The sequence below is a fragment of the Vidua macroura genome, unplaced genomic scaffold (genome assembly GCF_024509145.1).
Source record: "Vidua macroura isolate BioBank_ID:100142 unplaced genomic scaffold, ASM2450914v1 whyUn_scaffold_126, whole genome shotgun sequence".
Classification (NCBI taxonomy): Eukaryota; Metazoa; Chordata; class Aves; order Passeriformes; family Viduidae; genus Vidua; species Vidua macroura.
This window is the reverse complement of record NW_026530547.1, coordinates 1-261,790: the sequence shown is the minus strand read 5'-3', so window position 1 is coordinate 261,790 and position 261,790 is coordinate 1. Positions and strand designations below refer to the sequence as shown.

The 261,790-nt window shown below is 53.6% G+C and overlaps 10 protein-coding genes and 4 long non-coding RNA genes across 14 annotated transcripts; 8 read left to right on the top strand and 6 right to left on the bottom strand.

The window, feature by feature from the left end:
• The first annotated feature begins 21,442 nt into the window (after window positions 1–21,442).
• On the top strand, window positions 21,443–22,474 carry LOC128802598 (gastrula zinc finger protein XlCGF9.1-like). Its single transcript, XM_053969160.1, has one exon. It carries the CDS (start codon window positions 21,638–21,640, stop codon window positions 22,292–22,294), a length of 657 nt encoding a protein of 218 aa, XP_053825135.1. The 5' UTR covers window positions 21,443–21,637; the 3' UTR covers window positions 22,295–22,474.
• A 52,311-nt stretch (window positions 22,475–74,785) lies between these two features.
• Window positions 74,786–75,486, top strand: LOC128802609 (uncharacterized). The gene is made up of 3 exons (XR_008435511.1): window positions 74,786–74,809; window positions 74,897–75,079; window positions 75,476–75,486. It is a non-coding gene; the product is annotated as an uncharacterized LOC128802609 (long non-coding RNA).
• A 3,345-nt stretch (window positions 75,487–78,831) lies between these two features.
• LOC128802602 (uncharacterized) lies at window positions 78,832–81,257 on the top strand. Its single transcript, XR_008435504.1, has 3 exons — window positions 78,832–78,974; window positions 79,214–79,333; window positions 81,131–81,257. It is a non-coding gene; the product is annotated as an uncharacterized LOC128802602 (long non-coding RNA).
• Window positions 81,258–81,481: 224 nt separating this feature from the next.
• LOC128802613 (hydrocephalus-inducing protein homolog) lies at window positions 81,482–87,581 on the top strand. The gene is made up of 9 exons (XM_053969169.1): window positions 81,482–81,568; window positions 81,725–81,923; window positions 83,286–83,385; window positions 83,957–84,056; window positions 84,534–84,702; window positions 84,982–85,220; window positions 85,749–85,941; window positions 86,503–86,611; window positions 87,205–87,581. Exons 1-9 carry the CDS (start codon window positions 81,513–81,515, stop codon window positions 87,579–87,581), a joined length of 1,542 nt encoding a protein of 513 aa, XP_053825144.1. The 5' UTR covers window positions 81,482–81,512.
• A 3,764-nt stretch (window positions 87,582–91,345) lies between these two features.
• LOC128802603 (uncharacterized) lies at window positions 91,346–92,603 on the top strand. The gene is made up of 2 exons (XR_008435505.1): window positions 91,346–91,441; window positions 92,239–92,603. It is a non-coding gene; the product is annotated as an uncharacterized LOC128802603 (long non-coding RNA).
• A 37,638-nt stretch (window positions 92,604–130,241) lies between these two features.
• Window positions 130,242–132,541, bottom strand: LOC128802612 (putative per-hexamer repeat protein 5). Its single transcript, XM_053969168.1, has 2 exons — window positions 132,525–132,541; window positions 130,242–131,787 (listed from the first exon to the last, which is right to left on the bottom strand). The coding sequence occupies exons 1-2, from the start codon at window positions 132,539–132,541 to the stop codon at window positions 130,242–130,244; spliced, it is 1,563 nt and encodes a 520-aa protein (XP_053825143.1).
• A 181-nt stretch (window positions 132,542–132,722) lies between these two features.
• On the top strand, window positions 132,723–143,625 carry LOC128802611 (zinc finger and SCAN domain-containing protein 22-like). Its single transcript, XM_053969167.1, has 5 exons — window positions 132,723–132,753; window positions 132,789–132,949; window positions 133,603–134,070; window positions 136,833–136,968; window positions 142,816–143,625. The coding sequence occupies exons 1-5, from the start codon at window positions 132,723–132,725 to the stop codon at window positions 143,445–143,447; spliced, it is 1,428 nt and encodes a 475-aa protein (XP_053825142.1). The 3' UTR covers window positions 143,448–143,625.
• Window positions 143,626–146,858: 3,233 nt separating this feature from the next.
• LOC128802610 (natterin-3-like) lies at window positions 146,859–150,740 on the bottom strand. The gene is made up of 3 exons (XM_053969166.1): window positions 150,726–150,740; window positions 149,019–149,148; window positions 146,859–148,019 (listed from the first exon to the last, which is right to left on the bottom strand). Exons 1-3 carry the CDS (start codon window positions 150,738–150,740, stop codon window positions 147,007–147,009), a joined length of 1,158 nt encoding a protein of 385 aa, XP_053825141.1. The 3' UTR covers window positions 146,859–147,006.
• Window positions 150,741–156,432: 5,692 nt separating this feature from the next.
• CHMP2A (charged multivesicular body protein 2A) lies at window positions 156,433–173,567 on the bottom strand. The gene is made up of 7 exons (XM_053969164.1): window positions 173,223–173,567; window positions 170,900–170,977; window positions 170,628–170,802; window positions 167,455–167,634; window positions 162,988–163,118; window positions 161,507–161,568; window positions 156,433–157,288 (listed from the first exon to the last, which is right to left on the bottom strand). Exons 2-7 carry the CDS (start codon window positions 170,968–170,970, stop codon window positions 157,161–157,163), a joined length of 747 nt encoding a protein of 248 aa, XP_053825139.1. The 5' UTR covers window positions 170,971–170,977; window positions 173,223–173,567; the 3' UTR covers window positions 156,433–157,160.
• A 1,663-nt stretch (window positions 173,568–175,230) lies between these two features.
• On the top strand, window positions 175,231–175,888 carry LOC128802606 (uncharacterized). Its single transcript, XR_008435508.1, has 3 exons — window positions 175,231–175,241; window positions 175,466–175,588; window positions 175,858–175,888. It is a non-coding gene; the product is annotated as an uncharacterized LOC128802606 (long non-coding RNA).
• An 875-nt stretch (window positions 175,889–176,763) lies between these two features.
• On the bottom strand, window positions 176,764–190,743 carry UBE2M (ubiquitin conjugating enzyme E2 M). The gene is made up of 6 exons (XM_053969162.1): window positions 190,534–190,743; window positions 184,522–184,616; window positions 182,958–182,996; window positions 182,147–182,250; window positions 180,781–180,844; window positions 176,764–177,003 (listed from the first exon to the last, which is right to left on the bottom strand). The coding sequence occupies exons 1-6, from the start codon at window positions 190,640–190,642 to the stop codon at window positions 176,863–176,865; spliced, it is 552 nt and encodes a 183-aa protein (XP_053825137.1). The 5' UTR covers window positions 190,643–190,743; the 3' UTR covers window positions 176,764–176,862.
• A 3,481-nt stretch (window positions 190,744–194,224) lies between these two features.
• On the bottom strand, window positions 194,225–225,665 carry TRIM28 (tripartite motif containing 28). The gene is given in 19 exon segments (XM_053969163.1): window positions 194,225–194,450; window positions 194,540–194,674; window positions 196,183–196,257; window positions 196,339–196,362; window positions 196,364–196,436; window positions 197,964–198,247; window positions 199,448–199,844; window positions 201,396–201,455; window positions 201,722–201,758; window positions 202,120–202,276; window positions 202,350–202,423; window positions 204,784–204,898; window positions 208,979–209,125; window positions 213,851–213,965; window positions 214,859–214,975; window positions 218,841–218,966; window positions 221,378–221,529; window positions 221,605–221,702; window positions 225,448–225,665. Coding segments are annotated over 19 exon segments (2,532 nt in total). The 5' UTR covers window positions 225,656–225,665; the 3' UTR covers window positions 194,225–194,312.
• Window positions 225,666–229,525: 3,860 nt separating this feature from the next.
• On the bottom strand, window positions 229,526–236,039 carry ZBTB45 (zinc finger and BTB domain containing 45). Its single transcript, XM_053969158.1, has 2 exons — window positions 235,074–236,039; window positions 229,526–230,656 (listed from the first exon to the last, which is right to left on the bottom strand). The coding sequence occupies exons 1-2, from the start codon at window positions 236,008–236,010 to the stop codon at window positions 230,082–230,084; spliced, it is 1,512 nt and encodes a 503-aa protein (XP_053825133.1). The 5' UTR covers window positions 236,011–236,039; the 3' UTR covers window positions 229,526–230,081.
• A 7,964-nt stretch (window positions 236,040–244,003) lies between these two features.
• Window positions 244,004–261,175, top strand: LOC128802619 (mucin-19-like; the record flags this gene model as incomplete). The annotated part of the gene is given in 16 exon segments (XM_053969174.1): window positions 244,004–244,060; window positions 249,040–249,090; window positions 249,271–249,432; window positions 249,809–249,937; window positions 250,764–250,852; window positions 252,561–252,660; window positions 253,367–253,589; window positions 253,706–253,778; window positions 253,867–254,175; window positions 256,523–256,631; window positions 257,739–257,911; window positions 259,864–259,978; window positions 260,259–260,333; window positions 260,610–260,696; window positions 260,958–261,075; window positions 261,078–261,175. Coding segments are annotated over 16 exon segments (1,965 nt in total), but the record flags the coding sequence as incomplete, so codon positions are not given.
• Window positions 261,176–261,790: the final 615 nt, after the last annotated feature.

The window sequence follows — 261,790 nt, the reverse complement described above, 5'->3', positions numbered from 1 at the left end:
GAGACACCTGACACTTCTTGTGGTTGTTCTTACATCTCTGTGCCTCTCCAAGAGGCTCTCCCTGCTGTAGAGTGCAGAGTTGGGCTGAGAGGGTTTTTTACTGCAGCCGAATCCCACTGGGGCAGCCCATGAGAGGAACAGGTTAGCAAAGCTTGGGAGTCCTCCAACGCTTGCGAAGCCAGGGAGGCCACAGGGGAAGCAGCCAGCAGAGACAAGGACTTACAGGCTGTCTACCAAAAGAATAATCTCAACAGTGTTTGTTTCTTGCTGCCTCAGGTTTCAGATCCAGAGAACATCGTGGGGGTTGTTCAGGCTGAAAACATCAAAATCTCTGCAGAGGTCTATGACGTTTCTCTGAGCATCGACATGCCCAAAGGTCAGTGGATGCCTCCCAAACAAAGCAGTCCAGGTGCACTGCATTACCTTTGGGTGACCAAAGCACTGGGATGGGATGGGATGGGATGGGATGGGATGGGATGGGATGGGACAGCATGCAAGGATGGCATGGATAGATAAAGCACATACCCTGCAAGCTGTGTGGCATAAAGCATTGTCAGGGCACTGACAGCCTTAAGTCTCCCCCCTCTGAACTTTGAAGTGTGCAGCTTCATGTGCAGATTGGATCTGGGGGCTCTGAAACAACAGTGACGTGAACAGGCAGTTGGCAACCCCCACAGGCTCAGCACAGCATCTAAAGTAACTGGATTTGTGCTTGGAAGCGAGGAAGTGGGAGCCGAGCTCCTTAACTACTGAGCCTGCAGATATTTTGAGTGAGAAGAGAAAGGGCAGACAAGGAGCTGGGAAACACTTCCAAGAACAGAAACTTGCTGGAAAGGGTTTTGTGCCGAGACCTCCGTGTAGCTTGTGACCTGGTGTATTCTGCAGCAGCTCACAAATACCGTGTTTGACCTCACTCTGTGGCTTTTCTGCAGGTCCAGATGGAAGCTTGGAATTTGGAACCATTCATGTCCTGGATAACGTGAAGAAAGTCCTGACTCTAAAGAACAAAGGGCTATACAACATTGAGTACAGGTGAGTCCAGCTGCCTGGTAGTGAGCATTTCCTCGGGTTCCCAGGCCTGAATTCTCCCTCTGTCAATGGCTAGAACCTGTTTCCATGCTGGCTGCCTCCTGGTAAATACAAACCCTGGGCTCTCTAATATCAATTATTTTACCAGAGAATCCAGCCCCAAACCAGCAGTTCTTCACAGCTCAGCTGGAGCCCAAAGGAGAGCCCCAAAATTTCAGCCACTGAAATGCTGAGATGCATTGCCTTCCTTTGATGGTCACCTCCTTTCTCTTTCTGAGACTCTGTAAAGGAGTGAATGACAAATTTTGGTCTCAAGGTTTCTTGCAGTAACCTCGTCATTGTCTGCACTCTCTGTCAAGATCTGGGCAGAGCTGGACTCTCCCTTTTCTTTTTTTCTGGTCCTATGCAAAGTCCTGGCTGTGCTGGTGGCACCTATAACTTTGCACTGCAGAGATCTCCATTCCTGCCCTTTCTCCCCAGTTTCATACTGAAGGGTGCAGGTCCCAGGATGCAAAATGTGGCATCCCACTTCACTGTTGAGCCTCAGTCGGGCCTGCTGACTGCCTCCCAGCGTGGTGTGAATGTTGAGCTGCTCTTCCACCCCAAAAGTGAAATCCTCCTCAAGAACAAGCCCATCCTCTACTGCCAGGTGAGCTGCCTGGGCCAGGCTGCGTTACCACACGGTGTCTTGGGAGCGTAAACAGGATAGGTGTCTAAGGGAAGGAGGGCTTTAACTGGAGAATCCTCTCTCCTACATACACAAACAAAGGCTTTCAAAACCATCTGGGAGGCTTCCTAAGTGGAGCTGAGAATCTGACTCTGGAGGAGGTGCTTAGACAGGGAGGGGTAAACGGATGGAGGCCTGGGGTAGAGGCTGGGGTAGAGGCTGGCCTCTTTGCTTTGGTTACCACCCTTCCTGTGGACACAGGTGATAGATGCCAGCTCAGGTGGAGGAGGCCAGGCTGTCGCCAACATCCCAGTGAGGGTGTCGGCAAAAGCTGAGTACAGCAAGTACAGCATTGAGCCTGCCTCGCCCATCGACTTCGGAGCCATGATCAAGGGCACCAAGGAGACCCAGACTGTCGTGCTGGAGAACAAAGGCATGCTCGGCTTCAAATTCCGCATCCGCCGAGCACCCAAGGAGGCATCCGCATTGGAAAGCAAAAGGTAGGAGAAGCCCTGCACCACCCTTCCGGTGTGAGGAGGCACCAGCCCGCGGCTGGGATGTGGCAGGCAGCCAGGAGACCTGGGCTATCGTCCCTTTGCATCCCTGGCCTGGGGAGAGGGAGCAAAACACCACCTCGGTGGATCTTTACTGATAGTGACAAGGATTTCTTTTTGCCTTCTTGCTTTTGCACTGCTTTCATGCTGTGCTTTTGCTTCTTGCATAAGTCTCGTCTCACTACAGCCAGGAGATTTGCCATATCTCATCTGGTGCCTCCTTACTTACCAGCTGTGCTACATGATTCAATTAAGTGAAATAATTATTTTTAACTGTTATTGTGGAAGGCTCTGGCTCTTTGGAGCAGATTCCTCTTGTGAATGGCCCTGCGTGGATTGGGAAGAGGCAGGTGGGGGGCTGTGTTGTGAGGTACAGGAGCACCAGGCAGGGATAACACTGTGGGTGGCCCTTGCAGCTTCGCTTGCCCAGTGAGAAATGGCTTAGTGCCAGCTGACATTGTTTCTGTGCCTCTCCTGCAGCTCTGTGAAAATCAAACCCCAAACCCTGACCTTCACCATCAGCGGGAAGGGGCACGAGCCGCAGCTGACAGTCGTGCGCCCGAGCGCTCGCAGCAAGAGGGGAAACGCCGTGCTGCGCTTCAAGCGGCTCCAGCTGGGGGATTCAGAGACGCTGCCCCTGGTCATCCGTAACGATGGCATCATACCTGTCAAGGTGAGGAGGACCTGCTCGAGGAACGCTCTGCTTTGGGAACAAGTGCTTGTGGCACAGGGGAAGGGTCCCAAAAAACACAGCCAACCTGGAAAGAGGTGTCAGGAATTCTTTTTAAACAAGTGACTGACGTCTGTTCCCCAAGAAGGGAGTTCTTGGAAATTTTCTGTCCAGTCTTTCTTCTTTAAGTTGAAAACAAGAAAGGTGGTAGAGTATTTTCCCCTCCCTGTCTCTCAGGTCACCTTTTGTTCTCATGGACACGTGTGATTTCCCAGTTCCATTAGGTTGTATTTGATCCCAGTTTACTACATTTTAAGTAGACTTAGATGTGGTTTAATTACATTCTGCCCGTTACTTTCTGTCCTGTTTGGTTCTGTGTCAGTTCTATCCAGATGCCTCTGAACACCCTTTTTCCCCGGCTGGTTTGACTTTGCTTTTGTGCTAAGTGCTGTTTGCAGTGGGAGAGGTGCTGGGCTCCCATGCGGGGGCAGCAGCACTGCGGTGTCAGTCCCTGTGCCATCCTGTCCTCACACCAGTATTGTTGTGCTCTGGCTTCTCTTTTCTCAGTTTATGTTACTCCTGGAGGATGAGCATGCAGCATTCTTCTTGAAAGGCAGGGCCTCCGCACTCCGGATATTCCACGCTGGAGATGCGGAAGAGGACTCCGTTGGAAACGGTAAATTCATTAACCAAGAAGTGTGATCATGCACAGAGGGAAAACGTGTGCCCTGCTCTTGGCTGCTCTGAGCAGCAGCCAGATGTCAGGCACACTTTCTTTCCTTGGGCTCTCTGTCCCCCAGGCTTTTCTTGGGGAATTTTTGCAGGGCTTCCTCCTAGCAAGTTGTAGGAAGTTCTTCTGTTCTTCTAGACATGGTGGGTTGAGTTGTGGGGGACCGTCACTGCCTCAGTGGACCCTCTGAGGTTATTTGCTGCTCGTGGGAAGGTACCAGCCTGGACAGATGCAGCCCTTGAGCACACAGAGAGCCAGCAGAAGCCAAAAGCACTCTTTGGCTCAGCTTTGCATATGGCTGGATGGAATGAGGGCTAGGCATCAGCCTGAGGTTAAGCTGCTTAAGTGGTGCTGTGTCTGGAGGTGGCAGTCTTGTGAACAGAGGAAGAGGGTCTGGAACCACTGAGGGTAGAACCTGTGCTTAGAAGGCAGCTGGTTTCAACCTCTTATTCCTCATCTATCCTGTGGAAATCTTTCCTCTGTGCAGCTGTACCACCTAACTCTGATTTCCATTGCTGTGCAGAGAGCAAGCCCCCAAAGAAGCCTTTCTTCCTTCTGCCTTGTGGGCAATCAGCAGAGTTTGGTGTCATTTTCAAACCCAGCCTGGCTCAACATCTGGAAGGGAAGATCCGTGTGTTAGTGGGGGACACCTGGTCTGTCAAGACCCTCATAGAGCTGGTGGGTGAAGGCTACAAGGACGAATTCACCCTCAATGGACAAGAGGAAGACACACAGGAGAGAAATGCCAAGATCAGTCTGAAGGAAGACGTCATTGATGGTAAGAGAGGAGAGGCTGCCAAGGTGGAGCAAGGAAGAGGAAAATGGCTGATCATGCGTGGCCTCCCTCTAGCCAGGCCTGGCTGTCACCCACGGGACTTGGTGGCCTGTGGGTGTGGTAGCCATGCACAGAGCAGTGTGTGCTGTGCTGCACATCGCTGGCTTTGGGATGTGTCAGGGTGTTTCCCTGGAAGTGGTGAAACTGCCTGGGGAACTCCCTCTCGGAGCAGGGAAGGCTTGGAGCAAGGAAGCATTGAACATGCAGCTGTCTGTGCACGTCAGGGGGGCAGGTGGGGCTCCCTGCATGCTGAGATCCCTCACTCTCCTCCTTAACAGCTGTCAGAGTGAATCACATCAATTTTGGGGACTGTGCTCTCGGGAAGCCCTGCCACAGGACCTTCAGCATCAGCAACCACAGCCAGACAAAGGTCATGCACTTTGAGTGGGAGGCAGGCGCCCCATTCCAGTTCTCCCCCAAGGTGAGCGTGGACTGCTCTGCCTTTCCCCGTTGCTCAAGCCCTGCCCTGGTGTTCCCGGGAGCTGGCAGGGAGTCCTCACATGCCACTGATAGCCCGTTCCAGTGCCACGTAGGAGATGGAGTCCCTGTCTTGGCTGGGCCAAGGCTGCCAGCCTTGCAGAAAAGGCTTCATGTTATGAGAAGTGGCACCTTCTGTTCATACTTTTGTCTATCAAACTTCACATAAATCCACTCTGAGGTGCAGATTCCTGGCACAGCTGCTCAGCACATCAGTCCCTTTTGCTGTCAGTCCTGCCCTTGGCAATGCTTCCAGTCTGGTCTTGACTCCCTGATTCTCCCTAGGTGGGACACCTCCATCCTGGCTGTGCCAAGGACATCACAGTGTCCTTGAAATCAGATGTCCCAGCCACCTTCAGGAGGCACCTTGTGAAATGTAAGGTGACCAAGGTCAACTTTGACCTGCCACAAAGGAAGGTTCCCGACTGGGATGACCAAATGCGCGCTGTCCCACGGAAGGATACCACCAGGAAAGAGCCGGCAGCCAAGTGGCCTGAAACAGAGAAGGTAAGAAGCAAAACGGCAAAAAAAGCCAACCCAGCTTTTACAAAAAGAAGCACCAAAACACCATCACTGCTGGCTGAGCAGCCCCTGCTTCCTCTGGACATTGGACAGCCGTGAGGTTCACCAGCAGAGCATTCCAGGGGAGAGGTGGAAGCGCAGTGACCGGATACACTCACGCAAGGTGGGGAAGCCTTTTGACAAGAGACCTTCAGCCACACACAAACCATCAGTCTGTGCCACAAGCACAAGTGTTGCAGCCCCTGTTGAATGGAAGGCAATGGTTTATGATTTTATCCCATTTTACGGTGTTAGAAATCTCTTCATCTGGTTGGTGCCTTTTCACCAACAAGGAGTTAAGTCTGCTGCACTCCATCTCTTCTTTTGAAGTGGAGAGAAATCCACTTCTCCTGCATATGCTGGTGAACCCCAAGTTTTGTCTGCATGAGAATTTGGTTGTGGTCTCTGTATTGTGTGGGATATCTCATCAGGGAGTAGCCCAGGCACTGTATGACTCTATGGAGGAGTCCGGAGACTCCAGAGACGCCTGCTTTTATTGACATTATTGCCAAACGCGCTCATCTTGGGTGGAGGCTCTTTCCAAACTCTTTCTGGACCATTTTAAGGCCTCAAAACCATCCTCTTTTCTATCAGAACATCTGCAGTTGGAGACTTTCCTAGTGAGATCTTTCCCATCCCAAAATGCCCATCCCCAGCTCCCAGCAGTTGCTCCAGACATGACATCTGGAGAGCACTTTCTCCTAAGACAAGAAGAATAAGATCCTTTCTAGAACTCTTCAGTCTTGGGGTTCTCCATCCACAGAGCTCCAGCAGGGGAACTTCATCCTAGTTTTGAGACCTGCTGGATTTATAGGGGAGCCGGAAAAGAGCCAGTCCCTCTACAAGGCTGAAGTACAGGGACTGGAATGCAGCCATAGTCTCCATGGGGATATTAACAGCTGTGCTAGTGACCGCTTGGATCAGTGGGTAGAAACAGCTACTGTAGCAGAGCAGTCCCAATTTTGTCAGCTTTCCAGGGAAGTAAAAGTGAATGTGGGTCCCTCTATGAGGCTGATCTTGGAGGCCAGAAGATCCCCTTCTCAGCCTGACCTTGTGGGCTCTGCTCAGTGATTCCTCCCTCCTCTGTTTGCAGGCGGTCGAGACAGTCCCAGAAGCGGCTCACGCTGTGCTGGAGGAGAGCAGCCAGGAGGCCGAGGTGTACCTCAGTGCTGTTGTTGCCTACGCCCAGTTTGAGCTGAACACGGACATGGTTCTGTTCAAGGATACCTTGCTCTTCCAGACAAGGACAGCCACGTGAGTGCTGGAGGCCAGGCAGGGCCCTGCGAGCGGGAGCTGCCTTTGCCCAGGGCTGGCCCAGAGCTGCTTCCCAGAACCCTGCCCCAGCCCAAACCAGCACAGGCCCTTTTACGTGCACGCCAAGCCAAGCGGGAGATGGTGCTCAGGAGAGGCTCAGTGCTGCCATACCTTTCTGCTGAGAACAGCCATGGGTTTGCTTCCACTGCGTGTCACCTGTCCTCATCTGCTCAAAAATAAGTTTGCAGTCAAACCAAGACCTAAAGTCCAGAGCAAGCCCCTTAGCTTCAATGTCCTGGGCACCATCTTGGCCCTTTTCTCTTAAACTTCCACACTTGGAAATGCTGTTTTGGGCCACCCTGAACAGCAGTCTGAGCATGGCAGGGTTGCCTGGGGAAGAAGATGCTCCTCAGGAGAAAGTGGTACCAGGAGTCAGTCCCAGGAGTCCATCAGACTATATTACTGTACTATTTGCTTTATACTTCTTGGATGTTTTTTTTAATTCCTCCTTCTTGCTTTTCAGTTTCACGATGCACAACACAGGCGAGGTAGCTCTGAAATACTTCTGGGAGAAAGCTGCAGAGAGTGAACCAGCCAAGAAGCCATACTCAACCACTCTGATGCGTAAGACCATTTCACTTGGTAGCTGAGGGCCTGGGGAGAAGACCCTGCCACTTTCACTCCAAAACATGAATTGCTTTTTCATCCTTGTCCACACATCCACTTTCATCAGCATCTTCCCAGCTGCAGCTGGAGAGTTTTCTCCTTGTCCCCCTCTGCCTTTCAGCCCCTTCTGTTCTTGCTCTGCCACTTCTGCTCTGCAAAGGAGCTGAGCCAGGCTCTGGGGAGAGCCACGTGCTGGGTCAGGACTGAGAAGGGGGACATCAGATCATCTCTTCGCCAAGTCAGAGACTGGGAAAAACAGTGGTGTAACGAGTGAGCTGCCCTGCAGCCACTGTCTGTGTGCAGTTCCCCACTCCAGGGCAAGCGCAAAGTCACTGTCTAAAAGCAGCTCTCCTGCTTTGGCACAGGAGTGTGTGCTGCAGGCAGAGACCCTGCTCCCAGACGCTCTATTTCCCGCTGAAAGTCCTTGGCCAGAGATGCTCCAAGTGCATCCCAGCTCTCCCCCACCTACCTGCAGCAGGAGGCCGAGTTGCTGGGAACACAGGATTTTGTCTTTGAAAGGTGTCCTCTTCCTCCCTGCAGGTCGGTTCCTCTCCTATGATACTGTAAAGCATCGCAGAAAGCTGCTGTGTCTTTTCCGGTGGGAGCAGGACCATCCTTCTGAGACGTGTCCTAAAGTGCAGCAGCTGCAGCAGCCTGCCAAGCAGCAGAAGGATTCCGAGCAGCTGGAGGAGCAGGATTCCCAGCAGCAGCAGGAGCAGCTCGAGCAGCAGCAGGAGCAGGATTCCGAGCAGGACCAGGATTCTGAGCTGGATTCCGAGCAGGAGCAGGATTCTGAGCAGGAGCAGGAGTCCGAGCAGCAGGATCATGTCAGCCCCTCCCTGAAAGTCTTTCCAGATGTTGTCCATGAGGTCTTCTCCATCAGCCCCTACCATGGCATCATCGCTCCTGGCCAGAAGCAGACCTTTCACGTGCGGTTCTGCCCGCAGTGCACGGGGATGTTTAAGACCACCATGCTGTGCAGGTGGGAAACGTCTGCACACTTGCCAACTCACGCTACTGATGGGTATCACTGAATCACAGGGTGGGACAGGGTGGAAGGGACCACGGTAGGTGATCTGGTCCCACTTCCCTGCTCAAGCGGGGTCATCCCAGAGCACATGGCACAGGGTTGTGTCCAGAGGGCTCTGGAACAATTCCAGCGAGGGAGACTCCACACCCTCTCTGGGCAACTTCTCACCTGCACAGGAAAGGAATTCTTCCTCAGGTTCAGGTGGAATTTCCTGTTCAGGTTCTGCCCATTGCCTCTTGTCCTGTTGCTGGGCATCAAGCCCAGCCTGGTTCATCCCCTAGCACCCTCCCTTCAGTCCCTCTGACTGGGATGGGGAGGTGGGCCTGGAGACAGGCAGCCCCAGAGATGGCAGAAACACCCACAGGAGCACAGAAAGATCATCATCTTTCATCATCATCTTTCATCCCGTGGTGGGGAGGCACTGGGAAAAGACACTGTATGAAACAGTAAGCTCCTGGGGGGTTGCAAAATCTGGAACGAGAGATCCAGGGACCAGCCAGTCCCCAACTCTGCTTCCTTTTGGGACAAGCAAGGCCTGCTTCTCCACATGTGCTGTAGTTGGTCCCCAGGCATTTGACTGCTCATGTTCCTGCCCTTGCACCTCTGCAGCCTCCATGCAATGACTGCAGTTGTTTAATCTGCTGCTCGCTGCTTGCACAGAGACAGGATGCAACACTGCGTGCCCTGCAAGGAGACAGGAAAGCAGCTGGCTGGGAATGTTCCTCTGGCTAACACCAGTCCCTTTCTTCCTAGGATTCCTAACCTGAAGCCAGATCAGAAGATGGCGTGGGTGATGGTGAAAGGCAGAGCCTGGGAGCAGAAGAGTCTGGGTGAACCATTAGAGCAGACAGAGGAAGGCCAGGGACCCGAGAAGGAGGTGCTCTGGAGAGCAGCACCTGAGTGACAGCGTTTGTGTCAGCTCCAGCATCCGTCAGTGCCTGCTGCTGCTGCTGGTCTCCCACCCTTCACCAGAGACCTCTGCAGCTACCCTCCCAAGTTCCAGTGAACACCTCTGTCCTACCTTTTAGTTAGCTAAGTTAATTAACTACTTGTTGATTAGATTGATAAGTAATAGATAACTGTCAGTTAAGTGTTAATAAACAACTGTTAATAAATTGTTAATTGTCAGCTTGTCTTGGTTTGAAAGACAGGTGTCTGCCGGAGCTCTCTGGAATGGAGAATGTGGCCCCCTTCCCTCCAAATTACTGTAACTTTGAAATTAAGGGGCTTTCAGGCAAAGATATGGGAAAAGGAGTAGCAGTTCTTTACCAGTGTGTACAACAAGGCAAACAAACAACAGCAACGACAAACAGAAGCAGATACCCAACCACAGCCTTCCCTCGGCTGCAGGCACTTTCCCTTTGGTGTAGTTCCAGTCACAGCCGGGCAGGGAAAGGAGGCAAATAATGAATAAAGCTAGAGAAACTTTAATTATTATTGAGGGGCTCAGAGAGGGACACAGCCCTCGAGGCGTGGCCTCACCCGTGCCCAGCACAGAAGGACAATCACTGCCCTGGTCCTGATGGCTACACTATTGCTGAGACCGGCCCGGTGCTATTGGCCTTCTTGCCCACCTGGGCACACCTGGGCTCAGGTTCAGCCCTTGTCAATCAGCTTCCCAGCCGATTAGTGCGGCCAAAGTGCACGACCCGGCTCTTGGTCCTGTTTAGCCTCATGCCAGTGGTGTCAGCCCATGGATCCAGCCTGTCCAGGGCCCTCTGCAGCCTTCCTGTCCTCCAGCAGCTCCGCCCTCTGACCCAGCTTGGCGACATCCAAAGGAGGACTTTGAGGCGCTGGAGCAAGTCCAGAGAAGAGAAAGGAAGTTGATTAAAGGTCTAGAGAGTAAATCTGATGAGAAATGGCTGAGAGGACAAAGGGAGCTGGGGAGGGCTCAGTCTTGAGCAAAGGAGGCCCAGGGGGAACTGTCGCTACTGGACATGAAATGAGTCCACAGAAGCTTGGTAAGTTCAAAAGAGAAAATGAGCTAATTTTATTTCTGACTTTGCAATATATAGAATTCTAAAAGTGACAGTGGATGAAATTGCTACTTCTCCAACCACACTGGTCAAACTAACAGTCCATCAAGTCTCTCCTTCCACAAAGAAGAATGCAAAATAATCATTATTTCCATCAAGAGTGCGTGAGAACTCCATTATAAATATGTAAACATCAGAAAGCATAGAAAACTTCTAAAAGAACTCCAAAGCTTTCAAAAGAACTATACAGGAAAACTTAACACTTTTAAAAAATCAGGGCAATAGGGAACGTTGTCACTCTCTACACCAGCCTGGCAGGAGGTTGTAGCAAGATGGGGGCGAGGAATTTCTTCACAGAAAGGATTTTTAAATGTTGGAAGGCACTGCCCTGGCAGGTGGTGGAGCCGCCGTCTCTGAGGGTGTTCAAGGACCAGCTGGATGTGGCACTCAGTGCTCTGGTCTGGTTGACACGGTGGTGTTTGGTGCAAAGCTTGGCGCAGTGATCTCAGAGATCGCTTACAAGCTAACTGGTTCTGTGCTTCTCTGAAACTGACACCTGGCAAAGACAGGGAATCCTTTCAAGTTAAGTATGATAAACTATAATGTTTTGTCAAAGGATTTCACAGGAGCTCACATAGTGCCCTGACCAATCAATATGATAGACATAAATCCCTAGAATTGTTCACGGTCCTCTGGTCTTTTCATCCACAAAGCACACAGTGTTCTACAGTTTTAGAGCTATAATGAGTCTCTGAAATCATATTAAGCTGGAATCAAATAATAATTTAATTGCTAATAGCAAGAGTCCTGTTCAATTCTTCGAGCAGGAAGAGCAACTCCACCTGCCTTTGAAAATTGGTAATAAAGTTAATGGTATGTAAGTTCTTCAGCAGCAATTGTTTGGGTCATCTCTGGATACAACATTTAGGCAATTTAACCATGATTTTCTTGAATGGTTCCTAAATTGCACTGTGTTTTCTTAATCACTGTGCATGTTTTCCTTAATTTTCTAGCTTTTCTAGAGTGGGCAAGGATAAAATACACAAGATACAAATTGATGGAGAAGTCAGGAGGTTCTGGATTGTTCATGCATAATCTGTGAGCAAAGCCTCACGTCAGTCACACAGTGCAGTCTCAAGCTCAGCAAAAAGATTTTCCGCTTAGAAAAGCTCAGTTTTATAATTCAGTCTTTTACCTTTATCTATTTAGTGGCTATTTCTATGATGCCTGCCTTTGATTTGCTCTTGCATGGTTTAAATGCAAGACACTCAAAATACACGCCAAAAGAACTCGGTCAGGTGACTCCAGCCCCAAGCAGGTTCAAACCAGTGCTCTGGCCAGAATCTGCTTCTTGGTTTTCACGTGACATTCTCACGTGTTACGAGCTGAAAGTGAAGCCTTGTCTTGAATTGGTCTAATAAAACATTGTCCATCTGGAAGAGAAAAGACCATCATTCCAATCTTTTATGAAAGCCTTACAAATTAACTTGGGAAGAATGAATTAAAAACTCTTTTTATGTATGTAATTGGAAGAGAATTTTGTGTTCTCATGGTTTATCCTAACGGTGGCAAATTTATTGAGGTGAGAAAGAGAGGAGCAAGGAATCTGCCTGCCTATATGTTTCCCCTTGTTGTCTAACAGCAGCTGCATCACTGGAAAATGTGTTCTAATGAGAATATTTCTTTTTTTCAAGAGGAGACTAAACGGCTTTATGGAGTTCTGGATTGAGCCAAATTACTTTTAAAACCCAGAAATTAAAATCTGAAATGTGTCAGCTTAGATTCTAGCTTTGTTTTCAGCTGCTGCTGATGCAGGTTTTCCCTTTTGGTGTCTAACTGACATACTGTCAAAAACGGGAACACACTCCCGGTTCTAAAGTGATTTCAGCATTTATGATAAGGCCTAAAGCTTAGGGGGCCCACGGGTAGAGCAGGAGCGTTCCTGAGCAAGGATGCTGCAGAGCTGGAGCTTGATCTTCCTTTCTTGAGCAGGGATGTTCCCGATGGTCCAGGTGGAGCGGCACAGTCTCACCGACTCGGATGCCCCCCCTTTTTATACTGTTTTTTGTTCCTTTGCCTTGGTTTCTGTTGGGATCCTTCATTCAGTTAAAGCACTGATTGGCCCTTACAGTTCTCTCCAGCCTGGCTCCTTTTTGCTTGGGGGGATGCACTTTAGGTGTAATACGATAAGTTGAGTACTGTATTCCGTATAACTCCCCTTTTAACCCCATTGACACTATAATAACCAAACTAACAGTACATGCTTAACAATCATCAACTATTTTACAGTTTTATACACTGTTAGACCCCTTACATACCCCTGGTTGTACTCCCTTTACCTGTGCCCTTATTGAGTCCCTCAGGTATTGCCTCTGCTGCTCCCAAAATGGCGGCCGGAAACAGTCCCAGTAATATGCAAATTAAGCAAAGCAGAAGAAAATCCAACAAAAGACCCTAGAAACAACGAGCCAACCTAAAAATTCAGAAAATTAAGTGACTGGACTTGCTGGGGGAAAGCCCCCCTATTCCATCCAACAGGGTTTTGGAGGTCACCACCACCTAGAGTAACCGGAGTGGAATGAGGAACCCTAGCCGACGAGCCAGAAGCCGTCTTCCTAGGCACGCCCATGAGGACAGGAGTCCCAGTTCTGCTGTGAGGCAAAACTGATCACCTCCTCCTCTGCGTCGCCAAAGGGAGCAGCGGCGGTGAGCGCGACCCCTCGGGCTCCCACCCAGAGCTGATCAATTCATAAAGGCTTTAAAAAGGAGCTGGTCTCCTGGCCCATTTCTATCAAACTGGACATTGCTGATCTCAATCTCTAAACAGGAAAAGAAAACTTAACAGGACAAAACAATTCTCTCTTCATTGTTTTCAATATATTAGATCCACACTGAATAGACTTCTGAAATCTGTCTAATAACCACAGAGGAACAGAAGACTTGAATTATTCCCATGGGCTTCTCTTGTTTGGGTGTTTTGAACAAATGTTTATGAGCTTTTCTCCCTGAATTCCTGAACTGAAGAGCTCAAAAAAGAAGAGGCCTGTGGAGTAGTAAAATCCATCAGCAACCTCCATATGTCTGAGGATGCATCCTCATCAGAGCAGCAATGAGCAGAAATGGGCAGAGCTTTGTGGCTGCCCCAGCTCTGGGATGGGCCCTGGGCCTGGAGCAGGAGCAGCTCTGGAGGGCCCCAAGGCCGGGGCTCTTGTGCTGGCCTGGGCAGATGGGATGGCAGCAGGGGCTGCAGAGCTCTCAGCACCTGAGCCCGAGGGGAGCAGGGCAGCCAGGGAGCCTCCTTGTGCCTTGGGCAAGCCCCTTCCCCCATGGCTGGGCCTGAGTCCTGGCTGAGCTGCAGCTGCTGCTGTGCCCTTGCCAGGGGCTGAGGCCGTGGGGCCAGTGGCCAGAGCAGCCTGGCCTGAGCAGAGCTGTGGGGCCAGAGGCGGCTGGGCTGTGCTGGGGAGAGGCCCTTGGTGCTGCACAGAGCTCAGGGCAGCTGGCAGAGCTTGCAGGGAGCTGGGCTGGGCTGGGAGAGGCTGACAGAGAAACCATCAGTGACCATCTCAGCCTGGCTGAGCGTGCAGGGGCAGGACTCAGCCCAGGCCTTGTGGGGCAGGGCCAGCGCCTGTGCAAGGCATGGAAACCAGGCAATGCCTGAGAGATGAGGCTGCTCTGTGCCCTTGGTGGCATGGACAGAGCAGGGAGGGGCTCCAGGACATTTGTCAGCGCCAGCCTCTGTCCCCAGCCCTTGGCAGCCTTGGCTGCTGAGCCCAGCTTTGGCCTGGGCTGAGTTTGGCTGTGGCCAAGCTCCATCTTCCTGCGGGGCTCAGGGCCTGTTCCCAGCCATGGCCAGCCCTGGCCGGTCTCTCTGCTGGCCCAGAGGCCGGCAGAACCTGGGACAGGGCTGTCTGTGCAGCCCCACAGGTGCCACGGGCTGGGCAGGAGCTGGCAGAGGCTGCCCAGCAGAGAGGCCATGGGGCACAGAGCCCCAAGGCTGCCATGGGCACCACGGCACAGGGGCCGTTCCCAGTCGCAATGCTCCTGTCCTGGGCTGGGCCTGCACAGGGGCTGTGGCACCATGGCTGGGCCAGCACAGGGCCACAAAGGGGCCACGCAGCTGCTGCTGGGGCTGGCAGCAAGGCCGGGCACAGACAAGGAATTGCTGAGCATGGCCTGCGCTGGCCAGGGCTGACTGTGCCAAAGGCAGAGCTCAGCTGCCCTTGCTGGCTGCAGGAACAGTCAAGAGCCCAAAGAGTCTCCATGGCTGTGCTGGAGACCAAGGCTGGAGGAGGGAAATGCACGGCTGCTGTGGGATGGGCAGGGCATGGAACTCCAGCAGATGCCTCAGCTTACAAGGTGCTCTGCTCTCCCTCAGCTCCTCTCTGAGAGAGCCAATCCCAGCTCAGCACCTCAGGGTACTGGGGCCCTAAAGGAGAACTGCCTGTTCATGGGCACACAACTGATGGAAAGGGGCACAGGTTTTAATATCTGTTCGTCTCATAAGATATAAGCAAATCTTTATTATCTGGCTCATTTGAGTGCTTTGAAGAAATGGTAATGTTTTCCCACCAGGAACAGGAATTTCCTAGCTCTACTGTTTTATTCTGCTGATGGCAGGAGAAGAAATACTGATCTTCCCCTCTACCGATGCCACCAACATTCAGTCTGATATTTCATGACCCTCTTCCTTCAGGTGTTACCAGCTCTCCTGGTTAAATGGCCATGTCTAAGGACATCTCTTCATTTACAGCAGCTGCATCTATGACCTTCCCTTGCTCCCAGATTTCCTCCTGCAGCTGGTCTCTGCTCATTCCAATGCGTCTCCCTTGACTGGCTTCATGCTTTGAGCATCAGGGAGTTTCCCAGTTTTTCAGAAGTTTAAATAACTCCTTACTCAGCATCTTAGTTGTAGTTTTATCTTTTATATTACCTCTTTTTATGCCTTTGAATAAAATCCTTCCTATATGGCAATGCCTTGTAGACGAGGGACATGTCAGATGCTGCTGGAATGTCACAAGGAGCTGAGAGAAAGGTTTTGATGTTTATTAAAATTTATCATGTTCACATTTTTGCTGTTGGCCATGAAGAGAAAGCTTTCTGTGCCTCTGAGTCTCAGCAGTTCCTGGGCCCTCAAAGGACACAAACCTGATGAGTTGTGGTTGCCACTCCAGTGGCTGCACTTGGACCTCCCTCCACAGCCAGAGCAGAGCTCCCTTGTCCCACAAAGTCCCTGGCACTGGAGGGATGAAGGAAACAGGACAGGCTGTGGGGATCAGGGGCAGGGCAGAGCCAGGCAGAAGAAGGACTTTTGCATTTGGTGGAGCTGTGCCTTCCCTTGGCTTTGTTGGCTGACAGGAAATGAACATCCCTCTGTGTCTCGGGCTGCTCCTTCTCCAAGGAAAGCAGGTGGGAGTTGGAGCCAAGGAGCTGAAACCAGCAGGTGCAGCCTGGGCTGCAGGGAGCTCAGATTTGCACAAGGCTGCTCTGAGTGGCAGGGCTTGGATGGGGGAATTGCTGGGGTGAGAGTAGGGACAGAGTCAGATTGATGATCAGCCATGAAGGGTCTTGATTTTCATATCTATTCCAACTGCAGGAGGAGGTACTTGGATTCAGTGTCAATTGGAGATTCCACATAGCCGTGTATTAACAGGGAAAAAAACCTAAACAGGACCTAAAAGATGTTTTCTCACTGTCTTTTGAAATATGATCTATTCAGTTTGAATACACTTCAAGGCTCTGGAGCAGGAAAATTCAGCAGCAGCCTCCAAGTTGCTGAGGAGGTCAGCAGCCCCCACTGAGGCCATCCCTGCCCAGAGAGCCTGGGGGAATGGGCAGACAAGGAGAGCGTCCCTGGGGCTGGGCAAGCAGAACTCAGAGGCACCAAGGGCACCAACAGCTGGGAAATGGAGTGTGGAATGTGGCTGTGAAAGCCCTGCCTGGGCTGTGCCAAGCAGGACAGACAAGCCCTGACTGCCATCCCCCAAACAATTTTCTCAAGAAAACATTTGAAAGGAGTTATAATCATTTGTGTCCTCTGAGTTGGATGTCCTGCAGAAATACCAACAAGAGATTCTCAGGAGCTCAAAACAACCAAACAGCCTTTAGTGGCCACTTGAGAAAATCAGAGAAACTTTGGCAGAAGATTTAATATGACATTCAATCAACAAAAAAACACTTCTCAGTGCATTAACTTGTGCCATTCAACTTCACAAACTCTAAGCCCGTTCAATTTTTAGTTAATCAAAATTTGCAAAAGGAGAGAATTAGAAGAAGACACAGAAAGAGAAAGAAAAATAACGTATGAAGAAGCACAGACAGAGCTACCAGCTACTGGATTCCAGCGTTGTTGAGATGGAAATTCCAAGAGGATGTAGGGTCAAGATGTGTGCTTGCCTTGTGGTCAGCCTTGAATACCCCTTGGTCTTCCTGGGCCCTTCCCCCAGCTGGGACTTGGGGTCATTTGGTCACTCAGGAGCTGGGCTGGGGGCTCCAGAGGTGGCTGTGGAGCATTGCCTGTGCTGTGCCAGGGACTGGCAGACACTGCTGGGCTGGGATAGAGGCTCTGGGGGCATTGGGGTACCAGGGCAGGGCAGTGCTGGGTTGACAGGGCAGGGCAAGGCTGGACCTGCCCTTTCCTCCCCCCCACACAAAATGTTTCAAGCCAACAATCTCCTCCAGTCTGTCACAATAGGGGTTATTGGAGGTGGAAGCCAAATGTGGCCATGGGCACCTGGTCGAGAAGGACAGCTCTTTTCCATGGGAAGGAAAGCACAGAGCCATCTCCAGGGTTTTGGGGACAGATGAGAGGTGACCCTTGTGTCACAATGGCCCCTTGCTTCCATGATGCCCCAACGTGTCATAATGGTCTCCACAGTTCCATGTGGCCCCACAGTGTCACAACGGGGCCTCACAGTGTCACCATGATCCTTACATTCCATGGAGCCACACAGAGTCAGTACAGTCCCCTTGGTTCCATGAGCTCCAGCAATGTCACAGTGGTCTCCATGATTCCCTGAGGCTCCACAGTGTCACAACGGTCCCTTGGTCCCACAAGGCCCCACAGTGTCACAATGGTCCCTTGGTTCCATGGACCCTGTGCTGGTGCATTCCCCCCTCCCCTTCTCAGCCCACCCTGCCAGCTGAAAATGCTCCTTGGGACTCAGCCTTGGCCAACAGCCCCTGGGCTCAGCTCCTCTGCAGCTCATCACAAACACTGTCTGCTCCAGGCAGTGCTGCTGCCCTACAAGCTCCTTGTTTCTTTAGGAGCAGCCCTGGGAACTGTTTTTGTTCCCTCAGTGGCACAACATCCCTGTTCTCACACTGCCAAAGAAAGCTGTTGATGCCAAGTGCAGCCAGGATGAACCATTGCTGGGACTGAAGCCCCTCTCTTGGGGCCCTACAAACTGCGCTCCAAAAGGAGCCCCTTGGAGCTCTCCTGGGCCAGCCACCTCCCTCTGGTTGGGGCATCTCTGATCCGGGAACTCTCCCGTTTGCTGCACTCGGGGGATCCCCCAACAACGACGGAGCCTGGGCCGATCCCCCCACTCCTCCAGGCTCAACCCTTTGCCCGCTGGGGAGATGCCACAGCCTCGGCAGGGAGCATTTCCCTGCCCTCAGGGGAATTTCTCTCAGGTGCCTTGCACTGACTCTTTGTGTCTGTGTGCACACACCAGTGCATGTGCTGGGGAAATGTGGCAGAAATGCTGCTCTCTGAGGGGCTTGAGTGCCTTGGATAGCTGAGTCAGTCAGGCCTGTAAGGAAGGTTAAGTCACAAGCTGTAAGCTAAGTTAAATGCTGCTGAGAGTTGTTCTTTTCCTAAGTTGTTAAGTTTCAAATAAGTCATAATCTATGTCAAATATTGTTAAGTGTTATTCCATTGCCAAATCAGGAAGTCCTAGGTTATAAGTAAGGTTAAATACTGTTACGTGCTGTTCTTTTGCTAAATGCTGAAGTCTAAGGTCTCAGTCAAGTCCTGTTAAGTTTGAGCTCTCTTAAGCTCTGTCATGGTTTGACACTGGTGCAATGCCAGCGCCCCCATGAAAATACACCTTCCCAAATAAATGCTGTGAGATGTTATCAGGAACAGAGCAGAGCAGGCCCAAACTTAATAACAAAGGGGAAAAAAAACTTTATTAAACTACTACTACAGAAGATACACACACTAAATCCAGGATGAAGACCCTCTAAAACACCCGTCCTCCTCCCAATTTCCAAGACAACCACCATGAAACGTCACCCGGGATTCCTGTTCAAATTACCACCCTTCAGATAATCAATACTCAGTCTATCAAGGGAGAGAGAAGCCTCTCCTGTGCCATAGACCCCACAGGAAACACAGTTGCCACCTCCTGTGTTTCCACATCACACACGGCAACCACCCAGAGTAAATCTGCCAGTGTGACACTCTCCTTTCCATGTCACAGGGCTCTCACCATCACGCATGGACAGACTGCTCATAGGGCTCCTGTAAGGATGCTTTGCCACAGACCCAAAGATACAACAGTTCAGCTTCTCATCTTGGGACTACAGTCCCCCCCATTTTCCCCTGGGGCCAAGGGTCCAGGAACAGAAATCATCTTCTTCCTGAAGACAGAGGGCATCACCATTCCCTCCTCAGCTTTCCTCTGTTCTTGCCATTCCTTCGCTGGTGGTTGCTGAAGCTGGTCTCCTTGGGTCACCACTGCATCCCCCTAAAATGCAGTCTCTATTGCAGGAGAATTTGGTCAGTCTATGGCTAACAAGAAAAGTCCAGCCAAAAGCTACTTCATCATCTCCTCCCACCTAAATATTTCTTCTTCTAACATCTCAGGTCCTGGACTGTCTCTCTTCCACTACAAATCGAGGAGGAGTAATATTTTACAAAGCCCTCATTTCCTGGAAAGGGTTAAAAGTTCAGACTCCCTGGACGGCTGAAATCCCTGCCCCGCATTCTCGACTCCCACGATGGGCATCATCCCCCCCCTTTCTGCATCTCCTCTGCCGGCAAATCTCCAGGTGCCGTCAGGCTCTCTGTCTCTTTCCCTCTGGGGGTGGGGGACAAAGGCATCTCTGCTTCTCTCCACCCTTCCGTTCGCAGGAGCTGGCTCGGTTCCAGACCTTCAGCCCCCTCGGTCGACCTGGACAAGGCCATGGCTGGGCAGGGGAGAGTCTGCACTGCACTCTCTGATGACTGGAAACAAAGAGAGAGTTCCCCTGGGAGTTCTTGCTTTTAACCCCCTGTTAAAACCCCCTGAGAACCCTCTGTTCTCAGAGGCGTGTCCATATGTTCAGTGGTCACTCCAGGTGCCAATATCCAAACATGATCACTGATTGCTTTGACCCAACATCCCGAAAAAAAAAATTCACTTCCATGTCAAACCACGACAGTAGAATCTACTTGGAAATGTTCTGCAGTTCAATGCCGTGCTGGGAGCAGTCCTGAACAATGCAGCATCCTCAGCACACAAGGAGAACACTTCCAAGCCTTACCAGCTGTCTCCTTGCAGCCAGATCTTGTCCCCCAGTGCTGTGAGAAGCACCCAGGGCTGGCTGAGAGCTGTCCCTGGCAGGCAGCAGAGGCCCTGGCCCAGCACAGCGCCCTGGGCTGCAGGACCCTGCTCTGCAGGACAGCCCTGGGCACCCCTGGCCTCAGAGAATGGACTCACAGAGTCTGTGGGCATTGGGATGTTCCAGCCTTAGGAGAACACTCCAGGAGCTGCAGCTGCATTGTCCTGCAGGCAGAGGTTCCTGTGTCAAGGGCTGGCACTGATTGTGCCCCAGGCACTTCTCAGCACCTTCCCAGCCCTGACTGATTGAAGCTCTCTGTGCCTCTGGGCTGTGCCTGGGCTGGCTGCAGGCAGTGGCCCATCCCTGCTGGGCTGTGCACAGGAGCTGCCAAGCCACACAAAGCTTTGGGCTGCTCCAGGCTCCTCCTGGGGGACGTCTTGCACCACAGCCCTGCCCTGGGAGAGAAATTCCTTTCTCCTGCTCTCCAGTCTGGGCCTCTCCAGCTGCCCTTGGTGCCATTATTTCCTTCTCATGCTTATCTCCTCTAGGAAGAAAAGCTCCACCATCTCTGAAACCACCCTTCAGCCCCTCCCAGGCTACTCCTGTTCTCTCCTCAGTCTCCATGCCACTGAGCCCAGAGCCCGCAGCCTCTGCCTGCTGGTTGTGTGATGAGGCCTCCAAACCCCATCTTGGGAGATTTTTGGGTCCTCTCCAAGGTCGGTGAAAATGGAAAAGTAGTGGTCCAAGGTATTTTCTCCCAAATCTTGCAGTGGCAGAACAAGGGTCAATATCTCTAAATTACCTGATGTAGCTGGGCGTGTGTAATCAATTCCCATCTCTTAGAAGTGATACAGTTATCTTCTGTTAATTGACCAGTTTTCTTTATCTCTTCCAGAACCAATCTTTCCTGCAGGAAATATCTTCTCTTAATGGGCCATTGAATGTCCCTGCAGGACTGAGAAAAATGACATCATCCCATTGTGAGATGCTCCGCCCAGGGGGAGGGGCCAAGCATTCCTGCCTGTTTATAATCTCGGACTTTGAACACCATCGGCATCTTTTCCCACTGCATTCTCAGTGGAGCAGCTTTTCTTCTCCACTGGATTCCCAGAGGAAGATTCCCAACAACACCACCACTGGACCCTCAAAGGAAAACTTCAGCCTTCTACAGGATCATTGCTTCAGCACAACCACACCTGTCATACTGCAGGAGGACTGCAGCCCCCATTTCCTGGGACTGCTGCCAGCATCCTGCCCCACAGGGTGCCAACTCCTATTCTGACTCAGTCAGTGGTTTTTATTTTGTGCTATCGCATTTGTGTTTTTCTAGGAAAGAACTGTTATTCCTATGCCCATATTTTTCCCTGAGAAACCCTTAATTTCAAAATCATCATTATTTGCAGGGAAGGGGTTTCCATTTTCTATTTCAAGAGAGGATCCTGTCTTCCTTAGCAGACACCTGTTATTTCAGACCGTGACAATGCCCCAGGACACCCAGGCAGGTGAGGAGGAAGTCACTGCCCCTTTCCCCCCCTCTCCTGCTCCATCTCCCAGCCCAGCATTGCCCCCGGCTGCAGGACAACCCCACTGCCAGCGCCGACCACCCGGGGATGCACTGGGGGCATCTCCTTCCCCTTCCCTCTGGCATGGAGGCAAATCCCATCCTGTCCTTGTTCTTCCTCCCCCAGACAAGGAGCTGAAGATGGAGACCAGGGAGGACAAATCCCCGCAGCAGAGCCTCATGGAAGAGGCCGTTTTGAGTGGTTCCACAGTGCTGGAATCCAATGGGGAGGAAAAGCCCCAGAGATCCCGCAGGAAGAGGGGCTCCAAACCCAGCCCAGAGTGCTCTGAAGAGAAAAGACCCAGTCTGTGCCAGGAAGGTGGACAGAGCTTCAGCCAGAGCTCGAAGCTGGTGGTGAATGAGCAGTTTCATGACAGGGAGAAGCCCTACAAGTGCTTGGAGTGTGGGAAGAGCTTCAGCCGGAGCTCCAACCTGATCCGCCACCAGATGATCCACACTGGGGAATGGCCCTCCAAGTGTGGGGAATGTGGGAAGGGCTTCAGCTGCAGCTCTGAGCTGATCCGCCACCAGATGATTCACACTGGGGAACGACCCTACAAGTGTCCTGAGTGTCAGAAGAGGTTTCGGATCAGCTCCCATCTCATCCTGCACCAGCGGATTCACACCAAGGAGAGGCCCTTCCGCTGCCCCGACTGCAGGAAGGGCTTCAAGCAAAACTCCCACCTCATCAGCCACCGCCGCATCCACACCGGGGAGAAGCCCTATGAGTGTCCCCAGTGTGGGAAGAGCTTCTCCAGGAACTCTCACTTGACTGAACACCAACGGAGGCACCGGTAAGGGAAGGCCTGCAAATGCCCTGACTGCAGGAAGAGCTTTGTGCACTGCTCCAGCTTCATCCCCCATTGGAGGACCAACGTTGGGAAGAGCCCTGGTGACCCATGTTCCCTGTGATCCATGCTGGGAAGAAACCTGTCTCTTTTCCTGCCTCTGGCAATGACATGATGTGGGCTCAAAGAACAAGAGGGTCTGGCCGTGGTGCTGTCATAACATTCACTCCCACCTCAGGTCATTGCCAGGGGCAGGAAAGGGACTCTCTCTCTCTCCTGAGGAGGAGGGTGTCCTTTCCAGGTAGGAGGGAATAGGTGGCTGGGAAGAGACAGTCGGTGGTGGTGTAGTTTTCTTATCTCTTCTGTGTTCAATATTGTTTCTGTTCCTATTTCTTCCTTATGTGGTTGCTGTTCCCAATAAATTGTTCTTATCCCAGCCGGGGATCTTTGCCTTTTGTGCTTTCCATGGGATGCGGGAGGGCAGCGAGTAGCAGGGCGGTTTTAGCAGGAGCAGGAAATTGGGGAATCCCATTCCTAAACCCTGGCTGGTGGAGACTGAGCATCCCAGCTGGTGCCAGCCCTGGTGGCCATGGCAGCAGCCTTGGGAGCGGGTCCCTGGCTGGGAGCTGTGGGAACCTCTTCACTCTGGTGCCCAGGGACAGGAGTGGAGGAAGCGGCTGCAACTGAGACGGGGCAGGCTTAGGTTGGATCTCAGGAAAAGGTTTTTCCCCAGAGGCTGCTGGGACATTGACCAGGCTCCCCAGGGAAGGGTCACAGCTCCAGGGCTCTCTGCACTCCAGCAGTGTTTGGACACCACTGCCAGGCCCAGGCTGGCATTGTTGGGGTGTCCTGTGCAGGGCCAGCAGCTGGACTCGAGGATGGTGATGATCCCTCCCAGCTCAGCCAATTCTGGTGTTCTGGGTTCCCATGACCCTGGGAATGGGACTGCCAATGGTTGCCATGGCTACAGACTCAGGCTTCAGGTGGCAACAGGTGTCCATGGCAGTGAAACATAAACTTTAAGAGATTTAGTGATTTTAGAGGAGCTAAGATTTTAGTTACAGCTAAGCCTTACTAGAGTTAATTAAAATAAAGGGATTTTTAAGTAGGCCTTGATGAAGTTAAGAGTTAGTAGTTAACTAATAATTGATTGCTTGTAAACACCATGTTTAGTTTGCTGGGTTTGTAATGAAGAATGTAGAAACTGACAAATAGCTTTTAGCAACATAAGACAATTGTGGGCCTCCTGTGTTCTGAAACCAGTTGAAGACAGGGAATGGGAGTTCTACCAAGGTTCATTTGTCATATTAGCATTGAAAATGTAGAAAGGTCAGAATGAGGAAGACTTCATTTACTTCCTCATTTTGGGACCCCTCCCCATGAAAGGGAGCACTGACCCATTTCAAGGAACAAACTACGCATGCTTAATAGCTTTTGAAATTATTAGCATATGAAGCGAGGAATGGGATGTACCAAAAGTATGAATATGTATTTGTATTTTGGGTATTCAATTCTTGTGTGGATAAAAGGACTCTGTAATCATCTGAAAGGTGCGGTGTGTATTTGGGAGCTATCCCGCACGCTGCCCGGCGTCGCAATAAGCATACACTTCCTAACTTTAAACTGTTAGAGAGTTTTTGTCCGTCACAGCTGGATATTGGTGCTAGATCCATATCCATATTTCCTTAATAAATCAGCAGCCACCCCTGGCATGGGGTCTCCATGGAGCTGCCAAGGGATGGACCATAGCAACAGGGGGTGGTGATGGTCACACTGGAAGCTGACCATAGCAAAGGCTTCTGGTGATGACTGTCTGCTTAGGATCAGATTTGTCACACACACTCAGAGGGGTTCCATGGGGACTTTCCAAGAGTGTGGGTTGTGACACCATTGGGCATCTGAGTAACATCACAGAGCAGGCTGTGACATGACAGAACAGACAGTGGCATCACAGAGTGACTTTGTGGTGTCACAGAGTCTTCTGTGACATCACAGCACAGCTGTATGATATCACAGAGATCTCCCAGGGTTGGCTCTGTGACATCACAAGGGGGTTTGTGACATCCCAGGGTGAGCTGAGACATCGCAGGAGGCGGTGTGACATCACAATGGGTTGTGTGACATCATAGGGGGCTGTGTGACATCACAAGGGATGTATGAGGTCACTGGGGAGGTCACTACACCTCTGCCCCCCTCACAGTTCCCCCCAGAGAAGTCCAACGCTGCTCGTGCACAGCAGGGTCCCCTGTCCCACCCGGTCCCCCCACCCCTGGCACCGCAGCCTCCCCCAGAGGATGTTCCACGAGATCGACCCCAGAGCCTGACACAGGGATGGGGGGTCAGGGCTGTGAGGGGTGGGACAGGGAGACAGGGACCCCCCAGCAGTGTCCCCATGTCCCCAGGGCCAGAGCTTGGGCCAGGGCTCCTTCACCCTGTTATGAATGAGGGTTTGAGAGCGCTGAAAAAATCCCTGGCATGGGATCAGTAAAAACCGATTTAATATTAAGCGACAGCACCACAGAGTTCCTTGGCAAGAGTCACTCTGCTCCTGACTGGGCACTTCAGGCACACCAAGGAAATACAGCAACAAGAAAATCACACAAAATCCAGGCAATCCATGCAGAAATGAGCCAAGAACTGTCCCTGTGTGTGTGTGTGTGTGTGTGTGTGTGCGTGTGACAAAAGGACAGTGAGGGCAAGGATAAAAGGAATACGGCCTAAAAGCTTAACAGAGCTCAAACTTAACAGGACTTGACTGAGACCTTAGACTTCAGCATTTAGCAAAAGAACAGCACGTAACAGTATTTAACCTTACTTATAACCCAGAACTTCATGATTTGGCAATGGAATAACACTTAACAATATTTGACTTAGATTATAACTTATTTGAAACTTAAGAACTTAGGAAAAGAACAACTCTCAGCAGCATTTAACTTAGCTTACAGCTTGTGACTTAACCTTCCTTACAGGCCTGACTGACTCAACTATCCAAGGCACTCAAGCCCCTCAGAGAGCAGCATTTCTGCCACATTTACCCAGCACATGCACTGGTGTGTGCACACAGACACAAAGAGTCAGTGCAAGGCACCTGAGAGAAATTCCCCTGAGGGCAGGGAAATGCTCCCTGCCGAGGCTGTGGCATCTCCCCAGCGGGCAAAGGGTTGAGCCTGGAGGAGTGGGGGGATCGGCCCAGGCTCCGTCGTTGTTGGGGGATCCCCCGAGTGCAGCAAACGGGAGAGTTCCCGGATCGGAGACGCCCCAACCAGAGGGAGGTGGCTGGCCCAGGAGAGCTCCAAGGGGCTCCTTTTGGAGCGCAGTTTGTAGGGCCCCAAGAGAGGGGCTTCAGTCCCAGCAATGGTTCATCCTGGCTGCACTTGGCATCAACAGCTTTCTTTGGCAGTGTGAGAACAGGGATGTTGTGCCACTGAGGGAACAAAAACAGTTCCCAGGGCTGCTCCTAAAGAACCAGGAGCTCGTAGGGCAGCAGCAGAGCTGGAGCAGATTGTGTTTGTGATGAGCTCCAGAGGAGCTGAGCCCAGGGGCTGTTGGCCAAGGCTGAGGCCCAAGGAGCATTTTTAGCTGGCAGGGCGGGCTGAGAAGGGGTGGGGGGAATGCACCAATGGACCAATGGACCATTGTGACACTGTGGGGCCTTGTGGGACCAAGGAATCATTGTGACACTGTGGGGCCTCATGGAATCATGGAGACCACTGTGACATTGCTGGAGCTCATGGAACCAAGGGGACTGTACTGACTCTGTGTGGCTCCATGGAATGTAAGGATCATTGTGACACTGTGAGGCCCCGTTGTGACACTGTGGGGCCACATGGAACTGTGGAGACCATTATGACACGTTGGGGCGTCATGGAACCAAGGGGCCATTGTGACACAAGGGTCACCTCTCATCTCTCCCCAAAACCCTGGCGAAGGCTCCGTGCTTTCCTTCCCATGGAAAAGAGCTGTCCTTCTCGGCCAGGTGCCCATGGCCAAATTTGGGTTCCACCTCCAATAATCCCTATTGTGACAGACTGGAGGAGATTGTTGGCTTGAATCATTTTGTGTGGGGGGGAGGAAGGGGCAGGTCCAGCACTGCCCTGCCCTGTCACCCCAGCACTGCCTTGCCCTGGAACCCCAATCCCCCCAGAGCCTCTCTCCCAGCCCAGCAGTGTCTGCCAGTCCCTGGCACAGCACAGGCAATGCTCCACAGCCACCTCTGGAGCCCCCAGCCCAGCTCCTGAGTGACCAAATGACCCCAAGTCCCAGCTGGGGGAAGGGCCCAGGAAGACCAAGGGGTATTCAAGGCTGACCACAAGGCAAGCACACATTTTAACCCTAGCTCCTTTTGGAATTTCCATCTCAACAACGCTGGAATCCAGTAGCTGGTAGCTCTGTCTGTGCTTCTCCATATCTTATTTGTCTTTCTCTCTTTCTGTGTCTTCTTCTAATTCTCTCCTTTTGCAAATTTTGATTAACTTAAAATTGAACGGGCTTAGAGTTTGTGAAGTTGAATGGGCCAAGTTAATGCTATAAAAAGTGTTCTTTGTTGATTGAATGTCATATTAAACCGATTCCCAAAGTTTCTCTGATTTTCTCAAGTGGCCACTAAAGGCTGTTTGGTTGCTTTGAGCTCCTGAGAATCTCTTGTTGGTATTTCTGCAGAACATCCAACTCAGAGGACACAAATTATTGTAATTCCTTTCAAATGTTTTCTTGAGAAAATTGTTCTGGGGATGGCAGACAGTGCTTGTCTGTCCTGCTTGGCACAGGCCAGGCAGGGCTTTCACAGCCACATTCCACACTCCATTTCCCAGCTGTTGGTGCCCTTGGTGCCTCTGAGTTCTGCTTGCCCAGCCCCAGGGACGCTCTCCCTGTCTGCCCATTCCCCCAGGGTCTCTGGGCAGGGATGGCCTCAGTGGGGGCTGCTGACATCCTCAGCAACTTGGAGGCTGCTGCTGAATTTTCCTGCTCCAGAGCCTTGAAGTGTATTCAAACTGAATCTATCATATTTCAAAAGACAGTGAGAAAACATGTTTTAGGTCCTGTTTAGGTTTTTCCCTGTTAATACATGGCTATGTGCAATCTCCAATTGACACTGAATCCAAGTACCTCCTCATGCAGTTGGAATAGATATGAAAATCAACACCCTTCGTGGCTGACAATCAATCTGGCTCCTTGGCTCCAACTCTCACCTGCTTTCCTTGGAGAAGGAGCAGCCCGAGACACAGAGGGATGTTCATTTCTTGTCAGCCAACAAAGCCAAGGGAAGGCACAGCTCCACCAAATGCAAAAGTCCTTCTTCTGCCTGGCTCTGCCCTGCCCCTGATCCCCACAGCCTGTCCTGTTTCCTTCATCCCTCCAGTGCCAGGGACTTTGTGGGACAAGGGAGCTCTGCTCTGGCTGTGGAGGGAGGTCCAAGTGCAGCCACTGGAGTGGCAACCACAACTCATCAGGTTTGTGTCCTTTGAGGGCCCAGGAACTGCTGAGACTCAGAGGCACAGAAAGCTTTCTCTTCATGGCCAACAGCAAAAATGTCAACATAATAAATTTTAATAAACATCAAAACCCTTCCCTCAGCTCCTTGTGACATTCCAGCAGCATCTGACATGTCCCTCGTCCAGAAGGGATTGCCATACAGGAGGAATTTTAGGCAAAGACATAAGAAGGGGTGATATAAAACTACAACTAAGATGCTAAGTAAGGAGTTATTTAAACTTCTGAAAAATTGGGATAATCTCTGAGGCCAATAAGGCATGAAGGCACTCAAGGGAGACACATTGGAACTACCAGAGACCAGCTGCAGGAGGAAATGTGGGAGCAATGGGAAGGACATAGATGCAGCTGCTGTAAATGAAGAGATGTGGTTAGACATGGCCATTTAACCAGGAGAGCTGGAAACATCCGAAGGAAGAGGGTTATGAAATATTAGACTGACTGTTGGTGGCATTGGTAGAGGGGAAGATCAGTATTTCTTCTCCTGCCATCAGCAGAAGAAAACAGTAGAGCCAGGAAATTCCTGTTCCTGGTGGGAAATCATTACCAGTTCTTCAAAGCAGTCAAATGAAACAGATAATGAAGATTTGCTTATATCTTATGAAATGAACAGATATTAAAACCTGTGCCCCTTTCCATCAGCTCTGTGCCCATGAACAGGCAGTTCTCCTTTAGGGCCCCAGTACCCTGAGGTGCTGAGCTGGGCTTGGCTCTCTCAGAGAGGAGCTGAGGGAGAGCAGAGCACCTTGTAAGCTGAGGGGTCTGCTGGAATTCCATGCCCTGCTCATCCCATAGCAGCCGTGCATTTCCCTCCTCCAGCCTTGGTCTCCAGCACAGCCATGGAGGCCAAACTCAGCCCAGGGCAAAGCTGGGCTCAGCAGCCAGGGCTGCCAAGGCCTGGGGACAGAGGCTGGCGCTGACAAATGTCCTGGAGCCCCTCCCTGCTCTGTCCATGCTCCCAAGGGCACAGAGCAGCCTCATCTCTCAGGCATTGCCTGTTTTCCATGCCTTGCACAGGCGCTGGCCCTGCCCCACAAGGCCTGGGCTGAGTCCTGCCCCTGCACGCTCGGCCAGGCTGAGATGGTCACTGATGGTTTCTCTGTCAGCCTCTCCCAGCCCAGCCCAGCTCCCTGCAAGCTCTGCCAGCTGCCCTGAGCTCTGTGCAGCACCAAGGGCCTCTCCCCAGCACAGCCCAGCCGCCTCTGGCCCCACAGCTCTGCTCAGGCCAGGCTGCTCTGGCCACTGGCCCCACGGCCTCAGCCCCTGCCAAGGGCACAGCAGCAGCTGCAGCTCAGCCAGGACTCAGGCCCAGCCATGGGGGAAGGGGCTTGCCCAAGGCACAAGGAGGCTCCCTGGCTGCCCTGCTCCCCTCGGGCTCAGGTGCTGAGAGCTCTGCAACCCCTGCTGCCATCCCATCTGCCCAGGCCAGCACAAGAGCCCCGGCCTTGGGGCCCTCCAGAGCTGCTCCTGCTCCAGGCCCAGGGCCCATCCCAGAGCTGGGGCAGCCACAAAGCTGTGCCCATTTCTGCTCATTGCTGCTCTGATGAGGATGCATCCTCAGCCACTTGGAGGTTGCTGATGGATTTTACTACTCCACAGGCCTCTTCTTTCTTGAGTTCTTCAATTCAGGAATTCAGTGAGAAAAGCTCAGAAACATTTGTTCAAAACACCCAAACAAGAGAAGCCCATGGGAATAATTCAAGTCTTCAGTTCTTCTGTGGTTAATTAGACAGATTTCAGAAGTCTATTCAGTGTGAATCTAATCTATTGGAAACAATGAACACAGAATAGTTTTGTCCTGTTAAGTTTCCTCTTCCTGTTTATAGATTGATATCAGCAATGTCCAATTGATCCCCAGCACCTCCTAATGCAGTCTGAATAGATATGAAAATCAAGAGCCTTCATGGCTGACAATCAAAACCACTTTGTCCCTACCCCCACCCACCATTTCCCTCAGCCATGTCCTGGCACTCAGAGCAGCTGAGGAATGGAGTCACATCCAGGGGTGTCCCCAGAGCTCAGGACTGGGGCCTGGTCATTTAAATCTCTTTATTGCTGATCTGGACAAGGGCATAGAGGGCAGCCTCAGTCAGTTTCCAGGTGACACCAAGCTGGGTGGGAGTGTGGCTGTGCTGGAGGGCAGGAAGCTCTGCAGAGGGCAGCAACAAATCTTCTACACTGGAATTAGGAAGGGCAGACTTTGGCCTTTTTAGGATTCTGATCTGGGGAGTAGTGAATCAGTTACTGATGTTTTTAAGGGAATCAACCCTTAAAAGGAAAGAGGTCCAGGAAGGATGAAGACATTTCAAGAAAGCAATCTGAAGGGGGAAGGAGCAGCCTGTCCCAGCGTGCCAAAAGATGAGCTAGTGAGGAAAATTACTGTCCAGGCTGCCCATGCAGCTTTTTTGGGAACACAGGGGAAAAAAGGACCAGCAACTCAGGAAGTGTTTATGGACTTTGTTTAAGGCTATATGGAAAGAAAATTAGAGAGGTGAAAGTTCTATTAGAACTAAACCTGGTGGCTTCTGTGAAAAAAATATCTTTTTATATAAAAGAATTATAATTTTTTTTTAATAAAAAATATTAGCAAAACCAGGGAGAAGGAGAATCTCTATTGGATGCAGTGGAGAATATAACTAAAGATAAAGGGGTCACAAGCTCAGTTCCTACAGAGAGAACTAAAGATCAAGTAACTCAAGAGAAGGAAAAGGCTGAGCTACTTTACACCTTGTTTGTCTCAGTTTTCAACAAGAAGACAGGTTGTCCTCAGGACAAGTGTTCTCCTGAGCTGGTAAATGGGGACAGGGAGCAGAACAGTCCCTGTAATCCAGGAGGAAGCAGTTGGGACCTGTTGAGCCACTCAGATGCTCACAGGTGTATGGGATTGGATGGGATCCATGCTAGGGGGATGAGGGAGCTGGTGGATGAGCTCCCCAAGCTGCTCTCCATCATTTATCATCAGTCCTGGCTCAGCAGGGAGGTCCCAGGGGACTGGAGGTGCCAATGTGACCCCATCGCCAAGAAGGGCTGGAAGGAGGAGCTGGGGAGCTCCAGGGCTGTCAGCCTGACCTCGGTGCCCAGCAAGGTTATGGAAGAGATCACCTTGAGTGCCATCACAGGGCACCTGCAGGATGGCCGAGGGATCAGAGCCAGCCAGTGTGGATTTGAACATCTACACTGATGATCTGGATGAGGGGACTGAGTCCACCATCATCAAATTTGCAGATGACACCAAACTGGATGCGAGTGTGGATCTGCTGGAGGGTAGGAGGGCTCTGCACAGGGACCTGGACAGGCTGGATCCAGGGGCCAAATCCAACAAGGTGAGGCTGAACAAGTCCAAGTGCCGGGTCCTGCACTTTGGCCACAACAACTCCTGCAGCACTACAGGCTGGGGACAAAGGGGCTGGACAGCTGCCAGGCAGAAAGGGACCTGGGGGACTGATGGACAGCAGGCTGGGCATGAGCCAGCAGTGTGCCCAGGTGGCCAAGAAGGCCAATGGCTCCTGGGCTGGATCAGGAATGCTGTGGCCAGCAGGAGCAGGGCAGTGATTCTTGCCCTGCACTCAGCACTGGTTGGGCAGCACCTTGAGTGATGTGTCCAGTTCTGGGCCCCCAATTTAGGAAGGACATGGAGGGGCTGGAGAGTGTCCAGAGAAGGGCAGCAGGGCTGCTGAGGGGTCTGGAACACAAGTTCTGTGAGGAGAAGCTGAGGGAGATGGAGTTGTTTCTCCTGGAAAAGAGGAGTCTCAGGGGACACAAGGCAGTGTCAGGGCACAGGTTGGACTTGATGATCTCCGAGGTCTTTTCCAACCTTGCTGATTCTGAGATTCCCTGAAACCACCCTTGGAGCAGGTGCAGGAGGAGTTCAAAAGTTCAAAGTTCCCTTGGTGCCATTTCCCCCGTGCTCCTAGGGGAAAGCCCATAAAGACAACGTCCTTTGCGTTGGTGAAACTCCCAGCTGATGGGAACAAACTTTCTGACTGACTGCAGAGGCCAGGACAAAGCTGAGTGGTTTCCCTGCCATGCCCCAGCCCTTCCTGGCCTCAGGGGCTGATGGCATTTGTGCTCCCTCAGGTTCATGTCCCCACACCAACAGCATGGCTGTGCTCCCACCAGCTCTGTGCAATGCAAACAGGGGCTCCTGAGCCAGTGCTGCTGTGTCTGTGCCTGCAAGGATGTGGCACCTCTGTGAGCTGGGGAAGAGGCCAGGACTGCAGAGGGGGGATAATGTTGGCAGCTCCATGAGGACGCTCTGGGACACTGCCATGGGCTGTCCAGCACAGTGGGGAAGGACCAGCCCCTGCTCTGCTGTTCCTTCCCCTCTCCCCCAGGGCCCTGGCTGAGCACCAGTCATGCTGTTTGCCCCCAGCCTGCCCACGGCCAGCCTGGGGCTGCTCACGGGGGTTTTTCTCTGTTGAGCATTGGCCTGGCCGTGTTCTTGAGAGAGCCTGGGCAAAGGAGCCTGGAGTCCCCAGGCCCTGGCCTGAGGCGTCAGCGCTGCCCCAGCAGTGCCCATGGCCTGTCCCTGCTGCAGCCCTGGCACTGCCACCCCCAGCACTGTGCCCGGCCCCGAGAGCACTCAGGCCCTGCAGCAACACCAGGACCACCAGGGCAGCCGGGCAGTGGCACAGGAGCAGCACTGGCACCACCAAGTGCTGCTGCTGCTGGGCACAGCTGCTGTGCCAGCACTGATCTGCCCCCAGCTCTGCACACAGACATTGCTGCTGCAGCTCTAGAGAAGGCAACAAAAGGGGCATCTCTGCAAAAAACTCTGCTGGGAGATCCTTGAGTTCCTTTAAAGCCACCATGAGCACAGCCCCTCATTGACACAGTCTGTGGCTACAGGGATGGTGAAGAGAAACAAAATGAGAAATGCCACAAGGAATGGCTTTCCTTTGTGGAAAATACGTGAAAACTAATATAAAGGTAAAAAACCCCCACAACCAAACCAACAAGAAGTATCAAAGATTACTTTTATTCCAAGTGATTTAGAGTTTATTACAATTGATTTGCCAGCACTTGAATGATCCTGAAATCATCCAGTCATCAGTGTCCACACTGCAGCCTTGAGCTCCTGGTTCCTCAGGCTGTAGATGAGGGGGTTCGGGGCTGGAGGCACCACCGAGTACAGAACTGACAGTGCCAGTTCCATGGATGGGGAGGAGATGGAGAGGGGCTTCAGGCAGACAAATGTGCCAGTGGTGACAAACAGGGAGAGCATGGCCAGGGGAGGGAGGCAGGTGGAAAAGGCTTTGTGCCCTCCCTGCTCAGAGGGGATCCTCAGCACGGCGCTGAGGATCTGCACATAGAAGAAAACAATGAACACAAATCATATGAGTCCTAAACAGGCACTAACTGCAATGAACCCAAGTTCCCTGAGATAGGATGTGGAGCACGTGAGCTTGAGGATCTGAGGGATTTCACAGAAGAAGTGGCCTAGGGCATTGTCCTGGCACAGGGGCAGGGAAAATGTATTGGCTGGGTGCAGCAGTGAAAAGAGAAAGCCACTGGCCCAGGCAGCTGCTGCCATGTGGGCACAAGCTCTGCTGCCCAGGAGGGTCCCGTAGTGCAGAGCTTTGCAGATGGGCATGTAGCGGTCGTAGCACATGATGGTAAGAAGGGAGAACTCTGCTGAAATGAAAAAGACAAAAAAAAATAGTTGGACTGCACATCCTGTATAGGAGCTGGTCCTGGTGTCCCAGAGGGAATTGTGCATGGCTTTGGGGACAGCGGTGCAGATGGAGCCCAGGTGGCTGAGGGCCAGGTTGAGCAGGAAGAAGAACATGGGCGTGTGCAGGTGGTGGCCGCAGGCTCTGGCGCTGATGATGAGGCCGTTGCCCAGGAGGGCAGCCAGGGAGATGGCCAGGGAGAGGCACAAGTGCAGGCGCCGCAGCTGCCGCGTGTCTGCCAGTGCCAGCAGGAGGAAGTGGCTGATGGAGCTGCTGTTGGACATTGGCTGTGGCTGGGCATTGGGTCCTGCCCTGTGGAAAAAGACAGTGATGAGTTAGAGGAGATACCTGTAACCAAAATCAAAGCCATTTTTCCACCTCATGACTCAGCAGGAGTTTCTCCAATAAAGAAACAAAGCTTTTGCTGAAGCTCCCACTCTGTCCATGACAGGAACTCCTGTGCCAGTCTGGGACATCCCAGCTCTTTGGCAGCCTGGCGACTCCTGGGATGTCACCGTGGAGCCCCCGTGAGTGCCTGTGACAGATCGGTGCCTTTGCAACCCAAGGTCCCCTGGGATGTCACCATGGAATGGCTGTGACTGCCTCTGACCACAGGGCTCTTTACCATCTCCAGAAGGCCCTGGGAGGTCTCCATGGAGCCCCTGTCTCTGCCTGTGACATTCCAGTTCTTGAACAGCCTGGAGACTCTTGGGAAGTCCCCATGGAACCCCTCTGAGGGCCTGTGGCAACTCGGTTCCTTCCGAGGCAAACATCACCAGCCCCCCTGTTGCTATGGTCAGTTTCCATGGCAACCTTCACCAGCCCCCTGTTCCTATGGTGGGGTGGTTTTGCATGGGAGGCGCTTATGGAAGAAATGCAAAGAGAAGCTGCTAGCAGTTTCCTCCATGTCTGAGACAAAAAGCAATCAGTAATGAGCTTTGAGAATTGACAATCTGTTAAAGCCCTGAGAAAGCTGATAAGCCTCTGTGAACATGCATGTAAAAAAGAAAAAATCCTGGGAAATCCCTCTTTGTTTTCCAGCTGCAAAGAGGTAACTGGCCAGCCTGGCCCTCGTCTTGGCCTGGGACGGGCCAGGTGGCCCCTGCCGCAGGCTGGGCTCCTTCCTGGGGAGCCCACCAGGCCCCATCAGCTGCCGGGCAGGGGGAGGAGAGGCCGCGGGGCCGAGGTGTTAGCGGCTGCAGCTGCCAACATCTTGCCCTGTTACTTCTAAGGCTCGCCCTGCTGCTCGCCCAGGCCGAGCCAGGATCCGCCAGGCCCCAGGAGCAGCCCCGGGCTGGGCCAGCTCAGCCAAGATTCTGCCTCTGTTGAGATTCGCCCACAGCCACCGGGCAGGGGGAGGAGAAGCCCCCCGCTCGTTGTGCCGGCTCTGGCGATGCCGAGATCCCGGCTCGGCTCCGGCCGCCACCCCCGGCGGCCGCGGCTCCGCCCGGCCCCGCTCGCTGCGGCGGCGCTGGGAGGGGATCCCATCCAGGGACCCCATGGACACGAACTGGGGGAACCCCGGGCCGGGCTCCGACAGCGCCACGGGCAGAGAACGCAGGGCCAGGAAAACTGGGGGGACACGGAGATTTAGGGGCTGGGGGGTCACGGGAGAAGGAAAGGGGGGACGGGAGAGCTGGGAACGGGGTCTGGGGGTTCCAGGATTAAGAAAAGGGGAGGCTGGGGTGGGTAGAGGTGGCACGGGCGGGGTTAAGGGGCTTCCTGTATCCAGGAAAGGGAGCTCCACGGTGTCCCCATTCCCAGCAAAAGGTGCGAAAACCCAGGATGGCTGGGACTAGGGGTCCCGGGTGTTTTCGGTGTTGAGGAAAGCAGGGGCTGGCTGCTAGGAAAGGCAGGAATAGGGGTCCAGGGGGTCTGTGGGCGAAGGAAAAGGGGGCTCTGGGGGCTGAGAGAGGCGGGATGGCCGGGAAGGGGGTGCAGGAGTTGTTGGTGCCGGATAAGGGGGTGCAGGGTGGAACCCATGCCGGGAATGGGGGTGCGGGGGGATGGCGGCGCCCAGGAATGGGGGTTCGGGGGCCCCTCGGTGCTCCGGAACGGGCGATCAAAGAGTCCCGGTGCCGGGGGTCCCTCTCACCTCTCGCCGCCCCCCCCGGAGCCCCAGGAGCGCCCCCAGCCCCAGCGCTGGAGCCATCGCTCTGCTCCGCTGCGGCCCCGCCCCCAGAGCCGCCTCCGGCCCCGCCATTGGCGCCGCTCTTTGCTGCCCGCCAATGGCAGCCCGAGGCTGCAATGACGTCACCGGGCACCGGGCAGATCCCGGCGGCGCAGGGCGGGAAAGGCCGAAGCAAAAGTGCCCGAGGGAGCGAGGGGGGAGGGGACGGGGGAATTCCAGAGAATTCCCCGGGATCCCCTCCTGGCATCCCCCGGCAGCTCCTCGGCCGCTCCCTGCGGGACCCCCGGGCCGGGCTGGGCTCAGCTGCCGGGCCCTGCGCTCCAAGCCTGCCTGGAACCCGCCGGCTTCGGCCCGAAGCGGGGCAAGCCCCGCCATCCGCGTGTGATAAATTGAGGCGAATAATTTGATTCAGCCTTTTTAAGGTCAATTAGCATTTTATTAATTACAGCAAGCAGTAGCAAGCAAAACAGCGCTGGGTGGGTAGGGGTCTCCTAACCGCCCCTCCTGCAGTGTCCCACACTGCAGTGCCCCACACCCCACTCCCTTATTCAGTCTCTTTTATAGTTTCTTGGAGGTTTCTTCATTCGTGTCTTTTGCGATAGCGGTGGGCGTAGCTTGAGCATCTCTCTGCGTCGTTTCTGCATTGTGTCGAGGCAGGTGATCGCTGATTTCACAATCGGCTCCGGACAGCGATGGGCGTACCCGGAGCACTCCTACGTTGTCTAGTCCGGTGGCCGTTGCCTGGTGGTCGCTGATTTCATAATCAGCTCCGGCCATCCCCCGACATCCTTAGCCTGTGTCTGCAAAAAAGCTACGAAAAGCCCCCTATATGGTGATTAATCATACTTGTAATCTTGCGGTTTTGCAATATGCCTATAGCCTTGTGGTTTGTAGCAGTGGCTTTTTTATTGTTCTCCCCTATCTCCTAACAAGCAGGCTAGTCCCTTATACTTTAATTTTTATATTTCCTCCTTTAATATTCTAATTCTTTTGATGAACAAACAAGTTACCACAGTTTATTACACGCGGATCCATTTTTTCCTGCGGCTGCGGCTCCCAGCCCCGGCGGAGCAGGAGCGGGCGCTGGGACTGCGATCCCTGACTGGCGATTCCCTTCTGTGCCTCTCGCTCTTCTCTCCCTTTCCTTGGGGCCATCACAGATCCCAGAGCGGCTGCAGAGCCCCGTGCCCAGGCCGGGTTTCCCAGCAAAGGGAGGCCTGGGGGTGAGGTGCCCCGGGCTGGCCGGGAATGGGGGTCCGGGGGTGGCCGGAGTCAGGGAAACGGGGGATCCAGGGGCTGCCAGAGGAGGAGAGCCGGCAAAGGGAGTGCAGGGGATGTCAGGGCAGGATAAGGGGGTACAGGGGGTCCTGGAAGTGGGGAAGGAGCTGCGGGGGGGTCCCGCAGGACCCCAGGAATGGGGATTCCAACGGGGTCCCAGGGGGGCTCCCCGAAGCCGCTCCCAGAGGGGAGCAGGAGCTGGGGCAGGACTCTGGGGAGAGAAAAGGGGGTGACCCCGGCATGGGGGGACATGGGGGAGTCAGACGCGCTCCCAGGGGGAACACGACCCCCGGACCCTCCTCCCCTTCTCCCGCAGGGGAAGCTGAGCCCCAGCCCAGCAGACGAAGCCCAACACGAAGCCCCCGAGCCCCGGCAGCATCTTGGGGGGCGTCCGGCTGCAGCTCCGGGGGCGGGAGGGGCAGGATCTGGGAAACGGCAGCGGCTGCCGGGAAGGGACCGGCGTGGACTGGGACAGGCTGGGATGGAGTGGGACACCGGGATACAGCGGGACACACCGCACCCAGGACTGGGACCCACAGGGAGCAGGATCAGAGCACACTGGGACCCAGCAGGACCAGAACTGGGGCAACAGGGATCATAGTGGCACCAACCCGGATTGACTGGGAGTGGCTGAGAGTGACTGGGATCATACTGCTGGAAACTGGAACCTTACTGGGCTGAGTGGATGTGACTGGGAATGACTAGGAGTATGCTGAGGCCATCTGGGATGTACTGGGAGTGTCTGTAACTGTACTGGGAGTGACTGGGAACACACTGAGAGCAACTGGGAGTGACTGAGTCTACACTGGGGGCAACTGGGATTGATTGGGACCATGCTGGGATCATACTTGGCGTGACTGGGTCTATGCTAGGGGCCACTGAGAGCAACTGGAGTCATCCTGGGAGTGACCAGGATGATACTGGGAACATAGTGAGTGTAACTGAAAGTGGCTGGGAGTGACCTGGGGGGAACTGGGGGAACTGGCTGAGCTGGGGCTCAGGGCTGTTCTCCCCCAGGGCTGCCCCAGGTCCTGCTGCCACCCCCAGCCCACAGAGCCGAGGGACAGGGGACAGGGACAGGGGACAGCTGAGGGACAGGGCACAGCCGAGGGACAGGGGCGTCTCAGTGCCGGCCGGGCAAAGGGGTAAAAGGACGTCTCAGTTCTCAGGAATGGGAGTGCAGGGGGGTCTCAGGGTCACAGAAATGGGGGGGCAGGGACGTGGAGAGGTAGAAGGGAGTTGTAGGGAGTTGTGGAAGAGGGGACAGTGGGAGCCACGCCGCTCCGGCGCCTCCTGAACTCACAGCACCCTCCTGTCCCCTCCTGTCAGGGAGTAGTGCAGAGCCAGAAGGTCCCCCCTGAGCCTCCTTTTTCCCAGGCTGAGCCCCTTTCCCAGCTCCCTCAGCCCCTCCTGGTGTTCCAGCCAGGGTAGAATACTAGTGCTACCCCGAGAGCAATGGATAGGCCTGCCAGGGGTGCCTTTATCACCACATTTGAAGCTTTCCTAAATACTTGGAGAAAAACTCTTCAGGAAGCACCAAAGTCAAGTCAGTAGCTCAAGTGACGATCGCCTTTGAAAATCGCTGCGGCTCGGCCCGGCCCCGCCCGGCCCGGCCCCGCCCGGCCCCGACGATCGGGTGCCGTGGGTGCCTGGTAACCGCGAACGCGGCGGCGGCGGCGGCTGTGACGTGCGGGGCTGCTGTGCTGCGGAACAGCTCAGTGGCCACAGACCGCGCTCCTGGCTGCTTGTGCCAGCCTGGGCTCGTGCAGGCGGCTACACTCGCCATTCACAAGCGAATTGTTCGCAGAGCATTGGTCTCTGCACGGGATTCCTCAAAACGCAGAGCATTGGTCTCTGCACAGGATTCCGGAATTTGCAGAGCATTGGTCTCTGCAAGGGATTCCTGAATTTGCAGAGCATTGGTCTCTGCACAGGAGTCCTGAATTTCCTTTGAAGGTAAAGATTGACTAAAGTTGAACTTTTTGGTTTTGTCTCATCTGGGCTCTGAAAGAGAATGCCAAAGGGAAGTACAGGATGTGATAATGCCAGTCTTCTGGTGCAGCAGTTCAGTGAGTGGATGAATGACATATGGTCTACTGATTGTGCTTTTTTTTCACTGAGGAAATGCAACATTTTCTAAATGTGCTAGTCTATAATTTTTTTTTTCCTATAGTGATTGCTTAAACTGCTTAAAGGTGAATGAGTTCTGGTCAAGTTTCAGTGAGTTGTTATCATCTGGTTATTAAAATTATTAGGGAGATGCCTCTGAATTGAGGTGCAAACGAGACCATATGCCAAAGTCAATAGTCTGGATTTTATGTAACAGTAAATGTGAGGAAGAGAGAGAGAAAGAAATAGAAAAAGTGGGGGTGGGGGGGGGGATGGGGGGTTGGGAAGAGGGAGGAGAAAGAGAGTGACAGAGACAGATTGAGTAAAAAAGGTCACCATTCCGTGGATCCCATCAGCATACCATAAAATCCTCTTCTGGTCTTCTCTGTGGTGAGGTCTTGCAAAAGGTAAGACTCCAATGGATTAAGGCAGATTTGGGCAAGGTGGGACCTCCCAGGTACCTCCTTGGGGCGGGGCAAGTCTGCCTCTGTCTATTGCTACTTTCAAATAATATCACCTCTTTAGCACCAGAATATCCTTGGAGTCTGCCATGAACTGGGTTCTGGATTTTCAGATCTGTTGTGTTACTTTGCATGCCCTGCAGTCACCTGGGGCAAGGCCTCTGGAATGGGTCTGGGGGCACTTTGGAGGTCTTTGATGGGAGGTTTGTGTGCAAACCTGGCCTCAGTAGACGAGTCTGTGGCTATGAATTCCCCACCCTGAACCCAGACAGAGCTGATTTTCAGGACAGCTGCTGGGTTTGGCTTTGTTGTGGATAGGTTTTTCTCCTCAGCCTTGTTTACTTCTCCCCAGACCTGAGATAACCGGACAATAGTGTCACCTTTGGCTTGTTTCGAGTTCCCTTAGGCAGCTTAGCTCACAGTCCAAAGATCCAGTCAGGAGGCGTTTTCAGGGAAGGGTGGGCTTGGGTGGTCGCAGCTCCTTTATACAGTTTTGTCGCAATGGGCAGAAAGTCCTTTATAACAATATTTAAGCCATTTGCCATAACATTCCAGTCTCTCAGAAGTCCTGTCAGGAGCAGCTGAGAGAGCAGGGGTGGTTTAGCCTAAAGGAGAGGAGATCCACTCTAGCTCTTTTTAAGTATTTAATATTTAAGCTACAGCTTGGGCTGTTCTAACTATTATTAATGTTCAGATTTTTAGCTCCTGGTTTCAGTAGGATCCATCTCTGAATTGCACAACATAGCCATATAGTACAAGTAAAGCCCAATTAGAGGCCTAACAATACTAGCTACTTACACCAAACAAACATTTAGCTACTTTCAAATGCTATAAAATTTTTAGCACCAGTATATGCCTTGAATCTGCCAGGAATTGGGTTCTGGATTTTCAGAGTTCCATTGTTGCTCCTTCCAGTTTCATTGAGGCTTTGTTGCTGATCTGGGATATCCTCCCTTCAAAATGGCTTCTGGATTCCCAAAAAAGACACCGACACCTCGTCCTTGGTCCAGGGAAATGCTGAAGTCTTTTACTGTAAGTAGCCCCTGGGGCTGTGTTAAGGCTGGAAACTCCCCTCGCGTCCCTCCTCTCCCTGCCCCTGTTGTCCAGCAGCGCTGTGAAGCTGCAGACCCCCTCCCCACCTCTTTGTGCCCTGCTCCTGTTGGTGGGGGCTGTCCTGGTGCAGTAGGGAACGCCGTGTGTTGCCTCAGGCTCTTGCCTGGCTGTGCCACCGGAGCCAAGTTAAACCAATGTGCAGCTGAAGCCCGGAGCGTGTGTTCTCTCCCTTTCCCTTTGCCACAGCAATTCCTTCTGTCAGGCTGGGCACTCACCTGTGCTGTGTAGTAAGCACATTTCTCTCTCTCTCAAGATTTTTCATCCAGGTGCACAGAGAAAAAGAAAGAGAAAACAATTTCTATTTCTGCTCCTTGTTTTTCCTATGTGGAATGTGTTTAGAAAATTGTTCACCTAGAGTGATTACTTAATTAGAATCTAGTGACAATTGTTTGAACCTAATAACCAATCAGATCCACCTGTGGCTAGACTCTCAAAAACAAAGTCACAAGTTGTTAGTTAGTTAGTTAGATATCTAGTAGTTAGAATTGCCACAGCAATTCCTTCTGTCAGGCTGGGCACTCACCTGTGCTGCTCTCACCAACCTGCCCTTGGGCACCTGGGCATGTTGGTGGGAGGAAGCTCAAGCTCTGCCCAAAGCCTTGAGAGACACGGCTGGTCCCAGCTAGAAGAGGTTCCAAGCCAGCTGTTCTCTCTCGTCTCCTGTGTGGGCGCAGATCCAGCCCTGCAGGCAGCGCTGGAGTCAGGGCCACAAAGGTCCCTTGGGGTCTGGAGCTCACTGGACTGAAGATGCCCCACTGCTGAGGCTCTGCCAAGGAGATCCCTCTGTTTTCTTCTGTGGAGGGGCCTGTGAGCCCAGACAGAGAAAACAAATGTTGATGAACAGAGAGAAGGAAAACTTGGACACATTCCTGTGCACCTCACTCTTGCTACAACGTTCCTTTCTTGCCTCTCTTGGAATCACACAGCAGCGACATCTCCTTGCTGGGAGTTCTGAGTGTTGTGCAGGGATGGGGTTAGGGGAGTTCTGAGAGCTCCTCCCCACTCTCTGAAAAGGTCACTGCCTCAATCCAATGAAACTAAAGAGGAAACAAATGCCCAAAGAGCAGAACTCCCCCAAGATGTCACATTAAATCACGGAGAAGCCTATGGGATAGGGCCATGTGGTTGGAGTATGTGTATTGCACTCTGTACTAATAATTTATTGGTGCTAAGTATTTCAGCAGGAAAATTCCAGGGCTTCCAGGACTGTCCTAGACTATGTGTTCTCAAATTGTTCACCAGTGCCACTCGTTCAAGCCAAGCCTTTCTGAACAAGCCCATCTCTGAGGCTCTCGCTGGTTTATTTTTGCCTTTCAGCTGCGTCCCTCTAAGTCCCTGTGGGAAAAGTTTTTCAGCATGAAGAAGAAGATCGAAGCCAGGAGGAGTATTCTGCCCAGCATTAACCCTGTTCTAGACAAGAGTGAGCCTCATCAGAAGGTAGCCTTTTCCTGCTCTTTTCCTTTCTGTTTGATGTGAAGTTTGAAGAGGGTGTGTGCTTGTGACAGGCTTGCCTCCAGCAAAATACCTCAGTGTCCAGGTCCTGTTGTCAGTGCAAACTGCTGGTAGTGATGGACTGGGAGTCCTGATCTGCACTGAGCCAACACAAATAACCTCTGCTGAAGCTGCCTAAATTGCTAAAACAGTGGGGGGAAGGCTGGGGAGACAAAGGCACAAAGTTGCTATTTGCCATTCTCCTGCTGAAGTAGCCACCTCTTGCTTTGGTGTGGTCGCCATCAAATGCTCGGGGTCACGGGATTCCCTCCAGAGTGGCAGCGTTGGCCTTTGAAAGCCGAGGACCTGCAGTAACTACTTCAGATTTAACAAAACAAACGACATGAATGCTTTGGGGTGGAACAATGCGTTGGACCCTGACGGGGTGTTAGATTTTGCAGGCTGCCAGATGTGCAGGGGACTCGCCCTGGGCAGAGGGGAATGGATGTGCTTTATCTGCATCAGTGCCTACCTAGAGGTGTGTTTAAAGCTGCTTTTCTGGCAGGACTGGCTCAGTCTAAAGCACAGTCCAAAGGGGTAGGTGAGCGAGGTGGGCTGTTGAGCAGGAAACTGGCAGCAAGAGACATGTAAGACACGGGGTAAGGATTGCCCTGGAGAGGGGCGTTGGGAACACCTCAGGGAAGGGCACAACTGAGGGACAGGGTGCTGCAGCCACTCCCTTCAGCAGCCTGTGCCTCCTGTGGAGTCACACAGGAGACCTGCTTGTGTCTCTGGAGTGACAGCAGTGTGGCTGGAGAAGGCAGACAAAGCAGGGCAGAGTTTTCTCAAAGCAGTGTCTCTGCTCCAGAAGCATTTGCTGTTGTTGTGTCATTCCAGACATGCCTCTACAATGGTATCATGTCAGATAGCAATAATCACAAGAAAGCACCCATTTAAAGCACATGGAAAAAGGAGATACCAACTCTACTTTCACCCAAGCTGCTGAGAAAATAACTGAACCTTATCCTCATTCAGCATTCACCTCATTTGTCTTTTTCCTAACTTCTGTGTTACTTTATTTTTGCTTTCCCTCTGTTTGAAACGCACTAACTTTTAAATACAATGAAAGGGGACAAAATCATCGAAGCAAAAGAAAACTATTTCTTAGTAAAGATTCAGCTGTGCTGGGCATGGCTGCTTCCCCCTGGAGACAAACAAACACACCCTCAGAGGAAATGGCAATCTTTCTATCCCCTTTATAGCCGGCCAGGGCGGTCCCTGTCCCCTTTCCTCTTGGATGGGTACTTGGGAACTTCCATTCTGTCCAACTGCCAGCTCTTCTGTCTCCTCCCCTCTCATCCTGCTTCCTTTTGGTCAGGTCTTCAAGCCCATCCCTCTCAGAGCAACACCCAACAAACCAACCTGAACAAATCCAAACCACAAACAACACATAGAACCAACACATTCCATGATTTCACTTAATAACCTTTTGGCTGCAGCAAACGTCACCTTATCTCTCTCACCTCCTCTGGTACTCTTCTCTTCTTACTGATGTCAAAGTTCTAGATCAGAAAAGGTATTTGTAGTTGTGTGGGCCTTGGTTTCCCTGTCTCAGAGTAAAGGACATCCCAAAATCGTTTCCCATGGAGTCTGATGTAAATTTGTGGGTTTTACTTACTCCACGAGTGCTCACGCAGTGCCCCAGAGCTCTGTGACCACACGGGCCCAGGGCTGTGCTTCAGGTAAGTGCTGCCTGGCATTCTGGAGAAGGAAACCTGGAGAAATACACCCCAAAAGAGCAGCTTGCCTTGCGCCTGCTCTGTGTGGCCCAGCAGCTCTTGGTCAGCTCAGAGCAGAGGTGGGTGAGCCACTGTTTGCCCAGTGTGGGCTGGGCAGATGTGCTCACCCAAGCCTGTACTTCACTGGGGGTCAGTGTAAGGGATCCTTCATGAACCTTCCTCCCAGCAGCTGAACCTCTCCCTGCTCTCTCTCGCCTCTCCAGCTGTCGTCAGTTCCCCTGAAGCAGAACTTGTTTCAGATTTCCCCACCAGAGGTGGTATTTCAGAACTTTGTCACCCATGAGGTCTCTGAAATGGTGCTGTCTATCATGAATAAGGACAAGGTAAGTGCTGGGGTGTGGAGCTTTAACACTGTGCTGGAAGAGGAGAGTGCTGTCATTCCCAGAGTGTACAGCAAAGCAAGTTATCTGCTGCAGCACATCCACCAGAAAATGTCTCAGCACCTTTGTTCTGCAAGGTGGTGGAAATCTTACTCTGCTGGGAATTGTCCCCTGATTTTGGCCATGTGTTGATGGTATCTATCCCAGAGGAGCTGCCTTCTCTCGAAAGCTCTGGATTGATAGGAGTGTTGAGGGCTGTGCAGTTCTTACCTGCTCTCATGCCTTGCCTTGAGTGTGTGCCACATCCTGTGTCTCCTTGCTTAATCTTGGCTCCTCTGCCTCTCTCAGCCTGTTTGGCTCCCTTTGTGCAGCTCACAGTCAAAGCTCAGGGGCTGAGTCTTCTCCACTTTATGCTGGAATCACTTCTCCTTAATGGCACTGGCACTGCAGGAAATGTGTTCTGAAACAGCCCTGGAATCAGGCTGAGGTAGCAGAAGCAGCAGGAGGCTTTAGGTGCCACTTCAGGCCCCTGCTGGGCTTCATCCAGCTCTGCTCAGGTTTTCCAAAAGCACCATGGTGCTCTGCTTTCCCTTTGGAGAACCTCAGCACATCCAAAGCCATGTGCTCCTGGAGGTTTTCACCTTCACTTGAAGAAATTGTGATTGTTTTGCAGTTTCCCAAGAGAGTTGAGAGGGAAAAAGCTGAAAAATGTCAGCAGTTGTGTTCCACTGTAAAGGGGAACACTGAGACCATTTGAATTTCAGTCAGGGCAACATTTTCTCAAATGAGTCTTGTGCCAAGAGTAGGCTGATGGCAAGAGATGGGAGGGAGTCAAAATCATCTGGTTTAGACTTTTTGAGAGCATTTTGGTGCTCGGGGGTTGATATCTGTGTGCTAGAAAATGCATGTTTGCTGTGTCTGTGTGTCCCAGAGGGCAGAACCTGGCCTGCTGGCTGCAGGCAGGAATGCCCAGCAGCCCAGCTTGCCTGCACAGGCAGCAAGAACCCCTGGAGAGACAAGACTGGCTTTTGATACTGGAACCACACTGTGAGTCAGTGCTGGTCATGTTTCTCCAGGCAGAAAATGCCTTCGAAGCCCACAGTCGGTAGGCACAGCCTGTCTGTGTTTCCGTCACTTTTGGCAAGCTGATTGCTCCCATGGTTTTATGATTCTTCCTTGCTGCTTTTCTGCCCATTCAAATTCTCTTTGCCATCTCCTCATTTTAGGGTTTGTCTTGCTGTGTTCCTTTTGGTTTTCAGGTTTGCTTTATTCCCAGTAAGGCCACAGTGTTTGGTCTCCTCTCTTGCTGGTCTGCCTGCATGACTGTATCCCCAGAACTGCCCTACCCAAACCAGATCTGCTAGAAGGGAATTTCTTCCTTCCCTCAGGATAATGTGCTAGTTTGCTTTCAGGCAGCACATTCCCCCTCTGGAACAAGACTACTGCATGGCTGTGTGCAGGCAGGAGCCAGCAGGTTTTTTGGCCTGTTGAAGATGCAGATGACTTGGTTAAGGTGCTCTGTCTCCATCCTGCTGGTGCTGACCTGCTCGGCCCTTCCTTCCCACCAGGCAGTGCCCTACTGCCCCTGGCCAAAATGCTGGACCCAGAGAGAAGGGATTCGAGTTCACCCTTGGGAATTCTGTGCCTGTACCTCCACAGCTGAAAGTGCTTTGGAAAGGGGGTCAAGGAGGGATGTCAGCAGGGCACGGACAGGTCTCCTCTCGTGCTGTTTCCACAAGTGGCAAAACCATGGTTTCATGTCTTTCCCGCAGTTTCCTCAGGTGGTGAAGGTCTCCATGGAGAGCTCGCCTTACTTCCAGCTCACGTGCTCCAACGACGCGTACCGTGTCGTGCTGCCGGGCGCGTCCGCCCCCGTGCGCATCCGCTTCACCCCCGAGGAGAACAAGGTGAGACTGGAGGAGCCAAAGCACAGCATTGTCTCCAAAGCCACTGTGCTCCCTGCGCTCTGTGCACCCCCACATTCCATGCTGCGAGCCTGGCTCCAGGCCGTGGGCAGGCAGCCTGCAGCCAGTCACAGCCTGGCACGTGCTGTCAGGCACTGCGCCCGGGCCTGGCAGGCTCTGCTTCCCCTCCCTGCGCATTCCTGAGCCTTCCCAGGGGAAGATGCGCAGGGAACAGTGAAAGTGACAGAGGGGCCTTGATAGATCTTCCGCCATCTCTAGGTACAGTGGAAGGGATTTCATTATTATGGAAAACACTAGAGGAACAAAGAGGCGGGAGAGCTTTCCTCCTTCCTGACTGGCAACAGCTTCCCTGCCTCACCCTGGGCTGGAGCAAAGACGGTGCTTTTCCACACCCTCTGTTCTCCAGCTGTGGGAACCCAGGGCAAGGGGAATATCCCCCTGTCTGCCCTGGGGTGCTCTGACTCCCAAGAAAACACTGACTTTGACCCTCATTCATGGAGAAGGCCTCCTAAGCCTCAGAGTAAACCAGGAACCACAAAAGTGTGAAACGGAGTGTAAAAATTGTAGATAGTAGTATAGTATGTCACATGAGTAAGAAATTGAAGTTTTAAGATTTTTAGTGTGTTATAGATAGGTTCAAAATAGAAGATATAAGGTGGTGTCTCGAGTTCCTTTCTTCTCTCATCTTCTTCCTCTTTTTTCTTAAGTTTAAGTAGTATCTTGTAATTAAGTTAAAAAAATCTACATTGCAAGTTTTTAAGAGTCAGTTATTAAGTTAGAAAAAGAAATAATCTGAGTATCACTTCTTAATGAGGTAGTTTAGTTTTTGATTAAACTTCAAAAGACCTTGCAGCACAAAGTTGTTAACCATTCTTGTGCTGTTTTCACACATACAAAGTCTAAGCACAGACAGTGTCCTAAAGTTTTGATAAGATAACAATAAACAGAAACTAAAGAGCAAAAAAATCCAATACGTCTCCCCTGGCAGGGGAGCCCCCAAAAAGTTACCCAACTTAGAACCCACAAACTCACATCCAGCCTTGCAGCTGTGCTGGCCCAGAGCACAGGTGACCGTGGTACAGCTGCAGGGCCAGGGCAGAGGATGTGCTGTGCCCGTGAGCCCGGCCTGGCACAGGCACACTGGGCTCTAGGTGCCCTTAGCCAGCAGGAGGTTGGTGAGCTGCAGGGGACTTGGTCACCTCCCTGAAAGAGCTGGTGTAGGGCAGGCACAACCTGCAGGCAGAGCTGTGAGCCCAGAGCAGTGACACTGCTGTGCCTCTGTCTTCATGCCTGTCACTCTGGTGGCTCTGTCACCTGGCAGCCGTTCCCTGCCAAAGGTGCTTTTGTGTGGAGGTTTGAACAGCGGTGCTGGGGCCCTGGCAAGTGCGATCTCAGTGCTGTGATCCGGAGGCTTGTTCATACAGAAGGGTTTAGGACATGGCATGGAAGGGAGGAAGCCTTGCAGGAAAACAGAGGCTCTTTCCAACAGCATGCTGCCACCTCTTAGCGCTGTTCTTCTCCTGACTCGGTTGGAGAGGCAAAGGTAGAGGGCAGTTCTGAGCCAACTGATGTTTCTACACCAGGCCAGAGGTGCAGGAGCTTTTTGGGTGCAGCTGTTTCCTCATCTTCTTTTTGCTGCTTAGAGTCAGTTTAACACTTTGTCCTATTCTCAAACAGTGGGAATACAGAAACCTAAAGAGGAATGTCCTGTGTTCCCTAGCTCCATGTTCCTTAGAAGGGACTTAGGAATTATTTAACATCATTAAAATTTGGAGTAAAAATTATGGTGGCCTAGGGCAGTTCTCCGGATGACCCAAGTGACACAAGAGCTTAATGCCACTGCGACAGGTTTTGCAAAGTGCACTGGTGCCTTTAAAATGTGACATATTAGTAGAAGTTAGTGTTCATTTTAGGGTGGAATAGGTAAACTGATGCCCTTGAAGGGTTATAGGAAACGGTTTTTCTTCTGCCATGAGGATGGCACTAAATGTCCTGTGCTGAGCTAGTTTCTTTTCCTGCAGGATTATTCCCACCAGCTCGTCTGCATCACTGAAAGCGAAAGGATAGTTGTGCCAATTCGGGCCATTGGTGGCCGAGCTATCCTGACCTTCCCTGAGCAGCTGGACTTCTCGGCCTGTCCGGTCAAGTACAGCACCCAGAAGACTCTGCTGGTTCGCAATGTCGGTAACCGGGCAGCTCATTACCAGCTGAGCACCCAGAGGTGAGGATCTGTCCTTGTGCAAAACACCTTTGGGTGATAACAGGGCTGGGAAAGAGCAACAAAAGGAAGCAGAGCGTTGCAGCTGCTGCCCTCTCTTTGTGTTGCAGTCCTTTCTCCGTGGTTCCGACCACGGGAACTCTGGGCGCTGGCGACAGCATGCGGGTGACAGTGGGATTTCACCCGCTGACGACCGGTGACCATTCCGGGTGGCTGTGCTGCAACACCGGTGAGTGCTGGGCCCTGCACGGGGCACAGGACACTTCTCCACCATCGCTCCCTGTTGTCCCATCTCCCTCCATTCCCTCCAGAGGTCCCTCCCCTGTTCCAGCTTTACCCTAAAGAAAACAGAGTTTTCTGTTGTGTTAGCAACTGTTGTGTTGATAACTGTTTTCTGTTGTGTGATCAACTGTTCTGTTGTGTTTATCAAGCCCCTTGGTGTTTAGGGGCTTGATAAAGTGGATCCCCTCTAACAGGGCTAAGATTTTTGCACTCCTGTTTTGCTGGGAGTTGCTGAGTGGGGGAAGGAGGAACCCTGATTCTGCACGACCGTGTGGCTGTGCCTGGGTGAAGTTTTGTTTTATTCCTGGGCAGTGCTGTATGCGAGGTGTGAGGTTTCCATCAGACTCTCTCCAGTGCAATGTGTTTCTTGCACACCTCTGTCCCGGATGCTGCTTCTCCATTGGCTTGTCACAGACCCTTTTTCTAGGTTGCCCTTTCCACATATATTTAGTTTCTGTCTAATAACGTTTCCAGGCCCTCGAGTTCCTGTTTGGTGACAAATCAAGACAAATTTTTCCTTGTCCCCATTTCCCAGGCCATTCAAGCTGTTGCAAACCTCTCACATCTATCTCGCATTTGATTTCTGGACTGAGGAAGCCCGTTCAGTGTTCATGTAGAAGATGTTCTGTTCTCATTAATCTTTCCTTTGTCCCTTTTTTATTGAATTTGCTGTGCTCCAGCTTGGGTTTTGAGATCAGCACAATATAAAATATTTCACGACTAATGCAGCTGTGGGTTTGGACAGGGAGATGATGATGATTTTCACGGTGTTCATTTTGTAGTGGTTTGTCATATTGCAGAGCCAGGCTGGTTGTGTTTCCTCACCTGTGTCCCCTCCTGCTGTGGGCTGTCACTCTACTTGTTCCTCTGGGCCTCCTTTTGCTGCCCACATGCCCCCAGGTGTATTTGCTGGTCAGCAACAAGGGATGCAAGGGATCAGGAGAGACAGGAGTCTCGTGGGATGCCCAGGGGAGACCCTGGGCAAGCCAGGACTGAACTGGGCTCCTCAGCGTCACCTGAAGGACTTTGATGCAGAAATCCCGGTGATCTGAGTGGGCCACTGGAGCACATTGACAAATCTCACTGTACGTACTGTCAGCTTGGGGTCAAATCTGCACAAACACTCTCAGAAATCAGGTGTTTAAGGAGGTGCCCAGGACATCCTCATGCTGTACCCCCAGAGCTGTCAGGATGTGATAAATGTACTGATCCATGGAACTGCTCATTCAGCTAAAAGCTGTGACACTTTCTTCTGTGACCTGCAGTTTGCTCTGGTCCTTGTGCTTCCATCAACAACTGAGCTGAGCAAAGACTCCCCTTTGCTTTCTTCCAGGTGAAGAAACTATCCACACAGAGCTCCACGGAGAAGCTGGAGCTGTCCGTGTTGGGTTGAGCACAAATTTTGTGGAGGTTGAGACGACTTTCATCACCATGTCCAACCACGCAACCATGTTCATTAAAAACAGGAGTAACGTCACGGCCCACTTCCAGTGGAAGGCTTTTCCTACTGAGGAAGAGGAGAATAAAGAGAAGAGGAGGTTGGTCTGACAGATCCATTTCAGTGAGATACACGGCCCACGGCTAAAACTGACGTGTGGCCTCAGGGGGGTGTTGGTGCTTTTGAGTGCTTTAGGCCAAGGAAACCATGCCTGGCTCTCAGGTGTGTGTCCCTGCTGGCTTCAGGAGCTCAGCACTTAGCATTCCAGTTCCACTTCTACTCCAACCAAGGATGGCATTTGGGCAAGGAAAGGTTGGTTGCAATGACTGGATTTCCTCAAGTTCTCATTGGGCTTTTGCCTCTCTGATCTTCTTCCTCCATGGCCTGGCAACATCCTTCAACAGCTCACCCTCTTTCCAAAGGTGATACACCCTCTTTTTTTCCCTTAGTTCCTTCAGAAGCTCCTTGCCCATCCAGGCTGCTTGTCTTCCCTGTCAGCTCGCCTTTCAGCACACAGGGACAGTCTGTTCCTGTGCCTTGAAGACTTCTTTCTTGAAGTATGTCCATCCTTCCTGGACCCCTTTGTCTTTAAGGGCTGTTTCCCAGGGTTCTTGCCAAATCAGTCTCTTGAACAGGCCGAATCTGCCCTCCAGAAGTCCAGAGTGGAAGTTTTGTTGATGCCCCTCCTTGTTTCACCGAATATTGAGAACTCTGTTCTTTCACGGTCACTGTAGCCCAGACAGTGGTGAACAGATGAAGTTCATTTAGTCATTAGGGAACTTCCTGGTGATATCCCTGCTGTACCTGGACCCCAGGGAGGCAGCAGACTGCCCTGTGGAATGGATCCAGTCGATCTACAGGGCCCTCAGCTCCCCTTAGAAGGGAGTCACCTACTAGCACTACCCTTCTTTTCCTCTTAATGCTTGAGGCTGTGATCTGTGTGACAGAGCAAGTGCAGCTGGGAGACTCTCCAGGCAGAATTTTTTCTGTAGTGTCATCTGGCAGAGCCTCTGGAGCCAAGCCTCATACCTATTCTGTCAGGGCACCTGGGTAGGTGGTGGGGGTCAGGACGGAATTTTATGACCTCCCCAGCAGAGACCCATTTCCATTCCCCACTGTCTCCTAGGTCTCCTCCTTCTGCCTGATGCCAAGAAGGGCAGGGCTCCTCTGGCTCCTGCTGAGCTTCTCTCAGGGTTGGACGGCTGTAACTCCACCAGTTTATTTCTGTGACGCTCTCCCTAATGCTCCTCAGCCTTTCCACTTCTTCCTTAAGCTCTGCCACCGGGCAGAGCAGATCATTCAGCTGCCCACACCACACGCAGGTGTCTTTTGCACTTCCTCTGGTATTAACACCAGGCTCAGACCCTCCCTGCAGCCAGGGGCCTGGACAACTGCGTCCTTCCTGGGGGGTTCTGTTTGACTTAGTGCACTCCTGCTGGCAGCAGCAGCAGCAGCAATGGCTTTTCATCATTTGTAAACCATAGCTGGAAAAAAAAAAAAAAAAAAAAAAGCTGAAAGAAGAAAGAAGAAAAAGAAAAAAAAAGGCAAGCACCTCGCAACCAGCAGAAAGACACAACCCACTACACAAGGAGGGTGGGTGGCTGCACCCTTTCTGCTCAGCCTGCTTGTGCCAACTGCCACGCAAAAACTGAAAAAACACCAGGCCAAAGCTGCTGGGCCAAAACTGCCCAGCCCCTGGTTGCTGCGGGCCAGGTCGCTTGCAGTCCCCAGAGCCATTTTGCATTGCCTGCAAAGGACCAGGAGATGGACCCTTGCCCACCTGAATGGCTGGTGAGAGGGTCCTTTAGTGCCCTGGGCTTCTTGGTTTTCCACTGTTCTCTGTCTCCTCACACAATGTCTGACTTCCATACAAGCTCTGTGTGTTAACAAAACACCCCATGCCCTTCTCTGCCTACTTCCCTGGGCTGTTTATTTCCATTTTTTCCCACTTCCCTGCCTCAGCCTGGACCCCAGGTGATCCACTTTCCCCTCAGAAGCAACTAGGTTTCCCCAAAGTAAACTTCAACCTGGTTTTGGTTTTGTGTTTTTTTTTTTTCCAGTTACATCTGTTTTCATGCCAGTTTGTGTCCTAGATTGCCACCAGGACATTTTGTTCCTCCTTACTTCCAGTCTTAGGCATGGTTATAGCTCCAAGGCCACTGTTCTGCTGTCAGAGCAGCTTTTGAGATCTCAGAGCAGAGAGGACTTTTTCTTATGAGAGGAGATAGTGCAGGATTTCCCTCTCAGGACATTCTGCTACCATGCACTGGGATGGGACCCAAAAAGCTCTGGATCATGAGAAGGCCTCTCCAGGAGTTTGCTGTCTCCCTCCTGCACAACAAAGTCCCTTCCCCTCTCAGAGCCTCTGTTTTCATGCATAAAGCCTTGAATGTCACTGAAGGGGTGCGGTGCCTGAATTCATCAATTTCCACTGGGATGCTCTTGTCAAAGGCAGAGTGGGGAACAGGGCAGGTCCAAAATGGAAGAAACAAAGAGTGATGCTGGTAAGACGTAGCTGCAACCCAGCTTCCTCTCCCCTTGCCAGGGAAGTCCTGCTCCATGATCTTTATCTGCCTCCCCCGAGCAGCTCAGTGGTAGGAAAAGCCACTTGAAGTGCCTGGTGGATTCTCCCTCAGTTTTGGCAGAGGCTTTGAGCCAGGAGGTTCTCTTGAGGGACACTGGCTTTGGAAACCTCTCCCGAGCTTGCAAGTGTGGAGTAAAACTACCTGCTGTGCCAGTGAACAGCAAGTTATCCTCTGATCCATGTGGGACCCTCATGGCTTGGGGTCAGCCCTTGCTGGGGAGCTGCTGCTGCTCCTCCCCAAGTGCTTTGCCCTCCTGCACTCACACTTCCCTCTGCAAATATGTGGCTTATTAAACAATCTGCTGGCCTTGTCTCTCCTGTGGCTGCAGGCAGTGTCGTTTTCTTCAGCCATGGACAGAGACGTGGCCGGAAGATTTAACGGAGGAGGAAAAAACAGAGAAGGAGAAGGGCTCTTGTGAAGATTACACTGCCCTCCCGAGCAACACGGTCCCGGAGGAGATAGCAAAGGTGCAAGAAGACCCCATGCTGTTCTCCGATGACATTTTTTCCATTGAGCCAGTGGTAAGTGATAGCTGAGAACCCCGTTTTCCTCCTCCTCCTCTTCCTCCTCCTCCTCCTCTTCCTCCTCCTCCTCCTCATCCTCCTCGTCCTCCTCGTCCTCCTCGTCCTCCTCGTCCTCGTCCTCATCCTCATCCTCATCCTCCTCCTCCTCCTCGTCCTCCTCATCCTCCTCCTCGTCGTCCTCCTCATCGTCCTCCTCGTCGTCCTCCTCGTCCTCCTTGTCCTCCTCGTCCTCCTCCTCCTCCTCGTCCTCCTCGTCCTCCTCCTCCACCTCCTCATCCTCGTCCTCCTCCTCGTCCTCCTCGTCCTCCTCCTCCACCTCCTCATCCTCGTCGTCCTCCTCGTCCTCCTCCTCCTCCTCGTCCTCCTCCTCGTCCTCGTCCTCCTCGTCCTCCTCGTTCTCGTCCTCCTCCTCCTCCTCCTCCTCCTCCTCCTCCTTCTCCCACCCCCCCAGATGCGGTCACTCGGCAGATGCTCAGCTGGCCCAATGTGCTGGGAGGGAGGACATGGAGTTTTGGTGCAGCTGCAGAGCTGGCTGCTAAAAGCACTTCTGCCCTGCAGGCTCTGGGCAGGGCTGGGAGCCTGACAAAGCCGAGCTCTGCTGCCAGGGCTCGAGCTCAAGGGCGCTCCGTGCGTGTCCTTGCCGTGTCCACAGGGAGCAGTTATTGTAGGCAGGGGCTCCCCCGACACGTGGTGCCTGGGGCTCAGCAGAGGGTGCTGGAGTTGGGTGTTCAGCAGAGGGTGTTGGCTGTTCACATACTGACCTCAAGCTTGCCACGGTTGGCTGGGAAAAGGAGGCCAAATTCAGCCCAAGGTTAATCACAGAAATGCCAATCCCCTCCTGTAACCACGCCTTGCACTGTTTCTGAGTGTCCCTTCCAGTGTCCTCTGTGAGCCTGGACACAAGGCTGGAAGGTTTAAATGGGCCTTTTGAGTTCTCCTGCACACAGGGACAAGAAAACCTTTTCCTTTTCTGTTTGTGCAAGCAAACCACCACATCCTCCCATCATCCAGAGCCCTGATTCTGAGTACTGGCATTGTGAGAGACGATGAATGCCTGGTGTCTGCACAGTGCAAAATCCCTTCTCACCTTGGAGTAAACCCCAGAATAATCCCCACCTCTGCTTTCTTTCAAAACAGGTTCAACTAATATTTTTATTTCCAAGGAAGGGGATCATGTTCTCTTCTTGTGAAGAGCCATGAGTGCGCAGTGGCAGTTACATCCCACTGCAGCTGACAGCAGCATGATGTGACCAAGGGCTTGTGTCAGAGCAGTAGCAATATTGTGGAGAGTGAGAGCTGATCAGCTGAGCACTGAGAGCTCCCAGCGGTGTGCTGAGCTGGCTTTGGAGTGTTTCCTTGGGCTTCTTGTGTTGTTCACTCATCACCGATGCTCTAAATAAAGGCTTGCAGGGCTGTGGTGGAAAACAAGAAATGCGCAGTTTGAAGAGAAATGTTTTGCTGTCCCTTTCTGCTTTAGGAGGGAGTAATTGGGCCGAATTGTTCGGCTAAAATCAAGGTGACCTTCAAACCCCTAGAGGAACTGGAGTACCAAAGTGTGGCTTACTGCAGCATCTCAGGTACAGCTCCTTTCCCCTGCTTCTCTCACCCTCAGTGCAGCCATGGTGCAAGCCTGAGCCCACTGGGCTCCCCTGTAACTGCTGGGAAGAGTCCCTGGTCAGCAGGGCAGTGCTGGCACATCGCCACTGGCCCTGCAGCTTCCAGGGAGTCTCCAGGCCCAGGGCTCAGAACACCCCTGTCTGGGTTACTGATCCCAGAACAACCCAGGCAGTGCAGGGAGAGGTTTTCATGCCATGGCTTTGCCAGCTTTTCCTCAAAAGCCAAAGAGCTACAGAGCAGAACAGCTTTAGTGAGCAAGCACTAAGCCCCCCATGGCCACTGACCTCCAGGACGGGTCCATTTGGCATGGATCCATCATCAGGTGGTGGGAGCTGAGTTAGAAATGGGCTCCCTGACCCTGGATCACTCCCACTGCCCAGACACCGCCAGAGCAGAGGTGGCTGAGCCCCGCTGAGCCCAGGGTGTTTGCAGAAGGAGCACCCTTGGCCAGCACCCGCTTCTGGCCCTGTCTGGGAATTGTCACCTTGCAGCTCAGTCTGTGGAAATGAAACACAATGCTGAGTGCCAGAAGTTGAGGACTTTGGCAACAAAGTCGTGTGCTACTGGGCCGGGTAGTTTGGCAATTGCCAAACTCCTTATGAGCTTTGTGCCTGCACTGAGTGGATTTCAAAGCTCCTCTAAGTGCATGGGAAGGAAACCACAGAATCATAGTAAGTTCAGGACGGAATGGACCTCAAAGGCCTCTGGGCAGGGACACCTCCCACTAGATCAGGGAGCTCCAGGCCCATCCAGCCTGGCTTGGAGCACTTGCAGGGCTGGAACCTCCACAAAGCCCCTGGGAAACCTGCTCGAGTGTCTCACCACCCTCACAGTAAAAAATTTATTTTCTTTCAATTGATACCCGTTACTCCTTGGCCTGTCACTACAGGAGATCAGAGATGTTTGAAATTCAGCAGACTGGTGGCTAAGATTGGAAACCAGCCCAAGGAATGGGTTAGAAATTGCAAGTCAGCCCCAAGGGATATCTCCTGAGGGAACAGAAGGGTCCATATCTTCTCCTGCAGCATCAGGAGCTGGTTGCATCCAGCTCAGAGTCAGGGACTAGCACTGAGGCAGCCTGGAAAATGCAGTGTAACAGAGGGAATTATTGTGCTGAAATGGACATCTCACATCTCTCCCCAGGCTGTGAGAGGAGGCTGCCCCTGTGCCTCACAGGGGAAGGCCACGGACCTTTGGTTGAACTCAGCTGTCGTGCACTGAACTTTGGGAACGTTCCTGTCAACACCCCCCGCGTTTATGAGGTGAGCAGCAGGGCTTGGGATGGATCCTGATGGCTCCTGAGGCAGCAGCAAGCCTGGTGGAGCTGTGGAATTCCTGCCAAGCTGGGCAGTTGTGAGCAGGGAATATTTGATGCACTGGTCAAATCTGGGGCCGTCTGAAAGGTGCGTCTGTTGTTCATGAAGCCCCAGTCCCTTCTTGGGGGATCAGCTGGGAGGCTTCCTGCAGAACAACCCCTTGGCATATGAAACCAGCACTAGGTCAAAAATTTGCACGTTCAGAGGCTTTTGTGGCAGGGCCAGACACAAGGCACCTTTGTACTGGGCTGTTCCGAAGCAGCTGGAACAACCTGGCTGTGTTTGAGCTTCACTCCACTGCCAACAGCTTCCAGTCAAGTGTCTCCTGCTTATTCCTGGAAGCCACAGGAAAGCCATCCAGCCTCCTGGCTCAGTGCTGGCCCTTGCAAAGGGCTTGGGAGTTCTTCCCCTTGCTGACCAGTCCCTCACCACACTTCACCTTGGTGCATCTCTGACTCTGGAGAGAGAAAAGTGCTCCTGGGAATAAAGCAAAGGATTTTTCTACCTATTTGCCTCCCCACCAATAGTGTCAAGTTTGAAAAAAAAAAAAAAAAACACAGAAACAAACAAACAAAACAAAAAAAAAAAAAAAAAAAACAAAAAAAAACACAACAAAAACCAAAGAGAGAGCAACTGAAAGAGGTAGAAAATGAGGCACTGCATCATGCCAGACACTTTCAAAAGCTTGGCTGTGGAAGGGAGAGACACGCTGAGCTTTCCTACCAAAAGATGGTGCTGTCTATACATTTAGATGCTGATCCCTGATAATCAATGTATTGTTTTCATGACATGGGAAAAGGTGAATGAGTAGATGGCACTGCTGGAGCTGTGCTGGCTGGGGCAGCAGCAGCTCTGTGGTGATTCACTACGCAGCTGCAATCACCCCACGTTGCTCTCAGGGCCAGGTCTGAATGAGCTTGGTGATGCTGAATAGAGGTGGAGTGCTCTGTGTCCATGGGACAACCCCGGGGTTATGGACTCCACTTACGTGGAGTTACCGCGGCTTTGCTTGGAAACCCAAAGGCAGAACTTGTCCTCTTGTATTTTTTTGTTGCTTCTGCCATTCAGCAGCACAAAGCATCGTCTGCCTTTTCTGGGTGTGAATTGCATCATTAGACAATAACTGACGAGAAGGGAAGAGTCCACATCTATTTCCCTTTTGCTTTCTTGCTGCTGCAGGTGAAGCTGATTAACCAAGGAGCTATTGATGCTCCCTTCACCTATATCCGTTCAACTGCAAACGTGGGCTTCTGCTTCAAGTTTGCACCCGAGGAGGGCATCATTGCACCAGGTGGGACCCAGACGATCCAGGTCTCCTTCAGTGCCACCGTGCTGGGGAGGTTTGAGGAAGAATTCCAGTTCAGTGTGGCTGGATCTCCTACGTCTGCAATCCTGACTATCATGTAAGGGCTCTGGGAGCTTGGTGGGCACTTCTGTGGCTGTCTCTGGGACATCCCCCACCTTCCTCATTTTGGGGTTGAGCAGAGCAGGTTGTGCAGGTGTTTCCTGAGGTCTTAATTTCTGCTCTGATCCTGGAATTGCCTTAGTGTGAGGATGCCTCCTGCCCTGTGTGGGTAACCTGGAGCTGGAAGGACTCCTCCCTGCAGGGATCTCCCTCTGCCTTGGGCCATGGCAGGCAGTGGGATGGATCAGCTTTGGGCAGTAGCTGCTCTGAGATGTCCCCCCTGAACAGCCAGCAAGGTCCCCAGGGCTTTGGAGATGGGCCAGCCTGGCTGATTCTGCACCAGCAGCAGTGTTTGTAAGAATTCCCGTTAATAATCCATCCCAGATGGGCAGCAGCAGCCTCACCTCACCTCTCACGGCCATGCTGTGGGGCACAAGCCGTGCTCCCAGCTCCTGTGCAGAGTGCTCTGCTAGATCCTTTCCACAGCCGGGAAAGGGCTGATGTGGGAGACTGGGAACTGTCCCAAGGACTTGGGCGTCATCCCACGGGCTGGTGCCATGGCAAGAGGTGACCTTATTGCTCTCTACAACTTCCTGAAGGGAGGCTGTAGACAGCTGGGGGTCGGTCTCTTCCACTGGGCAGCAACGGGCAGAACAAGAGGACACAGAGTCAAGCTCAAGTCAGGGAAGGTACAGGTTGGATATTAGGAAAAAATTTTCCACCGAAAGAATAATAAAGTACTGGAATTGTCTTCCCAGGGAGGTGGTAGAATCACCATCTCTGGATGTGTTTAAAAAAAGACTGGACGTGGCACTTGGTGCTATAGTCGAGTTGAGGTGCTAGGGCATAGGTTGGACTTGACAATCTTAGAGGTCTCTTCCAACCTCATTATTCTGTGATCCTGTGAAGAGATAATCCTGGCCCAGCAGAAGGGAGAAGGGCTGATAATAGGGGAGGCAGAGCTCAGTGCTCAGGACCACAGCACATGAGGGCTTGTCCCTGCTAGCCTGAGCCATGTGCTGCTGGGATCATGTAGGGTAAGCAGGAGAGCTGATGCTGGCTGCTCTGGAGCTTTGGAGCTAGGCTGCTGCTGTTGGGAGGCACTGGGTCAAGGCAGTAAAGAAATGAAAGCAATCTGCACTGGATTATACCAATGAGATACGGGAGATGGATTAAAAAGAACAAGAAAGTTATTCCTTAGCAAGAGAAAAGTGGTCAGTAGGTCTGCCCACAGTAGAGAAACAAGTATGCTGGCTTTGTTTTTGGAGGAAAAGTGCTGCTTTTTTACTTTGGAAATCAAGAGGGAACCTTTCAGCATCAAATAACTGATTCTCCTCTGTCCCTCCCTCAGATTGGTCATGGGATTTTATGACATAAGCAGCTTTCTCCTTGAGCAAGGGCGGGGGCTCTTGTTGAGAGGTGTAGAGCAGAGCCAGTGGCAGTCCTGGGAATACAACAGAAGGCACAGTTCTTGATTTTTAACCAAAAGGCACAGTGGGCATTGATTGGCATCAGCCATGAAAGAAACTCGTGGGTGTTGTGCAGCTTCAAGTGCTGATTTCAGTGGATGTTGGTGACTTCTGGAGCCTGTCTGCTGAGTTCAAGGACACGTGAGGTGGTGTGCTAGATACAGGACACCCTTGTTGGGTTGTTTAAGCTATTGCTCTTGGCTGTGCCAGCTGCTGCACTGCTGACAAGCTGGTCCTTTCCTCGAGGGTTCATCTGCCCACTGTGTAGAACTGTTGCTGCTCTTTTCAGAGGGTGTTTGGGGCTCCCCTGCCTCATGTCTCAAAACTCTGCAATGATCGTGTGGGTCAAAATCTCCTGAGAAAGCTCCTCCATGGGAGAACCAGTTCCAGCTAGGAAGCAGCAAAGCAGGAAAGGCTGGTTACAGAAGTTTGTGGGGACACCTTTATGTCCGTCACGTTACAGATGGGGAAACTGAGGCACGGAACCATGTCTGGGTGTGTGTTCAGGGTCCTTCATGGGACCACCAGCAACCCGGGGGCTTTTCCTGCCTGCCCTGTGCCCAAAGCCCCATCAGTGGCTGTTGGCTGCTCCCACTTGGCTTTAGCTGCCTCCTGTCCACAGGGGCACTGTGCTGAGCACATGGCAGTGTGTTGATTTGAAACCTGCCCTGACACCAGGTTTTACACCCCCGAGCCACGACAGCCAACACTTTGCTGTAATTCCCTTTAACCAAGCCATTTCCTCTTTGCTGTAATTCCCTTTAACCAAGCCATTTCCTCTTTGCTGTAATTCCCTTTAACCAAGCCCTTTCCTCTTTGCTGTAATTCCCTTTAACCAAGCCATTTCCTCTTTGCTCTAATTCCCTTTAACCAAGCCATTTCCTCTTTGCTGTAATTCCCTTTAACCAAGCCCTTTCCTCCTCTGTCCTCGCCATGGCAGGGGGTGTGTCACCGGACCGAGTTCACACTTTGACCTCAATAAGCTCGACTTCAAGGACATCTCCTCTGGTGAGTGTTCCCTGGGCTTGGACCCAGCGTGGGGCATCTGTGCGTTCCAAAATGGAGCACTGGAACATGAAAGCATCCCTCACTCATGGTCTGCCACAGCAGCCTCTTCAGGGTGTGAACTCCAGGGCTGCTGGTGCCTCAGGTAGCCTTTTGCCATTGTGAGGTCAAACAGAACCAAGGAATAGAAAGTCAGTATTTTCTGCTGTCCCTGTCCTGGTTTAAAAGACAGATGTCTGCCAAGGAAGGCCGGAATCTTCCTGCAATGGAAAGATGACCCCTTCCCTCCAAATTATTATACCTTTGAAATGACAGGGCTTCTTAGCAAAAATATGGGAAAAGGAAAAACAGTTCATTTCTGGAATACATTGGCACAATCAACAGCACGATAACAGAAGTTTCCAACCCGCCAAGTACTGGTTGTCCCCTTTGGTGTAGTTATGATCACAGGCAGGAGGAGCTGTGGGCTCCGGCAGGGCAGTGATCCCCTCCCAGCCAGCACCGGCAGGGAAGGCAGGCAGCAGGGAAGGAAGGAAAGGCCGGAAAGGCAGGAAGGCAGGCAGGAAGGAAGGAAGGAAGGCAGACAGGTTGGATCCCAGTGCTGAGCTGCAGCCCAGGGCAGTCCCAGGGCCAAGCACACAACCTCCCACAGCAGCACGTGGCCGACCTTCAATCCCCGAGCAGAAGGAAGGGAGGGTCCCCTCCCTGCCAAACCTCAAGTCCGCCTTCACAACCGGCCACGGCATCACGCCACAACTCCCAAAAAACCCTGAATGGAAAAGGCCACCCCCACAGCCAAAACCCCCAAAATCCTATCCCCCTTCCCAAACCAAGGGGAAAATTCACTCAAAGCCTAAACCCATAACAACACAGTTAATGAACTTTTTAGGAAAACGAATTACCTTTCCTGAGCTGCTTCTTCCCTACCCTGCATCAGCACTGAGGCACTTGTTAGGTTGCCTTTTGAATAAATGAAACAAGAAAGGCAACAGTAATCACAGCGGCCAGCATGGGTGTGAACTCGTGTTCACTCACTGCTTAACGGTGGGAGTGTTGGCAGACTTCACAGGGAATTTTACAGCTTGAATTTTCAGAGTAAATGCTCGGTCTGGGAGCACACTCATCACGGAGAGATAACTGCTGCTGGTTTGGGGCAGGTGAGGGAGCTCCTCCCCATCAGGGAGAGAGAAGCTTGCAGTGCTCCGCAGGGCTAAGAGTGGGCATTTTCAAGGCTGCAGTCTGGAATCAGTGTCGAAGGGAGCTAAGTGACAATTAATTCCTCGTGCAGCTTCTCGGTGAGCTGTAGTTCAGATAATAAAGAGCTAAACTCCAATGACACTTTCATCCTACCAGGATATTCACACCAGGAGTCATGCCATAATTGGTGCCTAAATGGACATTTGTGTCCTTTTCCTAGGCTCTCGCAACACCAAGACCCGTTGCCTCACTCACACCTCCTCGGTGTCCCGTATCGCCCTTTGGGGAGAAGCCCACTTCCCAAATCTCCAAATCCAGCCCAGCAGGCTGGAGTTCGTGGGTGGCACTGAAGGAGTGCGCTCTCTGGAGATGACCAACTGCAGCTCTCTTCCCGCCAAGTACCGCTGGTCATTCCGCTCGGAGGACAAGCTGGGGTATGTGCACCTTTGCCCTCTCCCTGAAGCTCTTCTTCCTGGTGCCCTGGTTGTACTTGGCAAAGAGCAAAGCTGTTTGCCTAGGACCTGCCAGACTGCTTCTGGCTTTTCCTTGTTCAAATAACGCTGACCAGCCGCCGTCAGGCTGGATGCTCAGGGAATAGGTTTTCCACCAATTTGGTGCTGCCTAGCCCCCATAGTGGTTTCCCCTGGGAAGGAAAGCTGGGGTGAAAGCTGCTTTCTCAGACCTCTGTGGCCTGAGGCAATGTCCACCTTGATGAAGGGCTCCTAGTCCCAGCTCCCACAGCGCTGCTGGAGGCCCTTCTGGCCCCTCTGCTTTGGGATGGGTCCTCTCTGCAGGAGCTGCTCTCTGCTCCTTGCCTTCCTCCCTTGCACTGTGCTGCAGGATGCCCAGAAAGTTCCAACACCAGAGAAAGAGTCACTTAGTGCCTGGGCTGTTGCTGAACATCTTCTTACCTTCCCTTTCCTTCTTTTCTGACATAACTCCTTTACTGCCAGGACGATTTCCTTCCCAGGGGTCAGCATTCAGCAGACACCTTGCATTCCTCACTCCCTTTTTTTGTGACACTTGTTGCTCGTTTTGACTTTTCCCCTGCAACATGTCCCTTACAAGTTCTCAGCTGCTTGACAGCAGGACTTGCTCATCACATTATCTCCCATCCCTGCCTCCCAGAGAGTTTCTGCTTTAGAGTGAAAGATGTCATTGTCTGGGCATGGTGGTCCTGGGAGGTTGCCTCAAACCATTCATTAAAATGAAAGACGGTGGAATAGATGATTAGGGGATCTCTTGAGGGTTATGATGAGACTGCCCCTGATCCAGAAATGAAACCCAGCCTTAGGTAACAAGCCACAAAGCTAAAGGCAGTGATTCTTTGGGGAGCAGGTCATTACAGGCCCTGAATGCCTGTCTGGGAATGGAGCATCCAGGTTGTGTTTGACTGTGTGGGGAGCACTTGCAGCTCAGCAGGGTGACGGCAGGCACAGCTCGACTGTGTCCCTCACGTGGCATTAGAAACCCAAGCAGAGTTACCCTGAGCACCTGCTTCAATTTAAAATGGGGAACGTGACCTGAGTCACCTGGGAGTGTTGGAAAATGTCAGCCAACCCCCCCAACAGTGTCAGGGGAAACATTCCTGATAAATACCTGGTGGAGCTGCAGAGTTTCTGGCGCTGGGCACTGGGGTTTGCTGTGCTGGCTCGTCACTGGCCAGGTCTGCCCCTCGGTGCCTCAAATCTCACCTTTCTGCTTGCCTTCTCTGTCTTTCCCTCTCCCACTGTGCTTTTTGCATCCCCACAAGGTGTTAATCCCTGTCCTCTCTAGTTCCTCAATGCAAGCAGTTACAGCTGCTGCACTGCTGCTCCCTCAGCATCATCCCTGGGCTGCCCTTAGAACAGACCTGCTCCAGCCTGGATTGGGAAGGGCTGGATCAAACCATTTCTCAGTTCAGCGTGCCAGCACCCACCCAGGGGCTGCATCCTGAGCAGGAGCTGCTCGTGCAGGTGTCCCTCCCTCCCTCCCACTGCAGGTCCCTGTTCATAGTTCTGTTGTTTTCCAGATATGAGCCTTACCCACTTAAATTCAAACCCCAACCACCAAAGGAGCAGAGAACCTGTTTGGATTCCTCGGCATATAAAAGGAGGTTCCTGATTAGAAAGGAGGAGGCAGGCACAGCCCTGAAAGAGGTGCAGGACTTTGCCCAGTCTTTAGGAGCAGAGGTAGATTTTCTTGTACACCTGGTGCTCGTGTTGCCTCCCCAGCTTGCCACCAACAAGTCACGCTCGTGCTGACCCTCCTTTTGCTGCCCTGCTGTCCTGTGCCCTGGCAGTGGGTTGGGCAGCAGGGCCCGTGGCTGGGTGTGGGGTGTGTGGGAGGGAGGAACAGGACAGTTTTCCTTGGAGAAGCCTGCTCAGATCCTACAAGCCTGTGTTGAGTGTGGGATTTTTTTTTTTTTTTTTTGCCTGGTTTTCTTCACAATGTAAGATGAGGCTTTTATCTGCATCAGGATGGTAAGACCTCCAGCTTCCTTGCCAGAGCAAGCTGTGATGAGTCCTGATCTCCCTGTGCCCTCTTCCCAGCCCAGCCAGGCCACCTGTTTCCAGGTGTCGGCTTTCACCCGAGGGCTGGTATTGCACTGACGGCCCTGAAGCTGTCTTATAAAAGGAGACTTTGCAACGTGGCTGTCTCTTCCTCCTGGCATAGAAAATGGCTTGTTTTTCAGGTGCTGCCACAAACTCCTGAACCCCCTCACCTCCCACTAGGGTTGGCAGGAATCGCGTCCTCCGTGGATGTACCGCACGCTCCCCTCGAAGCGGAGAAGAGGGAATCTGTCTCACTTGCCCACTGTCAGTGTGGCAAGCAGGGCTGTAGCTCCCAGTCCCACTGGTGGCCCTCAGCACTGCCCACAGAGGGGCCTCACGTCCCTCCAGGCCCAACACAAAGTGCTGCTGAAGCCACTGGTTGTTGGAGAGGCCGTGCAGGACATGTAGGGCTGCCCAAGGACGCTGTGCAGCACCTGTGGAGGGCATTGCTACCCCTGGACCTCATCAGGTGGTCCATAGGAAATGTTTGCAGGAGCTTTTGCTGAGGCACCTGGAGAAAGCAGGCTATAAATCAGAGAGAGAGGGGGGAAAAGCCTCAGGAGTCAGATGAGCTGGGCTGGAGTCCTCCGCTCAGCTCCAAGAGCTCTCACTCTGAGTCTCCTCCTTTTGTAAAAGCAGTAAGAAATGCTTTTTAAAGGCAAGTTGTGCATCAGAGAGAATTTCTACTGCCAGGAGACGTCCCAGTTCACTTTAATGCAGTGTATTAATTAATGCATTGATCCGTGAGTGTGGGAGAAGATTTTCCCCATGGTCCCTGCGCCGGTCAGTGGCACAGATGCAGGATGAGATTAGGATGATTTTGGCTGTGTCTGGGGAATGGGCCCCTCTGGCTAGAGCTGCACTTTGCTCCAAGATGCTCTTCTGCATCCATTTCCCTGCTCAACGCCTCGATCTCTCCTGTCCTCCATCCAGGCTTTCAGCATCCTGCCGCTGTCAGGCGTGCTGCAGCCAGGACAGAGCCAGCAGGTCTCCTTCACCTTCTCTGGCCACCGGGACGTCCTCGGCGGTGTGAAGGCGCTGTGCCGCGTGGAGGGAGGCCCCACCTACGAGGTGGAGCTGATCACCTCACGCGTCAGCTACTCCCTGAGCCTCTGGGAGATCGACTGTGGCTCTCAGGTACCACACATGGCCCCTGGCACAGCTCCTTGCCCTAGAACCACGGCCAGCGGGTTCCAGCCCACCTCGGCCCAGGGCTCCCTCCCCTTCCCAGCCCCTTTCTTGGCTCTGGGGCTTGGAAGTTCAACCTTTGAGAGACACATCTGGCATCCAACCTTTGAGGGACACATCTGGCATCCAACCTTTGAGGGACACACCCGGCATCCAAGCTGCTTTAAAACGGCCATCTCCAAAAACGCTGGGAATGCCTCTTTTTCAGGGTACCTAGCACTGCCTCCTGGGCCAGGCAGGGTCCCAGTGGGGATGCTCTGAGGGGTGTGTCCCTGAGACATCCCTCTGCTGATCCACGCCTAAAGCCTGACCTCCAAGGAGATGCTCTTGTCCAAAGCTCTTGCTTAATCCACAAATAATCAAGGGAAGAAGTTGGGCTTCCAGTCACTATAGCTGGAGAGACTGTCCCAGAATAATCCCCACTTCACTCTTTTCCAGTTGAAAGCCCACAGATATTTCCAGCTGCTGGCCCTGTCTGTGTTGCCCTGTGTGACTCCCTTGTTGCATGTGTGCTGCTTGCCAATACTTGCATGCAGGTGCCTTTTCTACTGGAATGCCTTGGTGCTCTCTCTGTTTCTCCTGGCTGTTGGTGACCCCTCAGATTGCAGAGGGCCTGTGTCCCCTGGTTCATTTATTGCTGGCCCTCCCATGGTTGTTACCACAGCTGTGTGTGCAGCCAGAGCTCCCTGGTCCTGTGCAGGTGTCCTGTGCCTGGGGGTTCCCCAGGTTCCCAAGTGCCCCCATCTCCTCCCTGCTCCCACGATGTGTCTGCTTCCAAGCCCAGGAGAGAGGAAGGAGATTCCCAGCAGCAGGCCTGGGTCTGTAACTTCCCGCTCCTGTGCCTTCTCTCCAGATGTTTAATGAAATTGGTCACAGCACGGTCACCCTGGAGAACACTGGCAGGATTGAATTCAGCTGGGTGCTAAAGCCTAGCACTGCCGACCAGCATCTGCCTGGCGTGTTTCTGGTCAACCCCACCACTGTAAGTAGCACAAGTGACTGACCCCAGCCCTGTGCCAGGTGGCCCAGGAGAGTGTTAAAGGGAAAAGAGAGCAAGGGGAAAAAATCAGAGGGGAAAACACAAACCCAGCCATGAGAGACAGAGGGCTGTAAGCAATTCCTGCTGAGGGCAGAGAAGGTCAAACAAGGGCTCTCCTGATAGACTCCCCCACGGCCTTGGCTGGTGGGTGGCTCTGCTGTCAGAGTGTTATGGTTGGACACTGGCGCAATGCTAGCGTTTTCATGAAAATGTACTTTTTCTAAATAAATGCTGTGAGATGTTATCAGGAACAGAGCAGAGCAGGCCTAAGCTTAATAACAAAGGAAAAAAACTTTATTAAACTACTACTAATATAGAAAACATATAAACTAAATTTAGGATGAAGACCTTTTAAACTACTCTTCTTTTTAATTTTAAAAACATTTAGCTATGAAACATTACCTGGGATTTTTGATTAAATTACTACTCTTTAGGTAATTTATATTTAAACTATTAAGGGAGAGAGAAGTTTTTTTTGTATTACAGACTCTCAGGAAACACAGCTGCCCCCCTGTGTTTTTCTGTCACACATGGCAACTGCTTGGAAAAAATTTGCTAGTGTGACACTCTCTATTTTATGTTATAGTGCTCTCACTACTGTGCATGGACAGACTGCTCATAGGGCTCTTTTAAGGATGTTTTGCTATAGACTAAAAGATATAACAGTTTAGTTTCTTATTTTGGGACTACAGTCTCTCTTATTTTCTTCTGGGGCTGAGTGGTCTAAAAACAGGACTTATCTTTTTTTTGAAGACAGAGGGTATCACTATTTTTTTTTTAGCTTTTTTTGTTTTTTGTTATTCTTGTGCTGCTCGAAGCTGAAACAGGTCTCTTTGGGTTACTATTGTATCTCTTTAAATTGTAGTCTTTATTGTAAGAGAGTTTGGTTTAGTCTATGGCTAATAAGAAAAGTCTAGCTAAAGTTACTTTATCATCTCTTCTTACTTAAATATTTCTTCTTTTAATATTTTAGTTCTTGGACTATCTTTTTTCTATTACAAATTAAGGAGGAGTAATACTTTTAAAAAGTTTTCATTTCTTGGAAAGGGTTAAAAGTTTAGACTCTTTGGACGGTTGATATTTTGGTCTGGTGTTTTACTTTTTACGCTGGGTATTTTCTTTTCTTTTTCTTTTTCTTTTGCTGGCAGATTTCTAGGTGCCGCCAGGCTTTCTGTCTCTTTTTCTCTTGGGGGGGGGGGGCAAAGGCATCTCCGCTTCTCTCTACCTTTCTGTCTACAGGAGCTGGCTCGGTTCCAGACCCTCAGCCCCCTTCGGCCTACCTGGACAAGGCCACGTGGCTTCCCCTCTCCCACCCAGCTTAAGGCTGGGCAGGGGGAGAGCTTGTACTTTCTGAGGACCGGAACCCAAAGAGAGAGTTCTCCTGGGAGTTCTTGCTTTTAACTCCCTGTGTTCTCAGAGGCGTGTCTATACTTTCAGTGGTCACTCCAGGTGCCAATATCTAAATCTGACCACTGATTGGTTTGACCCAACTTCTTGGAAAAAATTCACTTCCATGTCAAACCACGACACTTTACTCTTCGCTTCTGAGAACACATATTTCTAAAATTATTATCAAAATTACATTCAACACACTTTTACATAAAACAATAACTTACACTAACTTTTTACTTCTATATTGGCACTATAACTTAATACATGCTTTGCTCTTATTCTTTTTGATTTTATTTTACAGCTTTTATCTTATCTTTATCTTATTTTGTTTAGAATTTGATTCCCGGTCAGGGAACCAAAAATGTTATGGTTGGACACTGGCGCAATGCTAGCGTTTTCATGAAAATGTACTTTTTCTAAATAAATGCTGTGAGATGTTATCAGGAACAGAGCAGAGCAGGCCTAAGCTTAATAACAAAGGAAAAAAACTTTATTAAACTACTACTAATATAGAAAACATATAAACTAAATTTAGGATGAAGACCTTTTAAACTACTCTTCTTCTTTTTAATTTTAAAAACATTTAGCTATGAAACATTACCTGGGATTTTTGATTAAACTACTACTCTTTAGGTAATTTATATTTAAACTATTAAGGGAGAGAGAAGTTTTTTTTGTATTACAGACTCTCAGGAAACACAGCTGCCCCCCTGTGTTTTTCTGTCACACATGGCAACTGCTTGGAAAAAATTTGCTAGTGTGACACTCTCTATTTTATGTTATAGTGCTCTCACTACTGTGCATAGACAGACTGCTCATAGGGCTCTTTTAAGGATGTTTTGCTATAGACTAAAAGATATAACAGTTTAGTTTCTTATTTTGGGACTACAGTCTCTCTTATTTTCTTCTGGGGCTGAGGAGTCTAAAAACAGGACTTATCTTTTTTTTGAAGACAGAAGGTATCACTATTTTTTTTTTAGCTTTTTTTGTTTTTTGTTATTCTTGTGCTGCTCGAAGCTGAAACAGGTCTCTTTGGGTTACTATTGTATCTCTTTAAATTGTAGTCTTTATTGTAAGAGAGTTTGGTTTAGTCTATGGCTAATAAGAAAAGTCTAGCTAAAGTTACTTTATCATCTCTTCTTACTTAAATATTTCTTCTTTTAATATTTTAGTTCTTGGACTATCTTTTTTCTATTACAAATTAAGGAGGAGTAATACTTTTAAAAAGTTTTCATTTCTTAGAAAGGGTTAAAAGTTTAGACTCTTTGGACGGTTGATATTTTGGTCTGGTGTTTTACTTTTTACGCTGGGTATTTTCTTTTCTTTTTCTTTTTCTTTTGCTGGCAGATTTCTAGGTGCCGCCAGGCTTTCTGTCTCTTTTTCTCTTGGGGGGGAGGAGCAAAGGCATCTCCGCTTCTCTCTACCTTTCTGTCTACAGGAGCTGGCTCGGTTCCAGACCCTCAGCCCCCTTCGGCCTACCTAGACAAGGCCGCGTGGCTTCCCCTCTCCCACCCAGCTTAAGGCTGGGCAGGGGGAGAGCTTGTACTTTCTGAGGACCGGAACCCAAAGAGAGAGTTCTCCTGGGAGTTCTTGCTTTTAACTCCCTGTGTTCTCAGAAGCGTGTCTATACTTTCAGTGGTCACTCCAGGTGCCAATATCTAAATCTGACCACTGATTGGTTTGACCCAACTTCTTGGAAAAAATTCACTTCCATGTCAAACCACGACACAGAGGCAGACACCAGCAGGAGGCACGAGTGTGTTGGTCACTGTCCTGTCCTGCTGTCAGGGGAGTAGAGGAGAATTCTTTTTGGTAGATTGCTCGGATGAAAATAAGGCACAAACACAGCAAGTATTATATCTGAAAATTGTGTCTTGATAAAGAGAGGGTATGGTCCCGACCAGAAAGGGATGGAAAAGAGAGCAGAGAGAGAAAATGAGAAACGGGGAGAGTAACAGAGGACAGGGACAGAGCGTTACCACTGGAAGCCTGGGAGGCTCTGTCGGGTCCTGCTGGGCAGATGCAGCGAGTGTGCTGCCAGCCGCACTGTGAACAACGCCTTCACTCTCCTGTGAACGTGCCAAAGGGTTAATAAAGGACAGTGGGAGACAAGGACCTTAGAGCCAAGGTTATTACGGCCGGGTGCATCTTGGCACTGAGCCAAGAGCACGCTGTTACCTTCGGGGATACCCCTTAAGCACCTTTTCCATTGTCCTTTATTAAAGGACAATTTTTATTTATTTATTTATTTATTTTCCTACTGTCCTTTATTAAACTTTCTAAATTTTCACAGAAGAGTGAACGTCTTTTTCACACTCCCATAACTCAGCCCTTTTAGGAAGTCTTGGTGAGGTGAGCAAAGTTTTCCTGGGGTTCGGGGTCTGCCCTCCTCCAAGGGGGAGGTCGCTTGCAGCCCCCCAGACACGGAGCCTGCCTGCATTGTCTGCCAGCAACCCCCTTTACACGTGGGGATGTGTTAGGGCTCCCAGCACGTGGACAGCCCCTACGGTGATTTTTCACCCCATGGCAGAGGATGGATTTATAGCGTATGCTGAGGCATAACTAAAAATGTAATTGGTTCCTCACAGTCACTCTGGGGACCCCGACAGCTGAGATCTCAGGCTGTGCTGGCACTGGAGCGTTTCTGAGGGTCACCTTAGCCAGGCTGTGTGATCACACAGGACATTGTCCTTGGCCCTGCCTCCCCACTGCCAGCTAAGCACCACTTGTGTCCCTTACTGGGCTTGCTGCTCCCTGCCTCCTCCAGCTTTGCTGCTGTGCAGCGGCTTTGTGGGGCAGTGAGGGGGCCAGGGAGCAGCGGGGCTGGAAAAGCAAGGAGAAAGATTAGCAGCATCCCACCACTGCTGCCCAAGCTTCTCAGCCCTGCCTGGATGTCTTTGAGCCGAAGCAGCGCTCCTGCCTTTGTCCCTCCTTGCGGTGGCAAGAGGAAGCCGATTGGCTTTGCCATTTCTGCATGCCTGTCTCCTACAAGGGACGAGAGGAGCTGCTGGCCCTGCTGAGAGCAGGGACTTCCCTTCCCCAGCGGCAGCAGAAGAGCCTTTTTTTGATGAGGAGGGCTCTTGCTGGCAGAGGGCAAAGCCCATTAGCAGCAGGGCTGTGCTCGCACCAGGCTGTGCTGGGGCTGCAGCCTTATGAGCCCTGGGGAGGACGCACGGCACCCCGGGGTCGGAGGCTCGACCTTTTGGGCACAAGGAAGGTAGAAGGTGTGAGAAACAAAAGCCACTCCCCAGGTAAAATTTCAAGAAAATTTAATAAGGGACAATAGGGGCCAAAGTCAATAAAGCAGAAGTAACAGCGCTGGGTTAGCTTAGCTAACAGCTTTAACAGGGTTAACAGCTTAGCTGCAGCCAGAGGCACACCAGTCCACACAGCAGCACCCCTAATATCAACTGGGTATTGCATCAGCCTAATACATATTTACAAATGGTTGTACATATTCAGAATTTTTAACATAGTTCCTCCTCTGTCCCACCTTTTTGGAGCATGTGCAGTTGTCCTAGTGGTGGTCATTTGTTACTTTCCAACATATTCGACAGGTTTCCATTCCTTCACTATTAAATGTTAAATTTAATATTATATATATGTTAAAAATTCAATTTATATATTGATATATATGTGTGTTATATATTTTTATATATGTTATAAATTAATATATATTTAAAATTTAATATTATATATATAATCTAACATTATATAAATGCTAAATGTTAATATTGCAACAAGTCTTCACCAACATTGGTATCACAACACAACATTGGCATTAAAAGAACTCTAAACTTTAGCAAAACTTCTTTTACACAAGTCAGCCTTATAAACCACAAAGTATTTACTCTAACAGTTTTGACAGCCAACACTGTAATGTGTTTCTCAGGAAGGTGATGTGGTCTGATGGTTTCTTCTAGATGAGACTCTGTGTCCCCAGCCTGTCTGTCCCCTGAGCCATCCCCATCAAACACTGATGCATTCCCTCCCTCTCCTCCTGCCCCTGCAGGGCTCCATGGCACCTGGCGAGAAGCAAGCGCTGAAATTCTCTTACATGCCAGGATTACCAGGAGCTTTCAGCAGGATTTACCAGCTGAAAGTGGGTGACCTGGAGCCGAAAAATATCCTCCTGAAAGGAGAAGCGTCCTTTCCCGTGATCACCGTGAACCTGCCCTGGAACACCAAAGGTGGGCACTGCCTGTCTGCCCCCAGGAAGGGCCCCTCTGGTTTGGTTCCCTACCACATGCCCATGGGGCAGCTCATGCCAACCTCCACCGAGCCTGGAGGGTTGCAGGACTCCCAGGCCAAGTCAAGCCCCCTGGTTGCTTCCTGAGTCTTGAGCAGAGGATCCCATGTGGGCTTTGTCCCAGGAGCCATCCTGCAGAGCTTGCCAGCACATCTGGCAGGGTCCTGAAGGATGATGGCTAGACTGAAGGGCTTGGGAAAGCTGTCAGAGAGGCTGGCAGGGCTTCAGGCAGGGTTGGATTTGCGTGGCATTGCAGGGGATGAGATGCTCCTCGGTGGGGAGGGAGAGAACATGAGGATTCAGAGAGGAGCAGCAGCATCCACTTGCCAGAGATGGCTTGAGGGATTTCTTTCTGGAAGACACCAATGTTGGGAGGTGGGGACTTGCCAGCTTAAATGGGGACTGGCACTTTGCTCACATTTCTCTTTGTGGATGCTTTCTTCCTTCAGAAAATGAAAAATATGAGCAGCCACTGAAACAGCATGTAAAACACCTGCAACAGTACAGCCAGAGGAATAAATCAGAAATTGTTCAGAAGACTCAGAGCCTGAAGACTGACACCTTGAAGTCTCAGACCCTGAAAACTCAGACTCCAAAGACTCAGACCTCGGAGACTCGGGATGCAAAGACTCAGGACCTGAAGCCCCGCGTGCCTGGCTCTGGCATTGTAGTAAGAACAGCTGCAGCCCCGTTTGGCACATGCCACCTTCTCCGTGTTCACCTGAGCCCCTTGCAGCCCACAGCAGCTCCCCGGTGCCCTGTTGGCACCTGGGACCTCCCTGCCCACCTACAACCTTGTGTCAGCTCAGCATTGCCCCTAGGGCTGCCACTCTGGTCATGGTCTCTTCTGGGGCTGCACCAGCTTCCTGGCTAGCCCAGGGAGAGGTCCTGAGGGCCATGCTCAAGGGATGGTGCTTTGAAGGAGATGCAGGTCATTGCTGGGGAGTTTGTTGGTCCCAGCCCAAGCCCTGCCAGAGTTCCAGACCCAAACAGCAGCTGCCTGATTGTGCCCTGGGGCTGTGCTGCTGCTGCTCATCTCCAAGAGGCACCAGCTTGGCTCCGGTTCCCTTTCAAGACACTTTTTCTCCAAGCTGCCTTGGTACTGGCTGGGGGCAGGCAGGTGTCTGGAGCTCTGGAAGGTTCCTGGCTGGTCTGTCTGCCTGGCCAGAGCAGCTCTAACAGTGTCTGGGCAGGCAAAGATGCTGGAGTTACTTCCCTGGAGATGAGGTCCCGCCTAAGAGAGCAGGAGGTGTCACAGACACTGAGCAGCCAGACAGGAGGACCCCACACCCCCTCCCAGCAGGAGCAGGGTGGGATCCTTTCTCAGGTGCAAGCTGGGCCTTGGGAAGGACCTTGCCTAAGCAGCCACTGTCTTGCCTTTCCTCAGCCAAGCACTCAGCTGCAGATGAACATGGTGAGGATGCTGATAGAGAAGGCTGCTCTGGAGCTGCAGCAGAAGCTCACGTGCCATCCCCCGAAGAGCAGGTTCCCTGACAAGCAGCTATGCCAGAGTCTTGTCAAGTGAGTAGGGACTCCCATCCCCATCTCCAGGTGCCCCGTGGGGAACACCCAGCCATGTCCCCTTCTCCTGAGAGCTCCTTGGGCCTGCAGAGCTGGGAATAGCCTGGACTGCAGAAAGGGTCTGGTCCCGGTGGCTGTGTCACGCTACGTGGGAGCAGCAGTGTCCTCCCTTCCCCAGCACCACGCTGAGCTTTGGACTGCTCAGCTCCCCACAGCCGTGGGGTTCTGCCCCTAGAGCTGGGGCACCCAGTGCAGACCTTCAAGCCCTTCCAGACAGCATCAATTCTGTCCCTGCTGCCTAGCTCTGAAAGAGACAGCTCCCAGCTGATGCCTTGCTTCCAACTAACAGAGCACACTAAACTAAAGGAGAGGGGAGCTGCACATGTCAGCAAAGCCTTTCAAACCCAAAATCAGATGGTTTGAACCCTGGTGGGGTGGCAGGGCTTATCCAGGTAACTTGGTGGGTCCCTTTGCACCGGCATGATGCAGCACAAGCACCAGAGGCTTCAATTCAGGAAGCAGATGCTCTGCAGAGCAGATCATGTGATCTGGTTGCAGAGCAGTGGAGATTCCCTGAGCAGGCAAATCATATTCCTAGGCCCCAAAACAATTTCAGGCTCAGGCTGTACACCAGGCTAGGCAGTTCCACTGAGACCAGTGGAGGCCCTGTGGACTCACCTGTACTGGCTTTTCATGGCAGAGGAGCTGTGGCCAGTGTCCATTTTAAATAATTTTATTTCCACGTGCCATTAGTAGCTGATACAACCTAGGAGCTGCACTCCTCCTGACTTCCCAAACTCTTTGCCAGGTGGTCAGGCCATGGCTTTCTTGGGCTTGAGCTGAGTTTTTCCAGCAGTGAATAAAGAAATAGCCACTGTATTTATGGCTGTCCACTTGGACATGCAGCCAGGCTGTGGTTTAAGGACTGTCCTTACTCCTCCTTGCAGAGTTGAGCTGCCCGAGTATGTCCTGGACATGGGCACTGTCCTTAAGGGTTTCACTGAGAGAAGCACTCTGGAGATTACCAACCCTGGGCAGATCCCAGTGTCCTTCCAGGTCGATGAATCTGTCCTGCAGGACACAGGTAAGCAGTGCTGGAGACACTTCCTGTGGCCTTGAAGGAGGTGTCTCAGACAGATTAGCTTAAGCCACTGAACCTGGGGAGGTTTTTGAGCTTTTTCTTCTCAGTGCCGCCCCTGCTGGGAGCTTTAGAGGCAGAATTCTCCTGGCCATCCATGCCCAGGGACCTGGCCTGGCCTGCCTGTGACTGCCCTAACGCTTCAGTGCAGGGGCCAGATGGGCTCATCACCCTGGTCACCTCTCAGCATCTTCTGCCCTTGGCTCCCACGAGCAGCAAGCTTCTTTGGGCACTCTGTGGGCCTGTTTTGGCAACCAGTGGGGTCTGCTGTGCTTTGGAAATGCTTGGTTTGGAGTTCACACTGTCACAGCTCCTGTATTCAGCCTTTATTGAGGAGACAGCCTGTGAGATCCTCTGGTGGATCAAGAGAGGCTTCCAAAAAAGGCCTTGAGGCAAGGCTGCGCTTCCGTCACAGTGGCTCACTGTGTCTGAGGGGTGTTCAGGTGCACTCCAAGTTTTCATCTGGGTCACCGCCCGGCGTGGGGCCTTCCCCAGACCTCTCAGCCAGGACACCTGTAAGGCCTTAACTTAAGCTGCTTTGTCTTCATCTGTTCCAGGTTTCAGCGTGGACCTGGGCCTGATGAAGAGCCTGGCCCCCAGCCAGACCATGGCGTTTAACGTGTGCTTTGAAAGTGCCCGCTGGCCGCAGGGTGATGTGGATGTGCTGCTGCCCATAGAGGTGCCACAGCTCTTGGGGCAGGCAGCAGGCTGGGCACAGCAGCACGTGTCACCTGCACCCTCCGCTGAATTCTCTGTCCTTCTCCAGGTGACAAAAGGCCCCACGTCTCACATCCGCCTCCGCGCCACTGTGCTGGAAGCGTCGCTCGACCTCTCCAAGAACACGCTGCAGTTCTCTGACATCCTGCTCGGGCAGTGCCAGGTTGAGACCATCCGGCTCTACAACCGCTTCCAAGCACCCTGCAAATGGTCCATCGAGCCTGTTCTGAAGGTAAAGCACAGGCGACACTGAGCACGTAACTTTCTTGGCTGAGTTTTCTCTGTGTCTCTTGCCCTTTCTGCTCCTGTGGCTGCCTGAGCATTTGGGTCTGCAGCGTGTTGAAGGAAGCTTCTGAGGGTCTGGATCAAGGCTGGTTTGCCTGGACCTGTTCCATTAGCGGATGCTTTGCTTTTCTGCCATCTTCACCCATTCCTGCTGCTCTGAGGACAGGAGTTCCCTGTCTGCCTGCCCTGTCTACAGGTTTTCCCTCCAGCTCTAGGCTTTGGGGCCACACTTGCTTTGGCTGTGGGTGCTCTCAGCACCGTATCCGTGTCTCAGAGCACTCAGGAAGTGGGACTCTGTCCTCGCAGACCGAGGAGACCTCACACGATTGGTTTCTGTGCCCAGAACAATCACCTCAAATACATGACACCAGCCGTACGCCAGAAGTGGCAGGCGCTGGAGGATGAGCCCTGTCCCTTTGAAGTGACGCCCTCCCAAGGAACCCTTCATCCAGGACGCTGGCAGAACTTAGAAATCCACTTTACACCCAAGGAGGAGGTGAGATTGGCAGGTGTCAGGCCGGGAGGCCTGTCAGGGCTATCTGGAATTGAGGGCCTGGTGCAGAGAGTGTGCTATGAGCGCTGCCTTCACAGGGAGCTTTCTGCCAGGCCCGCACTCTGCGTGGCTCAGTTCACCCCACAGAGCACTCCCGTGAGATGTGCTTTGAAATGCCCACAGGGAGCTTGCACAGAGAGCACCAGGGCTGCCTCTCGGCACATGGAGGGGATGTGCCCAACTCCCCTCAGCCTCCCCCTGGCCTGGCTGTGTTTGCAGCTGCGACACTCGGTGCAGAGCAGCTGCCCACTCGCAGAGGATAATCCTGGAATGGCCAGTCTGGGCTCATCCTGCTGCAGGACTGACAGACAAAACAGCCACCACACACCTTCCTGGGCACGGCGGGACAGTCACCTGTAGTGGTGTGCTGCCAGCAGTGCTTGGGGCTCTGGCCTGCCTGCACACTGTCGTGCAGCTGGGGATTCAACTTAAAGGATGGAGCATTCCCAAAAGTAGTTTGCCTGTGGCCGCTGGGTCTCGGAAACTGGCAGTGTGTACCAGCATGGACACAAGTGCTTCTGTGCCCAGACAGTGCCAGGGATCTTTTAATTGCTGGAGAGATGTAACCATCTTGTGTCTGGCTTGGACCAGAGCCAAGCACTAAGCAGAGAAGATGACCCTTATTTCTGGCCAGCGAGAGCTCGTTTGCCTCTCTCCTGGAGCTGGTGTTTGCCTGATGCAGCAGTGCCAGGACTGTGTCTGGACACTGTAACCCCGGGGCCCCTTCCCATGAGCATTGCTCTCCTGCATGACCAGGTGAAAACACCTGACAGTCCATTGTACATCCATCTGCTACCTGAATACCCAGTTTCAGTGCACACCAGGATTCATCCCAGTTCCTCAGCCCCAGGACACAGATGCCGTAGTCCCTAGCATAAGTAAATATCTGGTTTCCATTCACCTTGGAGAGACTGCTAACACCCTGACCTTGGGGCAAGCATTGTTGTATTTGGGGTCCTGTCACCCGGGACTTCATGGATGAGTTTTCTGCACTTTTCTCTTTTCAGAGGTCTTACAAGAATGAGCTGAAGCTTAACATCTGTGGGAGCAGCAATCACTTAAAGCTGCACCTCTCAGGACAAGGTCTGGAGCCACGGCTGGAGTTCAGCCCCCCAGCACTAAAGATGGGACCGGTGCTGGTGGACAGCGATGGGGTGGAGGCCACAGTGGTGGTGAAGAACCCCTGCGACTTCCCCATTGAGTTTTACTCCCTGGATTTTGATGAGCAGTACCTTGAGGAGGAGAAGGTGAGGAGGCAGCTCTGGTCCCCATGTACATGCTGCCCAAGCTTCACAGCACTGCAGCATTGCCAGGCTTGTGCCAGGGAGATGGAGGCAATGCCCAGGGCAAGGCCAGCTCTGACCAGCTGAGTCACTCGGCAGAGGTTTCTCTCCCGGCCCTGCTTGTAGCTCTTGCCTCTGCTCTGGAGCCCGCTCACCCCACCGGGCGTAACAAAGCACTTACACCTCATATCAGTCAACAACCCCATTGCCAGAAGCTCAGTGCCTTTAAAGAAGGCGGATGAAGGTGCCAGAAGTATAAGCAGGGTTTTCTCTTCTGTTTTAGGTGCTGGAACACGTGGGACTGCATCCCCACGGGCCTCCCCTTGCCCCGGCTGCTGTGCTCTCCACAGTGGAGTACCCAGAGGAGCGGCTGGGCCCTGCAGAGCGCGTGGAGCCCTTCACCATTGTGGCACCGGGAGGTGCTGCTGTGGAAGACAATCCGGTGGGTGCTCCAGTGGTGCCAGGGCAGGGCCCAGGCTCGATGGGGGCATGGGGGACAGGTTGGACGGGAAAGGATCATGGTGGAGAGGTAGTGAAGATGTGATGGGGCCCCGTGGCTGCAGGTCTCCTTTCTGTCAGGGGTGGGACAAAAGAGACAGCTCTGCTGGGGACAGAGCAGTTCTGTAGGACAAGAGGTAAAAAGCCATCAACTTCCTTTGAGGAGAGGGTCCTGAGTGAGAAGGGTTGTCCTGTGTGGGTTTCTTGTTTGGGTTTTTGGGGTTTTTTTGGTTTTTGGGGTTCCTGGTGGGTTTTTTTGGTTTTTTTGTTGAGGTTGGGATTGAAGGTATTTGAGATGGTATTTTATGTTTGGGTTTAGGTGTTTGTTATTTTTTATTAGTGGAACAGTTTCACAGCTGTGAGTTTTGTAGTTTTTCATTAGCAAGGTATAAAATGGTTAACTATTTTTTGTTATGAGGGTTTTTTAAATTAAATTATTTCATGAAGAAATGATACTTAGGTTATTATTTTTTAACTTAATAACTGATTTTTCAAAGCCTGTAATGTGGACTTTTTTGTCTAATTACAAAACATTACTTAAATCGATGAAGAAGGTGAAGAAGAACAATTTGGTTTTGCTTTAAAACTTTTATCTTGCTTCATATTTATTACTATATTCTAAAACCTTAAACTCTAAGATTTTTACTTTGTGATATTACACACTTGTAACTAACTACGCACTCGTAATTTCAGTGTTTTTAATTAATTTTGGAAGTCTTCTCTACAGCCTCAGGTCAAATGCAGTGCTCTTTTGTAAGTCTGTGCCTTTTAGCAGAGAAAGATTAAAATTCTCAGTATCTAGGATTCCAACGGTCCTAGGCCAAACAAACACCCATAAGGAAAACCAAGTCCATGGGCAGGTGGACTTATTTATTTATTCTCTCTTCTGCTGGTGAAGAAACCCCCGTTTTGCTTTCCAGGATGGGGATGTCTCAGGGCTCACCTCTGCCTCCCTTTTCTCTCTCCCCTTAGGCCAAGGCCCCGGATGCGAAGGGCAGCTCTGCCGAGGGCCAGCCAAAGATGGGTAAAGCGGCCAGCAGAGACAGCTCTCCAGAGGAGAACCAGATCTCCACAGGCAGAGCAGAAAGTTCCTCCGCAACAAGATGCAAAAGTACGCTGGAAAGTGCCTCAATCCCCACAGAATTCCTCAGGTGAGCCGCACGGGAGGAGGCGATGCCTCTGCTTCTTGCTCCTCTTGCCAAACAAGGCCCATGGTGCCCATCTCCACAGCGACCCCGTGCCAGTGCCCCCGTGGGATGGCGAGTGCACCCTCCTCGCTTCGTTTGCTCCTCAGCAGTGTCTGAATTCTCCTCTTTAACTGCCAGGCTGAAACGGTACCGGTGGATCGTGCCTGCCCGTGGTGAGGTGGAACTGAAGGTCCACTTCTCCACCATAAAGCCAGGGAAGTTTGAGCAGACGCTGAGGTTTGAGCTCGTGCAGACAAAGCGCCAGTACGAGCTGCCCTGCAGTGGCACCAGCCTGTACCCCAGCATCAGCCAGAACCCACGGTAAGGCTGGCCCCTGGCAGCCTCCCACACCACAGCTGCCCCTGAACCACAGCCAGGGCTGCCCCTTGGGGCTTCTGGCCTGGCCAGATGGTGCTGCCTGAGGTCGCCCAGCACCTCCTCCTGTGCTGGAGCTGGGAAGGCAGATGGTACCTCAGCCTCCAGGAAGGCTTTTGGCTTTCTGACTACATTTCCTACTCGGAGCGCCTCATAGCTCCTCCTTCCCCACTTTCTCTGCCCAGGGTGGTGTTTCCACAGTGGAGGAAAACCATGGAGAAAGATGAAGTTGTCGTCAAGGAATATGTTGAGAGCACAAAGCAATTCCACTTTGGGCCGCTGCTGTGTGGGAAATCAAGAGAGTGGTATGTGCTCCCTGATGGGCCTTGCACTTCTGTGGGCACGCCTGGAGAGACAGGCTGTCCTGGCGGCACAACCCAGGCAATCCTGGGAGATCCATGGGTTTGATGGACCACAGATGTGTGAACTTGAGCAGACAAGAGGCAAATGAGCCTTGGAGGAGCTGCTCTGCCTGCCCAGTGGGTGCCGTGGTGGCCGCCTTGGTGGCCAGAGCCGCATGCTGCTGCCAGTCCAAAGGTGTCTTGGGGGGCAACTTCCGTCCCCCTCCACATCTCAGCTTCACCCCTTAGGAAATGAACTTGATGGTGGTTTTGGAAGTGCTTTCAGCTCTGCAGGTAGCCTGGTTGAGCAATTATTCTGTAGATGGTTTTGTAAACCTTTCATTAATCTGTAATTATTAACAAGATTTTATTATTGACCTGCCAATAGGTGTTGGGGGTAACGTACAGCAGGAATTACATTTTCCTGTAATGACACTGCATCCTCACTGCTGGATAAAGTCTGCCTAAACAGATTGTCATTGAAGCTATTGTGTATTTCTATTTTACTGTCACTTCTTTTTAATGACATTTAACATTAAGTTCTTGTCTCCGTGGGAGCTCTGGAGGGATAGGCCTATTTGGACAACCCAAGGAAATGAAATCAAAATAGTTTAAAAAACAGACAATCTTTAGCCAGACTGATGGATGGTCTGGGATTTCTGTTTGCCTCTTTAACCCTTTCACTCCAAAGTCATTTCCACACCTGAGAGAAGGGTCATTTGTTATCTTTTGGCCTCAATTCCTCTTGGGAATTGATGCTTTACGTTTCTTTCTCAGCCTTTGAGCTAACCCATGAAATCCAAAGCAGTTTCATGACTTTTATGAAAGAAATTAGCAAAACTCTTTTTTCAAAAGCCTTTCTTTAGGCACCCTGCAGGGAAGGCACCCCAAGAAAGAAGGGGAAAGAACCCAAGTGCCTGGTGTAGCGTTATTTTTCTAGGCACCTTTGAATTTCCATTGTATTAAAAACTCTGGCAGTGGCCTGAGCATCATCAGGCTTCTGGGCTGGAGGCACCAAGCCCAGGGGAAGGCATCAGAGTAAGGCAAGGATGAGCACACGCCCATGCCCCTGACTGGGATCCATTTCCCTCACTTGTTTGTTAGAGCAGGGTCTTCCAGCACCACTTCCTCGGGTGCACACGTGTAGGAATATAAAAAGGTAGAAGACTTTAGAAAGTGCAGAAAGGCCCCAGAAAGTAGACATAAAGCTGAGAAAAGCTAGGAAATTTCAAAACCTTCTCATGGGAAGCTAGGAAGTTAAGAACCAAGTCAATACATTTCTATTTATCATAAGGAACACGAAAGAGCAAGAACTTATTGATAGCTCAAGATGTGAAAAGTCCTAGATATATGCTTTAAGATAGAAAAAGTTTCCATCTTAAATAATTTTAAATAATAATTTTGAAGTTCATAGGAGTCCTTTTTTTAATATTAAACCCACCTGGGTCCTTTTCTAATTGGTTAGAGTATAATGACTTTACACCTTTTCTTTTATGCTGTTGGTCCAAAGAATATGTAGAAAAAGGCTTTGCATGGGCTGCCATCTTATCTCTGATCTGTGTTTGCATGGATGTTATTGTTTCTCTGTGCCTCTTGCTTTTTGCTTGTATGACACAGACAGATAATAAATCCTGAGTCTGCAACCAGTCAGGGTCCCGTCCCGCTTGTGAGACACGGACCGATCCGGCACACACGGTGCTCTCCTCGATGTGTGGCAAAGCCAACAGTCTGCTCTGCAGCCCTTTCCCCTTTTGTGGACAGGTACGAGGCCCAGAACTGTCCCGGCAACTCGGAGAATTTAACCATCCTGAACAACTCCCCCGTGGACGTAGAGGTCCAGTTCTCCTTTGAGAATGCTGGGGGAGCAGAGACGTTCCTTTTGGACCCTGCCAGCATGGCACTGAAACCAAAGGAGAAGCAGGTAGGAGAAGGGCAGGCAGAGCAGGCAGCGTAGAAGTGCCCAGGGGCTGCTCCTCCTGCTCTCACACAGAGCTCTTTCTATTTCTTCCTGTGGGGCCGGCGCCAGGAGCTGACCATTTGGGCATACCCCACTTCCCCTGGCTTCCTGGAAGACAAACTCATCTGCAGCATTGGGAAGAACCCAGACCCAGTGGTCTTCAGCCTGTGCTGCCATGGGGTGCACATGAAGCTGGAGGTCAGCCCCCTGGAGCTGTCCTTTGACAAGCTGCTTCTGCACAGGTCAGTCATCCCACAAGCGCTCCAAGACTTGTGACAAAGAGAAAACGTTTGACTCGGGTTTCCAGGGCACGGATGGAGCTGCTCCAAGTTGCATTCAGTGGCGAGGCTGGTGTGGCCGTCCAGCAGCTGATGCCAAGTGCCTTCCTGTCTCTGCAGGACCGACAGCAGGACCTTGGTCCTGAGAAACTACACCCTGCTGCCCATGGCCTGGCAGCTCAGTGGGCTGGATGACCTTGTTGAGGACTTCTCCTTGTCACAAGATAACGGCACCATTGCTCCCCGCTCTGAGTTTGAAGTGACGGTGCATTTCAAGGCCAGGCAGATTGGCAGCATGAAGAAGACCCTCCGACTAGAGGTGAGAGGGGCTGTGCCCTGCCTGGCAGAGCGGGGCACAGCGAGCAGCCCTGTGCTGCTGGGGACAGGCTCAGGAAGAGCTGCACCCGACAGGCACAAGGGTGCTCTGACCCCAACTTCTGCCTCTACACTGCCTTTGCCAGAACGTGCAGTGCATCCACGTGAAACATAAACTTTAAGAGATTTAGAGATTTTAGAGGAGCTAAGATTTTACTTAGAGATATTGCCTTACTAGAGTTAATTAAAATCAGTGAGTAGGCCTTGATGAAGTTAAGAGTTAGTAGTTAACTAAGAATTGATTGCTTGTCAACACAATCTTTAGTTAGCTGGGTTTATAATGAAGAATGTAGAAACTGACAAATAGCTTTTAGCAACATAAGACAATTGTGGGCCTCCTCTGTTCTGAAACCAATTGAAGACAGGGAATGGGAGTTCTACCAAGGTTCATTTGTCATATTAGCATTGAAAAGGTAGAAAGGTCAGAATGAGGAAGACTTCATTTACTTCCTCATTTTGGGACCCCTCCCCATGAAAGGGACCACCGACCCATTTCAAGGAACAAACTACGCATGTTTAATAGCTTTTGAAATGATTAGCATATCAAGCCAGGAATGGGATGTACTAAATTATGAATGTGTATTTGTATTTTGGGTATTCAACACTTGTGTGGATAAAAGGACTCTGTAATCATCTGAAAGGTGCGGTGTGTATTTGGGAGCTATCCCGCACGCTGCCCGGCGTCGCAATAAGCATACACTTCCTAACTTTAAACTGTTAGAGAGTTTTTGTCCATCACAGTTGGGTATCGGTACTAGATCAATATCCATATTTCTTTAATAAATCACACGTCCCCTCAGATAACCAGACACTGCACCCTGAGCCTGTTCCACAGCCTTGTCCCTGTGGGTGGTTGAAGGTTGTTGTTTGCTTGTGCAGACTGCGGCGTGATCTCTACACTGGACTTTGTCTGAAGCTCTTGCATGGTGCAACAAACTCTCCCCCTGGGATTTTGTTCCCCATGGTTTAGGGGCTGCATTTCCGAGAAGGTGCTAGGTGACTGGAGAGGGTTGTCAATGCCACCTGCTCTGAGACACCTGACACTTCTTGTGGTTGTTCTTACATCTCTGTGCCTCTCCAAGAGGCTCTCCCTGCTGTAGAGTGCAGAGTTGGGCTGAGAGGGTTTTTTACTGCAGCCGAATCCCACTGGGGCAGCCCATGAGAGGAACAGGTTAGCAAAGCTTGGGAGTCCTCCAACGCTTGCGAAGCCAGGGAGGCCACAGGGGAAGCAGCCAGCAGAGACAAGGACTTACAGGCTGTCTACCAAAAGAATAACCTCAACAGTGTTTGTTTCTTGCTGCCTCAGGTTTCAGATCCAGAAAACATCGTGGGGGTTGTTCAGGCTGAAAACATCAAAATCTCTGCAGAGGTCTATGACGTTTCTCTGAGCATCGACATGCCCAAAGGTCAGTGGATGCCTCCCAAACAAAGCAGTCCAGGTGCACTGCATTACCTTTGGGTGACCAAAGCACTGGGATGGGATGGGATGGGATGGGATGGGATGGGATGGGATGGGATGGGATGGGATGGGACAGCATGCAAGGATGGCATGGATAGATAAAGCACATACCCTGCAAGCTGTGTGGCATAAAGCATTGTCAGGGCACTGACAGCCTTAAGTCTCCCCCCTCTGAACTTTGAAGTGTGCAGCTTCATGTGCAGATTGGATCTGGGGGCTCTGAAACAACAGTGACGTGAACAGGCAGTTGGCAACCCCCACAGGCTCAGCACAGCATCTAAAGTAACTGGATTTGTGCTTGGAAGCGAGGAAGTGGGAGCCGAGCTCCTTAACTACTGAGCCTGCAGATATTTTGAGTGAGAAGAGAAAGGGCAGACAAGGAGCTGGAAAACACTTCCAAGAACAGAAACTTGCTGGAAAGGGTTTTGTGCCGAGACCTCCGTGTAGCTTGTGACCTGGTGTATTCTGCAGCAGCTCACAAATACCGTGTTTGACCTCGCTCTGTGGCTTTTCTGCAGGTCCAGATGGAAGCTTGGAATTTGGAACCATTCATGTCCTGGATAACGTGAAGAAAGTCCTGACTCTAAAGAACAAAGGGCTATACAACATTGAGTACAGGTGAGTCCAGCTGCCTGGTAGTGAGCATTTCCTCGGGTTCCCAGGCCTGAATTCTCCCTCTGTCAATGGCTAGAACCTGTTTCCATGCTGGCTGCCTCCTGGTAAATACAAACCCTGGGCTCTCTAAAATCAATTATTTTACCAGAGAATCCAGCCCCAAACCAGCAGTTCTTCACAGCTCAGCTGGAGCCCAAAGGAGAGCCCCAAAATTTCAGCCACTGAAATGCTGAGATGCATTGCCTTCCTTTGATGGTCACCTCCTTTCTCTTTCTGAGACTCTGTAAAGGAGTGAATGACAAATTTTGGTCTCAAGGTTTCTTGCAGTAACCTCGTCATTGTCTGCACTCTCTGTCAAGATCTGGGCAGAGCTGGACTCTCCCTTTTCTTTTTTTCTGGTCCTGTGCAAAGTCCTGGCTGTGCTGGTGGCACCTATAACTTTGCACTGCAGAGATCTCCATTCCTGCCCTTTCTCCCCAGTTTCACGCTGAAGGGTGCAGGTCCCAGGATGCAAAATGTGGCATCCCACTTCACTGTTGAGCCTCAGTCGGGCCTGCTGACTGCCTCCCAGCGTGGTGTGAATGTTGAGATGCTCTTCCACCCCAAAAGTGAAATCCTCCTCAAGAACAAGCCCATCCTGTACTGCCAGGTGAGCTGCCTGGGCCAGGCTGCGTTACCACACGGTGTCTTGGGAGCGTAAACAGGATAGGTGTCTAAGGGAAGGAGGGCTTTAACTGGAGAATCCTCTCTCCTACATACACAAACAAAGGCTTTCAAAACCGTCTGGGAGGCTTCCTAAGTGGAGCTGAGAATCTGACTCTGGAGGAGGTGCTTAGACAGGGAGGGGTAAACGGATGGAGGCCTGGGGTGGAGGCTGGGGTAGAGGCTGGCCTCTTTGCTTTGGTTACCACCCTTCCTGTGGACACAGGTGATAGATGCCAGCTCAGGTGGAGGAGGCCAGGCTGTCGCCAACATCCCAGTGAGGGTGTCAGCAAAAGCTGAGTACAGCAAGTACAGCATTGAGCCTGCCTCGCCCATCGACTTCGGAGCCATGATCAAGGGCACCAAGGAGACCCAGACTGTCGTGCTGGAGAACAAAGGCATGCTCGGCTTCAAATTCCGCATCCGCCGAGCACCCAAGGAGGCATCCGCATTGGAAAGCAAAAGGTAGGAGAAGCCCTGCACCACCCTTCCGGTGTGAGGAGGCACCAGCCCGCGGCTGGGATGTGGCAGGCAGCCAGGAGACCTGGGCTATCGTCCCTTTGCATCCCTGGCCTGGGGAGAGGGAGCAAAACACCACCTCGGTGGATCTTTACTGATAGTGACAAGGATTTCTTTTTGCCTTCTTGCTTTTGCACTGCTTTCATGCTGTGCTTTTGCTTGTTGCATAAGTCCCGTCTCACTACAGCCAGGGGATTTGCCATATCTCATCTGGTGCCTCCTTACTTACCAGCTGTGCTACATGATTCAATTAAGTGAAATAATTCTTTTTAACTGTTATTGTGGAAGGCTCTGGCTCTTTGGAGCAGATTCCTCTTGTGAATGGCCCTGCGTGGATTGGGAAGAGGCAGGTGGGGGCCTGTGTTGTGGGGTACAGGAGCACCAGGCAGGGATAAGGGTGGCCCTTGCAGCTTCGCTTGCCCAGTGAGAAATGGCTTAGTGCCAGCTGACATTGTTTCTGTGCCTCTCCTGCAGCTCTGTGAAAATCAAACCCCAAACCCTGACCTTCACCATCAGCGGGAAGGGGCACGAGCCGCAGCTGACAGTCGTGCGCCCGAGCGCTCGCAGCAGGAGGGGAAACGCCGTGCTGCGCTTCAAGCGGCTCCAGCTGGGGGATTCAGAGACGCTGCCCCTGGTCATCCGTAACGATGGCATCATACCTGCCAAGGTGAGGAGGACCTGCTCGAGGAACGCTCTGCTTTGGGAACAAGTGCTTGTGGCACAGGGGAAGGGTCCCAAAAACCACGGCCAACCTGGAAAGAGGTGTCAGGAATTCTTTTTAAACAAGTGACTGACGTCTGTTCCCCAAGAAGGGAGTTCTTGGAAATTTTTTGTCCAGTCTTTCTTCTTTAAGTTGAACACAAGAAAGGAGGTGGAGTATTTTCTCCCCCCCCCCTCAGGTCACTTTTTGTTCTCCTGGACATGTGTGATTTCCCAGTTCCATCAGATTGTATTTGATCCTAGTTTACTACATTTTAGGTAGACTTAGATGTGGTTTAATTACATTCTGCCCGCTACTTTCTGTCCTGTTTGGTTCTGTGTCAGTTCTATCCAGATGCCTCTGAACACTCTTTTTCCCGGCTGGTTTGACTTTGCTTTTGTGCTAAGTGCTGTTTGCAGTGGGAGAGGTGCTGGGCTCCCATGCGGGGGCAGCAGCACTGTGGTGTCAGTCCCTGTGCCATCCTGTCCTCACACCAGTATCGTTGTGCTCTGGCTTCTCTTTTCTCAGTTTATGCTACTCCTGGAGGATGAGCATGCAGCATTCTTCTTGAAAGGCAGGGCCTCCGCACTCCGGATATTCCACGCTGGAGATGCGGAAGAGGGCTCTGTTGGAAACGGTAAATTCATTAACCAAGAAGTGTGATCATGCACAGAGGGAAAACGTGTGCCCTGCTCTTGGCTGCTCTGAGCAGCAGCCAGATGTCAGGCACACTTTCTTTCCTTGGGCTCTCTGTCCCCCAGGCTTTTCTTGGGGAATTTTTGCAGGGCTTCCTCCTAGCAAGTTACAGGAAGTTCTTCTGTTCTTCTAGACATGGTGGGTTGAGTTGTGGGGGACCGTCACTGCCTCAGTGGACCCTCTGAGGTTATTTGCTGCTCGTGGGAAGGTACCAGCCTGAACCGACGCAGCCCTTGAGCACACAGAGAGCCAGCAGAAGCCAAAAGCACTCTTTGGCTCAGCTTTGCATATGGCTGGAGCTGGCTGGAAGCAGATGGAATGAGGGCTGGGCATCAGCCTGAGGTTAAGCTGCTTAAGTGGTGCTGTGTCTGGAGGTGGCAGTCTTGTGAACAGAGGAAGAGGGTCTGGAACCACTGAGGGTAGAACCTGTGCTTAGAAGGCAGCTGGTTTCAACCTCTTATTCCTCATCTATCCTGTGGAAATCTTTCCTCTGTGCAGCTGTACCACCTAACTCTGATTTCCATTGCTGTGCAGAGAGCAAGCCCCCAAAGAAGCCTTTCTTCCTTCTGCCTTGTGGGCAATCAGCAGAGTTTGGTGTCATTTTCAAACCCACCCTGGCTCAACATCTGGAAGGGAAGATCCATGTGTTAGTGGGGGACACCTGGTCTGTCAAGACCCTCATAGAGCTGGTGGGTGAAGGCCACAAGGACGAATTCACCCTCACTGGACTAGAGGAAGACACACAGGAGAGAAATGCCAAGATCAGTGTGAAGGAAGACGTCATTGATGGTAAGAGAGGAGAGGCTGCCAAGGTGGAGCAAGGAAGAGGAAAATGGCTGATCATGCGTGTCCTCCCTCTAGCCAGGCCTGGGCTGTCACCCACGGGACTTGGTGGCCTGTGGGCGTGGTAGCCATGCATGCAGAGCAGTGTGTGCTGTGCTGCACGTCGCTGGCTTTGGGATGTGTCAGGGTGTTTCCCTGGAAGTGGTGAAACTGCCTGGGGAACTCCCTCTCGGAGCAGGGAAGGCTTGGAGCAAGGAAGCATTGAACATGCAGCTGTCTGTGCACGTCAGGGGGGCAGGTGGGGCTCCCTGCATGCTGAGATCCCTCGCTCTCCTCCTTAACAGCTGTCAGAGTGAATCACATCAATTTTGGGGACTGTGCTCTCAGGAAGCCCTGCCACAGGACCTTCAGCATCAGCAACCACAGCCAGACGAAGGTCATGCACTTTGAGTGGGAGGCAGGCGCCCCATTCCAGTTCTCCCCCAAGGTGAGCGTGGACTGCTCTGCCTTTCCCCGTTGCTCAAGCCCTGCCCTGGTGTTCCCGGGAGCTGGCAGGGAGTCCTCACATGCCACTGATAGCCCGTTCTGGTGCTACGTAGGAGATGGAGTCCCTGTCTTGGCTGGGCCAAGGCTGCCAGCCTTGCAGAAAAGGCTTCATGTTATGGGAGGTGGCACCTTCTGTTCATACTTTTGTCTATCAAACTTCACGTAAATCCACTCTGAGGTGCAGATTCCTGGCACAGCTGCTCAGCACATCAGTCCCTTTTGCTGTCAGTCCTGCCCTTGGCAGCGCTTCCAGTCTGGTCTTGACTCCCTGATTCTCCCTAGGTGGGACACCTCCATCCTGGTTGTGCCAAGGACATCACAGTGTCCTTGAAATCAGATGTCCCAGCCACCTTCAGGAGGCACCTTGTGAAATGTAAGGTGACCAAGGTCAACTTTGAGCTGCCACAAAGGAAGGTTCCCAACTGGGATGACCAAATGCGCGCTGTCCCACGGAAGGATACCACCAGGAAAGAGCCGGCAGCCAAGTGGCCTGAAACAGAGAAGGTAAGAAGCAAAATGGCAAAAAAAGCCAACCCAGCTTTTACAAAAAGAACCACCAGAACACCATCACTGCTGGCTGAGCAGCCCCTGCTTCCTCTGGACATTGGACAGCCGTGAGGTTCACCAGCAGAGCATTCCAGGGGAGAGGTGGAAGCGCAGTGACCGGATACACTCACGCAAGATGGGGAAGCCTTTTGGCAAGAGACCTTCAGCCACACACAAACCATCAGTCTGTGCCACAAGCACAAGTGTTGCAGCCCCTGTTGAATGGAAGGCAATGGTTTATGATTTTATCCCATTTTACGGTGTTAGAAATCTCTTCATCTGGTTGCTGCCTTTTCACCAACAAGGAGTTAAGTCTGCTGCATTCTGTCTCTTCTTTTGAAGTGGAGAGAAATCCACTTCTCCTGCATATGCTGGTGAACCCCAAGTTTTGTCTGCATGAGAATTTGGTTGTGGTCTCTGTATTGTGTGGGATATCTCATCAGGGAGTAGCCCAGGCACTGTATGACTCTATGGAGGAGTCCGGAGACTCCAGAGACTCCTGCTTTTATTGACATTATTGCCAAACACGCTCATCTTGGGTGGAGGCTCTTTCCAAACTCTTTCTGGACCATTTTAAGGCCTCAAAACCATCCTCTTTTCTATCAGAACATCTGCAGTTGGAGACTTTCCTAGTGAGATCTTTCCCATCCCAAAATGCCCATCCCCAGCTCCCAGCAGTTGCTGCAGACATGACATCTGGAGAGCACTTTCTCCTAAGACAAGAAGAAGAAGATCCTTTCTAGAACTCTTCAGTCTTGGGGTTCTCCATCCACAGAGCTCCAGCAGGGGAACTTCATCCTAGTTTTGAGACCTGCTGGATTTATAGGGGACCCGGAAAAGAGCCAGTCCCTCTACAAGGCTGAAGTACAGGGACTGGAAGGCAGCCATAGTCTCCATGGGGATATTAACAGCTGTGCTAGTGACCGCTTGGATCAGTGGGTAGAAACAGCTACTGTAGCAGAGCAGTCCCAATTTTGTCAGCTTTCCAGGGAAGTAAAAGTGAATGTGGGTCCCTCTATGAGGCTGATCTTGGAGGCCAGAAGATCCCCTTCTCAGCCTGACCTTGTGGGCTCTGCTCAGTGATTCCTCCCTCCTCTGTTTGCAGGCGGTCGAGACAGTCCCAGAAGCGGCTCACGCTGTGCTGGAGGAGAGCAGCCAGGAGGCCGAGGTGTACCTCAGTGCTGTTGTTGCCTACGCCCAGTTTGAGCTGAACACGGACATGGTTCTGTTCAAGGATACCTTGCCCTTCCAGACAAGGACAGCCACGTGAGTGCTGGAGGCCAGGCAGGGCCCTGCGAGCGGGAGCTGCCTTTGCCCAGGGCTGGCCCAGAGCTGCTTCCCAGAACCCTGCCCCAGCCCAAACCAGCACAGGCCCTTTTACGTGCACGCAAAGCCAAGCGGGAGATGGTGCTCAGGAGAGGCTCAGTGCTGCCATACCTTTCTGCTGAGAACAGCCATGGGTTTGCTTCCGCTGCGTGTCACCTGTCCTCATCTGCTCAAAAATAAGTTTGCAGTCAAACCAAGACCTAAAGTCCAGAGCAAGCCCCTTAGCTTCAATGTCCTGGGCACCATCTTGGCCCTTTTCTCTTAAACTTCCACACTTGGAAATGCTGTTTTGGGCCACCCTGGACAGCAGTCTGAGCATGGCAGGGTTGCCTGGGGAAGAAGATGCTCCTCAAAAGAAAGTGGTACCAGGAGTCAGTCCCAGGAGTCCATCAGACAATATTACTGTACTATTTGCTTTATACTTCTTGGACTTTTTTTTAAATTCGTCCTTCTTGCTTTTCAGTTTCACAATGCACAACACAGGCGAGGTAGCTCTGAAATACTCCTGGGAGAAAGCTGCAGAGAGTGAACCAGCCAAGAAGCCATACTCAACCACTCTGATGCGTAAGACCATTTCACTTGGTAGCTGAGGGCCTGGGGAGAAGACCCTGCCACTTTCACTCCAAAACATGAATTGCTTTTTCATCCTTGTCCACACATCCACTTTTATCAGCATCTTCCCAGCTGCAGCTGGAGAGTTTTCTCCTTGTCCCCCTCTGCCTTTCAGCCCCTTCTGTTCTTGCTCTGCCACTTCTGCTCTGCAAAGGAGCTGAGCCAGGCTCTGGGGAGAGCCACGTGCTGGGTCAGGACTGAGAAGGGGGACATCAGATCATCTCTTTGCCAAGTCTGAGACTGGGAAAAACACTGGTGTAACGAGTGAGCTGCCCTGCAGCCACTGTCTGTGTGCAGTTCCCCACTCCAGGGCAAGCGCAAAGTCACTGTCTAAAAGCAGCTCTCCTGCTTTGGCACAGGAGTGTGTGCTGCAGGCAGAGACCCTGCTCCCAGACGCTCTATTTCCCGCTGAAAGTCCTTGGCCAGAGATGCTCCAAGTGCATCCCAGCTCTCCCCCACCTACCTGCAGCAGGAGGCCGAGTTGCTGGGAACACAGGATTTTGTCTTTGAAAGGTGTCCTCTTCCTCCCTGCAGGTCGGTTCCTCTCCTATGATACTGTAAAGCATCACAGAAAGCTGCTGTGTCTTTTCCGGTGGGAGCAGGACCATCCTTCTGAGACGCGTCCTGAAGTGGAGCAGCTGCAGCAGCCTGCCAAGCAGCAGAAGGATTCCGAGCAGCTGGAGGAGCAGGATTCCCAGCAGCAGCAGGAGCAGCTCGAGCAGCAGCAGCAGCAGGATTCCGAGCAGGACCAGGATTCTGAGCTGGATTCCGAGCAGGAGCAGGATTCTGAGCAGCAGGATCATGTCAGCCCCTCCCTGAAAGTCTTTCCAGATGTTGTCCACGAGGTCTTCTCCATCAGCCCCTGCCATGGCATCATCGCTCCTGGCCAGAAGCAGACCTTTCACATGCGGTTCTGCCCGCAGTGCACGGGGATGTTTAAGACCACCATGCTGTGCAGGTGGGAAACGTCTGCACACTTGCCAACTCACGCTACTGATGGGTATCACTGAATCACAGGGTGGGACAGGGTGGAAGGGACCACGGTAGGTGATCTGGTCCCACTTCCCTGCTCAAGCGGGGTCATCCCAGAGCACATGGCACAGGGTTGTGTCCAGAGGGCTCTGGAACAATTCCAGCGAGGGAGACTCCACACCCTCTCTGGGCAACTTATCACCTGCACAGGAAAGGAATTCTTCCTCAGGTTCAGGTTCAGGAATTTCCTGTTCAGGTTCTGCCCATTGCCTCTTGTCCTGTTGCTGGGCATCAAGCCCAGCCTGGTTCATCCCCTAGCACCCTCCCTTCAGTCCCTCTGAGTGGGATGGGGAGGTGGGCCTGGAGACAGGCAGCCCCAGAGATGGCAGAAACACCCACAGGAGCACAGAAAGATCATCATCTTTCATCATCATCTTTCATCCCGTGGTGGGGAGGCACTGGGAAAAGACACTGTATGAAACAGTAAGCTCCTGGGGGGTTGCAAAATCTGGAACGAGAGATCCAGGGACCAGCCAGTCCCCAGCTCTGCTTCCTTTTGGGACAAGCAAGGCCTGCTTCTCCACATGTGCTGTAGTTGGTCCCCAGGCATTTGACTGCTCATGTTCCTGCCCTTGCAGCTCTCCATGCAGCGACTGCAGTTGTTTAATCTGCTGCTGGCTGCTTGCACAGAGACAGGATGCAACACTGCGTGCCCTGCAAGGAGACGGGAAAACAGCTGGCTGGGAATGTTCCTCTGGCTAACACCAGTCCCTTTCTTCCTAGGATTCCTAACCTGAAGCCAGATCAGAAGATGGCGTGGGTGATGGTGAAAGGCAGAGCCTGGGAGCAGAAGAGTCTGGGTGAACCATTAGAGCAGACAGAGTAAGGCCAGGGACCCGAGAAGGAGGTGCTCTGGAGAGCAGCACCTGAGTGACAGCGTTTGTGTCAGCTCCAGCATCCGTCAGTGCCTGCTGCTGCTGCTGGTCTCCCACCCTTCACCAGAGACCTCTGCAGCTACCCTCCCAAGTTCCAGTGAACACCTCTGTCCTACCTTTTAGTTAGCTAAGTTAATTAACTACTTGTTGATTAGATTGATAAGTAATAGATAACTGTCAGTTAAGTGTTAATAAACAATTGTTAATAAATTGTTAATTGTCAGCTTGTCTTGGTTTGAAAGACAGGTGTCTGCCGGAGCTCTCTGGAATGGAGAATGTGGCCCCCTTCCCTCCAAATTACTGTAACTTTGAAATTAATGGGCTTTCAGGCAAAGATATGGGAAAAGGAGTAGCAGTTCTTTACCAGTGTGTACAACAAGGCAAACAAACAACAGCAACGACAAACAGAAGCAGATACCCAACCACAGCCTTCCCTCGGCTGCAGGCACTTTCCCTTTGGTGTAGTTCCAGTCACAGCCGGGCAGGGAAAGGATGCAAATAATGAATAAAGCTAGAGAAACTTTAATTATTATTGAGGGGCTCAGAGAGGGACACAGCCCTCGAGGCGTGGCCTCACCCGTGCCCAGCACAGAAGGACAATCACTGCCCTGGTCCTGATGGCTACACTATTGCTGAGACCGGCCCGGTGCTGTTGGCCTTCTTGCCCACCTGGGCACACCTGGGCTCAGGTTCAGCCCTTGTCAATCAGCTTCCCAGCTGATTAGTGCGGCCAAAGTGCACGACCCGGCTCTTGGTCCTGTTTAGCCTCATGCCAGTGGTGTCAGCCCATGGATCCAGCCTGTCCAGGGCCCTCTGCAGCCTTCCTGTCCTCCAGCAGCTCCACCCTCTGACCCAGCTTGGCGACATCCAAAGGAGGACTTTGAGGCGCTGGAGCAAATCCAGAGAAGAGAAAGGAAGTTGATTAAAGGTCTAGAGAGTAAATCTGATGAGAAATGGCTGAGAGGACAAAGGGAGCTGGGGAGGGCTCAGTCTTGAGCAAAGGAGGCCCAGGGGGAACTGTCGCTACTGGACGCAAAATGAGTCCACAGAAGCTTGGTAAGTTCAAAAGAGAAAATGAGCTAATTTGATTTCTGACTTTGCAATATATAGAATTCTAAAAGTGACAGTGGATTGGAGGATGAAATTGCTACTTCTCCAACCACACTGGTCAAACTAACAGTCCATCAAGTCTCTCCTCCCACAAAGAAGAATGCAAAATAATCATTATTTCCATGAAGAGTGCCTGAGAACTCCAGTAGAAATATGTAAACATCAGAAGGCATAGAAAACTTCTAAAAGAACTCCAAAGCTTTCAAAAGAACTACAAAGGAAAACTTAACACTTTTAAAAAATCAGGGCAATAGGGAACGTTGTCACTCTCTACACCAGCCTGGCAGGAGGTTGTAGCAAGATGGGGGCGAGGAATTTCTTCACAGAAAGGATTTTTAAATGTTGGAAGGCACTGCCCTGGCAGGTGGTGGAGCCGCCGTCTCTGAGGGTGTTCAAGGACCAGCTGGATGTGGCACTCAGTGCTCTGGTCTGGTTGACAAGGTGGTGTTTGGTGCAAAGCTTGGCGCAGTGATCTCAGAGATCGCTTACAAGCTAACTGGTTCTGTGCTTCTCTGAAACTGACACCTGGCAAAGACAGGGAATCCTTTCAAGTTAAGTATGATAAACTATAATGTTTTGTCAAAGGATTTCACAGGAGCTCACATAGTGCCCTGACCAATCAATATGATAGACATAAATCCCTAGAATTGTTCACGGTTCTCTGGTCTTTTCATCCACAAAGCACACAGTGTTCTACAGTTTTAGAGCTATAATGAGTCTCTGAAATCATATTAAGCTGGAATCAAATAATAATTTAATTGCTAATAGCAAGAGTCCTGTTCAATTCTTCGAGCAGGAAGAGCAACTCCACCTGCCTTTGAAAATTGGTAATAAAGTTAATGGTATTTAAGTTCTTCAGCAGCAATTGTTTGGGTCATCTCTGGATACAACATATAGGCAATTTAACCATGGTTTTCTTGAATGGTTCCTAAATTGCACTGTGTTTTCTTAATCACTGTGCATGTTTTCCTTAATTTTCTAGCTTTTCTAGAGTGGGCAAGGATAAAATACACAAGATACAAATTGATGGAGAAGTCAGGAGGTTCTGGATTGTTCATGCATAATCTGTCAGCAAAGCCTCATGTCAGTCACACAGTGCAGTCTCAAGCTCAGCAAAAAGATTTTCCGCTTAGAAAAGCACAGTTTTTATAATTCAATCTTTTACCTTTATCTATTTAGTGGCTATTTCTATGATGCCTGCCTTTGACTTGCTCTTGCATGGTTTAAATGCAAGACACTCAAAATACACGCCAAAAGAACTCGGTCAGGTGACTCCAGCCCCAAGCAGGTTCAAACCAGTGCTCTGGCCAGAATCTGCTTCTTGGTTTTCACGTGACATTCTCACGTGTTACGAGCTGAAAGTGAAGCCTTGTCTTGAATTGGTCTAATAAAACATTGTCCATCTGGAAGAGAAAAGACCATCATTCCAATCTTTTATGAAAGCCTTACAAATTAACTTCTGAAGAATGAATTAAAAAACCTTTTTATGTATGTAATTGGAAGAGAATTTTGTGTTCTCATGGTTTATCCTAACGGTGGCAAATTTATTGAGGTGAGAAAGAGAGGAGCAAGGAATCTGCCTGCCTATATGTTTCCCCTTGTTGTCTAACAGCAGCTGCATCACTGGAAAATGTGTTCTAATGAGAATCTTTCTTTTTTTCAAGAGGAGACTAAACGGCTTTATGGAGTTCTGGATTGAGCCAAATGACTTTTAAAACCCAGAAATTAAAATCTGAAATGTGTCAGCTTAGATTCTAGCTTTGTTTTCAGCTGCTGCTGATGCAGGTTTTCCCTTTTGGTGTCTAACTGACATACTGTCAAAAACGGGAACACACTCCCGGTTCTAAAGTGATTTCAGCATTTATGATAAGGCCTAAAGCTTAGGGGGCCCGCGGGTAGAGCAGGAGCGTTCCTGAGCAAGGATGCTGCAGAGCTGGAGCTTGATCTTCCTTTCTTGAGCAGGGATGTTCCCGATGGTCCAGGTGGAGCGGCACAGTCTCACCGACTCGGATGCCCCCCCTTTTTATACTGTTTTTTGTTCCTTTGCCTTGGTTTCTGTTGGGATCCTTCATTCAGTTAAAGCACTGATTGGCCCTTACAGTTCTCTCCAGCCTGGCTCCTTTTTGCTTGGGGGGATGCACTTTAGGTGTAATACGATAAGTTGAGTACTGTATTCCGTATAACTCCCCTTTTAACCCCATTGACACTATAATAACCAAACTAACAGTACATGCTTAACAATCATCAACTGTTTTACAGCATTTTCTAACCTCTTCTTGTCAGTAATCTTCTTCAGTAAATCGTAACTCCAACCTGCAATCTCTCTTGAGGCAGCGGAGCGGGATTCATTTCTCCCACCGGTTTACTTTTAAATGTTGGCGGACATCAGTAACCCAAAAATCTGGGCAAAATCCCTGGAGAGGCCTCTGATTTTATGGGGAAAAGCAGGAATTCCGTCCCTTGCACCCACCTACCACATCCAGGTCCACCTCGACCTCATCATACCAGCACTTGAAGAAGACTCTGCAGGTGTTGATTTGCCTTTGTCCAAGGGACGGATGTTCTTCAGGAACAGGGACAAATTCCCCCCGTGAAAATCCGATGGGAACGCAAAATTGGATTTTGAGGGTTTTGCTGGTTGCAAGTGACCATTTTGGTTCTTGTGGAGTTTCTGCTGAAGAACCACTGGATGAGAATTCTCTCTGGGATTATTCTGTCTCACAACTGACAGGGTAGGATAATTCCAATGGTAATTCTAGTGGGAGGGTTGTTATACTGCCCTGTGAGGAGAGAGAGAGAGAGATATGGAAAAATGGCTCATCCCGGGATCATCCAATCCTGGAATGGGTTGGGTTGGAAGGGAACTTTAATGGCTTTTAATGGAACTTTTAACTTTGGTGGTTATCAAGGTTCCCATCAGCGCTTCTTATGGGAAACTGGGATGTGGGGAAGCCAGAAAAATGAGCTGGCAAAAAAAAGAGATTTCACCTGGAAGTAAATTCCCTTCCCTTAAATAAAATGAGGATTGAGACAGAACTAGGATTTACCTGTCGCCCAGAGAATCAACTGTAGGAAAAAAAGGATGAGAAAGAGTCACTGCCGGCCGGAATCTGGATCCCAGCGTTCTGCAGCTGGGGAAGGCATCAATAACCCAAATATCTAGGGAAAATCTCGGCAGGCTCCTGCCAAGCACACCACGGGAAGAGGGAATCAAACCAGAGCCACTGAGTTCTCTCCATTTATGGGAAAATCCTCCAGGGTGTTTCAGCCCCTTTGAGGGAAATCAGGAGAATGCCAGGATCAGCTGTTTTTAAGGAAATCCAAGGAACTGAGCTGTGATTCCCAGGCTAAATCCAAGCCCAGTGGGATGTGGATAACCTCAGGCAGGAGACAAACTGAGGCAGAATTCCTAAGGAACACGAGTCGGCTTTCAAATGGTCATTCCAGGCCCATCCAGTCAGGACCGCTGAGGCTGGAAAAGGCCTCCAAGGCCACTGAGTCCAACCCGTGCCCAACGCCCACCTTGTCACCAGCCCAGAGCTCCGAGTGCCACGTCCGCTCCTCCCTTGGTCACCTCCAGGGGTGACAACTCCGCCATTCCCTGGGCAGCCCCTTCCAGTCCTTTCCAGGAAGAAATTCCTCCTGGTGTCCAACCTGACCCTCCCTGGCAGAGCCTGAGGCCCCTTCCTCTCATCCCAAGCCTTGTTCCCTGGGATCCGATCCAACCCTTTCCTGCCCCTGGCTGCACCCTCCTGCCAGGGAATTGTGAGGAGCCAGAAGGTTCTCCAGGGCCTTTCCCATCTTCCCAGCCCCTCTTCCTGCCTCCTGTCCAGGTCCTTTTCCTTGGGAAGGACAGGTCTCCTTGGACATCCCGCTTTGATTCCCTGAGGTTCCCCCGGCACAGGATTGGCCAATGGGATGCGGGTGATAAAATCATGGAATATCCCGCATTGTAAAGGACATTTCTTAGACTCCCCACCCCTCTCCCCCGGCCTGCAGCCTCAGTTGTCCTGCAGGAGCTTTTCCCACTCCTGCTCCCACCCCTGTGGAGGCCAATCCACGTCCAGTTCCTCATTCCCAAGGAAAGCAGAGCATGGAATCTTCCAAAGGCCAAGCACGGGGCAGGAAAGAGCTGGAAAGGAAAGCTGGGATTGGGATCACAGAATCACCAGGTTGGGAAGAGACCTTCAAGATCATCGAGTGGGATTCATTTCTTCCACAGGTTTACTTTTAAATGGTGGCAGATATCAGTAACCCAAAAATCTGGGCAAAATCCCCGGAGAGGCCTCTGATTTTATGGGGAAAAGCAGGAATTCCAACCCTAACACCTCAACCAGACCACGGCACCAAGTGCCACAGCCAATCTTTTTTTAATACACATCCAGAGATGGTGACTCCACCACCTCCCCGGGCAAACCATTCCAATACTTTATCACCCTTTCTGTAAAAAACTTTTTCCTAATATCCAATTAATATGTAATTAATATTAGTTATAATATTTAATAATAATTTCCAGGATTCCAGACCGGATTTTGAGCACTGATGTTTCTGTTCAATGATTAGCCTGAGGGTAAATTCCCTTTTCTGAGAATTCGGATGAACAAAGGAAGAATAAGAAGGATTTAAAGCTCCGGAGCCATTTCTGTCTTGGTTTTGATTGTTTTCTGGTTTATGCTCCTTAAATAAAGGTAAAATCTCTCCAAAATGAACTAAAAACTAATTCAAGCAGGGAACGACAAAATAAATTCCAAGGAAATTACAAGCAACAATTCCATGACTAATTCCCCTTATAAAGGACCAAAATCCCAATTATACGTCAGATTTATGCATGAGCAGATTGTTTAATTCATTCAATTAAGGCAGATCATTTAACGTTAACTTAAAGAAATTAACATGAAATGATCATTAACAACTTCACTTGAAACCACCCACAAATAACAGGAATTTCCATCGAGGCAAAAAAAAAAATTCAACCTGGAATCATTCCCTGGGAAATATCAATAAAAACCCCCGAGCTCAGTATTCTCCCAAAAATCCTCATCGTGGACATTTCTACTCCAGCCAGACTTACCTGAGCAGCCAGACCTGGAATATCCATGTGGAATTCCACATGGATTGGGGAACTGAGGAATTTTTTTCTATTCCCTGGACATGGATCTTTTCCACATCTGCACGGGAACAGACTCCAGGAACCCCTGAACTAAATCCTAATAAAGCTTTGGAAAGAGACTTTAAAACTTTTAAAAGGGACTTTTTAAAAAAAGCCGTGAAAAGGGACTTTGACCACAAAAGACTTTTTTTCCCCTCAGGTGCAACATTCCAGTTGATCTTAACAGCCTGGATCTGGAAATTCCAAAGGTTCTGTTTGTGGCACACCTTGATCCAAAGGGCAGCAGGAAAAGGTTTCAAATGCTCAGCACCTGCCCAGGGCAGCTCCTTTCCCAGCCTGGTTTTCCCACAGTTCAGAAAAACTCAGGAATGGGAGGCGGAGAGTCCCAAACTGGGGGTGGATCACACCACCAGGCTGACTCAGAGTTAAAATTGGGAATGCATGAGCACAGAGACCAGGTGGGAATCCATGGATATGGAAAAATTGTGGGATTAGATCTTTAAAGTTCCAACATTTTCCAGGTTTGGTTATTCCTGCACCAGTTCTGTTTCTGGATTAGGGAGAGGGAGGGAGTCAGGTTGGACAGAGAGCTGGAAAATAATTGGATTTACGAGATTCCCGCCCTTCAGGAATAATGAACAAAATTCTGGGATTTGTGGTGATTCCGGGTGGGATCAAACATGGCCAGGAGCCAAAACCAGCGAGGTTTCCAGGGAATCCGGGACTGGCTTTCCTTGGATAAATGTCGTGGATTTAACAGCTCCTGGGTGAATCTCCTGGAATTCCACAGACTCTCCCAGTCCAAGGAAAATCAGGGCTGGTTTCTCCTGAAGATTTTTCTCCCTCTCCACGCCAGGGACCATCCTATAAATCCATGGGATTCATGGAATGCTGAGTTCTGGCTCTGGGTGGACGATGGAAACCAGCTGTTTTCTGGTTATTGTGAGGTTTTTCCTTAAAAATGTTCCAAACATATTCCAAACGTGTTTCAAAAACTTTTCTGGGAAAACTGTGCCTTGGCCTCACTGCCCTCACAGGGAGGAAATTCTTCCAGGTGTGGAAAATATTCCCCACTTTTCCCCCTTTTTTTCCCTCCTTTTTCCTCCCTTTTTTCCCTCCCCTTCCCCCCCCCCCCCCTCTTTTTTTCGAGTTAAATCAAGGAATTTTTATTTATTTTATTTTTATTATTTTTGTTTCGTTGCATTTTATTGCATTGTATTTTATTACTTCTTAAAATTGACATAAGGATTTAACTATTCAATAAATTCCCCATCAATAAATTTTCCATGACAAAAGAAGAAGGAAAAACACCAGGAAAAAAATTCCCCCTGCCCTCTAAAAAACTCCACCCTCCCCCAGATAAAAAGGAATAATCCCAAACTAAGCTTGGAATTTCCATGACAAAAAGGAAGAAAACCAGGATAACCCTGTCCCAGCAAACACCCAACACCATTCCCAGGGAAAAAGAAATCCCAAACCGAGCATGGCTTTACCCACCTCTGAGATTTCCCTGTTTTTCCCCCGGAATTTTTGGTCAGTGAAACCTTTTTTCCCACTAAACCCAGGCGGAGCAGGGAATGATTTCCCACGGGAGGATGAGGAGGAACATCTCGACCTCTCCCAGCTCCAGGCGGTGACCGGGAAGCGGGATGGGATTTTCCGGGCGTTTTCCCAAGCTCCATCCCCCTCCGGAAAACGCCAATCTCGGTTTCCAGCAGCCATAAATCCAGGGACAAAGGTCGATCCCAAGCCCATCCCAGGGGAGCAGCCGGCTCCTTCCCGCTCAGGTACGGAATTCCCCATTGGGAAAAAACCCCTTGAATTACCCGGGATTAATTAATTGAACTGGGATAAATCCGTTCAGCAGGAATTAATTAATTGTTTTCGCGGGCGGGGAGGAACGCGCGGCGTCACCGCCCTTTTCCCACGGGATTTATCCATGATTTGGGATGTTGGAGGAAAGCACAGGAAATCCCAAGAAATCGGGATTAAATCCCAATTAAATCCCAATGAAATCCCAGCTCGCTCCTCAGTTTGATCATTCACCTTCACCCGGAGCAGGAAATCCTGGGAGCCAGAGCCATAAAATCACGGAATTCCCTTCAAAACAGCGGGATCAAGATCCTGCTGCTCCTGGGAATTTGTGGCTTCTTGGAATTTTTTTCGCGTAGAAAATTATTGGATTTGGAGATTGGAAAGGTTTGTTCCATGTGGAGCCATTCTGTGATTCTACAGAAAGTTTGGGATAACATAAAATTTTAATATCGAATTATATATCAAAATATTTTGATATTTTAGTATCGAAATTTTAATATCAAAATAACTTAAAATAGAAATATAAATTGTTATATAATATGAATAATAATAAGAATATCATGAATAATAATATAATAAAAATAAATAAAGAAATAATAACATAATAAAATCTATTACATATCATTCTATTTAAATAAATATATAAATAGAATTATTATTACATTGTGCATTATAACACTATAAATAAACTGCAGTTATTCTTTATTAAATCATAATAATTACTGCATATAATATTTATTACATAAATAAATATTATTACATCATAATAAATAATAAATAACGATATAATGTTATTTTATAATAAATAGAATCATTCTATTAAAATAATTATATTTATTTATTTTTATTATTTCTTTTAAATATGGAATATATTAAAACAACAAAATAAAATGACAAAATATAATGTTAAATTATATAAAAATATTATCTCCAAATATATTAAAATAGATCAATAAATTGTTAAAATATATTATCACATATAACCCCAAAATACAGTATCAGAATATAATACTAAATATAATATAAAAACATAGTCCTGAAATACAATATTAAAAAAATCTTGAAATAGAATTTTAAAAATCGAGTATTAAAAATATATAAGAATATATGCCAAAATGCCAAAATAATATAAAAAGCTTAGAGAAAATCTAATAGCAAAATGTAAGATCAAAATTAATTACTGAAGGTAGTAATAAGATATATCAAAATAGAGTATTAAAATCTAATATCCAAATAAAATATTGAAATATAATACCCAAATATAATAATATGATATTCAATTAATATTACTATATTAATAATTGAATATAATGTATAAGTATGGTGTCAAAATGCAATATTAAAATATCTAAATATAATATAAAAATATAATAGTACAATATTAAATTTATATCATAACATTAGAATAGCATGTATAATAAAAATATGGTCTTGAACTATATATCAAAATATAATATTGAAATATAATAGCAAAATATAATAATACAATATTAAATTAATGCTATAATATTCATAATGTTTATAAGGTTAATATATAATATTAAAAATAATTTCAAAATAATATCAAAACACGCTGTTAAAATTTAGTATTAAAATATAAGCGCAAAATCCAATTTTAAAGTCTGATACCAAAATAACATCAAAACCCCGCTAAAAACTGAGATCAAAATCACCTCCAAATGTCCCACGAAACGCTTGGAATTCCTCAGTGAAAGGGGAAAACCGGGAGTGAAGGATCTCAGGAGGATTTAATGGATGGATTTGAATCGCACGGGGATCCGCAGGAAGGAAAACCCCTGGAATTCCGTTTCCCGTGGGAAAACGCGCCGTCCTTCACAGATATTTCTGGTTTTTCCTCTCTCCCTCCTCTTGTTTCCCGTCGGGAAGGGACCGAGGGAATCCCGCGGGTTCCGGAGCAGCGAGCCAGGATTCCCCATGGAGCCCCGGCTGTGGCGGCTGGCGCTGCTCCCAGTCCTGGCTGCAGGTGAGGGCGATTCCATTTGGGATCTATTCCCATAAAACGGCCGATTCCTGCTCTGAAACATTAATTAACACCTAACGAGCACGCGGGATTTAACTTGGAAAAGGTTCCTTCTCCGGAGGGTGGAGCCGCTCCGCAGTGACTCCGAATGTTCCGGAGCTGGTGGAGCGTTGGAACAACGCTCCCAGGGATTGTCGGGATTGTCGGGATTGTTGGGACTGTTGGGACTATTTGGGTTGTTGGGATTCTTTGGATTCTTGGGATTCTTGGGACTGTTGGGACTATCGGGGTTGTTGGGACTGTTGGGATTGTTGGGATTCTTGGGATTCTTGGGACTCTTGGGACTCTTGGGACTGTCGGGATTGTTGGGACTGTTGGGACTATTGGGGACTGTCAGGATTCTTGGGATTCTTGGGACTGTTGGGACTATTGGGGTTGTTGGGACTGTTGGGATTGTTGGGATTCTTGGGACTGTTGGGATTGTTGGGATTCTTGGGACTGTTGGGATTCCTGGGATTCTTGGGACCCTTGGGACTGTCAGGATTGTTGGGACTGTTGGGGACTGCTGGGATTGTTGGGACTGTCGGGATTGTTGGGATTCTTGGGACCCTTGGGACTGTCGGGATTGTTGGGACTGTTGGGGACTGTCGGGATTGTTGGGATTGTTGGGACTGTCAGGGTTCTTGGGATTCTTGGGACTCTTGGGACTGTCAGGATTGTTGGGACTGTTGGGACTGTTGGGGACTGCCAGGATTCTTGGGATTCTTGGGATTCTTGGGATTCTTGGGACTATCAGGGTTGTTGGGACTGTTGGGATTGCTGGGATTGTCAGGATTGTCGGGATTCTTGGGATTCTTGGGACTATCGGGGTCGTTGGGACTGTTGGGATTGCTGGGATTGTTGGGACTGTCGGGACTGCCGGGATTGTTGGGATTGTTGGGACTGTTGGGATTGCTGGGATTGTCGGGATTGTCGGGACTGTTGGGACTGTTGGGACTATCGGGGTCGTTGGGACTGTTGGGATTTCTGGGATTGCTGGGATTGTTGGGACTGTCGGGACTGCTGGGATTGTTGGGATTGTTGGGACTGTTGGGATTGCTGGGATTGTCGGGATTGTCGGGATTGTCGGGACTGTTGGGACTATCGGGGTCGTTGGGACTGTTGGGATTGCCGGGATTGTTGGGACTGTCGGGACTGCCGGGATTGCTGGGATTCTTGGGACTCTTGGAGACTGTTGGGGGCTGTTGGGATTGTCGGGATTGTTGGGACTGTTGGGTGCTGTCGGGATTGTCCTGTGCAGGACCAGGACTTGGACTCTGATCCTCTTCCAGCTCAGGGAATTCCATGATTTTATCACCCATATCCCAATCCCGTGCTGGGAGAACCTCTGGGAACGGGGATATCCAAGGAACACCTCGTGTATCCTTGGGGATCCGGGCGCTCCCACATCTCCCAGCGACGTAGGGATGAATTCCAGGCCCTGGGACATTCCAAACCTTCCTGGGAACCGCTATGGGGGTGGGCGATTCCCACCTGGAATTTTCCGGAGGTAAATCCCGGGTTTGAGAATTCTATTTCGGACGGAATTTGCCGTTTCCATCCATTTTTCCAGGGTTTCCCAGTGTTTTAACGGCCAAGAAATTTGAGTTGTTGTTCAAAACGCCGAAGGATAAATCCATGAGATCCCTCTCCTGTTGAGGATGGAATCAATCCCGATGAAAATCCATGGGAAACACGATGCGGAAAACCAGAACTAACCAGAACCAAATCCCGTTTTTACCCTAAAACAGGCGGATTCCTCAGCGCTCCCAAAATTCCCGTCCTTGGAATCATCGGGGACAGGGTGGTCCTGCCCTGCCAGGTGGGATCCACGCCCATTCCCGAGGATTTCTCCGTCCGTTGGACATTCCACGGCCAATCCCAGCGGATCCCCGTGGGCAGCTACGACGGGAAGGGCCGGGGCGAGGAGCCGGATGAGCGGTACCAGGGCCGGGCGGAATTTTTCCACGGGGAATTCCGAGCCGGGAACGTGTCCCTGCTCCTGAGGGACGTCCGGAGCTCCGACCAGGGCTCCTACGGCTGCCAGGTCTCGCTCCAGGATGAATCCCGGGAAGTGCTGGTGGAGCTGGAAGTGGCAGGTTGGTGCTGTTCCCTCTTTTTCCTTCACCGCGCAAAACTGGGCAGATATTTGAAATATTGCTACGCATTTAAATATTTTTTTTTTGCATTTCATAATTATAAAAAAAAAAAAGATAATATTTCTAATATTTATGTTTAGTTCCTTTACATTTAACAATTTCTATTTCGTATCTTTAATTTATATTTTAATATTTTATATTTGACGTCTTATATGTTGTAAAATATCACATGTAAAACATATGTTGTATAATATAAATATTACATTATATAAACATATAAATACATATAAATATGTATATATACACATACATAATAATATATACACATTTTTAATATATTACATTATGTATAGCACCATATTATATAAATTATATTAAATTCATTAGATTATTAATTTTTACATATTATATAGGTATGTAATTATATATTATTATTTATTTTAATATTATATAAATTATATTAAATTAAATATATTAATTATTCTATTAAATATATCAACATATATTATCAAATTATATATATTACATCTCATTGATATATATTATATCTTATTGATAAATATTATATTATATTATATCATATTATATTATATCATATTAATTATATTATATTATGTTATATTATATATTTAGTGTATTTATAAAGTATTATTAATAAATTATAAAGATATTATAATATATAATATATATAAATATATTATAATATAATATTATAATATAATTATATTATAATATAATATAATATATTATAATATATATTTTAATATATTATAATATATTAAAATATATATTCTATATAAGAAAATAAATATAAATAATACATTCTTTTATATTTATACTTATATTTGTATTTATCTGAGATAAAACATAGCTTATATTTTTATCCTTCATAGTTTTACATTCTCTGTATTTTATATATTTGTTTCTATAACTTTTATATTTCATACATTCCACAAAATCCTGGCAAATTCCACCCAAACTCCATCCCAGAACCGCCCCCACCCCTCCATCCGTTTCCAGATCCTCCGTTAAATCCCTCATTCCCAAGGGAATTCTTGGATCCATCAACCACTGAGAACCTCCAGACCCCATGGATCAAATCCTGGAAAATCCTCCAAGACTTTCCAACTCCTGGGCAAAAAACTGCGTTCCAGAAAAGCCAAATTGCATGGGATTGAAATGGAAAATTCCTGGTTTTCCACTGCTGTCGGAGAAGCTCCATCTGTGATCCTGTGGCAGCAACTCCTTAATCAACAGAATTGTTGGTTTCCAGAAAACGCAAATTTAATGGGATTAAAATGGAAAATTCCTGTTTTTCCACAGAGGCTCCATCTGTGATCCTGTGGCGGCAACTCCTCAATGAATGGAACCGTCAGCTCCCAAAAAATCCAAATTTCATGGGATTAAAATGGAAATTTTCTCTGTTTTCCACAGAGGTTCCATCCGTGATCCCGAGCAGCAACTCCTCCAAGCTCGGGATCATTGCCTCCCAAAAACCCCAGATTCAGTGGGATTGAAATGGAAATTCCTGTTTCTCCACAGCCGTCGGAGAAGCTCCGTCCTTGATCCCACAGTGGCAACTCCTCAATGGCAGAAATTGTTGACTCCCAAAAATCCCAAATTTAATGGGATTGAAATGGAAATTCCTGTTTCTCCGCAGCCGTCGGGGAAGCTCCGTCCGTGATCCTGCAGTGACAACTCCTCAAAGCTCGGGATCATTGCCTCCCAAAAAACTTAAATTTAATGGGATTAAAATGGAAAATTGCTCTGTTTTCCCACAGAGATTCCATCTTTGATCCCACAGCGGCAACTCCTCAAGGCACGGGATCATTGACTCCCAAAAACCCCAAATTTAATGGGATTGAAATGGAAATTCCTGTTTCTCCACAGCCGTCGGAGAAGCTCCGTCCGTGATCCCGCAGTGGCAACTCCTCAATGAACGAAGTTGTTGACTCCCAAATAACCCAAATCCATTGGGATTGAAGTGGGAAATTCCTCTGTTTTTCCACAGAGGTTCCATCCTTGATCCCACAGCGTCAACTCCTCAAAGCTCGGGATCATTGCCTCCCAAAAACCCCAGATTCAGTGGGATTGAAAGATTCAGTGGGATTGAAATGGAAATTCCTGTTTCTCCGCAGCTGTCGGAGAAGCTCCATCCTTGATCCCACAGCGTCAACTCCTCCAAGCTCGGGATCACTGACTCCCAAAAACCCCAGATTCAGTGGGATTGAAATGGAAATTCCTGTTTCTCCGCAGCCGTCGGAGAAGCTCCGTCCATGATCCCGCAGTGGCAACTCCTCAAAGCTCGGGATCATTGCCTCCCAAAAATCCCAAATTTCATGGGATTAAAATGGAAATTTTCTCTGTTTTCCACAGAGATTCCATCCTTGATCCCGCAGTGGCAACTCCTCAAAGCTCGGGATCATTGACTCCCAAAAACCCCAAGTTCAATGGGATTGAAATGGAAATTCCTGTTTCTCCGCAGCCGTCGGAGAAGCTCCATCCTTGATCCCACAGTGGCAACTCCTCAATGGCAGAAATTGTTGACTCCCAAAAAACCCAAATTTAATGGGATTGAAATGGAAATTCCTGTTTCTCCGCAGCCATCGGAGAAGCTCCATCCATGATCCCACAGTGGCAACTCCTCCAAGCTCGGGATCATTGCCTCCCAAAAACCCCAGACTCAGTGGGATTGAAATGGAAATTCCTGTTTCTCCGCAGCCGTCGGAGAAGCTCCGTCCGTGATCCCGCAGTGGCAACTCCTCAAGGCATGGGATCATTGCCTCCTAAAAATCCCAAATTTCATGGGATTAAAATGGAAAATTTCTCTGTTTTCCCACAGAGGTTCCATCTGTGATCCCACAGCGTCAACTCCTCAAAGCTCGGGATCATTGCCTCCCAAAAACCCCAGATTCAGTGGGATTGAAATGGAAATTCCTGTTTCTCCGCAGCCGTCGGGGAAGCTCCGTCCGTGATCCTGCGGGGCCCCGAGGCGCGGGGCCTGGGCCTCTCGTGCCGCGCCTCCGGCTGGTTCCCGCGGCCGGAGCTGCTCTGGCTGGACGGCCGCGGCAACGTCCGGCGCGAGCCCGCGGCCACCGCGGCCACGGTGAGCGCCGGGGGCCTCTTCAGCGTCGAGGGCTCCGTGCGGATCCAGCCGGGATCCGACCTGGAGATCTCGTGCCGCGTCCTCAACCGCCGGCTCAACGCCTCCCGCGCCTCCCGGATCCGCATCCACGGTGGGCAGCGATTCCCGGGGCGTTCCCGCGGGGCTGCGCCGCTCCCGCTCCGGTTCCTTCCGGAACGAATCGGTTGAGGCCAAAGGGTTGGAAGTCTTCGGTTTTACTGGGTTTTAAATTGAATTTGGGAAATTTCATTTAAATCTAATTTTAATTCAATTTCATTTTCAATTTTAATTTTCCTTTATTATTTTATTTTACTTTACTTTATTTATTTTGTTTTATTTTATTTTATTTTATTTTATTTTATTTTATTTTATTTTATTTTATTTTATTTTATTTTATTTTATTTTATTTTATTTTATTTTACTTTATTTTATTTTATTTTATTTTATTTTACTTTATTTTATTTTATTTTATTTTATTTTATTTTATTTTATTTTATTTTATTTTATTTTACTTTACTTTATTTTATTTTATTTTATTTTATTTTAAATTTACTTTATTTTGCCTTACTTTTATTTTATTTTATTTTACTTTATTTTATTTTATTTTATTTTATTTTATTTTATTTTATTTTATTTTATTTTATTTTATTTTATTTTACTTTATTTTATTTTATTTTATTTTATTTTATTTTAATTTTATTTTATTTTGCCTTACTTTATTTTATTTTACTTTATTTTATTTTATTTTATTTTATTTTATTTTATTTTATTTTATTTTATTTTATTTTATTTTATTTTATTTTACTTTACTTTACTTTATTTTATTTTATTTTATTTTATTTCATTTTAAATTTATTTTATTTTGCCTTACTTTTATTTTATTTTATTTTACTTTATTTTATTTTATTTTATTTTACTTTACTTTACTTTATTTATTTTATTTTATTTTATTTTATTTTATTTTACTTTACTTTACTTTACTTTACTTTACTTTACTTTATTTTATTTTATTTTATTTTAAATTTATTTTATTTTGCCTTACTTTTATTTTATTTTATTTTACTTTATTTTATTTTATTTTATTTTATTTTATTTTATTTTATTTCATTTTACTTTACTTTACTTTATTTTATTTTATTTTATTTTAAATTTATTTTATTTTGCCTTACTTTTATTTTATTTTATTTTATTTTATTTTATTTTATTTTATTTTATTTTACTTTATTTTATTTTATTTTAATTTTTGAAATCAATTTTATTTTATTATTTATTTATTATTATTTATTATTTATTATTATTATTTACTATTATAAATTTTTTATTATATCATTATTTATTATTATATTATTATTTATTTATTTAGTTTATTATTATATTTATTATTATTATTATTATTATTATTATTATTTATTATTTATTTATTAGCTATGAAATCAAGTTTATTTTAAACTTAAAATCCTGGATTTTAAGTTTAAATTAAATTAAATTAAATTTTTGAAATTAATTTCTAATTTAAAGGAAATTAAAATTTAAAATTAATTGAATTTAATTGGACTTAGTTTAATTTAAAATTTCTTGTCTTTTATTCTATTTTAGTTTTGGTAATTAACAGCTCTGCCGAGGTCTTCTATTGATTATCATTAATTGATTTGAATTAAATTAAATTAAAGTAACAAATTAAACTAAATTTATTAATAAAACAAATGCATTAGATGATTTCATTTTATTTATTTTTTATTTTATTTATTTAATAAATTTATTAATTAACCTAAATTAAATGATGCTAAATTTAGTTTCATTTCAATTTAAATTTTATTTTATTCTATTCTATTTCATTTTTGCTAATTAGCAGCTCTTACCAAGGTCTTTTATTGGTTATCAATTCTTGATTTTTAAATTTAATTTAAATTTTAAAATTTATTTTAATTTAGTCTATTTTGGTTTGCTAATTAACAGCTCTTGTCAAAGTCTTTTACTGATTTTTAAATTAGATTCAATTTAGTTTAATTTAATATTTATTTTATTTTATTCTATTTGGGTTTTTCCTGTTGGCAGCTCTTGTCAAACTCTTTAATTTAATTAATTATCTTTTAATGATTGATTGCTTTAATTCGATTTTTAGCCTTAAATAAATAATAAAATAATGAATAATTATTTGAACATTTATGCCTTAATTAGTAGGCCTGAAATAATTAGTAGACTATTTATTCATTATTTTACAATTAAATCATTAATTGTATAATTAATAATTAATGGCAAATTATAGCCTGAAACAATGAATAAAATTATGAATGATCATTTGAACATTTAGGCCTAAAATAATAGAGTTTTTAATTAAATTTATGCCTTAAATTAATAGAATCTTTAGTAATTAATAGAATACTCAATCTTTACAGATTAAAAGAATTGATTTAATTTATTAATTATTAATTATTCTTTAATTATTAAATTGCTTTTTTTTTATTTTTATTTTTATTTTTATTTTTATTTTTATTTTTATTTTTATTTTTGGTTTTGGCTTTGGTTTTATTTTTCTTTTCATTTTAGTTTTCTTTTTAATTAATTATTAAGTAATTATTAATGAATTATTAATGACTTATTAATGGATTTTCCTTTGTTTGCCCAGAGGATCTCCTCCCCTCCGTCTCGCAGTGGCTGCAGATTTTCCTGGCGGTTTTGTTCCTGAGCCTGGCGCTGATTTCCCTCATTTTCTGTGTGCTCCAGAGTGAGTTCCGCCCCCAAAATCCCAAATCCGCCGGAATCCGGGGAAACCCCAAATCCTGCCACAATCAGGGAAAAATCCTGTCAGAATCTGGAAAAAATCCCAAATCCTGCCAGAATCAGGGAAAAATCCCAAATCCTGCCAGAATCTGGAAAAAATCCCAAATCCTGCCAGAATCCAGGGAAATCCCAAATCCTGCCACAATCAGGGAAAAATCCCAAATCCTGCCAGAATCTGGAAAAAATCCCAAATCCTGTCAGAATCTGGAAAAAATCCCAAATCCTGCCAGAATCCGGGGAAAATCTCAAATCCCGCCAGAATCCGGGGAAATCCCAAAACCTGCCAGAATCTGGAAAAAATCCCAAATCTCCCCAGAATCCGGGGAAATCCCAAATCCTGCCAGAATCAGGGAAAAATCCCAAATCCTGCCAGAATCTGGAAAAAATCCCAAATCCTGCCAGAATCAGGGAAAATCCCAAATCCTGCCAGAATCTGGAAAAAATCCCAAATCCTGCCAGAATCCAGGAGAAATCCCAAATCCTGTCAGAATCCAGGGAAATCCCAAATCCTGTCAGAATCCAGAAAAAATCCCAAATCCTGCCAGAATCAGGGAAAAATCTCAAATCCGGCGGAATCCGGGGAAATCCCAAATCCTGCCAGAATCAGGGAAAAATCCCAAATCCTGCCAGAATCCGGGGAAATCCCAAATCCTGTCAGAATCCGGAAAAAATCCCAAATCCTGCCAGAATCAGGGAAAAATCCCAAATCCCGCCAGAATCCGGGAAATCCCAAATCCTGCCAGAATCTGGAAAAAATCCCAAATCCCCCCAGAATCCGAGAAATCCCAAATCCTGCCAGAATCTGGAAAAAATCCCAAATCCCCCCAGAATCCGAGAAATCCCAAATCCTGCCAGAATCTGGAAAAAATCCCAAATCCCGCCAGAATCCAGGGAAATCCCAAGTCCTGCCAGAATCTGGAAAAAATCCCAAATCCCCCCAGAATCAGGGAAAAATCCCAAATCCTGCCAGAATCCAGGAGAAATCCCAAATCCTGTCAGAATCCAGGGAAATCCCAAATCCTGCCAGAATCCGGAAAAAATCCCAAATCCTGTCAGAATCTGGAAAAAATCCCAAATCCTGCCAGAATCCGGGGAAAATCTCAAATCCCGCCAGAATCCGGGGAAATCCCAAATCCTGCCAGAATCCGGAAAAAATCCCAAATCCTGTCAGAATCCGGGAAAAATCCCAAATCCTGCCAGAATCAGGGAAAAATCCCAAATCCGGCGGAATCCGGGGAAATCCCAAATCCTGTCAGAATCAGGGAAAAATCCCAAATCCTGCCACAATCAGGGAAAAATCCTGTCAGAATCTGGAAAAAATCCCAAATCCTGCCAGAATCAGGGGAAATCCCAAATCCCCCGAGAATCCGGGGAAATCCCAAATCCTGCCAGAATCTGGAAAAAATCCCAAATCCTGCCAGAATCCGGGGAAAATCCCAAATCCGGCGGAATCCGGGGAAATCCCAAATCCTGCCAGAATCAGGGAAAATCCCAAATCCTGCCAGAATCCGGGAAATCCCAAATCCTACCAGAATCTGGAAAAAATCCCATTTCCCGCCAGAATCCGGGGAAATCACAAATCCTGCCAGAATCCGGGAAAAATCCCAAATCCCGCCAGAATCTGGGAAAAATCCCAAATCCGTCAGGATCTGGAAAAAATCCCAAATCCTGCCAGAATCCAGGGAAATCCCAAATCCTGCCAGAATCTGGAAAAAATCCCAAATCCCGCCAGAATCCGGGGAAATCACAAATCCTGCCAGAATCCGGAAAAAATCCCAAATCCTGCCACAATCAGGGAAAAACCCTGTCAGAATCTGGAAAAAATCCCAAATCCCGCCAGAATCCAGGGAAATCCCAAATCCCCCCAGAATCCGGAAAAAATCCCAAATCCTGCCAGAATCAGGGGAAATCCCAAATCCTGCCAGAATCCAGGAAAAATTGCAAATCCGTCAGGATCTCGGGAAATCCCAAATCCGCCAGAATCGGGGAAAATCCCAAATCTGACAGAATCCAGGGAAATCCCAAATCCCGCCCGATCTGGGCCAAATCCCTCCAGGATCCAGGGAAAACCCCAAATCTACTGGAATCCAGGAAAATCCTAAATCCAATGGAATCCGGGAAAATCCCAAATCCCACCAGAAACTGGGAAAAAACTCAAATCCTCCAGGATCTCGGGAAATCCCAAATCCGCCGGAGTCGAGGAAGATCCAAAATCCACCGAAATCCAGGGAAATCCCAATCCCGCTGGAATCCCGGAAAATCCCAAATCTGCTGGAATCCAGGGAAATCCCAAATCCTGCTGGAATCCCGGAAAATCCCAAATCTGCTGGAATCAGGGAAATCCCAAATCCCGCTCGATTCCAGGGGAAAATCCCAAATCCTCTAGAATCGGGGAAAAATCTCAAATCCGCCGGAATCCAGGGAAATCCCAAATCCGCCGGAATGGGGGAAAATCCCAAATCCCGCACGAATCTGGGGAAATCCCAAATCCCTCCAGGATCCAGAGAAATCCCAAAAGCGCCAGGATCTGGGAAAATCCCAAATCTGCCGGAATCTAGGGAAATTCTAAATCCCACTGGAATCGGGGAAAATCCCAAATCCCTCCAGGATCCAGGGAAATCCCAAATCCGCTGGAATCCGGGAAAAATCTCAAATCTGTCAGGATCTCGGGAAATCCCAAATCCCTCCAGGATTGAGGGAAAAACCCAAAGCTGCTGGAATCTGGGAAAATCCCAAATCTGCCAGAATCCAGAAAAATTCTAAATCCCTCCGGAATACGGGAAAATCTGAAATCCTGTCGGAATCCGGGAAAAATCCCAAATCCCACTGGAATCAGGGGAAATCTCAAATCCCACCAGAATCCAGGAAAAATCCCAATCCCTCTGGAATACGGGAAAAAATCCCAAATCCAACGGAATCTGGGGAAATCCTAAATCCACCAGAATCAGGGAAAATTCCAAATCTGCCAGAATCCAGGAAAATCCCAAATCCCGCCCAAATCCAGGAGAAAATCCCAAATCCGATGCAATCAGGGAAATCCCAAATCCCGCTGGAATCAGGGAAATCCCAAATCTGTCGGAATCTGAGGAAATCCCAAATCCTACCAGAATCCAGGAGAAATTCCTAAATCCACCAGAACCTGGGAAAATTCCAAATCCCACCAGAATCCAGGAGAAAATCCCAAATCCTCCAGGATCTCGGGAAATCCCAAATCCGCCGGAGTCGAGGAAGATCCGAAATCCACCGAAATCCAGGGAAATCCCAATCCCGCTGGAATCCAGGAAAATCCCAAATCTGCTGGAATCCAGGGAAATCCCAAATCCTTCTGGAATCAGGGAAATCCCAAATCCCGCTCGATTCCAGGGGAAAATCCCAAATCCTCTAGAATCGGGGAAAAATCTCAAATCCGCCGGAATCCAGGGAAATCCCAAATCTGCCGGAATGCGGGAAAATCCCAAATCCCGCACGAATCTGGGGAAATCCCAAATCCCTCCAGGATCCAGAGAAATCCCAAAAGCGCCAGGATCCGGGAAAATCCCAAATCTGCCGGAATCTAGGGAAATTCTAAATCCCACTGGAATCGGGGAAAATCCCAAATCCCTCCAGGATCCAGGGAAATCCCAAATCCCGTCAGATCTGGGGAAATCCCAAATCCCACCAGAATCCAATGAAAAACCCAAATCCACCAGAATCTGGGGAAATCCTAAATCCAATGGAATCTGGGAAAATCCCAAATCCGCCAGATCCGGGGAAATCCCAAATCCCGCTGGGATCTGGGAAATCCCAAATCTGCCGGAATCCCGGAAAATCCCAAATCCGCCGAAATGCAGGAAAATCCCAAATCCACCGGATCCGGGGAAATCCCAAATCCCACCGGGATCTGGGAAATCCCAAATCCCATCGGATCCAGGGAAATCCCAAATCCCGCCAGGATCAGGAAATCCCAAATCCCATCAGATCCGGGGAAATCCCAAATCTGCCAGATCCGGGGAAATCCCAAATCCCATCGGATCCGGGGAAATCCCAAATCCTGCCTGATCCAGGGAAATCCCAAATCTGCCAGATCAGGGGAAATCCCAAATCCGCCGGATCCAGGAAAATCCCAAATCCACCAGAATCCAGGAAAATCTTAAATCCAATGGAATCTGGGGAAATCCCAAATCCCGCCGGGTTCTAGGAAATCCCAAATCTGCCGGAATCCCGGAAAATCCCAAATCCTGCCAGAATGCAGGAAAATCCCAAATCCCGCCGGATCCAGGGAAATCCCAAATCCCGCTGGGATCTGGGAAATCGCAAATCCCGTCAGATCCGGGGAAATCCCAAATCCACTGGAATCCCAGAAAATCCCAAATCCTGCCGGAATGCAAGAAAATCCCAAATCCGGCGGATCCGGGGCAATCCCAAATCCCATCGGATCCAGGGAAATCCCAAATCCCGCCAGGATCAGGAAATCCCAAATCCGCCGGATCCGGGGCAATCCCAAATCCCATCGGATCCAGGAAAATCTCAAATCCCGCTGGATCGGGGGAAATCCCAAATCCCACAGGAATCCAGTGAAAATCCCAAATCCACCAGAATCCGGGAAAATCCTAAATCCAATGGAATCTGGGGAAATCCCAAATCCGCCGGATCCGGGGCCATCCCAAATCCTGCCGGAATGCAGGAAAATCCCAAATCCGGCGGATCCGGGGCAATCCCAAATCCGGCGGAATCCCAGAAAATCCCAAATCCCGCGGGTCCGGCCCATCCCATTCCCGTTAAGGACCAAGTCCGGGAGGAGGAGCCGAATTTCCCATCGAAACCAGGGAAAAATGGAATTTTTACAGATTTTTAAAATTCTTATTTTTCTTTTTTTGTTCCCCAGGGAGCCACAAGAGAACAGCGAGGGCAGGTGAGGGGGTTAATTAGCAATTAATTAATTCTTAATTATAGTAACGATGTAATTAATTAATGAGCGCTAATGGTGTGGGATTTGTATACGTTAATTATTCATTCCTTTTCCTTGGTACAATTAAAAGCATTGTAAGGTAGAACAGTGTTGTTAATGAATTATTAATGAGTTATTAATGAATTAATTAGAAATATTATGCAGCATTTATTACGGTTAAATTGCATAAAAATCATATTTATTAAAAAATATTACATTAAAAAATATTCAATTAAATTTAAAATATTAAATTAAATTTAAAATATTAAATTAAATTTAAATATTGAATTTGAAATAAGCTACTAAAGGTAAAATGAGCTAATAAATAAATACTAATTAATGAAATATTTAATAGAGGTATTTAATGTCATCAATTATTTTAATAAAATTGAATAAAATAAAATTTTGGAAAAAAACTTATCTATTTCTTACTTTTCTTTATTATAAAAATCTATTTATTATAAATTGATTTATTATATTTATTATAAATATTCTAATAATGAATTGTCATAAATAAAATACATCGTTAAAGTAAGAAATCAAAATAAAAATAAAGATTAAATAAAGGAACAATTTGTTTGGATAAATGTATTAAATTAGAATAATTGGAAATAATTGGAAATAATTGGAAATAATTGTAAATAATTGTAAATAATATAATAAATGTATTAAATTATAATAACTGTAAATAATTGGAAATAATTGTAAATAATTGGAAATAATTGTAAATAATAAAATAAATGTATTAAATTAGAATAATTGTAAATAATTGTAAATAATTGGAAATAATTGTAAATAATTGTAAATAATTGTAAATAATTGTAAATAATATGATAAATGTATTAAATTAGAATAATTGGAAATAATTGGAAATAATTGTAAATGATTGTAAATAATTGTAAATAATATAATAAATGTATTAAATTACAATAATTGTAAATAATTGTAAATAATTGTAAATTATATAATATAAATGTATTAAATTAGAATAATTGGAAATAATTGGAAATAATTGTAAATGATTGTAAATAATATAATAAATGTATTAAATTAGAATAACTGTAAATAATTGGAAATAATATAATAAATGTATTAAATTCTAATAACTAAATAATTGTAAATAATTGTAAATAACTGTAAATGATTGTAAATAATATAATAAATGTATTAAATTAGAATAATTGGAAATAATTGTAAATAATTGTAAATAATTGTAAATAATATAATAAATGTATTAAATTATAATAAATCATGTTAAATATTAAATTTTAAACGTTAAATGTTAAATATTAAATATCTAATATCTAATATCTAATATTAGATATTAATATTGAATATTAATCTTAAATATTTAATATTTAATATTTAATATCTAATATTAAATATTGATATTGAATATTAAATATTAAATATTAAATATTAAATAGTTGACATGTATATTGGATTAAAATTAGATAAATATAAATATAAATATAAATATAGATATAAATATATATTAATATATATTACACATAAATAAAAATAAAAATAAAAATAAAAATAATAATAAAAATAATATAGAAATAGAAATAGAAATAGAAATAGAAATAGAAATAGAAATATATTAATATCATATATATATAAATAAAAATAAAAATAAAAATAAAAATAAAAATAAAAATAAAAATAAAAATAAAAATAAATATACCTACACCGACAAATGCAAATATAAATAATACAGATATAAATACATATATAAATATAAGTGTAAATGTAAATGTAAATGTAAAAATGCATTTAATAAATATGATTATAATTATAAATTTAAATATACATATAGCTATTGATATAGATATACATTTACATAAATATAAATATGTAAATATAAATATAAATAAAAGTGTAAATATAAATATGTAAATATAAATATAAATATGTAAGTATAAATATAAATATAAATATAAATATAAATATACCTACACCGACAAATGCAAATATAAATAATACAGATATAAATACATATATAAATATAAGTGTAAATGTAAATGTAAATGTAAAAATGCATTTAAATAAATATAATTATAATTATAATTATAAATTTAAATATACATATAGCTATTGATATAGATTTACATTTACATAAATATAAATATGTAAATATAAATATAAATATGAATATAAATATGAATATAGATATAAATATAAATATAAATATAAATATAAATATAAATATAAATATAAATATAAATATGTAAATTTAAATATGAATTATTATTAAACATTCATTTAAAAATCGTACACAACTAAATAATTTAAAATTTTCTTGATTTTCCAGGAAAGGCAAAGCTGGAATTGGAGGAAGGTAAAAACTCCCTGTGTTTGAAATTAAATTAAATTAAATTAAATTAAATTAACCTAATTTAATTTAAATTAAATTAATGTATTTTAATTTGTTAAAATTTTTAATTTATTTTTAAATTAATGTTTAATTTATTGAAATTTTTATTAAAATTAAAATTCTAATTAAAATATAAAAATTAAAATTGAAATGAAAGTGAAAATGAAAATGAAAATGAAAGTTAAAATTAAAATTAAAATTAAAATTAAAATTAAATTTAAAGTGAAAATTAAATTTAAAATTAAAATTAAAATTAAAATTAAAATTAAAATTCAAATTAAAATTAAAATTAAAATTAAATTTAAATTTAAAATTAAAATTAAAATTAAAATTAAAATTAAAGTTAAAATTAAAATTAAAATTAGAATTAAAATTAAAGTTAAAATTAGAATTAAAATTAGAATTAAAATTAAATTTAAAGTTAAAATTAAAATTAAAATTAAAATTAAAATTAAAATTAAAATTAAATTCAAATTTAAATTTAAAATTAAAGTTAAAATTAAAATTAAAATTAAAATTAAAATTAAAATTAAAATTAAATTTAAATTTAAAATTAAAATTAAAATTAATCGTTTCCCATTTAACACTTCACCATTTAAAAATTCGCAATATTCCCCATTTTTCCTCCATCTCCATTTTTGACCCCGCTGTGAATTACTTTAATTTGCCTTCATTCCATTTTTAATTTTTTTTTTTTAATCAATTGCAAACCCACAATTTAAAAGTCTCCTAATTGAGAAAAAAAAATATAATTGAAAAAAAAAAAAATTTCACATTTACCATTTGAAATGAATTTTGAATTTCTCAATGAACTTTGGTTTTTTTTTTAAAATTGGGATTTTGCTCCATTTTCTGCTCCCACCGAGAATGGGGAAAATCTGCATTGCGGAAATGGCTTCTGCTGCAGTTTAAATGCAAAAAAAAGAATTAAAAATTCAAAATTAGGATTAAATAGGTGAATTATTCATAGGTGGAGCCTTAAAGAGATGAATTATTAAATATTGATTTATTCTTTATTATTTATTATTTATTAATAAATTTATCATTAATTATTAATTTATTATTATTATTTATTATTATTGATTATTATTAATTAATGTTTATTATTATTAATTTATTATTAATTATTAAATTATATATATTCCATATTTTTATATATATATATATATAAAAAATATATATATATATATATAAATATATATATATATATATATAAAATTATATATATATTTTTATATATATATATTATTTATATATATATATATATATTTTTATATATATATTATTTATATATATATATATAAAAAAAATTATAATTATTCAAGAATTAAATGAAATATATTGATTTTTTAATCATTAAATCCATGGATTCTTAAAGAATTAAAGGATCCAATTCTCCACGCCGGGGCAAAAATTGAATTTTTGATTAATTCCCAATAACAAAAATTGAATTTTTAATTCTCAATAAAAAAACGGAATTTTTAATTCCCAATAACAAAAATTGAATTTTTGATTAATTCCCAATAACAAAAATTGAATTTTTGATTAATTCCCAATAACAAAAATTGAATTTTTAATTCCCAATAACAAAAATTGAATTTTTAATTCCCAATAACAAAAATTGAATTTTTGATTAATTCCCAATAACAAAAATTGAATTTTTAATTCCCAATTAAAAACCTGAATTTTTGATTTTCAAATAAAAAAACTGAATTTTTGATTAATTCCCAATAACAAAAATTGAATTTTTGATTCTCAATAAAAAAACTGAATTTTTGATTCTCAATTAAAAAACTGAATTTTTAATTCCTCGTTACAAAAATTGAATTTTTAATTCCGGGTTACAAAAATTGAATTCTTGATTAATTCCCAATAACAAAAATTGAATTTTTGATTCTCAATAAAAAAAATTGAATTTTTAATTCCTCGTTACAAAAATTGAATTTTTAATTCTCAATAAAAAAATTGAATTTTTGATTCCTGTTTACAAAAATTGAATTTTTAATTTCTGGTTATAAAAATTGAATTTTTAATCCCCAATAACAAAAATTGAATTTTTAATTCCCAATAACAAAAATTGAATTTTTAATTCTCAATAAAAAATTTGAATTTTTAATTCCAGGAACAAATATTGAATTTTTGATTCTCAATAAAAAAAATTGAATTTTTGATTCCTGGTTACAAAATTTGAATTTTTGATTCTCAATTTTAAAAATGAATTTTTAATTCCAGGTTATAAAAATTGAATTTTTGATTCCCGATAACAAAAATTGAATTTTTAATTCTCAATAAAAAAATTGAATTTTTGATTCTCAATTTAAAAAATGAATTTTTAATTCCAGGAACAAAAATTGAATTTTTTATTCTCAATAAAAAAATGAATTTTTAATTCCCAATAACAAAAATTGAATTTTCCATTCCAGCAATAAAATTTGAATTTTCGATTCCCAGTAAAAAAACGGAATTTTTGATTCCTGGTTACAAAAATTGAATTTTTAATTCTCAATAACAAAAAATTGAATTTTTTGATTCTCAATTTTAAAAATGAATTTTTAATTCCTGGTTACAAAAATTGAATTTTCCATTCTCAATTAAAAAACTGAATTTTTAATTCCCAATAACAAAAACTGAATTTTTGATTCTCAATAAAAAAACTGAATTTTTAATTCCTGGTTACAAAAATTGAATTTTTGATTCCCAATAACAAAAATTGAACTTTTGATTCTCAATTAAAAAAATTGAATTTTTAATTCCAGGAAAAAAAATTGAATTTTTGATTCTCAATTTTAAAAATGAATTTTTAATTCCTGGTTACAAAAATTGAATTTTTGATTCCCAATAACAAAAATTGAATTTTCCATTCCAGCAACAAAATTTGAATTTTCGATTCCCAGTAAAAAAACGGAATTTTTAATTCTCAATAACAAAAATTGAATTTTTGATTCTCAATAAAACATTTGAATTTTTAATTCCAGGAACAAAAATTGCATTTTTAATTCCTGGTTACAAAAATTGAATTTTTGATTCTCAATAACAAAAACTGAATTTTTAATTCTCAATAACAAAAATTGAATTTCCCCTTCCAGGAACAAAATTTGAATTTTCCATTCCGAGTAACAAGAATTGAATTTTTAATTCCCAGGAACAAAAATTGCATTTTCCATTCCCAATAATCAAAATTGAATTTTCGATTCCCAAAAGGAAAAATTGAATTTTTAATTCCCAAAAACAAAAACTGAATTTTTACTTCCCAGAAGTAAAAATTGAATTTTTGCTTCCTGGTAACAAAAATCGCATTTTCCAATCCCCATAACAAAAATCGAATTTTCCATTCCCGATAACAAAAATTAAATTTTTAATTCCCGATAACAAAAATCGAATTTTCCATTCCCGATAACAAAAATCGAATTTTTAATTCCCAATAACAAAAAATTGAATTTTTAATTCCCGATAACAAAAATTGCATTTTCCATTCCCAATAACAAAAATTAAATTTTAAATTCCCAATAACAAAATTCGCATTTTTAATTCCCAATAACAAAAATCGAATTTTCCATTCCCCATAACAAAAATTAAATTTTCCATTCCCGATAACAAAAATCGAATTTTCCATTCCCGATAACAAAAATCGCATTTTCCATTCCCCATAACAAAAATTATATTTTTAATTCCCGATAACAAAAATTGCATTTTCCATTCCCAATAACAAAAATTGCATTTTTAATTCCCGGTAACAAAAATCGCATTTTCCATTCCCGATAACAAAAATCGAATTTTCCATTCCCCATAACAAAAATCGAATTTTCCATTCCCGATAACAAAATTTGCATTTTCCATTCCCGATAACAAAAATTGCATTTTCCATTCCCCATAACAAAAATCGAATTTTCCATTCCCCATAACAAAAATTATATTTTTAATTCCCGATAACAAAAATCGAATTTTCCATTCCCGATAACAAAAATTGAATTTTTAATTCCCAGTAACAAAACCTGAATTTTTAATTCCCAATAACAAAAATCGAATTTTCCATTCCCGATAACAAAATTCGCATTTTCCATTCCCCATAACAAAAATCGAATTTTCCATTCCCGATAACAAAAATTGAATTTTTAATTCCCAATAACAAAAATTGAATTTTTAATTCCCAATAACAAAAAATTGAATTTTCCCTTCCCCAATAACAAAAATTGCATTTTCCATTCCCGATAACAAAAATTGAATTTTTAATTCCCAATAACAAAAATCGAATTTTCCATTCCCGATAACAAAAATCGAATTTTCCATTCCTGATAACAAAAAATTAAATTTTCCATTCCCAATAACAAAAATCGAATTTTCCATTCCCAATAACAAAAATTGAATTTTCCATTCCCCAAAGCAAAAATTGCATTTTCCATTCCCGATAACAAAAATTAAATTTTTAATTCCCGATAACAAAAATCGAATTTTCCATTCCCCAATAACAAAAATTAAATTTTCCATTCCCAATAACAAAATTCGCATTTTCCATTCCCGATAACAAAAATCGAATTTTCCATTCCCAATAACAAAAATTAAATTTTAAATTCCCAATAACAAAAATTGCATTTTTAATTCCCCATAACAAAAATTGAATTTTCCATTCCCCATAACAAAAATTAAATTTTTAACTCCCAATAACAAAAATTGAATTTTCCATTCCCGATAACAAAATTCGCGTTTCCGCTGCCGTCCCTGGGCCGGTTTTGCCTTTTCTCTTCCAGAGCAGCGCAAGGTGAAGGCGCTGCTGGGTGAGTCCTGCCCTTTTTTCCTCTTTTTTCCCCTTTTTTCCTCTTTTTTCCCCTTTTTTTCCTTTTTCCCCTTTTTTTCCTTTTTTTCCCCCTTTTCTTCCCCTTTTCCCTTTTTTCCTTTCTTTCCTTTTCCCTTTTTCATCCTTTTTGCTTCTCCCCCTTTTTCCTTTCTCCCCCTTTTTCCTTTTTCCCATTTCCCCCTTTTCCCCCCTTTTCTTCCCTTTGTTTCTCTTTTTTTCCCTTTTTCTCCTTTTTTCCACTCTTTCCCTTTTCCCCACTTTTTTCTCTTTTCCCCTTTTCCCCCTTTCTTCCCCTTTTCCTCTTTTTCCTGGATTTCCCTTTTTCCCTTTTTCTGTTTTCCCCTTTCTTTCCCTTTTCCCCCCTTTTTCCCCTCCAGCCCTTTTTTCTCTTTTCCCCCCTTTCTTACTCTTTTTCCCTTTCCCCCTTTTCCTTTTCCTTTTTCCCCTTTTTCCCCCTTTTTTCCTCTTTTCCCACCTTTTCCCCTTTCTTCCCCTTTTCATCTTTTTCCTCTTTTTCCCCCTTTTTCCCCTTTTTCCCCTTTCTTGCCCTTTTCCCTTTTTTCCTTTCTTTCCTTTCCCCTTTTTCATCCTTTTTGCTTCTCCCCCTTTTTCCTTTCTTCCCCTTTTTCCCTTTTCCCATTTCCCCCTTTTTCCCCCTTTTCTTCCCTTTGTTTCTCTTTTTTTCCCTTTTTCTCCTTTTTTCCACTTTTTTCCCTTTTCCCCCGCTTTTTTCTCTTTTCCCCCTTTTCCCCCTTTCTTCCCCTTTTCCTCTTTTTCCTTGATTTCCCTTTTTCCCTTTTTCTGTTTTCCCCTTTCTTTCCCTTTTCCCCCCTTTTTCCCCTCCAGCCCCTTTTTCTCTTTTCCCCCCTTTCTTACTCTTTTTCCCTTTCCCCCTTTTCCTTTTCCTTTTTCCCCTTTTTCCCCCTTTTTTCCTCTTTTCCCACCTTTCCCCTTTCTTCCCCTTTTCATCTTTTTCCCCCTTTTTCCCCTTTTTCCCCTTTTCCCTTTTTTCCTTTCTTTCCTTTCCCCTTTTTCATCCTTTTTGCTTCTCCCCCTTTTTCCTTTCATCCCCTTTTTCCCTTTTCCCATTTCCCCCTTTTTCCCCCCTTTTCTTCCCTTTGTTTCTCTTTTTTTCCCTTTTTCTCCTTTTTTCCACTTTTTTCCCTTTTCCCCGCTTTTTTCTCTTTTCCCCCTTTTCCCCCTTTCTTCCCCTTTTCCTCTTTTTCCTGGATTTCCCTTTTTCCCTTTTTCTGTTTTCCCCTTTCTTTCCCTTTTCCCCCCTTTTTCCCCTCCAGCCCTTTTTTCTCTTTTCCCCCCTTTCTTACTCTTTTTTCCTTTTCCCCCTTTTCCTTTTCCTTTTCCCCCTTTTCCCCCCTTTTTTCCTCTTTTCCCACCTTTTCCCCTTTCTTCCCCTTTTCATCTTTTTCCTCTTTTTCCCCCTTTTTCCCCTTTTTCCCCTTTCTTGCCCTTTTCCCCTTTCTTTCCTTTCCCCTTTTTCATCCTTTTTGCTTCTCCCCCTTTTTCCTTTCATCCCCTTTTTCCCTTTTCCCATTTCCCCCTTTTCCCCCTTTTCCTCCCTTTGTTTCTCTTTTTTTCCCTTTTTCTCCTTTTTTCCACTTTTTCCCTTTTCCCCGCTTTTTTCTCTTTTCCCCCTTTTCCCCCTTTCTTCCCCTTTTCCTCTTTTTCCTTGATTTCCCTTTTTCTGTTTTCCCCTTTCTTTCCCTTTTCCCCCCTTTTTCCCCTCCAGCCCCTTTTTCTCTTTTCCCCCCTTTCTTACTCTTTTTCCCTTTCCCCCTTTTCCTTTTCCTTTTTCCCCTTTTTCCCCCTTTTTTCCTCTTTTCCCACCTTTTCCCCTTTCTTCCCCTTTTCATCTTTTTCCTCTTTTTCCCCCTTTTTCCCCCTTTTTCCCCTTTTTCCCCTTTCTTGCCCTTTTCCCTTTTTTCCTTCTTTCCTTTCCCCTTTTTCATCCTTTTTGCTTCTCCCCCTTTTTCCTTTCATCCCCTTTTTCCCTTTTCCCATTTCCCCTTTTTCCCCCTTTTCTTCCCTTTGTTTCTCTTTTTTTCCCTTTTTCTCCTTTTTTCCACTTTTTCCCTTTTCCCCACTTTTTTCTCTTTTCCCCCTTTTCCCCCTTTCTTCCCCTTTTCCTCTTTTTCCTGGATTTCCCTTTTTCCCTTTTTCTCTTTTCCCCTTTCTTTCCCTTTTCCCCCCTTTTTCCCCTCCAGCCCTTTTTCTCTTTTCCCCCCTTTCTTACTCTTTTTCCCTTTCCCCCTTTTCCTTTTCCTTTTTCCCCTTTTTCCCCTTTTTTCCTCTTTTCCCACCTTTTCCCCTTTCTTCCCCTTTTCATCTTTTTCCTCTTTTTCCCCCTTTTTCCCCTTTTTCCCCTTTCTTGCCCTTTTTCCTCTTTCTTCTCCTTTTCCCCTTTTTCCCCTTTCCCCACTTTTTTCCTTTTTCCCACTTCTTTCCTTTTCCCCCTTTCTTCCCCCTTTTTCCCATTTTCTCCTTTTTTCTGCTTTTTTCCTGTTCCCCCTCCCCCCATTTTACCTTTTTCCTCTTTTTTTCCACCTCTTCCTTTTTCCCCTTTTCCCCCTTTCTCCCCCCATTTCCTCTTTCTTCTCCTTTTCCCCTTTTTTCTCCTTTTTTACCCTTCCCCCCTTTTCCCTTTTTTCTCTTTTCTCCCCTTTTTCCCGATTCTTCCCCTTTTTCCTTTTTTTTCTTTTTTCCCTTTTCCCCTTCTCCCCCTTTTCCCCTTTTTTCCCTTTTTCTGTTGTTCCCCCTTTTTCCCCTTCCACCCTTTTTTCCCTTTTCCCCTTTTTCTCATTTCCCCTTTCTTCCCCCTTTTCCCTTTTCCCCGTTTCTTCCCTTTTTCCTCTTTTTCACTTTTTTCCCTTTTTTCCCCATTTCCCCCCCTTTTTTTCCCCTTTTCCCCGTTTCTTCCCCTTTTCCTCTTTTTCCCCTTTTTTCCCTTTTTTCCCCATTTCCCCCCTTTTTTCCCTTTCCCTTTTCTTCCCCTTTTTTCCCTTTTTTCCCCATTTCCCCCCTTTTTTCCCCTTTCCCCTTTCTTCCCCTTGTTTCCCTTTTCCCCTTTTTCTCCTTTTCCCCCCTTTTTCCCATTTTCCCTCTTTTTTCCCTCTTCTCTCCTTTTTTCCCTTTTCCCCCTTTCTTCCCCTATTTCCTCTTTCCTCTCCTTTTCCCCTTTTTTCTCCTCTTTTACCCTTCCCCCCTTTTTTCCATTTTTCCTTTTTCCCTTTTTCTCATTTTTCTCTTTTCCCCAATTTTCCCATTGTTTCCCTTTTCCCTATTTTCCATTTTTCTCTTTTCCCTCTTTTCCCCCTTTTCCTCTTTTCCCCCCCTTTCTCCTCCTTTTTCCTCTTTCTTCTTTCCCCTTTTTCCACTTTTTTCCCCTTTTCCACTTCTTTCCTTTTCCCCACTTTTTTCCTTTCCTCCTTTTTTTGCTCTTTTCCCCTTTTTTACTCTTTCTCCCCCTATTTTTCTTTTTTTTTTCCTTTTTTTCCCCTTTCTTCCCCTTTTCCCCCTTTCCCCCTTTTTTCCCTTCCCCCCCTTTTCCACTTCTTCATTTTTCCCTTTTCCCTTTTCCTCCTTTCTTCCCCTATTTCCTCTTTCTTCTCCTTTTTCCCTTTTTCTCCTTTTTTCCCCTTCCCCCCTTTTTTTCCTTTTTTCCTTTTCTCCTTTTTCCCTTTTTCCCCTTTTTCTCATTTTCTCCCTTTCTTCCCCCTTTTCCCCGTTTTTTTCCCTTTTTTTTCCCTTTTCCCCCTTCCCTTTTGGCAACAACCTACAAACAACATTAATAACAAATATTTACAAACATAATATCATGAAATATTATTAAATATTATTAAACATGATTAACCATTATTCAATTAATATCTCTCCCTGTTATTCCTCCAATTCCACATCCGGAATTCCCAGATGGAGAAAAAGCCAAGAAACGAGAAGGTAAATCCCATTTTAAATCCCATTTCCTTAACATTTTTCCCCCTTTTTCCCTCTTTTATCCCCTTTTTTTCCCATGCTTTTCCCGCTGATATTTTCATTTTTCCATGGAATTTCCCCCTCACTCATTCCCCGCTTTTCCCTTCCAGCAAAAATCCAATTCAAGAAACGCTTGGGTAAGAAAACGCAAATTCCATAAATCCGCATTCCCCCCCCAAAATAACCCGGGAATTCCGCTGATTTTCCACATTTTCCCTGGAATTTGGGGCTAATTCATCCAGGGGAGGGAATTTCCTGCAATTCCACACTCGGGGGTTCGGGAAAAATGGGGGGGAAACGGGAAAATCCTCCAAAACTGACGGGAATCGCTTTTCCTTTCAGGCCAGCTGAAAGCGGAGCTGGGTAAGCGCGGAAAAGCTCGGGATGCCCAAAATCTCGGGAAAACTCGGGAATGCCCAAATTCCTGGGAAAACCACGGAACACCAAAATTCCTGGGAAAAGCTCGGGAATGCCCAAATTCCCGGGAAAAATCGGGAATGCCCAAATTCCTGGGAAAACCACGGAACACCAAAATTCCTGGGAAATCTCGGGAATGCCCAAATTCCCGGGAAAACTCGGGAATGCCCAAAATCTCGGGAAAACTCGGGAATGCCCAAATTCCCGGGAAAATTCGGGAATGCCCAAAATCTCGGGAAAACTCGGGAATGCCCAAATTCCCGGGAAAATTCGGGAATGCCCAAATTCCTGGGAAAAGCTCGGGAATGCCCAAAATCTCGGGAAAAATCGGGAATGCCCAAATTCCCGGGAAAATTCGGGAATGCCCAAAATCTCGGGAAAACTCGGGAATGCCCAAATTCCCGGGAAAATTCGGGAATGCCCAAATTCCTGGGAAAACCACGGAACACCAAAATTCCTGGGAAAAGCTCGGGAATGCCCAAATTCCCGGAAAAACCTCAGGAGCAACCAAATTCCCGGGAAAAACTCGGGAATGCCCAAAATCTCGGGAAAACTCGGGAATGCCCAAATTCCCGGGAAAATTCGGGAATGCCCAAATTCCTGGGAAAACCACGGAACACCCAAATTCCTGGGAAATCTCGGGAATGCCCAAATTCCTGGGAAAATTCGGGAATGCCCAAATTCCTGGGAAAACCACGGAACATCCAAATTCCTGGGAAAATTCGGGAATGCCCAAATTCCTGGTAAAACCACAGAACACCCAAATTCCTGGGAAATCTCGGGAATGCCCAAATTCCTGGGAAAACCACGGAACACCAAAATTCCTGGGAATACCTCGGGAACACCCGAATTCCTGAGAAAACTCCGGAATACCCAAATTCCCGGGATTTGGGGGGTGTCTGGGGGAAGGCTGGAATTCCTCCATAAAAATCGGAATTCCCGGTTTTTTTCTTTTTCTCGCAGATTTCTGGGAAGCGCGGAGCCACGCGGGTGAGCTGCAGCTCTGGGATTCTGGGATTGGGAAATTCGGGGATTCTGGGATTGGGAAATTCGGGGATTCAGTAACTCAGGGATTTGGGGGTCCCGGAATTTGGGGGTTGAGGAATTTGAGGATTTGGGGATTCGAGGATTCTGGGATTCAGGAATTTGGGCGTTCAGGAATTTGGGGATTTAGGGGTTCAGGGGTTCATGAATTTGGGGATTCGAGGATTCAGGAATTTGGGGATTTGGGGATTCAGGAATTCGGGGATTTGGGGATTCAGGGATTCAGTTATTTGGGAGTTTGGGGATTTGGGGGTTCAGAGATTAAGGGGTTCAGGAATTTGGGGGCTTGGGGATTTGGGAGTTCAGGGATTTGGAGACTGAGGGGTTCGGGAATTTGGGGATTGGGGATTCAGGAATTTAGGGGTTCAGGGATCCAGGGATTTGGGGATTCAGGAATTTGGGGGTTCAGACATTGAAGGGTTCGGGAATTCGGGGATTCGGGGAGTCGGGAATTTGGGGGTTCAGGGGTTCAGGAATTTGGGGGTTCAGACATTGAAGGGTTCGGGAATCTGGGGATTCGGGGATTCAGGAATTTGGGGGTTCAGGAAATTGGGGATTGGGGATTCAGGAATTTGGGGGTTCAGGGATTCAGGGATTTGGAGATTTGGGGATTCGGGGATTCAGGAATTTGAGGTTTCAGGGGTTCAGGAATTTGGGGGTTCAGACATTGAGGGGTTTGGGAATCTGGGGATTCGGGGATTCAGGAATTTGGGGGTTCAGGAAATTGGGGATCCGGGGAGTCGGGAATTTGGGGGTTCAGGGGTTCAGGAATTTGGGGGTTCAGACATTGAAGGGTTCGGGAATCTGGGGATTCGGGGATTCAGGAATTTGGGGGTTCAGGAAATTGGGGATTGGGGATTCAGGAATTTGGGGGTTCAGGGATTCAGGGATTTGGAGATTTGGGGATTCGGGGATTCAGGAATTTGAGGTTTCAGGGGTTCAGGAATTTGGGGGTTCAGACATTGAGGGGTTTGGGAATCTGGGGATTCGGGGATTCAGGAATTTGGGGGTTCAGACATTGAAGGGTTCAGGAATCTGGGGATTCGGGGATTCAGGAATTTGGGGGTTCAGGAAATTGGGGATTGGGGATTCAGGAATTTGGGGGTTCAGGGATTCAGGGATTTGGAGATTTGGGGATTCGGGGATTCAGGAATTTGAGGTTTCAGGGGTTCAGGAATTTGGGGGTTCAGACATTGAGGGGTTTGGGAATCTGGGGATTCGGGGATTCAGGAATTTGGGGGTTCAGGAAATTGGGGATTGGGGATTCGGGAATTTGGGGGTTCAGGGGTTCAGGAATTTGGGGGTTCAGACATTGAAGGGTTCGGGAATCTGGGGATTCGGGAATTCAGGAATTTGGGGGTTCGGGGATTCAGGAATTTGGGGGTTCAGGGATTCAGGGCTTCTGCGCCACCTCAGCCCCTCAGTGGCCGCATCCCCTCTCCCGGGAATGTCCCGGTCCCTGACGGGATCCCTCCGTCCCCGCAGCTCCGGTGGCGCTGGGTCCCGAGGCGCGGCCGCTGCCCCTCGGGGACGCGCGGGATCCGCTCCCGGTGGCGGCGCTGGTGGCGCGGGACGCGCTGCGAGCCGGGAAGGGCTACTGGGAGGTGGAGCTGGGCCAGCAGCGGAGCTGGGCCCTGGGCGTGCTGCGGGATCCCCGCGAGCCCCGGGACCCGCGGGATCCCCGGGACCCACGGGATCCCCCCGATCCCCGGGAACCGCGGGATCCCCGGGACCCACGGGATCCCCGGCATCCCCATGACCCTCTGGATCACCCCAATCCCCGTGATCCCCTCGATCCCCGCGATCCCCGGGATCCCCCGCAGCTCTGGGCTCTCTGCGCATCCCGGGGCCGCCTCTTCTCCGTCTGCCGCGCCCTCGGGGATCATCCCCGGGATCTCTCGGTGCTCAGAGAGGATCCCCGGGATCTCTCGGTGCTCGGGGAGCATCCCCGGGATCTCTCGGTGTCCAGGGATCATCCCCGGGATCTCTCGGTGCTCAGAGAGGATCCCCGGGATCTCTCGGTGCTCAGAGAGCATCCCCGGGATCTCTCGGTGTCCAGGGATCATCCCCGGGATCTCTCGGTGCTCAGAGAGCATCCCCGGGATCTCTCGGTGCCCGGGGAGCATCCCCGGGATCTCTCGGTGTCCGGGGATCATCCCCGGGATCTCTCGGTGCTCAGGGATCATCCCCGGGATCTCTCGGTGCTCGGGGTGCTCCTGGACCGGGAGAAGGCGCGGCTGGAATTCTACGACGCGGAGCGGAGGGAGCCGCTGGCCGGGATCGCCCTGGGGGATCCCGCGGGAAGCTTCTTCCCGTTCGTGTCCCGAGGGGAGGAGGGGGCGCTGCGGGTCCGCCCGGTGCCGCTCCCGGTGCCGCTCCCGGCGCCGGTCCCGGTCCCAGAGCCGGTGCCAGTGTCGGTGCCTCTCCCGGTGCCGCTCCCGGCACCAGTCCCGGTCCCAGAGCCGGTGCCAGTGTCGGTGCCGCTCCCGGTGCCGCTCCTGGCGCCGGTCCCGGTCCCAGAGCCGGTGCCGGTGTCGGTGCCGCTCCTGGCGCCGGTCCCGGTCCCAGAGCCGGTGCCGGTGTCGGTGCCGCTCCCGGTGCCGGTGTCGGTCCCGGCCCCGGAGCCGGCGCCGGTGCCAGTGTCGGTCCCGGTGTCGGTGTCGGTGCCGGTCCCGGTGTAGCTCCCGGCGTCGGTCCCGGCGCTGCTCCCGGTGTCAGTCCTGGTGTCGGTGCCGGTCCCGGTGTTGGTGCTGGTGTCGGTCCCGGCGCCGCTCCTGGCGTCAGTCCCGGGATCGGTGTCGGTGCCAGTGTCGCTCCCGGTGTCACTCCCGGTGTAGCTCCCGGTCCCGGTGCCGGTCCCGGTGCTGCTCCTGGTCCCGGTCCCAGTGTCGGTGCTGCTCCTGGTCCTGGTATCAGTCCCGGCACCGCTCCCAGCGTCGATCCCGGTGTCAGTCCCGGGGTCGGTCCCGGTACTGCTCCCGGTCCTGGTGCCGCTCCCGGGGTCGGTCCCGGTGTCAGTCCCGGGGTCGCTCCCGGTGCTGGGGTCGGTCCCGGTGTCATTCCTGATGTCGGTGCTGCTCCCGGTGCTGGGGTTGATCCCGGTGTCAGTCCCGGGGTCGGTCCCGGTGCTGGGGTCGGTCCCGGTGTCAGTCCCGGGGTCGCTCCCGGTGCCGGGGTTGATCCCGGTGTCAGTCCCGGGGTCGGTCCCGGTGCCGCTCCCGGTCCTGGTGCCGCTCCCAGGGTTGATCCCGGTGTCAGTCCTGATGTCGGTGCTGCTCCCGGTGCCGGGGTCGATCCCGGTGTCAGTCCGGGGGTCGCTCCCGGTGCCGGGGTCGGTCCCGGTGTCAGTCCGGGGGTCGCTCCCGGTGCCGGGGTCGATCCCGGTGTCAGTCCGGGGGTCGCTCCCGGTGCCGGGGTCGGTCCCAGTGCCGCTCCCGGTCCTGGTGCCGCTCCCGGGGTTGATCCCGGTGTCAGTCCGGGTGTCAGCCCCGGTACCGGGGTCGCTCCCAGTGCCGGTGTCAGTCCCGGTCCCGGTGCCGCTCCCAGGGTTGATCCCGGTGTCATTCCCGATGTCGGTGCTGCTCTCGGTGCCGGGGTCGGTCCCGGTGCCGCTCCCGGTCCTGGTGCCGCTCCCGGGGTTGATCCCGGTGTCAGTCCCGGGGTCACTCCCGGTCCCGGTGCCGGTGCCGCTCCCGGCGCCACTTTGAGTCCCCGGGGATCGGGCAGGGCTCCGTGGGAAGGGGAAATTTTGGGTGTCGGGAATAAGAAATGAAATGAGCGAAGCAGTCGGCCTGGGAGTTCCAAAGAGAAAAGTGGGAATAAGCAAAAAAAAAAAAAAAAAAATAGCCTTTTAAGACATTAATTAAATTTAAAAAAAATAAATTAAATTAAAGAAAAATTTAAAATTAAATTAAATTAAATTAAATTAAATTAAATTCGATTAAATTAAATTTAAAAACAAAACAAAAAGAGAATAAAATAAAATAAAATAAAATAAAATAAAATAAAATAAAATAAAATAAAATAAAATAAAATAAAATAAAATAATGGAAAAAAATAAGGGGAAAGGGAGGAAAAGGAAAAAAAAAAAAGGGGGATGTAAAATTTTTTTTTCCTGGAAAAAGCCTAATTTTCACTGATTTTCTTGGATAAAACCCGATTTTCACAGATTGCCCTGAAAAAAACCCCGATTTTCACCATTTTTCCTGGGGAAAAAAAACTATTTCCACCGAATTTCCGGAAAAAAAAAACAATTTTCACTAATTTCCCTGAAAAAAAACCCGATTTTCACCAATTTTCCCGGAAAAAAACCCCCAATTTTCAGTGATTTTCCTGGGAAAAAAACCCAATTTTCACCGAATTTCCTGAAAAAAAACCCAATTTTTCCCAAATTTCTTGGAAGAAAACCCCAATTTTCACAGAATTTCCTGAAAAAAAAAAAAAAACAACATTTTCACCAAATTTCCTGGGAAAAAAATCCCAATTTTCACCCCGAACCTCCCTCTGCCTCTTAGGCCCCGCCCCTCACGCTTTCCGCGCTCTCATTGGCTGTCGGCGCTGTCAATCATTCCTCCAGCCAGCCCCTGTCCCTCCCGCCAAGGCCCCGCCCCTCTGCCGCACTCCGCCTTCCCATTGGCTGCCCTAGCTGTCAATCCAAGCCCCAGGTTCCCGCCCCCAGCCCGCCGTGTGGGCGTGGCCTCCCCGTAATTGACAGCGCGCTCGCCCAATGAGGGGCGGAGCCTCGCCGCTTCCCCCACGTACGGCGGGGCCGGGGGGGGGGGAATTTGGGGAGGGGGGAGAAATTTGGGGGTCTCGGGACCCCCCCGGGACCCCCCGGGACCCCGCCGGGACCCCGCGGGGGCGGGGCCGGGCCCGGCCGCTCGGGCTCTTTGTGTCGGCGAGCGGCGGGCGAGGGGCCGGGCCCGGCCGGGGGGGCGCGGGAGGGACCCCCAGGTCTGAACGGGGGTGGGGGGCGGCACCCCAAGCCTGGGGGGGCTGCAGGGTTGGGAGGGGCCGGGGGGGCTGGAAATTGGGGGGAGGGGGGGGCGGGGCAGGACCCCTGGTCCGGGGGGTTGCGGGACCCCCAGATTGGGGAGGGGGCTTCAGGGCGGGGAAGGGGTTGGGGACCCCCAGGGTTTGGGGGATATGGGAGGGGCCGGGGGGGGCTGCGGGACCCCCAGATTGGGGGGGGGGGCTTCAGGGCGGGGAAGGGGTTGGGGACCCCCAGGGTTTGGAGGGTGGAGGGTGCGGGACCCCCAAATTGGGGGGATGAGAGGGGCAGGGGGGTGTCTGCGGGACCCCCAAATTGGGGGGATGAGAGGGGCGGGGGGGGGGTGGCTGCGGGACCCCCAAATTGGGGGGATGGGAGGGGCGGGGGGGGTGGCTGCGGGACCCCCAAATTGGGGGGGACTTCAGGGCGGGGAAGGGGGTTGGGGACCCCCAGGGTTTGTGGGGGGGCTGCGGGGGTCGCCACCCCGCTCTGGGGACCGCGGGGTCGGGACCCCAATTTTGAGGAGTGGGCGGGCATTATAAAATGGGGTTTTAGGAGGGGTTGATTTTTGGGGGGGGGTCTTTCCTTCAGCAGCCCCCCCCCCCCCCCCAATCAGCTCCACAGTTCGGGGCAGGATGGAGCCCCCCCCCTCCCCGCCCGCGCTGGGGACCCCCCGCAGGAGAGCGCGGCGGACTCGGGGGGCCGCGCTCCCCGCGCGGAGCGGCCGCGCCGCCTCGTCCCCTCCATCCCCGCCGCCGCTCCCGGTGCTCCCGGTGCTCCCGGCGGGGCCGGCACCGAGCTGCGGCGCCTGCGGTTCCGGCAGTTCCGCTACCAGGAGGCGGCGGGGCCGCGGGACGTGTGGCGGAGGCTGCGGGAGCTGTCGCGGCGCTGGCTGCGGCCCGAGGAGCGCAGCAAGGAGCAGATCATGGAGCTGCTGGTGCTCGAGCAGTTCCTCAGCATCCTGCCCGAGGACATCCAGAGCTGGGTGTGGGTGCGGCACCCCGAGTCCTGCGCGCAGGCCGTGGCCTTGGCCGAGAGCTTCCAGCGGGGACGAGGAGATCCCGGCGGGATCTGGGAGCAGCAGGTGCGAGCGGGTCCGGGTTTCCTGGGGTGCTGGCCCCCAAAATTGGCAATATTTGGGTCACCCCCATTGCATTCCTCCCATTCCAGCCCATCCCTGCTCATTCCCAAAAAAAACCCCAAAACCGAGGCTGGAAAGGGGCTCATGAGTGCCTAAATCCCCTCGGCAGCTTTTTGGGGTGCTGGCCCCCAAAATTGGGAATAATTGGTTCACCCCTGTTACATTCTTCCCATTCCAGCCCATCCCTGCCCATTCCCAAAAAAAAAAAACCACCCAAAATTGAGGCTGGAAAGGGGCTCATGGGTGCCTAAATCCCCTTGGCAGCTTTTTGGGGACCTGGGCACCAGGGCAGCAGCTCAGCGCGGGTCCAGATTTTGGGGTGCTGGACCCCAAATTAGGAATAATTGGTTCCCCTCCATTGCATTCCTCCCATTCCAGGCCATCCCTGCCCATTCCCAAAAAAAAAAAAACACCCAAAATTGAGGCTGGAAAGGGGGTTGTGGTGCCTAAATCCCCTTGGCTATTTTTGGGGACCTGGGCACCAGGGCAGCAGCTCAGAGCGCGTCCAGATTTTGGGGTGCTGGACCCCAAATTAGGAATATTTGGGTCACCCCCGTTGCATTCCTCCCATTCCAGCCCATCCCTGCTCATTCCCAAAAAAAACCCCAAAACCGAGGCTGGAAAGGGGCTCATGAGTGCCTAAATCCCCTCGGCAGCTTTTTGGGGTGCTGGCCCCCAAAATTGGGAATAATTGGTTCACCCCTGTTACATTCTTCCCACTCCAGCCCATCCCTGCCCATTCCCAAGAAAAAACCCGAAAATTGAGGCTGGAAAGGGGCTCATGGGTGCCTAAATCCCCTTGGCAGCTTTTTGGGGACCTGGACAGCAGGTGGGAGCAGGTCCAATTTTGGGGTTCTGAGTGGGAGTTTGGGGGAATTCCCCCAAATTAGAAATAATTGGTTCACCTTCTTTAAATTCCTCCCACTCCAGCCCATCCCTGCTCATTCCCAAGAAAAAAAACCCAAAACTGAGGCTGGAAAGGGGGTTGTGGGCACCTAAATCCCCGTGGCAGCTTTTTGGGGTGCTGGCCCCCAAAATTGGGAATAATTGGTTCAGCCCTGTTACATTCCTCCCATTCCAGCCCATCCCTGCTCATTCCCAAGAAAAAAAACCCAAAATCGAGGCTGGAAAGGGGGTTGTGGGCACCTAAATCCCCTTGGCAGCTTTTTGGGGTGCTGGCCCCCAAAATTGGGAATAATTGGTTCCCCTCCATTGCATTCTTCCCACTCCAGCCCATCCCTGCTCATTCCCAGGGAAAAAAAAAACAAAATTGAGGCCGGAAAGGGGATTGTGGTGCCTAAATCCCCTTGGCTATTTTTGGGGACCTGGGCACCAGGAGAGTAGCTGGGAGTGGGTCCAGATTTTGGGCTGCTGGCCCCCAAAATTGGGAATAATTGGTTCCCCTCCATTGCATTCCTCCCACTCCAGGCCATCCCTGCTCATTCCCAGGGAAAACCCCCAAAATTGAGGCTGGAAAGGGGCTCATGAGTGCCTAAATCCCCTTGGCAGCTTTTTGGGGTGCTGGCCTCCAGATTGGGAATAATTGGTCCCCTTCCATTGCATTCCTCCCATTCCAGCCCATCCCTGCTCATTCCCAAAAAAAACCCCAAAACCGAGGCTGGAAAGGGGCTCATGAGTGCCTAAATCCCCTCGGCAGCTTTTTGGGGTGCTGGCCCCCAAAATTGGGAATAATTGGTTCACCCCTGTTACATTCCTCCCATTCCAGGCCATCCCTGCCTATTCCCCAAAAAAAAAACCACAAAAATTGAGGCTGGAAAGGGGCTCATGGGTGCCTAAATCCCCTTGGCAGCTTTTTGGGGACCTGGACAGCAGGTGGGAGCAGGTCCAATTTTGGGGTTCTGAGTGGGAGTTTGGGGGAATTCCCCCAAATTAGAAATAATTGGTTCACCTTCTTTAAATTCCTCCCACTCCAGCCCATCCCTGCCAATTCCCAAAAAAAAAAACCCAAAATTGAGGCTGGAAAGGGGGTTGTGGGCACCTAAATCCCCTTGGCAGCTTTTTGGGGTGCTGGCCCCCAAAATTGGGAATAATTGGTTCCCCTCCATTGCATTCTTCCCACTCCAGCCCATCCCTGCTCATTCCCAAGAAAAAAAAACCAAAATTGAGGCCGGAAAGGGGATTGTGGTGCCTAAATCCCCTTGGCAGCTTTTTGGGGTGCTGGCCTCCAAAATTGGGAATAATTGGTTCACCCCTGTTACATTCCTCCCATTCCAGGCCATCCCTGCTCATTCCCAAGAAAAAAAACCCCAAAATTTGGGAAAGGGGGTCGTGGGTGCCTAAATCCCCTTGGCAGCTTTCTGGGATTCCTGGGCTCCCAAAACCCTTTTGGAGACTTTGGGGATCTCCAGCACCCAAATTCCTTCAGGAGATTTTGGGGGTCCTGCACCCCAAAATCCCCTCTGGGGTTCCTGGGCTCCCAAAACCCCTCAGCGTCTTTTGGGGGTCCCCAGCACCCAAAACTTGGAGAGCCCTTGGGTGGTCCCAGGCACCCAAACCCCCCCCACACCTCCAGGGGATCCCCAGCTCCCAAATCCCCTCTGCAGCTTTTTTAGGGGTCTCAGGCCCCAAAATCTCCTTCTGGGGGTCCTGGGCACCCAAATCCCCCCCATGGGGATCCCCAAAACCCTTTTGGGGGTGCCCAGATCCCCTCGGCAGCTCCGCGTCCCCGTTCCCGTGTCGCCCAGGTGACCGTGCGGGTGAAGGTGGAGGACGTGGCCCCCGCGGACGTGGAGGACCCCGGAGCTCTGGGGGTCCCCCCGAGCCCCCCATCGGAGTCCCCCCGGGAGGAGGCGGCCGAGGAGGAGGAGCCGCGGGAAGGAGGTACCGGGATGGGGGCAGGAAAACCTTCGGCCACCCCAAAAACGGGGTGAGGGCGGTGCCGCTGGGGCCGGGGGAGCTCGGAGGTGGTGGGAACCAAAAGTCATCTCAGTGGCCCCAGAAATCATCTCCTGAGGGTCCAGAACCATCTCGATGGACCAAAAAACAAAATCCTGGAGTCAAAAACCCAAATCCTGGGGTCAAAAACCCAAATCCGGGGGTCAAAAACCCAAATCCTGGGGTCAAAGACAACCTCAACGGACCAAAAACCCAAATCCTGGGGTCAAAAACCCAAATCCTGGGGTGAAAAACCTCAATGGACCAAAACCCCAAATCCTGGGGTCAAAAACAACCTCAATGGACCAAAACCCCAAATCCTGGGGTCAAAAACCATCTCAATAGACCAAAAACCCAAATCCTGGGGTCAAAAAGCCAAATCCAGGGGTCAAAAACTATCTCAATGGACCAAAAATCCAAATCCTGGGGTCAAAAACAATCTCAATAGATCAAAAACCCAAATCCTGGGGTCAAAAATCCAAATCCTGGGATCAAAAACCATTTGATGGACCAAAAACCCAAATCCTGGGGTCAAAAACTCAAATCCTGGGATCAAAAACAACCTCAATGGACCAAAAACCCAAATCCTGGGTCAAAAACCCAAATCCTGAGGTCAAAACCCCAAATCCTGGGTCAAAAACCCAAATCCTGGGTCAAAAACCCAAATCCTGAGGTCAAAACCCCAAATCCTGGGTCAAAAACCCAAATCCTGAGGTCAAAACCCCAAATCCTGGGTCAAAAACCCAAATCCTGGGTCAAAAACCCAAATCCTGGGTCAAAAACCCAAATCCTGAGGTCAAAATCCATCCCTTTGGGCATAAAACCAGCTCCTTGGGACAAAATGAACTTTTTGGAGTCAAAAACCATTTCCTTGGGTCTAAACCATCTCTCTGGGCCCAAAGCCATCTCCTTGGGTGGAAAACCATCTCCTTGGGCTCAAAACCAAATCCTTCTCGGGATCAAAAACCATTTTGGGCTCCAAAACCATTCTCTTGGGTCAAAAACCATCTCCTTTGGCCAAAACCATCCGCTTGTGTCAAAAAAACATCTTGGGCTCCAAAACCACCTCCTTGGGCTCCAAACCATCTCCTTGGGCTCCAAAACCATCTCCTTGGGCTCCAAACCACCTCCTTGGGCTCCAAACCATCTCCTTGGGCTCAAAAGCATCTACTTGGGCTCCAAAACCATCTCCTTGGGCTCCAAACCATCTCCTTGGGCTCCAAAACCATCTCCTTGGGCTCCAAACCACCTCTGTGGGTCAAAAACCACCTCCTTGGGCTCCAAACCGTCTCCTTGGGCTCCAAACCATCTCCTTGGTCAAAACCATCTCATTGGGTCAAAAAACAGGATGGGTCAGCTCAAGGGGTCAACTCAAGATGGGTCAACTCAGCTCCTTTGAGTCAAAAACCATTTTGGGTTCAAAAACATCTCAATGGCCTCCAAACCATCTCCTTGGGCTCCAAACCATCTCCTTGGGTCAAAACCATCTTGGGTTAAAAACCCTCTTCTTTGAGTCAAAAACCATTTTGGGTTCAGAAACATCTCAATGGGCACAAAACGATCTCCTTGGGTCAAAAACCATCTCCTTGGGTCAAAAACCAAGATGGGTCAGCTCAAGGGGTCAACTCAAGATGGGTCAATTCAGCTCCTTTGAGTCAAAAACCATTTTGGGTTCAAAAATACCTCAATGGCCTCCAAACCATCTCCTTGGGTCAAAACCATCTCCTTGGGTCAGCACCATCTTGGGTTAAAAACCCTCTCCTTTGAGTCAAAAACCATTTTGGGTTCAGAAACATCTCAATGGGCACAAAACGATCTCCTTGGGTCAAAAACCACCTCCTTGGGCTCCAAAACCATCTCCTTGGGCTCCAAACCATCTCCTTGGGCTCCAAACCATCTCCTTGGGCTCCAAACCACCTCCTTGGGCTCCAAAACCATCTCCTTGGGCTCCAAACCATCTCCTTGGGCTCCAAACCATCTCCTTGGGCTCCAAACCACCTCCTTGGGCTCCAAACCGTCTCCTTGGGCTCCAAAACCATCTCCTTGGGCTCCAAAAGTATCTCCTTGGGCTCCAAACCATCTCCTTGGGCTCCAAACCATCTCCTTGGGTCAACACCATCTTGGGTTAAAAACCCTCTCCTTTGAGTCAAAAACCATTTTGGGTTCAGAAACATCTCAGTGGGCACAAAACGATCTCCTTGGGTCAAAACCATCTCCTTGGTCAAAACCATCTCCTTGGGTCAAAAACCATCTCCTTGGGTCAAAAACCAGGATGGGTCAGCTCAAGGGGTCAACTCAAGATGGGTCAACGCAGCTCCTTGGAGTCAAAAACCATTTTGGGTTCAAAAACATCTCAATGGCCTCCAAACCATCTCCTTGGGCTCCAAAACCATCTCCTTGGGTCAACACCATCTTGGGTAAAAACCCTCTCCTTTGAGTCAAAAACCATTTTGGGTTCAGAAACATCTCAATGGGCTCCAAACCATCTCCTTGGGTCAAAAACCACCTCCTTGGGCTCCAAACCGTCTCCTTGGGCTCCAAACCGTCTCCTTGGGCTCCAAACCATCTCCTTGGGCTCCAAACCATCTCCTTGGGCTCCAAACCGTCTCCTTGGGCTCCAAACCATCTCCTTGGGCTCCAAAACCATCTCCTTGGGCTCCAAACCATCTCCTTGGGCTCCAAACCATCTCCTTGGGTCAAAAACCATCTCCTTGGGCTCCAAACCACCTCCTTGGGCTCCAAACCATCTCCTTGGGCTCCAAACCATCTCCTTGGGCTCCAAACCGTCTCCTTGGGCTCCAAACCATCTCCTTGGGCTCCAAACCACCTCCTTGGGCTCCAAACCATCTCCTTGGGCTCCAAACCATCTCCTTGGGTCAAAACCATTTTGGGTTCAAAAACATCTTAATGGGCACAAAACGATCTCTTGGTCACAACCATCTCCTTGGGTCAAAAACCAAGGTGGGTTCAGCTCAAAGGGTCAAGTCAAGATGGGTCAACTCAAGAAGGGCCAACTCCTTTGAGTCAAAAACCATTTTGGGTTCAGAAACATCTCAGTGGGCACAAAACGATCTCCTTGGGTCAAAACCATCTCCTTGGGCTCCAAACCATCTCCTTGGGTCAAAAACCAGGATGGGTCAGCTCAAGGGGTCAACTCAAGATGGGTCAACGCAGCTCCTTGGAGTCAAAAACCATTTTGGGTTCAAAAACATCTCAATGGCCTCCAAACCATCTCCTTGGGCTCCAAAACCATCTCCTTGGGTCAACACCATCTTGGGTAAAAACCCTCTCCTTTGAGTCAAAAACCATTTTGGGTTCAGAAACATCTCAATGGGCTCCAAACCATCTCCTTGGGTCAAAAACCACCTCCTTGGGCTCCAAACCGTCTCCTTGGGCTCCAAACCATCTCCTTGGGCTCCAAACCATCTCCTTGGGCTCCAAACCGTCTCCTTGGGCTCCAAACCATCTCCTTGGGCTCCAAAACCATCTCCTTGGGCTCCAAACCATCTCCTTGGGCTCCAAACCATCTCCTTGGGTCAAAAACCATCTCCTTGGGCTCCAAACCACCTCCTTGGGCTCCAAACCACCTCCTTGGGCTCCAAACCACCTCCTTGGGCTCCAAACCATCTCCTTGGGCTCCAAACCATCTCCTTGGGCTCCAAACCACCTCCTTGGGCTCCAAACCATCTCCTTGGGTCAAAACCATCTCCTTGGGTCAAAACCATTTTGGGTTCAAAAACATCTTAATGGGCACAAAACGATCTCTTGGTCACAACCATCTCCTTGGGTCAAAAACCAAGGTGGGTTCAGCTCAAAGGGTCAAGTCAAGATGGGTCAACTCAAGAAGGGCCAACTCCTTTGAGTCAAAAACCATTTTGGGTTCAGAAACATCTCAGTGGGCACAAAACGATCTCCTTGGGTCAAAACCATCTCCTTGGGTCAAAAACCAGGATGGGTCAGCTCAAGGGGTCAACTCAAGATGGGTCAACTCAGCTCCTTTGAGTCAAAAACCATTTTGGGTTCAAAAATATCTCAATGGGCTCCAAACCATCTCCTTGGGCTCCAAACCATCTCCTTGGGCTCCAAACCATCTCCTTGGGCTCCAAAACCGTCTCCTTGGGCTCCAAACCATCTCCTTGGGCTCCAAAACTGTCTCCTTGGGCTCCAAACCATCTCCTTGGGCTCCAAACCACCTCCTTGGGCTCCAAACCATCTCCTTGGGCTCCAAAACTGTCTCCTTGGGCTCCAAACCATCTCCTTGGGCTCCAAACCATCTCCTTGGGCTCCAAACCACCTCCTTGGGCTCCAAACCATCTCCTTGGGTCAAAACCATCTCCTTGGGCTCCAAACCATCTCCTTGGGCTCCAAACCACCTCCTTGGGCTCCAAACCATCTCCTTGGGCTCCAAACCATCTCCTTGGGCTCCAAACCGTCTCCTTGGGCTCCAAACCATCTCCTTGGGCTCCAAACCACCTCCTTGGGCTCCAAACCACCTCCTTGGGCTCCAAACCACCTCCTTGGGCTCCAAACCACCTCCTTGGGCTCCAAACCATCTCCTTGGTCAAAACCATCTCATTGGGTCAAAAACCAGGATGGGTCAGCTCAAGGGGTCAACTCAAGATGGGTCAATTCAGCTCCTTTGAGTCAAAAACCATTTTGGGTTCAAAAATATCTCAATGGCCTCCAAACCATCTCCTTGGGTCAAAACCACCTCCTTGGGCTCCAAACCACCTCCTTGGGCTCCAAACCATCTCCTTGGGCTCCAAACCATCTCCTTGGGTCAAAACCATCTCCTTGGGTCAGCACCATCTTGGGTTAAAAACCCTCTCCTTTGAGTAAAAAACCATTTTGGGTTCAAAAATATCTCCTATGGTCTGAAACCATCTCCTTGGGTCAAAAACCACCTCCTTGGGCTCCAAACCACCTCCTTGGGCTCCAAACCATCTCCCTGGGCTCCAAACCACCTCCTTGGGCTCCAAACCATCTCCTTGGGTCAAAACCATTTTGGGTTCAAAAACATCTTAATGGGCACAAAACGATCTCTTGGTCAAAACCATCTCATTGGGTCAAAAACCAAGGTGGGTTCAGCTCAAAGGGTCAAGTCAAGATGGGTCAACTCAAGAAGGGCCAACTCCTTTGAGTCAAAAACCATTTTGGGTTCAGAAACATCTCAGTGGGCACAAAACGATCTCCTTGGGTCAAAACCATCTCCTTGGGTCAAAAACCATCTCCTTGGGCTCCAAACCATCTCCTTGGGCTCCAAACCACCTCCTTGGGCTCCAAACCATCTCCTTGGGCTCCAAACCATCTCCTTGGGCTCCAAACCACCTCCTTGGGCTCCAAACCATCTCCTTGGGCTCCAAACCATCTCCTTGGGCTCCAAACCACCTCCTTGGGCTCCAAACCATCTCCTTGGGCTCAAAACCATCTCCTTGGGCTCCAAACCATCTCCTTGGGCTCCAAACCACCTCCTTGGGCTCCAAACCATCTCCTTGGGCTCCAAACCATCTCCTTGGGCTCCAAACCACCTCCTTGGGCTCCAAACCATCTCCTTGGGCTCAAAACCATCTCCTTGGGCTCCAAACCATCTCCTTGGGCTCCAAACCATCTCCTTGGGCTCTAAACCACCTCCTCAGCTCAAACCCCACCTGACTGCAGGTCCAGCCTCACCCTTCTCCCGATGGCCCCCGCGGGTGGATTTGGGGGGTCGGCGGTGGGAGCCGGACCCTCCGCGCCCCCGTTGGGCATCCCCCGTTGGGGAACCACCCGCGGACCTTCTCACCCCCTTCACAGATCCCACCGCGGCCCCGGAGCCGCCCCTTCCCCAGCCCCGCCGCCCCCGCAACGTCCGGCGAGGAGCCCCCCGGCGCCAAACCCGGCGAGACCCCGGCGAGCCGCCGGCGCGGCCGTACCCCTGCGGCCAGTGCGGCAAGACCTTCGGCCGCCTGACCCACCTGAAGACCCACGAGCGGACGCACACGGGGGCGAAGCCGTACGGCTGCGGCGCCTGCGGCAAGCGCTTCGGCCACCTGTCCACGCTGACCACGCACCGGCGGCTGCACACCGGCGAGCGGCCGTACGGCTGCGGCGCCTGCGGGAAGAGCTTCACCAACCCCTCGGACCTCAACAAGCACCGGCGGTCGCACACGGGCGAGCGGCCGTACCCGTGCCCGGCGTGCGGCAAGCGCTTCAGCCAGCAGTCCAACCTGACCATGCACCGGCGCAGCCACACGCAGGAGCGGCCCTACCCCTGCCGGGCGTGCGGCAAGAGCTTCAAGTACCTGGCGGACCTGACGGTGCACGAGCGCTCGCACACGGGCGAGCGGCCCTTCCCCTGCGGCCACTGCGGCAAGAGCTTCAGCAACAAGTCCTCGCTGGCCCGGCACGCGCGGATCCACGCCCGGGCGGCCGCCAGGGACAAGTGACGGCGGGCGGGGGGGCGCTGGTGGCCGCGGGGCGGAGGTTTGGGGGATGGGGGGCGGCGGCGGAGCCCCCGGAGGGCGGTGGGTGCAGATGTTGGCTCGGTGGTGCCGGAGATGGGAGCGAGGTGGTGGCCCCAGGACTGTCCTGAGGTGGCTCAAACACGGATGAGGATGGACGTGAGCTGATGTTTGATGTCTCCCGTGACCTGGTGGCTCCATGATGCCATTCCTTGATCCCAGAGATCCCACAGGGGTGGTGGGATGTGCCCCATGACCTGGTGGCCCCATGATCCCATTCCCTGATCCCAGACATCCCACACGGGTGGTGGGATGTCGCCCATGACCTGGTGACTCCATGATCCCATTCACAGGGTTTCAACAGGGGTGGTGGGACATCCCCCATGACCTGGTGGCTCCATGATCCCATTCACAGAGCTCCAACAGGGGTGGTGGCACGTCGCCCATGACCTGTTGGCCCCAGGATCCCATTCCCTGATCCCAGAGATCCCATAGGGGTGGTGGCACATCCACCATGACCTGGTGGCTCCATGATCCCATTCCCTGCTCCCTGAGATCCCACATGGGTGGTGGGATGTCCCCCATGACCTGGTGGTTCCATGATCCCATTCCCTGCTCCCCCAGATCCAACAGGGATGGTGGGACCATGGCCGATGGGCCCCATGAGCCTGGTGGCTCCAGATCTTGGCTCCCTGGTTCTGGACATGGGAGCGCTGTGGTGGCCCCAGGACCGTCCTGAGGTGGCTCAAACACGGATGAGGATGGACGTGCGCTGATGTTTGATGTCCCCCATGACCTGGTGGCTCCATGATGCCATTCCTTGATCCCAGAGATCCCACAAGGGTGGTGGGATGTGCCCCATGACCTGGTGGCTCCATGATCCCATTCCCTGATCCTGGGATAGGTGGTGGGATGTCCCCCATGACCTGGTGGCTCCATGATGCCATTCCCTGATCCCAGACATCCCACATGGGTGGTGGGATGTCGCCCATGACCTGGTGACTCCATGATCCCATTCACAGGGTTTCAACAGGGGTGGTGGGACATCCCCCATGACCTGGTGGCTCCATGATCCCATTCACAGAGCTCCAACAGGGGTGGTGGCACGTCGCCCATGACCTGTTGGCCCCAGGATCCCATTCCCTGATCCCAGAGATCCCATAAGGGTGGTGGCACATCCACCATGACCTGGTGGCTCCATGATCCCATTCCCTGCTCCCTGAGATCCCACATGGGTGGTGGGATGTCCCCCATGACCTGGTGGTTCCATGATCCCATTCCCTGCTCCCCCAGATCCAACAGGGGTGGTGGGACCATGGCTGATGGGCCCCATGAGCCTGGTGGCTCCAGATCTTGGCTCCCTGGTTCTGGACATGGGAGCGCTGTGGTGGCCCCAGGACCGTCCTGAGGTGGCTCAAACACGGATGAGGATGGATGTGAGCTGATGTTTGATGTCTCCCGTGACCTGGTGGCTCCATGATGCCATTCCTTGATCCCAGAGATCCCACAAGGATGGTGGGATGTGCCCCATGACCTGGTGGCTCCATGATGCCATTCCCTGATCCCAGACATCCCACATGGGTGGTGGGATGTCTCCCATGACCTGGTGGCTCCATGATCCCATTCACAGAGCTCCAACAGGGGTGGTGGCACGTCGCCCATGACCTGTTGGCCCCAGGATCCCATTCCCTGATCCCAGAGATCCCACATGGGTGGTGGGACATTCCCCATGACCTGGTGGCTCCATGATCCCATTCCCTGCTCCCCGAGATCCCACATGGGTGGTGGGATGTCCCCCATGACCTGGTGGCTCCATGATCCCATTTCACAGAGTTCCAACAGGGGTGGTGGGACATTCCCCATGACCTGGTGGCTCCATGATCCCATTTCCCCAAGAAATTTCCCCAAATCCCTTCTTCCCCCTCCCAGGGAATTCAGGGTACCCCCAAATTCCTGCTTCCCCCCAATCTGGGGTCTCCCCAGATCCCTCCCTCCCTCCCAGCTCCCTGGACCCCTTCAGAATTCCAGGACCCCCAACCCCTCCCTCCTACCCAAGCCTGGATTGTCCCAAAGATCTCCCCAATCCCAGACCCCCCGGCCTTGGAATTGGAGTTTTTCCTTGAATTTTGGGATTTCTTCCCCTCCCGAGTTCCCCAGGGACACCCCACCCCAAGATCCCTTTGCATTCCTTTTTTTTTTTTTGGCTTTTTTCCCCATTTTTCCTTCGCTTCCAAAATCCCTTTTTTTGGCAGAAGATGGGAAATTCGGATGGGAAATGCCACCTTTCCCTGCATTCGGACAGGGATGGAGGTTCTGCCAAGAGAACCAGAAATCAGGGAGAAGAACCAAAAATACGGGAGAAAAAACCAAAAATACAGGAGAAAAACCAAAATAGAAGGAGAAAAACCAAAAATAAGGGAGAAAAACAAAAAATACAGGAGAAAAACCAAAATAAAAGGAGAAAAACCAAAAATACAGGAGAAAAAACAAAATAGAAGGAGAAAAACCAAAAATAAGGGAGAAAAACCAAAAACACAGGAGAAAAGCCAAAATAAAAGGAGAAAATCCATTAAAAACCAACGAAAACTCAAAGGTTTTCCTGGGTTTCAGAGAAAAAATCCCAAAACCCAAAGGGTTTTCCTGTGTTTCAGAAAAAAAATCCCGGAACTCAAAAGGTTTTCCTGGGTTTCACTAAAAAATCCCCTAAACCCAAAGGTTTTCCTGGGTTTCACTAAAAAATCCCCAAATCCTGAGAGTTTTCCTGTGTTTCAGGAAAAAAAGTCCCCAAAACTCAAAGGTTTTTCTTGGGTTTCAGAGAAAAAAATCCCAAAATCCCAAGGGTTTTCCTGGGTTTCAGAAAAAAACCCACCAAAATCCCAAGGGTTTTCTTGGGTTTCAGAGAAAAAAATCTGATATAATAAAAGGAGAAATAAAATAAAAGGAGAAAATCCATAAAAGGAGAAAATCCATAAAAAACCAACGAAAACTCAAAGGTTTTCCTGGGTTTCAGAAAAAAAATCCCAAAACCCAAAGGGTTTTCCTGGGTTTCAGAAAAAAAATCCCGGAACTCAAAAGGTTTTCTTGGGTTTCACTAAAAAATCCCCTAAACCCAAAGGTTTTCCTGGGTTTCAGAGAAAAAAAAAATCCCCAAATCCTGAGAGTTTTCCTGTGTTTCAGGAAAAAAAGTCCCCAAAACTCAAAGGTTTTTCTTGGGTTTCAGAGAAAAAAATCCCAAAATCCCAAGGGTTTTCTTGGGTTTCAGAGAAAAAAATCCCAAAATCCCAAGGGTTTTCTTGGGTTTCAGATAAAAAATCCCCAAATCCCGAGGGTTTTCCTGAGTTCCCTGGTGGAGGTGTTGGATTTTCGGGGAGAAAAAAGGAAACTTTCCCGCACAACGCCATTTCCCCGCGTTCCGGGGTGAAGTTTATGCCGCAAAAGCCGAAAGCACGGAAGAGCCGCGCCGCGGCCCAGCGTTCCCACGGATTTCGGGGTTTTTTTTTGTTTTGGTGGTGGGGAGGAAACGCGGAATTCCAGGGATTCGTCCTCAGCTGGGGCACGGCGGGAGCTCGGCGAGCGGGCGGCAGCGCTCGAGGCCGGCGCGGACGTCGGTGACCGCGCGGCTCCGCGCCCAGCCGGCGATGACCGCGCGGTGCGGGGGGCCGGAGCGGAACTCCCTGGTCAGCCGGGCCGAGAAGGGGACGCGGATCTCCCGGCGGAGCCCGCGGAGAACCACGGAGCACTCGGAGCGCGCCGGGATCTCCCGCCGCACCTCGTGGCTCCGCCACGCGAACTCGGCGACGCTGGCGCCGCCCGCCCACGGCACGGCGGTGACATTGCCCCGGCGCCACCCGCCCCGCTCGGCCGGGAGCAGCGGGGCCGCCCGGAGCACGCCGCGGGCGGCCGCCAGCGCCGGCAGCTCGGCGCTCCAGCCGTGCTCCACCTCGGTGGCCTCCTCCAAGGTGACGGATCTCTCGGCCGCCTCGCAGCCGTCGTTCCTCGCCAGCACCTCGGCCAGCTCCGCGTCCTGGGCGCTCTCCAGCGCCGCGCTGCCGTTGTAGGACACGTCGGCGATGGCGACGCCGGCGGCGCCCTGGCGCACCACCAGCACCTGGTACCACTTGTACCAAACCTCCTCGCCGTCCACGGCCACGAAGAGCGCCTCCTGCTCCCTGGACGCCTTGCCCAGCCCGTCCGGGCTGCGGCCCACGAAGAGGTCGCCGAGGGGACATCCCTCCACGGCGCCCTCGGGGGCGCTGCCGAAGGACGCGTCCACCCAGTCGAGCGCCTCGAAGCCGCCGGGGTTGAGCAGCAGCTGGAAGTCGGCGCTGCGCAGCTCCCGCTCGGCCCACGCGAAGGAGCAGAAGGCGCCGCGCGCGGGGTCGAAGGCGCCCAGGTTGCAGCCGCGGGCGGCCGTGGAGCAGACGAACTCCAGGCGGCCCGAGCGGCCGCTGCGGCTGGACACGGCGTCGGCCGGGATGCGGCCGCGGAACGGCGCCCAGCGCAGCCAGGACGCGGCGGCCGCGGAGCGACGGCGGCGGGGAAGGGGCCGGGAGGGAGCTGGAATGGAGTGGGATGGACTGGGGTGGACTGGGAGGGACTGGGATGGACTGGGATGGACTGGGACAGGATTGGGATGGACTGGGGTGGACTGGGACAGGATTGGGATGGACTGGGACAGGATTGGGATGGACTGGGATGGACTGGGAGAAACTGGGATGGACTGGGACAGGATTGGGACAGGATTGGGATGGACTGGGATGGACTGGGATGGAACTGGGACAGGATTGGGATGGACTGGGATGGACTGGGATGGAACTGGGACAGGATTGGGATGGACTGGGATGGACTGGGACAGGATTGGGATGGGATTGGGAGGGACTGGGATGGACTGAGAGGGGATTGGGAAGAATTGGGATGGACTGGGAGGGATTGGGGGAGACTGGGACAGGATTGGGATGGACTGGGATGGACTGGGATGGACTGGGAGGGACTGGGACAGGACTGGGAGGGACTGGGACAGGATTGGGATGGACTGGGATGGACTGGGAGAAACTGGGATGGACTGGGACAGGATTGGGACAGGATTGGGATGGACTGGGATGGACTGGGATGGAACTGGGACAGGATTGGGATGGACTGGGATGGACTGGGACAGGATTGGGATGGGATTGGGAGGGACTGGGATGGACTGAGAGGGGATTGGGAAGAATTGGGATGGACTGGGAGGGATTGGGGGAGACTGGGACAGGATTGGGATGGACTGGGATGGACTGGGAGGGACTGGGACAGGATTGGGATGGACTGGGAGGAACTGGGACAGGATTGGGATGGACTGGGATGGACTGGGAGGGGCTGGGATGGACTGGGAGGGACTGGGGAAGACTGGGATGGGACTGGGATGGACTGGGATGGGATTGGGATGGGACTGGGATGGGATTGGGATGGGATTGGGATGGGATTGGGAGGGACTGGCATGAACTGGGATGGACTGGAAAGGACTGGTCCATACTGGGCCATACTGGGCCATACTGGGATGGGCTCCAGGCCGGGACTCACCGGGGAGCTCCTCGTGGTTCCTTCCCGGGGCCGGCACCGCCGGAATTCCGGAAGTTCCCGGAATTCCCGAAACCCCCGGGACCCCCGGGACCCCCGGGACCCCCGCGCCGAGCAGCAGCAGCAGCAGCACCTGGGGGAGCCGGGGCCGTCACCGCCCCCCGCCCAAACCTGACCCCAAATCCGACCCCAAATCCGACCCCAAATCCGACCCCAAACCCGACCCCAAACCCAGCCCCAAACCCGACCCCAAACCCGACCCCAAATCCGACCCCAAATCTGACCCCAAACCTGACCCCAAACCCGACCCCAAACCTGACCCCAAATCCGACCCCAAACCCGACCCCAAATCCTGACGCCAAATCCACCCCAAATCCGACCCCAAACCTGACCCCAAATCCGACCCCAAACGCGACCCCAAACCCGACCCCAAAAACACAACCCCAAACCCAACCCCAAACCTGTCACCAAAACCGACCCCAAATCCACCCCAAACCCGACCTCAAATCCACCCCAAACCTGACCCCAAACCCGACCCCAAACCTGACCCCAAACCTGACCCCAAATCCTGACCCCAAAACCAGACCCCAAATCCGACCACAAATCCGACCCCAAATCCTGACCCCAAAACCAGACCCGAAATCCTGACCCCAAATCCGACCCCAAATCCTGACCCCAAACCCGACCCCAAACCTGACCCCAAACCCGACCCCAAATCCTGACCCCAAATCCTGACCCCAAACCCTGACCCCAAACCCTGACCCCAAACCCGACCCCAAACCCGACCCCAAACCTGACCCCAAACCCGACCCCAAATCCTGACCCCAAACCCGACCCCAAACCCGACCCCAAACCTGACCCCAAACCTGACCCCAAATCCTGACCCCAAATCCGACCCCAAACCCGACCCCGAAGTTCCCTGAGTTCAGGGCATTTTTGTTAAAAATTAATGAAATAAAATAAAGTAAAATAAAATAAAAATTTTAAAATTAAAAATTTTAAATTAAAAAAGTTAAAATTTTTAAAAAGTAAAAATTAAAAAATTTAAAATAAAAAAAAATTAAAATTAAAAAAAACATTAAAAATTAAACATAAAATTAAAAATTAAAATAAATTAAAATGAAAAGATTAAATAATCAAAAATCAAAAATCAAAACATTAAAAAGTAGAAGTTAAAAATTTTAATTTTTAATAATAATTCATAATTAAATAATTAACAATTTGAACGTTAAAAATTAAACCTTAAAATTGAAAACTTAATCGATCAAACCTTTTAAAATTAGGACATTTAAAATAAAAAATTAGAAATCAAAATATGAAAATATTAAAAATTAAACACTTTAAAATATAACATGAATTTATTAAAAATAAAACATTAAACATTAAAACATGAAAAAAATCTAAAGAATTAAAATGAAATCATTAACAAATTTAAAAACGACAAATTTAAAATTTTCAAAATAAAACGCTGGAATGTAAAAATGTAAAGAATTAAAAATTTAAAAATGAGAAATTCGACAACTTTTTAAATTCAAAAATTCCAAAAATAAAAAATTTCCAACCCTCCAAGCCCAACCCGGGATTAAATCATTCCACAATCCATTACAACATCCCCGTTTTGATTTTTATTTTGGATTTTTCCCCACCCCAAATAAAAAAAAAAAACCCGACCGAAAATCCCCCAAAGCCTCCCCGGGGCTGCGACCGTACCTGGAGCGGCGCCATCGCCTCAAATCCCGGAATTCTCCTCCAAAATCCCAAATTCGGGGCCCTTCTCCCAAAATTCACATTTTTGGGTCCATTTTTACCAAAATCCCATTTTTTTTGTGCCTCCCTCCCTTCAGATTTTGGGATTTCCCCTCCCAAATCCGCATTTTAGGGTCCCTTTTGCCCAAAATTCACATTTTTGGGGTCCCTTTTTCCCAAAATTCCCAATTTTTTGTGCCTCCCTCCCTTCAAATTTTGGGGTTTTCCTACCCAAATCCCAATTTTGGGGTTTCTTTTCCCCAAAATCCCTTTTTTTTTGTTCCCCCATCCCTTCAAATTTTGGGGTTTCCCCCTCCCCAAATTAATTTTGGGATTCCCAACCTCCAAATTTGGGGTCCCTTCTCCCAAAATTCACATTTTTGGGGCTCCCCTCCTTCAATTTTGGGGCTCCCCTTCCCAAAAATCCTCATTTTGGGGTCCCTTTTGCCCAAAATTCACATTTTTGGGGTCCTTTTTGCCCAAAATCCCATTTTTTTTGTGCCTCCCTCCCTTCAAATTTTGGGGTTCCCCCTCCCAAATCCCAATTTTGGGGTCCCTTTTGCCCAAAATTCACTTTTTTGGGGTCTTTTTTTCCCAAAATCCTTTTTTTTTGTGCCTCCCTCCCTTCCAATTTTGGGGTTTTCCCCTCCCCAAACTCACATTTTTGGGGTCCTTTTTGCCCAAAATCCCATTTTTTTTGTGCCTCCCTCCTTTCAAATTTTGGGGCTCCCCCTCCCAAATCCCCATTTTAGGGTCCCTTTTGCCCAGAATTCACATTTTTGGGGTCCCTTTTTTCCCAAAATCCCAATTTTTTGTGGCCCCCTCCCTTCAAATTTTGGAGTTCCCCATCCCCAAATTCACATTTTTGGGTCTCCTCCTTCCAATTTTGGGGTTTTCCTACCCAAAATCCCAAATTTGGGGTTTCTTTTCCCCAAAATCCCTTTTTTTTGTTCCCCCATCCCTTCAAATTTTGGGGTTTCCCCTCCCCAAATTCATTTTGGGATTCCCAACCTCCAAATTTGGGGTCCCTTTTTCCCAAAAATCCCCATTTTAGGGTCCCTTTTGCCCAAAATTCACATTTTTGGGGTCTCTTTTTGCCCAAAATCCCATTTTTTTGTGCCTCCCTCCCTTCAAATTTTGGGGCTCCCCCAATTCCCAGCTCCAATTTTGGGGATTTCACCCCAAAAATCTGAATTTTGGGGTTTTCCCAGATCCAAATTTTGGGGTTCCCCATCCCCAAATTCACATTTTTTGCTCCCCTCCTTCCAATTTTGGGGTTTTCCTACCCAAAATTCACATTTTTGGGGTCCCTTTTGCCCAAAATCCCCATTTTTTGTCCTTCCCTTCAAATTTTGGGGTTTTCCCCTCCCCAAATTCATTTTGGGATCCCCAAGCTCCACATTTGGGGTCACTTTTGCCCAAAATTCACATTTTTGGGGTCTTTTTTCCCCAAGATCCCTTTTTTTTGTGCCTCCCTACTTTCAAATTTTGGGGTTCCCCCTCCCAAATCCCAATTTTTGGGGGCCCTTTTGCTCAAAATTCCCTTTTTTGGGGTCTCTTTTTGCCCAAAATCCCAATTTTTTTGTTCCCCCCTCCCTTCAAATTTTGGGGTTTTCCCCGCCCCAAATTCATTTTGGGATTCCCAACCTCCACATTTGGGCTCCCTTCTCCCAAAATTCACATTTTTGGGGTCCCTTTTCCCCAAAATCCCATTTTTTTTGTGCCTCCCTCCCTTCAAATTTTGGGGTTTTCCTACCCAAAATCCCAATTTTTGGAGTCCCTTTTACCCAAAATTCCCAATTTTTTTGCCTCCCTCCCTTCAAATTTTGGGGTTTTCCCCTTCCCAAATTCATTTTGGGATCCCCAACCTCCAAATTTGGGGTCCCTTTTTCCAAAATTCACATTTTTGGGGTCTTTTTTCCCCAAAATCCCATTTTTTTCTTCCCCCCTCCCTTCAAATTTCGGGATTTCCCCTCCCAAATCCAAATTTTGGGGTTTTCACCCCCCCCAAAATCCCAAATTTGGGGTCCTTTTTTTCCCAAAATCCCCATTTTTGTGCCTCCCTCCCTTCAAATTTTGGGGCTCCCCCAATTCCCAGCTCCAAGTCTGGGGATTTCACCCCAAAAATCTGAATTTTGGGGCATTCCCAGATCCAAATTGGGGGTTTTCCCCTCTCCAAATTCACATTTTGGGATCCCCAACCTCCACATTTGGGGTCCCTTTTTCCCAAAATTCACATTTTTGGGGTCCCTTTTCCCCAAAATCCCAATTTTTTGTTCCTCCCTCCCTTCAAATTTTGGGGTTCCCCATCCCCAAATTCACTTTTTTTGCTCCCCTCCTTCCAATTTTGGGGTTTTCCTACCCAAAATTCACATTTTTGGGGTCCCTTTTTCCCAAAATTCACATTTTTTGTTCCTCCCTCCCTTCAAATTTCGGGATTTCCCCTCCCCAAATCCGAATTTTGGGGTTTTCCCCTCCCCAAATTCACATTTTTGGGGCTCCCCGGCTCCAAATTTTGGGGTTCCCCAAACCCAAAACTCCAAATTTTGGGGCTCCCCCCAATTCCCAGCTCCAATTCTGGGGATTTCACCCCAAAAATCTGAATTTTGGGGCATTTCCAAATCCAAATTTTGGGGTTCCCCATCTCCAAATTCACATTTTTGGGTCTCCTCCTTCCAATTTTGGGGTTTTCCTACCCAAAATCCCAAATTTGGGGTCCCTTTTACCCAAAATTCCCAATTTTTTTGCCTCCCTCCCTTCCAATTTTGGGGTTCCCCTCCCCAAAATCACATTTTTGGGGCTCCCTGGCTCCAAATTTTGGGGTTCCCCAAACCCAAAACTCCAAATTTTTTGGGTTTTCCTTCCCAAATCCCCATTTTGGGGCTCCCCAAATCCGATTTTTGGGGTCCCCCCTCACCTGCGCTCCCGTTCCCAGGAAAATCCGAATTTTTTGGGGGTTCCTCGGCCGATTTTGGTGTTTTTCGAGTGATTCGAGCCCCAAAAACCTCCCAGGAAAAACGTCAAAAATGCAAAAAAAAAACCCCAAAAAGCAGAAGTGGGATTTTCTGGGGGGATTTTTCCGCTTTTTGGGGATTTTTCACTTCGCTTTTTGGGTTTTTTTTTTTAAATTTGAGGCTCGAAAAGGTCAAAAAAAACCCAAAACGGGCCCAAGAAATCAGCGATTTTTGGGGGAATTGAGGAATTTCGGCTTTTCCCAGGGCGAGGTTTGAAAAATTCTTTTTGTTTTTTAAGGGGTGACGTCCAAAAATGAGCCAGGACACCCAAAAATCACTGGGAGAGCCCAAAATATCGCCCAAAATGGACAAAAATCCCACAAAATGAACCAAAATCCCATAAAATGAACCAAAATCCCATAAAATGAACCAAAATCCCACAAAATGAACAAAAATCCCACAAAATGAACCGAAATCCCACAAAATGAACCCAAATCCTTCAAAATGAACCAAAACCCCACAAAATGTCCCCAAAATCCCACAAAAAACCCCAAACCCCACAAAATGAACCCAAACCCCACAAAAGGAACGAAAACCCCACAAAATGAACTGAAATCCCACCAAAAAAACCCAAAATCCCACAAAAAAAAAACCCTAAACCCCATAAAATGACCCAAATCACACAAAATGAACCAAAATCCCATAAAATGACCCCAAAACCCATAAAAAAAACCCACAAAAAAAACCCAAAACCCCACAAAATGAACCCAGACCCCACAAAAAAAAAACCCCAAACCCCACAAAATGAACCAAAAACCCCACAAAAGGAACCCCAAATCCCACAAAAAAACCCTAAACCCCATAAAATTACCCAAATCCCAGAAAATGACCCCAATTCCCACCAAAAAAAACCCAAAACCCCACAAAATGAACCCTAAATCCCACAAAATGAACCCAAATCCCACAAAATGAACCCAAAATTTTTCAAAATGAACCAAAACCCCACAAAATGTCCCCAAAATCCCACAAAAAAACCCAAACCCCACAAAATGAACCCAAACCCCATAAAATGAACTAAAACCCCATAAATTGATCCAAACCCCACCAAAAAAAAACCAAAACCCCATAAAATGAACCCAAAGCCCACAAATTGAACCCAAAGCCCACAAAAGGAACCCCAAACCCCACAAAATGACCCCAAATATCACAAAAACCCCAAAACCCCAAGAAATGAACCCAAACCCCACAAAAAAAACCCATAAATCCCACAAAATGAACCAAAACCCCACCAAAAAAACCAAAACCCCATAAATTAATCCAAACCCCACAAAAAAAAACCCAAAATCCCATAAAAGGAACCAAAACCCCATAAAATGAACTAAAACCCCATAAATTGAATCCAAACTCCACAAAAAAACCCAAAACCCCACAAAATGAACCCAAAATCCCACAAAAACCCCAAAACCCCATAAAATGAACCCAAAATCCCACAGAAAACCCAAAACCCCATAAATTGAACCCAAAACCCACAAAATGACCCCAAAACCACACAAAAAACCCCAAAACCCCACAAAATGACCCCAAAACGGCGCCAGAGACCCCAAAACTCCGCCCAGGAAATTCAGAAAATCCCAAATTTTGGGGTTTTCCCACTTAAAAATTCCGATTTTGGGGTTTCCCCCCTCCGCCAATCCAGACCCCAAAATTGACCCCAAAAACCCCAAAATCCCAAAATCCCAAAAACCCCAAAGCCCCTCCCCCCCCAGTGCTCCCAGTCCCGAACTGGGAAGGAACCGGAGGCGCCGCAGCTCCAAGGGAACTTTATTGGGGGACCCCAAAAAGGGGAAAAACCCCAAAAAGGGGAAAAACCCCAAAAAGGGAAGAGCCAGAAATGGGGAAAACCCCAAAAAGGGGAAAAACCCCAAAAAGGGGAATTTACCCCAAAGCAGTGACGGCGTCCCAGAAAGGGGAAAGAGCCCAGAAAGGGAAATCCTAAATAAAGGGAAATCCTAAATAAAGGGAAATCCTAAATAAAGGGGAATCCTAAATAAAGGGGGATCCTAAATAAAGGGGAATCCTAAATAAAGGGGGATCCTAAATAAAGGGGATCCTAAATAAAGGGGGATCCTAAATAAAGGGGGATCCTAAATAAAGGGAAATCCTAAATAAAGGGAAATCCTAAATAAAGGGGGATCCTAAAAAAGGGGGATCCTAAATAAAGGGGGATCCTAAATAAAGGGGGGAAATCCCAAAAAAAAGAGTGAAAATCCCAAAAAAGGGGGAAAATCCCAAATAAAAGGGGAAATCCCAAAAAAGGGGAAATCCAAAAAAAAAGGGGGAAATCCTAAATAAAGAGAGAAAATCCCAAAAAAAAGAGTGAAAATCCCAAAAAATGGGGAATCCCAAATAAAAGGGGGGAATCCCAAATAAAAGGGGGGAAATCCCAAATAAAAGGGGGGAAATCCCAAAAAAAAAAGAGGGGAAATCCCCCCTAAAAAGGGGGGAAATCCTAAATAAAGGGGGGGAAATCCCAAAAAAAATGAGGGAAAATCCCAAAAAAAGGGGGGGAAATCCCAAAAAAAGGGGGGGAAATCCTAAATAAAGAGAGAAAATCCCAAAAAAAAAGAGTGAAAATCCCAAAAAAGGGGGGAAATCCCAAAAAAAAAAAGAGGGGAAATCCCCCCTAAAAAAGGGGGAAATCCTAAATAAAGGGGGGGAAATCCTAAATAAAGAGAGAAAATCCCCAAAAAAAAAGGGGGAAATCCCACTTGGGGGGGTCAGAATCCCAAAACCACTCCAAAAAATGGGATTAAAGGGGGAAAATCCCCCTCAGGGATGGTGAAAAATCCCAAAAAATCCCCCAAAAATCAGAAAAAAAAAACCCCAAAATCATCCCAAAATTGGGGGAAATCCTAAATAAAGGGGCTCAGACTATGGAGGGTTTAAGGAGTGGGGCAAGGACCAGAAAATCCCCCCGAAAATCGGAATAAAGGGGCAAAATCCCCCCTCTGGGACGGCGAAAAATCCCCAAAAAAAATCCCAAAAAATCCGAAAACCCCAAAGAAACCCCAAAGAAATCCCAAAGAAGCCCCGAGCGGCTCCGAGCGGCCCCGAGCAGTCCCGAGCGGCCCCGAGCGGCCACGAGCGGCTCCGAGCAGTCCCGAGCATCCCCGAGCCGCTCCGAAGAAGCCCCGAGCAGTCCCGAGCCTCCCCGAGCCGCTCCGAAGAAGCCCCGAGCAGTCCCGAGCCTCCCCGAAGAAGCCCCGAGCTGCTCCGAGCAGCTCCGAGCAGCCCCGAGCAGCCCCGAAGATGCCCCGAAGACGCCCCGAGCCGCCCCGAGCAGCTCCGAGCCGCCCCGAGTAGCTCCGAGCAGCTCCGAAGAAGACCCGAGCAGCCCCGAGCGGTCCCGAAGAAGCCCCGAGCAGTTCCGAGCAGCGCCGAAGGCTCAGTCCCGCCGCAGGTTCTTCAGCCGCTCCTCCAGGTCGGCGTCGGCGTCGGCCAAAGCGGCCGCGGCCGCCTCGGCGCCCCCGCGGCCTTCCCCCGCCGCCAGGGACCCCCCCGGGGCCGGCAGCGCTGCGGAGGGACCGGGACAGGGGGACAGTGAGGGGACAGCGAGGGGACAGTGAGGGGACAGCGAGGGGACAGCGAGGGGACAGCGAGGGGACAGTGAGGGGACAGTGAGGGGACAGAGAGCGGACAATGAGGGGACAGTGAGGGACAGTGAGGGGACAGTGAGGGGACAGTGAGGGGACAGAGAGCGGACAATGAGGGGACAGTGAGGGGACAGTGAGGGGACAGAGAGCGGACAATGAGGGGACAGTGAGGGACAGTGAGGGGACAGCGAGGGGACAGTGAGGGGACAGAGAGCGGACAGTGAGGGGACAGCGAGGGGACAGGGAGGGGACAGTGAGGGGACAGCGAGGGGACAGTGAGGGACAGTGAGGGGACAGCGAGGGGACAGTGAGGGACAGTGAGGGGACAGCGAGGGGACAGCGAGGGGACAGCGAGGGGACAATGAGGGGACAGCGAGGGGACAGCGAGGGGACAATGAGGGGACAGTGAGGGGACAGTGAGGGGACAGTGAGGGGACAATGAGGGGACAGTGAGGGACAGTGAGGGGACAGTGAGGGGACAGTGAGGGACAGTGAGGGGACAGTGAGGGGACAGCGAGGGGACAATGAGGGGACAGTGAGGGACAGTGAGGGGACAGCGAGGGACAGTGAGGGGACAGTGAGGGGACAGTGAGGGGACAATGAGGGGACAGTGAGGGACAGCGAGGGGACAGCGAGGGGACAATGAGGGGACAGTGAGGGACAGTGAGGGGACAGCGAGGGGACAGCGAGGGGACAGAGAGCGGACAATGAGGGGACAGTGAGGGGACAATGAGGGGACAGTGAGGGACAGTGAGGGACAGTGAGGGGACAGCGAGGGGACAGTGAGGGGACAATGAGGGGACAGTGAGGGACAGTGAGGGGACAGTGAGGGGACAGTGAGGGGACAGTGAGGGGACAGTGAGGGACAGTGAGGGGACAGCGAGGGGACAGTGAGGGGACAGTGAGGGACAGTGAGGGGACAGCGAGGGGACAATGAGGGGACAGGGGGACAGTGAGGGACAGTGAGGGGACAGTGAGGGGACAATGAGGGGACAGTGAGGGACAGCGAGGGGACAGTGAGGGGACAGTGAGGGGACAGCGAGGGGACAGCGAGGGACAGTGAGGGGACAATGAGGGGACAGTCAGGGGACACGCGGGGGACACTCTGGGGACAGCCCCAACCCCGAACAGTCCCACACGGGTTGGCCCAAAGCCCAAAAAACCCACCCAGGTTATCCCAAAAACCCAGCCAGGTTATCCCAAAAACCCAGCCAGGTTATCCCAAAAAACCCAAAAACCCACCCAGGTTAACCCCAAATCCCAAAAACCGACCCAGGTTAGCCCCAAAACCCACACATTTTAACCCCAAAAACCCACACAGGTTAACCCCAAAATCCCAACAATCCCACCCAGGTTATCCCAAAACCCACCCAGGTTAACCCCAAAAACCCAAAAACACACCCAGGTTAACCCAAAAAACCCACCCAGGTTATCCCAAATCCCAAAACCCACCCAGGTTACCCCCAAAAAACCCAAAAACCCACCCAGGTTATCCCCAAAACACACCCAGGTTAACCCCAAAAACCCAAAAACACACCCAGGTTATCCCAAACCCTACAAACCGACCCAGGTTAACCCCAAAAACCCAAAAACCCACCCAGGTTATCCCAAAAAAACCAAAAACCGACCCAGGTTATCCCAAAAACCCACCCAGGTTACCCCAAAAACCCAAAAACCCACCCAGGTTATCCCAAAAAACCCAAAAACCCACTCAGGTTAACCCCAAAAACCCACCCAGGTTAACCCCAAAAACCCAAAAACACACCCAGGTTAACCCAAAAAACCCACCCAGGTTATCCCAAATCCCAAAACCCACCCAGGTTACCCCAAAAAACCCAAAAACCCACCCAGGTTATCCCAAAAAACCCAAAAACCCACCCAGGTTATCCCAAACCCTAAAAACCGACCCAGATTAACCCCAAAACCCCAAAAACCCACCCAGGTTATCCCAAAACCCACCCAGGTTAACCCCAAAAACCCAAAAACACACCCAGGTTAACCCAAAAAACCCACCCAGGTTATCCCAAATCCCAAAACCCACCCAGGTTACCCCCAAAAAACCCAAAAACCCACCCAGGTTACCCCAAAAACCCAAAACCCACCCAGATTAACCCCAAAATCCCACCCAGGTTATCCCAAAAACCCACCCAGATTAACCCCAAAATCCCACCCAGGTTATCCCAAAAACCCACCCAGATTAACCCCAAAATCCCACCCAGATTATCCCAAAATCCCATTAACCCCAAATCCCACCCAGATTATCCCAAAATCTCCGGAAACGCCCTCGAAATTATCCCCAAATCCACCCACAAACGGCCCAAAATCAACACCTCCCAAATCCCAAAAATGTCCCAAAAACGGCTCCAAAAATGTCCCAAAAATGTCCCAAAATGGCCCCAAAATGGCCCCAAAATGTCCCAAAAATGTCCTAAAAACGGCCCCAAAATGGCCCCAAAATGGCCCCAAATCCTGTTCAGGATCCCAAATGTCCCCAGACATCCCAAATGTCCCCACATTCCCCCAAATTCCACCCAGGATTTCTCAAATGTCCCCAAATTCCCCCAAATCCCTCCCGGGACCCTCAAACGCCCACCCCGACCCCTTAAATCCCCACAAAATGTCCTTTAAATCCCACAAAATTCCCCCAAATCCTCCCAAAATCCTCCCAAATATCACAAAATCCCACAAAATCCCCCGAATTCCCCACAAAATTCTCCCAAAATCCTGCCAGGCTCCCCGAATTCCCCCAAAAATCCCCCAAAATCCCCCAAAACTCAAAAATCCTACCAAATCCCCCAAAATTCCCCCAAAACCCTCCCAAACCCCTTCCAGACTTCCCAAAATTCCCCCAAGATCCCCCAAATTTACCCCAAAATCCCCCCCAAATCATCCCAAAATCCCCCCAAACCCCCCCAAACCCCCCAAATCCCCCAAAATGCCCCAAAATCCCCAAAAATCTCCCAAAATCCTCCCAAACCCCCACAAATCCCCCCAAAATCTCCCAAAATCTCCCAAAATCCCCCCAAATCCCCAATCCCCATCCCCAATCCCCAATCCCCAAATCCCCAAATCCCAATCCCAGATCCCAAATTCCCAAATCCCAATCCCAGATCCCCAATCCCAAATCCCAAATCCCCAATCCCCATCCCCAATCCCAAATCCCAAATCCCAAATCCCCAATCCCAAATACCCAATCCCCAAATTCCCCAATCCCCAAATCCCCAATCCCCAATCCCCAATCCCCAATCCCCAATCCCCAATCCCAGATCCCCAATCCCCAAATCCCCAATCCCCAATCCCCAATCCCAAATCCCCAATCCCCAATCCCAAATCCCCAATCCCCAATCCCAATCCCCAATCCCCAAATTCCCAAATCCCAAATCCCCAAATCCCCAATCCCAAATCCCCAATCCCCAATCCCAATCCCAATCCCCAATCCCCAATCCCAATCCCCAATCCCAGATCCCAAATCCCAATCCCAGATCCCAAATCCCCAATCCCAATCCCCAATCCCAATCCCCAATCCCCATCCCCAATCCCCAATCCCCAATCCCCAATCCCAAATCCCCAATCCCCAATCCCCGATCCCAGATCCCAAATCCCAAATCCCAATCCCCAATCCCCAAATCCCCAATCCCCAAATCCCCAAATCCCCAAATCCCAATCCCAGATCCCCAATCCCCAAATCCCCAAATCCCAAATCCCAAATTCCCAATCCCCTAATTCCCAAATCCCAAATCCCAGATCCCCAATCCCAGATCCCCAATCCCAAATCCCCAATCCCAAATCCCAAATTCCCAATCCCCAAATCCCCCAAAATCCCCAATCCCCAATCCCAGATCCCCAATCCCAGATCCCCAATCCCCAATCCCCAAATCCCCAATCCCAGATCCCAAATCCCAATCCCAATCCCAATCCCCAATCCCAAATCCCAATCCCAGATCCCAAATCCCAATCCCCAATCCCAATCCCCAATCCCCAATCCCCAATCCCAAATCCCAATCCCAGATCCCAAATCCCAATCCCCAATCCCAATCCCCAATCCCCAAATTCCCCAATCCCAAATCCCCAATCCCAGATCCCCAATCCCAAATCCCAAATCCCCAATCCCAATCCCATCCCCGCTCCCCGCGCTCACTGGCCAGCTCCTCCGTCAGGTTCAGCCCCAGCTCGTCCAGGACCTGCGACACCACGGCGTCACTGCGGGACACACTGGGATTAACTGGGACAAACTGGGATAAACTGGGACACACTGGGATTAACTGGGATAAACTGGGACAAACTGGGACACACTGGGACACCACGGCGTCACTGCGGGACACACTGGGATTAACTGGGATAAACTGGGATAAACTGGGACACACTGGGATTAACTGGGATAAACTGGGATAAACTGGGATAGACTGGGATAGACTGGGATAAACTGGGACAAACTGGGATTAACTGGGATTAACTGGGATAAACTGGGATTAACTGGGACACCACGGCGTCACTGCGGGACACACTGGGATTAACTGGGACACACTGGGATTAACTGGGATAAACTGGGATAAACTGGGATAGACTGGGATAGACTGGGACAAACTGGGATTAACTGGGACACACTGGGATAAACTGGGATTAACTGGGACACACTGGGATTAACTGGGACAAACTGGGATAAACTGGGATTAACTGGGACAGACTGGGACACTGGGACAGACTGGGACACACTGGGACACCACGGCGTCACTGCCAGGGGACACTGGGGACACTGGGAGGGGACAATGGGACAGACTGGGACAGACTGGGATTAACTGGGATTAACTGGGACAGACTGGGACAGACTGGGATAAACTGGGATAAACTGGGATTAACTGGGACAGACTGGGACCCGCTCCGGCCCCGTGTCCGCCCTGTGGCCCTGCCCCGTGTCCCCAGGTGTCCCCAGGTGTCCCTGATGTCCCCAAGTGTCCCCTGGGTGTCCCCTGGGTATCCCCAGGTATTCCCTGATGTCCCCAGGTGTCCCCTGGCTGTCCCTCAGTGCCCCAAGTGTCCCCTGAGTACCCCCGGCTGTCCCTGATGTCCCCTGGTGTCCTCAGGTGTCCCCTTCATGTCCCGAGTGTCCTCAAGTGTCCCCTGTGTGTCCCCAGGTGTCCCCAGATGTGTCCAGGTGTCCCCCAGGTGTCCCCAGGTGTGTCCCCAGCTGTCGTCCCAGGTGTCCCCAGGTGTCCCCAGGTGTGTCCCCAGCTGTCCCCAGGTGTCCCCAGGTGTCCCAGGTGTCCCCAGGTGTGTCCCAGATGTCCCCAGGTGTCCCCATGTCCCCAGGTGTCCCCCCAGCTGTCCCAGGTGTCCCAGGTGTCCCCCCAGGTGTCCCCATGTCCCCAGCTGTCCCCAGGTGTCCCCAGGTGTCCCAGCTGTCCCCAGGTGTCCCCAGGTGTCCCAGGTGTGTCCCCAGGTGTCCCCAGGTGTCCCCAGGTGTCCCAGCTGTCCCCAGGTGTCCCCAGGTGTCCCCGGTGTCCCAGGTGTCCCAGATGTCCCCAGGTGTGTCCCCAGGTGTCCCCAGGTGTCCCCAGGTGTCCCCCCAGGTGTCCCCAGGTGTGTCCCCAGGTGTCCCCAGGTGTCCCCAGGTGTCCCCACCTCTCGTCCTCGTCGTCCTCGTCCCCGAGGGCGTCGTCGATGGCGTCGCTCATCAGCTCCTCCTTCATGTCCATGAGCTCCGACTGCTTCTGGAACTCCTGCAGGATGCGCTGGATCTGCGGCAGCTTCAGCTGGGGACACATCGGGGACATTGGGGACACTGAGGGGACATTGGGGACACTGAGGGGACACTGGGGACATTGGGGACACTGGGACACTGAGGGGACATCGGGGACACTGAGGGGACATTGGGGACACAGCCAGCCCCGACTGCTTCTGGAACTCCTGCAGGATGCGCTGGATCTGCGGCAGCTTCAGCTGGGGACACAGGGACACTGAGGGGACACAGGGACACTGAGGGGACACTGAGGGGACACTGGGACACTGAGGGGACACTGAGGGGACACTGGGACACTGAGGGGACACTGAGGGGACACAGGGACACTGAGGGGACACTGGGGACACTGAGGGGACACTGAGGGGACACAGGGACACTGAGGGGACACTGGGGACACTGAATGGACACAGGGACACTGAGGGGACATCAGGGACACTGAGGGGACATCAGGGACATTGGGGACATTGGGGACATCAGGGACATTGGGATATCAGGGACAGCAGGAACACAGGGGACACTGAGGGGACATTGGGGACATCGGGGACACTGGGGACACTGAGGGGACACTGAGGGGACACTGAGGGGACACGGGGACACTGAGGGGACACAGGGACACTGAGGGGACATCAGGGACACTGAGGGGACACAGGGACACTGAGGGGACACAGGGACACTGAGGGGACATCAGGGACACTGAGGGGACACGGGGACACATCGGGGACATTGGGGACACATCGGGGACATTGGGGACACTGAGGGGACATCGGGGACACTGAGGGGACATCAGGGACATTGGGGACATTGGGGACATCAGGGACATTGGGATATCAGGGACAGCAGGAACACAGGGGACACTGAGGGGACATCGGGGACATCGGGGACACTGGGGACACTGAGGGGACACTGGGGACACTGAGGGGACATCGGGGACACTGAGGGGACACTGGGGACACTAAGGGGACACAGGGACACTGAGGGGACACAGGGACACTGAGGGGACACTGGGACACTGAGGGGACACTGGGGACACTGAGGGGACACAGGGGACACTGAGGGGACATGGGGACACTGAGGGGACATCAGGGACACTGAGGGGACATCGGGGACATTGGGGACACTGGGGACACTGAGGGGACACTGAGGGGACACTGAGGGGACACTGGGGACACTGAGGGGACACGGGGACACTGAGGGGACACAGGGACACTGAGGGGACACTGGGGACACATCGGGGACATTGGGGACACTGAGGGGACACAGGGACACTGAGGGGACATCGGGGACATCGGGGACACTGGGGACATCAGGGACATCGGGGACATTGGGGACATCGGGGACACTGGGGACACTGGGGACATTGGGGACATTGGGGACAGCAGGAACACAGGGGACACTGGGGACAGTGGGGACATCAGAGATATTGGGGACATTGGGGACACTGAGGGGACATTGGGGACACGGGACATTGGGGACATTGGGACATCAGGGACAGCAGGGACACAGGGGACATTTGGGACATGGGGGACACTGGGGACAACGAGGGGACGATGGGGACATTGGGGACACAGGGACAGCAGGGACACAGGGGACATTTGGGACATTGGGGTCACAGGGGTCACTGGGGACACTGGGGACAACGAGGGGACGATGGGGACATTGGGGACAACGAGGGGACAATGAGGGGACAATGGAGATACTGAGGGGACACGCAGGGGACAACAGGGTGAGCGCAGGGACAGCAGCGTGGCAGTGGGGACACCCCGGTGGCCCCGGCGCCCCCACCCGCGTCCGTGGTGCCACCGTGAGCCAGGTGACACAGTGACACAGGTGACACAGTGACACAGGTGACACAGGTGACACAGAGGACACACAGGTGACACAGGTGACACAGAGGACACACAGGTGACACCCTAGGTGACACAGTGACACACAGGTGACACAGGTGACCTCACCCGTCTGTTCATGGTGGCCATGGCCCTGGAGACTCCAGGTGACACAGGTGACACCTCAGGTGACACAGTGACACACAGGTGTCACCTGTCTGTGACACAGTGACACACCGGTGACACAGTGACACAGGTGATATCACAGGTGACACCCCAGGTGACACAGTGACACACAGGTGACAGAGGTGACCTCACCTGTCCGTTCATGGTGGCCATCACCCGTGTGACCCCAGGTGACACAGGTGACACCTCAGGTGACACAGTGACACAGTGACACACAGGTGACACACAGGTGACACACAGTGACACACAGTGACACACAGGTGACACACAGGTGACACAGGTGACACAGGTGACACACAGGTGACACACAGGGACACAGGTGACACAGGTGACACACAGGGACACAGTGACACAGGTGACACAGGTGACACACAGGTGACACACAGGTGACACAGGTGACACACAGGTGACACACAGGTGACACACAGTGACACACAGTGACACAGGTGACACACAGGTGACACAGGTGACACACAGTGACACACAGGTGACACACAGGTGACACACAGGTGACACACAGGTGACCCACCTGGCGGTTCATGGTGGCCATGGCCCGTGTCACCCCGCGCATGGCGCTGGCCATGGCGCTGTGGGATTTCAGGGTCTGCACGCGCAGTGCCAGCCCGGGTGACAGTGACACAGTGACACACAGTGACACAGGTGACACACAGGTGACACAGTGACAGTGACACACAGTGACACAGTGACACACAGGTGACACACAGGTGACACAGTGACACAGTGACACAGTGACACACAGGTGACACACAGTGATACAGGTGACACACAGGTGACACACAGGTGACACACAGGGACACAGGTGACACAGGTGACACACAGGTGACACACAGGTGACACACAGGTGACACACAGTGATACAGGTGACACACAGGTGACACAGGTGACACACAGGTGACACACAGGTGACACACAGGTGACACACAGTGATACAGGTGACACACAGGTGACACAGGTGACACACAGGTGGCACACAGTGACACAGGTGACACACAGGTGACACACAGGTGACACACAGTGATACAGGTGACACACAGGTGACACAGGTGACACACAGTGACACACAGTGACACACAGGTGACACACAGGTGACACACAGGTGACCCACCTGGCGGTTCATGGTGGCCATGGCCCGCGTCACCCCGCGCATGGCGCTGGCCATGGCGCTGTGGGATTTCAGGGTCTGCACGCGCAGTGCCAGCCCGCGTGACAGTGACACAGTGACACACAGGTGACACACAGTGACACACAGGTGACACACAGGTGACACACAGGTGACCCACCTGGCGGTTCATGGTGGCCATGGCCCGTGTCACCCCGCGCATGGCGCTGGCCATGGCGCTGTGGGATTTCAGGGTCTGCACGCGCAGTGCCAGCCCGCGTGACAGTGACACAGTGACACAGTGACACACAGGTGACACACAGGTGACCCACCTGGCGGTTCATGGTGGCCATGGCCCGTGTCACCCCGCGCATGGCGCTGGCCATGGCGCTGTGGGATTTCAGGGTCTGCACGCGCAGTGCCAGCCCGGGTGACAGTGACACAGTGACACACAGGTGACACACAGGTGACACACAGGTGACACACAGGTGACCCACCTGGCGGTTCATGGTGGCCATGGCCCGTGTCACCCCGCGCATGGCGCTGGCCATGGCGCTGTGGGATTTCAGGGTCTGCACGCGCAGTGCCACCCCGGGTGACAGTGACACAGTGACACAGTGACACAGTGACACAGTGACACAGTGACACACAGTGACACACAGTTGACACACAGTGACACACAGGTGACCCACCTGGCGGTTCATGGTGGCCATGGCCCGTGTCACCCCGCGCATGGCGCTGGCCATGGCGCTGTGGGATTTCAGGGTCTGCACGCGCAGTGCCAGCCCGGGTGACAGTGACACACAGTGACACACAGTGACACACAGGTGACACACAGGTGACACAGGTGACCCACCTGGCGGTTCATGGTGGCCATGGCCCGTGTGACGCCGCGCATGGCGCTGGCCATGGTGCTGTGGGATTTCAGGGTCTGCACGCGCAGTGCCACCCCGGGTGACAGTGACACAGTGACACAGGTGACACACAGGTGACACACAGGTGACACACAGTGACACACAGTGACACACAGGTGACACACAGGTGACACAGGTGACCCACCTGGCGGTTCATGGTGGCCATGGCCCGTGTCACCCCGCGCATGGCGCTGGCCATGGCGCTGTGGGATTTCAGGGTCTGCACGCGCAGTGCCAGCCCGGGTGACAGTGACACACAGTGACACAGTGACACACAGGTGACACACAGGTGACACAGTGACCCACCTGGCGGTTCATGGTGGCCATGGCCCGTGTCACCCCGCGCATGGCGCTGGCCATGGCGCTGTGGGATTTCAGGGTCTGCACGCGCAGTGCCACCCCCTGCACGTTGGCTCTCATGGCGATGAACTTGCGCTCGTAGCGCCGCGTCCGCACCAGGTCCTTGGCCAGCACCCGCACGGCGTCCTGGGGACGGGGACAGTGTCAGGGACGGGGACACGGGGACAGGGACGGGGACACGGGGACGGAGACACGGGGACAGGGACGGGGACGGGGACAGCGTCAGGGACAGGGACACGGGGACAGGGACGGGGACAGCGTCAGGGACACGGGGACAGGGACAGGGACAGGGACACAGGGACAGGGACAGGGATGGGGACACGCGGACAGGGACAGGGACGGGGACACGGGGACACAGGGACACGGGGACACAGGGTCAGGGACAGGGACACGGGGACACGGGGACAGGGACAGGGGATAGGGACATAGGGACAGTGTCAGGGACGGGGACACAGGGACAGGGACGGGGACAGGGACAGGGACAGGAACACAGGGACATGGGGACAGGGACAGCGTCAGCGACGGGGACACGGGGACAGGAACGGGGACAGCGTCAGGGACAGGGACACGGGGACAGGGATGGGGACAGGGACAGGAACACAGGGACAGCGTCAGCGATGGGGACACAGGGACAGGGACAGGGACGGGGACACGAGGACAGGGACAGGAACACGGGGACAGGGACAGGGACACGAGGACAGGGACAGGAACATGGGGACACAGGGACAGGGACAGGGACACGGGGACAGGGACAGGGACAGGGACACGGGGACAGGGATGGGGACAGGGACAGGAACACAGGGACAGCGTCAGCGATGGGGACACGGGGACAGGGACAGGGACGGGGACACGGGGACAGGGACAGGGACACGAGGACAGGGACAGGGACAGGAACATGGGGACACAGGGACAGGGACAGGGACACGGGGACAGGGACAGGGACAGGGACACGGGGACAGGGACAGGGACACAGGGACAGGGACAGGGACACGGGGACAGGGACAGGGACACGGGGACAGGGACAGGGACAGGGACATGGGGACAGGGACAGGGACACGGGGACAGAGACACAGGGACACGAGGACAGGGACGGGGACAGCGTCAGGGACGGGGACACGGGGACAGGGATGGGGACACGGGGACAGGGACAGGGACACGGGGACAGGGATGGGGACAGGGACATGGGGACAGGGACAGGGATAGGGACACAGAGACAGGGACAGCATCAGTGATGGGGACACGGGGACAGGGACAGGGACAGGGACGGGGACAGGGACAGGGACACGGGGACAGGGACAGCGTCAGTGACGGGGACACGGGGACAGGGACAGGGACAGGGACACGGGGACACGGGGACAGGGACGGCGTCAGGGACGGGGACACTGGGACAGGGATGGGGACAGGGACAGGGACATGGGGACACGGGGACAGGGACGGCGTCACTGACAGGGACATGGGGACACGGGGACAGGGACAGCAGGGACAGCGTCAGCGACAAGGACATTGGGACAGCGTCCTGGGGACAGCAGGGGACACAGAGGACAGTGTCAGGGACATGGGGGACACAGGGACAGGGACAGCAGGGACAGCGTCCTGGGGACAGGGACAGGAGGACACGGAGAGTGGGGACAGCAGGGACAGTGTCAGGGATAGGGACAGGGGACAGGGACAGGGACTGTGGGGACAGGGACAGCATCCTGGGGACAGCAGGGACAGGGATGGGGACAGTGGGGACACCGGGGGACAGCAAGGATGTCACACAGACCGACAGGGACAGCGGGGACAGAGAAGGACAAACAGGGACAGCGGGGACAGCCAGGGGACAGCGGGGACATCAGAGTGACAGGGGGGACATCAGGGGACAGCAGGGACATCAGAGTGACAGGGAGGACATCAGGGGACAGCGGGGACAGCCAGGGGACAGGGGGGACATCAGAGTGACAGGGGGGACATCAGGGGACAGCAGGGACATCAGGGGACAGCAGGGACAGCCAGGGGACAGGGGGGACATCACCAGGGACATGCAGGGACAGTGAGGGGACATCATGGGGACAGCAGGGACAAGGAGGGGACACACAAGGGACACCACAGGGACACACAGGGGACAGGCAGGGGACAGCAGGGACATGTGGGGACAGGGAGGGGACGGCAGGAAGAGACAGGGGACACTCCATGTCCCCCTCAGTGTCCCCTTGTCCCCTCCGTGTCCCCAGAGCCCTCAGTGTCCCTTGTCCCCGATCCCCTCCCCCCTCTCCCACCCGCCATGTCCCCTCTGTCCCCTCTGTCCCCGCTGTCCCCAATGTCCCCTCTGTGTCCCCATGTCCCCAGTGACCATCTGTCCACTCTGTCCCCACTGTCCCCTCTCTGTCCCCATGTCCCCTCTGTCCCTGGGATGTCCCCAGTGTCCCCGGTGTCCCCTGTCACCATCTGGCCCTGCTGTCTCCTCAGTGTCCCCCCAGTGTCCCTGATGTCCCCCCAGTGTCCCCTCTTACCATCTGGATCTGATGTCCCCCCACTGTCCCCAGTGTCCCCTCAGTGTCCCTGATGTCCCCTGTCACCATCTGGCCATGCTATCCCCCCAGTGTCCCCAGCGTCCCCTCAGTGTCCCCAATGTCCCCCCGGTGTCCCCAATGTCCCCCCGGTGTCCTCTGTCACCATCTGGCCCCGATGTCCCCCCAGTGTCCCCAATGTCCCCCTGGTGTCCCCTGTCACCATCTGGCCCCGATGTCCCCCCGGTGTCCCCTCAGTGTCCCCAATGTCCTGCCAGTGTCCCAAATGTCCCCCTGGTGTCCCCGATGTCCCCCTGGTGTCCTCTGTCACCATCTGGCCCCGATGTCCCCCCGGTGTCCCCAATGTCCCCCCGATGTCCCCCCAATGTCCCCCTGGTGTCCCCTGTCACCATCTGGCCCTGATGTCCCCCTGGTGTCCCCCCGGTGTCCCCGATGTCCCCCCAGTGTCCCCAATGTCCCCTGTCACCATCTGGCCCTGCTGTCCCCTCTGTGTCCCCGGTGTCCCCGATGTCCCCCCAGTGTCCCCAGTGTCCCCTGTCACCATCTGGCCCCGCTGTCCCCCCAGTGTCCCCCCGGTGTCCCCAATGTCCCCCCAGTGTCCCCTGTCACCATCTGGCCCTGCTTCGCCATCTTTTTGATGTCCACGATGATTTTCTTCTCCTGCGCCTCCAGCTTGAGCCGCTCTCGCTCCAGCTCGCGCACGGCGCGCGCCAGAGCGCGCTGGTTCTGCCGCAGCAGCTCCTCCGGAGAGCGCCGCCGCCCGAACAGCATCTCCATGGCACACCTGGGGACATCGGGGACATTGGGGACATCAGTGACACACAGTGACAGTGACACACAGTGACAGTGACACACAGTGACACACAGTGACAGTGACACACAGCGCCAGAGCGCGCTGGTTCTGCCGCAGCAGCTCCTCCGGAGAGCGCCGCCGCCCAAACAGCATCTCCATGGCACACCTGGGGACATCAGTGACATTGGGGACATCAGTGACACACAGTGACATCAGTGACACACAGTGACAGTGACACACAGTGACAGTGACACACAGTGACACACAGGGACAGTGACACACAGTGACACACAGCGCCAGAGCGCGCTGGTTCTGCCGCAGCAGCTCCTCCGGAGAGCGCCGCCGCCCAAACAGCATCTCCATGGCACACCTGGGGACATCGGGGACATCGGGGACATCAGGGACACACAGGGACACACAGGGACAGTGACACACAGTGACAGTGACACACAGTGACACACAGTGACACACAGTGACAGGGACACACAGCGCCAGAGCGCGCTGGTTCTGCCGCAGCAGCTCCTCCAGGGGGACACTGGGGACAGCCATGGCACACTGGGGACATTGATGGGACATTGGGGACATTGATGGGACATTGGGGACATTGATGGGACACTGGGGACAGTGATGGCACATTGGGGACAGTGATGGCACACTGGGGACATTGATGGCACATTGGGGACAGTGATGGCACATTGGGGACAGCGATGGCACACTGGGGACAGTGATGGGACATTGGGGACAGCGATGGCACATTGGGGACAGTGATGGGACATTGGGGACAGCGATGGCACATTGGGGACAGTGATGGCACATTGGGGACAGTGATGGCACACTGGGGACAGCCATGGCACATTGGGGACAGTGATGGCACATTGGGGACAGTGATGGGACATTGGGGACAGCGATGGCACATTGGGGACAGTGATGGCACATTGGGGACAGTGATGGCACACTGGGGACAGCCATGGCACATTGGGGACAGTGATGGCACATTGGGGACAGTGATGGCACACTGGGGACAGCCATGGCACATTGGGGACAGTGATGGCACATTGGGGACAGTGATGGCACACTGGGGACAGCCATGGCACATTGGGGACAGTGATGGCACATTGGGGACAGTGATGGCACATTGGGGACAGTGATGGCACACTGGGGACAGCCATGGCACATTGGGGACAGTGATGGCACATTGGGGACAGTGATGGCACATTGGGGACAGTGATGGCACACTGGGGACAGTGATGGCACATTGGGGACAGTGATGGCACATTGGGGACAGTGATGGCACACTGGGGACAGCCATGGCACACTGGGGACAGTGATGGCACATTGGGGACAGTGATGGCACACTGGGGACATTGATGGCACATTGGGGACAGTGATGGCACATTGGGGACAGTGATGGGACATTGGGGACAGTGATGGCACATTGGGGACAGCGATGGCACATGGCCCAGGGTGCGCTGGTTCTGCCAGAGCAGCTCCAGGGGGACACTGGGGACACTGGGGACATTGGGGACATTGGGGACACTGGGGACACTGGGGACACTGGGGACATTGGGGACATTGCGGACACGGGGGACACGGGGGACATTGGGGACACTGGGGTCATTGGGGACACGGGGACATGGCAGCAGCTGGAGATGGGGACAGGGGACAGCGGGGGACAGGGGGAGGGGACGGGGGTGACACACGGGGGTGACACACGGGGACAGGGGGTGACACACGGGGGTGACAGGGACAGGGGGTGACACACGGGGGTGACAGGGACAGGGGGTGACACACGGGGACAAGGGGGTGACACACGGGGGTGACAGACAGGGACAGGGGGTGACACACGGAGGGGACACACAGGTGACACATGGTGACACACACAGGTGACACAAAGGTGACACACGGTCACACACGGAGGTGCCACACACAGGTGACACACAGGTGCCACACAAGTGACACACACAGGTGCCACACGGAGGGGACACACAGGTCACACACAGGTGTCACACAGGTCACACATGGAGGTGCCACACGGAGGTGCCACAGGTGCCACACAGGTGCCACACGGTCACACACGGAGGTGCCACACACAGGTGTCACACAGGTGACACACAGGTGTCACACAGGTGTCACACACACAGGTGTCACACACAGGTGTCACACACGGAGGTGCCACACGGGGCCCGGCCGGTCCCGCAGCCCCCCCGGCCCTCGGGGCCCCCCAGAGCCGCTCCCGGCGCCCCGAACCCCCCGAGAGCCCAAAGCCGTCCCCGAGTGTCCCCGGGTGTCCCCGGGTGTCCCCGAGTGTCCCCGAGTGTCCCCAGGTGTCCCCAGGTGTCCCCAGGTGTCCCCAAATGTCCCCGAATGTCCCCAAATATCCCCAAATGTCCCCGGTCCCCCCCGGCCCTCACCGGCTCCGCTCGGGCACTTCCGCAAACAGTGACGTCACCGCGCTTCCGGTCACGCGACGCCGGGCTGGTTTCGGTCACGTGACGGCTCCGCCGAGAGGGGAGGAGCGAACCATAGAGAAGCGGCCGCGGCGGCCGGAGCGGCCACTTCCGGTGCGGGAGCAGCGAGAGCGGCGGCCGGAGCGGCTCCGCCCGGGAGTGCGACACCTGGCGGCGCGGCGGTGTCGGGCAGGCTGCGGGAACTGGGGATACTGGGAGTACTGGGAATGGGAACTGGGGATACTGGGAGCACTGGGAATGGGAACTGGGGATACTGGGAATGGGAACTGGGGATACTGGGAGCACTGGGAATGGAACTGGGAATGGGAACTGGGGATACTGGGAGTACTGGGAGCACTGGGAATGGAACTGGGGATACTGGGAGCACTGGGAATGGGAACTGGGGATACTGGGAGCACTGGGAGCACTGGGAATGGAACTGGGGATACTGGGAGCACTGGGAATGGGAACTGGGGATACTGGGAGCACTGGGAATGGGAACTGGGAGCACTGGGAGCACTGGGAATGGGAACTGGGAGCACTGGGAATGGAACTGGGGATACTGGGAGCACTGGGAATGGGAACTGGGAGCACTGGGAATGGGAACTGGGAGCACTGGGAATGGAACTGGGGATACTGGGAGCACTGGGAATGGAACTGGGAGCACTGGGAGCACTGGGAATGGAACTGGGGATACTGGGAGCACTGGGAATGGGAACTGGGAGCACTGGGAGCACTGGGAATGGAACTGGGGATACTGGGAGCACTGGGAATGAAAGTGGGGATACTGGGAGCACTGGGAATGGAACTGGGAGCACTGGGAATGGGAACTGGGAGCACTGGGAATGGAACTGGGGATACTGGGAGCACTGGGAATGGAACTGGGAGCACTGGGAATGGAACTGGGAGCACTGGGAGCGCCGGGGACTCCCAGGAAGAGCGCACCCCCAGCCCCTCCCAGTACAACCCAGTACAAACCAGTATAGCCCAGTATAACCCAGTATAAACCAATCCTGCCCCCCCTGCCAGTCCAAACCAGTCCAGACCAGTCCAAACCAGTCCAGACCAGTCCAAACCAGTCCAGACCAGTCCAGACCAGTCCAAACCAGTCTAAACCAGTACAAACCAGTCCAGACCAGTCCAAACCAGTCCAGACCAGTCCAGACCAGTCCAAACCAGTCCAGACCAGTCCAGACCAGTCCAAACCAGTCCGGACCAGTCCAAACCAGTCTAAACCAGTACAAACCAGTCCAGACCAGTCCAGACCAGTACAAACCAGTCCAAACCAGTCCAGACCAGTCCAAACCGGTCCCTCGGCTCTTTAATCCGGGCTGTGCTGGGGGGGGAGGGGCGGCCCCGCCCAGGGGAATAAATGGGGGAGGGGGTTGGGATTTTGGGGATTTTGGGATTTATTTGGGATTTATTTGGGATTTATTTGGGATTAATTTTGGATTTTTTGGGATTTTTTGGGATTTATTTGAATTTATTTGGGATTTTTGGGAGTTATTTGGGATTTTTTGGGATTTTTGGGGATTTTTTTGGGATTTATTTGAAATTTATTTGGGATTTATTGGGATTTATTTGGGATTTATTTGGGATTTTTGGGGGATTTTTTGGGGAATTTTTGGGATTTATTTGGGATTTTTGGGGATTTTTGGGATTTGTTTGGGTTTTTTAAGGGGATTTTTGGGGCTTTTTGGTTTTTTTTGGGGTTTTTTTGGGTTTTTTTGTGGGTGTTTGGGATTAATTGGGTTTTTTGTGGGGTTTTTTTTGTAGGTTTTTTTGGGGCTTTTTTTGGATTTTGGGGTTTTTTTGAGTTTTTTTGGGGGGATTATTTGACATTTTTTAAGGTTTTTTGTGTTTTTTTGGGGGGTTTTGGGGTTTTTTGGGATTATTTGACATTTTTTAAGGTTTTTTGGGTGTTTCTGCGGGAGCTTTTTGGGGGTTTTGGGGCTTTTTTGGGATTATTTTAGATTTTTTAAGGTTTTTTGGGGGGAGCCTTGTGGGGTTTTTTGGGGTTTTTTGGGGGGCCTTTTGGGGGTTTTTTTTAGGGCTTTTTTTGGGGCATTTTTGGTTTTTTTAGGGCATTTTTCGAGGCTTTTCTGGGAGATTTTTTGGGGGCGTTTTTGGGGTTTTTTTAGGTCTTTTTCCGAGCCTTTTCTGGGATTTTTCAGGTCTTTTCCTGAAGCTTTTTGGGGTTTTTTTAGGGCATTTTTCGAGCCTTTTCTGGGGCGTTTTCTTGGGATTTTTTGGGGTTTTTTGGGTCTTTTTCTGGGGCTTTTTTGGGGCTTTTTGAGGCTTTTCAGGGAGGTTTTTGGGGGCGTTTTTGGGTTTTTTTCGGGTCTTTTTCTGAGGCTTTTCTGGGAGGTTTTTTGGGGTTTTTTTCAAGTCTTTTTCTGAGCCATTTTGGGATTTTTTAGGACATTTTTCGAGGCTTTTCTGGGAGGTTTTTTGGGATTTTTTAGGACATTTTTCGAGGCTTTTCTGGGAGGTTTTTGGGGTTTTTTTCAGGTCTTTTTCTGAGCCTTTTTGGGTTTTTTGGGGGGTATTTTTTGGGATTTTTAAGGGCATTTTCCGAGGTTTTTCTGGGCTTTTCCAGGTCTTTTTCTGAGGCTTTTTGGGGTTTTTTTCTGAGGCTTTTCTGGGAGATTTTTTGGGCGTTTTTTAGATCTTTTCCCGAGGCTTTTCTGAGGGTTTTGTGTTTTTTTTCTGAGGCTTTTCTGGGAGCTTTTTTAGGTTTTTTTCAGGTCTTTTCCCGAGGCTGTTCTGGGTTGCTTTTTGGGGCCATTTTGGGTTTTTTTAGGACATTTTTCGAGGCTTTTCAGGGAGATTTTTTGGGGTTTTTTCAGGTCTTTTTCTGAGCCTTTTGGGGTTTTTGGGGGGGTTTTTTGGGGGGTATTTTTGGGATTTTTTTAGGCCACTTTCCGATGCTTTTCTGGGTTTTTTCAGGTCTTTTCCCGAGGCTTTTCTGAGGGTTTTGGGTTTTTTTTCTGAGGCTTTTCTGGGAGATTTTTTAGGTTTTTTTCAGATCTTTTCCCGAGGCTTTTCTGGGTTGCTTTTTGGGGCCTTTTTGGGATTTTTTAGGGCATTTTCTGATGCTTTTCTGGGCTTTTTTTTTCAGATCTTTTCCCAAGGCTTTTCTGGGTTGCTTTTTGGGGCTATTTTGGGGTTTTTTAGGGCATTTTCCGATGCTTTTCTGTTTTTTTTTCCAGATCTTTTCCCGTGGCTTTTCTATGTTTATTTCTTTTTTTTTTTTGAGCTTTTTTTTTCCAGCTCTTTTCCCGAGGCTTCTCTGGTTTTTTTCTTGGGTTTTTTTTTGTTTTTTTTGTTTTTTTTTTTAGCTTTTTTCCCAGCTCTTTTCCCGAGGCTTCTCTGGTTTTTTTCTTGGGTTTTTTTTTGTTTTTTTGTTTTTTTTTTTAGCTTTTTTTCCAGCTCTTTTCCCGAGGCTTCTCTGGGCTTTTCCTTGGTTTGTTTTTTTTTTTTTTGCTTGTTTGTTTGGTTTTTTTTGCAGGTTTTTATTCGGTTTCTCGGCGCGGGGGGGAGGAAGGGGGTTGGGGGTGGGATGTTTTTGGGGTCGTTTCCTGCGGGGTTTCTCTCGCCGGGGTCACTTGAGGCAGCGCTCGAAGTAGGTGGCGCCCACGTAGCCCCCGCGCAGCGAGCGCTGCACGTTCTGCTCGAACAGGCGCCGGTTGCTCTGCAGCACCTCGGCCGCCTCCTTGTTCAGGGGGTCCTCGGGGTTCGGCTCCTTTCGGGGGGGGAGGCTTGGGATCAGGCGGGACCCCAAAAATCCCCCGAGAACCGCCCGGAATCGCTGCAGAGCCCACAAATCCCAAAATGCCCCTAAAACTCCTCAAAATCCCCTAAAACCGCCCAGAATCCCTTCAGAGCCCACAAATCCCAAAATCCCCCGAAAACTCCTCAAAATCCCCTAAAACCGCCCAGAATCCCCCTAAAACCGCCCAGAATCGCTGCAGAGCCCACAAATACCAGAATTCCCCGAAAAGCCCCCAAAATTCCCCCAAATCCCCCCAAAATCCCCCTAAAACCGCCCAGAATCGCTGCAGAGCCCACAAATCCCAAAATGCCCCTAAAACTCCTCAAAATCCCCTAAAACCGCCCAGAATCGCTTCAGAGCCCACAAATACCAGAATTCCCCGAAAAGCCCCCAAAATCCCCCTAAAACTCCCCCAAATCCCCCCCAAAATCCCCTCCAAATCCCTCTAAAACCCCCCAGAATCCCTTCAGAGCCCCCAGGTCCCAAAATCCCCCTAAAACCACCCAGAATCGCTGCAGAGCCCACAAATCCCAAAATCCCCCGAAAACGGCCCAGAATCCCTTCAGAGCCCACAAATACCAGAATTCCCCTAAAATTCACCTAAAATTCCCCCAAAATTCCCCTAAAAGCCTCCAAAATCCCCCGAGAACCGCCCAGAATTGCTTCAGAGCCCACAAATCCCAAAATCCCCCTAAAACTCCTCAAAATCCCCTAAAACCGCCCGGAATCGCTTCAGAGCCCACAAATCCCAAAATCCCCCTAAAACCGCCCAGAATCCCTTCAGAGCCCACAAATCCCAAAATGCCCCGAAAACCGCCCAGAATCCCCCTAAAACCGCCCAGAATCGCTGCAGAGCCCACAAATACCGGAATTCCCCTAAAAGCCCCCAAAATCCCCCTAAAAGCCCCCTAAAACCGCCCAGAATCCCTTCAGAGCCCACAAATCCCAAAATCCCCCGAAAACCGCCCAGAATCCCTTCAGAGCCCACAAATACCAGAATTCCCCTAAAAGCCCCCGAAATCCCCCTAAAACCACCCAGAATCACTTTAGAGCCCCCAAATACCAAAATTCTCCTAAAATTCACCTGAAATTCCCCTAAAACCCCCCCAAAAACCCTCCAAATCCCCCTAAAACCCCCAAGAAGCACTTCAGAGCCCCCAAATCCCAAAATTCCCCTAAAACCCCCCCCAGAATTCCCTTAAAACCCCCCAAAACCCCCCTAAAACCCCCCAGAATCCCTTCAGATACCCCAAATCCCAAAATTCTCCTAAAACCCCCCAAAATTCCCCTAAAAGCCCCGAAAAACCCCCCTAAAACCCCCCAGAATTGCTTCAGTGCCCCCAAATACCAGAATTCCCCTAAAACCGCCCAGAATCACTTCAGAGCCCCCAGGTCCCAAAATTCCCCTAAAACTCCTCAAAATCTCCCTAAAACCCTCCAGAATTCCCCTAAATCCCCCCAAAATCCCCCTAAACCCCCCCAGAATCACTTCAGAGCCCACAAATACCAGAATTCCCCTAAAATTCACCTAAAATTCCCCTAAATTCCCCCAAAATTCCCCTAAAACCACCCAGAATCGCTTCAGAGCCCACAAATCCCAAAATTCCCCTAAAACCCCCCAGAATTCCCCTAAAACCCTCCAGAATAGCTTCACAGCCCCCAGGTCCCAAAATTACCCTAAAATTCCCCAAAATTCCCCCAAAATCTCCCTAAAATTCCCCCAAAATCTCCCTAAAACCCCCAGAATCGCTTCACAGCCCCCAGGCCCCAAAATTCCCCTAAAATTCCCCAAAATCTCCCTAAAACCCCCCAAAATCCCCTAAAACCCCCCAGAATTGCTTCAGAGCCCCCAAATCCCCAAATTCCCCTAAAACCCCTCAAAATCCCCTCAAAATCCCCCTAAACCCCCCCCAAAATCCCTTCACACACCCCTCAAATCCCATGAGCTGTTGTTTGGGGTTTGTCCCATTTTGGGGGAAATTTTGGGGTTTGAGGGGGACCCCAAAATCCCCCTAAAACCCCCAAAAAACCTTCACAGCCCCAAATCCCAAAATCCCCCTAAACCCCCCCAAAATCCCTTCACAGCCCCAAATCCCAAAATTCCCCTAAAACCCCCCAGAATTCACCTAAATCCCCCCAAAATCCCCCTAAAACCCCCCCAAATCCCTCCACAGTCCCCAAATCCCAAAATTCCCCTAAATCCCTTCGGATTCCCTAAATCCCAAATCCCTTGTTTGGGGTTCGGCTCCTTTTGGGGAACGTTTGGGGTCGGGGGACCCCAAAACCCCCCTGGGACCCCCCGGAGCCCTCCCAGGTGTCCCCAGGTGTGTCCCCAAGGTGTCCCCAGGTGTGTCCCCAAGGTGTCCCCAAGCCCCCCCAGGTGTCCCAAAGGTGTCCCTGTGTCCCTCCAGGTGTGTCCCCGTGTCCCCAGGTGTGTCCCCAAGGTGTCCCTGCATCCCCCAGGTGTGTCCCCAACCCTCCAGGTGTGTCCCCAGGTGTGTCCCCAAGGTGTCCCTGCATCCCCCCAGGTGTGTCCCCAACCCTCCAGGTGTGTCCCCAGGTGTGTCCCCGTGTCCCCAGGTGTGTCCCCAAGGTGTCCCTGTGTCCCCCAGGTGTGTCCCCAACCCTCCAGGGGTGTCCCCAAGGTGTCCCTGTGTCCCCCCAGGTGTGTCCCCATGTCCCCAGGTGTGTCCCCAGGTGTGTCCCCGTGTCCCCAGGTGTGTCCCCAAGGTGTCCCTGCATCCCCCAGGTGTGTCCCCAACCCTCCAGGTGTGTCCCCAGGTGTGTCCCCGTGTCCCCAGGTGTGTCCCCAAGGTGTCCCTGCATCCCCCAGGTGTGTCCCCAACCCTCCAGGGGTGTCCCCAAGGTGTCCCCAAGGTGTCCCAAGCCCCCCCCGCCAGGTATCACCGTGTCCCCCCAGGTGTGTCCCCAACTCCTCCATGTCCCCTCATGTCCCCAGGTGTGTCCCCATGTCCCCAGGTGTGTCCCCATGTCCCCGCAGTTGTCCCCAGGTGTGTCCCCGTGTCCCCCAGGTGTGTTCCTGTGTCCCTCCAGGGGTGTCCCTGTGTCCCCAGGTGTGTCCCCCATGTCCCCCCAGATGTCCCCCCAGGTGTGACCCCATGTCTCCAGTTGTATCCCCATGTCCCCCCGTGTCCCCAGGTGTCCCAATGTCCCCATGTCCCCAGGTGTCTCCCCATGTCCCAGGTGTCCCCAGGTGTCCCCCCGTGTCCCCAGGTCCCAGGTGTGTCCCCAGGTGTGTCCCCATGTCCCAGGTGTCCCCATGTCCCCATGTCCCCATGTCCCAGGTGTCCCCATGTCCCAGGTGTCCCCATGTCCCCATGTCCCCATGTCCCAGGTGTCCCCATGTCCCAGGTGTCCCCATGTCCCAGGTGTGTCCCCATGTCCCAGGTGTCCCCATGTCCCAGGTGTGTCCCCATGTCCCAGGTGTCCCCAGGTGTGTCCCCAGGTGTCCCCATGTCCCAGGTGTCCCCAGGTGTGTCCCCAGGTGTCCCCATGTCCTCCCAGGTGTCCCCATGTCCCAGGTGTCCCCATGTCCCAGGTGTCCCCATGTCCCAGGTGTCCCCAGGTGTGTCCCCAGGTGTCCCCATGTCCCCATGTCCCAGGTGTCCCCATGTCCCAGGTGTGTCCCCATGTCCCAGGTGTCCCCAGGTGTGTCCCCAGGTGTGTCCCCATGTCCCAGGTGTCCCCATGTCCCCCCAGGTGTCCCCATGTCCCCATGTCCCTCACCAGGAACAGGTACTGCAGGCCGTAGATGATGGAGTTGATGGTCAGCACCGGCTTCCAGTCCTCCCTGCGGGCGGCCACGGCCAGCGGTCAGCGGCCACTGCGGCCACAGCCGTGGCCACGGCCAGCGGTCACTCTGGCCACCATGGCCACGACCACAGCCAGCGGTCACTGGTCACTGACCACAGCCAGTGGTCAGTGGGCAGCGGTCACTGGGCACTGCAGCCACCATGGCCACAGTCACTGGTCAGTGGTCAGTGGTCAGTGATCAATGGTCAGTGATCAATGGTCAGTGGTCAGTGGTCAGAAGTCAATGGTCAATGGTCAATGGTCAGTGGTCAATGGTCAGTGGTCAATGGTCAGTGGTCAGTGGTCAATGGTCAGTGGTCAGTGGTCAGTGATCAATGGTCAGTGATCAATGGTCAGTGGTCAGAAGTCAATGGTCAATGGTCAATGGTCAATGGTCAGTGGTCAATGGTCAGTGGTCAGTGGTCAATGGTCAATGGTCAGTGATCAATGGTCAGTGGTCAGTGGTCAGAAGTCAATGGTCAGTGGTCAATGGTCAGTGGTCAGTGGTCAATGGTCAGTGATCAATGGTCAATGGTCAATGGTCAGTGGTCAATGGTCAATGGTCAGTGGTCAGTGGTCAATGGTCAGTGGTCAGTGGTCAGTGGTCAGTGATCAATGGTCAGTGGTCAATGGTCAATGGTCAGTGGTCAATGGTCAGAGGTCAATGGTCAATGGTCAGTGGTCAGTGGTCAATGGTCAGTGGTCAGTGGTCAGTGATCAATGGTCAGTGGTCAGTGGTCAGTGGTCAGAGGTCAATGGTCAGTGGTCAGTGGTCAATGGTCAATGGTCAATGGTCAGTGGTCAATGGTCAGTGGTCAGTGGTCAGTGATCAATGGTCAGTGGTCAATGGTCAGTGGTCAGTGATCAATAGTCAGTGGTCAGTGGTCAGTGGTCAATGGTCAATGGTCAGTGGTCAGTGGTCAGTGATCAATGGTCAGTGGTCAATGGTCAATGGTCAGTGGTCAGTGTTGCCATGGCCACCACGGCCACCAACTGGTGGCCACTGCCCCCCCAGGTGTTTGGTTGCCCCCCCCGGGTGTTTGGTAGCCCCCCCAGGTGTTTGGTTGCCCCCCCCGGGTGTTTGGTAGCCCACCTGAGGATGTTGAGGCACACATTGCCCCCCCAGGTGTTTGGTTGCCCCCCCCGGGTGTTTGGTAGCCCACCTGAGGATGTTGAGGCACACGTTGCCCCCCAGGTGTGTCACTAGCCCCCCGGGTGTTTGGTAGCCCACCTGAGGATGTTGAGGCACACGTTGCCCCCCAGGTGTTTGGTTGCCCCCCCCGGGTGTTTGGTAGCCCACCTGAGGATGTTGAGGCACACGTTGCCCTCCAGGTCGATGTTGGGGTGGTACACCATCGTCTCACACTTCACCTTCGGGGGGTCGTGGGGGTAGCCCTGGCCCACCTGGGGGGCCACCGAGTCACCCCCGGTGGCCACCAAGTCACCCTCGGTGGCCACCAACCCCTCCCCAGCCCACAGCTGGCCCAGGGGCCACCAGGCAGTGTCCGGTGGCCACCAATCCCCAGGTGCCACCTCTGACCCACGGGAGCCCTGGCACAGCTTGGTGGCCACCGGTCGGGGTTTGGTGGCCACTGGTCGGGGTTTGGTGGCCACTGGTCAGGGTTTGGTGGCCACCAGGTCCTCTCACCCCATCCCCATGGCCACTGGTAGCCATGGGAGTTGGTGGCCATGGCAAGGGTTTGGTAGCCACAGGGAGGGTTTGGTGGCCATGAAGGGGGTTGGTGGCCATGGAGGGGGTTTAGTGGCCACAGGGAGGGGTTGGTGGTCCTATGGGATGTTTGGTAGCCACGGGGGGGGTTGGTGGCCCTGTGGGAAGTATGGTAGCCACGGGGGGGATTGGTGGCCATAAGGGGGGGTTGGTGGCCCTAGGGGTTTTTGGTAGCCACAGGGGGGGTTGGTGGCCATAGGGGGGGTTGGTGGCCCTAGGGGATGTTTGGTAGCCACGGAGGGGGTTGGTGGCCATAAGGGGAGGTTGGTGGCCCTATGGGAAGTATGGTAGCCACGGGGGGGGTTGGTGGCCATAAGGGGGGGTTGGTGGCCCTAGGGGATGTTTGGTAGCCACAGGGGGGGGTTGGTGGCCCAGCACTGACCTTAAAGCTGAAGACGAATTTGCCGCCCTTGTAGAAACCCTGGGGACAGAGAAACGTCACCGGGGGGACACGGGGAGGGGACAGCAGGGACAGGGACACAGGGACACAGGGACAGGGACAGCAGGGACAGGGACACAGGGACACAGGGACAGGGACAGGGACAGCAGGGACAGGGACAGCAGGGACAGGGACAGCAGGGACAGGGACAGGGACAGGGACAGGGACAGGGACAGGGACAGGGACAGCAGGGACAGCAGGGACAGGGACAGGGACAGGGACAGCAGGGACAGGGACAGCAGGGACAGCAGGGACAGCAGGGACAGCAGGGACAGGAGGGGACACAGGAGCAGGGACAGGGACAGGGACAGGGACAGGGACAGGGACAGGGACAGCAGGGACAGCAGGGACAGGAGGGGACACAGGAACAGGGACAGCAGGGACAGGGATGGGGACAGCAGGGACAGGAGGGACAGGAACAGGGACAGCAGGGACAGGGACAGGGTCAGGACATGGGGACAGTGTTCTGGGGACAGCAGGGGACACGGGGACAGAGGCAGGGGCAGGGAGGGGACAGGGGGGGACCCAGGGGACAGGGGGGGACTCAGGGGACAGGACACCCAGGTGCCCCAGGTGCCCCAGGTTCCACAGGTGACACCCAGGTTCCCCAGGTGACACAGGTGACACCCAGGTGCCCCAGGTGACACAGGTGACACCCGGGTTCCCCAGGTGCCCCAGGTGACACAGGTGACCCCCAGGTTCCCCAGGTGACACCCAGGTTCCCCAGGTGCCCCAGGTTCCCCAGGTGACACCCAGGTGCCCAGGTTCCCCAAGTGACACAGGTGACACAGATGACCCCCAGGTGCCCCCCAGGTTCCCCAGGTGCCCCAGGTGACACAGGTGCCCCCCAGGTGCCCCCCAGGTGCCCCAGGTTCCCCAGGTGCCCCCCAGGTGCCCAGGTGCCCAGGGTTCCCCAGGTTCCCCAGGTGACACAGGTGACACCCAGGTGACACCCAGGTGCCCCAGGTGACACCCAGGTTCCCCAGGTGACACAGGTGACACAGATGACCCCCAGGTGCCCCCCAGGTTCCCCAGGTGCCCAGGTTCCCCAAGTGACACAGGTGACACAGATGACCCCCAGGTGCCCCCCAGGTTCCCCAGGTGCCCCAGGTTCCCCAGGTGACACCCAGGTGACACAGATGACCCCCAGGTGCCCCAGGTGACACCCAGGTTCCCCAGGTTCCCCAGGTGCCCCCCAGGTGCCCAGGTGCCCAGGGTTCCCCAGGTTCCCCAGGTGCCCAGGATTCCCCAGGTTCCCCAGGTGACACAGGTGACCCCCAGGTTCCCCAGGTGACACCCAGGTGACACCCAGGTGCCCCAGGTTCCCCAGGTGCCCCAGGTTCCCCAGGTTCCCCAGGTGACACAGGTGACACCCAGGTTCCCCAGGTGACACAGGTGACACCCAGGTTCCCCAGGTGCCCCAGGTTCCCCAGGTTCCCCAGGTGACACCCAGGTGACCCCCAGGTGACACAGATGACCCCCAGGTGCCCCAGGTTCCCCCCAGCACCTCGTCGGGGCAGATGAGCAGGCGGAAGTGCAGCAGATCGTCCTGGTCCGAGAAATCGATCTCGCACGTCTTGGGCAGGTTCAGCTCGTTGATGTCTGCAGGACAGGGGACACTCAGGGGACACTCGGGGGACACTCAGGGGACACTCGGGGGACACTCAGGGGACACTCGGGGGACACTCAGGGGACACTCAGGGGACAGCAGGGACACTCAGGGGACACTCAGGGGACACTCAGGGGACACTCAGGGGACACTCAGGGGACAGCAGGGACACTCAGGGGACACTCAGGGGACACTCAGGGGACAGCAGGGACACTCAGGGGACACTCAGGGGACACTCGGGGACACTCAGGGACAGCAGGGACAGCAGGGACACTCAGGGGACACTCAGGGACACTCAGGGGACACTCGGGGACAGCAGGGACACTCTGGGGACACTCAGGGGACACTCAGGGACACTCAGGGGACACTCAGGGGACACTCAGGGACACTCAGGGGACACTCAGGGGACACCCAGGGACACTCAGGGGACACTCAGGGGACACTCAGAGGACAGCAGGGACACTCAGGGGACACTCAGGGGACACTCAGGGGACACTCAGGGACACTCGGGGACAGCAGGGACACTCAGGGGACACTCAGGGGACACTCAGGGACACTCGGGGACAGCAGGGACAGCAGGGACACTCTGGGGACACTCAGGGGACACTCAGGGGACACTCAGGGACACTCAGGGGACACTCAGGGGACACTCAGGGGACACTCAGGGACACTCAGGGACACTCAGGGGACACTCAGGGACACTCAGGGACAGCAGGGGACACTCAGGGGACACTCAGGGACACTCAGGGGACACTCAGGGGACACTCAGGGGACACTCGGGGACAGCAGGGACAGCAGGGACACTCAGGGACACTCAGGGGACACTCAGGGGACACTCAGGGACACTCAGGGGACAGCAGGGACACTCAGGGGACACTCAGGGGACAGCAGGGACACTCAGGGGACACTCAGGGGACACTCAGGGGACACTCAGGGGACACTCAGGGGACAGCAGGGACAGCAGGGACACTCAGGGGACACTCAGGGACACGGGGACACTCAGGGGACACTCAGGGGACAGCAGGGACACTCAGGGGACACTCGGGGGACAGCAGGGACACTCAGGGGACACTCGGGGGACACTCGGGGACACTCGGGGACACTCAGGGGACAGCAGGGACAAGGGGACACTGAGGGGACACTGAGAGGACACGGGGACACTCCGGGGACACTGGGGACACTCAGGGGACACTCAGGGACACTCTGGTGACACAGGTGACACACAGGTGACACACAGGTGACACACAGGTGACACAGGTGACACACAGGTGACACACAGGTGACACACAGGTGGCACACAGTGACACAGGTGACACAGGTGACACACAGGTGACACACAGGTGACACAGGTGACACACAGGTGACACAGGTGACACAGGTGACACACAGGTGACACACAGGTGACACAGGTGGCACACAGTGACACAGGTGACACAGGTGACACAGGTGACACAGGTGACACACAGGTGACACAGGTGGCACACAGTGACACAGGTGACACAGGTGACACACAGGTGACACAGGTGGCACACAGTGACACAGGTGACACAGGTGACACAGGTGACACAGGTGACACGGCCATGACAACCCCGTGAGCTCAACCCCTGCCTGGCCCATCCCTGGCCCAGGAAGGCCCAGCTGGGACCAAACTGGGACCAAACTGGGACCAAACTGGGCCATACTGGGATCATACTGGGATCAAATGGGGCCAAACTGGGACCAAACTGGGATCATACTGGGATCAAACTGGGATCAACTGGGACCAAACTGGGACCAAACTGGGATCAAACTGGGATCAAACTGGGATCAACTGGGATCAAACTGGGACCAAACTGGGATCAAACTGGGATCAAACTGGGACCAAACTGGGATCAAATGGGACCAAACTGGGGCCAAACTGGGATCAAACGGGACCAAACTGGGACCAAACTGGGACCAAACTGGGCCATACTGGGATCAAACGGAGCCAAACTGGGCTATACTGGGGTCATACTGGGACCAAATTGGGATCATACTGGGATCAAACAGGGTCAAACTGGGCCATACTGGGATCAAATGGGGCCAAACTGGGACCAAACTGGGATCAAATGGGGCCAAACTGGGATCAAATGGGGCCAAACTGGGACCAAACTGGGATCAAACTGGGACCAAACTGGGACCAAACTGGGCCATACTGGGACCAAACTGGGATCAAATGGGAACAAACTGGGACCAAACTGGGATCAAATGGGGCCAAACTGGGACCAAACTGGGCCATACTGGGATCAAACTGGGACCAAACTGGGATCAAATGGGACCAAACTGGGATCAAATGGGGCCAAACTGGGACCAAACTGGGACCAAACTGGGATCAAACTGGGACCAAACTGGGCCATACTGGGACCAAACTGGGATCAAATGGGAACAAACTGGGACCAAACTGGGATCAAATGGGGCCAAACTGGGACCAAACTGGGCCATACTGGGATCAAACTGGGACCAAACTGGGATCAAATGGGACCAAACTGGGATCAAATGGGGCCAAACTGGGACCAAACTGGGACCAAACTGGGATCAAATGGGGCCAAACTGGGATCAAACTGGGACCAAACTGGGGTCAAACTGGGACCAAACTGGGACCAAACTGGGATCAAATGGGACCAAACTGGGATCAAATGGGGCCAAACTGGGATCAAACTGGGACCAAACTGGGCCATACTGGGATCAAATGGGGCCAAACTGGGACCAAACTGGGCCATACTGGGATCAAACTGGGACCAAACTGGGATCAAATGGGACCAAACTGGGACCAAACTGGGACCAAACTGGGATCAAATGGGGCCAAACTGGGACCAAACTGGGATCAAACTGGGACCAAACTGGGACCAAACTGGGATCAAACTGGGACCAAACTGGGATCAAATGGGGCCAAACTGGGACCAAACTGGGATCAAACTGGGATCAAATGGGACCAAACTGGGATCAAATGGGGCCAAACTGGGATCAAACTGGGACCAAACTGGGCCATACTGGGATCAAACGGAGCCAAACTGGGCTATACTGGGGTCATACTGGGACCAAATTGGGATCATACTGGGATCAAACAGGGTCAAACTGGGCCATACTGGGATCAAATGGGGACATACTGGGATCAAATGGGGCCAAACTGGGACCAAACTGGGATCAAACTGGGGTCAAACTGGGACCAAACTGGGCCATACTGGGACCAAACTGGGACCAAACTGGGTCATACTGGGACCAAACTGGCATCAAATGGGGCCAAACTGGGCTATACTGGGATCATACTGGGCCATACTAGGACCAAACTGGGCCATACTGGGATCATACTGGGATCACACAGAGCCAAACTGGGCTATACTGGGGTCATACTGGGACCAAACTGGGATCATACTGGGATCAAACAGGGCCATACTGGGGCCATACTGGGACCAGTACCTGACCCATACTGGGATCAAACAGGGACACTCACCAAAGCCTTACTGGGACCAGTATGGGACCCCTACTGGAACCAGTACGTGACCCTTACTGGGACCAGTACCTGCCCCTTACTGGAACCAGTTTGTGCCCCTTACTGGGACCAGTACCTGCCCCTTACTGGAACCAGTTTGTGCCCCTTACTGGGACCAGTACGTGACCCTTACTGGAACCAGTATGTGACCCTTACTGGGACCAGTACGTGACCCTTACTGGAACCAGTATGTGACCCTTACTGGTACCAGTATGTGACCCTTACTGGAACCAGTACCTGCCTCCCACTGAGGCCTAACTGGGACCAGTATGTGACCCTTACTGGTACCAGTTAGTGACCCTTACTGGGACCAGTACCTGCCCCTTACTGGTACCAGTATGTGATCCTTACTGGGACCAGCACCTGCCTCCCACTGGGGCCTAACTGGTACCAGTATGGGACCCTTACTGGAACCAGTTTGTGCCCCTTACTGGGACCAGTACCTGCCCCTTACTGGAACCAGTATGTGACCCTTACTGGGACCAGTACCTGCCCCTTACTGGGACCAGTTAGTGACCCTTACTGGGACCAGTACCTGCCCCTTACTGGGACCAGTATGTGACCCTGACTGGAACCAGTACCTGCCCCTTACTGGTCCCAGTATGTGCCCCTTACTGGTCCCAGTATGTGCCCTCCACTGAGGCCCTACTGGTCCCAGTATGTGCCCCTTACTGGTCCCAGTACCGGCCCCCAGTGAGGCGCTGCTGGAACCGGTACTGGCCCCCCCCGGGCCGTTAACGGCCCCCAACTGCCGGCCCTGCTGGGCCAGTCTGCGGGGCTCACTGGGACCAGTCTGGGGCCCTGACTGGGACCAGTTTGGAGCATTGACTGGGACCAGTTTGGGGCTCTGACTGGGACCAGTTTGGAGCCCTGACTGGGACCAGTTTAGGGCCCTGACTGGGACCAGTTTGGAGCCCTGACTGGGACCAGTTTGGAGCCCTGACTGGGACCAGTTTGGGGCTCTGACTGGGACCAGTTTGGAGCATTGACTGGGACCACTTTGGGGCCCTGACTGGGACCAGTTTGGAGCCCTGACTGGGACCAGTTTGGAGCCCTGTTTGGGACCAGTCTGGGGCCCTGACTGGGACCAGTTTGGAGCCCTGACTGGGACCAGTTTGGAGCCCTGACTGGGACCAGTCTGGGGCCCTGACTGGGACCAGTTTAGGGCCCTGACTGGGACCAGTTTGGGGCTCTGACAGGGACCAGTTTGGAGCATTGACTGGGACCAGTTTGGGGCTCTGACTGGGACCAGTTTGGGGCTCTGACTGGGACCAGTTTGGAGCCCTGACTGGGACCAGTTTGAAGCATTGACTGGGACCAGTTGGTGGCCATTGCTGGGCCAAGCATGTGGCTCTTACTGGCCCCAGTTTCCGACCCTTACTGGCCCCAGTTTGCGGCACTGCTGGCCCCAGTTTCCGTCCCTTGCTGGCCCCAGTTTGCAGCCCTTGCTGGTCCCAGTTTGCAGCCGTTACTGGGCCCAGTTTGTGGCCCTGCTGGCCCCAGTTCGTGGCCCTTACTGGTCCCAGTTTGCAGCCGTTACTGGCCCCAGTGTCCGTCCCTTGCTGGCCCCAGTTTCCGTCCCTTACTGGCCCCAGTTTCCGTCCCTTACTGGTCCCAGTGTCCGTCCCTTACTGGTCCCAGTTTCCGTCCCTTGCTGGTCCCAGTTTCCGTCCCTTACTGGTCCCAGTTTCCGTCCCTTGCTGGTCCCAGTTTGCAGCCGTTACTGGTCCCAGTTTCCGTCCCTTACTGGTCCCAGTTTCCGTCCCTTGCTGGCCCCAGTTTGCAGCCGTTACTGGTCCCAGTTTCCGTCCCTTACTGGTCCCAGTTTCCGTCCCTTGCTGGTCCCAGTTTCCGTCCCTTACTGGTCCCAGTTTCCGTCCCTTGCTGGCCCCAGTTTGCAGCCGTTACTGGTCCCAGTTTCCGTCCCTTACTGGTCCCAGTTTCCGTCCCTTGCTGGTCCCAGTGTCCGTCCCTTACTGGTCCCAGTTTGCGGCCCTTGCTGGTCCCAGTTTGCAGCCGTTACTGGTCCCAGTGTCCGTCCCTTGCTGGCCCCAGTTTCCGTCCCTTACTGGCCCCAGTTTCCGTCCCTTACTGGCCCCAGTGTCCGTCCCTTACTGGTCCCAGTTTCCGTCCCTTGCTGGTCCCAGTGTCCGTCCCTTACTGGCCCCAGTTTCCGTCCCTTGCTGGCCCCAGTTTCCGTCCCTTACTGGCCCCAGTGTCCGTCCCTTACTGGTCCCAGTTTCCGTCCCTTACTGGTCCCAGTTTCCGTCCCTTGCTGGCCCCAGTTTGCAGCCGTTACTGGTCCCAGTTTCCGTCCCTTACTGGTCCCAGTTTCCGTCCCTTGCTGGCCCCAGTTTGCGGCCCTGCTGGGCCCGCTGCGCGCCCGCCGCCTCCCCCCAGACCTTTCTGGATGCGGAGCTGCGCGGCCGAGGCCTTTTTGCTGGAGCTCTTGGTGCCGCCCGCCGATTCCTCCTCCTTCTTCTGCTGCTTCAGCGAGAACAGCTTGATCATCCTGCCGGGCCGGGGCGGCGGGGCCGGGGCGGGTCCGGGCCCCCCCCGGGGCCGAGGGAGCGGGGCCGGGCCGGGGGCGGCTCCGGTTCGGGGGGTCCGGGGGCGACGGGGGCCGGGGGGCGAGCGCTGAGGGCCGGCCGGCTCGGCAACTTCCGGAGCCGCTCGGGACTCTCCGGAACCGCTTCACGGCCGCTCGGCAACTTCCGGGACGGCTTCGGGAAGCTCCGGCGTCGCTTCGGTACAACTTCGGGAGTTTCCGGTACCGCTTCGGGAACCTCCGGAGTCGCTTGGCGACTTCCGGAACCGCCTCGGGGATCTCCGGAACCGCCTCGGAACCGCTTCGGAGCTTTGCGGAACGGTCTCGGGGGTGTCCGGAGCCGCTCGAAACCTTCCGGAGATCTTCGGAAAGGGGGAGGAGGATCGGGACGCTCCGGAACCGCTTCGGAGCCGCTGGGCAATCTCCGGGGCCGCTTCGTGGGTATCTGGAATCGCTTCGAGAACCTCCGCACGGCTTCGGAATCCCTCGGGAAACTCCGGAGTGGCCTGGCAACTTCCGGAACTGCTTCGGAACCGTTTCGGGGGGTGGCGGAACGGCCTCGGGGGGCGCCGGCGCCGCTTGGGAACCGCTTCCGGAAACTCCGGAATCGCTTCGGGGATCTCCGGAAGGGAGGGGGGGAGGGGCACGGGGGGGGTCTCCGGAAGGGGCGGTTCGGGACCCCTCGGGACCTTCTGGAAAGAATCGGGCGGGCCCGAGGGCGCTTCGGCTTCTTCCGGAAGGAGATGGACTCGTTCCGGCGCTGCGACCGCGCTTCGGCTCTTTCCGGAACACTTCGGCTTCCTCCGGGAAAGGAGGCGGGGCGAAGCGCTCCGAAAAGCGCCGATCTCGGGCCCTCGGCTCTTTCCGGCGGCCGCTTCGTTTCTCCGTCCCGCGCTTCACACTCGGCTCTTTCCGGAGCACTTCGGCTCTCCCCGGTTCCCAGCAGCCAATCCTGCGCCGGGGGCGGGGCCTGAGGCCTTTTCTCCCAATGGGCGCCGCCATGTTTGTGATGGGCGCCGCCATCTTTAGTGGCCCAGGGGTGAACTGGGACCAGTTTCCCCTCCCAGTCCCTTCCCTCTCAGCGCTGCCAGCCCCAGCAGCTCCCAGTTCAGCTCGGGGGGGGGACAGGGATGGAAGGGGGGGCAGCAGAAGGGAAAATGGGGGGCACAGGGGTGGATCCAGCCCTGGAATGGGGGAGAACCCAGGAAATCCAAGCAGAGAAATGGGGGAGAACCCAGGAAATCCAAGCCCTAAAATTGGGGAGAATCCAGGAAATCCAAGCCCTGGAATTGGGGAGAATCCAGGAAATCCAAGCCCTAAAACTGGAGAGAACCCAGGAAATCCAAGCCCTAAAATTGGGGAGAATCCAGGAAATCCAAGCCCTGGATTTGGGGAAAATCCAGGAAATCCAAGCCCAGAAACGGGGGAGAATCCAGGAAATCCAAGCACTAAAACTGGGGAGAATTCAAGAAATCCAAGCAAAGAAATTGGGGAGAATCCAGGAAATCCAAACCCTAAAATCTGGGAGAACCCAGGAAATCCAAGCCCAGAAACTGGGGAGAATGCAGGAAATTGAAGCACAGAAATGAGACAGAATCCAGGAAATGCAAGCCCTGGAATTGGGGAAAATCCAAGAAATCCAAGCCCTAAAACTGGGGAGAATTCAGGAAATCCAAGCCCTAAAATTGGGGACAATTCAAGAAATCTAAGCACAGAAATTGGGAAGAATCCAGGAAATCCAAGCCCTGGAATTGGGGAGAATCCAGGAAATCCAAGCACAGAAATTGGGGAAATCCAGGAAATCCAAACCCCAAAACTGGAGAGAATTCAGGAAATCCAAACCCTAAAATTGGGGAGAACCCAGGAAATCCAGGTCAAATCAAGCACAGAAACTGGGGAGAATCCAGGAAACCCAAGCACAGAAATGAGACAGAATCCAGGAAATCCAAGTCCTAAAATTGGGGAAAATCATGAAAATCCAAGCCCTGGAATGGCGGAGAACCCAGGAAATCCAAGCCCAGAAATTGGGGAGAATCCAGGAAATCCAAGCCCTAAAATTCAGGAGAACCCAGGAAATCCAAGCCCAGAAAGGAGGCAGATCCCAGGAGCCCAAGGCAGGGCTTTATTTTCCCACGTGACCCCAGGGAAACGGGGGACAGGGACACGCCCACGTCCCGGGGGGCTCTGGGGGAGCCCAAATGTCGTGGTTTGACATGGGAGTGAATTTTTTTTTGGGAAGTTGGATCAAACCATTCAGTGATCATGTTTGGATATTGGCACCTGGAGTGACCACTGAACATATGGACACGCCTCTGAGAACAGAGGGTTCTCAGGGGGTTTTAACAGGGGGTTAAAAGCAAGAACTCCCAGGGGAACTCTCTCTTTGTTTCCAGTCATCAGAGAGTGCAGTGCAGACTCTCCCCTGCCCAGTCATGGCCTTGTCCAGGTCAGCCGAGGGGGCTGAAGGTCTGGAACCGAGCCAGCTCCTACAGAGGGAAGGGTGGAGAGAAGCAGAGATGCCTTTGTCCCCCACCCCCAGAGGGAAAGAGACAGAGAGCCTGACAGCACCTGGAGATTTGCCGGCAGAGGAGATGCAGAAAGGGGGGGGATGATGCCCATCGTGGGAGTCGAGAATGCGGGGCAGGGATTTCAGCCATCCAGGGAGTCTGAACTTTTAATCCTTTCCAGGAAATGAGGGCTTTGTAAAATATTACTCCTCCTCGATTTGTAGTGGAAGAGAGACAGTCCAGGACCTGAGATGTTAGAAGAAGAAATATTTAGGTGGGAGGAGATGATGAAGTAGGTTTTGGCTGGACTTTTCTTGTTAGCCCTCGACTGAACCAAATTCTCCTGCAATAGAGACTGCATTTTAGGGGGATGCAGTGGTGACCCAAGGAGACCAGCTTCAGCAACCACCAGCGAAGGAATGGCAAGAACAGAGGAAAGCTGAGGAGGGAATGGTGATGCCCTCTGTCTTCAGGAGGAAGATGATTTCTGTTCCTGGACCCTTGGCCCCAGGGGAAAATGGGGGGGACTGTAGTCCCAAGATGAGAAGCTGAACTGTTGTATCTTTGGGTCTGTGGCAAAGCATCCTTACAGGAGCCCTATGAGCAGTCTGTCCATGCGTGATGGTGAGAGCCCTGTGACATGGAAAGGAGAGTGTCACACTGGCAGATTTACTCTGGGTGGTTGCCGTGTGTGATGTGGAAACACAGGAGGTGGCAACTGTGTTTCCTGGGGGGTCTATGGCACAGGAGAGGCTCCTCTCTCCCTTGATAGACTGAGTATTGATTATCTGAAGGGTGGTAATTTGAACAGGAATCCCGGGTGACGTTTCATGGCTGGGTGTTTTTGGAAATTGGGAGGAGGAGGGGTGTTTTAAAAGGTCTTCATCCTGGATTTAGTTTATGTGTTTTCCGTAGTAGTAGTTTAATAAAGTTTTTTTTCCTTTGTTATTAAGCTTGGGCCTGCTCTGCTCTGTTCCTGATAACATCTCACAGCATTTATTTAGGGAAGTTGCATTTTCACGGGGGCGCTGGCATTGCGCCAGTGTCCAACCATGACATTTTACCCGTGGTGGGGGGGGGGCAAAAGGGGGTGCTGGGAGGGCTTTCACCCCCCCAGGAGGGGCGATCAGGAGCCTGGAGACACCTCCAGGGCTTCCTCGGGATCCACCAGGAGCCTGGAGAACTTCTGGTCCCCGAAGACGGCGCTGAGGCGGCTCTCGAGGAAGCGCTGCAGCCCCAGGATGGACTGGACGTCCGCCTTGTCCTGGGTGGGGGGGGAAAGGCAATTCCAGAGGGGCTGGACCCCCCCCCAAAAAAAAACCCCAAAAGAAGCCCCCCCGGGGGCCGCCAGACCTCGGTGAGGCGGTGGAACTGGCGCAGCAGGCGCCAGCCGTCGCGGGCGAACTCCTCGGGGCTGCGGTAGTGGGGGCTCAGCTTCTCCTGCAGCCGCGCCCGCATCAGCGTCAGGTCCATGGCGTCGCGGCCGTCCTGCGGGGCCGGCGGCGCGGTCAGCGGCCCCGGCGGATCCCACCCCTGATCCCCTACAGATCCCACCCCTGATCCTGATCTGGCCCCAGTCCCACCCCAGATCCCACCCCCTGATCCCAAACCAGGCAGATCCCACCCCTGATCGCCCCCAGATCCCAATTCTGATCCTGATCCCACTCCCTGATCCTGGTCCATCCTCTGATCCCACCCCAGATCCCACCCCTGATCCTGATCACACCCCAGATCCCACCCCTGATCCCAAACAGGGTGGACCCCACCCCTGATCCCCCACAGATCCCACCCCTGATCCTGATCCCACCCTGATCTCACCCCCTGATCCTGATCCATCCTCTGATCCCACCCCAGATCCCACCCCTGATCCTGATCCCACCCCTGATCCCAAACAGGGCAGATCCCACCCCTGATCCCCCACAGATCCCACCCCTGATCCTGATCCGGCCCCAGTCCCACCCCTGTTCCTGATCCCACCCCTTATCCTGCCCTGATCCCACTCCCTGATCCTGATCCATCCTCTGATCCCACCCCAGATCCCACCCCCTGATCCCAAACCGGGCAGATCCCACCCCTCATCCCCCCCAGATCCCAATTCTGATCCTGATCCCGCCCCTATCTCACCCCCTGATCCTGATCCATCCTCTGATCCCACCCCAGATCCCATCCCTGATCCTGATCCCACCCCTTATTCCCCCCCAGATCCCACCCCCTGATCCCAAACAGGGCAGATCCCACCCCAGATCCTGATCCCGCTCCGATCCCACCCCTGATCCTGATCCATCCTCTGATCCCACCCCTGATTCCACCCCAGATCTCCCCCCAGATCCCAGATCCCCCCGATCTCTGGGGAGCTGATCCCACCCCTGATCGGCCCCAGATCCCAGATCCCGCCCACTCCTCGGGGAGCCGATCCCACCCCAGATCTCCCCCCAGATCCCAGATCCTGCCTGCTCACCAGGGAGCTGATTCCCCCCCCCCCCAGATTCCAGATCCCGCCTGCTCCTCAGGGAGCCGATCCCACCCCTGGTCCCCCCCAGATCCCAGATCCTGCCCGCTCACCCCGATCCCAGATCCCCAATCCCTGGGGAGCTGATCCCCCCCTGATCCCAGATCCCCAATCCCGCCCACTCACTGGGGAGCTGATCCCACCCCTGATCCTCCCAGATCCCGCCCACTCACCAGGGAGCCAATCCCACCCCAGATCCCAGATCCCCGATCCCACCTGCTCCCCAGGGAACGGATCCCACCCCAGATCTCCCCCCAGATCCCCGATCCCCCCCGCTCCTCAGGGAGCTGATCCCACTCCAGATCCCGAGTCCTGCCCGCTCACTGGGGAGCTGCTCCCACCCCTGATCCCCCCCAGATCCCTGATCCTGCCCGCTCCTCAGGGAGCTGATCCCCCCCCAGATCCCAGATCCTGCCCGCTCACTGGGGAGCTGATCCCACCCCAGATCTCCCCCCCAGATCCCCGATCCCCGATCCCGCCCGCTCACCGGGGAGCTGCAGAGGCGCTGCAGGGGCCGGCAGGGCTCGTGGCACAGCAGCTCCAGCAGGACGAACTCGCAGCGCTGCGGGGTCGGCATCGGTGCTGAGATCCCGGAGGGAAGGGATCCCACGGGATCGACCCGGCGGGATCAGCCCGGCCTCACCTGCTGGTCCTGGGGGCTCAGCTTGAGGGGGGGGGCCCGGCTCCGGCTCCGGGAGGGGCGGGGGCAGCTCCTGGCACAGCAAACACGTCCACTCGGGGCTGCGGGATCGGCAACGGGGTCACGCGGGATCGGCGCCCGGGGGTCCCCACGGGACTGGGATCGAGGGATCGGGAAGGGGATCCCATGGGATTGATGATCAGGGATCCCCATGGGGCTGGGATCGAGGGATCCAGAATGGGATCCCATGGGATCGGCGCCCGGGGGTCCCCACGGGACTGGGATCAAGGGATCAGGAAGGGGATCCCATGGGATCGGTGATCAGGGATCCCCACAGGGCTGGGATCAAGGGATCCAGAATGGGATCCCATGGGATCAGTGCTCAGGGATCCCCATGGGGCTGAGATCAAGCTATCAGGAATGGGGTCACATGGGATCGGCACCCTGGGGTCCCCACGGGACTGGGATCAAGGGATCAGGAAGGGGATCCCATGGGATCAGTGCTCAGGTGTCCCCACAGGGCTGGGATCGAGGGATCGGGAATGGGATTCCATGGGATCAGTGCTCAGGGATCCCGACGGGACTGGGATCGAGGGATCGGGAATGGGATCCCATGGGATCAGTGCTCAGGTGTCCCCACGGGGCTGGGATCGAGGGATCCGGAATGGGATCCCATGGGATCAGTGCTCAGGGATCCCGACGGGGCTGCGATCAAGGGATCAGGAATGGGGTCACATGGGATCAGTGCTCAGGGATCCCCATGGGGCTGGGATCAAGGGATCAGGAAGGGGATCCCATGGGATTGATGATCAGGGATCCCCATGGGGCTGGGATCGAGGGATCCAGAATGGGATCCCATGGGATCGGTGCCCAGGGGTCCCCACGGGACTGGGATCAAGGGATCAGGAAGGTGATCCCATGGGATCAGTGCTCAGGTGTCCCCATGGGGCTGGGATCGAGGGATCAGGAATGGGGTCACAGGGGTTTGGTGCCCAGAGACCCCCAGGGGGTGACACGGGGCAGTGGATCCCACAGGGGTGACACTGGACAGTGGATCCCAGGGACATTGGGGGGTGACACGGGGCAGTGGATCCCAGGGGGTGACACGGGGCAGTGGATCCCAGGGACATTGGGGGGTGACACAGGGCAGTGGATCCCAGGGGGTGACACAGGTCAGCGGATCCCACGGGGATGACACGGGGCAGTGGATCCCAGGGACATTGGGGGGTGACACAGGGCAGTGGATCCCAGGGGGTGACACGGGGCAGTGGATCCCAGGGACATTGGGGGGTGACACAGGGCAGTGGATCCCAGGGGGTGACACAGGTCAGTGGATCCCACGGGGATGACACGGGGCAGTGGATCCCAGGGACATTGGGGGGTGACACGGGGCAGTGGATCCCAGGGGGTGACACGGGGCAGTGGATCCCACGGGGATGACACGGGGCAGTGGATCCCAGGGACATTGGGGGGTGACACAGGGCAGTGGATCCCAGGGGGGTGACACGGGGCAGTGGATCCCAGGGACATTGGGGGGTGACACGGGGCAGTAGATCCCAGGCACAGGGAGGCGCTGGGGGCAGCAGATCCCGGTGGATCCTGGCAGATCCCCGCGGCGGATCCCGTACCTGGGCACGTCCTGCAGCGCGGGCAGGTGGCAGTGCAGGTGGAAGCAGCGCTGGCAGCGGTCGCACATCACCACGGCCCCGGCCTGGCCGCACACGCGGCAGCACGAGACCCCCGGGAGCCCCCCCGGGACCCCCGGGAGCCCCCCCGGGACCACCGGGACCCCCGGGAGCCCCAGGCCAGGGGAGGAGCCCGGGGCAGGGCCCGGCTCCCCCGGGGGAGGGGGCGGCAGCCCCACGGGTTTGGTGTCCCCGATGTCCCCGATGGGCAACTCCTGCTGCTCCTCCTGCGCGGGGGGGACACGGTCAGGGACAGGGGACATTGGAGGGGACGGGGACAGGGGACATTGGAGGGGACAGGGACAGGGGACACGGTCAGGGACAGGGTCAGGGACAGGGGACATTGGAGAGGACAGGGGACACTGGAGGGGACAGGGGACAGGGTCAGGGACAGGGGACATTGGAGGGGACAGGGACAGGGGACACGGTCAGGGACAGGGGACATTGGAGGGGACAGGGGACATTGGAGGGGACAGGGGACACGGTCAGGGACAGGGGACATTGGAGGGGACGGGGACAGGGGACATTGGAGGGGACAGGGACAGGGGACACGGTCAGGGACAGGGTCAGGGACAGGGGACATTGGAGGGGACAGGGACAGGGACAGGGGACACTGGAGGGGACAAGGACAGGGACAGGGGACATTGGAGGGGACAAGGACAGGGACAGGGGACACAGTCAGGGACAGGGGCCATTGGAGGGGACAGGGGACACGGTCAGGGACAGGGGACATTGGAGGGGACAGGGGACATTGGAGGGGACAGGGACAGGGACAGGGGACAGGGTCAGGGACAGGGGACATTGGAGGGGACAAGGACAGGGACAGGGGACACAGTCAGGGACAGGGGCCATTGGAGGGGACAGGGGACATTGGAGGGGACAGGGGACAGGGGACAGAGTCAGGGACAGGGGCCATTGGAGGGGACAGGGGACAGGGGACACAGTCAGGGACAGGGACCATTGGAGGGGACAGGGACAGGGGACACGGTCAGGGACAGGGGACATTGGAGGGGACAGGGGACATTGGAGGGGACAGGGGACAGGGGACAGAGTCAGGGACAGGGGCCATTGGAGGGGACAGGGACAGGGGACACGGTCAGGGACAGGGGACATTGGAGGGGACAGGGGACATTGGAGGGGACAGGGACAGGGGACACGGTCAGGGACAGGGGACATTGGAGGGGACAGGGGACACTGGAGGGGACAGGGGACAGCGACAGGGGACATTGGAGGGGACAGGGGACACGGTCAGGGACAGGGGACAGGGTCAGGGACAGGAGTCAGGGACAGAGTCAGGGACTATCAGGGGACAGGGACAGGGGACACTAGAAGGTGTGGGGAGGGGACAAACAGGAAGGGGAGGGGGACAGGGGACACTCACTTGGATGGGAGGGGACAATGGGAACCTGGAGGGGGACAGGTGACACCGGGGTGGGGAGGGGACAGTGGGCACTGGAGGGGACACGGGGGACACTCACCTTGACAAGGAGGGCTCCGTGTGGCTGCACCGTCCCCGCTGTCGCCGCTGTCCCCTGTGTCCCCACTGTCCCTGCTGTCCCCGCTGTCCCCCCTGTCCCCGCTGTCCCCCCTGTCCCCCCTGTCCCCGCTGTCCCCCCTGTCCCCGCTGTCCCCGCTGTCCCCTCTGTCCCCGCTGTGCCCTGCTCGATGATGATGAGGCTGAACTCCTGCTCCGAGGGCCCCGGGAAGATGCGGAACACGGGCGGCTGCGCCGGGTCCAGCTCCAGGTCCAGCTCCAGGCGCTCCAGGCTCACCCGCGGCTCCTTGGGGAGCCGGGGGCTGTCCTGAGCCCCGGGGGGGCCCCTCCTGGGGACAGCACGGTCACCCTGGGGACCCCAAACCTCCGGGGGGACCCTCCTGGGGACAGCAGGGTCACCCTGGGGACCCCAAACCTCCAGGGGGACCCTCCTGGGGACAGCAGGGTCACCCTGGGGACCCCAAACCTCCGGGGGGACCCCAAAACCTCCGGGGGGACCCTCCTGGGGACAGCACGGTCACCCTGGGGACCCCAAACCTCCGGGGGGACCCCAAAACCTCTGGTGGGACCCTCCTGGGGACAGCAGGGTCACCCTGGGAACCCCAAACCTCCGGGAGGACCCCAAACCTCCGGGGGGCCCCTCCTGGGGACAGCACGGTCACCCTGGGGACCCCAAACCTCTGGGGGGACCCCAAACCTCCAGGGGGACCCTCCTGGGGACAGCAGGGTCACCCTGGGGACCCCAAACCTCCGGGGGGACCCCAAACCTCCGGGGGGCCCCTCCTGGGGACAGCACGGTCACCCTGGGGACCCCAAACCTCTGGGGGACAGCAGGGTCACCCTGGGGACCCCAAACCTCCAGGGGGACCCTCCTGGGGACAGCACGGTCACCCTGGGGACCCCAAACCTCCGGGGGGACCCCAAAACCTCTGGTGGGACCCTCCTGGGGACAGCAGGGTCACCCTGGGAACCCCAAACCTCCGGGGGGACCCCAAAACCTCCGGGGGGACCCCAAAACCTCTGGGGGACCCTCCTGGGGACATCAGGGTCACCCTGGGGACCCCAAACCTCTGGGGGGACCCCAAACCTCCGGGGGGACCCTCCTGGGGACAGCACGGTCACCCTGGGGACCCCAAACCTCCGGGGGGACCCCAAAACCTCCGGGGGGACCCCAAACCTCCCGGGGGACCCTCCTGGGGACAGCACGGTCACCCTGGGGACCCCAAACCTCCCGGGGGACCCTCCTGGGGACAGCAGGGTCACCCTGAGGACCCCAAACCTCCAGGGGGATACCGGGAGATTTGGGGGCTGGGGGTCCTGGGAACTCTGGGACAGGGGACAGGGACAAGGCTGGGGAGGGCTGGGGACAGGGACAAGGGTTGGGGACAGGGGACAGGGACAAGGGTTGGGGACAGGCACAAGGGTTGGGGACAGGGGACAAGGGACAGTGACAAGGGTTGGGGACAGGGGACAAGGGACAGTGACAAGGGCTGGGGACAGGGACAAGGGTTGGGGACAGGGGACAGGGACAGGGGGTCCTGGCATGGGAGGACCCCAGGACAGGGACAGTGACAACGGTTGGGGACAGGGTAACAGGGACAGGGACAAGGGTTGGGGACAGGGGACAGGGACAAGGACAAGGGTTGGGGACAGGGTAACAGGGACAGGGACAAGGGTTGGGGACAGGGGACAGGGACAAGGCTGGGGAGGTTTGGGGACAGGGGACACGGACAGGGCGGGAGGACCCCAGGACAGGGGACAGGGACGTCCTGGCCAAGGGACCTTCAGGAAGGGACAGGACGGGAGGGGCTGCAGGTGGCCCTGGCCAGGGTGACAGGTGACAAGGGACAGAGGGGTCCCCTCCCCCACACGCTAATTACCGCTTAATAAGCAGCTTCTTAATGAACTTCTCCTCCCGGGGAGAACTGCTGGGGTTCCTCCTGCGGAACGGGACAGGGACACCCCCAGATGTCACCCCTGGGACAAGGGACAGCACGAGGGTGACAAGGGACAGGGGAGCAGAGGGGGGTGACAAGGGACAGGGGGAGCAGATGGGGTGACAAGGGACAGGGGAGCAGAGGGGGTGACAAGGGACAGGGGGAGCAGAGCAGTGACAAGGGACAGGGGGACCAGGGGGAGTGACAAAGGACAGGGAGTCCCAGGGGTGGCAGGGGGTGACAAGGGACAGGGACCCCCCCACACTCACGTCCTCCCTCCGGTGACGCCATTTTCAGGGCTGGGGGCTGGTGACAAACGCCATGTCAGGGACCTCCCCTGTCCTGTGTCACCTCCCGTGTCCCCTCCTATGTCCCCTCCCCTGTCCCTGTGTCCCCTCCAGTGTCCCCACATCCCCTCCCCGGGTCCCCTCCCCTGTCCCCTTCAGTGTCCCCATGTCCCCTGTCCCCATGTCCCCTCCCCTGTCCCCATGTCCCCTGTCCCCGTGTCCCCTCTCCTGTCCCCGTGTCCCCTCCCCTGTCCCCATGTCCCCTCCAGTGTCCCCACATCCCCTCCCCGGGTCCCCTCCCCTGTCCCTTCCAGTGTCCCCATGTCCCCTGTCCCCGTGTCCCCTCCCCTGTCCCCGTGTCCCCTCCCGTGTCCCCTCACCCAGCTCGGGGCTCTCGGTGGCCGCTGGCTCCAGGGGGGGAGGTGACAGCTGGCGGGGAGGTGACAGCAGGGGGGGAGGTGACAGCGTGGGGGGACCCTGCAGGAGCAGCTCGGGGCTCTCGTGTCCCCCGCCGCCCAGCGCGGCCTGGGGGTGGCCCTGCAGGACACCGGCGGTGGGGACATCACGGGGGGGCTCCGGCGGTGCCACCCCCAAAATGTCCCCCCAGTACCTGCGGGGTGGGGGAGGGGCGGGCGGGGGGAGGGCTCAGCGAGGGGGGGAGGGGCGGCTCCGAAATGATGGCACCTGGGGGGGGAGGGGAGGGAGGGGGTCAGGGGGACACCGGGGTCCCCCCGGCCCCCCTTGTCACTTGTCACCCCCCAAACAGGGACCCCTGTCCCAAACAGGGACCCCTGTCCCTTGTCACCCCTGTCCTTGTCACCCCCTGTCCCTTGTCACCCCTGTCCCTTGTCACCCCCTGTCCCCTGCCACCCCCCAAACAGGGACCCCTGTCCCAAACAGGGACCCCTGTCCCTTGTCACCCCTGTCCCGTCACCCCCCTGTCCCCTGTCACCCCTGTCCCTTGTCACCCCCTGTCACCTGTCACCCCCCAAAACAGGGACCCCTGTCCCCTGTCACCCTCTCCCTGGGACATCTTGTCCCCTGTCACCCCCTCCCTGGGACATCCTGTCCCTTGTCACCCCATGTCACCTGTCACCCCCCAAACAGGGACCCCTGTCCCGTCACCCCCTGTCCCCTGTCACCCCCTGTCCCTTGTCACCCCTGTCCCTTGTCACCCCCTGTCCCCTGCCACCCCCCAAACAGGGACCCCTGTCCCATCACCCCCTGTCCCCTGTCACCCTTTGTCCCTTGTCACCCCCCAAAACAGGGACCCCTGTCCCCTGTCACCCCCTGTCACCTGTCACCCCCCAAACAGGGACCCCTGTCCCATCACCCCCTGTCCTCTGTCCCCCCCTGTCCCCTGTCACCCCCTGTCCCCTGTCACCCCCCCAAAACAGGGACCCCTGTCCCCTGTCACCCCCTGTCCCCTGTCACCCCCCTGTCCCTTGTCACCCCCTGTCCCCTGCCACCCCCCAAACAGGGACCCCTGTCCCATCACCCCCTGTCCCCTGTCACCCCTTGTCCCTTGTCACCCCCCGAAACAGGGACCCCTGTCCCTTGTCACCCCTGTCCCTTGTCACCCCCTGTCCCCTGCCACCCCCCAAACAGGGACCCCTGTCCCAAACAGGGACCCCTGTCCCATCACCCCCTGTCCCCTGTCACCCCTTGTCCCTTGTCACCCCCCGAAACAGGGACCCCTGTCCCCTGTCACCCCCTCCCTGGGACATCCTGTCCCCTGTCACACCCCAAACAGGGATGTCCTGTCCCCTGTCACCCCCTCCCTGGGACATCCTGTCCCCTGTCACACCCCAAACAGGGATGTCCTGTTCCCTTGTCACCCCCTCCCTGGGATAGGATGTCCCCTGTCACCCCCCAAACAGGGACACCCTCTCCCTTGTCACCCCCTGCCCCATGTCACCCCCTCCCTGGTACCCTCTGTCACCCCCTGTCCCTTGCCACCCTTTCCCTGTGACCTCCTGCCCCTTGTCACCCCCTCCCTGAGACATCCTCTCCCCTGTCACCCCCTGTCCCTTGTCACCCCCTGTCCCTTGTCACCCCCTCCCTGGTACCCTCTGTCACCTCCCACCTGGCACCTCCTGTCCTTTGTCACCTCCATCCCGTGGCCCCCCTTGCCCTTTGTCACCTCCCCCCTGGGACCCCCTGTCCCTTGTCACTGCCACCCTCACCCCTCCGTGCCCTTGTCCCTGCTGTCCCTTGTATCCCTGTCCCCCTGGATGTCCCCAGTGTCCCCTGGATGTCCCCAACTGTCCCCATTGTCCCTGGTGTCCCCAGCTGTCCCTAGCTGTTCCCAATGTCCCCCTGGTGTCCCTGGTGTCCCCAGGTGTCCCCAGTATCCCCAGCTGTCCCCGGTGTCCCCATTGTCCCCAGCTGTCCCTCATGTCCCCCAGCTGTCCCCATTGTCCCCAGTGTCCCCTGGTTTCCCCACTCTCCCCAGCTGTCCCCATTGTCCCCAGTGTCCCCAGCTGTCCCCCACTGTCCCCAGCTGTCCCCTGGCTGTCCCCCAGCTGTCCCCATTGTCCCCGGTGTCCCCAGCTGTCCCCCAGTGTCCCCTGGCTGTCCCCAGCTGTCCCCCACTGTCCCCATTGTCCCCAGCTGTCCCCCAGTGTCCCCATTGTCCCCAGTGTCCCCAGCTGTCCCCCATTGTCCCCAGTGTCCCCAGCTGTCCCCCAGTGTCCCCAGCTGTCCCCCACTGTCCCCAGCTGTCCCCTGGCTGTCCCCCAGCTGTCCCCATTGTCCCCGGTGTCCCCAGCTGTCCCCCAGTGTCCCCAGGTGTCCCCATTGTCCCCAGCTGTCCCCCAGTGTCCCCACTGTCCCCAGCTGTCCCCTGGCTGTCCCCAGCTGTCCCCCAGTGTCCCCACTGTCCCCCAGCTGTCCCCACTGTCCCCCAGCTGTCCCCCAGCAGTCCCCGCTGTCCCCACTCTCCCCCAGCTTTCTCTGCTGTCCCCACTGTCCCCATTGTCCCCACTCTCCCCCAGCTTTCTCTGCTGTCCCCGCTGTCCCCGCTGTCCCCGGTGTCCCCTCACCGAAGCTCTGGGCGCTCCTGGTCCAGCCCTGCAGGTCCCACTGGAATCTCATCTCCCCCTGCGGCTCCAGCGGCTCCAGCGGCGCCCCGAGAGCCCGCAGCAGCTGTGCCTGGATCTGGGGACATTGGGGACATTGGGGACACTGGGGACACAGGGGACATTGGGGACAGTGGGGACATTGGGGACACTGGGACCCCGAGAGCCCGCAGCAGCTGTGCCTGGATCTGGGGACACTGGGGACATTGGGGACATTGGGGACATTGGGGACACTGGGGACATTGGGGACAGTGGGGACACAGGGACCCCGAGAGCCCGCAGCAGCTGTGCCTGGATCTGGGGACATTGGGGACATTGGGGACACTGGGGACACAGGGACCCCGAGAGCCCGCAGCAGCTGTGCCTGGATCTGGGGACATTGGGGACATTGGGGACATTGGGGACACTGGGGACACAGGGGACACAGGGGACACAGGGACCCCGAGAGCCCGCAGCAGCTGTGCCTGGATCTGGGGACATTGGGGACATTGGGGACACTGGGGACACAGGGGACATTGGGGACAGTGGGGACACAGGGACCCCGAGAGCCCGCAGCAGCTGTGCCTGGATCTGGGGACATTGGGGACATTGGGGACACTGGGGACACAGGGGACACAGGGACCCCGAGAGCCCGCAGCAGCTGTGCCTGGATCTGGGGACACTGGGGACATTGGGGACACTGGGGACATTGGGGACACAGGGACCCCGAGAGCCCGCAGCAGCTGTGCCTGGATCTGGGGACATTGGGGACATTGGGGACATGGGGGACATTGGGGACACAGGGGACACAGGGACCCCGAGAGCCCGCAGCAGCTGTGCCTGGATCTGGGGACACAGGGGACATTGGGGACATTGGGGACATTGGGGACATTGGGGACACAGGGGACATTGGGGACAGTGGGGACACAGGGACCCCGAGAGCCCGCAGCAGCTGTGCCTGGATCTGGAGACACTGGGGACATTGGGGACACTGGGGACACAGGGGACACAGGGGACACAGGGACCCCGAGAGCCCGCAGCAGCTGTGCCTGGATCTGGGGACATTGGGGACACTGGGGACACAGGGGACACAGGGACCCCGAGAGCCCGCAGCAGCTGTGCCTGGATCTGGGGACACAGGGGACATTGGGGACATTGGGGACATTGGGGACATTGGGGACACAGGGGACATTGGGGACAGTGGGGACACAGGGACCCCGAGAGCCCGCAGCAGCTGTGCCTGGATCTGGAGACACTGGGGACATTGGGGACACTGGGGACACAGGGGACACAGGGGACACAGGGACCCCGAGAGCCCGCAGCAGCTGTGCCTGGATCTGGGGACATTGGGGACATTGGGGACATGGGGGACATTGGGGACACAGGGACCCCGAGAGCCCGCAGCAGCTGTGCCTGGATCTGGGGACATTGGGGACATTGGGGACATTGGGGACACTGGGGACATTGGGGACATTGGGGACATTGGGGACATGGGGGACATTGGGGACACAGGGGACACAGGGACCCCGAGAGCCCGCAGCAGCTGTGCCTGGATCTGGGGACATTGGGGACATTGGGGACACTGGGGACATTGGGGACATTGGGGACATTGGGGACATTGGGGACACAGGGGACACAGGGGACAGAGGGACCCCGAGAGCCCGCAGCAGCTGTGCCTGGATCTGGGGACACTGGGGACATTGGGGACATTGGGGACATTGGGGACATTGGGGACACAGGGGACACAGGGACATTGGGGACACAGGGGACATCGGGGACACCAGGGGACATCAGGAGAAATGGCCCAGGGGATGGCACAGTGAGGGGACATCAGGGCACATGGCCCAGGAGGGTGGCACAGTGAGGGGACAGCGTGGGGACACAGGAGAGCACCGCGGGGACGTTGTCACAGCACAGGGACACCCAGGGGACGTGTGGGACCACAGAGAGGGGGACAGGAGGTGGCACCCAGTGGCACCTGTCACCTCCCAGGGGGTCTGAGGGGACAACCCCTGGCTACAGCAGCAGGGACAGCAGGGCAGTGGCAGCAGGGGACATGGGGACACCTGGGGACAAACTGTTCCTTGGGGACAGTCCTGTGACCCAAGCCAGGGGACATGGGGACACCCGGGGTCCCCAGGTATCCCCAAGTGTCCCCAGGTGTCCCCGGGTGTCCCAGGTGTCTCCAAGTGTCCCCAGGTGTCCCCGGGTGTCCCCAAGGGTCCCCAGGTGTCTCCAAGTGTCCCCAGTTGTCCCCAGGTGACCCCAAGTGACCCTGGGTGTCCCCAGGTGTTCCCAAGTGTCCCCAGGTGTCCCACGTGTCCCAGGTGTCCCTGTGTGTCCCCAGGTGACCCCAAGTGACCCTGGGTGTCCCCAGGTGTTCCCAAGTGTCCCCAGGTGTCCCAGGTGTCCCTGTGTGTCCCCAGGTGACCCCAAGTGACCCTGGGTGTCCCCAATTGTCCCCAGGTGTTCCCAAGTGTCCCCAGGTGTCCCAGGTGTCCCTGTGTGTCCCCAGGTGACCCCAAGTGACCCTGGGTGTCCCCAGTTGTCCCCGGGTGTCCCCCGGTATCCCCAAGTGTCCCCAATTGTCCCCAGGTGTTCCCAAGTGTCCCCAACTGTCCCACGTGTCCCCAAGTGTCCCTGGGTGTCCCCAATTGTCCCCAGGTGTCCCCAAGTGCCCCTGGGTGTCCCCAGGTGACCCCAAGTGACCAAAGGTGTCCCCAGGTGTCCCCAGGTGTCCCCAAGTGCCACCCCCAGGGGTCCCAGCCCAAGGTGCTGCTCTGGGGGTCCCGGGGGCTCTGCCCAGCACAGAGTGGGGAGAAATGGGGGAAAACTGAGAGAAATTGGGAAAAAGGAGGGGGAAAAGGGGAAAATTGGGGAAAAATGGGGAAAAACTGAGAGAATTTGGGAAAAATGGGGGGCGGGAAAAGGGGAAAAAATGGGGACAAACAGGCAAAAATGGGGAGAAAATGGGGAGAAAGCAGGGAAAAATGAGGAGAAATGGGGAGAATTGGGAAGAAACAGGAACAAATAGGGGGAAACGGGGAGAAACGGGGAAAAATAGGGAAAAATGGGAAAAAATGGGGACAAACAGGCAAAAATGGGGAGAAAATGGGGAGAATGGGGAGAAATGGGGAAAATGGAGAAAAATGGGGAGAAATGGGGAGAAATGGGGAGAAATGGGGGAAAATGGGGGAAAGGGGGAAAAAGGGGAGAAATTAAGGGGAAATGGGGGTAAATGGGGAAAAATGGGGAGAAATGGGGAGAAATAGGGAAAAATGGGAAGAATGGGGAAAAATGAGGAGAAATGGGGAAAAATGGGGAAAAGGGGGGGAAATGGGGAAAATGGGGGAAATGGTGGGAACCGGGGGTGCAGGCGCTCACCAGGCCCCGGGAGAGCAGCAGGGCGGTGCCGTGGGGGTGGAAAAATGGGGAGAAATGGGGGAAAATGGGGGAAAATAGGGGGAAAATGGGGGAAAATGGGGAAAAATGGGGGGAAATATGGGAAAATGGGGAGAAACGGGGAGAAACGGGGGAATATGAGGAGAAATGGGGAGAATTGGGGAGAAACAGGAACAAATAGGGGGAAACGGGGAGAAACGGGGAAAGTGGAGAAAAATGGGGAGAAATGGGGAAAAATGGGGGGAAATGGGGAGAAACAGGGAGAAATGGGGAGAAATAGGGAAAAATGGGGAAAAATGAGGAAAAATGGGGAGAAATGGGGAAAAATGGGGGGAAGGGGGAAAAAGGGTAGAAATGAGGGGGAAATGGGGAGAAATGGGGAAAAATTGGAAGTAATGGGGAAAAATAGGGAAAAATGGGGAGAAACAGGGAAAAATGGAGAGAATTGGGGAGAAACAAGAAAAAATGGGGGGAAATGGGGAAAAATGAGGAGAAATGGGGAAAAATTGGGAAAAGGGGGGGAATGGTGGGAAGCAGGGGTGCAGGCGCTCACCAGGCCCCGGGAGAGCAGCAGGGCGGTGCCGTGGGGGTGGAAAAATGGGGAGAAATGGGGAAAAATTGGGGAAAAGGGGGGGAATGGTGGGAAGCAGGGGTGCAGGCGCTCACCAGGCCCCGGGAGAGCAGCAGGGCGGTGCCGTGGGGGTGGAAAAATGGGGAGAAATGGGGAAAAATTGGGAAAAGGGGGGGAATGGTGGGAAGCAGGGGTGCAGGCGCTCACCAGGCCCCGGGAGAGCAGCAGGGCGGTGCCGTGGGGCCCCTCGAGGGCGCGGGCGGCGAAGCGCAGCACGTGCTCCTGCTGCCGCTGCGCCCGGCTCAGCGCGCGCTGCTGCCGCTCCAGCCGCTCCTGCCGGCCCTCGGCCACGCGCTGCGGGGACACGGGGACAGCGGGGTCACCACGGGGACAGCGGGGTCACCACAGGGGGGACAGCGGGGTCACCACGGGGACAGCGCTGGCACCACGGGGACAGCGGGGTCACCACGGGGACAGCGGGGTCACCACGGGGGGGACAGAGGGGTCACCACGGGGACAGCGCTGGCACCACGGGGACAGCGGGGTCACCACGGGGACAGCGCTGTCACCACGGGGGGGACAGCGCTCTCACCACGGGGAGATAAAGGTGTCACCACGGGGAGATAAAGGTGTCACCACGGGGACAGCGGTGTCACCGGGGAGGGGACAGCGATGTCACTGCGGGGGGACAGGGGTGTCACCACGGGGACAGCGGTGCCACCACGGGGGGACAGCGGTGTCACCAAGGGGAGACAAAGGTGTCACTGGGGGGCCAACAGCAGTGTCACCAAGGGGAGACAAAGGTGTCACCACAGGAGGGACAGCGATGTCACCAGAGGGGGGACAGTGGTGTCACCACGGAGGGGACAGCGGTGTCACCAGGGAAGGACAGCAGTGTCACCACAGGGGGGACAGCGGTGTCACCAGAGGGGGGACAGTGGTGTCACCACGGAGGGGACAGCGGTGTCACCAGGGAAGGACAGCGGTGTCACCACAGGGGGGACAGCAGTGTCACCGGGGAGGGGGGATCGGTGTCACCATGGGGAGACAAAGGTGTCACCACAGGGGGACAGCGGTGTCACTGTGGGGGGTCAGCAGTGTCACTGGGGAGGGGACAGCAGTGTCACCGCAGGGGGGACAGTGGTGTCACCACGAGGGGGACAGTGGTGTTACCGGGGGGGGTGACAGCGGTGTCACCATAGGGGAGACAAAGGTGTCACTGGGGGGCCAACAGCAGTGTCACCAAGGGGAGATAAAGGTGTCACCACGGGGGGGACAGCGGTGTCACCAGGGTAGGACAGCAGTGTCACCACAGGGGGGACAGCGGTGTCACCACAGGGCAGACATCGGTGTCACCAGGGAAGGGACAGAGGTGTCAGCGGGGAGGGACAGCGGTGTCACCACAGAGGGGACAGCGGTATCACCACAGGGGGGACAGCGGTGTCACCAGGGAGAGGACAGCAATGTCACTGTGGGGGGGTCAGCGGTGTCACCACAGGGGGACAGCGGTGTCACAGGGGCGGACAGCGGTGTCACCAGGGTAGGACAGTGGTGTCACCACGGGGACAGGGGTGTCACCGCAGGGACAGCAGTGACACCGCAGGGACAGCGGTGTCTCCAGAGGGGACAGCAGTGTCACCACGGGGGGACAGCGGTGTCACCGGGGAGGGGGCATTGGTGTCACCATGGGGGGACAGCAGTGTCACCAAGGGAACAGCAGTGTCACCACAGGGGGGACAGCGGTGTCACCACAGGGGGACAGTGGTGTCTCCACAGGGGGGACAGCGGTGTCACCAAGGGGAGACAAAGGTGTCATCACGGGGGACAGCGGTGTCACCACGGAGGGGACAGTGGTGTCCCCAGGGTACGACAGCGTTGTCACCACGGGAACAGCGGTGTCACCGGGGAGGGACAAAGGTGTCACCAAGGGAACAGCAGTGTCACCGCAGGGGGAACAGCAGTGTCACCAGGGAAGGGACAGAGGTGTCACCGGGGAGGGACAGAGGTGTCACCACAGGGGGACAGCGGTGTCACCAAGGGGAGACAAAGGTGTCACCACAGGGGGGACAGCAGTATCACCACAGAGGGGACAGAGGTGTCACCATGGGGAGACAAAGGTGTCACCACAGGGGGACAGCGGTGTCACTGTGGAGGGACAGCGGTGTCACCCGGGAGGGGACAGCGGTGTCACCACAGGGCGACAGCGGTGTCACTGGGCGGCGGGCACCGGTGTCACTGGGGAGGGGACAGCAGTGTCACCCGGGAGGGGGCATTGGTGTCACCATGGGGGGACAGCAGTGTCACCATGGGGAGACAAAGGTGTCACCACGGGGAGACAGCGGTGTCACCACAGGGGGGGCACCGGTGTCACCCAGGAGGGGACAGCGGTGTCACCGGGGAGTCGCAAGGACCCTGCAGAGCCCGACAGGAGCTGTGGCCTGGCCGAGGTGGCCGCTTGCCCGGTGACCGCTACAGGCGCGCTCCCCCGAGCGCTGTTTCCCCCCGTTTTCCCATGTCGGTGGTGACAAGCGTCCAGCCGGTTGTGACAAGCGTCCAGCCGGTTGTGACAAGCGTCCAGCCGGTTGTGACAAGCGCTGGCCTGTCCCCGCGCGCCGGTGCGGGCCGTGCCCGTGGGGAACTGCAGTCGTGCAGCATAAGGCATTTCCCCGGAGCCCTCTGCCCCCAGTGCAAACGAGCACACGCCCATCACCTGTCCGTTCGTGGTTATCATCCCCCCAAAGTTCCGGAAAGTTCCCCGTTCCTGTTGTTTCCAACGGCTCCCTCTGTAAACCGCTGCGTCCCTTTTCCCTCGCTGGCCCAGTTTGTGTTACCCCATCCCTGACACCCTCTTCCCATTGGATCATTGTACCCTCAGCACTCCTTCCCCTCCCAGTTATAAACTGGTCCCTCCTTCCTGGGGCTTTTCGGGGTCTGCCACCCCTGAGTCTGGCTGTGCCGTGTTCCTGTTCCTGCCTCCCTGAGTGTGGCTGTGCCCTGCTCCTGTTCCTGTTCCTGCCTCCCTGAGTGTGGCTGTTCCCTGTTCCTGTCTCCCTGAGTGTGGCTGTTCCCTGTTCCTGCCTCCCTGAGTGTGGCTGTGCCCTGTTCCTGTTCCTGCCTCCCTGAGTGTGGCTGTGTCCCTGCTCCTGTTCCTGCCTCCCTGAGTGTGGCTGTGTCCCTGCTCCTGTTCCTGCCTCCCTGAGTGTGGCTGTGCCCTGCTCCTGTTCCTCCCTGAGTGTGGCTGTGCCCTGTTCCTGTTCCTGCCTCCCTGAGTGTGGCTGTGTCCTTGTTCCTGTTCCTGCCTCCCTGAGTGTGGCTGTGCCCTGCTCCTGTTCCTGCCTCCCTGAGTGTGGCTGTGCCCTGTTCTGTTCCTGCCTCCCTGAGTGTGGCTGTGCCCTGCTCCTGTTCCTGCTTCCCTGAGTGTGGCTGTGCCCTGCTCCTGTTCCTGCCTCCCTGAGTGTGGCTGTGCCCTGCTCCTGTTCCTGCCTCCCCTGAGTGTGGCTGTGTCCTGCTCCTGTTCCTGCCTCCCTGAGTGTGGCTGTTCCCTGCTCCTGTTCCTGCCTCCCTGAGTGTGGCTGTTCCCTGCTCCTGTTCCTTCCTCCCTGAGTGTGGCTGTGCCCTGTTCCTGTTCCTGCTCCCCTGAGTGTGGCTGTTCCCTGCTCCTGTTCCTGCCTCCCTGAGTGTGGCTGTGTCCCTGCTCCTGTTCCTGTCTCCCTGAGTGTGGCTGTGCCCTGTTCGTGTTCCTATCGAGTGTGGCTGTGTCCCTGTTCCTGTTCCTGCCTCCCTGAGTGTGGCTGTTCCCTGCTCCTGTTCCTGCTTCCCTGAGTGTGGCTGTGCCCTGCTCCTGTTCCTGCCTCCCTGAGTGTGGCTGTGCCCTGCTCCTGTTCCTGCTTCCCTGAGTGTGGCTGTGTCCCTGTTCCTGCTTCCCTGAGTGTGGCTGTTCCCTGCTCCTGTTCCTGCCTCCCTGAGTGTGGCTGTTCCCTGCTCCTGTTCCTGCCTCTCCTGAGTGTGGCTGTGCCCTGCTCCTGTTCCTGTTTCCCTGAGTGTGGCTGTTCCCTGCTCCTGTTCCTGCCTCCCTGAGTGTGGCTGTTCCCTGCTCCTGTTCCTGTCTCCCTGAGTGTGGCTGTTCCCTGTCCCTGTTCCTGCCTCCCTGCTCCTTCCATCGATCCTCAATGAACCCGCTCGGATTCCAGCGGCTCCAGAGTCCTTCCGTCTGCCCGTGGGGATTTTAACTGCGCCGCCCAGGCCCCTGGGACTCGCACCCGGGTGGCCCCGGGCTCACCTGGACAGCACCGGGCTCACCTGGACAGCACTGGGATCACCTAGACAGCACTGGGCTCACCTGGGTGGTACCAGGCTCACCGGGCTGGTACCAGGCTCACCTGGGCAGCACCGGGCTCACCTGGACAGCCCCGGGCTCACCTGGGGGGCTCCAGGCTCACCTGGAGGGCCCCGGGCTCACCTGGGCAGCACCAGGCTCACCTGGAGGGCCCTGGGCTCACCTGGACAGCCCTGGGCTCACCTGGGTGGCCCCGGGCTCACCTGGATGGTACCAGGCTCACCTGAGGGGCCCCAGGCTCACCTGGGCAGCACCAGGCTCACCTGGATGGCACCAGGCTCACCTGGGCGGCCCCGGGCTCACCTGGATGGTACCAGGCTCACCTGGGCAGCACCGGGCTCACCTGGATGGCACCAGGCTCACCTGGAGGGCCCCGGGCTCACCTGGATGGTACCAGGCTCACCTGGGGGGCCCCAGGCTCACCTGGAGGACCCTGGGCTCACCTGGAGGGCCCCGGGCTCACCTGGATGGTACCAGGCTCACCTGGGGGGCCCCAGGCTCACCTGGGCAGTACCAGGCTCACCTGGGCAGCACCAGGGCCACCTGGGCAGCACCAGGCTCACCTGGAGGGCCCTGGGCTCACCTGGATGGCCCCGGGCTCACCTGGATGGTACCAGGCTCACCTGGGGGGCTCCGGGCTCACCTGGATGGCACCAGGCTCACCTGGAGGGCCCCGGGCTCACCTGGAGGGCCCCGCGCTCACCTGGAGGGCCCCGCGCTCACCTGGAGGGCCCCGGGCTCACCTGCACGTCGGCCAGCAGCGCCTTGCCGCGCTGGTTGAGCTCCTTCATGACGTGCAGCACGGCCAGCTTCACCTCCACCTGCAGGCGCTTCTGCGCGTCCGACGCGCGGCGGATGCTGTGGGGACACGGGGCATGGAGGGGACACCGGGGGACACGGGGCATGGAGGGGACACCAGGGGACACCAGGGGACACGGGGCATGGAGGGGACACCGGGGGACACGGGGCATGGAGGGGACACCAGGGGACACCAGGGGACACGGGGCATGGAGGGGACACCAGGGGACAGGGCAGGGACACCAGGGGACACCAGGGGACACCAGGGGACACGGGGCGTGGAGGGGACACCAGGGGACAGGGCAGGGACACGGGGGGCCAGGTTAGGGACACGAGGTGACAGGTCAGGGACATGAGGGGACACGTGGGGACAGGTCAGGGACACAGGGGGACACGGGGCCAGGTCAGGGACACGAGGTGACAGGTCAGGGACAAGGGGGGACGCGGGGACAGGTCAAGGACACGGGGGTCCAGGTCAGGGACACGAGGGGACAGGGCAGGGACACGGGGGGACGCGGGGCTAGGTCAGGGACACGAGGGGCCAGGTCAGGGACACGAGGGGACACGAGGTGACAGGTCAGGGACACGAGGGGACAGGTCAGGGACACGGGGGGCCAGGTCAGGGACACGAGGGGACAGGTCAGGGACATGGGGACAGGGCAGGGACACGAGGGGACACGAGGTGACAGGTCAGGGACACGGGGGGACAGGTCAGGGACACGGGGGGACACGGGGGGCCAGGTCAGGGACACGAGGTGACAGGTCAGGGACATGGGGGGACAGGGCAGGGACAGGAGGGGCCAGGTCAGGGACACGGGGGGACACGGGGCCAGGTCAGGGACACGAGGTGACAGGTCAGGGACACGAGGGGCCAGGGCAGGGACACGAGGGGACAGGGCAGGGACACGAGGGGACAGGGCAGGGACACGAGGGGACAGGGCAGGGACACGCACAAGGCGCGCAGCTCCCTGGCCGAGCGCTGCACCGCGGCGTGTCTCTCCGCCAGGCGCTGCAGCAGCGCCGCCAGCACCGAGCGCTGCTTGCGGACGGCGTCGTCCAGCGGCTGCGAGCTGGGACACGGGCGAGAAACGGGGGAAACGGGGGGAAAAATGGGGAAAAACGGGGGGAAATGGGGAGAAACGGGGGGGGAAAATGGGGAAAAACGGGGGGAAATGGGGAGAAACGGGGGGAAAAACGTGGGGGAAATGGGGAAATGGGGAAAAACATGGAGAAAATGGGGAAAAACATGGGGAAAAACGTGGGGAAAAACATGGGGCAAAACATGGGGGAAATGGGGAAAAACGTGGGGAAAATGGGGAAAAATGTGGGGAAAATGGGGAAAAACGTGGGGAAAAATGTGGGGGAAATGGGGAAAAACGTGGGGGAAATGGGGAAAAACGTGGGGAAAATGGGGAAAAACGTGGGGAAAATGGGGAGAAACGTGGGGAAAAAATGGGGAAAAAAATGGGGAAAAACGTGGGGAAAAATGGGGAAAAACGTGGGGAAAATGGGGAGAAACGTGGGGGAAATGGGGAAAAACGTGCGGAAAATGGGGAGAAACGTGGGGAAAAATGGGGAAAAAAATGGGGAAAAATGTGGGGAAAAATGGGGAAAAACATGGGAGAAAATGGGGAAAAACGTGGGGAAAAACATGGGGAAAAACGTGGGGAAAATGGGGAGAAACGTGGGGGAAATGGGGAAAAACGTGGGGAAAATGGGGAAAAAAGTGAGGAAGTGGGGAAAAACGTGGGGAAAAACATGGGGGAAATGGGGAAAAACGTGGGAGAAATGGGGGAAATGGGGGGAAAACATGGGGAAAATATGGGGAAATGGGGAAATGGAGAAAAACATGGGGAAAACGTGGGGGAAATGGGGAAAACATGGGGAAAATGGGGAGAAACGTGGGGGAAATGGGGAAAAATGTGGGGAAATGGGGGAAAATGTGGGGAAAATGGGGAAAAACATGGAGGAAATGGGGAAATGGGGGAAAACATGGAGAAAAACGTGGAGGAATGGGGAAAACATGGGGAAAATGGGGAAAAACATGGGGAAAATATGGGGAAAATGGGGAGAAACATGGGGAAAATGGGGAAAAACATGGGAAAATGGGGGAAAACATGGGAAATGGGGGAAAATATGGGAAAAACATGGGGAAAACATGGGGAAAACATGGGGGAAAATAGGGAAAAACATTGGGAACATGGGGAAATGGGGGAAAACATGGAGGAAAACACAGGGAAAAACATGGGAAAAATATGGGGAAATGGGGAAAAACATGGGGGAAATGGGGAAAAATGTGGGGAAAAACGTGGGGAAAAACGTGGGGAAATGGGGAAAAACATGAAGGAAATGGGGAAAATTGGGGGGAATGTGGGAAATGGGGGCAAAATGGGGAAAACAGGAAAATGGGGGAATAGGGGGAAACGGGGGAGAAATGGGGGGAAATGAGGGGAATTGGAAGAAATGGGGAAAATATGGGGAAAATGGGGGGATGTGGGGGAAAACGGGGGGAAATTGTGGGGAAATGGGGAAAATGGGGAAAATGGGGAGAATGGGAAAATGGGGAGAATGGGGGAAAGGGGGAAAACATGGGGAAAATGGGGAGAAATGGGGGGAAATGGGGAAAATGAAAAAGGGGAAAGGAAAAAGGGAGAAAGGAAAAAGGGGAAAGGAAAAATGGAGAAAGGAAAAAGGGGAAAAGGAAAAAGGAAAAAGGGAAAAGGGGAAAAGGAAAAAGGAGGAAAGGAAAAAGGGGAAAAGGAAAAAGGGAAAAGGAAAAAGGGGGAAAGGAAAAAGGGGGAAAGGAAAAAGGGAAAAGGAAAAAGGGGAAAAGGAAAAAGAGGAAAAGGAAAAAGAGAAAAAGAAAAAGGGGAAAAGGAAAAAGGAAAAAGGGAAAAGGGGAAAAGGAAAAAGGAGGAAAGGAAAAAGGGGAAAAGGAAAAAGAGAAAAGGAAAAAGGGAAAAGGAAAAAGGGGAAAAGGAAAAAGAGAAAAAGAAAAAGGGGGAAAGGAAAAAGGGAAAAGGAAAAAGGGGGAAAGGAAAAAGGGGAAAAGGGAAAAAGGAAAAGGGAAAAAGAAAAAGCGGAAAGGAAAAAGGGAGAAACGAAAAAAGGGAAAAGGAAAAAGGGGAAAGGAAAAAGGGGGGAAAGGGGAAAAGGAAAAAGGAAAAAGGGAAAAGGAAAAAGGAAAAAGGGAAAAGGAAAAAGGGGGAAATGGGGCAGAAAAAGGGAGGGAAAGGTGGGAGAAAAGGGGGAGAGAAAAGGAGAATTGAACTTCTTAGCTCATTACCCATGGAAAAGCTAATTAATCCTCATTTGGCATCAATTCCCTAATTAACTCAGTGAGTTAAGGAGTTTTAGTTAACGAGATGCCCCAGGTAACAAATTCTGTCACTGAATCCCTAATTACACTAATTACGTTAATCCAATTAGGTATTACCCAACAAAAGCACCTCTCAGACCGTTAATGGCCAAGTGAACTAATTAATGAGGCAATCAAGCTAATTAAGCACGTCCTCAGCTAACCAATCAAACCACTCAGGAATCTGACCAGTAAAAAATCAGCAGAGCCAGGAACAAAACCCAGCTAAGATCCATTAACGAAGAAATTAATTTAAACAGCTAATTACATCACCCATTAATTAGCCATTAATTAGCTCTTTCTGCTTCAAGCCACACCCCCTCCGCTAATTAATTCTCACCAACTCTTCAGCACCTGCTGCACTAACGAGGTTCAATAAAATCACTGATAGAATCAGTAACAAAACCAGTAATCTTAATTAACAGCAGTAATTAACCATCAGGCCAACTCCAGGTGTTTCTCAGTAATTAATCAGCGTCATTAATTAATTAAAGCTGCCTTTAAGTGCGCTGAGCAGGCGCCCTAGCACTGCCCAAACCCATCCCCACTATCCCGGCTGATTGCCGCGCTAATTAGCACTAATTAGGCATGCAGATGAGGGGCGGCACTCATGGGTGGTCACTGTGCTAATTAGCGCTAATGAGGCATGCAGATGAGGGGCGGCACTCATGGGTGGTCACTGTGCTAATTAGCGCTAATGAGGCATGCAACTCATGGGTGGTCACAGTGCTAATTAGCTGTAATTAGGCATGCAGATGACGGGTGGTCCCACTGCTAATTAGTACTAATGAGGTATGCAGGCACTCACTGCTAATTAGCACTAATGAGGTATGCAGCTGAGAGGTGGTCAGGGTGCTAATTAGCGCTAATTAGGCATGCAGATGAGGGGCGGCACTCACGGGTGGTCACTGTGCTAATGAGCGCTAACGAGGCGCGGGCACTCCCGGGTGGGTACTAATTAGCTAATGAGCGCTAACGAGGCGCGGGCACTCCCGGGTGGGTACTAATTAGCTAATGAGCGCTAACGAGGCGCAGGCACTCACGGGTGGGCGCTCGTTAGCTAATGAGCGCTAACGAGGCGCGGCACTCCCGGGTGGGTACTAATTAGCTAATGAGCGCTAACGAGGCGCAGGCACTCACGGGTGGGCGCTCGTTAGCTAATGAGCGCTAACGAGGCGCGGGCACTCCCGGGTGGGCGCTCGTTAGCTAATGAGCGCTAACGAGGCGCGGGCACTCACAGGTGGGTACTAATTAGCTAATGAGCGCTAACAAGGCGCAGGCACTCACGGGTGGGCGCTCGTTAGCTAATGAGCGCTAACGAGGCGCGGCACTCACGGGTGGGTACCAATTAGCTAATGAGCGCTAACGAGGCGCGGCACTCACGGGTGGGTACCAATTAGCTAATGAGCGCTAACGAGGCGCGGCACTCACGGGTGGGTACCAATTAGCTAATGAGCACTAACGAGGCGCGGGCACTCCCGGGTGGGTACCAATTAGCTAATGAGCGCTAACGAGGCGCGGGCACTCCCGGGTGGGTACCAATTAGCTAATGAGCGCTAACGAGGCGCGGCACTCACGGGTGGGCGCGGTGCGGGCCCAGGTGACACTCCCGGCAGGTGAGGCGCTCGCAGGCGCCGCAGAACAGCGACAGCGGCTGCGACGGGTGACACGGGCACGGCAACGGCGGCGCCGGGACGGCGCCGGGAACGGCACCGGGAACGGGATCGGGAACGGGAACGGCACCGGGAGAGCCTGCGGAGAGACGGGATCGTGGGAACGGGAATGGGAATGGGGATGGGAATGGGGATGGGGATGGGAATGGGGATGGGGAATGGGGATTGGAATGGGGATGGGGATGGGAATGGGAATGGGGAATGGGGATGGGGATGGGGATGGGGATGGATTGGGAATGGGAATGGATTGGGAATGGGAATGGGGAATTGGAATGGGGATGGGGATGGGAATGGGAATGGGAATGGGGATGGGGAATGGGGATGGGGATGGGGAATGGGGATGGGGAATGGGGATGGGGAATGGGGAATGGGAATGGGAATGGGGATGGGGATGGGGAATGGGGAATGGGAGTGGGGAATGGGAATGGGAATGGGAATGGGGATGGGGAATGGGGATGGGGAATGGGGATGGGAATGGATTGGGAATGGGAATGGGAATGGGGATGGGAATGGATTGGGAATGAGAATGGGGATTGGAATGGGAATGCGAATGGGGAATGGGAATGGGGATTGGAATGGGAATGGGGAATGGGAATGGGAATGGGGAATGGGAATGGGAATGGGAATGGGGAATGGGAATGGGGATGGGGAATGGGAGTGGGGAATGGGAATGGGAATGGGAATGGGAATGGGGATGGGGATGGGGAATGGGAATGGGGATTGGAATGGGAATGGGAATGGGGAATGGGAATGGGAATGGGGAATGGGAATGGGAATGGGGAATGGGAGTGGGGAATGGGAATGGGGATGGGGATGGGGAATGGGAATGGGGATGGGAATGGGAATGGGAATGGGGAATGGGAATGGGAATGGGGAATGGGAATGGGAATGGGGAATGGGAGTGGGGAATGGGAATGGGGATGGGGATGGGGAATGGGAATGGGGATGGGAATGGGAATGGGGATGGGGATGGGGAATGGGGATGGGGAATGGAATGGGAATGGGAATGGGAATGGGGAAAGGGGATGGGAAATGGGAATGGATTGGGAATGGGAATGGGGATTAGAATGGGAATGGGGAATGTGGATGGGAATGGGAATGGGGAATGGGAATGGATTGGGAATGGGGATTGTAATGGGAATGGGAAATGGGAATGGATTGGGAATGGGGATTGGAACGGGAATGGGAAATGAGAAATCGGAATGGGAAATGGGAATGGGGGAATGGGAATGGGGAATGGGGACTGGAATGGGAAATGGGAAATTGGCAATGGGGCAATGAGAACATAGAAAAATGAGGACAGGACTGGGAGAATGGGAATGGGAACATGGGAACGCCACCAGGAATGGCACGGAGATGGCACCAGGAGGAACTGGGATAGGGCTGCAATGGCACCAGGAATGGGGCTGGGATAGCGTTGGGAATGGCACTGGGATGGCACCAGGTGGAACTGGGACAGGGCTGGAATGGCACCAGGAATGGGGCTGGGATCGGGCTGGGAATGCGGCTGGGACAGCACTGGGGCAGGACCCGAATGGCACTGGAATGGCACCAGCAATGGGACTGGGATGGCACCGGGAATGGCACTGGGATGGCACTGGGACAGGACTGGGAATGGCACCGGGATGGCACCGGGATGGCACCAGGAATGGCACCGGGAATGGCACTGGGACAGGACTGGGAATGGCACCGGGATGGCACCGGGAATGGCACCAGGAATGGCACCGGGAATGGCACTGGGACAGGACTGGGAATGGCACCGGGATGGCACCGGGATGGCACCAGGAATGGCACCGGGAATGGCACTGGGACAGGACTGGGAATGGCGCCGGGATGGCATCGGGATGGCACCAGGAATGGCACCGGGAATGGCACTGGGACAGGACTGGGAATGGCACCGGGATGGCACCAGGGTCAGACAGGGAATGGCTCCAGGACGGCACCAAGAGAACACGAGGATGGCGCTGGGATGGCACCGGGAACAGAACCGGGAATGGCACCGGGATGGAGCCGCTGCCAGCGTCACAGCCCGTAACGGGCACGGACAGGGGGTGACACAGGTGACAGGGAGTGACAGGGGTGACACAGGTGACAGAGGTGACACAGGTGACAGCACTCAGCCAAGGGCTGCACGCTGTGCTCCCGGGTGTACCTGACCCTCTGGTGGGCCTCCACACAGATGTCACACAGCCATGGGGACGGGGACAGGGAGGTGACAGGGGTGACAGGAGGTGACAGGGGTGACAGAGGTGACACAGGTGACAGAGGTGACAGCACTCACCCAAGGGCTGCACGCTGTGCTCCCGGGTGTACCTGACCCTCTGGTGGGCCTCCACACAGATGTCACACAGCCATGGGGACGGGGACAGGGAGGTGACAGGGGTGACAGGAGGTGACAGGGGTGACAGAGGTGACACAGGTGACAGAGGTGACAGCACTCACCCAAGGGCTGCACGCTGTGCTCCCGGGTGTACCTGACCCTCTGGTGGGCCTCCACGCAGGTGTCACACAGCGGCTCGGCGCACTCCAGGCAGAAGCTGGTGGCCGCCGCGTTGTCCTCGCAGCTGTTGCAGCTCTGGGGACAAGGGACAGGCTGGGGGCCGTCCTTCAGCCCCACCCAGCGCTAATCAGCGCTAATTACCGCTAATTAACGCTAAAGAGGCGGTACCTGCCCGCTGGCCGGGGCCGCGCCGCCGTCCTGCAGGAAGAAGTTGTCCATGACGTCACCCAGGGGACACTGCTGGTGGCACACGGGGCACTCGATCGCTGCGGGGACGCGGAGGGGACAGAGTCACCGCCCTGCCACCCCCCCTGCCGCCAAACGCCGCCGCGGGAGCGCGGTGGGGCCGGGCGCCCCCAGCGGGGCCACCGCAGGGAGGGAGAGGGGGACGCTGACAGCGGGGCCGGCGTCCCCAAGGAGGGGACAAGGCCACGGCGGGGCCGCGGCGGCCCCTGGGGGGGGACAGGGCTGTCCCCTCCCCACAGAGCTCCCAGGAACGCCTGCAGCACCCCAGTAACTCCCAGTAACTCCCAGTAACGCCCAGTGATCCCAGTAACTCCCAGTGATCCCAGTAACACCCAGTGATCCCAGTAAAGCCCAGTGATCCCAGTAACACCCAGTGCTCCCAGTAAAGCCCAGTGGTCCCAGTAACTCCCAGTGCTCCCAGTAAAGCCCAGTGATCCCAGTAACTCCCAGTGGTCCCAGTAAAGCCCAGTGCTCCCAGTAACTCCCAGTGCTCCCAGTAACACCCAGTGATCCCAGTAATACCCAGTGATCCCAGTAACTCCCAGTGGTCCCAGTAACAGCCAGTGATCCCAGTAAAGCCCAGTGATCCCAGTACAGCCCAGTGGTCCCAGTAACACCCAGTGCTCCCAGTAAAGCCCAGTGATCCCAGTAACACCCAGTGCTCCCAGTAAAGCCCAGTGGTCCCAGTAACTCCCAGTGCTCCCAGTAAAGCCCAGTGATCCCAGTAACGCCCAGTGATCCCAGTAATCCCAGTGCTCCCAGTAACACCCAGTGATCCCAGTAAAGCCCAGTGATCCCAGTAACTCCCAGTGATCCCAGTAATCCCAGTGCTCCCAGTAATCCCAGTGCTCCCAGTAACACCCAGTGATCCCAGTAAAGCCCAGTGCTCCCAGTAACACCCAGTGCTCCCAGTAAAGCCCAGTGCTCCCAGTAAAGCCCAGTGGTCCCAGTAACTCCCAGTGCTCCCAGTAACACCCAGTGATCCCAGTAAAGCCCAGTGCTCCCAGTAATACCCAGTGCTCCCAGTAAAGCCCAGTGGTCCCAGTAACTCCCAGTGATCCCAGTAACTCCCAGTGGTCCCAGTAACTCCCAGTGATCCCAATAACTCCCAGTGCTCCCAGTAAAGCCCAGTGATCCCAGTAACTCCCAGTGCTCCCAGTAAAGCCCAGTGGTCCCAGTAACTCCCAGTGATCCCAGTAAAGCCCAGTGGTCCCAGTAACTCCCAGTGCTCCCAGTAAAGCCCAGTGCTCCCAGTAACTCCCAGTGGTCCCAGTAACTCCCAGTGATCCCAGTAAAGCCCAGTGATCCCAGTAACTCCCAGTGATCCCAGTAAAGCCCAGTGATCCCAGTAACTCCCAGTGGTCCCAGTAAAGCCCAGTGGTCCCAGTAACTCCCAGTGCTCCCAGTAAAGCCCAGTGATCCCAGTAACTCCCAGTGATCCCAGTAAGGCCCAGTGATCCCAGTAACTCCCAGTGATCCCAGTAATGCCCAGTGATCCCAGTAACGCCCAGTGCTCCCAGTAAAGCCCAGTGATCCCAGTAACTCCCAGTGATCCCAGTAAGGCCCAGTGATCCCAGTAATGCCCAGTGATCCCAGTAACGCCCAGTGCTCCCAGTAAAGCCCAGTGCTCCCAGTAACTCCCAGTGCTCCCAGTAAAGCCCAGTGATCCCAGTACAGCCCAGTGATCCCAGTAAAGCCCAGAGCTCACAGTAACTCCCAGTGCTCCCAGTAACACCCAGTGATCCCAGTAAAGCCCAGTGCTCCCAGTAACTCCCAGTAACACCCAGTGATCCCAGTAACTCCCAGTGATCCCAGTAACTCCCAGTGCTCCCAGTAATCCCAGTGCTCCCAGTAACACCCAGTGATCCCAGTAAAGCCCAGTGCTCCCAGTAACTCCCAGTGGTCCCAGTAACTTCCAGTAAAGCCCAGTGATCCCAGTAACGCCCAGTGATCCCAGTAACTCCCAGTGGTCCCAGTAAAGCCCAGTGCTCCCAGTAACTTCCAGTGCTCCCAGTAAAGCCCAGTGCTCCCAGTAAAGCCCAGTGATCCCAGTAACTCCCAGTGCTCCCAGTAATCCCAGTGCTCCCAGTAACACCCAGTGATCCCAGTAACTCCCAGTGGTCCCAGTAACTCCCAGTGGTCCCAGTAACACCCAGTGATCCCAGTAAAGCAAAGTGATCCCAGTAACCCCCAATGTCCTGCACAACCCAGTGATCCCAGTGATCCCAGTAATTCCCAGTAACCCCTAGTGCTCCCAGTAACTCCCAGTGGTCCCAGTAAAGCCCAGAGCTCACAGTAACCCCCCAGTGCCTCCCCAGTGCTCCCAGTAACCCTGAGTGTCCTGCACAACCCAGTGCTCCCAGTAAAGCCCAGTGCTCCCAAGAAATCCCAGTGCTCCCAGTAACCCCCAGTGCCCTGCACAACCCAGTGATCCCAGTGACCCCCAGTGATCCCAGTAAATCCTAAGATGCCACTGATCACCAGTGTTCCCAGTGACCCCCACCATTCCCAGTAACCCCCAGCATTCCCAGTAACCCCCAGAGATGCCCCTGCCCACCAGTGCTCCCAGTAACCCCCAGTGATCCCAGTAACGCTCAGTGTCCTGCACAACCCAGTGATCCCAGTATCCCCCAGCATTCCCAATAACCCCCAGTGCTCCCAGTAACCCCCAGTGCCTCCCCAGTGCTCACAGGAACCCTCAGTGTCCTGCACAACCCAGTGCTCCCAGTAAAGCCCAGTAACTCCCAGTGATCCCAGTAACCCTCAGTGTCCTGCACAACCCAGTGCTCCCAGTAACCCCCAGCATTCCCAGTAAACCCCAAAACTCCACTGACCACCAGTGATCCCAGTAACCCCAGTGCCTCCCCAGTGCTCCCAGTAACCCACAATGTCCTGCACAACCCAGTGCTCCCAGTAACCCCCAGTGCTCCCAGTAACCCCCTGTGCATCCCCAGTGCTCCCAGTAACCCCCAGTGCTCCCAGTAACCCCCTGTGCATCCCCAGTGCTCCCAGTAACCCCCAGCATTCCCAGTAAGCCCAAGGATGCCACTGATCACCAGTGCTCCAAATAACCCTCAGTGTCCTGCACAACCCAGTGCTCCCAGTAACCCCCAGCATTCCCAGTAAACCCCAAAACTCCACTGACCACCAGTGCTCCCAGTAACCCCAGTGCCTCCCCAGTGCTCCCAGTAACCCACAATGTCCTGCACAACCCAGTGCTCCCAGTAACCCCCAGTGCTCCCAGTAACCCCCTGTGCATCCCCAGTGCTCCCAGTAACCCCCAGTGCTCCCAGTAACCCCCTGTGCATCCCCAGTGCTCCCAGTAACCCCCAGCATTCCCAGTAAGCCCAAGGATGCCACTGATCACCAGTGCTCCAAATAACCCTCAGTGTCCTGCACAACCCAGTGCTCCCAGTAACTCCCAGTGATCCCAGTAACCCTGAGTGTCCTGCACAACCCAGTGCTCCCAGTAACCCCCAGTGCCTCCCCAGTGCTCCCAGTAAACCCCAAGGATGCCACTGACCACCAGTGCTCCCAGTAACCCTCAGTGTCCTGCACAACCCAGTGCTCCCAGTAACCCCCAGCATTCCCAGTAAACCCCAAAACTCCACTGACCACCAGTGCTCCCAGTAACCCCAGTGCTCCCAGTAACCCCCAGCATTCCCAGTAACCCCTAGTGCTCTCGGCGCTCCCAGTAGCTCCCAGTGCTCCCAGTAACCCCAGTGCCTCCCCAGTGCCCCCAGTACGCCCAGCGCTGCCCCTCACCCTGCCCGTCGCTGCCGGCGGCTCCCGGCGCGGCGCCGAGGCAGCCCCGGCACACGGAGTGCAGGCAGGGCAGCAGCCGCGGCTCCCGCCGGGGGCTGAGGCGCTCCCGGCAGGCGCCGCAGAGCTCCAGCGGCCCCGGCGGCTCCGGCGGCTCCGCTCCCTTCGCCCCGGGGCCGCTGCCCAGCGCCGCCGGCTGCGCCGCCGACATGGCGGCCGCGTCCCCCTCACGATCGGCACGGCCTCCTGCTCCCGCCCCCGCCCCGGCGCGCGACCAATCACCGCCCGCCGAGACGGATTGACGGCGCGGAGAGCCAATGGAAGGGCAGGAGGGCGGGGATTTAGCGGAGATTGACAGCGCGCGGGAGCAATGGGAGAGGAGCAGGCGGGAAAGAAAGGGCGGGAATACGCCTCCGGCACGTGAACACGAACGGACCAATCAGCGCGCAGAGCGGCCGGAGCTGAACCAATCAGCGGCCGGCGTGCCCTGGGGGAGGCGGGGGCTTCTGGGGCCGACCGGCCAATCGGCAGCGGCGCTCAGCGGGAAGGCGGGGTCGATGCCGTGATTGACAGGTGGACAAACCAATGGGGAGCAGAACCGGGGAGGGACTGGGGGTTACTGGGGGTTACTGGGATGGCTGGGAATTGCTGGGAATCACTGGGATTACTGGGGGTCACTGGGAATTACTGGGGGTCACTGGGATCACTGGGGAGCACTGGGGGTCACTGGGGAGCACTGGGGGTCACTGGGAGCAGTGGGGGTTACTGGGAGCACTGGGGGTCACTGGGATCACTGGGAGTTACTGGGAATTACTGGGCTCACTGGGGAGCACTGGGAGCACTGGGAGTTACTGGGATCATTGGGGAGCACAGGGAATTACTGGGATCACTGCAGGTTACTGGGATCACTGGGAGCACTGGGGGTTACTGGGATCCCTGGGGGTCACTGGGAGCACTGGGAATCACTGGGAGCACTGGGGGTCACTGGTGGCTCCTGGGGGCAGCACTGGGACCAACGGCTGAGGGGGGTGGCCCTGGGACAGTGTCCCCAATGTCCCCCCAGTGTCCCCTCCAGTGTCCCCAGTATCCCCATTGTCCCCAGTATCCCCCCAGTGTCCCCAGTATCCCCCCAGTGTCCCCAATGTCCTCCAGTGTCCCCAGTATCCCCCCAGTGTCCCCCCAGTGTCCCCCCATTGTCCCCCCCAGTCTCCCCAGTATCCCCCCAGTGTCCCCAATGTCCTCCAGTGTCCCCAGTGTCCCCCCCAGTGTCCCCAGTGTCCCCCCATTGTCCCCCCCAGTGTCCCCACAGTGTCCCCCCAGCATCCCCCCGGTGTCCCCATTGTCCCCCCCCAGTGTCCCCTCAGTGTCCCCAGTATCCCCCCAGTGTCCCCAATGTCCTCCAGTGTCCCCAGTATCCCCCCAGTGTCCCCCCAGTGTCCCCCCATTGTCCCCCCCAGTCTCCCCAGTATCCCCCCAGTGTCCCCAATGTCCTCCAGTGTCCCCAGTGTCCCCCCATTGTCCCCCCCAGTGTCCCCACAGTGTCCCCCCAGCATCCCCCCGGTGTCCCCATTGTCCCCCCCAGTGTCCCCTCAGTGTCCCCAGTATCCCCATTGTCCCCCCCATTGTCCCCAGTATCCCCCCATTGTCCCCCCCATTGTCCCCAGTGTCCCCCCAGTGTCCCCAATGTCCCCTCAGTGTCCCCCCAGTGTCCCCAGTGTCCCCCCTTCCCGGTGGCCGAGCAGGGGACGCCGCTCGGTGACATCGGTTTTAGTGACAGGACCGGCACAACCGGCACCGGAGCGGCCGCCGAACCGCCCGGGCCGGTGGCCGCGCGGCGCCGCGGGGACAAGGCAGGGACCCCGCGCCCCCGCGGGTGTCCTCGGTGGGGTCACAGTCACCGTGGGGCGCTTCGGGGCAGGGACCCGCCCCCGGGCCGGCCGTGCCGGGGCTTCGCCCCCGAACCGCGCCTCGAGCTCCCCTTTCCCGGCGCTCCCGCGTCCCGCGGGTGTCCCTGGATCCTTCCCTCCTCCAGCTGGGACAGATCAGCTCTGTCCAGCCCTGCGAGCGTCTCCGTGGCCGCTCACGGCCGGATCCATCCAATCCCCGTGCCCAGCTCAGTTCCGGAATGTTCCGGGGTGTCGTGTTTTTATTTGGGGTCCCATCGGGTCAATGACATCATCACCCCCATGGTCCTGCCCTGCGAGCGTCTCCGTGGCCACTCACGGCCGGATCCGTCCAATCCTCGTGTCCAGCTCAGTTCTGGAACGTTCCGGGGTGTCGTGGTTTTATTTGGGGTCCCATCAGGCCAATGACATCATCACCCTCATGGTCCAGCCCTGCGAGCATCTCCACGGCTGTTCATGGCCAGCGGGATCCATCCAATCCCTGTGCCCAGCTCAGTTCCGGAACGTTCCGGGGTGTTGTATTCTGTTTTTATTTGGGGTCCCATCAGGTCAACGACGTCATCACCCCCATGGTCCAGCCCTGCCAACATCTGCACGGCCACTCACGGCCGGCTCCATCGGTCCAATCCCTGTGTCCAGCTCAGTTCCGGAACGTCACGGGGTGTCGTGTTTTTATTTGGGCTCCCATCGGGTCGATGACATCATCACCCCCATGGTCCAGCCCTGCGAGCATCTCCATGGACGCTCACGGTGGGATCCATCTGTCCAATCCCCGTGCCCAGCTCAGTTCTGGAACGTTCCGGGGTGTTGTATTCTGTTTTTATTTGGGCTCCCATCAGGTCAATGACATCATCACCCCCATGGTCCTGCCCTGCGAGCGTCTCCATGGACGCTCACGGTGGGATCCATCCGTCCAATCCCCGTGCCCAGCTCAGTTCTAGAAGATTCCAAGGGTCCCATCAGGTCAATGACATCATCACCCTCATGGTCCAGCCCTGCGAGCATCTCCATGGCTGTTCATGGCCAGCGGGATCCATCCAATCCCTGTGCCCAGCTCAGTTCCGGAACGTTCCGGGGTGTTGTATTCTGTTTTTATTTGGGGTCCCATCAGGTCAACGACGTCATCACCCCCATGGTCCAGCCCTGCCAACATCTGCACGGCCACTCACGGCCGGCTCCATCAGTCCAATCCCTGTGCCCAGCTCAGTTCCGGAACGTCACGGGGTGTCGTGTTTTTATTTGGGCTCCCATCGGGTCGATGACATCATCACCCCCATGGTCCAGTCCTCCGAGCATCTCCATGGCTGTTCACAGTGTGCTCCGTGCCCAATCCCCGTGCCCAGCTCAGTTCTAGAAGATTCCAAGGGTCCCATCGGGTCAATGACATCATCACCCCCATGGTCCTGCCCTGCGAGCATCTCCATGGCTGTTCACGGTGTGCTCCGTGCCCAATCCCCGTGCCCAGCTCAGTTCTAGAAGATTCCAAGGGTCCCATCGGGTCAATGACATCATCACCCCCATGGTCCAGCCCTGCGAGCATCTCCACGGCCGCACGTGGCCGGTTCCATCCGTCTAATCCTTGTGCCCAACTCAGTTCCGGAACGTTCCGGGGCTCCCATCAGGTCAATGACGTCATCACCCCCATGGTCCAGTCCTCCGAGCATCTCCATGGCTGTTCACGGTGTGCTCCGTGCCCAATCCCCATGCCCAGCTCAGTTCTAGAAGATTCCAAGGCTCCCATCGGGTCAATGACATCATCACCCTCATGGTCCAGCCCTCTCAGCATCTCCATGGCTGTTCACGGCTGGCTCCATCCATCTAATCCTTGTGCCCAGCTCAGTTCTAGAAGATTCCAAGGGTCCCACTGGGTCAATGACATCATCACCCCCATGGTCCAGCCCTCTGAGCATCTCCACGGCCGCACGTGGCCGGTTCCATCCGTCTAATCCTTGTGCCCAACTCAGTTCCGGAACGTTCCGGGGCTCCCATCAGGTCAATGACGTCATCACCCCCATGGTCCAGTCCTCCGAGCATCTCCATGGCTGTTCACGGTGTGCTCCGTGCCCAATCCCCATGCCCAGCTCAGTTCTAGAAGATTCCAAGGCTCCCATCGGGTCAATGACATCATCACCCTCATGGTCCAGCCCTCTCAGCATCTCCATGGCTGTTCACGGCTGGCTCCATCCATCTAATCCTTGTGCCCAGCTCAGTTCTAGAAGATTCCAAGGGTCCCATCGGGTCAATGACATCATCACCCCCATGGTCCAGCCCTGCGAGCATCTCCATGCCCGCTCACGGCCGGATCCATCCGTCCAATCCCCATACCCAGCTCAGTTCCGGAACGTTACGGGGGTCCCATCAGGTCAACCACGTCATCACCCCCCACCACCAGAGCCACCGGGGTTCCTGGGCTCCGTTTGCCCTCGGCGACGCCGCCTTGGCCATCGCCAGCCTCCTCCGGGACTCCGCGTGCCTCGGCACAGTTCCCAGCGGGATTTGTTCCGTGATCCCGGTGCTGCTCGGAGCCCCGGGCGTTCCCCACGCCCCCGTCCCCGCTGGGGTGCTCCGGTCCCCTTCTCCTGTCACCGGGAACGTCCCCACATCTTCCCGAATCCCGCGGAGAACATCTCAGCCGCTTCCTCCAGGCGTCACCCCGGCTGCTCCACCGGACCCGCGGGCGCCGAGGAGCCCCCGGGCCACCCTCCAGGCCCTCCGAGGGGCAGGGACCCCTCCTCACGCCGTGTGAGCGGGGCCGGCGCCCGCCACGTCCGGCCCCGGCCACGTGCCCAGTTCATGTTCTGGTGCCGGCGGTGGCCCCGGTGGCGGTCCCGGCGGTAGCCCCGGCGGCAGCCCCGGCGGTAGCCCCGGCGGTGGCCCCAGTGGCGGTCCCAGTGGTAGCCCCGGGAGTGGCCCTGGTGGTGGCCCTGGCGGTGGCCCCGGTGGCGGTCCCGGCGGTAGCCCCGGCGGTGGCCCCAGCGGTGGCCCCGGCGGTAGCCCCGGTGGTGGTCCTGGTGGCGGTCCCGGCAGTGGCCCCGGCGGCGGCCCCGGCGGTGGCACGGGGTGGGAGGTGGCGGCGTGGCGCTCCAGCAGGGTGCGGTGGGAGAAGCCCTTGGTGCAGAGGCGGCACTGGAAGCGCTCGGGGCGGTGCGTGCGCATGTGGACGTTGAGCGAGCTCTTCTGCGTGAAGCGCTTGCAGCAGACGCCGCACTGGAAGGCGCGGACGCCCGTGTGGGTCACCATGTGCTTGAGCAGGTAGTCGCGGAGGGAGAAGGAGCGCCAGCAGATGGAGCACTGGTGGGGCTTCTCGCCTGCGGAGACGGAAATGGGGGAAACTGGAGTCAGTGTGGGGCAGTGTGGGTCACTGTGGGTTGGTACAGGTCAGTGTGGGGCAGCAGGGGTTGGTACCAGTCAGTGTGGGGCAGTGTGGGTCACTACAGGTCAGTGTGGGTTGGTACAGGTCAGTGTGGGTCAGTGTGGGTCAGTATGGGTCAGCAAGGGTTGGTACTGGTCAGTGTGGGTCAGTGTGGGTCAGCATGGGTTGGTACTGGTCAGTGTGGGTCAATGTGGGTTGGTACTGGTCAGTGTGGGTCAGTGTGGGTCAGTGTGAATCAGCGTGGGTTGGTACTGGTCAGTGTGGGTCAGTGTGGGTTGGTACTGGTCAGTGTGGCTCACTGTGGGTCAGTGTGGGTCAGTACAGGTCAGTGTGGGTCAGTGTGGTTTGGCACTGGTCAGTATGGGTCAGTGTGGGTCAGTACCGGTCAGTGTGGGTCAGTACAAGACAGTGTGGATTGGCACTGGTCAGTGTGGGTCAGTGTGGGTCAGTGCGGGTCAGTGTGGGTCAGTGTGGGTTGGTACTGGTCAGTGTGGGTCAGTGTGGGTCACTGTGGGTCAGTGTGGGTTCATACAGGTCAATGTGGGTCACTGTGGGTCAGTGTGGGTCAGTACAGGTCAGTACAGGTCAGTACAGGTCAATGTGGGTCAGTGTGGGTCACTGTGGGTCAGTGTGGGTCCATACAGGTCAATGTGGGTCACTGTGGGTCAGTGTGGGTCAGTACAGGTCAGTGTGGGTAACTGTGGGTCAGTGTGGTTCACTGTGGGTCAGTACAGGTCAGTACAGGTCAATGTGGGTCAGTGTGGGTCAGTACAGGTCAATGTGGGTCAGTGTGGGTCAGTGTGGGTCAGTGTGGGTCAGTACAGGTCAGTGTGGGTCACTGTGGGTCAGTACAGGTCAATGTGGGTCAGTGTGGGTCAGTGTGGGTCACTGTGGGTCAGTGTGGGTTCATACAGGTCAATGTGGGTCACTGTGGGTCAGTGTGGGTCAGTACAGGTCAGTGTGGGTAACTGTGGGTCAGTGTGGGTCACTGTGGGTCAGTACAGGTCAATGTGGGTCAGTGTGGGTCAGTACAGGTCAATGTGGGTCAGTGTGGGTCAGTGTGGGTCAGTGTGGGTCAGTGTGGGTCACTGTGGGTCAGTACAGGTCAGTACAGGTCAATGTGGGTCAGTGTGGGTCAGTGTGGGTCAGTGTGGGTCAGTACAGGTCAATGTGGGTCAGTGTGGGTCAGTGTGGGTCAGTGTGGGTCAGTACAGGTCAATGTGGGTCAGTGTGGGTCAGTGTGGGTCAGTGTGGGTCAGTACAGGTCAATGTGGGTCAGTGTGGGTCAGTGTGGGTCAGTGTGGGTCAGTACAGGTCAATGTGGGTCAGTGCGGGTCAGTGTGGGTCAGTGTGGGTCAGTGCGGGTCAGTGCGGGTCAGTACAGGTCAGTGTGGGTCAGTGTGGGTCAGTGTGGGTCAGTACAGGTCAATGTGGGTCAGTGTGGGTCAGTGTGGGTCAGCGTGGGTTGATCCAGGTCCATGGGGGTCAATGTCAGTCAATAGGGATCAATGTAGGCCAATACGGGTCAATATGGATCAATGGGGGTCAACGTACATCGATACGGGTCAATGTGGGTCAATGTGGGTCAACACGGATCCATACAGGTCAACATGGGCCAAAATGGGTCAATGTGTGTCAACATGGGCCAAAATGGGTCAATGTGGGTCAACATGGGCCAAAATAGGTCAATGTGTGTCAACATGGGCCAAAATGGGTCAATGTGGGTCAACATGGGCCAAAATGGATCAATACAGGCCAACATGGGCCAAAATGGATCAATGTGGGTCAAAATGGGTCAATGTGGGTCAACATGAGCCAGAATGGATCAATGTGTGTCAACATGGGTCCACACGGATCAATACAGGTCAACATGGGCCAAAATGGATCAACGTGTGCCAACATGGGTCCACACGGATCAATACAGGTCAACATGGGCCAAAATGGGTCAATGTGGGTCAACACAAATCAATACAGGTCAATGTGGGTCAACATGGGCCAAGATGGATCAGTATGGGTCAGTGAGGGTCAACATGGATCAATACAGGTCAATGTGGGTCAACATGGGCCAAAATGGATCAGTATGGGTCAATGAGGGTCAACATGGATCAATACAGGTCAATGTGGGTCAACATGGATCAATACAGGTCAATGTGGGTCAACATGGATCAATACAGGTCAACACGGGCCAAAATGGATCAATGTGGGTCAACGTGGCTTGGAACAGGTCAACAGGGGTCAGTGTGGATCACCATGGGTCAACATAGATCAACGTAGGCCAACACGGGTCAACGTGTGCCAAGATGGACCAGTACAGGTCAACATTGATCGAGTTGGGCCAACATGGATCAATAGTGGCCAACATGGATCAAGAGAGGTCAATATGGGCCAGCACCCATCAACATGGGTCAACAGGGATCAACCCAAGTCAACGTGGGTCAACAGAGTCAAGCTGGGTCAACGTGGATTGATATAGATCAACTTGGACCAACGTTTGTCCACATGGATCGATCAATACAAGTCCCCACGGATCGATCCATGGTCTCCGTGGTCACCACGGATCACCATAGGTCAACATGGAGCAACATCAGTTGGCCAGGGTCAACGTGGGTCAACGTGGGTCAAAAGGGAACAGCACGCGTTGGGGAGGGTCACCATGGCTCAACAAACCAAGATGGGCCAACGTGGAGCACCGTGGGCCAACACGGGTCAACGTGGGTCAGCACAGAGCGACCCAGGACGTCACGGATCCACCCAGGCCTGCGTGGGCCAAAATGGATCAAGGTGGAGAGATGCAAGTCAAAATGGGCCAGCGTGGGCCAACGGGGGCCAGCGTGGGTCACCGCTGGTCCAATGAATCTCCAGCAGAGGCCAACATGGGTCTGTGCAGATCAGTGTGGGCCAGCATGGGTCAGCATGGGCAAACATGGGTCAGCACAGGCCAATGTGGGTCAGCATGGGCAAACATGGGTCAGCACAGGCCAGGGTGGGTCAGCTCAGGCCAACGTGGGTCAGCACAGGCCAATGTGGGTCAGCACAGGCTAACGTGGGTTAGCTCAGGCCAAAGTGGACCAGCACAGGCCAGCGTGGGTCAGCACAGGCCAGCGTGGGTCAGCACAGGCCAACGTGGGCCAGCACAGACCAATGTGGGCCAGCACAGGCCAACGTGGGTCAGCTCAGGCCAATGTGGGCCAGCACAGGCCAGTGTGGGCCAGCAGAGGCCAACGTGGGCCAGCACAGGCCAATGTGGGCCAGCACAGGCCAATGTGGGCCAGAACAGGCCAGTGTGGTCCAGCACAGGCCAATGTGGGCCAGCACAGGCCAACGTGGGTCAGCACAGGCCAATGTGGGTCAGCAGAGGCCGACGTGGGTCAGCACAGGTTCATGTGGGTCATTATAGGCCAAAGTGGGTCAGCACAGGCCAACGTGGGCCAACATTGGCCAGCACAGGTCCAGGTGGGCCAGCACAGGCCAACGTGGGCCAATGGGGCTCAGCTGCCAGGACAAGAAGGGATTGACCCAGGCCAGCACGGATGGACGCAGGGCACCACCGAGGGTCACCATGGGACCCGTGTGTGTCACCACAACCCCACGTGTGTCACCACAGTACCCACGTGTGTCACCATGAGACCCATGTGTCACCACAGTACCCACGTGTGTCACCATGAGACCCACATGTGTCATCATGAGACCCATGTGTCACCACAGTACCCATGTGTGTCACAACACCTACATGTGTCATCATGGGACTGATGTGTGTCACCATGTTACCTGTATGTGTCACCACAAGACCCACATGTGTCACCACATGACCCAGGTGTGTCACCACATGACCCAGCTGTGTCACCACAGTACCCACATGTGTCACCACCGTACCCACGTGTGTCACCACAGGACACAGGTGTGTCACCACCATACCCAGCCGTGTCACCACGTGACCCGGCTGTGTCACCACAGTACCCATGTGTGTCACCACATGACCCAGATGTCACCACAGGACCCAGGTGTGTCACCACAGGACCCACGTGTGTCACCACCATACCCAGGTGTGTCACCACAAGACCCACATTTGTCACCACAGGACCCAGGTGTGTCACTACGAGACCCAGGTGTGTCACCACAAGACCCACATTTGTCACCACAGGACCCACATGTGTCACCACCGTACCCAGGTGTGTTACCACAGTACCCACGTGAGTCACCACAGGACCCAGGTGTGTCACAAGACCCATGTTTGTCACCGCAGTACCCACGTGTGTCACCACCATACCCAGCTGTGTCACCGCAGTACCCACGTGTGTCACCACGCCACCCCGGTGTCCCCAGGAGCCGTGCCCATGCCGTGCCCGGCTCACCTGAGTGGATGAACATGTGCTTGGTGTAGTTCTTGCGGGAGCTGAAGCTCTTCTGGCAGTGCCCGCACTGGTACGGGGGCTGGGGCGCGCGGTGCGGCACGGCCGGGGGCGCCGGGGGGGCCACGGGGACGGCGCCCCCCTCCGGCCCCGCCTCATAGGGCGGCGGCAGAGGCGGGGGGGGCCCAAAGCCAAACCCGTCCCCGCCCGGCGCCTCCCGGCCGCGCTCGGCCCCGAAGGCGGCGCCGCCGCCATCGTCGCCGGGCCAGGGCGGCAGGAAAGCGTCGGGGAAAACCTCGGGGGCGCCGAAAAACGGCGGGTCCGGGGCGGGGAAGGGCGGCGGGGCCAGACCCGGGGGGACGACGCCTTCCTGGGGCCCTCCTTCATCCTCTCCCTCCTCCTCCTCCTCCTCCTCCTCTTCCTCCTCCTCCTCCTCCAAGTCCCGGCGCTCCTCCTTGAGCGCCGGCGCCAGGCGCAGCGGCTGCCGCTGCTTGCGGCTGTGGCTGCCGGGCGCCGGCTCCTCCGGCGGCGGCACGGGCTTGCGGGGCGGCGGCGGCGCGGCGGGGCCGCGGCCCTGCGAGATGATCTGCGTGCACTCGTCGATGACCGTCTTGATCTGCAGCACCGAGGCGGCCGTCAGGATGTGCAGCGCCTCGGAGCGGGCCACCACCAGGCTGCCGCTGTAGAGGAACTCGACCAGCTGGCGCACGGCCGCCGAGGGCACCACGGGCGGCACCTCGATGGCCGAGTGGCCCAGCAGCAGCTTGTCGTGGAAGAAGGGGCTGCCGGCGGCCAGCACGCAGCGGTGGGCGCGCAGCGAGGCCTCGCGGATGCGCACGGTGACGTCGCAGAACTGGCCGGCCACGCGCTGCCCGTTGAGCGTCTCCAGCAGGGAGCGGCTGAAGTTGTGCAGGTGGATGTAGTGCACGGCCTCCGGCATGGCCGCGGGGACAGAGGGGACACGGGGACAGAGGGGACACGGGGACAGCGGGGACAACGGGGATAGCGGGGATAACGGGGACAATGGGGACAGCGGGGACAGAGGGGACACGGGGACAGCGGGGACAACGGGGACAGCGGGGATAACAGGGATAACGGGGACAGCGGGGATAACGGGGACAATGGGGACAGTGGGGACAGCGGGGACACGGAGACACGGGAACACGGGGACAGAGGGGACACGGGGACAGAGGGGACACGGGGACACGGGGACAGCGGGAACAGTGGGGACAGTGGGGACACTGGGATCAGCGGGGACACTGGGACACTGTGGACAGCGGGGTCACGGGGGACAGGGGGACAGCGGGGACACTGGGACACTGGGGACACGGGGGACAGCGGGGACAGTGGGGACACGGGGAGAGCGGGGACAGAGAGGATAACGGGGACACTGGGACAGCAGGGACACGGGGACAGAGGGGATAACAGGGACAGCGGGGACAGAGGGGACACGGGGACACGGGGACACGGGGACAGAGGGGGACACGGGGACACGGGGACACGGGGACAGAGGGGGACACGGGGACAGTGGGGGACACGGAGGGGCTAGAGAGGACACTGGGGATAGAAGGGACACGGGGACACAGAGATGGCAGTGACAGCTGGGACACAGCAAAAGTCAGAGATGGTGGGGACAGCGGGGACACAGGGACACAGGGACAGCGGGGACAGTGGGACACGGGGACAGCAGGGACAGAGGGGACACTGGGACACGGGGACAGAGGGGACACCGGGGTGGCGGGGACACGCACGGGGACACCGGTGGGGACACCGGGACAGCGGCGAGCCCGGCGGCACCTGGGGACAGAGAGGGTGTCACCGGGGCTGGGGACGGCCCGTGTGACGTCACCGCGCGCCGTGCACACCGCCGATGACATCACCCCGAGGGACAGCGGCCGGGACGTCCCCGAGCTGTCACGGCAGGCGGAACCACCCGAGCCGATTCCCGACCACCCCCCCGGACCCCTCGGGACCTCCCGGCCCGACCCTTCCCCTCCCCCCCAAAAAAAAAACCCCGGGACCCCCGGCCCCTCCCCCACACCTCGCTCCTGCTCCCGCCGCCGCCGCTCTCTGACGTCACTTCCGCCAGACCGGGCCGGAAGCGGAGCATAGAGAGGGGCCCAGCGCGGCCCCGTGCTGCCATAGAGACGGGCAGAAGCGGCCGCGAGGGGCTGGCGCCCCCTGGCGGGCCGGGGGAGCGGAAGGGTCGCGGCTCCCTATGGATCCCCCTGGGGACCCCAAAGTCCCCATAGGGACCCCAAAGAGATCCCCCTGGGGACCCCAATGACCCCACAGACCCCAAAGGGACCCCCTGGGGACCCCAATGACCCCACAGGCCCCAAAGGGGTCCTCACAGGGACCCCAAAGTCCCCATAGGGACCCCAAAGGGACCCCATGGGGACCCCAATGACCCCACAGACCCCAAAGGGACCCCATGGGGACCCCAATGACCCCACAGACAACAAAGGGGTCCTCACAGGGACCCCAAAGTCCCCATAGGGACCCCAAAGGGATCCCCCTGGGGACCCCAGTGTCCTCATAGGGACCCTAATGTCCCCACAGGGACCCCAAAGTCCCCACAAACCCCACAGCGATCCGCCAGTGTCCTCACCAACCCCAAAGGGATCCCCCAAAGTCCCCACAGACTCCACAGCGACCCTCCAATGTCCCCACAGACCCAAAAGGGATCCCCATGGGGACCCCAAAGTCCCCAAAGACCCCAAAGTCCTCACAGACCCCAAAGAGATGCTCACAGGGACCCCAATGTCCCCACAGACCCCAAAGGGATCCCCATGGGGACGCCAGTGTCCCCAAAGACCCTACAAAGATCCCCCAATGTCCCCACAGACTCCAAAAGGACCCCGTGGGGACCCCAAAGTCCTCACAAGACCCCAAAGGGATCCTCACAGGGACCCCAATGTCCCCACAGATCCCAAAGTCCCTGCAAGGCCCACAAGGATCCTCCAATGTCCCCACAGATCCCACAGGGATCCTCACAGGGACCCCAATGTCCCCAATGTCCCCATGGTGACCCCAATGTCCCCAATGTCCCCACAGACCCCACAGGGATCCTCACAGGGACCCCAATGTCCCCAATGTCCCCATGGTGACCCCAATGTCCCCATTGTCCCCACAGACCCCACAGGGACCCCCTTAGGGACCCCTACGAGCTGGACCCCCCTACACACCCTCACAGGGGCCCCGTGATGGTCCGTGTCCATCCGTGTGGACCCAGGTGGACTCCTCTTGGCCCATGATGGTCCATGTCCACCCATGTTGACCCACGTTGACTCCTCCTGGTCCATTTTGATCCGTGTCCATCCACGTGGAGCCACGTTGATTCCTTTTGACCCATTTTGATCCGTGTCCATCCATGTGGACCCCCATTGACTCCTCTTGGCCCATGATGTGGACCCATGTTGACTCGTTGATGCCTGTCGATCCGTGGTGATCCATGCTGATTCCTCCTGGTCCATCTTGATCCATGTGGACCCACGTTGACTCCTCTTGGCCCATTTTGGTCCATGTCCATCCATGTGGACCCACATTGATTCTTTGACTCCTCTTGGCTGATGTCCATCCATGTCCATCCATGTGGACCCACGTGGACTCCTCTTGGCCCATGATGGTCCGTGTCCATCCGTGTTGACCCCCGTTGATTCATTGACTCCTGTTGATCCATAGTGATCAACAGTGAGTCCTCTTGGCCCATGATGATCCATGTCCATCCATGTTGACCCACGTTGACTCCTCTTGGCCCATGATGTGGACCCACGTTGACTCATTGACTCCTGTCGATTCCTGGTGATCCATGCAGATTTCTCCTGGTCCATCTCCATCCATGTGGACCCAGGTGGACTCCTCTTGGCCCATGTCCATCTGTGTCCATCCATGTTGACCCACGTTGACTCCTCTTGGCCCATTTTGATCCGTGTCCATCCATGTGGACCCACGTTGATTCCTTTTGACCCATTTTGATCCGTGTCCATCCATGTGGACCCACATTGACTCCTTTTGGCCCGTTTTTATCCGTGTCCATCCATGTTGACCCACGTTGATTCATTGACCCCTGTTGATCCATAGTGATCAACATTGGCTCCTCTTGAATGGTGATGGTCCATGTCTATCCATTTGGACCCACGTTGACTCCTTTTGGCCCATGTCCATCCATCTCCATCCATGTTGGCCCCCAATGGCTCCTCTTGGCCCATGATGGTCCATGTCCATCCATGTTGACTCACGTTGACTCCTCTTGGTCCATTTTGGCCCATGTCCATCCATGTGGACCCACACTGATTCTTTGACTCCTCTTGACCCATTTTGATCCATGTCCATCCATGTGGACCCACGTTGACTCCTCTTGGCCCATGATGTGGACCCATGTTGACTCATTGACCCCTGTCGATCCATGGTGATCCATGCTGATTCCTCCTGGTCCATCTCCACCCATGTGGACCCAGGTGGACTCCTCTTGGCCCATTTTGATCTGTGTCCATCCATGTGCACCAACGTTGATTCATTGACTCCTGTTGATCCATAGTGATCAACAGTGACTCCTCTTGGCCCATGATGGTCCATGTCCACCCATGTGGAGCAACATTGGCTCCTCTTGGCCCGTGATGGTCCATGCCCGTCCATGTTGACCCCTGTTGATTCACTGACCCCTGTTGATCCATAGTGATCAACATTGACTCCTCTTGGACCATGGTAGTCCATGTCCATCCACGTTGACCCACATTGACTCCTCTTGGCCCATTTTGATCCATGCCCATCCATGTTGACCCCCATTGATTCACTGACCCCTGTTGATCCATAGTGATCAACATTGACTCCTCTTGGCCCATGATGGCCCATGTCCATCCATGTCCATCCATATGGACCCACATTGACTCCTCTTGGCCCATTTTGATCCACATCCATCCATGTTGACCCCCACTGACTCTTCTTGACCCATGGTGATCCATCTCCACCCATGTGGACCCACGTGGACTCCTCTTGGCCCATGATGGTCCATGTCCATCCACGGCGACCAATGTTGACTCCTTTTGGCCCATGTCCATCCGTCTCCATCCATGTTGACCTACGTTGACTCCTCCTGGTCCATTTTGGCCCATGTCCATCCATGTGGACCCACATTGATTCTTTGACTCCTCTTGACCCATTTTGATCCATGTCCATCCATGTGGACCCACACTGATTCGTTGACTCCTGTTGATCCATGCTCCCGCACATTGACCCACACTGATCCATGCTGACCCACATCAATCCACGGTGACCCACACTGACCACATTGATCCAGGTTGGCCCACATTGATCCAGGTTGATCCACATTGATCCATGTGAATCCACACTGATCCAGGTTGATCCACTCTGATCCAGGTTGGCCCACATTGATCCAGGTTGATTCACATTGATCCATGTCGATCCACACTGATCCAGGTTGATCCACTCTGATCCAGGTTGGCCCACATTGATCCAGGCTGACCCACCCTGGCCCATGTTGACCCTCACTGATCCAAGTTGATCCACACTGACCCCACATTGATCCATGCTGACCCACACTGACCCACATCGATCCATGTTGACCCACTCGGATCCAGGTTGACCCACACTGATCCACATGGGTCCATGTTGGCCCACATCAATCCATGCCCAACCACACTGATCCACATGGATCCATCCTGATCCATGCCCATCCATGCTGATCCATGTTGACCCACATTGACCCACACTGATCCAGGTTGACCCATGGTGACCCCTGCTGACCCCTGCTGACCCCTGCTGATCCATAGTGACCCTTGGTGACCCCTGGTGACCCTTGGTGACTGATGTCACTCTGTTTCTCTCCAGGTTGACCCTTGGTGACTCTTGGTGACCCGTGGTGACCCTTGGTGACCCGTGTCATTTCGTGTCTCTCCAGCTTGATTGGTGTTGACCCCTGGTGACCCTTGGTGACCCATGGTGACCCCTGGTGACCTGTGTTACTCTGTGTCTCTCCAGGTTGACCCGTGGTGACCCCTGGTGACCCTTGGTGACTGATGTGCCACTGTGTCTCTCCAGGTTGACCCATGGTGACCTGTGTTGACCCCTGGTGACCCGTGGTGACCGGTGTCACTCTGTGTCTCTCCAGGTTGGGCCATGGTGACCCGTGGTGACCCGTGGTCACTCTGTGTCTCTCCAGGTTGATCTGTATTGACCGGTGGTGACCCATGCTGACCAGTGGTGACCCGTGTCACTCTGTGTCTCTCCAGGTTGACCCCTGGTGACCCATGGTGACCCATGGTGACCCATGGCCACTCTGTGTCTCTCCAGGTTGACCCATGGTGACCTGTGGTGAACCACAGTGACCCGTGGTGACCTATGGTGACCCATGGTCACTCTGTGTCTTTCCAGGTTGATCTGTGTTGACCTGTGGTGACCCCTGGTGACCCTTGGTGACCGATGTCACTCTGTGTCTCTCCAGGGTGGGCCATGGTGACCCGTGGTGACCCATGGTCACTCTGTGTCTCTCCAGGTTGACCCTGGTGACCCATGGTGACCCATGGTGACCCGTGTCTCTCCAGGTTGACCCTGGTGACCCATGGTGACCCATGGTGACCCCTGGTGACCCTTGGTGACCCATGGTGACCTATGGTGACCCCTGGTGACCCTTGGTGACCCATGGTGACCCATGGTGACCCGTGGTGACCCTTGGTGACCGGTGTCACTCTGAGTCTCTCCAGGTTGACCCTGGTGACCCTTGGTGACCCCTGGTGACCGGCGTCACTCCGTGTCTCTCCAGATTCACCCACTGCACCGGTGACCCCAGCGATGACCCCTTGTATGACCCCATGACCCCCTGTCCCACCCAACCCCAGCCCACGCACGGGGTCAGTGACGCCTGTGACATCACCAAGAGCCTTCCCCACCGTGACGTCACAGCCAGCACCGTGACGTCACACCCAGCACTGTGACATCACACCCAGCACTTTGACGTCACCGCTGGTGCCGTGCCCTGCCCCCATCGCAGCTGGCACTGCGACGTCACAGGTGACATCACAGGTGACATCACAGGTGACATCACAGGTGACGTCCCTGCGGTTCCCACCAGCCCAACGTTCCTCCCTTGGGTGGCTCCCGAATTCCAGGGTGCCCTGGGCTGGTGCCCCAAAACCGGCATCCCCTCGGGTGGGGGTGGCACCCAAATTCCGGGGTGCCCCGGGACACCTGTGTCCCCTCGGTGAGAGTGACACCCAAATTCTGTGGTGCTCTGGGACACCTGTGTCCCCTCGGATGGGGGTGACACTGAAATTTTGAGGTGCCCTGAGACACCTGTGTCTCCTTAGGAAGGGTGACACCCAAATTCCGGGGTGTCCTGGGACACCTGTGTCCCCTCGGGTGGGGGTGGCACCCAAATTCCGGGGTGTCCTGGGACACCCGTGTCCCCTCGGGTCGGGTGACACTGAAATTCTTCTGTGCTCTGGGACAGCTGTGTCCCCTCAGGCGGGGGTGACATTGAAATTTTGAGGTGCCCTGGGACACCTGTGTCCCCTCAGGAAGGGTGGCACCCAAATTCCGGGCTGCCCCAGGACATCTGTGTCCCCTTGGTGAGGGTGACACCCAAATTCCACAGTGCCCCGGGACACCTGTGTCCCCTTGGTGAGGGTGACACCCAAATTCCAGGGTGTCCTGGCACACCTGTGTCCCCTCAGGAAGGGTGACACCCAAATTCCGGGGTGCTCTGGGACACCTGTGTCCCCTCGGGTGGGGGTGGCACCCAAATTCCGGGGTGCCCCGGGACACCTGTGTCCCCTCGGTGAGAGTGACACCCAAATTCCGGGGTGCCCCGGGACACCTGTGTCCCCTCAGGCGGGGGTGACACTGAAATTCTGAGGTGCCCTGGGACACCTGTGTCCCCTCGGGTGGGGGTGACACTGAAATTCTGAGGTGCCCTGGGACACCTGTGTCCCCTCAAGCAGGGGTGACACTGAAATTCCGGGGTGTCCTGGGACACCTGTGTCCCCTCAAGCAGGGGTGACACTGAAATTCCGGGGTGCCCTGGGACACCTGTGTCCCCTCAGGCGGGGGTGCCACCCGAATTCCGCTACCCTGGGCGAGGACAGGGGTGTCACCCACGCTCGGGTGCCCCGGGGCGGTGCCCCGAAACCCGCGTCCCCTCGGGGCGAGGGCGGCGGCGGCACCGGAGCCGCTGGAGCCGAACGGAGCCGCCCGGACGGCGGCCCGGGGCGGGGGGGGGGGGGGGGGGGGGGGTTGGGCGGGCGCTGTCCCCTCCCCGAGGGGACAGCCCGTGGGGGGAGGGACGCGGTGCCACCCGCGGTGCCACCCGCGGCTTCTCCTGGGGCTGGCACCGGCAGCGCCCCGGCCCCGGAGCGGCAGGTGAGGGGCACGGGGTGCGGAGCGGCCCGGGGCGGGCGGGGGGCACAACCCCCCCAGGGTGGGCAGGGGGCACGAAATACCCCCAGGGTGGGCAGGGGGCACAACCCCCCCCCAGGATGGCGCCCCGAAACCCCCCCAGGGTGGGCAGGGGGCACAAAATACCCCCAGGATGGGGCCCCAAACCCCCCCAGGGTGGGCAGGGGGCACAAAATACCCCCAGGATGGGGCCCCGAAATCCCCCCAGGGTGGGCAGGGGGCACAAACCCCCCCCGGGATGGGGCCCCAAACACCCCCCAGGGTGGGCAGGGGGCACAAACCCCCCAGGGTGGGCAGGGGGCACAAAATACCCCCAGGATGGGGCCCCAAACACCCCCCAGGGTGGGCAGGGGGCACAAAACCCCTCTCAGGGTGGGGATTACGGGGACCCCCGAACTTCCCCCCCCCCCAAAAAAAAAAGAAAGGGACCCGGAGCTGTGGGGAGGGGTCGCAGCCCGGAGCTGATGCGGATTTTGGGGAGGGGTCTCTGGTGCTCCTCCAGAGCCCCCCCCTCGGGTTGCGCCATGATGGACGCGGGGGACAACGGGGGACAACGCAGCCCCCCCCGGCTGGCACAGGTGAGTGGGGGGGACCCCCAGGTGAGGGGAGGGACCCCCAGGTGAGGGGAGGGACCCCCGGGTGAGGGGAGGGACCCCCAGGTGAGGGGGGGGACCCCCAGGTGAGGGGGAAGGGAGGAGGCGGGGGTGGCGCTGGGGGGGCCCAGGTGATGCCGGGGACCCCCCCAAACCCCCGGGGAAGCCTCGGCCCCACCTGGGGGGGGGTCCCGGGGGGGGTCCCGGCATTTGGAGGTCCCGGCATTTGGGGGTTCCCAGCCCCCCCCTCCCGCCTTTGGCTGGGGACCCCCGGCGCCCCCTCCGCGGCCCCCCTGGCCCCCCGCCAGCCCCGGGCTGGAACTGGGACACGGGGCGGGGACAGCGACAACGCGGAGGGGACAGGGACAAAGCGACAGGGACAGCGACAGAGGGGCGGGGACAGCGACACAGGGACAGCGACAGAGGGACAGGGACAGCGACAACGCGGAGGGGACAGGGACAAAGCGACAGGGACAGCGACAGAGGGGCGGGGACAGCGACACAGGGACAGCGACAGAGGGACAGGGACAGCGACACAGCGGCAGGGACAGCGACAGAGGGGCGGGGACAGCGACATAGGGACAGCGACAGAGGGACAGGGACAGCGACACAGCGGCAGGGACAGCGACAGAGGGGCGGGGACAGCGACACAGGGACAGCGACAGAGGGGCGGGGACAGCGACACAGTGGAGGGGACAGCGACAGGGACAGCAACACAGGGACAGGGACAGCGACAGAGGGGCGGGGACAGCGACACAACGACACAGCGATAGGGACAGCGACACAGCGACAGGGACAGCGACACGGGGCGGGGACAGCGACACGGCGACAGGGACACAGCGACAGGGACAGGGACACGGGGCGCCCCTCCCCCCCCGTGGGAACGGACACACCCCCCGACCCCCGACCCCCCCAAACTGTTCCCCCCGTGTGTCCCCCCCGAGGGGTCCGCGGACTCCTGGGGACCCCCCGGGCAGAGGGGACCCCCCCCAGATTTTGGGATCCCCCAGATTTTGGGACCCCCCCCGGACTTTGGGACCCCCCCCAAAAGTACAGGACCCCCCGATTCCAGGGATCCCCTCGAACTCTGGGGATCCCCCAGATTTTGGGAACCGCACAGAGTCATGGGACCCCCCCAAAGATCTGAGACCCCCCCAAAGATCTGAGACACGCCCAGACTTCTGGGATCCCCCCAAAAATCTGAGACCCCCCACAAACACCTGGGACCCCACAAACACCTGGGACCCCTCCAGACTTCTGGGACCCCCAAAAACCTGGGATCCCCCAAAGATCTGAGACCCCCCAAACACCTGGGACCCCCCCAAACATCTGGGACCCTCCAGACTTCTGGGACTCCCAAAAACCTGGGATCCCCCAAATATCTGAGACCCCCCCCAAACACCTGGGACCCCCCAAAGATCTGAGACTCCCCCAGACTTCTGGGACCCCCCCCCCAAAGACCTGGCAACCCCAGACTTCGGGGTCCCCCCAAAGATTTGAGACCTCCAAAGATTCTGGGACCCCGCAAAACCTGTGACCCCCCCAAAGATCTGAGACCCCTCCAAAGATCTGGGACCACCCAAATATCTGGGACCACCAAACACCTGGGACCCCCCCAAAGATTTGAGACTCCCCCAAACACCTGGGACCCCAAAACACCTGGGACCCCACAAAGACTTGGGACCCCCCCAAAGATCTGGGACCCCCCCAAAGACCTGGAACCCCCCAAAGATCTGGGACCCTCCAGACTTCTGGGACCCCCAAAAACCTCGGACCCCCCAAATATCTGATACTCCCCCAAAGACCTGGGACCCCCCCAAAGATCTGAGACTCCCCCAGACTTCTGGGACCCCCCCCCCAAAGACCTGGCAACCCCAGACTTCGGGATCCCCCCAAAGATTTGAGACCCCTCCAAAGATCTGGGTCCCCCCAAAACCTGTGACCCCCCCAAAGATCTGGGACCCTCCAGACTTCTGGGACCCCCAAAAACCTGGGATCCCCCAAATATCTGAGACCCCCCCAAAGACCTGGGACCCCCCCAAAGATCTGAGACTCCCCCAGACTTCTGGGACCCCCCCCCCCAAAGACCTGGCAACCCCAGACTTCGGGGTCCCCCCAAAGATTTGAGACCTCCAAAGATCTGGGACCCCCCAAAACCTGTGACCCCCCCAAAGATCTGAGACCCCTCCAAAGATCTGGGACCCCCCAAAGATTTGAGACTCCCCCAAACACCTGGGACCCCAAAACACCTGGGACCCCAAAACACCTGGGACCCCACAAAGACTTGGGACCCCCCCAAAGATCTGGGACCCCCCCAAAGACCTGGAACCCCCCAAAGATCTGGGACCCTCCAGACTTCTGGGACCCCCCCCAAAAATCTGGGACACGCCCAGACTTCTGGGACCCCCCCAAAAATCTGAGACCCCCCACAAACACCTGGGACCCCACAAACACCTGGGACACCTCCAGACTTCTGGGACCCCCAAAAACCTGGGATCCCCCAAAGATCTGAGACCCCCCACAAAGACCTGGGGCCCCTCCAGACTTCTGGGACCCCCCCAAAGATATGGGACCCTCCAAACTTTTGGGCCCCCCCAAAAACCTAGGATCCCCCAAATATCTGAGACCCCCCCCCCCAAAGATCTGAGACCCATCCAAACACCTGGGACCCCCCAAACACCTGGGACCCCCCAAAGATCTGAGACTCCCCCAGACTTCTGGGACCCCCCCCCCCAAAGACCTGGCAACCCCAGACTTCGGGATCCCCCCAAAGATCTGAGACCCCTCCAAAGATCTGGGACCCCCCAAATATCTGGGACCACCAAACACCTGGGACCCCCCCAAAGATTTGAGACTCCCCCAAACACCTGGGACCCCAAAACACCTGGGACCCCACAAAGACTTGGGACCCCCCCAAAGATCTGGGACCCCCCCAAAGACCTGGAACCCCCCAAAGATCTGGGACCCTCCAGACTTCTGGGACCCCCAAAAACCTCGGACCCGCCAAATATCTGATACTCCCCCAAAGACCTGGGACCCCCCCAAAGATCTGAGACTCCCCCAGACTTCTGGGACCCCCCCCCCAAAGACCTGGCAACCCCAGACTTCGGGATCCCCCCAAAGATTTGAGACCCCTCCAAAGATATGGGACCCCCCAAAACCTGGGACCCCCCCAAAGATCTGGGACCCTCCAGACTTCTGGGACCCCCAAAAACCTGGGATCCCCCAAATATCTGAGACCCCCCCAAAGACCTGGGACCCCCCCAAAGATCTGAGACTCCCCCAGACTTCTGGGACCCCCCCACCCAAAGACCTGGCAACCCCAGACTTCGGGGTCCCCCCAAAGATTTGAGACCTCCAAAGATCTGGGACCCCCCAAAACCTGTGACCCCCCCAAAGATCTGGGACCCCCCCAAAGACCTGGGACCCCCCCAAAGATCTGGGACCCCCCCAAAGATCTGGGACCCCCCAAAGACCTGAGACCCCTCCAAAGATCTGGGACCCCCCAAAGATCTGGGATCCCCCAAAACCTGGGACCCCCCCCCAAGATCTGGGACCCTCCAGGCTTCTGCCCCCCCAAACACCTGGGATCCCCCAAATATCTGAGACCCCCCCAAACACCTGGGACCCCCCAAAGATCTGAGACCCCCCCAAAGATCTGAGACCCCCTCCCAAACACCTGGGACCCCCCAAACACTTGGGACCCCCCAAAGACCCGAGCCCCCCCAGACTTCTGCCTCCCCCCCCCCCCCAAACTTTGGGGTTCCCCGGGCATTTGGGCCCCTCTGGCCGCCTGGGACTCCCCGAATTCCCGGCACCCCCAGGGACACTTGGGGCCCCCCCGGACCCCCGGGAATTCGGGGACACCCCGAATTCCTGCGAACCGCCCAGATTTTGGGGTTCCTTGGAGCCCCGGCAGCCCCTGGGACCCCTCAGAATTTGGGACTGCCCCGGACCCCCGGGACCCTCGGATTTGGGGAACCCCCCCCCCCGGATTTTGGGATCCCCCAGATTTTGGGAACCCCTGGATTTTGGGACCCACCCCCGGATTTTTGCACCCCCTGGATTTTTGGGGTTCCCTGGATTTTGGGACCCCCTGGATTTTAGGATCCTCTTGGAATCTGGGACCCCCTCGATTTTGGGGACCCCCTGGATTTTAGGATCCCCTTAGATTTTGTGATCTCCCAGATTTTGAGACCCCACCGGATTTTGGGACCCCCCAGATTTTGGAACCCTCCTGGATTTTAGGACACCCCCCCCCGAATTTTGGGGTTCCCTGGATTTTGGGACCCCCCGGATTTTGGGACCCCCCGGATTTTGGGTTCCCCCGGATTTGGGGACCCCCTGGATTTTGGGGTCCCTTGGATTTGCGGACCCTCTGGATTTTGGGACCCCCCGGATTTTGGAACCCTCCTGGATTTTAGGACACCCCCCCCCGAATTTTGGGGTTCCCTGGATTTTGGGACCCCCCTCGATTTTGGGATGCCCCCGGATTTGGGGACCCCCCTGGATTCTGGGACCCCCTGGATTTTGGGACCCCCCGGATTTTGGGATCCCCTCGGATTTTGGGACCGCCCCCATTTTGGGACCCCCCGGATTTTTGTACCCCCTGGATTTTTGGGGTTCCCTGGATTTTTGGACCCCCTGGATTTTAGGATCCCCTTGGAATTTGGGACCCCCTCGATTTTGGGAACCGCCCTGGATTTTGCGGGCCCTTGGATTCTGGGGTCCCTTGGATTTGGGGACCCTCTGGATTTTGGGACCCCCTGGATTTCGGAACCCCCCTGGATTTTAGGACGCCCCCAGATTTGGGGACCCCCCAGGATTCTGAGACCCCCTGGATTTGGGACCCCCCCCCCATTTGGGAACCCCCCTGGATTTTAGGACCCCCCCCCGAATTTTGGGGTTCCCTGGATTTTGGGGACCCCCCCGGAATTTGTGTCCCCCCAAACCTCCCCCCACAGGCCGAGCGCCGCCGGGACCTGCAGGAGGAGCTGCGGGACCTCAGCAGCCAGGTGGGCGGGGCTTGCGGAGAGGGGCGTGGCCAGCACATGTCAGTCACAGCCTGGCCCCTCCTCTCACTGAGGAAGGGGTGGGGCATGCGGCTGTCAATCACCCAAGTGGGAAGGGCATGGGGCTGTCCCTCACCCTGGGGGCGGAGCTCGGAGCTGTCAATCACGCCCCTGCCCAATCAGGTGGCGGCGCTGGGGCGGAGCCTGGCGGCAGAGCGGGGGCGGAGCCTGATGGAGGGCGGGGCCCTGCGGGCGCTGGAGATCGCGGTGGGCGGAGCCCAGGCCCGGGTGGGCGGAGCCTGTCGGGCCCTGGACCGGGCCAAGGAGCGGCTGCGCCTGCAGCAGGTGGGCGGGGCCGGGGGCTGAGGGGGCGGGGCCTCGCACAGGTGTGGGGGAAAGGGGTGTGGCTTGTGGGGGAGGAGCCTCTGGCAGGGGGTGTGGCTTAGGTGGGCAAAGAGGGTGTGGCCGGGGTGTGGTCTGTGAAGGAGGCGGGGCTTATGTGGCAGAGCTTTGGGTGGGGCCATGTGGGGTGGGGCCCGAGGGGGTGGAGCCCCTGGAAGGGGCGGGGTCTGGGTAGGTGTGGCTATGATGGGGCTAAAAGAGGCGTGGTTTGTCTAAAGGGGGCGTGGTCTGAGGGTTGCGTGGCTGTGCATGAGTGGCGGGGCAGTGGACGGGGCCATGCGTGTGGGCGTGGCCTGTCACTGACCCCGCCCCTCTGCAGGAGGCGGGGCAGGTGCTGTGGGCGGAGCTGGAGGCCGCTCGTGCTGCCAAGGCGGGGGCGGAGCTCCGGGCTCAGGAGGCGGAGTCTCAGTGCCAGGCCCGGGGGGCGGAGCTGGAGCGGCTGCGACAGGTGGGCGGGGCTAAGGCGAGGGGCGGGGTAATGGGCGGTGCTTTTGCAGGTGGGGCAGTGCTAAGGCCCAATGGGCGGGGCTAAGGTGAGGGGCGGGAATAAGGCCCAATGGGCGGGGCTTTTGTAGTTGGGTGGGGCTAAGGCCCAATGGGCGGGGGTTTTGTAGTTGGGTGGGGCTAAGGCCCAATGGGCGTGGCTATTTCAGTTGGGTGGGGCTAAGGACCAATGGGCGTGGCTATTTCAGTTGGGTGGGGCTAAGGACCAATGGGCGTGGCTATTTCAGTTGGGTGGGGCTAATGATCAATGGGCGTGGCTATTTCAGTTGGGTGGGGCTAATGATCAATGGGCGTGGCTATTTCAGTTGGGTGGGGCTAAGGACCAATGGGCGTGGCTATTTCAGTTGGGTGGGGCTAAGGCCCAATGGGCGTGGCTATTTCAGTTGGGTGGGGCTAATGATCAATGGGCGTGGCTATTTCAGTTGGGTGGGGCTAAGGACCAATGGGCGTGGCTATTGCAGTTGGGGTGGGGCTAAGGCCCAATGGGCATGGCTATTGCAGTTGGGGTGTGGCTAAGGACCAATGGGCGTGGCTATTGCGCTTGGGGTGGGGCTAAGGACCAATGGGCGTGGCTATTGCAGCAGGGGCAGAGCTAAGGACCAATGGGCGGGGCTATAGCAGCCTGTGGGTGTGGCTAAGGACCAATGGGGTCAGGCTATTGCTGCTGGGGGTGTGGCTATGGAATGATGGGCAGGGCTAAAGCACCCGCTGGGCGTGGCTGTTCTGTGGGCGTGGCTCGCGGGGCGTGTCCATGCCGGCCCCGCCCACAGGCGGTGCAGGCGGCCCAGCATTCCCGGCGCCGGGCGGAGCAGGAGCGGGACCAGGTGGCGGCGCAGGTTGACCACGCCCCCCGCGCCAGGTGAGCTCGGCCACGCCCCCTGCCTGGCCGTGGGGCCCCGTGTGTCCCCCATAGCCCCCATAGCCCCCATATGTCCCCATGGGTCCCCTCTATGTCCCCTCTGTGTCCCCTCTATGTCCCCATGGGTCCCCATGTGTGTCCCCCGTGCGTCCCAGATGTCCCCATGTGTCCCCAGATGTCCCCAGATGTCCCCAGATGTCCCGTCTGTGTCCCCATGTGTCCCCATGTATCCCCTGTGTCCCCGTGTCCCCATGTGTGTCCCTGTGTGTCCGCATGTGTGTCCCCATGTGTGTCCCTGTGTGTCCCTGGATGTCCCCATGTGTGTCCCCTGTGTCCCTATAGCCACCATATGTCCCCAGATGTCCCCAGATCTCCCCATGTCCCCTAGAGCCCCCTCTGTGTCCCTATAGCCACAATATGTCCCCATGTGTCCCCTATATCCTCTCTATGTCCCCTATAGCCCCCTCTATGTCCCCATGTGTCCCCTATAGCCCCCATGTGTCCCCATGTGTCCCCATGTGTCCCTATAGCCACAATATGTCCCCATGTGTCCCCATGTCCCCCCTATGAGTCCCCCATATGTCCCCATGTGTCCCTATAGCCCCCATGTGTCCCCATGTCCCCATGTCCCCTATAGCCCCTACAGCCCCTCGATGTCCCCATGTGTCCCCTATAGTCCCCTCTATGTCCCCTATAGCCCTCTCTATGTCCCCATGTGTCCCCATGTGTCCCCATGTCCCTATAGCCCCAATATGTCCCCATATGTCCTCTCTATGTCCCCATGTGTCCCCCATAGCCCCCATGTGTCCCCTATAGCCCCCAGATGTCCCCAGATGTCCCCATGTGTCCCCCTGTGTCCCCATGTGTCCCCTATAGCCCCCATGTGTCCCCATGTGTCCCCATGTGTCCCCATAGCCCCCATGTGTCCCCATGTCCCCTGCATGTCCCCATAGCCCCCAGATGTCCCCAGGTGTCCCCAGATGCCCCCGTGTCCTCTCTATGTCCCCAAGTGTCCCCATGTGTCCCCTGTATCCCCAGATGTCCCCATGTCCCCATGTGTCCCCTCTATGGCCACATGTGTCCCCATGTGTCCCCACGTGTGCCCCTCGTGTCCCCTCTATGTCCCCAGATGTCCCCATGTGTCCCCTGTATGTCCCCATCTGTCCCCTGTATGTCCCCAGATGTCCCCACATGTCCCCAGATGTCCCCATGTGTCCCCTCTATGTCCCCATGTGTCCCCTCAATGTCCCCACATGTCCCCTGTATGTCCCCATGTGTCCCCACATGTCCCCATGTGTCCCCTCTATGTCCCCATGTGTCCCCACATGTCCCCATGTGTCCCCTCTATGTCCCCAGATGTCCCCTGTATGTCCCCATGTGTCCCCTGTATGTCCCCACATGTCCCCACATGTCCCCATGTGTCCCCTGTATGTCCCCATGTGTCCCCTCTATGTCCCCAGATGTCCCCTGTATGTCCCCAGATGTCCCCAGATGTCCCCATGTGTCCCTTCTATGTCCCCATGTGTCCCCTCTATGTCCCCATGTGTCCCCACATGTCCCCATGTGTCCCCTCAATGTCCCCGTGTGTCCCCTCTATGTCCCCAGATGTCCCCAGATGTCCCCATGTGTCCCCTGTATGTCCCCAGATGTCCCCACATGTCCCCATGTGTCCCCTCAATGTCCCCGTGTGTCCCCCGTGTCCCCACAGCGCCCCCGCTGGTGACCCCGCGGCGCTGCAGGCGGCGCTGGAGGAGCTGCGGGAGCACAACCGGGACCTGCGGGAGCGGCTGCGGCAGCGGCTGCGACAGGTGGGGACACCGGGGGGGACACGGGGACACCTGGGACACCTGGAGGGACACGGGGACACCGGGGGGGACACGGGGACACCTGGAGGGACACGGGGACACCTGGGACACCTGGGGGTCATGGGGACAGCGGCTGCGGCAGCGGCTGCGACAGGTGGGGACACCTGGGGGGACATGGGGACACCTGGGACACCTGGAGGGACACGGGGACACCTGGGACACCTGGGGGGACATGGGGACACCTGGGGGGACACGGGGACACCTGGAGGGACACGGGGACACCTGGGACACCTGGGGGGACATGGGGACACCTGGGGGGACACGGGGACAGAGGCTGCGACAGGTGGGGACACCTGGGGGGACATGGGGACACCTGGGACACCTGGGGGGACACCTGGGGGGACATCGGGACAGCGGCTGGGACATGGGGACATCTGGGGACACCTGGGGACACACCTGGGGGGACACGGGGACAGGTGTGCCATGGGGACAGGGGTGCCACGGGTGCCATGAGTGCACCTGTGGGTGCCGTGGGGACAGGTGTGGGCACAGGTGAGGGTGCCATGGGGTGCCGTGGGCACGGGTGTGGCGTGGGTGTGGCACAGGTGTGGGCACAGGTGTGGCGCGGGTGTGGCACAGGTGTGGCACAGGTGTGGCACGGGTGTGGCGCGGGTGTGGCACAGCCCGGTGCCCTGGCCCTCGCCCGCAGGTGGAGGAGCTGCGGCTGGCGCTGGTGGCCGCGGGCTCGCGGGCTCAGGACGCGCAGGCGGCGCGGGCCCGGCTGGCGCAGGAGCAGCGGCGGCTCCGGGAGCGGCTGCGGCAGGCCCGGGACCCCCCCGGGACCCCCGGGACAACCGGGACAACCGGGATTACCGGGATAACCGGGATAACCGGGATAACCGGGACAACCGGGATTACCGGGATAACTGGGGGTGCCGAGATAACCGGGATTACTGGGACATCCGGGACAACCGGGATAACCGGGATAACCGGGATAACCGGGACAACCGGGATAACCGGGATAACCGGGAGTGCCGTGGGTGCCGAGATAACCGGGATAACTGGGATAACCGGGATAACCGGGATAACCGGGATAACCGGGACAACCGGGATAACCGGGAGTGCCGAGTTAACCGGGATAACCGGGACAACCGGGATAACCGGGACAACCGGGACAACCGGGAGTGCCGGGATTACCGGGACAACCAGGATAACCGGGATAACCGGGAGCCCCGGGAGTGCCGGGATAACCGGGAGTGCCGGGGGTGCCGAGATAACCGGGATAACCGGGATAACCGGGAGCACGGGGACCCCCGGGATAACCGGGACAACCGGGATAACCGGGAGTGCCGAGTTAACCGGGATAACCGGGACAACCGGGATAACCGGGACAGCCGGGATAACCGGGACAACCGGGATAACCGGGATAACCGGGACCCCCGGGAGCCCCGGGAGCGCCGAGCCCGCCCTGCGCGCCCGCTGCGCCCGCCTGCAGGAGCTGCTGCGGAGCGAGGCGGGGTCAGCGACACGCGGGGACAGCGGGGACAGCGGGGACAGCGGGGACAGCGGGGACAGCGGGGACAGGGGGGACAACGGGGACAGGGGGGACAGCGGGGACAACGGGGACAACGGGGACAGCGGGGACAGGGGGGGACAGCGGGGACAGGGGGGACAGCGGGGACAACGGGGACAACGGGGACAGCGGGGACAGCGGGGGACAGCGGGGACAGGGGGGGGACAGCGGGGACACGGGGGGACAGCGGGGACACGGGGGGACAGCGGGGACAGGGGGGACAACGGGGACAGGGGGGGACAGCGGGGACAACGGGGACAACGGGGACAGGGGGGACAGGGGGGACAGCGGGGACAGCGGGGACGGGGGGGGACAGCGGGGACAACGGGGACAACGGGGACAGGGGGGACAGGGGGGACAGCGGGGACAGCGGGGACGGGGGGGGACAGCGGGGACAGGGGGGGACAGCGGGGACGGGGGGGGACAGCGGGGACAGCGGGGACAGCGGGGACAGGGGGGACAGGGGGGACGGGGGGGACACAGGGGGGACGGGGGGGACACGGGGGGGACATGGGGGGATAGCGGGGGACAACGGGGACGGGGGGGACAGCGGGGACAGGGGGGGACGTGGGGGGGACAGCGGGGGACAACGGGGACGGGGGGGACACTGGGGACAGTGGGGACAGGAAGGGGACGGGGGGGGACACGGGGAACAATGGGGACGGGGGGGGCACTGGGGACACGGGGGGCGAGGGGGGACAACGGGACACCGGGGGGGACGGGGAGAACACGGGGGGACACCAGGGGACACGGGGGACACGGGGGACAGAGGGGACAGCGGGGACAGCGGGGACAGGGGGGACAATGGGGACGGGGGGGCACTGGGGACAGGGGGGGACGGGGGGGGGACAGGGAGGGACAACGGGACACCGGGGGGATGGGGAGGACACGGGGGGACACCAGGGGACACGGGGGGGACAGGGGACAGTGGGGGACAGGGGGGACAGCGAGAGGGACAAGGGGGGGACAATGGGGACAGTGGGGACAGGGGGGGACAGTGGGGGACAAGGGGGACAGCGGGGACACGAAGGGGACACAGGGGGGACAGGGGACAGTGGGGGACGGGGAGGATGGGGTGGGCTCAGGGGAGGCACAGGGGGGACACGGGTGGCAAGAGTGACACAGGTGACACAGCTGTCCCCTCAGGGCATGGCTGGCGCTGTCCTGGGTGACACAGGGTGACACAGGGTGACTCAGGTGACACAGGTGACACAGGGTGACACAGGTGACTCTGTGGGTGACCCAGGTGACACAGGGTGACACAGGTGACACTGTGGGTGACTCGGGTGACACAGGGTGACATAGGTGACACAGGCGACACAGGTGACACGGGTGGCTCCGTGGGTGACCTGGCTGTCCCTGCAGGGCGCACCTGGCGCTGTCCCAGGTGACACAGGGTGACACAGGGTGACACAGGGTGACCCAGGTGACACTGTGGGTGACCCAGGTGACAGTGGGTGACCCAGGGTGACACAGGTGACCTGGGTGACACAGTTGACTCTGTGGGTGACCCAGGTGACTCTGTCGGTGACCCAGGTGACACAGGTGACACAGGTGACTGTGGGTGACCCGGGTGACACAGGGTGACCCAGGTGACTGTGGGTGACCCAGGTGACACAGGGTGACACAGGGTGACCCAGGTGACCTGGGTGACACAGGTGACACGGTGGGTGACCCAAGGTGACAGTGGGTGACAAAGGCTGACCCAGGTGACACGGTGGGTGACCCAAGGTGACCCAGCTGTCCCCGCAGGGCGCGCCTGGCGCTGTCCCGGGTGACACAGGGTGACCCAGGGTGACACAGGTGACAGCAGGTGACCCAGGGTGACACAGGTGACCCAGGGTGACACAGGTGACCTGGGTGACACAGGTGACACTGTGGGTGACCCAGGTGACACAGGGTGACACAGGGTGACTCAGGTGACTCTGTGGGTGACCCAGGTGACACAGGGTGACACAGGTGACACTGTGGGTGACTCGGGTGACACAGGGTGACACAGGTGACTCCGTGGGTGACCCGGGTGACACAGGGTGACACAGGTGACACAGGTGACCTGGGTGACACAGGTGACACAGGTGACACAGGGTGACCCAGGTGACCTGGGTGACCCAGGTGACACAGGGTGACACAGGTGACACTGTGGGTGACCCAGGTGACACAGGGTGACACAGGGTGACACAGGTGACACAGGTGACCCAGGGTGACACAGGTGACCTGGGTGACACAGGGTGACACTGTGGGTGACCCAGGTGACACGGTGGGTGACCCAAGGTGACCCGGCTGTCCCCGCAGGGCGCGCCTGGCGCTGGCCCGTGCCGCGCGTGTCACCGGGCGCCGCCTGCGGCTCTTGGCGGCCGAGGCCGAGGAGCAGCGGCTGCGGGGGGAGCGCTACTGGCTGCAGGTGGGGGCTGGCACCGGTGTCACCTGTGTCACCTGTGTCACCTGTGTGTCACTGTGTGTCACTGCGTGTCACCTGTGTCACCTGTGTGTCACCTGTGTGTCACCTGTGTCACCTGTGTGTCACCTGTGTCACTGTGTGTCACTGTGTCACGTGTGTCACCTGTGTGTTACCTGTGTCACCTGTCACCTGTGTGTCACCTGTGTGTCACTGTGTGTCACCTGTGTCACCCTCTGTCATGCATTGTCATCTATCGACATTCATTGTCACCTACTGTCACTTACTGTCACCTCCTGTCACCTGCTGTCACCTGCTGTCCCCCACAGCCTCTGTGTCCCCACGTGTCCTCCCTGTGCCCCAATGTCCCCAATTCCCCCGATGTCCCCAATGTCCCCAATGTCCCCCATGTCCCCAATCCCCCTGATGTCCCCATTGTCCCCATTGTCCCCATTGTCCCCAATGTCCCCAATCCACCTGATGTCCCCGATGTCCCCCATGTCCCCCATGTCCCCCATGTCCCCCATGTCCCCCATGTGCCCCATGTCCCCGATGTCCCCCATGTGCCCCATGTCCCTGATGTCCCCCATGTCCCCCATGTGCCCCATGTCCCCCATGTCCCCCATGTCCCCGATGTCCCCCATGTCCCCCATGTCCCCGATGTCCCCCATGTGCCCCATGTGCCCCATGTCCGCCATGTCCCCAATGTCCCCGATGTCCCCCATGTCCCCCATGTCCCCAACGTCCCCAATGTCCCCGATGTCCCCAATGTCCCCAACGTCCCCCATGTCCCCCATGTCCCCCATGTGCCCCATGTCCCCCATGTCCCCGATGTCCCCAATGTCCCCAACATCCCCCATGTCCCCGATGTCCTCCATGTCCCCGATGTCCCCGATGTGCCCCATGTCCCCCATGTCCCCAATGTCCCCAATGTCCCCAATGTCCCGGATGTCCCCCATGTCCCCGATGTTGCCAATCCCCTCAATGTCCCCAATGTCCCCGATGTCCCCCAGTGTCCCCGATGTCCCCCAGTGTCCCCAATGTCCCCGATGTCCCCAATGTCCCCGATGTCCCCCATGTCCCCCATGTGCCCCATGTCCCCGATGTCCCCAGGCCCGTGCCAGCGAGGCCGCTGGCCGCCTCCTGGCTGACCAGGTGGCCGCGGTGGCCGCGGGCACGGCCCAAGCGCTGGCCCAGGGCCACCGCCTGCGCCGGGAGCTCGAGGACGTCGGGGACGGCGCCGCGGCCGCCGCGCGGCACGTGGCCGTGCTCCGGGCGCGCCTCAGGTGGGGACGGTCCCCTGCGGGCCCCGCGGACCCCATAGAACCCCTATAGAACCCACAAAGCCCTATAGACCCCGTAGAACCCCTATAGAACCCACAAAGCCCTATGGACCCCATAGAACCCCTATAGAACCCACAAAGCCCTATGGACCCCATAGAACCCTATGGACCCCATGGAAACCCTATAGATCCCACAAACCCCTATAGATCCCATGGAACAGCTATAGACCCCATAGAACCCCTATAGATCCCCATAGAACCCTATCGACCCCATAGAACCCTATAGATCTCCATGGAACCCCTATAGATCCCAAAGAACCCTATAGATCCCACAAAGCCCTATGGACCTCATAGAACCCCATAGAACCCATAGAACCCCTATAGAACCCACAAAGCCCTATGGACCCCATAGAACCCCATAGATCCCCATAGAACCCCTATAAAACCCACAAAGCCCTATAGATCCCCATGGAACAGCTATAGACCCCATAGAACCCTATAGATCCCATAGAACCCTATCGGCCCCATAGAACCCTACAGATCCCCATAGAACCCCCATAGATCCCACAAACCCCTATAGACCCCATAGAACCCTATGGACCCCATAGAACCCCATAGATCCCCATAGAACCCCTATAAAACCCACAAAGCCCTATAGACCCCATAGAACCCTATAGATCCCATAGAACCCTATCGGCCCCATAGAACCCTAAAGATCCCCATGGAACCCCTATAGACCCCAAAGAACCCTATAGATCCCACAAACCCCTATAGACCCCATAGAACCCCTATAGATCCCACAAACCCCTATAAATCCCCATGGAACCCCTAAAGATCCCCATGGAACCCCTATAGAACCCACAAACCCCTATAGATCCCATGGAACAGCTATAGACCCCATAGAACCCCTATAGATCCCATAGAACCCTATCGACCCCATAGAACCCCTATAGATCCCATAGAACCCTATAGATCCCACAAACCCCTATAGACCCCATAGAACCCCTATAGATCCCACAAACCCCTATAGGGGTCTATAGAACCCTATGGACCCCATAGAAACCCATATAGAACCCACAAATCCCTAAAGATCCCCATGGAACCCCTATAGAACCCACAAAGCCCTATAGACCCCATGGAACCCTATGGACCCCATAGAACCCCCATAGATCCCATAGAACCCTATAGACCCCATAGACCCCATAGACCCCACAGATCCCATAGACCCCACAGGCCCCACAGATCCCATAGATCCCTATGGACCCCGTAGACCCCATAGAGCCCCTGTGGACCCCATAGATCCCTATAGACCCCATAGATCCCCCACAGACCCCATAGACCCCCCATAGACCCCATAGATCTCTATGGACCCCCACAGACCCCACAGACCCCATAGATCCCTATGGACCCCACAGACCCCATAGACCCCATAGACCCCACAGACCCCATAGACCCCCCACAGACCCCATAGATCCCTATGGACCCCACAGACCCCACAGATCCCATAGATCCCTATGGACCCCGTAGACCCCATAGAGCCCCTGTGGACCCCATAGATCCCTATAGACCCCATAGACCCCATAGATCCCCCACAGACCCCAGAGACCCCACAGAGACCCCAACATCCCATAGGGACCCCAATGGGGTCAATATCCCTATGGGATATTGAGGTGTCTGTGGGGTCCCTATGGGATTTTGGGGCCTCTATGGGATATTGGGGTCCCTATGGGACATTGGGGTGTCTGTGGGGTCCCTATGGGATTTTGGGGTCCCTATGGGACATTGGGGTCTCTGTGGGGTCCCTATGGGATTTTGGGGCCTCTATGGGATTTTGGGGTCCCTATGGGACATTGGGGTCTCTGTGGGGGTCCCTATGGGATTTTGGGGCCTCTATGGGATTTTGGGGTCCCTATGGGACATTGGGGTCTCTGTGGGGTCTCTATGGGATTTTGGAGTCCCTATGGGGTGTGTGGGGTCTCTGTGGGGTCCCTATGGGGTGTGTGGGGTCCCTGTGGGGTCTCTATGGGATATTGGGGTGTCTGTGGGGTCTGTGGGGTCTATGGGATCTCTGTGGGGTCCCTATGGGATTTTGGGGCCTCTATGGGATATTGGGGTGTCTGTGGGGTCCCTATGGGATTTTGGGTCCTCTATGGGACATTGGGATCTCTGTGGGGTCCCTATGGGATTTTGGGGTCCCCTATGGGATATTGAGGTGTCTGTGGGGTCTCTATGGGACATTGGGGTCTCTGTGGGGTCCCTATGGGATTTTGGGGCCTCTATGGGATTTTGGGGTCCCTATGGGACATTGGGGTCTCTGTGGGGTCCCTATGGGATGTTGGGGTCCCTATGGGGTGTGTGGGGTCCCTGTGGGGTCTCTGTGGGATATTGGGGTGTCTGTGGGGTCTGTGGGGTCTATGGGATCTCTGTGGGGTCCCTATGGGATTTTGGGGTCTCTATGGGACATTGGGGTGTCTGTGGGATTTTGGGGTCCCTATGGGATTTTGGGGCCTCTATGGGATTTTGGGGTCCCTATGGGACATTGGGGTCTCTGTGGGGTCTCTGTGGGACATTGGGGTCTCTGTGGGGTCCCTATGGGATTTTGGGGGTCCCCTATGGGACATTGGGGTGTCTGTGGGGTCCCTATGGGATTTTGGGGTCTCTATAGGATGTTGGGGTCCCTATGGCATATTGGGGTGCCTAGGGGGTCTCTATGGGATATTGGGGTCCCTATGGGGTCTCTGTGGGATATTGGGGTGTCTGTAGGGTCTGTGGGGTTTATGGGGTCTCTGTGGGGTCCCTATGGGATATTGGGGTCTCTATGGTGTCCCTATGGGATTTTCGGGTTCCTATGGGATTTTGGGGTCTCTATGGGACATTGGGGTGTCTGTGGGATTTTGGGGTCCCTATGGGATATTGGGGTGTCTGTGGGGTCCCCAATGGGACATTGGGGTGTCTGTGGGATATTGGGGTTTCTATGGGACATTGGGGTATCTATGGGGTCAGTGGGGTCTATGGGGTCTCTGTGGGGTCCCTATGGGATTTTGGGGTCTCTATGGGACATTGGGGTCTCTGTGGGGTCCCTATGGGACATTGGGGTCTCTGTGGGGTCTCTATGGGATTTTGGGGTCCCTATGGGACATTGGGCTGTCTGTGGGGTCTCTATGGGATATTGGGGTCCCTATGGGACACTGGGGTCTCTGTGGGGTCCCTATGGGATTTTGGGGCCTCTATGGGATTTTGGGGTCCCTATGGGACATTGGGGTGTCTGTGGGGTCCCTATGGGATTTTGGGGCCTCTATGGGATTTTGGGGTCCCTATGGGACATTGGGGTGTCTGTGGGGTCCCTATGGGACATTGGGGTGTCTGTGGGGTCCCTATGGGATTTTGGGGTCCCTATGGGATTTTGGGGCCTCTATGGGATTTTGGGATCCCTATGGGACATTGGGGTGTCTGTGGGGTCCCTATGGGATATTGAGGTGTCTGTGGAGTCTCTGTGGGACATTGGGGTGTCTGTGGGGTCTCTATGGGATTTTGGGGTCCCTATGGGACATTGGGGTCTCTGTGGGGTCCCTATGGGATATTGAGGTGTCTGTGGGGTCTCTGTGGGACATTGGGGTGTCTGTGGGGTCTCTATGGGATTTTGGGGTCTCTATGGGATTTTGGGGTCCCTATGGGACATTGAGGTGTCTGTGGGGTCTCTATGGGATTTTGGGGTCCCTATGGGACATTGGGGTGTCTGTGGGGTCTCTATGGGATTTTGGGGTCCCTATGGGACATTGGGGTCTCTGTGGGGTCTCTGTGGGACATTGGGGTATCTGTGGGGTCCCTATGGGATATTGGGGTCCCTATGGGATATTGAGGTGTCTGTGGGGTCCCTATGGG

Coding starts and splice junctions, on each gene's coding strand:
- LOC128802613 (XM_053969169.1), top strand. CDS start 81,513: ATGAAGCTGGAGGTCAGCCCCCTGGAGCTGTCCTTTGACAAGCTGCTT. Junction 84,057..84,533: donor CTATACAACATTGAGTACAG/GTGAGTCCAGCT, acceptor CTTTCTCCCCAG/TTTCACGCTGAAGGGTGCAG. Junction 84,703..84,981: donor AGCCCATCCTGTACTGCCAG/GTGAGCTGCCTG, acceptor CTGTGGACACAG/GTGATAGATGCCAGCTCAGG.
- UBE2M (XM_053969162.1), bottom strand. CDS start 190,642: ATGATCAAGCTGTTCTCGCTGAAGCAGCAGAAGAAGGAGGAGGAATCG. Junction 184,617..190,533: donor GCAGCTCCGCATCCAGAAAG/GTCTGGGGGGAG, acceptor CCTGTCCTGCAG/ACATCAACGAGCTGAACCTG. Junction 177,004..180,780: donor GCCTGCAGTACCTGTTCCTG/GTGAGGGACATG, acceptor CCCCCCCGAAAG/GAGCCGAACCCCGAGGACCC.
- LOC128802610 (XM_053969166.1), bottom strand. Junction 148,020..149,018: donor GAACCACGAGGAGCTCCCCG/GTGAGTCCCGGC, acceptor ACTCCATTCCAG/CTCCCTCCCGGCCCCTTCCC.
- CHMP2A (XM_053969164.1), bottom strand. CDS start 170,970: ATGGAGATGCTGTTTGGGCGGCGGCGCTCTCCGGAGGAGCTGCTGCGG. Junction 170,803..170,899: donor AACCAGCGCGCTCTGGCGCT/GTGTGTCACTGT, acceptor CGATGTCCCCAG/GTGTGCCATGGAGATGCTGT. Junction 163,119..167,454: donor TGGCCACCATGAACCGCCAG/GTGGGTCACTGT, acceptor ATGTGTCCCCAG/CTGAAGCTGCCGCAGATCCA.
- LOC128802598 (XM_053969160.1), top strand. CDS start 21,638: ATGGAGACCAGGGAGGACAAATCCCCGCAGCAGAGCCTCATGGAAGAG.
- ZBTB45 (XM_053969158.1), bottom strand. CDS start 236,010: ATGCCGGAGGCCGTGCACTACATCCACCTGCACAACTTCAGCCGCTCC. Junction 230,657..235,073: donor GCACATGTTCATCCACTCAG/GTGAGCCGGGCA, acceptor CCGTCTCCGCAG/GCGAGAAGCCCCACCAGTGC.
- LOC128802611 (XM_053969167.1), top strand. CDS start 132,723: ATGAGGGGCGGAGCCTCGCCGCTTCCCCCAC. Junction 132,754..132,788: donor AGCCTCGCCGCTTCCCCCAC/GTACGGCGGGGC, acceptor GAATTTGGGGAG/GGGGGAGAAATTTGGGGGTC. Junction 134,071..136,832: donor GCGGGATCTGGGAGCAGCAG/GTGCGAGCGGGT, acceptor CGTGTCGCCCAG/GTGACCGTGCGGGTGAAGGT.